Source organism: Schistocerca cancellata, chromosome 4 (genome assembly GCF_023864275.1).
Source record: "Schistocerca cancellata isolate TAMUIC-IGC-003103 chromosome 4, iqSchCanc2.1, whole genome shotgun sequence".
Classification (NCBI taxonomy): Eukaryota; Metazoa; Arthropoda; class Insecta; order Orthoptera; family Acrididae; genus Schistocerca; species Schistocerca cancellata.
The window spans coordinates 568,825,645-569,046,337 of NC_064629.1; the positions used below are offsets into that span (position 1 = coordinate 568,825,645).

At 42.3% G+C, this 220,693-nt stretch overlaps 1 protein-coding gene across 2 annotated transcripts; it reads right to left on the reverse strand.

The window, feature by feature from the left end:
- Positions 1 to 10,960: 10,960 nt before the first annotated feature.
- On the reverse strand, positions 10,961 to 197,969 carry LOC126184716 (set1/Ash2 histone methyltransferase complex subunit ASH2). 2 transcript variants are annotated; one of them, XM_049927238.1, is made up of 11 exons: positions 197,828 to 197,969; positions 155,936 to 156,100; positions 142,352 to 142,530; positions 139,968 to 140,140; positions 106,454 to 106,631; positions 92,156 to 92,352; positions 91,559 to 91,736; positions 64,862 to 65,006; positions 30,413 to 30,548; positions 14,170 to 14,421; positions 10,961 to 11,205 (listed from the first exon to the last, which is right to left on the reverse strand). In XM_049927238.1, exons 1-11 carry the CDS (start codon positions 197,845 to 197,847, stop codon positions 11,098 to 11,100), a joined length of 1,731 nt encoding a protein of 576 aa, XP_049783195.1. In that variant the 5' UTR covers positions 197,848 to 197,969; the 3' UTR covers positions 10,961 to 11,097. The 2 variants fall into 2 exon arrangements, with proteins under 2 accessions (XP_049783195.1, XP_049783196.1); XM_049927239.1 differs by lacking the exon at positions 92,156 to 92,352 and adding an exon at positions 95,314 to 95,429.
- Between the last annotated feature and the right edge of the window lie 22,724 nt (positions 197,970 to 220,693).

The following is a 220,693-nucleotide window of genomic DNA, read 5'->3' on the forward strand; positions in this document are numbered from 1 at the left end:
GTCTTCTCGCTGGAGTAAGAATTCATCCATCATATGGCTATGGCCTATGCGAGGCAGAGTAAGAAAGACCTCATCCTGCCAATGTGGCTGGAAGGAAGTACTCCACAGCCGAGTTGTTTGCTTGATGACATTGAGCTTGTTACTAGTCACTGCCAGCCGCTTGTCTTCCCATCGACACACCTCAACAGCGAAGTGATAGCATGCAGGGGGCAAGCACACTGAAATAATGGAGGATCACGACACGCCTCCTTGGCTGCACAATCTGCCCTTCCATTCCCCACAATTCCAATGTGCCCAAGTACCCAGCAAAAAGACACCTCCTTCCCTAGTAGTCGTAGTTGTAGGAGGGCATTCTGGATATCATGGGTTACTGTATCTGCTGGCTGAAAAACACTGGAGAGAGTAAAGGGCGCTCAGAGAATCTGAGCAGATGAGAAACTTAACATCAGGAGAACGTCTCATCTGTTCCAGTGCTTGCAAGATCATGTATAATTCTGTGCTGAAGACAGTAAATTCTGGAGACAGTCTGACCTTCAGGACACGATCCGGGGAAACGATAGAGCAACCAACAGAGTCCCCCTGCTTAGACCCAGCCGTAAAAATAGCTACATGGTCATGGTACTCAGATAAAATATCAGAGAATATCACATTGAAAACGGAAGCAAAAGTGCTATCTCTAATGCACCACACCAAATCTAAAATCACAATGGGTGTCTCCAGTAACCAAGGTGGTAGACAGTTAAAAACCTGGATTTGGGTCGTACTGGCTCCACACCGAATGACTCCAGCACATGCTGCACGCAGATCCCAGATCGCATTGTGGCTTGTGGATAGTTGGGAAAAAGGCATACCAGAGGTGGACGAGTAACAGTATGGTGTGCGGGTGAAGTTTGAGCTGCAAGGAACTTGCACACCTGATGCACCATGAGGAGCTGGCACCAGATGGTAAGTGGCAGTTCCCCCACCTCAGCAAAGACGCTAGGTATGGGACTGGTCTGATAAGCACCCGTGGCAAGCCAAATCCCCTCATGATGGACAGCGTCAATGATCCACAAGTAAGATAGCCTCACTGACCTATACACTGTGCAACCACAGTCCAGCCACGAACACACAAAAGCCCGATAAAACTGGAGGAGACGTGCCCTGTCCACTCTCAAAGACCTGTGGCTAATGCATTTTATGGTGTTCGCTGCCGTCAGGGCTCTGGCTTTCAGGTCTCACAAGTGTGGTAACCACAACAATTGGGAGTCAAACATGAGGCCCAGAAACTGCACTGTGTCTCTAAAATGTAGGATGGTGTCCCCCATATTCAAGGCTGGCAAATTAAAAAGATGACAAGAACGATGCGCGTGCGCCCACACACACACACACACACACACACACACACACACACACACACACACACACACACACCCAACCTCTCTGCAGAAAACTGGAAACCCGTCTTTGCAGCCCACTCCTCTAACCTGCTTAGTGTAAGTCGCAACTGACAGCTCACTGTTACAACACTGGCTGAGGAACAGAAAACAGCAAAATTGTCTACAAATAAGGAGCACTGTACAGGACTCTGTTAATGGATACGGCAAAGAGGGCGACACTTGAAACACTGCCTGAGGAACACCATTCTCCTGCTCAAAACGATCAGACAGCGTGTCACCAACACAGGTCTTAAAAAACCACTGAGCCAGGAAAGACTATATGAAGATGGGGAGGTGTCCACGAAAGCCTTATCGATGCAGTTGTGCAAGAATACAATGTCTCCAAGTAGTATCGTATGAATTACTTATATCGAAGAATATGGCAATACAGTGATGCTTACGGAGGAAAGCTTGCTGAATATCCACCTCTAGGACGGTCAGATTGTCGACAACAGACAGAAATCCTTGGAATCCACAATGAGAGCGGCTAAGGAGTTGCCTGATCTCTAACAACCAGAAGAGATGATGGGTAACCACATGCTCCAGGGCCTTTCCTACACAGCTCATTTAAAGCGATACTCCAATGACTACTGGGACATGAGCAGTCCTTTCCTGCTTTGGGGAAAGGGATCAGAATTGCCTCCCTCCACGAGCTGGGGAAGTTGCTTTTCTGAAATATTAGATTAAAACATTCAAGGAGGATTTCCTTCGATGCTGCTGGCAAATGTCGAAGCATGCAGTACCGGATTGGGTCATGACTGGGTGCAGTGTCACGAATCTCAGTCAGTGCCGATTCGAGCTCCCACATGGAGAAAGGGGTGTTGTAGGCTTCAGAACTGTTGGACCTGAAGTCCAACTTTTCCCTCTCTACAGTCACACAGTAGTAATGAAACACCTGCATTGGCAATAGTTTGTGCAAAATGCTCGGCCAGCGTCTGAGTAATATCTCTGGGTGTTGTTTGGAGGCACCCTTGTTTCAGCACTGCTGCTATCGGTAAACGGCTGCATTTACCAAAAATCCTCTGGATGGTTTCCCGTACTTTTATAGAAGAAGTGGAATGACTGATGTAGTCCAGGAACGATTGTTATGACCTTTCCTTACTTTCCTTAATGACGCATCGAGCCTTGACCCTCGTGAGTCGAAAGGCCCTAATGTTGTCTGCTGTCAGTCGGCATTTAAATATTGAAAAGCCACACGCCTTTCCCAGATCACAAAATGGCCTCATCTGTCCACCATGGTACTGCTCAACTCCTAAGATGGCCTGAAGACTGTGAGACAGAGGGGTCAGAGGCACGGTGGATCACTTTTGTAATGTGGTCCACCCAGCCCTGGACGCTGTTGCAGTGTTCGAGCACAGCCAGCTGGCTGAAAAGTGTCCAGTTAGGCCTGCTGACCATTCATTTTAGGGGCTTAACTTCAGGTGGTGAGCCATTTAGTAGGTGAAAGCAGATTGGGAAGTGGTCACTGGAATGAAGGTCGTCACTGACATCCCACGTAACAGTCAGCGAGGGCGGGAGAACAGAAAGAGAGGTTGATGGCTGAGAATGACACAGCAGCAGTAGAGAAATGTGTGTGAGTACCTGTGTTGAGGATGCTCAGCTTGTGAGACTTCATGATGTCCTCCAAAGGGCAAGTATTTGTTGAGCCCCACAGGACATAATGGGCCTTGAAGTCTCCTAGGAGGAGAAATGGTTGCGGGAGTTGTGCGATAACATCTGTGGGAGCCTCAGAATCTAGTGCATGTTGCAGAGGTAAACACAGTGAGCAAACATTGATCCTACAATACACATGAGTTTGAACTGCAACTGCTTGTAGGTCTGTAGCCAAGGGGAGAGCAGAAGGGTGGTGCACATTAGTGACAAACACTGTGACACCTCCCTTGCCCCTTTCCCCTCAACAGGTCATCCTTGAGGTATAGCATATATCCCTGTAGCACAGGGACATCTGTATCTTTAAAATGTGTTTCTTGTAAACAGCAGCACAAGGGACGTGCCTGTGCTATGAGTTTCAGTTCCTCCACACGAGTCCTGAACCCATTCATTTTCCACTGTAGTATGGCAGCTATGTCATTGATGTGGTTTTAATTTACCCCTATCTTTGCACCGGGGGAGGTTAAGCACTTGAAGAGTGAGGGGGAGTGGATGGGCTGCTTGGATCTGAGGCATCCACTCCATGGTGTCCTCCTCATCAGTCAGATGGGAAAGAACGATGTCTGACAGCACTCGAGACAGCTTTTGACCCGAGCGTCATGAACCTTTCCCTCCACCCTGTCCCTTCGGGGATGAGGGTCATTGAGAGGCACTCTACTTTTCTGGTACCTTTCGTATGTTTGCAGCGGAACTGTTGTTGGTCTTTCCTGGTGCAGTTGCATGGATTGCTTTGTCCTTACTCTTTCTCCCTTGACACGTACACATGCAAGTCCATGTGCTTGTGGTGGATACAGGCACACAAGACATCGTCTGTTGAAGTGTATGCCTTGGGACTAGGTTTCTGCACCATGGAAGAATACGAGGTGGCAAATACAGGGGTTTTGACGCCTTATATTCTTTTTTGGCTTCGGCATACGGGATCTGCTTGTTCACTTTTATCTCCTGTATTTTGTGTTCTACAGCAAAAACAGGGCAGTCTCGACACGAGACTAGGTGGTTCCCAGAGCAGTTGAAGCAGATCGCCAGAGACAGACAGACAGACAGTCGTAGTGTCATGAGCGGCTTTTCCACAGTTCCCGCAGATCGCTTCACCTCCACAACTCATGGTTGTATGGCACCGCATAAAGCTTGGAATGTAAGGCTGAACATTAAGTTGAAGGAACCCCACCATAAGACGTTCAGGAAGTGTCGGAGAATTCCCATGTCCATGATATCTAGGCACATGACAACGCCCTTACTGAAGTTGAGAGAGAGGTGTGCATCCCAACAATGATGTCGTAGTTGCCCAGTTTCTGCAATTTCTTAAGAAGGTCTACCTGCTTTGAATTGTTAGTTTTGACCAATAATGAGCCATTACACAATCGTTTAACAGATTTTAAAGTTCCAGATAGGCCTTCCTAACTCTTACGGATTTAAAAGGGGGGGGGGGGGGGCACTTTTTCAAATGCCCCTCCTTCCTCTTTATCACCAGAAACACATTGTTATTCATGACTACATGAGCCCTGTTAATGCAGTCCAAAGTATTCTTATCATCAGGGGGACTAGCCTCTCATTCTTTTGGATGAATGGGTGTGAATACCTCATTTACTCGAATCTAAGCCGCACTTTTTTTCTGGTTTTTGTAATCCAAAAAACCGCCAGCGGCTTAGAATCGAGTGCAAAGTAAGCGGAAGGTGCCGCCACAACTAACTTCTGCCGTAGAAAATATGTAGCGCTACACAGGCTTGCTTTGCAGGCACAAAGATGAATACTGGCGCCAAAACCTCTGTGTCAGTAAAAAAAAGGTGGAAGACGAGCTTTTTTTCTCCGCCCCGAGTTTCGACCACTGCATTTTCATACATTATCCAACGAAACAACGAAGTAAATACAAATTCCGTATTGTTCATCTTCGAATGTAGCAGCATTTCAATGTAATACGAAAATCCGACTGGCAAGACTGTTCGGGGTTTTTGTCAATATGGCTAAGTCTATGTTCTGCTTTTTTTTTTTTTCTACCTGTGAGAAGAGATGGTTGCTAATAGGAACTTTTATGAATTGTGAATCACATGCAGTATTCTCTTCGCCATAAGAATAATACGAATATAAACATTTTGCGATGTATTCTTTCGTGTTTGCTGCTATCTCATTTAAATCCTATCTGCCTAATAAACTACGAAACTAGAGTGAGACAACAGCAAACGCGGAAGAATATACATATCATGTTTTGTTTATATTCATATTATTCTTATGGCTAATAGTGATACATTCAGAAATGAAGCACTGCAATTGACTAGATTTTTAAATCTAAGATGACTAATTTCTGTGCAGAATGTAATGTAATGTACTAAAGCGGCGTCTGCAAATATTTTCAAACAGGGAAACATTTTCGCTAAACTCTCGTTCAGAACATCTTCTATCATACGCAATCTATTATTTGGTTCTTGTTGATCATTATCAAAGAAAGCAGCAGTGTAAGTAACAATAAATAGCAGTCTCTTGCCATTGTTTCGCTAATGAGACAATTCCTCTCTCTCTTTTAAGCCGCGGTAGTGCGCAGAAAAGCAAGCCATGCCGCGAGCGGCGACAGGCCGTGAATACGCACTATCAGAATGCGACAAACAATGCATGACACAGTACAGTAATGCATTTTCAGCTTAGAGTGACGTTAACACCTATAACAAAGAAAATGGCACTTATCAGATCAAAGAAAAATAAGCAATCAATTCAAACCAGACGAAGCACGTGAAAAAGGAAGGGTACCCGTATCAATACGGATGGAGCGCCTACCGCATAGCAATGGCTACCTTGTAAAGCTTAACTGCTAAGCTTACGACTCGAACCAAACTACTGTAGTTGTATCGTCATTCATTCGACCTAAATTGTGTCTCATATTAAAATGGACCAACTTTGTTTCGATTTGGAGGTGCGGCCTAAAACTTTTCTCTCCTCTTGAATTTCGAGTCTCAAATTTCAGGTGCGGCTTAGATTCAGGAAATTTTTTTTTCCTTGATTTCGAGTCTCATTTCTCAGGTGTGGCTTAGATTCGAGTAAATACGGTACTCCCAAGCAGTACACCCTTCCGGCTGGGAAAAGACGATGATGATTTCAAAGATTCCATCTTGGTCCCATGAGCAGCTAGGGAAATAAGGGTACACTCAGGCAGAGCACCATCTGCCTGAGTAAGCCTTTTACAACTGAAGTGCGGCAGGTTCCCCAGAGGTTGCCCGCTAATGACTGTTCCACCCTAACAGCCATGCATCCCATCAGCGTGCAGCACACCTTGTTATTGAGGTTTTTTGTGTGTATACAGGTTTCTTTGTCATCACAATGCAGGCGGTCAAACCAAGATCCCTGTTCCCTGAGACACACAAAGTTCCACTACTGCGCCATGCGGTGGTCGCTGAAGCATGCCCAGAGCTTACGGCAGGGAACAGACGGCACTTACCAGTCCCCAGCTCAGGAACCCTGGGGCCGCCAAGCCCATACCCAGCAAATGAATACTGAGCCCCTAAGGGCTCATTTCTCCACTAAAATACAGGGGTGAATCAAACTGAGACCATAAATATCTAAAAAGAGAAACTGGCATCACCAGCCTCCCATTTTGTAAGTATTGTGGAGATATATGAACAGTAGCCCAGGAACTGTGAACATCTTGCATCAGGAAGGGGGGGGGGGGGGGGGGGGACACAGCATTGTTATTTGGCTATAGTGTGAAAGGTTTGCAAACAAATTCGTTCCAAAGTAATTGTCTAATATGGTGGTTTATGTTTTCCACAGTACTTCTGAATTGGTGATGAAAATGACTTGTCGCACACACAAAAAATGATGTCTGCCTGGCAAGAATCAGCACAAGGAACAAAACCTAGATCCCCTGTCACCAATCAGAAATGAAGAGTGAGAAAAATAGAAAAAAATACTGTCCATGCTAACCTCATCTTCGGATGAACAAAAGTGTTATCTTTGAGCACTATCATACTCAAATTTACATATCATCATCATCATCATCATCATCATCATCCAATCAAGCTGAAATGATATAGATTATTTTCCCCAGGTGTTCTGTTGCAACATGACAATGCATGACCCCTTACAACACTTGTAGCAAAAACAGACTCAAAAGGCTGAAAGTTTTCTGCATCCACACCTTTCTCTGGGTAATTTCAATGTGTGTGTAAAATATTTAGTGGGAAGAACTTTCACGTTGTGGTTGCAAAGATATAAAAAAAATGACAGTTTTTCTTTCGTGCCTAAAATTAACACAGCTATCTTGCACTTTTGCACAATAAATAGTATCTAATTTTTACTTGAATCATTCTTAACAATAATTGGAAAATATCTTGAAAACTTTAGATACACTTTATTCCACAAAAATTAATATAGCTTTGTGACATAACTTTGGAATTAGCTTCCAAGACTAAACTGCAACCTATTGGCGGAGTCAGTATGAATAGAAGTTGATCAAAGGCAAAAATTTTTGGCAAATGTCCCCAATACCATACTTGGCAACTTTTCTTTTATCCTCCAGGAAATGTAAAAAGATTTTGTTTTCTATCATAGTATGAGCCAGGGCGAGGAGGGGATTACAAAACCAACAGCACAGTTCATGGATTCAATACTAGGAATAATAATAATCTTCGCAATGATTTAGTCACTTCGGCCCAAAAAGATGTCCATTATTCAGATACATACATTTTCAATAACTTGCCAGCAATTTAACTACCAGCAAAATTCAGTTTAAGAGGAGCTTGAAGGATTTATTGGTGGCCAACTCCTTCTACATAATATGAATATTAGTACAATCTGACTTCTGTACAAATGCAGTGCAGTAATGCAATTACTGTAAATGAGTGTTGTAAAATGATTCTTCTATTCAGAATTTATTAAATCATAAATAAAAATTTGTTAAAAAAATTTTTTTTACTCAACTTTCTCAGGTTACTTCCCACAATGAGTGGGAGACAATCCACATAGGCATCTCAAATTTTGTGAATGGATTTGCGAAAATGAATAGTTGACTGATGTCATTGTTTGGTCTGATGGGGCTACGTTTAAGTAGAATCAAACCATTAATTGCCATAACTGTGTACACTGGGCAAGAGATGCTCCCTATGTTACAGGACAATGAGCTGTCAATCTTCCTGGGTTGCAGGAATGACTTGTACAAAGATGAAGACACACCCCCCCCCCCCCCCCCCCGACAAGACAGTGCACCAACACATTACCATCATGATGTGTGGCAATTCCTGGATGAAATATTTGTTGGGAGGTAGATAGGCCGATGAGGAAATGTTGAGTTTCGACCCAGATCTCCCAATCTAATGTTGTCAGACATTTTTCTGTGGGGAACCGTAAAGGACACTGTCCATGCCACAAAGCCATGTATGCTGGATGACATAAAAAAGGCAACTGTGACTCTGTGTCGATCTGTACCACACCATTGCAGAACATTCTGAACATCTCCAGACATCATCAGTAATTTCATAATATCTATGTGACATAAAAATTCATAGTTTTTGCTAATCTTGTGAGAGTTGTTTAAGTTCAAACAGTCAGGAGGAGGCGATGGACATTTAGTATGTTCCTCAGTTAACAAACAGAACATGAATAAAATGCTTAAAGTTGTTTTATGTTTGGCTTAACTGTGACCACAAATGAGAAAATATAAAAAATACCTCAATGAAAACCATAGTGAGTATATAAACAAATGGCTGAATAATTACAGCACAGAGAAGTTTTTGCATCCAGTGAGGAATTACAAAGCATGTTCTACAGTTGTGATATAATGTCTGGAGAGATAAAGGTTCAATTAATTTTCTTATGTACACACGTAAGCATTCAGTAACTCCTCATCCAAAATCTTCAACAAATCCTAATTTGGTACTCCATTCCTAAGTCTCACTCTAACTGCATAGAAAACTTTACCCACCAGGAAATAAACTGGGATGATCGTCAGTTAATATTCAGCCATGTAATATCTCAGTTGGCTTTGATAATATGCCAATGTTGCTCCCATTTTGTTGTTATAAGTTAGCATTTTAACTACAATTTCATTGGCTGATATAATGGCGTAAGAAGAGAATTTAGCAGTTGTCACATGTGCAGCATTCATTTTACTGCAACAAGCTGATCATTATGAAAAGAGGAAGAAATGATGCTGGTGACACCTTCTCTCTTTTTAAAAACAAGTAGGGAGCAGTGTGGTGAAACAAAATTCATGCCTAGTCTTAAAGCCGACTTCAAGTATGGGCTATATAATGATTTTTTTTCCGAATGAAATCTACAGATTTCGAATTGTTATTGAATTGTGTAGACTCTAAATTTCTGAAGATGACGCTGTATCTGCAGCTGAAAAATTAACAGTCACTCCCAATTTTGTTTATTTCTCTTTGACGTCACGGCAAAAAGATGTCAAAGTTCCATTTTCTTTCGCTCATCATGCATATTACTTTCCAATAGCTCACTTATTTCCCCTCCAAGAATCTAATCTTTTCAATTTGTCTTGATAATCACAGTTTGCAGGGTCCCATAAATATTCCCATTCACAATAAAACTCATCAGCTTCAATGCTGTCTTCGTACTCCACCTCATACTTCAGTAATTTTAAACACAGTGTCCATTCAACAGACAATGCAAACTGCCACTGAACCAATGAACATTCAACTCTCCACACTAGGAGAGGAGGTGCAAGGCCAACCAAGGCCAACTGTTTTGGTGGGTCTGACTTGCCACTGGTACACACTAAGCAAATCTCTGATAACAAGGTTGTCACTCATTGATCTAGGGTGTGTGCACCTTTACAAGTATGTGTAACAAGTCTGGAATTGTTCGCCCTTGTCTATGCCATATTTAGCCTGTCATTGTCACTGCAGAAATATATACATCCATTAAAGGAGAGGTATGTGAAAGAAATTACCTGTCATATTAATAGAAACATTAAAATTGCAAACCACTCTCATTTACATTAAGCGTGTTTATATAGAAGAGCAAAAGCAAATAGTTACGAGGCATGTCAGACGAAGGATTAATTATAGACATGACCTCTTATCCAGACGCTTCACAGTGTGTTAGCAACACTTTTGTTATACTTCGATGAAGTCTATACTAATGTCAGGACAAAAGTCAGATAAAAGTTAGTTGTTAGTTAAAAATTTACACTTTAAAACATAGTTCCTCCCATCAGAGCAGTCAGCACCACACAGAAACTGACTGGCACTGTCAATGTATTTGCAAAAGAGCATCAGTTTACTTGTGGTATGGTGTACACATGCAATTTATTATTGGGTACTGCCTGGCGACCTATTTAACAATTGAAGCCAACTGTAAAATGCATAATCATGTTCTGTCCATTGGAGTCCACTTCCTGTTGTCCGAGATTTCACTGATGCACAGCTGGCAGCTGATGTGACTGTAACACCAGGTAACAAATGTTAAATAACAAGAGCTTTCAACCAGAGTGTAGCGCAAGATGGGTTGGTTGGTTTTGGGGAAGGAGACCAGACAGCGTGGTCATCGGTCTCATCGGATTAGGGAAGGATGGGGAAGGAAGTCGGCCGTGCCCTTTCAGAGGAACCATCCCGGCATTTGCCTGGAGTGATTTAGGGAAATCACGGAAAACCTAAATCAGGATGGCCGGACGCGGGATTGAACCGTCGTCCTTCCGAATGCGAGTCCAGTGTCTAACCACTGCGCCACCTCGCTCGGTGCGCAAGATGGGAAGCTGTAACAGTAGATGTAAGTAAGAGTGACATACTTTTGTAGTTTAGAAGAGTGAGGAGGATATGTGGACAATGAAATGTAGTAAAAGTCACAAAAGGAGTGATTCACCTGTTGCCATTTGAAGCAATATTATATAATAGAGAAGAAAGAGGGAAGTCTCCATGTACCTTCTAATGCTCCAAACTTCCTCAATACAATGATTTTTATCTTCATTTATTTTATTGTTTGAATTATATCCAAGATTTTTCAGTAGCGTATTATCTGAAGTTCCACAAATATAAAACAGTTTTCAAAATATTAATGGTAATTTTTAAAGAAAAGAAAAAAAATGCTTTCACAGTGTTGAATATACATCTAAGCGCAGTCGTCCTTCATTTTCTGTCAGGTACATCAAATCTGCTATTGTTTGTTCGGCCAAAGCTTCCTTTGCTTTCTCTGACATCTGGAACAAATATAATTTAAGTTATCCTTAGCAATCAAAGAAAATGCAACAACAGCCACTAGTTATTTTATAGATTCCAAAGAGACCAACAAACCCAGGATAAATTAACAGCCACAACATAGCAAACCAGGGACATAGCATGGCTCATACTAACATACAGCAATAACAGTATCCATAGGGTGGGAAACATGCAGAAGAATTAAGTAGTGCAAAAATCAAACCGCGTAAACAACACGGTACAAAAAAATCTCAACACCAACACCACCTCCACAAATAAACTTAACCAAGCTGGAATCTTTCAGTTAACTTCTTTTTCATTCCAATCTGTCTGCATTTGCAAGGTATGTAGGAATTTTAAAATTAGGTATGAGCTCCTCAAAGCTGTAAAAAGTAACAGTACACACTACTTTGGAAGACTGCCTGGAGGAAAACAACCACTCAAATGTTAGTGTATCTATTACCTGGCTCGTGTAGTAGCATCATTGTTTATGCCCAATAAGTAGGGAGGGGAAGTAGTAATTGCACACAGTCGAGCAGTCTTACAAGCAGATCACTGTCACATGCTACATGCCTGAATATGACACTGAATAAAGTGGTCATTTACAACAAAACCAGAAACAGGCTGTACAGTATACCTCACCCTGGCTGCTCATGATGATTCACTGGTAGTATTTGTAAAACTACCTTCCCCAATGATGATGATATTTTACACAGCTGTGTGTATTCATTCACTGTTTCCTGTTTCAGTCACAGATGATAATCCCAATTCGACCAATTGGTCTAGTGGTTAGCATTTTATGGCTAGTAATGCTAAGGTCCCAGGTTTGATTCTTAGTGGTGATCTCAGAGTTTTCTGTGGTGAAAGGTCTGAAATTGGGTTACCTCATCTTGTGAAAAGCTGCTTGAAAATGGAACCAGGAAAATTTAAGTGCAAGTGCCGAAGTAACATAATGTCACAAGGCTTGTACCATGACTAGACACTTATTTATTAGCAGCAAAATAATCAGCCATTATTTGTTTCAGAATAGAGTGAGAGTCTTGACATATTAACCATAGAAACCACCATGGACAGGCAAAAATTGTCTGCTCATTTTTCCTTTATTAAAAAATCTGAACAAATATCCTTCCACGTTCGTGGGACATTTCCTATTTGCTTTTCACCTTATGAAGTACTATACACCTATACTGCACATTTAACTGGTTAAAATGTTAAAAATTGGAAATAAAAAATACAACTTTTATGCTCACAACGTATTTTGCCCAGGGTTGGTACAATCTCTGACCATAATTCTAATTGTGTCTAAATTTCATTTGGCAACCTCAAATGTTAGTTTTACAGTGCACTGTGAAGTATAATTGTTTAGTTTCATTTTCATTGTTGATTTATAGATTAACCATTATTACTAGCAGTTTGGCACAGTAGAGTAAACGTGAGTCTTGTAAGGAAGGTTCGAACCGGGCAGAAATTCTTGCTGAATGTTTAGGAAACAAAGAATTATCAGAGCTCAGTTAGTTTGAGTGAGAGCGAACGGAAGTTTTAAAGAGGATTCAGTGCAGAAAGAAACAATGCACTTAATGCCCCAACAAATATGTTAAAGTTCTGGTACAGTGTATTATGCAGAAGCTCCAAGACAATGTAAAAGAGATTTTACCAACATAGTCCATGGACCTCACGTAATACCTACTGCAGGGAGAGTAATCAATATATGTGAATCATTAAAGAAATTTTTTCACTCCTGAAATTGTTAAGAAAATTCTTGATCTTACAAATGAAGAAGCCACAGGAGACTTAATATTTTTTAAATGCACATATCATTGCCACAGGTTAAAGAAGCTATTAAAAAACCTCTATCCAACCAAAGATTGAACCCCACAACTTTGGATTTGTAGTCTGATACCTACTGAGCCAGAAAGCCATATTATTAACCACAAATCCCTAGTAGGAGAAAAGGGCATTGACTCAGTGTTGGAGTTCCAAAATACATTAACAAAGAAGTATAAGAATTGACACTGCAAGAATGTTTTGATAACCTGTCTCTGGACTAAGAGTATTATTTTTGAGTGCCCAGAATTGCTCCAAAATATGACACCATGCGAAATACACAGAAAATAGCCAAATTTTCTGTTTTTGTGTCAGTGTAGACTGTTCTTATAGCGAAGATAGCAGTGCTCAGTTTCTCCACAACACTTTTAATTTCACCTATCCACAGTTAAAAGAGTCTGATATCTTGGCTGTAAAATAACTTTTAATATGTACAAGCCACTTCATGAATATTAGAGAGACAAAAAGACTACCATATCTGAGTAGCAAACAGTACCACCTAATTCATAGATACTGCAATGTATATTGAGCTAAACTCCATTTGCTACTCTACGTAAGAACTTTTTGTTCCAATTTGTAAGTTCACACACTATACAATCTACTCTGTGTTCATTATTGATGCACATAACCTTATGGCAGCAAATCATAAATGCTAGAAGAAACACTGTTTTTGATTAAACCTCAAGTGACAGAGAACAATGCAAGACAATACAATAGTTATTTCTGGACGTCATATGTGATGAACACTTCTCTTAAATCATCAAAGTGTATAAATAGTGACTTCATCAATGCATTTCTACCTCTACTGCTATAAAAGTGGAACTTTTCACTCTGTTCTAAGTTCATTTGTAGTTCCCAATAGTCCAACATCTGTTCCTAATCTCCACACATGAAAGTCCTTATTGGGTAGCTATTTATATCCATTAGGCTGATCTTAAAATAGTGAGCAATTTTTATTCACTTCAAGTACTAAACAATACACGCTTGAAGTCAAAGACGTTAACTGTTTTTCAATGAAGTCATTAGGTAAATAGTACAGTTCCAGGTATCAGAACTGTTCTCTGCCTGTTATACTTAAAATGACTAAAAAATGAAATGGCAACAGTACAAACAGATGATGTAAAATGAGCAAATATACTTACTGGTCTATACATATAATCTTTTGGAGGATACTTAAAATTTGGTCCAAAGTTGAATGATACTGTTGCATTTTTATGTAAGGATACTGATGGATAATAAGCTCCTCCATAAATGTCTATGAATGCTGGACCTTGGTTAACTCCATTTTTAAAGAAAACTATCTTGCTTCCTTTTACAGGCTTCAAACTCTTCAGGCATTCGGTGACCCTGTCCTTGTCCTCATAATAAAGGTGGTTTTTGAATTTCACCAGAGGCTGAAATGGAAATAGGCACAGCAAAGGTCACCACCAGTTCATGAAATGTGCATGCAAAAACAGACTATAACTGACAAATTCCTTGTTTCTATTTCCCTGTACATCTTTCATATATGCAGACTTATGAAGTATTTGTGATAATATTATGCGATATAAATTCAACTGTCACACTCTGCAATGTCCTTTGAATTATCATACAGACAGACATAATGTATCATTTCAAAGAGCTCTCATTTGTTCCAAGTTCTGTATTAAGTAACAGCCAGTATGACAGATTATTTACAAATAAAAAATACTAATTATTTTAGCTATTGTCTCCATCACAACTAAAATCTACACAAAAAAGTGTGTGTGTGTCTCATTTGTCTCTCGTACTTCGTTTAAATTTGTTCTTAAGCACACAGCAGCCATCTTGGAAGTAAAAATTGCTTACCTAGAAGCCGTGCCTGTTGGTTTCATGGCAGGATATTGGTTGGTAATGTGTAGACATTTGATTAGTACTGTTTAAAAACACAAGGGTCATGATGAAAAACTCTATGCCTGGCAGTGAAGGACTGTTATTAGATCAACACATTTCCTCCAATATTTTCTCAATGGAATTCTACTCCTGAAAGAGCTGCAAAATAGCAATCCACAGCTGATGTAACTCTTGAGATACAACATTAGCTGGGTGTCAGGCTATGTCAAATACCAGTAATAGGCTGTATGTTCCAACACACTGTACATAACATCTTGTTTTCCATTAGTCAAAAGGCCTGTATGGACAGTTACACTGTCCTGTTGAAAGATGATATTTTTAATCATTTTCAAATCTAGACTTCATTTCCACCTATTTGGCTCATAAGACTTCTGTTATATTTCCCAGTTACTGTTATTACCCTTTTTGCAACATGGTGAATTACAATAATGTTTAGCATACTAGAGAACACTGACTGTAGCCTTTCTGGCAGTTAAAAACAGACTTCGCCTTTTGATGTAGAGATAATTAGGTCCACTCATTTCTTTAACAGTTGTTTTTAAGTTTGTACTTAAAAACAATAGTAATAATCTTGAGATTTTTAAATGGAACAATATACTTTTTCCCTGTGGCACTGGAAAGAGCCTTTAAGATTGCTCCAACGACATAACTTATGTGGAACTCAATCAGAAAGTAATGAGGTAACAGCGTAGCAAACTGCTGTCTCATTTTCAGAAGAAGAGATCTCACAAACATCTGCCCTACTATTACTTAACATAAGGAAACACAAAATTTAGGTACTGCACGAGTTTACCATTATGTACATCATATCGAGTACTCAACATGTGGACCTCAAGCATCAATACACACTATAAAGGGATTCCGAACAGACAATACTGTGTGCTGAATTTCATCTGGATTTATTGCAGTATGTATTCCATGTCACATGGCATTTAGTGTATTCTGGACTTGTCGCTATTTCCCTTTAGACCTCCCGTTTTACTTTTCCCCGCACAGATAACTTTCCACTGAGTGTTTCACCACCGACTCATCCAACAATCTCCAAATGTTATTTTATGATGAATTGTAATTATCTGTGTGGAATGGATTGGGCACCCGTTGTGTTAGTACCATACCAATGGCCTTACATCTAGTTAATGTCTTCCAGTAACTGTGACAACATGTGTTAGGAACTGTTGATACTAGTGTCTATTTAGAGTCCTGTCAATAAAAGAGGGCCCAACAAAGCAATTCTTGAAAAGCCAACATTACACATCAATAAATCGAGGTCCCTATTTACCGACATTTCTTAGCCAGTGTGGATTTTCAAATGACCAGTACCACATATTTTCACAGTTTTCATAGAGACCATTCAGGGAACTGTAACAAATTTTGAAATTTATTGCCATGAAGGTGTTCGTGGTGTGAAATATGAAAAATATGAAATGCATTGGAATGTAGTATTTGCAGAATATTCTTTTGGCTGACCACACTTACACATTCAAGCTGCCTTGCGGTAATGTGGATTGTGTGTTACTGTTGTTAAATTTTAGTTTATTAGTTGAAGTTAGATACATTAAGACATTTGGAAATTCTAATCAGAAAAATATTCAAAATACATGACATTCCACATACAAAAAGAATAAAATTAAATATTCAGATTATGTGGTTAGTAGATTATGCAAACAGGATGAACCAGGCACTCTGTTACAAATTAAAATCCCCTACCTAATATTTTAGGGAGGAATCCTGGGAATCCACAAAATTTTCAAATGCGCACTAAACTCTTACTGCCATTACCTAAAACCGAGGATAGATTGTTACTCACTGTAAAGATGGCCCATTGGGTTGCAGACAAGCACAATGAAAAGACTGTTACATATTACATCTTTCAACCGAAGCCTCATTCAGCAAAGGAAGAACAAACACGTTCGCACAAGTAAGCACACCTCAATTGCACACGACCGCTACCACCGGCAGCTTGGGCCAGAATGCACATACGAAACGGATAAATACATTTATGAGAGAGACCATTTTAGTGAGTGTCCAAGATAAATACATTTCTGAGAGAGACCATTTTAGTGAGTGTCCAAGTAGTATCACATAATTTGTCTAGGTAATATAGGTTACTTGCCCTCCACCTGCCAGTAGCGGGAACAATGGAGTAGTCTGTAGTATTATTAATTACACGTACCTCTCAAAATACTCTGTGGATGGTGCCTTACTGTACTATTCTTGCCTTTCACCATGTGGCATCCCATATTTTATGGACTGTAAGACGCACTTTTTTTCTTCAAAAAATTACCTCCAAAAATTCAGGTGTGTTTTATACTCAAAATTAACATAAAAATGTCCAGTGTTTGAGTTAAAATTCCCGCCAGTCTTAAAAACCACCATATATTCGGTATCGTGGGAAATCTCTATCAGGCAATGTTGGATTCAATTGGCAAAAGCAGCAGCAACAGCAGCAGCAGTTGCTTACCGATGGGACAAACATGAGTTGTGGGGATGCACAAGGTTGCTAACACTGTCTCCCTCCCACCCCACCATCATAAACCCAGAACACTGTCCAGCCTATGATGCGTCACTGCAGTCTACAATGCTAGTGAACTTGAATTTAAAGTGATGTGTGTTCAAGGTAACATTACAATATTTTAGTTCGTAGCTAGTTTTGTAATGGAAAAGATAAATGGTATTAACAGGATGCAGGCTATAAATTAAAAGTAATAGCATATGCAGAAGAACATGGAAACAGAGCAGCTGAGCGGAATTTCGAGAAAACCATTCGAGATTGGTGGGCTAGTAAAAAACAACTTTTAAAAAGAATGAGAAAGACTAAATGTGCAAACAGAGGACTGAATGCAAAATGGCCAAAACTAGAAGATGACGTATTGAAATGGATTCAAGGACATCATCAAAATGGCATCTGAATACACAAATGACTGATGTACAAGCTCATAATCTAGCGCTAATCTTTCCATCATTTCTTCATTCAACATCGACAGAAAACCGGTGTGGAACTATGCCAAATAGCCAAATAGTGAATACGGATGAAATTGCTCTGGCATTTGATGTGTCAAGTAATGGAACTGTTGCCATGAAAGGAGCTAAAACTGTAACTATAAAAACAAGTAGACATGACAAAATGCACTAAACTGTTGTCCTTTCATGCTGTGCTGACACCACTAAACTTAATCCAATGATCATTTTCAGACACAAAACAATGCCAAAACCTTCTGAAATACCACCAGATGATGTTGTTCACATACATGACAAGGGTGGTATGGACGAAGCTGGTATGAAATTATGGATTAACAGAGTGTGGGAGAAAAGGAAAGGCGCTTTATTGAAGAAGAGTTCTGTTCTTGTGCTAGATCAGTTTAGCGATCATTTGAAAAGTTCTGTGAAAGAGAAATTGAGACAGGGAAATACAAAGCTTGCTGTTATTCCAGGAAAATTTACTTCATAATTGCAATCTCTTGACGTCTTGATAAATAAACCATTTGAAGTGGAGGAATGGAATAAATGAACGATACCCAACATGAATTCACACCGAAGGGAGCTTTAAAAAAATCTACAATAAAACAAATGTGTCAGGATAAAACAGTCGTGGTCTAGAGTGAGAGAAGGCATTATTGTTAAATCTTTCAGGGGTGGCACAAGTAACATTCTTCATGGCTGTGAAGACCACCTTCTGTATGAAGAGGACAATGATGATGATGATGATGATGATGATGATGATGAGGAAGAAGAAGAAGAAGAAGAAGAAGAAGAAAGTTCAAATGACGATTTTCTGAGATTTTAAAGGTCAGTTCAATTTTATAAACTAAGAATTTTTTGTCGAGCTTTGCACTCTAATAATAAAAATGGTAAAAATGGTATTTAAAAAAAAAAGGTTTAAAATTATGGTGTGTTTTATAGTCCACAGTATCTTCTAATCCGTAAGGTACAGTATGTTTCATAGTCTCGTAACCAGTTGATGTTCTCAAATCAACCGCATGAATGATTTTGGTTGACAATTGAGTAGGCTACTGGTAAGGAATGTATAAAATTTTGTGTACACTACACTTATAGTCTATATCATGTCCTGTGCTGATGGCAGTTAAATATCAATTTTAAGTCATAAAATACTAGAATCATCATCATTACACCACTAAAATAATGTAAAAGAGTTTTGCACATGTACAAACTTGTACACACGATAAACTGAACCATCGAAAGTTGAATATTTCAGTGACCATGCATTCGACTCAGAAACCCCGATGAACTGACTCTTACAATCAGTGCTGTTACAACTTTGAAGTGTCCTCTGTACGTCTTCATATACTTGAATCACTGACTGGGTTACAACGGAATCCCCACTTACTACTGGTAAGTTATTTATACACTGCATTTCTATAGCAATGTGATGTCCTTTCTATTAATGCCGAGACTTTCCTTGTGTCGTCTATTAACTTTGAACTACTTTTAATATAATTATATTCAATGGTTTGGAGGTGTGACAATTAGTGCCATTATGACCAGTATGTGCTCCTGTCAATGTACTTTTAGAAGATGGCAACCTGTCATTACAGAAGTCGTGTTTTCAGCCTAGTAAGATACTGACATCGGCAGCTCATCCAATATATGGCTTTTAAATGACTCACTCAGTAGTTGTGAAGGTAACTGGTCCCAATGCAAAAGCCTTTAATAAAAACGATCGAATAGGAAAATGTTCTGACAAGCGTCAGATTTGGGCGATTATTTTTGTAACGTAACATCTAAAGTAAGTCAAGGCCCACATTTGGACACTAACCAAAATCCATGGAGAACTGACGACTGAACGTTTGAGTCCACTAACACAGTTTTTCCTTGTGGCAGTTAGAAGCTGTCTTTTTAGTAGCAAAGAACATGGTTACTGGCCCTGATGGAGTTCATTATGAGATGCATTGTGAATGAGTGATACAAAGGAATCATTCTTGAGGTTTTTAGTAAGATCTGATTACAAGTCAGTATCTCAGCTCTTGGAGGGAAATTATTCTGGTCCCTTTTGGAACCAAGCAAAGATAGCTTCTCTTTAAATAGTTAGGACTTTGCTGCAAATCTCTCAGCCACCAATATATGTGCAGGACAAAAACGAAAGAAATTCCAGAACGTTACATAGCAAGAAAATCTCGGAAAAAATGAAAGTACTAATATTAAGTGACAGTCATGGAAGAGACTATGCTCAAATACTGCAAGACAAACTAGGGCCCTCATACCAGGTAAAAAGCATAGTAAATCCTGGCGCCCCACTAAAAGAAGTGATAAAAAATGCAGAATATTTTACAAAAAGCTTCGGTACACGTGATACTTTGATTGTAATAGGGGGTTCTAATGACATAGACAAACCTCTCGATCTAATGTTGAAGCATGTGGTAGAACCATTGGAACCAATACTCGCTCTAAGTCACAAAATGAATATCATTATCCATCCTATACCCAGGAGATATGATGTTCAAAATATAAATAGTAAAATTAATACTGCAAACCTCCACCTGATACAGGCTCTGAATTTAGCTCAACACGCGTACAAAAAAAAAGAATTGCTGTGAACTTTGAAATAGAGAGACTAGCCAGAAACCACTTCACAACACATGGCTTACACCTAAACAAATGTGGCAAGGAGATTATCTGCAATAGACTGGCCTTCCTGACAACTATGGGTGACAATAAGAAACCAAAAGTCAGAAAGCATAAACAGACGCTAATAAGCAATTGGATAAAGACAAACAAGATGGGAAATAAAAAGTGTAATAGTGGCCATACTGTGCAAACTACACTAGACAAATGGGTCACGAAGTCACAGAGACTAAACACAAACCCCCTGACCCCTCAAAAAGGTCAGGAACCTGAAAGGATCAATAATGCGATGGTGAACATTATCGAGACATCCTCCAAAACGTCAATGTGATGCATCAACAGTGTGAAGTGCATGTGGATACTTTTCAGGCCCACCTGGAAGATGAGATGGCTGCCAAGGACGACCAACAGAACCAGCACAGCTGCTCAGAAGTCCACATACCTGGAATACAGCACAATTTAAACTAAAGGTCAGTGACACAGTAAATATGACTTCGAGCCCCCTGAGTAAACCCCACTCAGACCTGAAAATCTATTATCACAATGTCCAATCCTTGAGCAACAAAACTGATGACTTAAGCATTTTGCTGACCAGTTAACTCAGTGATATCTCAGTAGTATGCCTAGCAGAGCACTGGCTCTGCACTGATGTGGTTAAGCTAATCTCACTACACAACTTCAAATTGTGTGAACACTACTCCAGATCAAATGATGGACATGGTGGGGTTGCCATCTTCATCAAACAACACATTGAATATGGCCCACTTCCTACCCTAAAGGAAATAGGAACAGAAAAGATCTTTGAATGTGTAGCCATAAAGCTTACAGATCTAAATCTAATTGTAGCTACAATTTACCATCCCCCCTCAAGTAGTATTAATGATTTTCTGTTACAAATGGACTTGTTTCTATCCAAAATAAGTCAGTGGAAACAGGAGGTGATTATATGTGGTGACTTTAATATAGACTTTCTCACCCACAACAGAAACAAGGAAACATTGATTAACATTGCAAAAACTTATAATCTACATGGCCTTGTAAACAAGCCCACTAGAATAACACCCACATCCAAAACAGCTCTAGATAAATTTTTTGCAAATAGAAATAAACTTAACCCAACTCTAGAAGTATACAATGCAGGATTCAGTGACCACCAAGCTGTCATTCTAAAGGTCGATGTTAGCAAAGACACCTCAAACCCAGTCCCACCTGAAACTTTACGAAGGTTTTTCACCCAAGAGAACTTGAACAAGCTAAATGCCCTCCTTAGTAAAGAAAAGTGGACAGAGATATACGCTGCCAATGATGTTAACATGAAACTCAACATATTTCTTGACAAAATGATCCACCACTTTGAAGAGGCCTTTCCGCAAAAACCAGTAAGAATAAATAATAATAGAAACAAGAGTTGGTTTACACCAGCTATAAAAATCTCTTGCAAACATAAAAGAATACTCCACATGTTATGTAAACAAAGTAGTGACTCCCCCCAACTAACAGAATACTATAAAAACTACACATGTATCCTAAGAAGAGTGATAAGACAAGCAAAAAGGATGCAGAATGATGAGTACATTGACAAATCCAGCAATAAAGTAAAAGCAATGTGGAATATCATAAAAAGGGAAAGAGGGGAAATGAAAGCTTCACATACGAACATAGAAATCAAACTCCACAATGAATCTATATCTAATCCCGAAGTTGTGGTGAACTCATTCAACAATTTCTTTACAAGCATAGCTGAAAAACTGGTCCAAAATAATCCTAACACAAATTACCACCCAGCAAACCAAAAATATCACACATGTGCAGAGTCAATTTTCATTACCAAAGTCACTGAAAATGATGTTGCAAAAGCCCTCAGAGAGTTAAAAAATTCATATTCAGCTGGAATTGTGGTATCCCAGCAGCTGTAATCTAAAATTGTGTACACACAATTGCTGAACCATTAACTCACCTCTGTGACTGTTCTTTCGCGGCAGGTATCTTCCCTGAAGCTCTGAAACTTTCTAAAGTAATTCCTGTCTTCAAAAAAGGTGATAATAAAGATATGAATAACTACAGGCCTATCTCAATCTCATCCTGCTTTTCTAAAGTTTTTGAAAAAATAATATCCAAAAAAATGGACTTCATTGAAAAAAAAAAAAAAAAAAGATTTACAAAGTTTAGCTCAACATGGGTTCAGAAGCAACAAATCTACTGAAACTGCAGTATATGATTACATAAATACACTTTTAGAACTGTTAGATAGAAAACAACCCATAACAGGCATATTTATGGATCTGTCAAAGGCTTTTGACACTGTTGACCACAAAATATTACTGGAAAAATTAGAACACTACGGTATCAGAGGAATTACAAACAACTGGATTGCTACATTCCTAACCAATCGGATGCAGAGAGTCAGCATGAAATATACTAATAGACAAAGCAACTCAATAACCAAAATACTATCAAGTAATAAAACTGTAAAGCAAGGTGTTCCACAGGGCTCAGTATTGGGACCCCTACTTTTCCTCCTGTATATTAATGACTTGAGCCTGAATGTTGATACACACAAAACAATAATATTTGCTGATGACACAACTGTACTCCTCAAAGGGGAGAATACAGAGGCTGTGCAAAAAGCCGTGAACTTGGCTACTGACCAACTCAGCAGCTGGGCAAAAATCAACAGATTAACTATCAACACCAAAAAGCTTCCATGAACTTCCACACAACACAAAATGCAAATTCCTCTCAGCCATCTGTCACTATAAATAACCAGTCAATAGATACCGACACTGTTTTCAAATTCCTAGGTCTGTGGGTTCAAGATAACCTGAAATGGAATACACATACAGGAAAGGTAAATGCCAGGATTTGTATTGGCTGTTATGCAATCAGTGTACTGAAAACATGTGCTAGCCTGAAAACATTAACAAGTGCATACTACGCTTATATACAAGCTCACCTAAAATATGGTGTAATATTCTGGGGTAATGCTCCAACTGCTCTGAGCACATTCAGAATCCAGAAGAGAGCAATGAGGATTATTACTGGGAGCAAACCCAGAGACTCCTGCAAACCCATCTTCAGAAAGTTGGAAATCCTTACACTGCCTTGCCTCTACATTCTTGAGACTCTAAAATTCTTCAGAAAACACACAGTGCCAACTGACCCCAGAGTAGTAAAATATACTGAAATACATGAACACAACACCAGGAAAATCGAAAACCTGCATGTTATACGTACAAACACTCAACTGTGTAAAAAGGGAGTTTTCCACATGGGCCTCCAACTGTTCAACAATCTTCCCACTAGTATTACGTCCATCGAAGACAACATAAAATTTAGCAAAGCCGTGAAGTCATATTTGTTGTGTCACTGTTTTTACTCTGTAAATGAATACTTAGAACAGTAATCTTGCTGTTTGTGTTAAATTGAAAACATTGAGCAATATAATACATTAGGATACTATAGGCTTACATTAATACATGTTAACAATGTTAAATGATATTTTCCGACATCTGCAACACACTGTGTACCATCAGATCACATGGAATAAATAAATAAATAAAACCAGCAGTATAGCAAAGGCTCTTTAATCTGTCTTGTGTGAATGTTGGAGAAGACAGAAACTTCTGACATTGTTTGAAATGCAGGTTCAGAAGCTATCTTTTTTACTTTGTAAAAACTTGCCTTACTGGAAATGGTAATAAAAGAATCTGCTCTGTATGAGACAACACACATGTGGCAATTTTTTAAAAGTGAGTTTCCTGCACGCATATGCCTAGTGACCTTTTAACCTTTCCTGTGCTAGGAATTTTGATTCCTCTACATGATTTCTGATGCTTCCCATGTTTCACTATAGAATGAGACAGCCATTCAGTGATAAAAATTTTCTGTCCCGCCTTCCCTTTGCCTTTGATTAGTTCAGCTGACATTACGGGTTGTGGTAAGGGGCAAAGAGTTCAATTCAGTCAGATCACTTTAAGCCAACTTTCTTTGTTTTTCCTATGCTATTTCTTGTGGGTTTCTATCTATGTATCTGCACAGATGAGGACGATAGTACTGTCTGTTACAATGATACTACTGAAAAATTTACTTCACAGCCTCGTCATGAATACTGTCAGTTTGTGGATGTGTGGGTAATATAACATTTATTAGCATGCAGGTACAGTTATATGTGTGCATATTATTGGTCTCTGTCTCTCTAGATGCATTGTTTTTGGCATTAGTTTCTTCTCCATATGGTATTTTCCTGGTAACTTTTGGCTCCAGAATTTTCCACTCCTCTAAGTATACCTTGCATTTTCCTTCTCGGATTGGATGATCACACAGGCTATTAACATACTTCAGCAGTGATTTGCATGGGGATTCTGTTTCATGAGATTCTGGTGCACATCTACTGCAACATTTTCTCTGGTATGCATTTTATTGATCAAAAGATTACCATTATGCAGCCTTTTCAGGTTTTTCAGTACTACTTACTAGATTTTTATTAATGTAAAAATAGGATTTTTTTCAAAATCACCTTGAAGGAAGGAGGAAAAATTATAATTTTTGTTCAGTTGATAACATCGTCATTAGAGACAGCACAAGCACAGATTGAGAAAGATCAGAGAAGGAAACTGGCTGTGCCCTTTCAAAGGAACCAAGGCAACATTCACATTAAATGATTTAGGGAAATTACTAAAAACCTAAACCTGAGTTGTTGGACAGGGATTTGAAGCCCCTTCCCCTTAAATATGAGTCCCTTGTGTTACTACTGTACCACCACACTTAGTTAAAAGTATGTGCTTCTCACTTAATGACAAAATTAATTATCATGTGGCTGTGTCTTATTACTAATCATAGTTTTTATCTTGTTTGTGGGCTAATGAGGACTTCTCTCTCAACTCTCTTGGTTGGTTGTGTGTCAATATTCCCCAGTGGTCCATCCAAATCTGCTGGGTGTGTTAAAAGAGTTGGTCATTGGGTTCCACAGAATTCCCACGAGTAGCTACAGGCATACATGGCAGACAGGGAGAGCTCGCTCTAACTGAGCAAACCTAATGCAACTACGGTGTGGCAGCTTCTGCAAATATTGTGCAGTATCAACTGTTTTGTTGCTACAGCCATTAACCCGTCTGGCATGCAGTACACCTTACGGTTGAAGGATTATTTTTTTATGACATCCTCATGTTCTGGGCAGTTAAAACTTCCCAGATCACGAAACATTCCACTACCACTCCACACAGTGGTCACTATAGTTGACACAAAGCTAAAATCACAGAGAACTGGTAGCAATCATCAGTCACCTGCTTAGAACCTCTGGCTACAGCAATCGTGAAACCAGCTGACACACGATGAGTTCCCTGAGCTGCTCACCATTTGGCATGACCCAGGCCGCATGTCTGGCTTATCAAATGCAAAGTATGCAGGAAGCATTACCCCATCTTTTTTCATCTATTCATCCACAGCTGCAGTTTTGGAGATATACTTCACATGGGTTATATGCAAAATAAGTAGAAACACATCTGAATTCAGCCAGTCACTTTTCGGCAGTGGAGGCTGAAGGCCCTTCCATCGTAATTTCCCTTTACCGTATGCACTGCCTGACAAAAAACATCCAGAAGACATGGTTGGATGTCAATGTAACTTCATACATGTACACACTATCAGTGGGTATGAAAATGATTGGAGTTGCAATTCTCTGTGACAGGTAGAATGGCCACCGGAGTGCATTAGTGTTGTTCATGTATAGTGTTTAGGATACTTGAGGGGCGTGAATAGCATCAGATGTTGAGGTTATCATTGTGAAGGACATTGGAGATGCCACATAGTCTTGTGAGATAGTGTTATCAGCATCTGACAGTTTGTAAGGGGCCTCACTGTGGGTCTCACTTTCACCAGCTAGTCAAATTGAGCAATGTCCAGATTTGTGGAGCATTCATACATGATAGTGGCCCAGTGTTTGATGGCATGGGAACACGAGGGCGGGTGTACTCTTTCAAGGTTCTGGTCAACCACGCCAGGAAGGATCACCATACTGTGCACCAAGCACTTAGCAAACCCTTCACTTCTGCACCTGCCATACAAAAGCTCCTTGCAACATTTTGTGTCATCCCTCACCTTTGCTCAGACACTAGCAGCAGCTGTACTAGGGAATTACCATCCCATGCATATACTGGCATTAACATCACAACACCGACAGCTGTGTTTGGACTGATGCCATGACTGCTGATGAATGGCGATTCTGCACTACCACCCTCCCACCCCACCCCTCCCAATGACATTGTAACCAAGTATGGTGGCGACCTAGTTAAAAGCCCATTCTCCCAACGTTTTGGAAATCCACAGTGGCATTACTCTGGTGTGATAGAATGAGTAGTCACGAGACATGACTTCCAATCATAACTGGTAAGTGTTTGAGAGAACTAATGGTGCAATGGTACAACAAGGACTCGTGTATTCCGATGCCTTTTCTTTCATGCAACGATTAATTGTGGCATTTTTCAACATGGCAATGCTTGTCCACATATGGACTACATGTCTATGAACTGTCTGCCTGATGTTGAGGTACTCCCATGACCAGCAAGATCCCAGATGTGTGCCCAGATTTGATGTCAACTCTGTCCCTCAGCCATTATCCACGATATCAAGGATCAGTTGCAACAGTTGTGGAACAGTTTGTCTCAGAAAAGAATACCACTGCATATGTCACCCTTCCCAAATGCATTAGTGCAGGCATCCGAAGCCAGAGAGGGTGCGACATCGTATTGATAGGTGGGCTCAGATTGTTCTTTCTGAATTTGACCGAGTTTTGTAATCACTGAAATATCACATATCCTCTCAGTTGGTAAAGTGTCATTTCGTTTCCTCTTACTCTTCCAGGTGCTTCACCTTCACCTTTTTATGTCAGACAGTTTATTTTACTTGTTTTACATCTTAGGATAATCAGAATTCATTAATGAACATAGTTCTGCTGTCTTAATGTGACTAATCATGCGCAAGTTCAGTACTTCCAAGAACACTGGGTTAGCTGTGTTACAAGTAAGTTTACTATGTTTCACACTGGGCTACTGATCAATCTCTACATAGGCATATTGTTATGTGGTATGTTCTGTTCTGTAACAACATGTCTGCATTCTGTTTAGCAGATGATGGTGGTCTTGTTCTGCAACTATTTCTACTAACAAGGAAACATCAAATCAACCTCATATTTTAACCCTTTATTTGGCAGTGTTGCTCTCAAGCAACATCAAATTTACATTGGCCTTATGGGACAACAAACACTTCCCAGTGCCTTTTACTGGCATTGTTGCCTCCAGGCAACGTTCCTTTACACACTGCGAATGCCAGTTGTAATAGCTCAAGGTTTTCCCCACACGAGATGGCAATTTGTGCAGCGATGTTACACAGATCTCCTCGTGTGAGGAACATGGGTGTCTTATTTTGTTTCTGAAAGAATGGATTTCAATAAGTTGGCAGTAATCTTAGCAGATTTTCTTCAAAAAATACCCAGAAGTGAGTTTACGGCAGAAATATTTCAATCTAATATTGTTTTGAATTACGTAAATAGTATAAAACTTTTATGTTGCCTGTGAGCAACATTGCCCATAGTTGGGACATGTGTCATTGGTATATTACATATGCTTATGGCAGATATTCAAAACAATAAAATCTGACACTTGCAAGCTCATTTTGTGGTGTCCAACCACTCTCAACAGTAAAATGATGGGATAGCAATGAAAAAAGAAGAATTGATGAGCCCTGTCCCAATATTGTACGTCAGTACAACAAACATACGGGAAGAGTTGATCTTGCTGGTATGCTGATAGAGCTCTACGGAGTACCAATGAAAACTAGGTGTTGGTACATGTGATTGTTTGGATTTATGCTAGATCTGAGTGTTGTAAATGCCTGGCTGGTATTTCGAAAAGAATCTCTGGACAAGAAGACCTCACTGTAGTCATTCAGGCCAGATATTGCCAATGGTTTTATGTTTTCAGGGAAAAGGAAAGTATGAAGCCCCTCAATAGACATAACACCACCACAAAAGAAGAGGAGGAAGCCAACAGCTCCGACTGTTACACGAGATGTCCGATATGATATGGAGCATTAGCCTGTATATAGTCCCAAAGGTCGTTGTTCTTATTGTCCATCTGGATTTTCTACAGTCATGTGTTCAAAATGCAATCTAGTGTTGTGCTTCGTTCCAAAGAAGAACTGTTTCCAAAAATTCCATTGCAAGAAGAACTAGAAGAGAAAATGAAACAGTTCTATTACCCAGCAGGAATGGATAAATGTGTTTATAAATTAAATTATTCACGTACAGGAAACCTTTTGCTTGAGGTTATTGGCAAACACTTTTTTTCTGTAATATGTATAAATGTCGTCTACTGCTGGCAATGTTGCTTGTAAGCAACATTTCATAATGTTCATAATTTTTGTCAAAAATTTGTAAAACTGACTGAATTGTATTTCTTTAAGCATAATATACAAATATAAGCACTGAAATTTTTTTTGTTTTTTGTTTTTATTTTCAACATTTGCCAAATAAAGGGTTAAGGAGAAAAAAGCACATCTGCAAGTTAGCAGCCCAGGCAATCAACCCCACATAAAAATTTGGGACATAATTCCTATAGTACTCAGTTATGATCTTCTGGAAGTATAGCTGTAAAATTTCTGTGCGCTCAGTCCTACTGCAACCACACAATGCTCAAGTGTGAAATACTGCTTCGATATTGGTAGAATGGTTTGTTCTCGAGTCAAAGTCCATGTATCTAACCTGTAATTGGTACCAGAGATCTCTTTACTTTGAACACTGTTATCTTGCAATTCACAAATGCAGTGCAAATTAATTAAATGAATTAGTGTGTCATTAATGAAGTAGCAGAGCACTATTTAATTATCATCATCATCACTGTTGTGGGTTATTTTTGTTGGATTTTACAGATGGCATTGTTAAAGTTCAGTACATTTGCAGGAGGTGTGCTATTCTTCAATGTGATTGGTATGATTAAATTTTAAATCAAAACTCATTAACTTCATTTCATAATTATTCTTTAGTTACACAGGATTATTAATTCTGCTTTTGTATCTATAGCTGCAGAATATTAATATGAGAACAATGTTAAATAACATTGAATGTGTATTGCATGTGGTTGACATTATTATTTACTATTTTTCACGTAGAACAACATGCTTGTTCTCTAACAAGATTTCAAAACACATTGAGCAGAAGTGTTCACCTCTCCCCTCCTCTTCCCTTGTGTTCAACATGCCCAAATAGGAGGACTCCAGGACTCTGGTTATCACGTCATTGTACAGTACTTCACACTCTGGCATTAGGTGTCTGCTTAGGGCACAGCAAATGACAAACAAGTGGTGCATGTGAAAGTTTAAGAGCTGTATTATCAGAAGACCATAAGTAAGTACTACGAGAATTATGTCCCAAATTTCCTCAGAAGATTGATTGCTGGGACTGATATATTACAAGTGTTCCCCCTCCCCCTCCTTCCTTAAAATATGAAGTTGACTTGGTGATGTTTCCTTGTAATAAAAGTTTTATCATTCTATGTTCCATGTACTACACCTCACGTTAGGTATTTCTGATCTTGTCAGGGATGAAGAAATGTTTTATGGTCATTATCTTAGGAAATGGGCTGTGATTACTTATGGAGGTCCCTTGATATGGAACTGTGCTTATTGCTCCAACCATAGTTATTATTTCTACATCCTGGTACAGTAATATATCAGAAATAATTTCCTGTTTGTAAGCATGCATAGATATTTTTTGACATTTATGTTCATTCTTTAATACCTACAGCTTATTTGTTTTCGTCAGGACATATTACCTTCTCCTTTTAACTGTATGCTGGAAACATTAACAGTATCACTGAAATCATAATCTGATAGTTAACCATTACAGTTTATCTACTAGAAATTGTTAATTTAGTTTCTTACCTTATCTTTGTAAGTAGGAGGAATGTAATTGCCCACTTCTGACTCTGGCAATATAATTAAAAATCCAAGTACATCTCCTTCTTCATATGCAAGGCTGTAATGCTTTCCACGAGAATCATGAAAGCGTGTCCCTTTCCTGCAAGCAAATGATAATTTATTTTTGTAAAATTAATTTTTAGCATATTTCATCTTGCAAGTCCTCTGGCATGAAGTAGTACACACATTAGTAGACACCATCTGATAAAATGCATGTGGACACTTATTAGTGGACATTAATAAGGAGAGATGTGTCCATTCTTTGCCTTTCTGACAGCTTGAAATCTGCTGGGGACACTTTCAGTAAAGTATCTGAATGACTGTATAGGAATGGCAGTCCAGTCTTCCTCAACATCCAAAACTAAAGAAGGTGGTGATGCAGGGCGCCGGGGGAGGGGCGGGGGGCAGGTGTCTGGTGTGAAGTTGACATTCCAACTTGAACCTAATGGAACTCCTTGAGGCGAAGTCCGAACTCTAGACAGGCCAGTACATTTCAGGAATGTTACTGCCAAAAATCCATTGCCTCAAAGATGCTCTTTATGACAGGGTGCATTGTCATGCTGATACAATCAATCATCATCTCTTAACTGTTCCTTTATTGGGCACAGTACACAATGCTGTGAAACATGTTCATATCTTTCAGCATTTAGTGTTTTCTTAAGCACAATAACACCACCACACCCTAACCATGAAAAACATCCCCATAACACAACATAACCTCCTCCACACTTCACTGTTGGCACCACACGATGGCAGGTAATGTTCTCCAGGGATTCTCCAAACCCAAACCATTCTACTTAATTGCCACAGGGTGTAATGCAATTTGTAACCCCAAATCACTCATTTCCAGTGATACACAGTCCCCGCATATCGCTCTCTACATCACCTCAAGCGTAGCTTAGCACTGACTACTGAAATTCTTGGCTTATGAGGAGCTACTTAACCACTGTAAGCCATTCGTTTTAACTCCCTACACACAGTCACTGTGCTAGCTGGACTGCTGGCAGATCTTGGGAATTCACGAGTGATTCTTTCCACTGACTTCATGCTTTCTTTTTACAAACATCCTCTGCAATCTCAATGGTCCCTGTTACCTAGTACATTACATCTGCTTTCTCATTTCCACTTCACTGTCACATCATCAGAAGTCAACTTGTGCAACTTTAGAGGGGTTGAAATGTCCCTGATGGATCTGTTACTGAGGTGACATCCAATGAGTAGTTCACGTTCAAAGTCTGTGAGTTCTCCCAGTCAACCCATTTTGCTGTTACCGCTTTTCTATTGGCAATACAATACTCCCCGCCACTCTTTTTAGACTGGCAATCCTTCCCATGCCCAGTTGATTCTGCAGTACATAGTTGTGTCTGTACAGTAGATAGTGTAATTTACTTTACGTATGGCATGGAAGTGAATGAATGAAATGTTGAATTTAGAATGCAGGAATATCAGTAAATTTAAACAATCCATATTAACAGTGAGAATGTCAATTTGAAAAAAAAAGAAAAAGCACTACGGCATAGGCTCCATCTGAATACAGGTCTTTACAAATTTGAGAACTAAGTCAAAAACCCATTATTGTTTAATTAGATGACTGGTAATCAGTTACTGCTAAGAGTTACAGTCTTCAAGTCATCGAGGAGTATGTATCCAGAGTGACAAATGGAACAATCACACTCAGATTCTATGGAAGAATCCTAATGAAATTTAATTCATCCAAGCAAGAGAGAATTAACAAAACCTTCATTTAACCAAGTTTTGAGTACTGTGAAGAGAAACAGGACATCGAAAGAATAGAAGCACATTTCATCACAGGTTGATTTAGTAAGCATAAGAGCCTCACCTGAATCATGTGGCATATCTCACAAGGGAATGGTTATACGTCAGAAAGAAGTTTACTGTTAAAATTCAAAAAGCATATGCCAGTAAATATCACTACATGGGATAGTTGTTACATGGAATCACCATACATGCTGAATCTGCGTACATTATATGTATAAGATGTGGGGTTACATTATCATTTACTCACATATTAAGTTTAAAGTAGTAGAGTTTCTTAGTATTTTTATCAAAAATGACCATTATCTTCCTGTAATTCTTTTTAATGCAAAATTAATACACTTAAAAACTTAACACCGAAACACACAACAATACACTAAAAACATTTTCATTAAGTCCACCTACAATCTCAATAGCCTCCAGATCACCTGCTTAACAAGAATCTGATGGTGCTATATTTTATTTTTATTTTACACATCTACTTCCGTAGGACCAAACTGAGGGCAAATCTCCAATGTCATGGAATGTGTCAGTACATGAAACTACAACATAAAAGTAATAACAGATAAAATAAAATTTAAGACAAACCATAAGTTTACATAAATGCAATCAACAATATAACACAGGAATGAGCTTAATTTTCCAAGGAACTCCTCAACAGAATAGGAGTCACCCACAAGAAAACTCTTCAGTTTCAATTTGAAAGCACTTGGATTACTGCTAAGATTTTTGATCTCTTGTGGTAGCTTATTGAAAATGGATGCAGCAGTATACTGCACGCCTTTCTGCACAAGAGTCTCCCTAGTATTAACTGAGTGACAACTGCTAATTCTTGGGGATAAGCTGATATTGTTAACAAGGAAAGACAGTAAGGAATATATACAGGGTAGTCCATTGATCATGACCAGGCCAAATATCTCACGAAATAAGTGTCAAACGAAAAAAACTACAAAGAACGAAACTTGTCTAGCTTGAAGGGAAAAACCAGATAGCGCTATGGTTGGCCTGGTAGATGGCGCTGCCATAGATCAAACGGATATCAACTGTGTTTTTTTAAAATTAGATCCCACATTTTTTATTACATATTCGAGTAGTTCATAAAGAAATATGAATGTTTTAGTTGGACCACTTTTTTCGCTTTGCAATAGATGCACTGTAATAGTCACAAACATCTGGCTCACAATTTTAGACGAACAGTTAGTAGCAGGTAGATTTTTTAAATTAAAATACAGAACATAGGTATGTTTGAACATTTTATTTCGGTTGTTCTAATGTGATACATCTACCTTTGTGAACTTATCATTTCTGAGAACGCATGCTGTTACAGCACGATTACCTGTAAATACTGCATTAATGCAATAAATGTTCAAAATGATGTCCATCAACCTCAATGCATTTGGCAATACGTGTAACGACATTCCTCTCAACAGCGAGTAGTTCGCCTTCCGTAATGTTCGCACATGCATTAACAATGCACTGACGCATGTTGTCAGGCGTTGTCGGTGAATCACAATAGCAAATATTCTTAAACTTTCCCCAGAAAGAATCCGGAGACGTCAGATTCGGCGAACATGCGGGCCATGGTATGATGCTTCGACGACCAATCCACCTGTCATGAAATATGCTATTCAATATCACTTCAACCACATGCAAGCTATGAGCCGGACATCCATAATGTTGGAAGTACATCACCATTCTGTCATGCAGTGAAACATCTTATAGTAACATCGGTAGAACATTATGTAGGAAATCAGCATACATTGCACCTTTTAGATTGCCATCAATAAAATGGGGGCCAATTATCCTTCCTCCCATAACGCTGCACCATATATTAACCCGCCAAGGTTGCTGATGTTCCACTTGTAGCAGCCATTGTGGATTTTCGGTTGGCAAATAGTGCATATTATGCTGATTTATGTTACCCCTGTTGTGAATGACGCTTCGTCGCTAAATAGAATGCATGCAAAAAATCTGTCATCGTCCCGTAATTTCTCTTGTGCCCAGTGGCAGACCTGTACACGACGTTCAAAGTCATCGCCATGCAATCCCTGGGGCATAGAAATATGGTACGGGTGCAACCAATGTTGATGTAGCATTCTCAACACCGACGTTTTTGAGATTCCTGATTCTCGTGCAATTTGTCTGCTACTGATGTGCGGATTACCTGCAACAGCAGCTAAAACACCTACTTGGGCATCATCATTTGTTGCAGGTCATGATTGGTGTTTCACATGTGGCTGAACACTTCCTGTTTCCTTAAATAACGTAACTATCCGGTGTCTGGTCCGGACACTTGGATGATGATGTCCAGGATACCGAGCAGCACACATAGCACACGCCCGTTGGGCATTTTGATCACAATAGTCATACATCAACACGACGTCAACCTTTTCTGCTGTTGGTAGATGGTCCATTTTAACACGGGTAATGTATCACAAAGCAAATACTGTCCGCATTGGCGGAATGTTACGTGATATCACGTATTTATATGTTTGTGGCTATTACAGCACCATCGATCACAAAGTGAAAAAAGTGGTCCAACTAAAACATTCATATTTCTTTACGTACTACACGAATATGTAATAAAAAATGGGGATTCCTATTTTAAAAAAGACGCAGTTGATATCCATTTGACCTATGGTAGCGCCATCTAGCAGGCCAACCATAGCGCCATCTGGTTTCCCCCTTCAAGCTAGAAGAGTTTCGTTCTTCGTAGTTTTTTTGTTTGATACTTATTTCGTGAGATATTTGGCCTGGTCACTATCAATGGAGCACCCTGTATATATTGAGAGCCTAATGTCAGAATATCCAGACTAATGAACAGGAGTTGACAAGAGGTTCACAACCTTACAAAACTCGTACGAACCGCCCGTTTCCGAGCCAAAAATATCCTTTGGGAGTGGGAAGAGTTACCCCAAAATGTAATACCATATGTCACAAGCGAATGAAAATAAGCAAAGTAGACTACTTTTCATGTAGAACTATCACTTACTTCAGATACCATTCAAATAGTAAAAATGACAGTATTAAGTCTTTGAATAAGATCCTGCATGTGGGCTTTCCACGAATTGTGTGTTAGAAACTATAAAAACTAAGTCTTACTGTGATTTAGCCTTAGTTTATTTTCTACAAACCATGAACCTACATATTGCAGTGCACTGTTTGAAACAGTGCCAACGTTGCACACAATATCCTTACTACCAAGCTAGTGTCATCAAAAAAACAGAAATACTTTTACAGTCACCTGTAATTCTATATAAGCAAGGAACAGGAGTGGCCCCAGCACTGATTCCTGGAACACACTCATTTAACTGTGCCCCACTCAGACCCCACATCATAGCCATTCTCAACACTGTGGATTACATCCTTTTGCTGTCTGTTATTAACCCTAGAATGGTCGGGCTGTGTCTGTGAGACCAACCAGAATCAAAACAAAAAAGTTTTCAGTGGAAGCATTCAGGGTCACCACCACCAAAAAAAAGTCTATCCACATGAGTGCAGGAAAGGTTATGCTGACGTTCTTCTTTGACCAAGATGGCCCCCTCCCGATTCACTTCCTGCAGCACGGCTAACAGTGAATGCCCAGCATTACTTAAAACCTTGACCACCCTTTGCCAAACGATCACGACCAGGCAACCTTATCCATGGGGTCATTCTGCTCCAAGACAATGCAAAGCCTCATACAGCCAACACAGTCGTGCCACTCATGCAGAAATTCAAATGGGAAGTTATCGGCCACCCTCCATACAGTCTGGACCTCTAATCCTTGTGGTTACGACAGGGCCCCTTAAAAAGGCTCTAAGGGGCAAACGATTCACCTCGGACGACAACATCCAGCTGTACATTGTGAGGTAACTGGTGAGTTGAAGCGCCCTGGAAATATTCTGAGTTGGCGGCCACCGCTCGGGCCGCGCGGCAGGGCCGAGCTCGTTAGCATCCACGTGGTGCCTCACAACGGCAAGAGCACATGGTCCATTGAGCATGTGGCTGGGAATTCCTTGGTGAAGCTGTGTGCCGCGAGGGCCACAGATGGCGGACTTTGTGAAACCTTAATGGCAGACATTTCACAGTTCGTATGGAAATTAATAGTAGCCAAATGAATCATGATACCTCAAAAAGAAACATGTACATTACTATTATTTGCATGACGATTCTGATGGTGTAACCAGATTTTCAATATCTTTATTAGTTTAAAAGTTTAGTATCTGATGGTAAATTATACAAGTAACACTCAGCAACGAATTTCCAAAATTTAAGTGCTTCATCCGATTTCTCTGATCGACATGTCTTTGGAAAGCTACTAGTGTAAAACTAAATTGGTATAAATTACAGGCATATAACTTGAATAGTATATGAGTTATAGGCAGTCAAAGCGGCCAGTTACTATCGATCGAGTCATGCCATAAGTACTCCACAGTTACACGAAAAACAAGTAGCAGCATGCTTGTAAAAATACTTACTCATCTGTGTCTTTGTTTATATCTGATATATACTATTCATGAAAAAATTTGTTAAATATTTACTGCATTTTAGAAAGCACAGAGACATTAGGTTACTGGCCTACCTTTTTTCTATTCCCTTGATATATGTTTGTTTATGTATCTAATAATGTGTGTTAGAGCATGTTCATGGTCCAGCCGTAGGAATATTTATTTAATTTCAAGTTATTTAAATGTAAATCCAGTATTCCATGTGTGTTTCAATAATGTGTGGGTGCATTAGCTTGAAGACATGGCATGAGCACTCTAGCCAATCACAGCACTCGTGAATGGGGAGACTGGTTGGAAGCGGGAGAAGAGCTCGTTTCAAGAGAAGACAGGGAGTTCGGGAGAGTGCGGCACTGGACAGTACGGCACAGGATATGGAGAGGATGGACGTGAAGGCGCGACGTACAGTGGCGGGAAAGACTTGGAGTGGAGCAGTTTGCGCGTGATCGGAAGAGATAGAAATACTATGGAGTGCCGACTTGTGTACTTGTGAGATTTCCATCGCTTCTGCAGTGAAGACATAGTACGTGTCTGGAAGTAAATATCTCGTGAGCTATGTTGTCGTTCATAACTAATTACGCGCAGAAGGAGTCTATTGTTTCCTTGTAATTCAACTCATACTTTATTTAATTGCTGGACCATCAACACTAATAAGAGTTTTGCAGAAATATACCACATTCTCAAACGTACTTCAACTATCGTACTCACCATTTAAAGTCATTACGATAGTACCTGCAGGTTTTATTTAATTGCAATCATTCATTTATAAATTTATGTTTCTTTCATAATTCACAATTGCCGAGTGATAGAAACCTTTGACCATTCAATTCATGTGTGTATTCTTATCGTGTAAAGTAGACACTGCAGCATTTGGCCTGTAATGCAGCAACTACGTATCCCAGCCCCTACACAATGAAACCAGCCAAAACTCTTAATATTGCAACATTGAGTCGGAGGGTGCACAGTTAATTTAAAGCCCACAATGTGCGGAACACACATTAGCATCACAGCCCTGGGAATTTTATAAGACAGCCATACACCACCTTGTGTCACAGTGGGACAAATGTCTCAACAGTCAGGCTCAGTACTTCTAACATACAGGTACTGGTTTCTGTAATTATGCCTCTGGCTCGTTTCTTTTTGAACACCCCTTATACAATCACTGTTAGAATCAAGGCAGTTAATTTTTAGCAATCCACTGATTTAGTGCTTGAATCAGTCAATACCTATATTGATTCAGTTCGAAACAAATATACAAGTGGCCCAAATATGGCTAGGCCTACAAGTTTTGATGAAGGCATATTTTGGCCTACTTTATTTAGCTGGAGCATTGCATGGCGGTAAAATGAATATCGAAGACTTTTTGAATACAGAGGGGACTGAAATAGAAATATTTTGAGCAAGTGTGTCATTGGAAAGGTTCAGATTTTTGACTCATTTTATCAGGTTTGACAACATACATACAAGGGAAGAAAGAAAAGCACAAGATAATCTTGCTGCCATAAGATCCATTCTCGATACGTTTGTCTACAACTGCAATGCATATTCTACTCCGTTGTTACTTTGGACAAAATGCTTGTTTCATACAGAGGCAAATGGAAGTTCAGGATGTATATCCCAAATAAACCTGCTCAGTATGGGATCAAGGATTTCATCCTGCCATGTTCTAAAATGTACTATCTAAAATATTTGGAAATCTATGCAGATGCACAACCACAAGGGCCGTACAAAGTCTGTAATAAGGCAGAAGACATTGTTCTGTAGACCCAGTGACAGGGTGTGGAAGAAATCAGACGATAGGCAGTTTGTTTATTTCTTACCCAACCATCAAAAAAGTACTACAAGATCAGAATATTACTGTTATTGGTAAGTTAAGAAAACATAAGCCTAAAATTCCTTTTGAGTTTTTACCCAAAAAATCTAAACAAGCGTACTCAAGTAAGTTTGGATTTCAGGAAGACGTTATATTACTCTCACATGTAACAAAATGAAACAAATCAGCAGTGCTTATTTTGTCAATGCATGATGATTATGAAATTGAGAGTGACAGCGACAAAACAAAAAAATGTACTACAAGAAAAGAAAGGGTGGAGTAGATGTCGTTGATGCTATGTGTATGATGTGACTGTTGCCAGAGGGACAAGACGGTGGCCTTTCTGTCTCTTTATCTCAGTTGTTGAACATTGTAGCTCTCAATAGGCCTATCTACATTGTATTCAAAGCAAACAAACACATTTCAGGTAGAAGAGAATACCTCAGAACTCCACGGAAGTCTCTCAGAACACCATATTTGACAAGGTGTGCAGCCCAACCAAACCTGCTGTGCGAAATTCGCAGACTTGGCTCCAACCTCTACAGCACTAAGCAACAACGAATAGTTGAAGATTCGCAACCAGGAAAATGTGGAAGATGCTACAAATGCAAGGACAGCAAAACTAAATACTTTTGCAAAGTCTGCAAGGTGTGGTTATGCATGTCACATGCTGAAATAGTTTGCGGCGACTGTTTTGAAAAATGATGATTTTAGAGGACGATATCTCACAAATTATTCATTATTTTCACAATTTCCATTTATATGCTAAAAATTCATCGTTTTTGCTTCTTAGTTCTACACCTTATTTTCATTTATAGTCATATTTCAATCAAATTTACTTGTATTTCTGGTTTACTTACATTTAGTACTGCAGACTATGTTTTTCAGTTTTTTTTACAATTATTGTATAATTCAAAATATTAAAATAATGTCAATATAGCATTTTGTAATACCTGAACAAATTAAAAGTTCATCATTAGATGTAAATGTACTGTTTTTCACTTGTTGTAAGTGTTTTATTTATTAGATCCCACAGACCCAGCCCGACCGTTCTTGAAACTATTTTTCACCCGACTGTTCTACGGATACAGTAAGAGGTTAACCAGCGGTGAGTTACTCCCCGTATTCCATAATGGTCAAACTTGGGGAGCAAAATTTTGTGATAAACACAATCAAACGCCTTAGTTAAATTAGAAAAGTTGCCTAGCATTTGAAACCTTTTGTTTAATCCATCCAGTACCTCACAGACAAGAGAGAACATAGCATTTTCAGTTATTAAACCACTTCTAAAACCAAACATTATGTTTGATAACAAATTATGTAGAATAAAATGATCAATTATCCTTACATACACAGCCTTTTCAATAACTTTAGCAAACACTGATGGCATAGAAATAGGTCTAAGATTGTCTGCATTATCCCTTTCTCCCTTTTTATATAGCGGATTTACTACTGAGTACTTTATTTGTTCTGGAAACTGAACATTCTTATAGGAAAAATTATAAATATGACTAAGTGCAGGGCTAACATGTGCAGCACAGTAGTTTAACATTCTGCTATGCATTCCATCATATCCATAAGAGTCCCTAGTCTTCAGTGATTTAATTACTGACTCAATCCTCCCCTTGTCAGTATAACAGAGGAGTATTTTAGACATCAGTCTTGGAAAGGCATTTTCCAGCCCTGTAGAAACTACACTTTTATTTAATTTACCTGCAATGCTCAGAGAGTGATTGTTAAATACTGTAGATATATCTGACTTATTAGGAACAGAAATATTTTTACTATGAACTGATTTTATATTGTTGACCTTGTGCTGCTGGCCAGACACTTCCTTCATGACTGACCATACGGTTTTAATTTTATCCTGTGCATTAGCTATTCTATTTGCATACCACATACTCTGCCTTCCTAATTAACATTTTAAGCACCTTACAGTACTGTTTGAAATGGGCTACTGTAGCTTGATCGTGACTGCTTCTTACATTTTGATACAATTCTCGCTTTGTGCAACAGGATATCCTTATCCCACTAGTGAGCCACCCGGGCTGCCTATTACTGCTAGTACCCCATTTAGAACATTCTAATGGAAAGCAAGAATCCAAGTGCATGAGAAATGTGTTAAGGAAACCATTATATTTGTCATCTATGTTATCGGCACTATAAACATCCTGCCACTCTTATTCCTTGACAAGGTTTAAAAAACTCTATTGGTGTCGGATTAAGTTTTCTACATAGTTTGTAATTATATACAACATTTGTTTGAGTACAAAAGCCTTTTAGTGTTAAAATCTGTGCATCATGGTCTGAAAGGCCATTCACTCTTTTACTAACAGAATGCCGGTTCTAGTAATGACGAATGAATAAAAATATTGTCTATGGCTGCGCCACTGTTTCCCTGCATCCTAGTTGGAAAAAACACAGTCTACATCAGATCATATGAGTTTAGGAGATCTACCAACATCCTTTTACTTGCACCATCATATACAAAATTTATATTGAAGTCACCACATATAATTAATTTCTGGTACTTCCTACAAAGTGAATCAAGAACCCTCTCTAGCTTGAGCAGAAATACTCTAAAGTCAGAGTTAGGGGACCTATAAACAACAACAATTAGATGTTTAGTTTCACTAAATTCAACTGCCGCTGCACAACATTCAAATATCCATTCAGTGCAGTGCCGTGATACGTCTATGAACTCAAATGGAATACTGTTTTTATGTACACAGCCACTCCCCCACCCTGCAAGGAACTCCTCGAAAAAACAGCCAGCTAATCTGTATCCTGTTAAAGGAAGCATGTGAATTGTCAAATTATTTAAGTGGTGCTCTGCCATACCAATAATTTCAGGGTCAACATCTATAAACAGTTCACTAACTTTATCTCTAATACCTCTTATATTTTGATGAAATATACTGATTCCTTCACTACCTGGATACCTGACCACCTTTAAAGGTGATTCCTTTGTTAGAGGGAATTCCTTTAAGCAGGGATACCCATTAGTTGACTTCAATCTAAAAAAGGTGCAGCTCTAACACCAACTGCTACAGGAATCTTCCCACGAGTGGTCCCACCACCACCCACTACACTATCACCTATAAGCTTTGCCAGCTTCCCCTTCTCATTGGTATTGAGGTGCAGACCATCCCTAGTGAAACCCGACCTGCCTAACAGCAGCATTAAAATTAGGCCCATCGTGACGCTGAAACAGTTGCACGAAGTGCAAATTAGTGCCACCTATATGAGTAGCTATTTTTACCAGGTCCGTTCAGTTTCCATAATGAATTTCCTTACTTGCAAATCTTCGTTGCTAAGATTCTCTGAATGAACATTTTAGAGGTCAGACATTTTTCTTCATTGCCATCACTGAATCCAATCTGCTGTACCATGTAAGCAATTTTTCTTGTTGCAATGGTGACATCTCTTCATCTTCTAGCATTGACACTGTATTGAGCCACAGTTTCCTCCATACACTATTCACACATTTTGCAATATCAGTCCACGTGCCTCTAACAACATTAGTTTCTATCTTCATATTAAACTGTGGCCAGAAAATCTTGAGGGCATATTCGTCTTTCAAAACACATTCTTTAACAAGACCGCAGGAAGTTTTATGCAGATAGTGTGGCTTGAATGTACAGATAATTCCCTTGCCCATGAGTCGCAGGGCAGATTTAGTGTTCAGTGGCAAAAACTGGACCTCAATGTTTTTATTTTAATCATTAATGGATTGCAGGTGGCTGAGATCATCGAGGAGGAGAAGAATTCTGAAAGGGTTCTTTTCTTTCTCACACAACAGGCTTTCAATTGTCTATTTAGTTCATAAACAAAACAGTCACTGAAAATAGCAGAAGTCATCCAGCCTTTTTTATTCCATCTCCAATACCTCTCAGCCTGCTCGTCACAACCATTAGTGCCCTATGATTTTGAAAGTGGCAGACCATATTGGGTTTTAATTAACGACTCTCTGCAGAAGTTACTCTGAAAAGAAAAGTGCACTGGTCCGTGGTAGCTTCAGATCACGGTGGTTAAAGCCTGCTTTGCAGTATGGCCTTTATCTCCCATAATTTATTTAACCTCTTTATAAAATCATCGGCTCTAACTTCATCTGTCTCTCCTGTCATTTTAATTTTGTGAGAGCCAAAACGAAGTGTATATGCCCTGGGACAACTGAGATCTGATAAAAACCCTGGAATTTTTTGTCGGGAAAAACCCGGGAATTTTTAGAATTCCGGAAATTTTACATTGTTTTAGTTATTAGATAATCTTTTGTAATTTTGACTGATACGCTAACAAAGACTTTTAGCCCGCCAGTGCAGAAAAATACTGCAGCAATAAAACAAACGGAGGGGATAACAATAAAATAAAAATTTGATTGCCAAGAAAACACAGTGCACACACTAACGTTTACCGACAGCAAAATGTGTCAAAGGCTTTAAGACAAAGACTCCCAATATTTCGTCACTACTAACTACTTTTAATGAGCTACACATCACAACTGTTTACATTGGCTTCGTTTGTGAAGTTGCCGGTGGGCTCACACGCATGCGCAGAGCCAACGTTACGTATGAGCGGCGCCTTCTTCGGCTTCTGGTCACTTGTGGCGTGGCTGTTTAGCTATGTAAGAAGTAGCAGCAAGCAGCCACATGCTACCCGAAAAAATTTTTCCGTCGCGCCCAAGCTGCCGGATTCGCACATGCGCAGAGCAGTCTTAGTTGTTGTAGCGTGGGGGACAGTCTCCACATGACCTGTGTTTACGTTTCGTGATTTTGTGCTGTTTTCTCCTAGTTTACGGCTGTCACGGCAAATGCAAACAAAACGGATTTCTGCGTGTGTGCTGTCAAGTGAATTAAAGTACATTCACATAATTACAGAAACTAAAATATGTTGTTAGTTTCAGTTTTCTGATTGTATTTCCACGTTACTGGCAATCAAGCATTAATCGTCTTCAGAACAAAGACGTCATTTTCGTCGGTTCGCTAAAGGAATTTGGCTTTTATTGATATTTCCCGTAGAGACTCAGTTTATTTGAAACTAAGTGTTTCATCCTACAGTATTGGCTAGGTTCAACTGTTTGCTGAATTTCATGTGCGCGTTTTCATTTTCTGGAACGTATGGCATTACGCCATAATAATGAACCAAATATGAGATAATACAGCATTGGCACTCCACGAAAACTGGCGTCCCGCAAACAACATTGAAAGGCTTAATACCTAGTAGGAACCTGTTTCGGTGTCAATCTGGACAGACGAACGTGCGCTTTACGCAGAATGGGGCATTCAGTATGGTTTAAGAAATTCCGATGTCCTGTTTGTTGCATGTCATAATGTGAGATCGACGAACTATGTAAATGTCCACTTTAAGATGACTACGCAGGTACATTTCGTCAGCAATACTGATTAAAATGTTTTGTTTTGAATATATTGACAGCTTTACCAGAATTTTAAAAATCTGCCTTCTGTGAAATACAATGTTTCTCGATCACAACACGTTTCAACGCTTGTCTTGTACCTCCTCTAGGCTTTACGTTATTTCTTAATTTCTGTTGTTTACACCTTAAATTCACAGAAGGCCTTTCTTCGGTAAAGTATAGACTGGTAGCAAGCTGTGTTTTGTCATTGTAACTCCCCACAAGGGTTTATATTTACTCCTCAGGTAGAATAAAAACTGCCACTCATACTGTTTCTTGGCTTCACAGTTAACCTTGTTAGTTTTTTATACAGCTTGAAAAAGTAATCAAAAACCTATTGTCCTTAGTTCTGGTGTATACAAAAAAATTTATTTCTGCACAAAATCTGTATTCCTTCTTACTTGTTTTTGCAGTGCTGTGTCGATATAAATGTGATTAGAAATGTCACGTAACAGTATTGCAGAGTACGAATTAAAAAAAAAATCTATGTTCAAGTCACCACATAAAATATTAGGGTACTCTGAGTTGTAGGGTCTACTTTTGAAGTGAACGTTATTCGAAGGACTGCTTTCTTATTTTCATTCTCTCTCTGGATATGACATGGTAAAACAATTGCCTTGAGTACAGTAACTCCGTATGTCCACTCCGAACATGCCACAGTGCTGCACATGGTCACTTGATGCACCAGCACACACGGAATTCCAAACAGAAATGCGACGAAAGGCGTTGAGCAGAGCTCGTCATCGTAGTTGCGCAAACGCAATAATGCGAGTCCTGGCAACTCCTCAAACGAACCTATTCACAGCGGCACCGACAACGGTCGTCAGACTCCGTCACCAGAGGCCGCCCGGTAACGCCGGCCGACAGCGTGGGCACGGTGCGATCTCCTCCGTCAGTTTGTGGCAGGGGTCAAGAAGATTAGGTTAGAATCTATTCTATGTATGAAGTACTTTAGATTTTAACCTCCATGGGTGGGGTGGATACCACGATACCTCTGTGCTTTTAGACGAGTGCTGCAGTGCAGCGTTTGCTATTAAGAAGACGCCGAATCCAAGTAAGTAAGCTGTATCAGTCTCGAAAAGAACGTGACGATTGCTGTACACACAGTCATCAGTTATTGGAATTACCAGACAAGTTTTACGAACACATGAGATGAACGGAAAAACGATCAGTGTCAGGAGCCATTACCTTAGTATTTAGCATGCCATCTTTGTTCTTCGCATTTCTATCGTGTATATTATGAAAATATATAGTTTCAATTATATGCCTCTTTAAGGATCTCTCCCAAATACGTTGTTCCTAGTACGGTTTATTACGCTAGAGTGGTAGGATGTGAACTTCAGTGCTTTGCCAATGACGTTATGAGCCCATAATGAATGGTTAACGGATAACACTTATCAGCAACTATTATTTAATTAAGGAACGACAGATAATCAGAATCTAGCAGGTTCTTTTTGGAGCACTTGCACAAAGCATAGCTTCAAAATCAGCAAAAGAATAAATTCAACATTTCGAAGTATTTGTGGTGCAAGAGTGAAGGTATCAGCTTTTTAGTTAGCCTTCAGGACACCATATATAGCATCCAACATATCACACAAAAACTTTGAAATTGTACTTTTGAGAAGTCATATAGCAGGGTAAAGGCCTGAATACTGGAAAGATTTAATGGTCACATGTCAAATACTGACGTGACACGCCTGGGTTACCTTGAGTCAGAATTGCCTCTTTAATGTGAATATCGGATTTTTTAACGGGGCTCAAATCACATATCTATAACTACTCGAAATCAGCTTTCGTTATCCGAAAGTGTTTCACATATGAGTCTTCGGCTTTATATATGCAAGATATTTAGTGGAGATCCTGAAAAGCAAGAATGGAAACGCTGTTTTGTTAGATTTATTTGAAATTGTGCAAACATATGTTAATTAACCTTCAATGACTGTCATTTAGTATAAGCGTGAAAATAAAGTTTAGAATACGATACTCTGAACACGCAAAGTACTGAAAAGTGGACGCACACATCACATTTGCAGATCACTTCACATAACAGAATCACTACCCTATTGGCATAAAAACGCCTGTAAGCACTGATGACAATTTGTGGGCACTTATTGTCCACCTACAACAACTCAAAAAGACTCACTACAGTAACTTGAAGCATAAGGGACTTCATTTTTCCTACTCTAACGAATTAATTTATTGAGGTTATAATTTACACCTAAAAGATCCGATAAGGATTTTGCCTACTTGCTTCCAACAAACATACGATTTCAGTCCACAGATTCCGAACTATAGTCCCCGATTAACATATTTTTATACTCAGGACGCCACAAACTCACTCTTTCTTGGATTAAGCTTATCAGCTTCTCACAACCAATATGTGAGAATGTCGGTCGATTTGACCGAAGAAAACAAACTGATTTGAATTTCACAGACTGACGTTCGAAGTATACAAGTTCGGGTGATGAGATCGTCTACAGTGTGACCGTGTTCATAGTGGCGGACTAATTGGAAAAGATCAGTCGTCTTCGGCCAATGTCGATCGTCGGCGGAATCCGCCAATATCGGTGCCATTGTAACTGCAGCATAACAGGTTGCGGAAAAATATTGCAAATGTTGGTTCGAGAAGCATTACTTTCTGAAGTATATTTCCTTTTAAGCAACATGAATTATATTGAGTGTGAGAATGTGCGATGAATTCTCAAATTACAGAGCATTTGACTCTCATTTAAACCTTAGCTCGTCTTCCTCTTTCATTAAACCTGCATACAAGCTCTTGACTTTAGGCTTAATAGCAGCTCCAGAGAGAGGCATGTGCTTTTGGTTGCAATGTTCAGTCCAACAGCTTAGCACTTTTTCCCCGTCTATCACCTCCAAGTGAGATGTGGTCACTCTACACACACTGAAGACAATTGCATGTTGAGCAGCTTTTCAAACTGATTCCACATGTCACAAATAGTTCTCATACTAGATGCCAAAGTCCCAAGGGAGCTGAATGGAAAATATGCTCCCCTTTCTCATGGTGATCTAAAACTTTTAACTTCGTTCCTAATGAGTAAGTACTTTGTACACACTTCTTTCCATCAACAAGCATGTTGTTTTTTCCCCTTTTACCCAACATCTGAAGTACAGACCCTGTCAATCCACTGTTCTACTAATCTGAACTTTGACTTCTCAACAAACACAACAGACAATGTGCTAACACGTATCTGCAAGCAAAATTGCTTATATGCAAAAACAGACATAACCAATCCATGTCTAATGGTTGGTTCATTTGGGGAGAATAGGTGCAAACTAGTGTGTAAAGGGATCCAACTGTATTCGGAGGAGGATCAAGCGACATAATACTTCTGCCCACCTTATCTTACAAAATGAGCGAACAGGAAAAATCAGAGATATAAAAGTCCATACAGAGGCTTACACACTGAGGTGTCAAGTCATTGTATAGTGATATATACATATACAGATGGCAGTAGTATCACATACACAAGTTATAAAAGGGGAGTGCATTAGCAGAGCTGTCATCTGTACTCAGGTGATTTACGTGAAATGGTTTCAGATGTGATTATGGCTGCACGATGGGAATTAATACACTTTGAATGTGAAACGGTAGTTGGAGTTAGGCGGATGGTGCACTCCACTTCAGAAATCATTAGAGAATTCAATATTCCAAGATTCACAGTGTCAAGAGTACCGAGAATACCAATTTTCAGACATTATCTCTCACTATGGCCAACAAGAGTAGTGGTGTTTGTGTAGAGTTGTCAGTGCTATCAGACAAACAACTCTGTGAAGTATGGGGCCTACAATGAATGTATCCGTTAGGACAGTGTGGCAGAATCTTGCGTCAATGGGCAGTAGCAGCAGGAATTCAATGTGAGTACCTTTGTTAACGGCAGGAAATTCCTTGCAGCGCCTCTTCTGGGCTTGTAACAATATCAGTTTGACCCTAGACAACTGAGACCCGATTTCAGTTGGTAAGAGCTGACGGTATGGTTCGAGAGTGGTGCAGACCTCATGAAGCCACGGACCCAAGTTGTTGACAAGACACTGTACAAGCTGGTGGTGGCGCCATTATGGTGTGGGCTCTGTTTACACGGGATGGATTGGGTCCTCTGGACCAACTGAACAAATCATTGACTGAAAAGGATTATATTCAGCTACTCTGAGACCTTTGCAGTCATTCATGTACTTCATGTTCCCAAACGATGCAATTTTTGTGGATGACAATGTGCCATGTCATTAAGCCTTAATAGTTCCCAATTAGTTTGAAGAACATTCTGGACAATGTGAGCGAATGGTTCGGTCACCCAGATCACCGGACATTAATCCCGTTGAACATTTATGGGACATTGTCTAGAGGTCAGTTCACGCACAAAATCTTGCACCGGCAACACTTTCACAATTATGTACGACTATAGAGGCGGCATGGCTCAATATTTCTGCAGTGGACTTCCAACAACTTGAGTCCATGCTATGTTGAGCTGCTGCACTACACTGGGCATAAACATGTCCAACACGATAGTACGAGGTATTCCATGACTTTTCACCTCATTGTAAACAGTCACTCTTGTGCATTATTTACTAATGAAACACGAATGAGGGTGAATGATAGTGGTACCCAGAACACTCTTCCTCCACACACAGTAAGGTGGCTTGCAGAGTGCAAATGTAGTGTACGTGCTACCAACAGCCCAGACTCAGTTTTCTAGTAGACCTATTGTAAACACTGTGTCACATATCCCACTGTTGCTCTGGCAACTTTTAGCACCCATTATAACGCCACCTTCGTGCCGTTACGTGGATCTCATTGATTCTTTAACTTACGGACATGAGTATACTACACATGCATATTTTAGCAATTTTAGTTCTCACTTCAATTCCCTCTACAATAAAAATTAAACAGCAGTAAGTTGTTCCCACACATCCTCTTGGACTGTTAGTCTTAGTGTCGAAATTACACAAAAATCAAATACAATAGCTAACTTAATTCCCACTGACTTGTAAGGCTTTTTAGATTAAATATGTTTTGCATAGATCATGTCCTAACGCTTATGAAAAATGAATTGTATTCACTGATGTGACTTAGAGTTGTAATGTCATATACATACTACACACTATGATGCTAAATTTTAAATATTGATTCTATGTAGAATACCTCTGTAGCATTAAATATTGGTGTACTTTTGATCTGGCACAGTAAATGTAAATTTCTCAGTCAGCTGATGATTGAGTTGGGTGCTTTTTTTCCTTTCTTTTAAGACTGATTATCTGGACCTTGTAAATATTCATGTTGCAGGATTTAGTTGTTAGCTACAAATGGCTAGGAGCAATTAACAATGCTGCAATTAACAATACTTCCACTAATGTGCATTAAATTCAAACTTAGAGTGATCAGATTGTCAGAATAATCACGCAGGAAATTTTGAAACAAGCCATCTACTGCATGAATGGCATGCTTACAAATAATACAGGGAGTCCCAGGAGTAATGGTCAATATTTCGGGACACGACAGGAATGATAATTTGAAGCCAAAATATTTAGTAAACATGGGCTCTAAAATGCAAAATTTCATAGTAGCGAAGATGAACAGGTGCTCTTAACTCTTAAGGTATGCACTTTGGAACCGATGTTTACTGTACATTTTTTCTTCGTTTTGGTCCATACTACTACCTCTCAAAATATGGAAATAACAGAGTTTGCAGTAGAAGAGGCTTATTTCACAGTATCTAAGATGATGAATTTGTCAGAGCGCTTAAGATAAGCATTTTACCGCCCATGATTACTAGACCCTTTTGTTGTAAATGATCTTCAGGGTGTATACGTGGACAAGGGGGGAAAAATCCTGAAATTTTTTCTTCCCGGTTAAAAATACACTTTCTCCCGGGTGAAAACACACTTTTTCCGTGTTAAGTGACAGTATATTTTCTTTGCAAAACTTATCGATCCTTTGAATGGTTATGGGTTAATACACGGGCGTTGAATTTCCCGGCCGGAAAATATCTTTGATGTGCAGCAACATGTGCGCTGCGTATTTTCGTATTAGGAAAGTATACATTGAAATTCCACCAGACATATGTTACTTTCTGAATCACTGAAATCGATATTGCGATGTGCTTTTGTAAGCCAGTTATTGCTCATGTCACGTGATCTCGCCAGCCGATGACAATGGATATTCAGAGCATAGGACACGTGATGTAGCCAGCCAACAGCGACGTCACTTAAGTAGCACGAACACACAAACAGGGAAAGTTAATAGTTTAAATTAATATACATAGTGCTGCTACAAGAAAAGCAAAGCGTTCACATATAATATTGGTCTCTGAGGTTAATAGGCTACAACAGAAGCTAAGCATTAACATATAATGTTGATCTGTTTTGCGCGTTATACTGTAAGATAAATCACACGAATGTGCCAGTAAAATTTTTAATGATGACATAAATGTCTTATCTTCAGGGTTCGAAATTCTTCTAAATGGCTAGTCATCAAGAGTTGATTTTTAAATGAGTCAAACGCTCTGTGATTTAATAAATTCATGGTACATTCTCGCACATAGTTCAACTTACGTAAAAGGATATTTACTTTGAAAGTAACGCTTTTCAAACCACTATTTGCAATATTTTCCCACGACCTGTTAGAAATTGGTTCGTTTCAGCAGTTGCCAGAGAGCGCAGATAACAGGAGACCGCGCTTACGCAGTTACCATGGCATAGGAAGTCCGTATGTACGTACGTGTAAAACACTGAAAGACCATACATCATGTCATAAAAGAAACAAGACATCAGAGGATACTCCAAGAGCATCACAATTTCGTGAACCATACTAAAGTGTGCACATTTAAAATGCATACGTGAAACGTATATCCAGATTCCCAGTGAAGTAGACCTCGACCTTGCATTAAGCTTTTCAGTGTGATTTTCGGGATGTAAATTTTCTTGGAGCACCAGTACTGTATTACATAGTGTTTGGTTCTTTATTATGGCATAATGCCATATGTGCTAGAAGATGAAAATGTGCACTTGAAAAACTGCGAACAGTTGAAACTATCCAGTACTGTGGAATTAAACATTTCGTTTCATATACATTGACTGCCTCTGCCGAAAAGGTTAATAAAAGTCAAATTTCTTTAGCAAACCGACAAAAATAACTTCATTGTTCTGCAAGGCGATTAATGCTTGACTGTCAGAAAGGTGGAAATAAAATTTGAAACTAATAACATTTTAGCCTTCCGTAATTAGTGAATGTGTGTTAATTGATTTAATAGCGCCTGGCCACAGATATCCGTTTTGTTTTCATTTGACGTGAGAGTAAACGAAGGAGAAACAGCAAAATCACTAAATGTGAATGTGGTGTCACCGCCAGACACCACACTTGCTAGGTGGTAGCTTAAATCGGCCGCGGTCCATTAGTACATGTCGGACCCGCGTGTCGCCGCCATCAGTACTTGCAGACCTAGCGCCACCACATGGCAGGTCTAGAAAGACGGACTAGCACTCGCCCCAGTTGTACGGACGACATTGCTAGCGACTAGACGTACGCAGCCTTCCTCTCATTTGCCGAGAGACAGTTAGAATAGCCTTCAGCTAAGTTAATGGCTACGACTTAGCAAGGCGCCATTTGTAACATTGCATGTATCTTAATGAGTCTCACTTGTATCATGAAGATTGCTGTATTCATCAGAGAATTAAAGTTAAGTATATATTATAAGCTACGTACTTTTCTTGCTACCATTCAATAGTTATCCTGTTCCAGAATTCACGCCCGTCTGCATTACATCGCGTGCCTTTCGGCTACCTCCGAGTGGCGTGGCTCTTGCTACGCCACAACAGTGAACATGGGTCACATGGAGACTACCCACTAAACTCAGACTGCCCTGCGCATCGTCACCCGGATCTAAGATAATTGCTAACCGGGTCAATACTAATAAAAAAATCGAATTTTCAAAATTATGTTCATCTTGTAGCGCACATCTTCCTGAAAAGTCTGAAACATAAAACGTGTGTTCGAGGAAATGTAAGACACGTTGTTTGGTCTTAAATGTGCCAAAGTACAGTGCCACGCCTCTTTAGACAGCATTATTCTATCGCACGTCACTGTATTTCGTCCGTGGAATTTAAACGTGTATATTTAGTAATGAATGCCATCAAACTATATTCAGGACAGTGGGACTTTAAATGTCCTGTCGTGCCTCTCCTGCATTCGGCCGGTTTGACAGCCTGGCCCTCTTTTTTTTTTTTTTTTTTTTTTTTTTTAAAAAAGAAGCAGCAGCTCGCGATTAATAGCGGATGGGATTACTTGTAGTCGGGAGAACAAGAACTCTTCAGAAAATATGCACTATTTATTGCCTATTAGCTAATAGCTGTTTTGTGTGACATAAAATTAAATATAAGTTACCTAAAACCAATAAAGACAAGAGACAAGCAAGAAAGTACAAATTACTTCAATCCTTAGCTCCTAGCCTTTTTTTTTCTCTAATCTTGCTACAGCTTTACATGGCATGGTTTCCTTTAAGTGAAAGAATCTATTACCTCATCAAAGTTCGTCAAACTATTTTTGCTACATGAAAAATCGAAATGTCGTTATCTAATACTGAAAAAGCTGTTAACACAAATATGCCCCAAGACTGGTGTGGTTTCTGGATCTGATTATGTCTATTTTGTCACTGTCTGGCTAGATAAAACAAAATAGGCCTTTCTAATATTGCAGCAATTTTGTAACACACACTAAATAAACGAGACTTTTTTGGCACAAATGGCCATTTTTATAACAAGACAGAATAAAATTCACGAATTATTATCAATATCAAATGCCTATTAGGCCTACTACAAGCAAAAAGCGTAATGTTAGGAAATAGTTTCACATTTCATTCACACGCACCAGTTTCTCAAGAATGAGATCAAAAAGTAGTATTGTGAAATTGTTATATAAATTTGGAATTGTCTTATTCTTCATAATTTCTATAATGTTCCAATTTATTCTCCTTCCCCATTCTAAAAAACAATCTTGTCATCACAAATTGTGTAGCTATTCCTGTCATGGTCAAAATTTGTTCGCCGATTAACTTCACTAAGCCTGCTAGAATCACAGGTTTAGTTATCCCGCAACTATTCACTGGTTAGGCGTTGTTATGTATTCGTACAACACGTTTTCCACGTTACTTCCAGAATAGAACTTGCGTGGCTGCTAGCCGGGGACTGTACAACTGGTCCTTACTAGTGTAGCGATCTGCCAAAAATTTTGTCAAAATTTCATTTTCTTGGATACACCGAGAAGACAATATGTAATCTTTCTTACCTGTTATTCCTATTAGTCGTTTATTTCCATTCTGGTAGTCTGAATATAAGGATTTCGCTAGTAATTATAACAACGCTGATCATTTGCAAACCCAATCAACCACATGATCAGACGGCAATTGGCATTCATCCGTTTGGCTTTACTCCGCTCAGCTCATATAGCCCCGTCCCCTTTTGTCTGGGGAAAGTTTTTTTCTAGATGCGATGAGGATGTGTTCAAAAACAAACAGGGATGCATTTTAGAATCATATGAATAATCGATAGACCAACATGCGCTGGATACTAAGCACTTTGTGAAACAAGCTTTTTTCCCCCTCAAGAATATGAATTTGGTGCCCCCTTTTTCCGGTAGCATCTAGCTGCTTGCTGCGACTGCTTGCACAGTCAACAACCACATTCCTGTAGCCAGAAGCGGGACGATCTACTGCTGAAACGCGGCTGTGAGTCTGCTCGCAACTGCTAAAACGAATCTCATGTAAACAGTTGTGATTCCACGCTCATCGGAGGCAACTTGTTGTTATGAAGCATTGCATAGTCTTCCTAAAGCCTTTGACACATTTTGCTGTTGGCACACGCTTACATGAGCACTGTGTGGTGGTGGTGGTGGTGGTGGTGGTGGTGTTTAAGGCACATTTCCTTTGCAATTTAAGTTATTTTCATTTTTTCTCTTGTTTATGTCTTATTGTTGAAGAGTTATTCTGCAGTAGTGGAATGCAGTAATATCCTTTGTCGGAGTACTGGTTCTTACCTGTGAATGTTACAAAAATTTAACTGAAAACTAAAGAAAGGAAAAATTCCCGGAATTCTAAAAAAATCCTGGGTTTTTCCTGGTTTTCTCCTGGATGAAAAAATTCCCGGATCTCCTGGCTGTCCCGGGTCGTATACACCCTGATCTTTCCTGTCGTATCCCTGAATATTGACCATTCCTCCTGGAGACACCCTACATGGTGAGTACAGGGTTATTACAAATGATTGAAGCGATTTCACAGCTCTACAATAACTTTATTATTTGAGATATTTTCAAAATGCTTTGCACACACATACAAAAACTCAAAAAGTTTTCTAGGCATTCTCAAATGTTCGATATGTGCCCCTTTAGTGATTCGGCAGACATCAAGCCGATAATCAAGTTCCTCCCACACTCGGCGCAGCATGTCCCCATCAATGAGTTCGAAAGCATCGTTGATGCGAGCTCGCAGTTCTGGCACGTTTCCTGGTAGAGGAGGTTTAAACACTGAATCTTTCACATAACCCCACAGAAAGAAATCGCATGGGGTTAAGTCGGGGGAGCGTGGAGGCCATGACATAAATTGCTGATCATGATCTCCACCACGACCGATCCATCTGTTTTCCAATCTCCTGTTTAAGAAATGCCGAACATCATGATGGAAGTGTAGTGGAGCACCATCCTGTTGAAAGATGAAGTCGGCGCTGTCGGTCTCCAGTTGTGGCATGAGCCAATTTTCCGCGGGCTACGCGTGAAACTTGCCCTCACGCGTTCAACCGTTTCTTCGCTCACTGCAGGCCGACCCGTTGATTTCCCCTTACAGAGGCATCCAGAAGCTTTAAACTGCGCATACCGTCGCCGAATGGAGTTAGCAGTTGGTGGATCTTTGTTGAACTTCGTCCTGAAGTGTCGTTGCACTGTTATGACTGACTGATGTGAGTGCATTTCAAGCACGACATACGCTTTCTCGGCTCCTGTCGCCATTTTGTCTCACTGTGCTCTCGAGCGCTCTAACGGCAGAAACCTGAAGTGCGGCTTCAGCCGAACAAAACTTTGAGTTTTTCTACGTATCTGTAGTGTGTCGAGACCATATGTCAATGAATGGAGCTACAGTGAATTTATGAAATCGCTTCAATCATTTGTAATAGCCCTGTACATATTTAGGAATAAAGGTGGCAACTCCTCCTGGCCTCTACCTGTGCTAACCCACTGTAACCACATCATCTACCTAACAGTTTCTCCTTCCTTTGTTCTGTCACCCTGTCCCAATCCACCCCTCTGTCATCTTCATTGTGCACCACACTTCACTGGTTCCTATACCCATATGTAGCCCCACCAACCCTCCCTCCCTCCCACATTCCTATCTTGCACACCTGCTGCCTCTCCGAGCCACTAGCTACTTGTCCCCAATCCCTACTACTCCTCCTCCCTCCATGTATACCACTAACACAACCCCCACTGCCAGTCCACTGACCACACTGCAACCCCATCAGTGTGTGTCCTACTGGCACAATATAGATGCAGAGGGGTCCATACAATATGTTGCACACTAATGATGCATGTTTGAGGACTACAGACAGAGGTTTATGTGGATTAAAAAAATGCTATCTGATCTCCATTAAAGTTCTGTATATCATCTTAACCTGCCAATGCTCAGACAAAACAGCTTGCACCTACCTTGAATTTTCATCTGCCGAAGTTCACATTCAGCTTCGATGCTAATTAAGGCTGGATATATTTCAATGACAGTCATATCACATTTCAGATTTTTTTCCAATATACAAGTTGCATAAAGTATATTTGTTCCTTATTTATGTAGAAAGCCATTTGATGAGAAATGTCCATGTTACACATTACTATTCTCATTGTAACGAGCACTGCATCACTGACTTTTAAATATACTTAACATAAAAGTTCATAGATTCAACAATTTTATACCCAACATTATTTATGGCATATGTAAGTAACAAATGGGAGTAAGATTACAAAATGAAAATTCCGAAGACCACCTTTTCCTCAAAGAGCCCATTTACATTGTGGTTGCATTTCAAAATTGTGTGATAGAACTGTGTTACTGCAAAAGAAACAGGAATTCCTCAAATGTATTAAGGCAGCCGCTTATAGGATGGAAACAGAATGCAAATATAAAAGTGTGGAAAATCAGGAAGAATAACATGTAGCCCTCCTTAACCCTTGCAGATGTTAAAAACGCATATATTCTTCCCCAGAACACCGTGCAGTCAAACCTATACCGTGCTATTTGTTCAGTGTGTGTGATAGTAACTTTGCTTACAGCCATAATCATAGTTATTATTAAGATGATGTTACTGTGGCAACTTACAGCATTTGGCTTATTAAATTATGCAAACTGTTATACACTCTAGGACAAGCTGTTCCCACAATTCCCCATGGAACAGGCGTGCTCACTGTAGCAGTTCTGAGCCTATGTGGTGGAGGGGGGTTATGAGTATGAAATTGGCAATCGTGTAAGACGCAGCTGATGTATCGCAAGCCTCCACTGTGCTGGCCCCTTTGATTGGTTGACTGGTTTGTGTGGGTTGAAGGGACCAGACTACAAAGGCCATCGGTCCCTTTTTCCATGACCATGAAAACCCACAAGGAATAAAAACAAGCAACGGAGGTAACAAGGGATGACACAGAACAAGAAAGACACAGAAAAAGACCAGAAAAAAGGGAATGAAAAACACACAGAGTTGTACAGTGGTTGGCCGACCATGGAAACAAAAGGAAAAGCCAACCACCAAGAGAGACACTAGAAACCCCAATCTAAAACTGTAGACCAAAGGCTAGACTCAACACAAAAAAGACACAAACCCTCAGATCAAGCGATAAAAGCCCCCCTGCGTGAAGAAAACTCAAAACTAAGCCTGCCATGGCAGCGTCATCCTTTAAAAGTGCAGGAAGCATATCAGGCAGCGTGAACATCTGCCTGAGTGCAGTTAAAAGCAGACAGTCCAACAAAATTTGGACCACTGTCAATGCTGAACCACAGCGACACAGAGGTGGGTCCTCGTGGCGCAATAAATAACCGTGCGTCAGCCAGGTGTAGCTAATGCGTAGACGGCAGAGTACAACTGAGTCCTTGAGAGGGGCCTGCAAGGAGGAGCACCACACACCGGTAGTCTCCTTGACGACCTGCAGTTTGTTGGGTGAAGGCAGGGTGCGCCATTCAGCACCCCAGGTACCAAGGATATTCTGCCACAAAACTGACTGGAGATCACTATCCGAAAGGCCTATCTCCAGGGCCGGTGCACAGACAGCCTGTTTGGCCAGTCTGTCAACCTGTTCATTACCCGGGATGCCGACATGACCAGGGGTCCACACAAAAACCACGGAGTGGCCGCAACGGGCAAGAGTATGGAGGGACTCCTGGATAGTCATCACCAGACAAGAGTGAGAAAAACACTGGTTGACACACTTAAACTGCTCAGGTAGTCACTACAGATGATGGATTCAGCTGGGCAGGAGCGGACATCCACAGAGTGTCGTTCAGGGCAATCCCCAAGAGTAAAAGCATAACCAACTCTATCAGCAACCATCAAACCGTCAGTATAGACTACAGCAGAGCTGGCAAACGTGGCAAGGATGGAAAAAAGCGGCAGCGGGAGGCCTCAGGAGAGACTGAGTCTCTCAAACTTTGCGACAAATCCAGCTGAAAGCATGGACGGGGCACACACCATGCGGGTATACGGACATGGGTCCAGAAAGGAGGTGCGAGAGGGAAAAACTTAACCCCTGAGAGTAGAGACTGGACGCCAATCGCAATCTGACACCCTGACCGGGGCTGCCATTCCGGACGATGGATGACTGAGTTGGGGAACAGGAGACGGTAATTGGGATGTCTGGGCAAGCTACAAACATGCGCAGAATAAGCGGCCAGCAGTCGTTGGCACCGGATCCACAAGAAGACTGGTGACAGGGCTCTCGCAGAAAGCTCCAGTGGCGAGTCGGATCCCGCACTGAAGGATGGGGTCAAACAACCACAATGCCGAAGGCGATGCCGAACCATAAGCCAAGCTCCAATAATCGAAATGGGACTGAATCAACTTGTGCTGCTGTCAGAAAGGGGTAGACTGATCGGCACCCCAGCTGGTGTGACTCAAGCAACATAGTGTTAAGATGGTGCCAGCAAGTTTAAGCTGCTGAATATCAGGGAGTCAAGTCAACCAGGTATCAAAAAGCAAGCCCAAAAACCGATGTGTCTCCATCACGGCAAGAGGTTGGCCATCAAGATAGTCATGGATCAGGGTGAACAGTGTGATACCAGCAGAAATGTGTGACGCAAGTCTTGGGGGCCAAGAACTGGAAGCCGTGCATGACTGACTGCCCAAGACTGTGCCCTGCAGATAGCGCTCTATAGTTGCCGTTCAGCAACCGCAATGCCATTGGAGCTGTAGTACAGACAAAAGTCATCAGCATACAAAAAGCAGATACGGACGTTCCCGCAGCTGCAGCTAGCCCATTGATAGCAACTAAAAAGATACAGACATTCAAGACCTTGTGGGACCCCATTCTCCTGGACTCAGGAGGAACCACGTGAGAGACCAACTTGCACGCAGAAGGAATGAAGCGAAAGAAAATTTTGAATAAAAATCAGGAGCGGGCCCCTAAGACCCCACTCATGATGCGTGATGAGGATGTGATGTCGCCATATTGTATCGTATGCCATCCGCATGTCAAAAAAGAAAGCAACCAGATGCCGACAGCCGTCAAATGCTGTACAGATAGAAGACTCCAGGCAGACCAGATTATTGGTGGCAGAGTGGCCCTTACGGAACCCACCCCGAGACAGAAGGCCCCGAGACAGAAGGCCCCGAGACAGAAGGCCCCGAGACAGAAGGCCCCGAGACAGAAGGCCCCGAGACAGAAGGCCCCGAGACAGAAGGCCCCGAGACAGAAGGCCCCGAGACAGAAGGCCCCGAGACAGAAGGCCCCGAGACAGAAGGCCCCGAGACAGAAGGCCCCGAGACAGAAGGCCCCGAGACAGAAGGCCCCGAGACAGAAGGCCCCGAGACAGAAGGCCCCGAGACAGAAGGCCCCGAGACAGAAGGCCCCGAGACAGAAGGCCCCGAGACAGAAGGCCCCGAGACAGAAGGCCCCGAGACAGAAGGCCCCGAGACAGAAGGCCCCGAGACAGAAGGCCCCGAGACAGAAGGCCCCGAGACAGAAGGCCCCGAGACAGAAGGCCCCGAGACAGAAGGCCCCGAGACAGAAGGCCCCGAGACAGAAGGCCCCGAGACAGAAGGCCCCGAGACAGAAGGCCCCGAGACAGAAGGCCCCGAGACAGAAGGCCCCGAGACAGAAGGCCCCGAGACAGAAGGCCCCGAGACAGAAGGCCCCGAGACAGAAGGCCCCGAGACAGAAGGCCCCGAGACAGAAGGCCCCGAGACAGAAGGCCCCGAGACAGAAGGCCCCGAGACAGAAGGCCCCGAGACAGAAGGCCCCGAGACAGAAGGCCCCGAGACAGAAGGCCCCGAGACAGAAGGCCCCGAGACAGAAGGCCCCGAGACAGAAGGCCCCGAGACAGAAGGCCCCGAGACAGAAGGCCCCGAGACAGAAGGCCCCGAGACAGAAGGCCCCGAGACAGAAGGCCCCGAGACTTAAGTAGCCAACTCCAACACCGGCACACCATGCATTTGTGCAACTTGCACAGAATGTTGGTGAGGCTAATGGGGCGGTAGCTGTCCACCTCCAGTGGGTTCTTGCCAGGCTTCAGTACTGGTATGATAATGCTTTCCCACCACTGAGACGGGAAACAGAGAGGTGTTTGAGCATCTGATAGTGGATGCATTCTGGCCCAGGAGCCGTATCAGGGCAAGCGGCTAGGGCACTTTGGAATTCCCGCACAATGAAGGGAACATTGTACAATTTGGGGTGGTGCATATGGAATGAAAGGCTCCAACGTTCCAACCGCTCTATCAGGGAGCAGAAGGCCAGCGGGTAATTCATAGAAGTGGAACTCAGAGCGTAAGCTCTGCTAAGAATTCTGCAATCATGTCTAATTCAGTATAGACGGCTCCATTCAGGGAAAGCCCAGGTACACTGGCAGGGGTCTGATATCCATAGGGTCACCTAATCTTGGTCCAAACCTGTGATGGAGAGGTACGAATGCCAATGGTGGAGACATACCTTTCCCAGCACTCCTGTTTCCGTTGGCGAATAAGGCGACAGGCTTGGGCACAGAGCCACTTAAAGGGAATATGACATTGGAGGGCCTGCCTGCTATCTCGAATCACCTCAGCAATCTCCGGTGACCACCAAGGCACAGTCCTCCACTGAGGAAACCCGGAAGAGCAGGGGACTGCAGATTCTGCCGCAGAGACGATGCTGGTGGTTATCGTGTGAACCACAACATCATGGTGTCATGAGAAAGAGGTGCAATAGTGGCAATAGAGGCAAACGAGTCCCAGTCAGCCTTATTCAAAGCCCACCTTGGGAGGCACACAGGAGGGTGCTGCTGCGGCAGTGACAGAAACAACAGAAAGTGGCCACTACCGCACAAGTCGTCGTGCACACTCCAATGGACGGATGGTAGAAGGCCAGGGCTGCAGATTGAAAGGTTGATGGCTGAGTACGTGCCATGTGCCACAATGAAATGTGGCGGCACCATCATTTAAGAGAGGAAGGTTGAACTGCACTAACACTTGCTCAACGACAGTGCCTCGGCCCATTGCCACCAATCCACTTCACAAGTGGTTATGGACATTAAATTCGCCCAGTAACAGAAAAGGTGGTGGCAGTTGTGCCACCAGCGCAGCCAATACATGCTGCAGGATATCACCATCTGGTGGAAGATAAACGCTGCAGAAAGTAACAGCCTGCGGTGTCCACACCCTAACAGCAACAGTCTCTAAAGTTGTTTGAAGAGGGACACGCTCATTGTAAAGAGAGTGAAGAACGTAAATGCAGACTCCACCAGATACCCTCTCATTAGCTACCAGATTCTTATAATAACCCTGATAGCCATGGAGGGCGGGGGTTTGCAATGCTGGAAACCAAGTTTCCTGGAGAGTAATACAGAAGAAAGGGTGGAGGCTGAGAAGTTGTCAGAGCTCAGCAAGGTGGTGGAAAAAACCACAGCAATTCCACAGGAGGATGACACTGTCCACGGCCGAAAAAGGTGTGAAGGGACCGAGGAGGCAGATTAAGCCGCTAGGTCATCAACCGCCACCCAAGGAGAGGCTGAATTGAGAATTAGTGCATCTGAGGTAGGGGCGAGACTGGGGTCATCGGGGGACGCCAAAATCTGCAAATCGTCCTCAGACTCAGAGCTGGTAGGAACAGCGGGCACAGAGGCAACCTAAACCTCGCCAGTCTTACCCAGCCTATTCTTCTTCACCTCCTCCCTCGGCTCCTTAGGAGCAACCTGGGAGGGAGACTCAGAAGGAGTGTCAGGGACAGACTAAGAGTGGGAAGCTCTTCGATCCACTGCTTGTGGCTCCTTGAACCACTGACTGATGTCAGCTGTTGCACTGGAGGAAGCCTTAGAAGGCAGACTTCCAAGGGACCCTTTCCACGCGAGAGAAGCCGGAATGCCGCGGGCCAATTCTAACCCCCGAACCAGGGGGGGGGTCCTTTGATTGTTCACAGTAAGCGACGATGCTCCAAAATACACCTGTACATGTGGGCATCGAGGGGGAGAAACAATGATCGAGAGATGAAACAGCCTCAGAATAATATTACTGACATGCATGTTAAAAGTTAAGGTAGGTACTTAGATCATCATCATTTAGTTTGACAATATTCCGGAAGTCTGGTTTTGAAGTTAAATTTTCTTATTGAGGAAAGTAAAGATACTAAAAATATCTTGTGGGGGTCTTTCGTATAAAAATTCATAGATTTTGGATTAAATATGTCCTTTTTCCATTTAATTCTGATTCAAACACTGAAAAATATTGAAATGATTCTTACAATTTTAAGAAAGATAGTGAAATAAGAGAAGCTATAGAGGTACCTGTTTAGACTGAAAGATTACTATATAGAAAGATATAATCTGGAGTGCTGGAAATGCAGTGTATAAAACATGCCAGTTTGGAAAGCTGTGAATACGTACTCTCTTGTCCACACCACCAGGCTATCAGCTCGCTGCTTTCCACAAACTGGAGTTGTTATTGATATATTTCAAAATGTCATATGTGGCAACAATGATTTTTCTTGTGGATTCATCTTTCAAAGAATCTCCAAATTTGTTCAAAAATCAATTAGGTTTCTATTTCTTTTCAGGAGCCTGAGATGTGATACAAATTGTAGAAACTTTCTTGCAACCTAATTCCTAGTTTCCTTTTATAACTTCATCTTGCTTGGCACTGCCAAGAATTTTTAAGCTAAATGTGGTGAGTTAATGCATTGTTGTTACTTCCCATTTATTGATTAAAAGTGGTTTTGTTCTCTTAGAAATGACATTTTACCTTTTCTTTCTAGAAAAGAGCAGTTCCAGCTTTCACAATACATAGAGATATACAGTGTTGGTGTTTTGGAGGCTTAAAGATCACGGAAAGCAGTTTTAAATGGTGTCAGAAAGTTTAATACATCTTCCAATATTTTTTGTCAACAGAGTTAAGTAAACTTTTTTTTGGGAAAAATTATTAGAACTTCGAACCACTGAGTTAATTGACTCAAATATGTCTAGTTTGCTGCTCCATAATGTGTGTCCACATCTCCTTTCAATGACTTCTGCAGTAGGGCCTGAAGGCCAAGATCTTTTAAAAACGTTGACACCTTGACAATAATTTATTAATTGCTGTACATCTCACTGATCACTGGTATATTCTCTAGTTGTGTGCTCCAGCACGGTATTGACAATAGGCACTTAGCATGACACACACTTATATTAACGAAGTGCGACTACAATGTTTGGACCTCTGTTCCTGATGCACAGTGTTGAATAAATCTGACCAGCATAATATAATTATCAGTTCATGTTTAATACTTTTCCCAGTCTTTTTCAATATCACTCTCAAAATCTCTTGTGCACAGTACTCGATCCTCAAGTTTTCCTTTTTCATTGTTAATGTGAAGTACAGTCACTACAATTATTTTACAATATGAATTACTCCCTAAATCAACTGTTAGTGCCTCTCCTACATCTCCAAAAACATTCCTCCTCTCTAGAAACAGCTCAACACAGACAGTTGGCAGTTTCCTTTAAATTTCTCCCAGGTGGTGGTTGGATGAGGTAGCAATTCTTTAGCACTCACTGCACTGTATTTGGTTCCCTTGTCAATGAGTAACTCTTTTTTGACGTCACAAGAAAACAAGTTTCACATCCAACTTCGAAAGGTAAAATGTCTTTGCTTGCAAGTTTCAAGAGGTGTCATGTCTTCCATCCTTACATATTATAAATTATCATTTTGCATACCGAACACACACACACACACACACACACACACACACACACACACACAGCCTAAAAATATATAACCAGGCATCTCAATATATAGGACTTTTCATGATAAATTAAAATGCTATTGCCCCCTTGGATTAATTTACGCAGCAGGACGGACTGGTAATTTGAGCTGGATAACTTTTTTTACACACCCCAATAAGAATATATATCGCTTCATAGAAATATCATTTTAGTATTATCTCATTATTTATTTGTGTAAAAATTATTTTAAGTCTCCCTTAAATTTTTGAAATTTCTCCAATATGCAAACCAAATGGATTGCAATGTAGATCACGAGATGAATAAGTCACAATTCAGCTTTCTCTGCAGTGAGATAAAAGATGTTTGAAAACAAAGTTGGTAAGGACAGGAAAGCATAGCATCATTCAATTCTGCACAAAGATCTTGTATGAGTGACTATTACTTGAACCTTAGTTAACACTGAGATCTGGCTGTTATCACACTAAAGTGCTACTCTCTTATCAGAATATAAAACGCTATCAACTGTAATACGGGGAATTGAAAGTGCCCGCCACTGAGTGCCCAAAGTTCTTCAAAATGTTTAGCACACTCTGCAGTGAAGTGTATGCTGATATGAAACTTCCTGGCAGATTAAAACTGTGTGGCGGACAGACACTCTAATTCAGGACCTTTTCCTTTGGCAGGTATGTGCTCTACCGGAACGTACGAGACGAGGTACTGGTGGAAAGGTCGCAAGTTCAAGTTTCTGTCTGGCACACAGTTTTTATCTGACAGGAAGTTTCACTTTTACAGTTCTTTAACATACCTTAGGCAAGGTAATCAGTAAAGTTTCTTGGCAAACAAGATAGGCAGGAATCCTACTGGTACTTTGAAAAAGAAAACATTGTTCCCCAGCCGCAAAAACATTAAGTAAAAAAGGCACGCATGATTTTTATACACACATTTCTCAGACAAGATCTTTCATTTCTCCCCAGCCAGCTCCAAATCATTCGAAGTTGATGAGCTGTAGTTGAGAGGCTGGAGCTAAAAAGAAAAAAATGTAAAAATTGTCAAGAAACCAGCAATTCCTTACCACAGACACTATTGCAAAAAGTGTGGCACTTGAACTTGCCTCAGAGACTCCAGTCTCTCACAAGAAGTTATGTGGAACATTGCTGGAGAACAGTATTCAACCAGAATACATTATTGTTAATTAAATAAAATCAAAATAAGATAATGATGACTTGTGTAGTTGTGCATTTTGAGAATTTTGGATGTTCAGACAGTATAATTTGTCGTAAATTCAAATTTATTTTGACCTAATGGTCAAGGTACATGAGTTGTGGCAACAATCTTTGAATATATCAGCAACCAAAATACACACACACACACACACACACACACACACACACACACACACACACACACACACACACACACTTTTATGGTGACAAGTTATTTGACAAACAGATTGCAATGATACAACTTTTTAGATACCCCAATAAGTATATATAGCTGTTCATAGAAATATCATACCTAGATCTCCATGAATACCCAAATTTATCATATCCCAGGGGTGCCTGCAGATTTGCATAATTTTGGCCCCATCCAATCCTTGTTGCTGAGCCTTCTGGCATATCCTCTATAGTAGCTTCGTAATACCAGATACCCGCAGTAACAGCTGTAACAGAACAAACATGTCCTCCAGACCCACACACACATGAACAGAACTACATATTTTACTTATTCTTTTGAGTGGCGAATATGCTCCACACTTTAAGAGCTTTCTTCATATACACTTGAGCAAATAGAGAGACTGCAAATGAGAGTATGAGCTGGATTAAGCTCACTAAACTGACAACTCAATGCTTCTATTACTCAGTGAATTGTCACCATTACTTGTAAGTCATTTACAATCCACCAGAATTTTTCCATTACCATATTTAAATGCTTTATTTAAAATTAGTCAGGTGAATGCCCAAAAGCAGGGTAACAATGCCAACATCTTTGCTGAGGGAATTTCTCTTTCCAAATTAGCAAAAGAATTTGTAAAGCGAAATTTTTATTTTCAATTTTTTCTGCAACTTAAAAGTAACTAAAATGGTACATGCTACTACTAATTCTAAAAGGGCCACAAATTTCATAAGTTGATCCCTTTCTCAGGACAAAAGAGTGCAAAGCTATGTCCCCTCCAATATGGGCAAGGCCAATAAAACATGGAGACCAAATGGACTACACTCAGTAAAGCACTGTAGTATTCAAACCACATCTGACAGCAAAATACTCTCATTCAAAGGATATCAAGAATACATTTGCTGATAATTGCATTTTTTTATCCAAGCAAAGATACTTGTATGCTGAAGCACCCAAGTAAGCTACAGCTGCAGTTTTTGTTTATACACAGGTTTTGTCTTTGGTCTCACAAGCTTTGTGGAATGAATATTATCTGTGTATTTAACTGTGTTGACTAGTGTCAAGTAACTACTTCTAAGCATTTGCATATTTTCCGAGCATTTGTGTTGTATGAGCTTACTTTATAGTTTATTGATAACCACAAGCAGTATAGTGGCAGTATTAGATAGAATCTAGCAACTGGTTGGGTTAGTGTGGTACAGACAGACATAAATTAAAGGTGAATAGGGACTGCACCTGTTGTGTACAGATGCAATAGGAATTGGCCATTGTCCGGAAACAACTGTAAGCTGTGTTCACCAAGGCCAACAGGTTGCTACCTTGGGCAGCCGTGATAGTGGGACACCAGCGATAAATTGTCTGGGATCTCTGAAGCCACAGCGCCTTCAGATTTGCTTGTTCTTACCAGTTGACACACACCTGTTCAAGGACACACAGCGGCAGGGTTGTGAACCTCTGGGCAGAAGGTGAAAGAGGATACTGGTCACGCAGCTATCCCGTTGCACCTTAAAAACTGATCCAACATACTGCCCACTGATGAAAGTTTATCTGAGCCAGAACAGGATGCTTTGTGTGTTGGAACTGGGAGCAATCTTCCTGAAATGTCCTAATAAGTGAACAACATTAAGAAAGTGTCGAATCCCTTTACAGAATTAGGAGATAGGTTGGAAAGGACGATCAGTGCCCATTCTTCTTGCTGGGAGGTCACACCGAAGATGTGAAGGAGGCTTTGCTGGTAGTCTGAGCACAACAGATGCACCAAGCCGCAAATCAAGGCTTACGTTGGCAGCAATGATGCCTGCCACCTCCTTTCAGAGCCTATTTTTGATTCCTACAAGATGCTGGCCATTTGGTGAAGACAACTACCCTCACATACAGGGTGAAAGCAGAGCTAGCATTTTGCAACATCATTCCCAGAACAGACCATCACTCTGGTTTGGAGTCAAGTGGGAGGCTCAACCCAGAGACTCGTATGATTCTGTTATGATCATGCATACAGATTTCTTAGACTCTGCAATCAACTGTGTAGTTAAAGGATCTCCTTCATAGGACAGGAGAGAAATGCTTCTAGAGGCCTGATTCAGATATGTTCTGGTTGCAAACAAGAAAGAATACCAGCCTCATTAATTAACCCTTTCACTGCTACAGATGTGCTAGCCACAGGCTTTCTGAGTGTGATGTCACTGTGGCATAAGCTGACTACCTGCAACAGGACCTTTCCACCTGTGACCGGTTTCTGCCTGCTGTATTACCTGTACCGGTCTCTTTGCATCGCGCTGAATATTTTGGTTGTAGCTTGTGAATCCAGTTAGTCTGTGCTCTTGGTGCATGCTAGCACAATAATTCATTCACAAATAAACTGCTTGTTGGAACATACTTCTGTTGCATCTGAATATATTTCAAATACATAAAATTAATTGTTCTCTGGCAAAGCTCAGGAACAGAAATTAACGTTTCCGAATGCAAAATCTTTCCTTTACATTGCAATAATTTGATCACATCATAACGAGATGAACCTGTAAAATTTTTTTATTAACTGACACTATGAATGCTGTCTCTTTACTTCGTGAATGGAATAATGCTGCTGCATGTGAAGAATCAGGTCTAGCACACTATTTCATCTGGAGACACACTTCAAACTCTGAACCTTTAAGGTTCTGAATTCTTTTTACAACACGCAGAACATATTTTCAACCCTTTTATATGTCCCTAAACAACTTCTACAGACAAAAATCACAACATCCAAATATAATTCAAGTCCGCTCTAAGCAGATGAAAATGTACAAATTTTGTGCCACTGGTGCAATGTGCACTATGTAATTACAATATGTACAAAATAGATACAGCATTTGAAACAGCAAGTCTGTTTCTTGCCAGAATACTTCTTCACTTGGAGAGACACTCCAAAGTGACGAAACAATTTTTCTGAATCCTTTCTACAATGATCAGTAGGTATTTTCAATCCTTCCTTACAGCCTTAGGCAGGTTTCACAGCCAATAAATCAGAATAACCAAATATAATTGTTTCCATCATGTTGGAATAACTTCACCACATCACAAAATGATGAATAAGTGTAGTTTCTATTTAACTGGGAATGAGTCCTGTGTATTTGGTGTTTATTGATTTTTTTTTTCCCCAACGGTCTTCTTGGTTTCAATTATTTGTGTTGTTGCATGTGGTCCACATTCATATTTCTCCCATCACACCACCTGATAGCAATCATTTTTAAATTGAAACTCAACTGATCTTCATTTCAGTTACCTCTGCAGTTTTATCATGTTGTTCCTGTTATGAACAGTGGCACATGTGGTTGTTCTGTGGTTGTGAAGCTACAGGAATAGGCCTGGGCTGGAAAGCCATTGCCAACATAGTTTGTCTCTAATTCGTATATGATCTTGTAACTCTTGCCACTATGTTGCCAGTTTTCTCCAAATTGTGGGACCAAATTTCCGTTGTAGCAACAATATATGCAGTGAATTCCAAAATGTACTCTGTCTGACAGTCACACACAACAAATGTCTAGTCCGTATCTACTTTGACTGGATAGAATAAATTGTTTAAAAGATAATCAGCCTTTTATCAATGAAAAGCTTCTGATGTGGATAAATTGCATCAATAAAATTCCAAATTTTGAATGAACTGTGACCTCCAGTATCTGCAAAGTTGTCACTGAAGTGTAGCACTTTCAAAAGTAAAATAAAATGGTCTTGGGACAGTGTTTTGCTGACTGGAAATCCCTTATTTTCAACTTTTGAACTTGAGCCATTAGAAAACAAATAGCAACAAAACAATAAAGTTCCCAAATCCAGTATCATTCCACCCTGACAGTCAAGAACACACAAATTCACAAGTATTTGCCTTGCTGTGTATATAAAACCAATTTGTTTCGTCTGCTATGAAATGAAACAGGTATTCCGATGGGAATATTGTAAAAAATTATAGAAAGCACGAGTCATTAACTGGTTGACATTTGTGCCCTGAAGCTGACTCTTAAAACACAGGCTTTGATGACTGGAAATCTGTTTCAAATCAAAAATTTCACTGAAGTATGCTCTTTTCGGAAGTATTTTGCAAGCGCTGTCCGATTTTTCAGATTCTCAATATCTGCCAACTGCACCACTTGTAGAAACATCAAACTAGTTTGCTGTAACAGCCAATGTACAAGACAGGACTATTACTTGAGATTCGATTGAAGATTCATCAGTGCTACTGACATCAGACAGAAATCACGCTCATTGACACTCCTGGAGAGTGACTATGGAACTGACTTGCTTCTTCAGTTTCTTATTGAAAATTTTGTCAATGTTGAAATCAAGTTCATTATTTAGGGCTACAGTTTTTATTTTATTGAGTTCCTGGTCATAGTCGTCTTGGGACATGGGGATAGGAAAAAGACGGTGGATCATGTGGAATGATTGGTTGGTTGGATTGGAGAAGGGATCAAATTACACCGTCATCAATCCCTCAGACCTTCGAATAACTAAAACTGATAAAACCTCACACTATAAGAGGGAACTACAATGGCCATAAAATTACAAACTATTGACAGAGAAGGGTGGAAAAAGAGAGGAGGGAAAGAAAGTGACTAATGACAGGGGCATGAAGGACAAAGCACAGGTAGACAAGATAGACACTCAAGATAAAACTGAACCCATAAAGAAAGGAGGGGGAAGGCAGAGGGCAGGGGTAAACAAACAAGCCAGGTCAAAGCCAGTCCAATCGGGGCGAAGAAGGGAGCAAGACAGCCTGTCATCCCCTCCACCCGCCGATAAGGTTGAAGGTCCCGCCCTTAAATAAATAAAAACTCCAATCACGAAGAAATCATAAAACTAGATCAGCCACTGAGGCACTGTCAGCTAACGCCAGGGGTAGCAAGTCAGGAAAGCTGAAAGTCTGTCACAGGGTGGCAAAGTCAGGACAGTCCAGTAAGAGGTGAACCACAGTCAACATTGATACACAACGACAGAGGGGGCGGGGGGGTCCTCACGACGGAGGAGATAACCGGGAGTCAGCCAAGTATGGCCCATGCGGAGCTGGTAAAGGAGGGCAGAGGCTTTAAGAGAGGCCCATAAGGAGCACCACCACATAGTTTTAGAATCCTTTATCGCCCTGAGCTTGTGTGGCAAAGAAAGTGTGCCATTCTGCATCCCAAAGTACCAAAATGTGACAACGTAATCCCAAGCAAAGGTCTATTTCCAGAATGCCGATAGCAAGAGATGGCCTGTTAGTAGCCAATTTAGTCAGTCGATCGGCAAGTTCATTGCCAGGGATCCCAACATGGCCTGGGGTCCAAACGAAAACAACGGAGCATCCACGTTGATCAAGGAGAGAAAGGGAGTCCTGGATAGCTATGACCAATGGGTGGCGAGGGAAGCACTGGCAGACAGCTTGGAAACTGCTCAAGTAGTCACTACAGATAGTGAAGGACAGTCCTGAGCAGAAGCTGCCATGGTCCAGTACGTGCAAGATGGCTACCAATTCTGCAGTAAAAACACTACAGCCATCTGGCAAGGAACAAGGTTCAGTGTGTCTCACATGTGTGTTTGGCAAAGTAGAATTTGTGGCGAATGGCTTCCGGAGGGACAGAGTCCTTTGAATTGATAGAGAGATCAAGACATAGCTGTGGCCGAGAGGTGCACCATGGAGGAGTATGTGCGTGAGCGGAGAAAAGAGGCAGTAAAGGGAAGTGCTGGAGCTCAGAAAAAAGTGCCTGAATGCGGGCAGCCATGGTAAGCCCACATTATGGCTGCCTTAGAGGGAAGTTGATCTCCATGTCTGGATAAAGGAGACCATAATTAGGGTGCTTGGGGGTGCAGCAAATGCAGAGCGCGTAAGATATCAGCTGTTGTTGGCTCAAAACTCGCAGCGGTGGAATCCCCGCCTCTGCGAGAATGTAAATCATGGGGATAGTCTGGAAGGCACCAGTCGCAAGTCGTACCCCACGATGGTGTATGGGGTCTAGTATCTGCAATGTCGAAGGTGACGCAGAACAATAGACAGGACACCTGTAGTCTGAAGGAGACTGGACCAGCGCTTTGTGCAATCTCGGGAGAATAGTGGTCTTCACCCTAGCTGATATTGCACAGACATCTAAGAACATTGAGATGTGATAAGCACGTCCTCTTCAGCTGGTGAAGATGAGGGAGCTATGTAAACCGAGCATTGAAGACCAGACCCAAGAAGCGATGGGTGTCCACCATCTTGAGGGATTGACCATTGAGGAACTGGTCCAGATGGGGATGGACTGTACAGCCACAGCAGAAATTCATGACATGACTTGGCAACGGAAAACTGAAAGCCATTGGAGAGAGCCCAAGATTGCGTCCAGTAGAGTGCCTCCCCTGTAGACGGCATTCTGCAGTGCCCATGACGGAGGAAGGGATGTAGATACAAAAATCATCATCAGTCAAAGAGGGGGACACTGTCGGCCCAGCAGCCACCAACAGTCCATTAATGGCGATTAGAAAGAGAGGGACCAACTTGGACCCGGAAAGAGCGACAAGAAAGTAAGTTACAGATAAAAACTGGCAGAGCGCCACAAAGGCTTCACTTGTGAAGAGTGGTGAGGATGTGGTGGCGCCAAGTGGTGTCGTAGGTTTTATGCAGGTCAAAGAAGACTGCAATGAGGTACTGCTGATGGACAAAATCCAAGCGGATAGCAGACTCCAGGTGGACCAAGTTATCCACCGTAGAGCGGCCACAGTGAAAACCACCTTGTTTTGATGACAAAAGGTAGTGGGATTCAAGGATCCAAAACAGCTGCCGACTCCCTTGGTAAGGGGGTGGCTTCCCAAGCTTCAACACTGGAATAACAATGCTTTCCTGCCACTGGGTAGGAAATACCCCCTCACTCCAGACAGTTGAAAAGGGTCAGTATACAACAGTGGCCAGCCACCATAAGTGTTGGAGCATTTGGTTATGTATCCGATCTGGTCCAGGAGCCGTGTCGGGACAAAGGGCGAGGGCACTGGTGGATTCCCACTCACTAAATGGGGCATCGTAAGGCTCCAAGCAACGAAAGACAAAGGCAGTTGTTCAGAGTCCTCCTTCAGGAGGAGGAACGTGAGCGTATACTGAGTTGATGCAGAGACTTGGGCAAAGTGTTGAGCAAAATACTGTGTGACATTTCTGGACGGGCAAAGACAACACCACGCACAGAAATTCCTACAACACTGGTGGAAGGACGAGGGCCAAAAATTCGCCTGAGTTCCACCCAGACTTGGGAAGACAGGGTGTGCAGTCTTATGGCAGCCATATATTGTTCCCAGCAAATCCGTTTCTGAAATTTGATTAGGTAACGGGCCCAGGTGCGGAATCGTTTAAAGACTATAAGAAGGGCAGTAGAAGGGTGCCACTTGAAGTGTTGAAGAGCACAGCGGCAGTCTTATGGCCACAGCAATTTCTGGAGCCCACCTAGGGACCATTTTCCGATGGGGTGAACCCGAGGTAGAACGGATGGCTGAAACAACTGTGGAAAGATCAGCGGAGTCAAAATGTGTGTAGACTCATCAATACTACCGTGTGGTGGTACAGGGGGATGGTAGCAGAGAAGGCCCACCTGGGAGGGTGATGGAGCGAGCAGGTCAAAACAATCGAGTAATGATCGCTGTCCCGTAAGTAACTGTGGACACCCCACTGAATGGAGGGAAGAAGGCTGGGGCTGCAGATGGAGAGGTCAATGGCAGAGAAAGTACCGTGTGCCACACTGAAGTGTGTGGGAGCGCCGGTGTAGGAGACAGCCCTGCCAGAACAGCTTCAACAGTCCTGCCCTGGGCAGTAGTCGTGTGACTACCCCAAAGAGGGTTGTGGGCATTAAAGTCCCCTACAAGCAAAGGGAGAACGGAGTTGAAGAAGGGTGGTTAGGGCAAGGGATGTGGGCAGCCTGTCAGGCAGGAGGTAGAGATTACAGATTGTGATTGGAGTGGCCAGATGGATCCTGACAGCAATTGCTTCCAGAGTGGTATGGAGGGGAACCCATTTACTAACAATGTCCTTGCGGACCAAGGTGCAAACACCACCAGAAGCCAGCAAGGGGCCAATTCGGTTTCAACAGAAAGCATGGAACCCACAAAGGGGAAAAGGGGGGGGGGGGGAGGTGGAGAGGAGCCTGAACCATGGAAACTAGGTTGGGAGTTCATCCCGAAATGGCTCACACTGAATGGAAAATGTTGGAAATGGAGGTCGAACCCCAAGGGGACCAAAAATGCCGAAAAAGGGATGGAAACAACAAACTAAACAATAGCACATACCAAAACAAAGCCGGGAGGATAGCCAGGTCGATATAAAGAAGTGCACCACGAGGGAAAGGAGGGGGCAGGGAGAAAAGAGCAAGGACAGGGAGGCAGAGGAACAGGAGCGGTAACGCAGTATGGAAAAAGAAAGGAGACTGCAATAGCTCGGGGCCCTGTGCGTGCCACACACAAACCCACAAAAGGAACTGTGGGCCCCATGGGGGGGGGGGGGGGGGGGGGGGGGGGGGAATAATGTAGAATGCTGCATTTTTGTAGGCTGTAGGATGTTAAAGAGGAAGCTGGATAGAGTGTCTCCCCTTGCTTACAGAAATGTTCATGGACAAGTGGGAGACTGACTTTTGTACATGTGAACCATAAGCAAAACATGTTGTGTATAGGTGCAGTTATGTCGATGATATTGTCTGTATGCCAAAAGGTTCCACCAGACAATTCCAGAACTTCATGAAAAATATAAATCAATGGCATACTAGCATAAAGGTCAGTAAGGAGTTGGTGGTTTCCATAAATAACTTCCTAGATATGCAGCAATGCACAACATGATCCGCCATCTCCATCCTATTCCTATGTGCCAGTTAAGAATAGGACCTGAGCCTCGATAAAATAAAAACAATCAGCACAAATAATGAATTTGATTCCAATCAATTTCAATTCTTTATTGCACAAGAACCAAACATTGTAGAGATATCATATATGTCATTTTGAAGAGAAACCCTGAAAGTTTTTCTTCTTCACGTATACCGCCACAGTGTAGTTTGGTAATTTGCCAATAGTCAGCACTAGTCGCAAACATGGCGAGTTCAGGTGCGAGTGCACTTTGCCGAGAGCACTTCTTGGACATGTTGCAGCAATGGCTGATGCCTCAAATGCAAACACTCTCCGTTCATCTTTCAGCAGGATGGGGCTCCACCTCATTTTCAACATGAAGTTCGTGGGTACCTTAACACGGAGCTGCTGCATCGATGGATTGGCCGATCTACAGAAGGGGACAGCTGTTTCATGAAATGGCCTCTCCGATCACCAGATGTCAGTCCGTGTGACTTTTTTCTGTGGGTACATATTAAAGATATGGGGTATGTACCGCCTCTACCACATGATGTAGCAGAGCTCTGGGAGAGAATACGGGAAGCGACCGCCAGTTGGCAATGCCAAGCAGGGACGGGTATGTCAAGAATTCGATTACTTTATTGATGTCTGCCGGGTCACTCGTGGTTCGCATATCAAATGTTTGTAAAAAGACTTTAAGAGTTTCTCTTCAAAATGCAATATGTATTACATCTGTACAATGTTTAGTTCTTGTGCAATAAATAACTGAAAGTGTTCTCGGACTTTATGTACACCCTGTATTACTGACAAAATCCTCAATTAAAAGCTGAAGAAGCAAGTTAGATTCTTAATGTACCCAGTGAACAATGCAGACAGTCCGAAAAGGAAATGGTGCAGTTTACCTTTTAAAGGTCGAACTTCAAACAGTATACGGGCAAAAGGTTTCTCTGTGCTTTTCTATGTCCAACAGACAGAAGTAGATGTCTCCTCAATTCAAAATACAAACAACCAGCTATCATGAAAAGTGGGGTTCATAAAATTACCTGCTGAGAGTGTCAGTCTTGCTATATTGGACAGACTGGCAAGTCAGTCTACACTAGTCTCAGACAACACAGAAGCTGGAGATGTGTGCTGGAGCAATGGGAATGCCAGCCACGGAAAAGGCATCCCAATCCGCATTAGTAAAGGCTCACCTGGAGAGGAGACCAGGCGAGTGACGCTGAAGAAAAGATAAGAGAATCGGTAAATGATCACTGTCATATGGAGGGGTGGAACTGAAGGCTACGGATGGAAAGATCAGCAGCCAAGAAAGTGACGTGTAGCATCCAAAGGGTGTAGGGACTTCAGTGTCGAGAAGGCAGAGATCAAGCTATCAGCAGGTCTTCAACAATCGTGCATCATTCAATGGTCACAGTACCTCCCCACAGAGGGTTATGGGTGTTGAAATTCCCTAGAAGGGATGGAGGAGGGAGCTGTTCAAGGAAGGTTAGAAGAGCAGGAAGCGTAAGAGGCTGGTCTGGGGGAAGACAAATATTTAATAATTGCATATTGTTACCACAGTGTCTTAATGGTTCTGAACAGCCACTGCTTACAGTGTGGTTTGAAGAGGAATCCAAGAACTAACATTGTAAGTCTGCACAGACAGACACACTACTGGAGCCTCACAAAGGGCCAACCCAGTTCCAGCCTTAGGCTTGGAAACCACATAGTGTCATCAAACAAGTATCCACAAAATGAGATTTCTGCAAAACATAACGTACCGAGTAGAGAGAAAGAAGAGAGTGTAATTCTGGAAGATGATGATACTAATCATTATACAGTTAACCCCGCTTTTCCACGTTTCAAGTGACTTCAAAAACATGGTGTGAAATGCGGGAAAATGTAAAATGTTGCAAATAACGTTTTCAGCTGTAAAGGTTACATATAGGGTACCCCCTTGAATTGTTGCATTTTATGTATGATAGGAGGGACTTGTTTATTACCTAAGACAAGTTTATTATATAATAAAAATCACTGATGCAATTGAAACTGATAACTGTCTGGGAAGTAGAAGTACGACTCAATTTCATGTCATAATCGATGTTTTTGGAAAGCATGCGACTATCATTCTTTATTTAAACAATGAAACATTGCACCAATTACATATTTTATTCCATGCTTAGCATGACGCATTTCAAGAATTTTTTCTCGATATCAAATGCTAATATTTACAAAATTAATTTATGTAGTGTTTGCGTATGTATTGTTCTGCATCTCTTGCACTGTAGTCGTTTTTTTCAGGTTATCAGGTACCGTTCCTCCTAATTTATATAGAAAACCAACACTTGCACCATTTGTTTGCGTAACATGACAAATATCTATGTAAATACTGCACTTGACAACGAGAATAAATTCTTGAAACACATTTTGCTCAGCATGAAAAAAATACGTAAATGGCACTGTTGAAACCAAAACTATGTGAGCAATGCAAAGTGATTGAAAAGGTCAACCAGCACAACAAGTGGCGAAACAACGAAACACGCAAAATATGGCTCAACAAAGGTGTCATGATTACAACAATGACGAAACTGCGCATGTGCAGTAGAGGTAGCTTGGAAATGGTTGCGATTGGCCACGATATCTTTATTCGAATGAACATATTTACTCCCATTACGCACCACGCCGAGTAGAGCTTGGCAGCGGCAGGAGATGGGGCAGGAATTGTTCCAACGTTTACACATTTACCAGTTCAAATCCACTGAGTAGAGCACCCTGATGTCAAGAAACTTAACCACGTAACGTTTGTAAACACTACTTGATGGCCACCATCATGCCAGCGTCATTTTATGTTGGTTTTGCCTCTGTGAACATTTTTTTTTTATCAAGCATAAGTCGTGGGAGAGTTAAGTATGTTGACACAAAATCAGGCGTGAATGAACATTGTGGGCCTAGGAAATTTGACAGGAGCAATAAAAATGTCATAAATGGTGGGAAAAACGTTAATTCTGGGAACTTAAAAGTGGGGTTACATTGTAATTCCATTTGAGAAGACTAGTTCAAGAGTCCAGGGTCTGAAAGAGACCAAGCGGCCTTGAGGCGCACACACAGCATGCATTGTGTGTCTCACTCAATGTTACAGACTTCTTGTTCTGGTTCTCCAGGCAGAAGGGCTCCAAAAGGTGCCAGGGAAGAGGGTTTTTTTTTTCTCCAGCCAAGGAGGAGGAGTGGTTCCAGGAGAGGAGGGAATGGAATGGGGGGGAGGAGGAGGAGGAGGAGGAGGAGGAGGAGGAGGAGGAGGAAAGGACACAACAGAAACAAAGGCAGATGTTTGACAGCAGGTGAATTTCTGTCAGGCCTAAGAGTTGGAAAGGTGGCCATGAGTTTTGAATTCATGAAGCTTCCTTTCCTCTTTACAAATTTGGCAATCTGGCGAGCGAGGAGAATGTGGCTGGAACAATTCATGCACTTGGGTGGTGGGATGCGTGGACTCCTCACATGGATAGGGCAGCCTTAGTCGCCACGAACAGATGTGCAGAACTATAGACCTATATCTCTAACATCGATCAGTTGTAGAATTTTGGAACACTTATTATGTTCGAGTATAATGACTTTTCTGGAGACTAGAAATCTACTCTGTAGGAATCAGCATGGGTTTCGAAAAAGACGGTCGTGTGAAACCCAGCTCGCGCTATTCGTCCACGAGACTCAGAGGGCCATAGACACGGGTTCACAGGTAGATGCCGTGTTTCTTGACTTCCGCAAGGCGTTCGATACAGTTCCCCACAGTCGTTTAATGAACAAAGTAAGAGCATATGGACTATCAGACCAATTGTGTGATTGGATTGAGGAGTTCCTAGATAACAGGATGCAGCATGTTATTCTCAATGGAGAGAAGTCTTCCGAAGTAAGAGCGATTTCCGGTGTGCCGCAGGGGAGTGTCATAGGACTGTTGATATTCACAATATACGTAAATGACCTGGTGGATGACATCCGAAGTTCACTGAGGCTTTTTGCAGATGATGCTGTGGTGTATCGAGAGGTTGTAACAATGGAAAATTGTACTGAAATGCAGGAGGATCTGCAGCGAATTGACGCATGGTGCAGGGAATGGCAATTGAATCTCAATGTAGACAAGTGTAATGTGCTGCGAATACACAGAAAGATAGATCCTTTATCATTTAGCTACAAAATAGCAGGTCAGCAACTGGAAGCAGTTAATACCATAAATTATCTGGGAGTACGCATTAGGAGTGATTTAAAATGGAATGATCATATAATGTTGATCGTCGGTAAAGCAGATGCCAGACTGAGATTCATTGGAAGACTAAGGAAATGCAATCCGAAAACAAAGGAAGTAGGGTACAGTACGCTTGTTCGCCCACTGCTTGAATACTGCTCAGCAGTGTAGGATCTGTACCAGATAGGGTTGATACAAGATAGAGAGAAGATCCAACGAAGAGCAGCGCGCTTCATTACAGGATCATTTAGTAATCGCGAAAGCGTTACGGAGATGATAGATAAACTCCAGTGGAAGACTCTGCAGGAGAGACGCTCAGTAGCTCGGTACGGGCTTTTGTCAAAGTTTCGAGAACATACCTTCACCGAAGAGTCAAGCAGTATATTGCTCCCTCCTACGTATATCTCGCGAAGAGACCATGAGGATAAAATCAGGGAGATTAGAGCCCGCACAGAGGCATACCGACAATCCTTCTTTCCACGAACAATACGAGACTGGAATAGAAGGGAGGACCGATAGAAGTACTCAAGGTACCCTCCGCCACACACCGTCAGGTGGCTTGCGGAGTATGGATGTAGATGTAGATGAAATAGGAGTTGCCTCACATCACCTAGGCATGTGACAAAAACAGACATATCACAATAATGAACCATAACACTGACTTTTTTGAGAAAGGTATCGCCCTCAAAAGCTAAGGTGAAAGTGCCAGTATGAACATGATTGTCCTTAGGACCTCTTTGGACTCGCCAGATGAAACAAATGCTGCTTTGGACTCGCCAGATGAAACAAATGCTGCTTTGGACTCGCCAGATGAAACAAATGCTGCTTTGGACTCGCCAGATGAAACAAATGCTGCTTTGGACTCGCCAGATGAAACAAATGCTGCTTTGGACTCGCCAGATGAAACAAATGCTGCTTTGGACTCGCCAGATGAAACAAATGCTGCTTTGGACTCGCCAGATGAAACAAATGTCGCACTGTGCCACATTGGTCTCAAATTCATCAGACTGAAGGAGGAGGTCAATGTGGAAAATAATGCCCTGGATCATATTTAAGGATTGGTGGGGAGTAATGCTCACCAGGATGTCTCTTAAGTGCTCATGAGAAGGGATTAAACTTTAACAAACCTATCTTCAATGTCTTCTACAGAAAGGAGTGGTTTGGTAATGGCAGAATTAGTTATGTGGGCCAGGCAAATGCCCAGTGGACAGAACATTTAAAAATTGCCCTTTGCCCAAAGCTGTTTTGAATGCCCAAAATCTGGGCATTTATATAAAAAAATTACTTTCTAAAGTTTTTATTGTTAGAATGTATAATATACCAATTAAAATAAGGAATGGGACAATAACTCCCGACATTAAAAGATAGTAAATGTTTACACTTAAAACGTACGTTAGTAAGAACAAACTAAGAAAGAAGAGAGAAGCATTGGTGTTTTTTCCCCTAGCGTTCCAACTTGCTGTACCAAGGAAGCATGCATGTTACTGACAGCTGCTTATCATTTATAATGTTACCAGTCCCCCCCCCCCCCCCCCCACACACACACACACACACCTCTCATTGAACAGCTATACAGTGACACGCCAGTAAAAAATTGTCCTTACGTCATTGATTGTGTTAAACTGTTTTCAGTGGGAATAAAACTGCTTTATTATCAGATGTAGTGACATTTGAGACAGACTATAGTTTTACATTCTGTCTTTTCTTTATCTTCTTTCGTATGACCGCACTGCTGCGAAGATAAAATAAGAACATTACCATAAAAAGTATTTAATAATGAAGAATCAATGCCCACCTTGCAGCTAATCATGTTGATGCAGCAGTACTAAGTAGTAACCAGAAGCCTGTTAAGGCGCTTGGTGCAATAAGCTTTGATTGTGGCACTGCAAAGAACACTGCACTAAATGTTAATCAGGCTAGAGAGAATTTGGTTGATTATAGGGACAAACTAAGAATTAAGTCCTGACAATTTTTGTTGGAAGGAGTGAGTCCTCACCCCCAGGAAGATAAAAATCGTCATGTAAATCCTTTATTTTGGTGTAGACGTTTAAGAGGAACTTGCGAAGTGGCAGAAGTTGCCACAAAAATTCTAGGCACACCAGTTACATCTGCTGCTACAGGGCATTCCTTTAGCACTCTTGGATTGATCCACAGTAAAAAAAGAGACTCGCATCAGAGAGAGCAGCAAAACTAACCCACCTCTCATATAATTGGAAGTTTATGAATGGAGCAGGAACACAACACGAGCCTATTGATCCCAAGGAAAAACCCATACTGAATAGTCCAAGCAAAGATAAAATGGAAGGGAACTCAATAGTCTGCGAGCAACCAGATTCAGAAGAATCTGAGGCAGAGTCGGAACTTCATGATTCTTCTTAAACTTCAAGAAACTGAATGAGAACTTTTTTTTTTCATTTTTATGTGGTACTATTGTATAAGTAAAAATACTAACTAAAAGTTAGCTACTTAATATAAATTATACTTACCTTAAAAATTACTATTAAACTTCAGTATTATTTTCTTTTCTATCATGCACTACCCCAAGAATTGAACTCATTAATGATGTAAAAAGTTATGGTTACAGTCCAATTTAGTTCCTCTAATAATTTTCCCGTAACTATTGAACAGCTTTTTCAACTTTGTTACCCAAACACTAAAGAAGCAGCATTGCAAAACATCTTTGCCAATACAAAATATTAAATTAAAATTTTTGTAAGATGCATAAATGTCCAGGCATTTATGAATTTTGGGCATTTGCTCCAACTTATAAATGTCCAAGCATTTTACACCACTCGGCGGAAGTCTCCCCCTACGTCCTGGAACAAACCAAGTTACAGGGAAGCATGCATGTTACTGACAGCTGCTTATCATTTATAATGTTACCAGTTCTCCTCCCCCCACCCCCCCCCCCCCACACACACACACACACCTCATTGAACAGTCGCGAGCGACGTACCTGATCTTCCTCCCAGTCAGTGACCAGGAAGGGGAAGGCTGATAAAGCAATAGTAGAAACAGAGAGAGAACCATCCCCATATGAAGAGATTGCAACAGAAGAGCAGACAGACGTGCAGAGCATTCGCCCTGATACCACCTACCACCCATTCGCAGCAAGGGCCACCTGGCACAGTGGTTGTTGCTGGGAGTTCCAATGCCTGAGAATGATGAGTAACCACTCCTAGGCATACAGGAAGCAGTGACAGCTCAGGTAACAGAAAAGTGTGATCCTTGTGCTGTCAGGGGGCTCAGCCAGATGGGTACACACACGGACTGGCTACTGTGCTGGTGACCTGGTGAGGTTTGGGGGCGGAGGGGGGCGGGGGCTATCTATGGCCAAGAAGAAAAGTGGTGGGGGCAGAGGAACCCATGCCAGAGACTCTAGGGAGGGAGTTCTTCCCCAAATGGCTGATACTGTATAAATAGAATTTAGAAAGGGAGGTCAAACCCCAAGGAGTGTACAGTGTCAACACAAGACAAGTCCATAAAGGAATAGTAGAACTGAGGAACAGCTGTGTCGTCATAAAAGGAAACATCAAGGGAGAAAGGGGAAGGAGGAGGAGGGGGGAGTAGGAGGGGGAGGGGGGACCTTGGATGGGGAGGAACAGATATGGAGAAGGGAATGCAGCCTGGGAGAGAAGAGTGGCTGCAACAGTTCGAGGCCCCACATACACCACACACGTACGCACAGAAGAGCTGTGGGCCCCCTGAGGGGAAATATTCAAGATGGATCAAACATGGTAATGTTATGCTTTTATATCCCCCTGCATCCAGTGCAGTAGGGGCAAAATATCTGGAAGAAAACTTGGATGGAAGGAACAGTACAGTTTAATATTCCATCAACATTGAGGTCAGGACAGATCATACGTTCTGAACATTTCACAGATGGGGAAGGAAATCAGCCATGCCCTCTCAAAGGGACCATCTCGGCATTTACCTGGAGCGATTTAGGAAAACTGCAGAAAACCTAAATCTGGATGGCTGGATGCAAATCTGACCAGTGGTTCTTCTGGATCAGATTCAAGTGTGCTAACCATTGCACAATGTTGCCCAGTTGGAAAACTAAGTAAATTTCATAGTCATGTTACAGTATCAGGAGGCGTTTTCAACTTCCCAGCTGTAATAGAAAGGAAACTACTTGTGATAACTTCTTACTTCTCCTGGTAAACAAAGGCCCCAAACTTTTCACCTCACTTAATACAGAACAGGCAATCAGTGCGCATATGGCCACAATAATATCACTGAATACAGCTGTAAATTCTGCTTAAATGTGATAAAAAACAAATTTCAGCTTAACTGAATTTTACCATGTAGGCTGCAGATTCCTTGACTTGCACCAAAGGATGGTTGGGCTTCGGGTTCTGCTGAATATATCAGGTGTCCACTATATGCAGGGGGTGGCTACATGGGTAGCAGGGGCTGTGTGGCATGGACTGGGTGGATTTTTAGGTTAGAGGGTCTCGGGAGAACACAAGGACTTCAGCCACAAATGGTGCAGGCCGAACACAGGAAGAACATAGATACAGGAACCATCGGTATAACAGTTGTAAACTGTCGTAGCTGTGATGGGAAAGTACCAGAGCTCCAAGCGCTAATGGAAAGCACTGATGCTCAAATCGTTATAAGCACTGAAAGCTGGTTAAAGCTGGAGATAAGATCAGCTGAAATTTGTGCAAAGAACTAACGGTGTTCCGAAACAATAGGCTCAACATGGTTGGCGGTGGCATGTTTGTTGCTGTTAGATGTAGTCTATCTTGTCGCAAAATTGACAGTGAGTTAGTATTGGCAGAGGTCATTGTTGGCAACCAGAATAAAATAATAATTGGATCCTTTCACTGACCTACCAATTCAGATGAAACAGTGCTGAAAGGTTCAAAGAAAACTCGAGTTTGATTTCAAATATGTACCCGACTAATATGATGATAATTGGTGGTGACTTTAATTTACCCTCAATATATTGGCGAAAATACATGTTCAGTTCCAGAGGTACGCATAAAATATCATCCGAAATTGTGCTAAATGCATTCTCTGAAAATTATTTCGAGCAGTTATTAAATGAGCCCACGCAAATAGTAAATGGTTGTGAAAATGCACTTGACCTCTTAGCAACAAATAACCCTGAGTTAATAATGAGCATCAAAAACTGATTTAGGATTAGTGAACACAGGGTTGTCATAGCGAGATTGAATATTGTAATCCCCAAATCCTTGAAAAATAAGTGAAAAATATACCTATAGAAAAAAGCTGATAAAAATTCACTTGATGCCTTCCTGAGAGACAATCTCCACTCCTTCCAAATGAATGATATTAGTGCACACCAGATGCAGCTTGAATTTAGAGAAAAAGTGTTGGCAGCATGTGAGAGATTTATACCAAATAAATTAACAAATGATGGAGCTGATCCTCCTTGGTACACAAAACGGGTCAGAACACTGTTGCAGAAACAACGAAACGAACATGCCATATTTAAACAGACTCAAAATCCCCAAGATTGGCGATCTTTTGCAGAAGCTCAAAATTTAGCGCGGACTTCAATATGAGATGCCTTTAACAGTTTCCACAACGAAACTTTGTTTTGAAACCTGGCAGAAAATCCAAAGAGATTCTGGTTGTATGTGAAGTATGTCAGCGGCAAGAAATAATCAATGCCTTCTCTGTGTGACAGCAATGGAGATACTATCAAAGACAGTGCTGCCAAAGCAGAGTTACTAAATGAAGTAAATATTCCAGAATTCAAATCGAGAACAGCAGCCAACAGGAGTAACATAGAAGTAAATTTCCTCGGAGTAGTGAAGCAAGTTAAATCACTTCATAAAAGCAAGTCTTCTAGGGCAGACTGTATACCAATTAGGTTACTTTGAGTATGCTGATGCAATACCTCCATACTTGAGAATCATATACAACTGTTCGCTTGATGAAAGATCCATACCCAAAAACTGGAAAGTTGCACAGGTCACACCACTATTCAAGAAGGGTTGTAAGACCCGTATCATTAACGTCAATATGCAGCAGGATTCTGGAGCATATATTGTGTTTGAATGTTATGAAATACCTTGAAGAAAACGGTCTACTGACACACAACATGGGTTTAGGAAACATTGTTCTTGTGAAAAAACTGGCTCTTCATTCGTATGAAGTGTTGAGAGCTACTGATGAGGGATTTCAGATCAGTTCCATATTTCTGGATTTCCCGAAGGCTTTTGACACTGTACACGGCTTATAGTGAAATTGCATGCGTATGGAATATTGTCTGTTATGTCACTGGATTTGTGACTTCCTGTCAGAGAGGTCACAGTACGTAGTAACTGACAGATAGTCATCGAGTAAAACAGAAGTGATTTCTGGTGTTCCCAAAGGTAGTGTTATAGGCCCTTTTCTGTTCCTTATCTATATAAACAATTTAGGAGACAATCCAACAGTCGTCTTAGGTTGTTTGCAGATGCGCTGTCATTTATGGACTAATAGTCATCAGAAGATCAAAACAAATTGCAAAATGATTTAGAAGAGATATCAGAATGGTGCGATAGTTGGAAATTGACCCTAAATAATCAAAAGGGTGAGGTCATCCACATGAGTGCTAAAAGAAATCTGTTAAACTTCGGTTACACAATATATCAGTCAAATCTAAAGGCCGTAAACTAAATACCTTGGAATTACAATTATGAACAACTTAAATTGGAAGGAACACATAGAAAATGTTGTAGGGAAGGCTAACCAAAGACTGCATTTTATTGGCAGGACACTTAGAAAATGTAACAGATCTACTAAGTAGACTGCCTACACTACACTTGTCTGTCCTCTTTTAGAATACTGCAGTGCAGTGTGGGATCCTTACCAGATAGGGTTCACAGTGTACATCGAAATAGTTCAAAGAAGGGCAGCATGTTTTGTATTATTGTGAAATAGGGAAGAGAGTGTCACTGAAGTGATATAGGATTTCAGATGGACATCATTAAAACAAAGACTATTTTTGTTGCTGAGGAATCTTCTGATGAAATTAGTCACCAACTTTCTCTTCCAAATGCGAAAATATTTTGCTGACGCCAACCTACATAGGGAGAAACGATCACCATGATAAAATAAGGGAAATCAGAGATCATCTGGAAAGATAGAGATGTTTGTTCTTTCCACATGCTATACGAGATTGGAATAATAGAGAATTGTGAAGGTGGTTCGATGAACCCTCTGCCAGGCACTTAAATGTGATTTGCAGAGAATCCATGTAGATGAAGATGAATGGCCAAGATGAAACAATCTCCATGACTGACAATGTTGAGCATAACTGGACAAAATTCAGGAGTATTGTGCAATATGCCTTAAGACAGGTACGGGCCGAACAAAGTTCTGAGGGATAGGAAAGACTCACTGCGGTTTGATAGCTGTGTTAGAATGCTGCTCAAAAAGCAGAGTGAGCTTCACTGCAAATTAAAACATATCCAAAGCCTCACATACAAAAACTGAATGAAGCCAAAATTAGTATAGGGAGAAACGCATGAATCTTATCACTGAATTCGAATGTAAAATTCTAGCTACTGATCTGACACAAAATGCTAAGAAGTTTTGGTCCAACGTTAAATCAGTAAATGTATCACTGCCATCTGTCCAGACAGGTCATAATGGCACTTTGAAACAGAGGATGACAAAGTCAAAATGCTAAACTCCTGTTTCTGAAACAGTTTCACTGAGAATGATCCTACTGTGAATTCTCTTCTAAATCTTCACACAAATGTCAAAACAACAGATATAGAAATAAGTAACTATGGAAAAGAAAATCAACTGAAATGTTTCCTCAGAGGGAAGTCCACTTCACCAACACTATTCTATATATAGTACACAAAAGAACATACTTCTGTTCTAGCAGCAATGTAACATAAGACACTGAAGGAGAAAGCAATCCTATATTTGGTACAAGCACCAGCCATACTGTTTCCAAGGATCAGTTTTAGTTACTGTAATCGTAAATTCAGGCAGATTGTAGCGCAGTCGTTAGGCATTTGTACAGGTTAGTTCATACATTCTTTGCGTGTTTCCCTTGCATTATCTAGGCACAGACTCGTGTTTCAGTAAGTGTTGTTCAACATCGATTAGAATGGACAGGGACTGTGATTACTGTGTTTGGATGAGGGCTGAGTTGGCACCCCCTACCCTCACAGCTGCAGGCGGCACTGACTTCGGTCACGCAGCTTGAGGCTGTTGGGAGCCGGACTTGGGTATCACGGGGATGTCAACCTTGTCCCGTCTGTCCCCAGATCAGTCTGCTGCTGTGGTTGCCCCAGTTGCTGCCTGCATTGGGGCTGAGCCCTCGCCTGTGGTTGATTGAGAGGTCATTCCAAGGCGTGGCAGGCAGCGAAAGACGTCCCCGGAGGCTGATCAGAAAGCCTCCCTGGTGTGTGTGACAAAGGTTTCAGGTACTGTCTCTGGCTGAGGCAGATGCAGCTGCTGCCCTGTTTCAGAGGATGATTCTCAGCCTTCAAGGTCCGGGCAATCACAGAGGGTGGGCTTATTGGAAGTTGGAAGCTCCAATGTTAGGTGCGTGATGGGGCCCCTTAGGGATATGGTGGCTAAGGTGGGGAAGAAATCCAGTGTGCACTCAGTGTGCATTCCAGGTGGAGTCATTCCTGATGTGGAAAGGGTCCTTCCAGATGCCATGAAGAGCACAGGGTGCAGCTAGCTGCAGGTGGTGGCACATGTCAGCACTATTGACGTGTGTCACTTTGGATCTGAGGAAATTCTCTCTGGATTCCAGCGGCTATCTGATTTGGTGAAGGCTGCCGGTCTTGCTTACAAGATGAAGGCAGAGCTCATCATCTGCAGCATCGTCGACAGAATCAACTGCGGACCTTCGGTGCAGAGTTGGGTAGAGGGTCTGAATCAGAGGCTCAGACGGTTTTGCGACCATATTGGCTGCAGATTCCTTGACTTGCGCCATAGGGTGGTGGGGTTTCGGGTTCCACAGAATAGGTCAGGAGTTCACTACACTCAGCGGGTGGCTACATGGGTAGCGGAGGCTGTGTGGGCGTTTTTTTTAGGTTAGAAGGCCTCGGGAATGTACGGGGTGGGCTGCAATCTCAAAGGGTGCATGGCAAATACAGGACGTGCTTGGATCAAGGAACAGTTGGAATTGTAGTTGTAAATTGTTGTAGTTGTGCTGGGAAAGTCCCTGAGCTTCAAGCGCTAATAGAAAGCACAGAAGCTGAAATCGTTACAGGTACAGAAAGCTGGCTAAAGCCTTAAATAAGTTCTGCAGAAATTTTTACGAAGTCTCAGACGGTGTTCAGGAAAGATATATTAGGCAGAATTGTTGGAGTGTTTGTGTCTGTCGGTAGTGGTTTATCTTGTAGTGAAGTCGAAGTAGATACTCCATGCGAATTGGTATGGGTGGAGGTTATACTTAACACCCGAACTAAGTTAATAATTGGCTCCTTCTACCGACCCCCAGACTCTGATATAGTTGCTGAACAGTTCAGAGAAAATTTGAGTCTCTTAACAAATAAATACCCCACTCATACGGTTATAGTTGGTGGGGACTTCAACCTTCCCTCGACATGTTGGCAAAAATACTCATTCAAAACCGGTGGTAGGCAGAAAACATCTTCAGAGATTGTCCTAAATGCTTTCTCCGAAAATTATTTCCAGCAGTTAGTCCACGAACGCACGCGAATTGTAAATGGTTGCAAAAACACACTTGACCTCTTAGCCACAAACAGTCCAGAGCTAATAGAGAGCATCATGATTGATACAGGGATTAGTGATCACAAGGTCGTTGTAGCTAGGCTCAATAGCGTTTCTTCCAAATCCACCGGAAACAAATGCAAAACAATTTTATTTAAAAAAGCGGATAAAGTGTCACTAGAAGCCTTCCTAGGAGACAATTTCCATTCCTTCCGAACTGACTATGCAAATGTAGACGAGATGTGGCTCAAATTCAAAGATATACTAGCAACAGCAATTGAGAGATTCATAACTCATAAATTGGTAAGAGATGGAACTGATCCCCCATGGTACACAAAACAGGTCCGAACGCTGTTGCAGAAGCAACGGAAAAAGCATGCGAAGTTCAGAAGAACGCGAAATCCCAAAGATCGGCTAAAATTTACAGACGCGCGAAATTTGGCATGGACTTCAATGCGAGATGCCTTTAATAGGTTCCACAACAAAACATTGTCTCGAAATTTGGTAGAAAATCCAAAGAAATTCTGGTCGTATGTAAAGTACACAAGCGGCAAGACGCAGTCAATACCTTTGCTGCGCAGTGCCGATGGTACTGTTACCGACGATTGTGCCGCTAAAGCGGAGTTATTGAACGCAGTTTTCCGAAATTCCTTCACAAGGGAAGACGAATGGAATATTCCAGAATTTGAAACACAAACAGCTAGCTGCTAGCATGAGTTTCTTAGAAGTAGATACCTTAGGGGTTGCGAAGCAACTCAAATCGATGGATACGGGCAAGTCTTCAGGTCCAGATTGTATACCGATTAGGTTCCTTTCAAATTACACTGATACAATAGCTCCCTACTTAGCAATCATATACAACTGCTCGCTCACCGATAGATCTGTACCTACAGATTGGAAAATTGCGCAGGTCGCACCAGTGCTTAAGAAGGGTAGTAGGAGTAATCCATCGAACTACAGACCTATATCATTGACATCGGTTTGCAGTAGGGTTTTGGAGCATATACTGTATTCAAACATTATGAATCACCTCGAAGGGAATGACCTATTGATACGTAATCAGCATGGTTTCAGAAAACATTGTTCTTGTGCAACACAGCTAGCTCTTTATTCACATGAAGTAATGGCCGCTATCGACAGGGGATCTCAAGTTGATTCCGTATTTCTAGATTTCCGAAAAAGCTTTTGACACCGTTCCTCACAAGCGACTTCTAATCAAGCTACGAGTGTATGGGGTATAGTCTCAGTTGTGCGACTGGATTCGTGATTTCCTGTCAGGAAGGTTGCAGTTAGTAGTAATAGATGGCAAATCATAGAGTAAAACTGAAGTGATACCAGGGGTTCCCCAGGGAAGTGTCCTGGGACCTCTGCTGTTCCTGATCTATATAAATGACCTGGGTGACAATCTGAGCAGTTCTCTTAGGTTGTTCACAGATGATGCTGTAATTTACCATCTAGTAAGGTCATCCAAAGACCAGTATCAGTTGCAAAGCGATTTAGAAAAGATTGCTGTATGGTGTGGCAGGTGGCAGTTGATGCTAAATAACGAAAAGTGTGAGGTGAGCCACATGAGTTCAAAAGAAATCCGTTGGAATTTGATTACTCGATAAATAGTACAATTCTCGAGGCTGTCAATTCAACAAAGTACCTGGGTGTTAAAATTACGAACAACTTCAGTTGGAAAGACCACATAGATAATATTGTGGGGAAGGCGAGCCAAAGGTTGAGTTTCATTGGCAGGACACTTAGAAGATGCAACAAGTTCACTGAAGAGACAGCTTACACTACACTCGTTCGTCCTCTGTTAGAATATTGCTGCGCGGTGTGGGATTGACGGAGGACATCGAGAGAGTGCAAAAAAGGGCAGCTCGTTTTGTATTATCACGTAATAGGGGAGAGAGTGTGGCAGATATGATACGCGAATTGGGATGGAAGTCATTAAAGCAAAGACTTTTTCGTTGCGGCGAGATCTATTTACGAAATTTCAGTCACCAACTTTCTCTTCCGAATGCGAAAACATTTTGTTGAGCCCAACCTACATAGGTAGGAATGATCATCAAAATAAAATAAGATAAATCAGAGCTCGAACAGAAAGGTTTAGGTGTTTGTTTTTCCCGCGTGCTGTTCGGGAGTGGAATGGTAGAGAGATAGTATGATTGTGGTTCGATGAACCCTCTGTCAAGCACTTAAATGTGAATTGCAGAGTAATCATGTAGATGTAGAAGGTCATCAAACAGATGCATACAATTATAGACCTATACTGCTGATGTTTTATGGTTGCACACTATGACTTTTCTTGAGACCCAAAAATCTCCACTGTAGGAGCAACATGGATTCCAAAAACAATGATAATGTAAATCCCAGCTCACTTGTTCATCCACGAGACCTAGAAAGCAGTAGATACTGGCACCTAAGTTGATCCAGATCTGCACTGCTGTAATTAATAAAACATAAGGGTACAAAACATCAGACCAGCTGTGTGAGTAGACTGAAGAGTTCTCAATAACAGAACACAGTACCCCAGTCTTAATGGCGAGAAATTTCCAGAAGTAAAAGTAATTTGAGGCACATTCCAAGGGAGTGTTATCGGACCATTACTTCTCACAATATACAAGGGGCGTTCAATAACTAAAGAAACAATTTTTTTTTTTTTTCTAAAAGTAAGTTGGTTTCATTCAGGATTCCTATACACCATATTATTCCCACTCTTTTGGCTACACAATCGTAGTTTTTTTCACTTCAAGGTGACAGCCTTACACCACCTTACTGGGTAGGCATGTATGCCCACATCGTACCACACTACTGGTTGACATTGGAGCCAACACCTTGCTGCATTTATAACCTACCCATAATTCATAATACTCTTTCCCGCACAGTGCATCCTTCAATGGGCCAAACAGATGGAAGTCTTCTATTGGGCAGTGAGGAACCCAGCGGGCATACACCTTTGAGTGCCCTAACTGGTGGACAAGTGTGAGCACTACTAACAAAGGTGTCCAGTTGAGGAAGTAAGATTCGGACTGTGAGCCATCAACCACTCTGAATGAGGGTGTCTGCACGTTCCAACACTGTAGAAGTCACAGCTGTGTGCGGGCGGATAGTACAAGGGACATCGGACAGGTTTGCACGACCTTGTTGCAAGGATGACTGATGCCTTGCCCAAAGAGTCTCCATAGACATTCTGCAACTACCTTTGAATATCTGCAATCCTCTGGTTTACTGCCAAAAGAAACTCAATTATAGTTCTCTGCTTGGAGTACACTTAAATTACAGACACTATTTTAAAAGCCACGTGTAGCGCTGCCACTTATCGGAACTTCTTTAAACTATAGGGGCTGAAGCAAAAATATTCCACAACAAATTCCAGATTTTTTTCAACCAAAATTGACCAAGAAAAAAATTGTTGCTTTACTTACTGAATGCCACTCATATATAAATGATCTAGTGGATAACACCACAAGTTTCTGATGCTTTTTGCAAATGATGCTGTTGTATAGAGAGAAGTCTTCAACGCTAGAAAATTTTAACAATATGCACGAAGACCTGCAGACGATAAACACTTACTGCAAGGATTGGAAGTTGACCCTCAATGTAAACAAATCTAACAGATTGTGTATAAATAGGAAGCCACTCATTACTGTGTGATTGCTCAATTGCAGAAGAATCAATGGAAGCATCACATCCATAAAATATCTAAGAGCAAACATGTGGAGTAATTTGAAGTGGAGAGATCACATTAAACTAATTACTGATAAGGAAGATGTCAGAAAGAAAGGTGTGGTCAACGCATGAAGGATGTAGCTTACAGTACTTTTGTCTGGTCAAAACTTTAATATCGCTTGTCAGTCTGGGACTCATACCAGATAGGATTGATAGAGAAAATAGGTACAGAAAACTCCAAGAAGAGCAAAGCATTTCATTACAGGTTCACATAGTAAGAGCAGACACATCATAGAAATGCTAAGCCATCTCTAGTACTAGGGGTGTTCCAGTAACGTGTGCAGATTGTAACTGTCAATTGTCAAAATATTTTGGGTGCAAAAAGTGATTTTATTACATTTTTTCCTCATTCTACATTTTCTGTTCAGAGTCATGCTTGCATAGTTGCACAGGCATATTGCTTGCTGATTAATACTTACAGTGTGTTGCTCTAACCATACAGTAGCCTTTCTCTCCAGTGACAGCCAAGCGATCCTCTGAAATGTGGAGCTGTGGTGCCCGATCATGCAATGCTAACAACACTGTACTGGGGCTGACCACACGATATAGCCATCCAGGTATTGGTTTACCAGCCCAGTCGCTACTCTCATCAAATTCCTAAAACAAGATGCAACTATTGAGACAAGCATTTGGCAACTCTTGACATTTATCTCATGAAGACTTTAATTTTAGAATATTGTGCATTCTTCCTCCCATCCACAGCAAACCACCAGATCTTGATACTGGAGTTTATATTACTAGAAATTTAAGAATACATAACTGATCATCATTTTACACAGTCTTGTGAGTTACAAAAACTCTTGCACTTTACATATACAAAACTTTGTAACCCTCTGTTACTACAGCAATAGATTCTGAATTGATGTGTTTTAACTGCAACTAAAACGGGATGTCTCAGTTCTTATGTACATTTATTTAGAAAAAAAAATTCCATCCCTTCAAGCATGTATTTTGGAGAGCAAGAAGTAATTTTCTGATAATTTCAGTATGAACGAATAGCCACTTCATCCATTTACCTGCCGAAATGGAGCATGTGGGTCAGGTTCAGCTAAAATATAACGGTAACCATCTTTGTTATATGGGTGTTCCAGAGGATAGCCATGTGCCGGAAGCTTTGGCGCTGCTGAATCACCACCACTTCTCCCTCGCTTAGAAGACTGGTCAGAAACTTTTCTTTTTGAGCTCCGACCTTTCACTCCAGTACCTGCTTGAACTACACAAATGCACAATTCAATAAACCTTAATATTTTAGCTAATATAAAAGTCATTCAGAAAATCATTTATTTTCATGGATTGACCTTTTTCCACCAAGATATTTGTGAGATTCAAATGGATCATTATTCTCACAATCAAAAATCCTATAGTGAGTCAACTGGCTCACTGATTAAAACTACAAACATAAAAGACCGAATTCACACGTAAGTGGTGCAGTGCAGACATATGGTGCAGTCATGGTACTGTTTCATGCCATCTCTACGCTAACAAATGAAGCAATCCACACAGAGGTGGCATGACTGAGTCTCATTGCTTTGTGGTCTATGCCACGTCCATTTGCAGCCGAGAGTGGCAAACTGAAGCGCCATGTAGCAGAGGCATACGAGTTGTGTCCTGTTGTTTTAATTAATCTGATGTGTCAAAATGATTTAGAGTCTAACAAACTTTTGCTAAACAATAGAAAAGTATCTTCAATTATATGATCATAATCATCTAGGCTATTGCAATTGCAGTGTGCAAGATAAAGCAGGCACATCATCACTGGAGAACTAAACACAACAATTAGCCAATAAATCTCATTATTAATAATATTGTACATGATGCATAATTGAATCAATCACTGAATACTGTTGTAATTAACAAACAGTAAATTTTACAGGAGAACAGAAAAACTGTTTTCCGCTTACTTATTTGGGCTTTCTTCATGCAACCAGAGTATCTATGGTAAAACATCGTCCAGTAACATTTTTGGAACAGCTATTACATAATTGCTTAAGTTATCTTTGAAGGAAAAAAGCACCTTTTTTTATGTTACTGGATGAACAACATTGTATCTGTGCAGTTACGATGGTGTGCTGCTGAAACACACACTTTTCTGTAATACTTATTGCAGAAACTGAAACCTTATTTTGAGAAAGTGCAATGACTCTGCCAAAACACAATGTTTATTGCGTACAAATTTGCAAAAGTAGCAGCAACAGCAAAACATACAGAAATATTTAATACTATTCCTGCTGCAATTACATTAAACATGGACAGTCAGCATTACATTTTCTATTCTCAATCAACAGATCTTGCCAGTCAGTCATGTAAATCCACTATTCATTTGGTAGTTGCTCACAGAAATTCCATTTTTCAGCTGAGATATATTGGCATATGTCAAGTAAGACTTACGTAAGACTTTCTTCTTGGCACTTTTTATTGGCAGAACTTTATGATACAAGACAGGGAAAACTGAAATGTTATCTAGCAGCAGATTTCTTTTCCCACATTTTGGCTTCTTTGCAATGGTTTGAGAAACCCAAGGTTGTAGGATGCTATCACTTTCTTCCCTGCTGTGTAGTAGTGTCATCAACTGAAATTTTAACCAAACACTCAGTTACTTTAAATGAGCTTCTATACAACACCCTTGGTCCTGTGCGCTAATATCCCTAAAGTTCTTTGATTCCATCTTGGAGACAAGGAAACCATTGTCTTTGGCATTAGCAATGAAGGGAATCCAATTGTCTGAATAATATACATGAAAGGATCCTTTGTTCCTCTCTATAAGGGAAAAATCTCTATTGCATGGTACAGAACTGTGCCCTGTAACAAGGAATTTCTGGTCTATAGCAGTGAAATATTTACAGATGATCAAATTTTCGAAAATTGTCCTAATATTTTGAACATAACTCTCTAATACCCCTCTATATCTGAAATATTTAGGCTTATGTTCAAGTGAAAATAATTCAAAAAAATGCGTTACAATCAAAACATTCCAGTTTTGATGAGATGTTTGAATACTACATTAGAATTCTCAAATATTTAATATACAACTACAACTTTTTGGCTACTTGAATCATGAGAAACATTTTTTCATGAGTTGGAATTACAACTTTGTTCCACTGAAACTATCATGGGACAATTCACTTCTTTGTGAATTGGGTCTCCGTGAGCTTGGTACACTAGTATTCTAGAGTAATACAGACTTGAATTTCAATCCATCAACAGTAACAAGATACATCTTTAGCAAAATGAATTAATTATAACGGAAGGATAGATAGGGCATTCAACAAAGTGCCATCTTCCAACATTCAAAGGGCTCACTATAAACTTAAAATCCTTAAATCAACCTTGAAGTTGATTGGTGCTTTCTCTGATAAGACAGCCCAGCAGAAAACATTCTGAAATAAAAAAAAAGTGGGGAATACCCAGTTGTTGTTGAAGAAACATAATTCCTTCATCTCCAGCAAAGACATTGTCTCACGCCAAAATAGCATGGCTATTAACACAAGAGGAATGGTCTCATGAAGGGGTATCTGATTTATGAAGTGTCAATGATAAAATAAATACATAAACAAATAAAAATAAAATACTACCACCTTTACTTTAACTTTAGACTCGTCAACCATCACTTAAGTGTCTTCATATGTACCAACCCCTTTGCATTGTTTGAATGCCAGTAGTAATGGCTACACACTGTTTACACGTAATGCACGGACAACAAGTGAAAGGTGCGCCAAGACAGCTGACGATGCAGGACAATGTGCTCATTTCAGGGACTTGTTATAATTGCTCCAGTGTTTATGTAACAACACGCTAAACCTGCAGAGTTGTTCAGGAGGTAAAGAAGATTACTAGTATGTTTCTTACAATGAGGTACAAATTGAAGCACCTGGCCACATTCACTGCACCCTTCACCTCAGCTACTAAAAGACCTATCATCAAAATTGACATGCCTACTCAAACACAAATCAACACCATAATCACAAATACATGCTTCCCCAAGTGCAGTTGTAAGGCAACCACAACTTCCTTTTCATTAGCAAGAAGAAAAATTGGACCAAACATTAATGCTATCAACAAACCCCAAGCTACATCATGCTATTTAACAAGAAAAACCCTGTAATGTCTGAAAATTAATAAATTAGCTCTAAACAATGTTCAGCATAGACAAGTGAATCCTGAGCAGCCAACTCACTGTTTGAACTCCGTAACTGTGTCCAGGTGTGGGGGAGGAGCAGCATATTATGAAAGTGATCCACTTTACTGCTGATATATCCATTCCATAGTCCTCAGACCATCCATAAAGTAGGCCTGGATGCATATACAAACAAGTTTTACTGTTTAGCATTGAACATACATCTTAACAGATTTTACTAGTTGTACACAAAGCTACTTAGATCTGAAAATGGATCTGTTTGGTCAAACATAGGAATCACCATAAAAATTTTGCAAATTTGATGGTGGAACATAAAGTCTAATGAAAACAATACTGTGTTCTAAAAGTACTGAACACACCTCCTTACAGAAACTTTTCTGTATATTATTCTTGGCACTTAATTTTACCTTGACAGTTGGAAGAAAGCTCAAACAAGTCCTGAGGAACAGTCCATCAAGGATTGATAGATCATTATCACGGAATGTTAGTACACCCTGAAGAGCACCAGACATGTTTGTTATTGGCTGCCTGGAGTCGGCCCAAGCCTGACACTTCATGGCTGGCTCTCCACTAGGGTCACGTCCCCAAAGGTAGCACTGCTCAGCAATTCCAGGGGAAGTAGTAGTTCAGTAGTCTGGAGAAACAAATCTTCCATGCTTTACAGTAGGCTGCATCTTAATGACTGCCAGGAACATTTAAACCCCTCTCTGTAGATTTCATAAAAGACAAAAAGGCCATTATGAAATTAATGGTCAAGTTGTATTGTACTATCACCATAAGCTGATGCAATGTGATTTTCCATAATAATGCATAGTCCCTGTGTCACCCATTGACTGAGGTGAATAACTGGTACTCAGCTGGATTCTCAAATGAGGAAAAAAAGGGGTGGGGTAGCTGTATCAACAAGTGTAAATTAATTTGCTAGTGCTAAGAAGTTGAAAAACTGCAAAGAACTATTCAGTACCTAGTTTGCTTCAATACCCTAAAATCATTTGTTGTATTTTGTTTAACAACAAAAGCTTACACTATTTTTGCAATGTACTCTGCTTGGCAAAAAAGTGAAGCACAAGGAGGGGGAGGGAGAAATACAATGTAACTTGATGGGTTTAGAGGCTATGTGACACTTCAGTGATTACAAAACAGAGTAAAATCACTACCAGCTGTGACCTGAAGTCATACCCATTTAGCCCCTCCCCCACATCATGATTCAAGGTGTTCCACTGTCATGCCTCTTCAAGACACTGGAAGAATGGGACCTCTCTCCAGGTCACCGCCATACTCACTGACAATGATAATCTGGGGCAATACAGAATTACAATTCATTGCTGAACATAATGAGACACCAGCCATCAACAGTTCATGCTTGCCAGTCACAGTACCACTTCAAAACACAGCCATATGTGAATTGTTAATGGCAGCCTATGCATGGGATAGTAATTCCACAGTCTAGTTGCTGTTAGTCTCCAAAAAATGGTGTGGGATGACATACAATGTTCCAGGTCGTCTATTAATTGTTCACTGATGGCAGCCACAGAGGGAAAGGGTTAGGATGTAGTTGGTGCATAATAAGGCGATCATCCCTTGTGGACACTCCCATACCGACAACATAAGCATCCCTGGCTAGAGCAACAGCTGAAAGATTTGAAAGCAAATAAATCCCAAGGTCCGGATGGAATCCCAATTCGGCTTTACAGAGAGTATGCTATGGCGCGGCCTCTTACCTAGCTTGCATTTATCTTAAATCTCACACCCAGCACAAAGTTCCAAGCGACTGGAAAAAAGTGCAGGTGACTCATGTATATAAGAAGGGTAAAAGAACAGACCCAAAAAATTACAGACTAAAATCCCTAACTTCAGTTTTCTGCAGAATGTTTCGAACATATTCTCAGTTTGAATATAATGAAATTTCTTGAGACTGAGAAGCTTTTGTCTGTGAATCAGTATGGTTTTAGAAAGCGTCAACTCTTGCGAAACTCAGGTTGCCCTTTTCTCACGTGATATACTGTGTCATATATTGACAACATAAGGACTTGTACGTTGTTACGCTGAAGGCTATTTGGAGCCATTAAGGGCACTCCAAGGTAGAAATTCAGAGAGACAATGCGGAGATGAATATAAACACCAGAGCCTACAAATTGCAGACACTCTGGGCAGCTGTCCCATGGGAGAAGTTTCACTACAGAGAATTAACTGGTAACTCCATCCACCACCTAGACACTGCGTAAGGTGTCACTGCGTAAGGTGTCACTGCGTAAGGTGTCACTGCGTAAGGTGTCACTGCGTAAGGTGTCACTGCGTAAGGTGTCACTGCGTAAGGTGTCACTGCGTAAGGTGTCACTGCGTAAGGTGTCACTGCGTAAGGTGTCACTGCGTAAGGTGTCACTGCGTAAGGTGTCACTGCGTAAGGTGTCACTGCGTAAGGTGGCCACGAAAAGGCATGTCTCAGCAGAGGCAGCTAGCTTAATACTTCCTCCTGAGAACTGCAACGTCTGGGTTCACACAGGTTACAGGGCTACTACAGCAGTCTCCACCCACTAAAGGATGGAGGGTGGGAACCAGTGCTGTGAAACACTGTTGTTGCTGGACATAATAGGAGTCACAGTGACATTTAGCTTCCACGTTAATGTTGTTGACACCAAACTTGGAGTTTGTTAATGTAAAACCCAGAAGCATCCTTACCTACTCAGTAGGAGTAGGGAAAGAATCTAAATGTGGTTGGCCAGAGGCACCCTGGAGGTGCAGAATGACTCACCAGGTTGGCCAAAACTTGAAGTTCCAGTGGATTGGTGGGTCGACTACAGGAAGCGAGAAATGGTGCCCTGCCACAATTCTTTAAAATCGAATGTTTCTGCAATCTGAGGAAGTTCTCAGTGAGATCACTGGGACACCGACTCCACTTTGCTCGTGGCCAGCCTTGGTAAGCTCTGACATGTCTGTTTTCTCACTTGGAGTGCTGCTCTCAAGTTTTTACTTAACATGCTGTGAGTGTTCACCAATTCTGTTAGCACCTGCCCCTGTGGCTTCAGATGCTGACTTCTGTTGTGCAATCAACTGCCCCCTTTGCTTTTCTTAATGTTTAGAATTAGCCTTCAGTACAGTAGTTAGTCTGATCGCCAATAAATAGTGTCAATCAGATCCTGAATTCCATGAGTCTTCTGCTGCAAGCATCCCAAGCATCCTGTCGAGTCCCAGAATCTGTATCTCCCGTAGATGACCTGTTACAGTGTTTGGTGCTGATCCAAATCATCATCCTGCCTTCACTGGGAATTTGTCTTCCTGCATTTGTTCCTCACTGCTTGGAAATTGGAGAATGACCACAAGCCCCCTAACTTCCCCCTGTCTTGTGTCGGGACATGACAACTGTGAACTATGGATGAAGGGCAACTGGCAGATTCCATATTTCTAGATTTCCAGAAAGCATTTGACATGGTGCCCCCATTGCAGGCTGTTAACGAAGGTCGTGCATAGGGAGTATGTTCACAGATGTAAGAGTGGCTCTAAGACTTCTTAAGTAATAGACCCCAGTCCATTGTCCTCAGCAATGGTTGTTTATCAGAGACAAGGGTACCCCAGGGAAGTGTGATAGGACCGATGTTGATTTCTGTATATATAAATTATTTGGTGGGCAGCAATCAGTGATTGATTGCTGCTGATGCTGTTATGTACGGTTCTGTGTCGAAGTTGAATGATTGTAGGAAGACACAAGGTAACTTGGACAAACCTTCTAGTTGGTGTGATGAATGGCAGCCACCTCTAAATGTGGAAAAATGTAAGTTATTGCGGATGGCTATGAAGAACAAACCTGTAATTTTCAGATACTGTATTAGTAGTGTCCTGCTTGATACAGTCAAGTCATTTAAATATCTGGGCGTATGTTGCAGAGCAATAGGAAATGGAATGAATATGTGAGAACTGTGATAGAGAAGGCAAACGGTCAACTTCCTTTCACTGGGAGGATTTTAGGAAAGTGTGGTTCAAATGTAAAGGAGACCGCATATAGGACACTGTTACAACCTATTGTTGAGTACTACTAGTGTTTGGGATCCGTACCAGGTCAGATTGAAAAAAAGACATTGAAGCAATTCAGAGGCAGGCTGCTAGATTTCAAACCGGTAGGTTTGAACAACATGTTACGGAGGAGCTTCGGTAACTCAAATGGGAGTCCCTGGAGAGGTGGTGATGTTCTTTTTCAAGGATTACTATTGATAAAATTTAGACAACCTGCATTTGAAGCTGACTGTTGAACAATTTGCTGCCAACATACACTGCACGTAAGGACCACGAAGATAAGATATGATAAATTAGGGCCCATATAGAGGCCTATAAGTAGTAGTTTTTCCCCCTCTTTATTTGCGAGTGCCCCAGGGGAGAAATAACTATTAGTGATACATGGTACCCTCCGCCAGACACCGTACGGTGGCTTGCGGAGTAGCTAGGTAAATGTAGATATAGATGGTGGTAAGACATGGTCCACCAGAACCTTGACAATGCATATGCCTGTCTTCACATTCCCATGCAGTCCAGCATCGTGTCACTGTCACATTCGAATGCCCCCAAAAAATCCAGATATTACCCAATTCAACCAACCAGCCAAATGGAGGCCAACTGTCAGGTGCTGATAAGGCTGTCCCACATGGGTATGCAGCATCTGTGTGTCCTTCAGTGATCATTCAACGTATGGCACTGTTCATGACCCTTATATACTGTACAAGGGCTGCTAATATCACTAAACATGAATCACATCAAACGCTCTGGTGGCAGTTCTACCCATCAGAGAAAACTGCAACTCTAATCATTTAATCCTTTCATTACAGCAGTCTCTCTGCTGCAGTGGCACCACTGACCACTGCACTGATGCCACTGATCAGTGCAGTGTGCCGCAAACTGTGCACATTGCACATCTGTAAGCTGTTGCGCAGGTTACCTTATTTAAGTGTTACATAACAATATATTTGGAAATTTTAAAAGTATTACAAATAAAAATGCAATTTAGGATCATTTAAAAGATTCTTAATAATGTAATTCAATATGATAAATTTGGAAACAAGGGTCAACACACAAGCCCACATTAGTTTTTACTCTCGTACTTGTCTTCTGTCATTTGCACTGCAAACAACATACCTTCTATTTCGGTTTCTTCCTACAGATTTGTAAAGTGAAGGAAAATGTCTTTCTGTTAACCTCAGTGGATGATCATTGCCTGTTGGATGTTGATGTTTTATACTTCGATGATACTATTCCAGTACTTCCCTGATTAACTGCAATTGAAATTTTGCTGTGGATACCGGTTCTCTCCTCTTCTGTTTTTATAAAGGCAATAGGCATTCCACACACAAATTTCCAGCAAGTGAAAGAAATATCTGTGATACCATTTCAGAGATTTGCGTGTTGATTCCACAGTGCATATAACCAGGTCAGCTTTATCAAATGCACCCACTGAATTATTATAATCCAAAATGCATACATGTTTTTGGATAACTTTTTCCCACCATGCTTGACAACTGTCTCAAATTCATCTGAGTGCATGGCAGAGAGCATACAGACTTCTTTTTTATCAATCCTCTTTGAGTATTAAATTTTTGCATTATCAAGACTTGCCTGTCCTTCCTCTTTTTTAATCGTTCATCAATTTTAGGCATTTCTTTCCTTCTCTTTCTTATGGTCCTGCACACATCTGTGCAGTCATTGTGTAGCATCCTAAATAATTCTGGACTGGAATACCAATATCTACGTAAACGGTATGGCCCTTTCCTAAATAGGGCTTCATAAGTGCTTCAATTATTGCTCCTGACTTTCCAAAATCCTTATTTTTGGTATCCACCAGGGTAGATGATCCAGCACAAATCCTGTCTCCAGTCAGAGAGAACAAAATATTTTATTCAAAATCTGTTTCTTTTTGACGGGATGTATTGTTTGAAAGACAGCCGCCCTTTATATAACAGTAAACTTTCATCTATGCACAGCTTTTGGAATGGTTGAAATGACTGATTTATTGGGAAAAAAAAAAAAAAAAAATTAATGACGTTCCGTATTTTGTACAATCAATCACTGGTAGAACAGACATCATGGTTCCAATGCAGCAACCGTAATAATTTGAAATAGCAGTCTCTAGCCATCACTTCTCTGAAAAATATTGCAATGCAGAAGTTTGTCTTTACTTCAGTACTTTACTCAAGATAATTTCTTGCTGCACATAATTAAAAATGATATGGCAAAAAAGTGTAGTTCAGCTACTCCAGTCCCTTCTGAATTTTTTATGTTACTATTACCCTTCCAAGAACAATACTGATTTGTTTCATTTGCAATTAACTCTACAACATCTTCAGCGACAAAAAGCTGAAAGTAACCTAAAATTTTCATTGATCTAGTTATGTTTACTTTAGTCCCTGAACTTTCTGATGCAATTACAGGCACGAATATTTTTTACATCAATATTTCACAGTCACTATTAATAGGTTCAATATTCTCCGCTTCTGATTCTGAAGTACTACATGCAGCTCTTCTTTTCTTAGTTTTTGTAGGTGATAAAGAAAATGTTGATTTTCATTATCTGAATCAGTCAATCCGTTAGCGAACAGAATTCTTTTTGAACTCCTCTGTAGCATTCTGAAAGGGAGGTAAAATATTTTATAAAACAAACTTAACGTAGCTACAAATACAATTTTCAAATGAATGTTACGAACCTTGAAAAAATTAATAACTGTTTTCCAGTCTCCTGTAATGCCTGAAGAAAGATTTATGCTGACACTGTGTATATACATTGCTCTTACACACACATTAGCACGTGGATGCCGGGAAACTGAGGCACTCGTAAACACAGGTCAGCGTGTGGATGTTGGCTAAATATGGCACTCGTACATACAGAGCATGGCGTGGACACCAGCAAACTACAGCACTCCTACACACAGAGCCATGTATGGGTGCCAGCTAAATACGGCCCTCGTAATGAAAGGTTAAGTACCCAATGATGGTGTATGTGCATGAAGTTACATCGACATCCAACTATGTCCTCTGGGTGCTTCACTTTTTTTTGCCAGGCAATGTATAAGAACAACTGTTTTCGTTGTTAAGTATGAAATTGTTCTACCAAAGTGCAAAGGGAAACAACATTACGTGACAGAAGTATTCAATTTCCTCTTCTGGTGATGGCACCCTCTACTATAAATTAATAGGTTACGTTTAAACATAAAAACTTTGTTAGTCATCCAAAGCTGCCACTTAATTCTTCAACTGCCATTTATTTTCTTGAACCTGCAGCTCTGTTCCAGTCTCATCAAAATCTACTCCAAATTTTTATTTCTCCATTACTACCACATTATTTTTCTTCTCCATCTCTCTCAACAGTTGAAGTTATTTCTGCAGCTAAAGAAACAAGAACTAAGGGTCACCAGTCTCATCTTTTTCGACTTCACTCCTGTGCATCACATCTGCCAGCAAGGCAGCAAGTAAGCATTATTTCATATTTGCAGAAAAATTAAGTTCAATTCCTGTACTTTCTGATTTTTTAAAGGATGTCTCAAGAGCAGAATTTGAAATACCAACTATTTTAACGATACGCCACGACTTTAAATTTCATTTGTCCTTCATTCTTGTGGTGTAGAAGCTGTTATTTTTGTATTGGTGCAATGGTCAACATAGTGCAAAACTCTAACCAATGTCCTGGGCCTAATGCTTCTTGCAAAGAGCTTACGCCTTCAGACTTTTTTTGTATCACTTTCAGTGAGTACTGTATCATCACTCTTTTCCTTAGTAGTAGACCAAATTCACTAAAACAATAAGCTGCGCCTGCCCATTCAAAGTTATGATACTAAACCTTTACTGGTTCAAATGGCTCTGAGCACTATGGGACTTAACTTCTAACTACTTAAACCTAACTAACCTAAGGACATCACATCCATGCCCGAGGCAGGATTCGAACCTGCGACCGTAGCGGTCGCATGGTTCCGGACTGTAGCGCCTAGAACCGCTCGGCCACCCCGGCCAGCTAAACCTTTACTGTAAGACCTTTAAGGTAATATCCTTGCTGAAACAGACTTAACTACACTAACAATCACTAAATTTAACTCCAGTATTCGCAACAGCAGAAATTTACAATCTTTTCATAGATCAACATTGTCATGTATAGAAGCTAGAGCCACAACAAGAATTTATGTTCAAATAATGAAGGACAGGTGCTCCTTAAGAACAGTTTTTCAATGTATAACAACAGCACCACACTACTGAGATGATTTCTGTATTATTGATTTTTCTCTTTTTCTATTACTTTTGGATCATACAATAATGAGAACTGAGAGCAAAGGACACTATTACAATGGGTGTATGTACTCTGGTAATCATATCCACATAGCTGGATGCTGCACTGATGAATTGAAACACTGACCACTGCTCACCAAGCGATTGAATGCCAACAGGTTCCATTGTGCACACTTAATGCAGTAAGAAACGTATACAGAATGTTAAAAAAGGTACGGTCCAACTTTCAGGAAACATTCCTCACACACAAGTAAAGAAAAGATGTTATGTGGACATATGCCCGGAAACGCTTAATTTCCATGTTAGAGCTCATTTTAGTTTCGTCACCTAAGCTTCCACCTATGCTCAATGGAGCACGTTATCATGATTTCATACGGGATACTCTACCTGTGCTGCTAGAACATGTGCCTTTACAAGTACGACACAACATGTGGTTCATGCACGATGGAGCTCCTGCACATTTCAGTCTAAGTGTTCGTACACTTCTCAACAACAGTTTCGGTGACCGATGGATTAGTATAGGCAGACCAATTCCACGGCCTCCACGCTCTCCTGACCTCAACCCTCTGGACTTTCATTTATGGGGGCATTTGAAAGCTCTTGTCTACGCAACCCCGGTACCAAATGTAGAGACTCTTCGTGCTCGTATTGTGGACGGCTGTGATACAATACGCCATTCTCCAGGGCTGCATCAGCGCATCAGGGATTCCATGCGACGGAGGCTGGATGCATGTATCCTCACTAACGGAGGACATTTTGAACATTTCCTGTAACAAAGTGTTTGAAGTCACGCTGGTACGTTCTGTTGCTGTGTGTTTCCATTCCATGATTAATGTGATTTGAAGAGAAGTAATAAAATGAGCTCTAACATGGAAAGTAAGCGTTTCCGGACACATGTCCACATAACATATTTTCTTTCTTTGTGTGTGAGGAATGTTTCCTGAAAGTTTGGCCGTACCTTTTTGTAACACCCTGTATAGAGGGGGGGGGGGGGGGGGGGGAGAGGGAGGGAGGGAGAGGGAGAGAGAGGGAGGGAGGGAGGGAGAGAGAGAGAGAGAGAGAGAGAGAGACACGTGGAATCATTCGAGCAATGTTTCCACAGCAGATGCCCCATATGTATTACCATGTTGACCCTACGACACCACCACTTAAAACTACACTGGGCATGGAAACAAAGACTGGATTATGGATCAAATGAAATGTGTTGTCTGATCAGATTAACAATGTTTCTTGTTGCATTGCAATCGTCAATATCTAGATAAATTTGATATCCTCCCCTAAAGATGATTCTTCCACCAGGATAACTGTCAATGTCACAAGGCCAGAAAAATCCTATAGTGGTTTAAGGAGACGACAGTCAACTATGATGTCTTTGTCACCAAATCTGTCTGCTCTGAACCCAATGGAACCCATCTAGGACACTATTGAGCATCAGTTCTGCATCCAAAAACCACTGGCCCATAATTTACAGGAAATGCGCATACCCCTGAAAACTACCACGGTCTTATCGAATACATAGCATGCACAATCACTGCATGTTCCAAAGGTAGTCATTGTTTTGGCTCATAACTGTATTTTATTGTACCAAGAATGAACATGATACACTATGTGATCAAAAGTATCCGGACACCTGGCTGAAAAGACTTACAAGTATGTGGCGCCCTCCATCGGAAATGCTGGAATTCAATAGTGTGTTCGCCCACCCTTAGCCTCAATGACTGCTTCCACTCTAGGCATATGTTCAATCAGGTGCTTGAAGTTTTCTTGGGGAATGGCAGCCCATTCTTCAGAGTGCTGCACTGAGGAGAGGTATTGATGTCGACCGGTAAGGCCTGGCATGAAGTCGGCATTCCAAAACATCCCGAAGGTGTTCTATAGGACTTAGGTCACAACTTTGTGCAGGCCAGTCCATTACAGGGATGTTATTGTGTAACCACTCCGCCACAGGCCATGCATTATGAACAGGTGCTTGGTCTTGTTGAAAGATGCCACTGCCATCCTCACATTGCTCTTCAACAGTGGGAAGCAAGAAGGTGCTTAAAACTTCAGTGTAGGCCCGTGCTGTGATAGTGCCACACAAAATAACAAGGGGTGCAAGCCCCCTCCATGAAAAACACCACAACACCGTAATACCACCGCCTCCGAATTTTACTGTTGGCACTACACACGTTGGCAGATGACGTTCACTGGGCATTCGCCATACCTACACCCTGCCATCCGATCGCCACATTGTGTACCATGATTCATCTCTCCACACAATGTTTTCGCACTGTTCAATCGTTGAATGTTTACACTCCTTACACCAAGTGAGGCATCATTTGGCATATATCGGCGTGATGTGTGGCTTATGAGCAGCCGCTCAACCATGAAATCCAAGTTTTCTCACCTCCCGCCTAGTTGTCAAAGTACTTGCAGTGGATCCTGATGCTGTTTGGAATTCCTGTATGATGGTCTGGATAGATGTCTATTACACATTAAGACCCTCTTCAACTGTTGGCGGTCTGTGTCAGTCAACAGACGAGGTCAGCTTGTACGATTTTGTGCTGTACGTGTCCCTTCACGTTTCCACTGCATTATCACATTGGAAACAGTGGACCTAGGGATGATCAGGAGGGTGGAAATCTCATGTAAAGACGTATGACGCAGGTGGCACACAAGCACCTGACCAAGTTTGAAGTCCGTGAGTTCCATGGAGCACCACATTCTGCTCTCACGATGTCTAATGACTACTGAGGTCGCTGATATGGAGTACCTGGCAGTAAGTGGCAGCAAAATGCACCTAATATGAGGAATGTATGTTTTTGGGGGTATACAGATACTTCTGATCACACAGTGTATAACATCTGTAACATAGCTCCGAATGATTCTTCAATATGAGTAGTAGAGATATTTTTTCAATCATTTTTAACAGTAATACTATGAATACCTGGCTGAATTCCAGAATCTGTGATCTTCAAGTGACCACCACGAATCATTGCCTCATAGTTTGGCTTTATATTTGTCAGCTCCAAACCCAATAGGCCATATAATAAGTCATTTCCATCATCAGAAGATTCTTCACATGTGAAAAGTGAGCCTACATCTTTGGTCAATGCTCGTTGTATCTGAAAATCATCACAGGAAACAATATTTTAAAAACTATCCAGTAATTTTGATTCAGGACAATTTCTTCAAAATGGCACAGCCTGCCACCTGTCGACTTCTCATCCAACGCATTAAGCTGACATACAGCATAGCACTGTAAAAGGATCCTTGAGCAAATAAATAACTAACATTAAGTATTTTGTGACAACAGAAATATACCATAAATATCTTAGTTTCAAAAAGGTACAAACTGCAAAATAAGTGGTGCGTAACAATGAAAAAGTAATGAACACACCGTAGTTTTTGATTAGTGGTGATAGTGGTATCAACACTAAAGATGGTACAGTAGGCTGAAATGCTGAATCTAATAGAGCAAAATTGTTACACTGTGGAGAACACATTACTGTTCCTTCTTTTAATCATTGCACCAACAGCGAAATGTCAGATATTGAGGTAGGTAATCACAGAACAGAACTCCACCGTGAAAAAGCATCTATGAGCGTTGTTTTGTAAGTCTGGTAAAAAATCAAGAAAAAATGTTTGTTTCATAAACAACTCACCTTACTTCTCAACACACATTCCTTTGAGGTACATACACTTGGTCCAACAATCCTGCAGCTTTTTCATCCCATCGAAAAAATAGGTTCTGAAAAATACTTGTTGACTGCAACTATCACTTCCTCGTTTGATGAAACTTCTTTCCAGCAAGCCAAAGTTCCAAGATAGAGAACAGGAGCAAGTCCCTTGAAGCTAAGTCTGGTGAATAGCATGGATGAGGAACAAATTCAAAGCCCAGTTCATGCAGTTTCATCATTTTTATCACTGACGTGTGGGATGGTATGTTATCCTTGTCAAGGAACACCTTTTTGTGTGTCAACCTTGGTCTTTTCTGAGCCAATGCAAGTTTCAAATGATCCAACAATGAAGCACAATAGGGTCCAGTTATGGGTATTCCTTTTCCAAATAATCTGGGTATTTTTCCTTGGGGGAGGGGTGGGGGGGTGGGGGAGATGGGGGGGGGGGGGGGGGAGGGAGTGGCCATCAGCTTACTAGCTAACAAAATGGTCTTTGCCTTCAATGGTGTACTTCCATCAGACTTTGTCAATTGTTTTAACTGACATTTTGACTATCGTGTGGAATGATGGATCCAGGTTTCATCAACAGTCACAAATCAGCACAAAAAGTCTTGTGGATTGTGATTAAGAATTACCAGACATTGTGTTGAAATGTTGTGCCAAGTGCACTCCTGGTTGACTGTGAGCAATCACAGCATCCACCTCACACACAGCTTCCTGTTAGTCAATTCTCCATGCAGGATACTATGCACTCACCAAGTTGAGATGCCTAGTTTTAGCAATCTCAGGTATTTTTATTCGATGGTTTCGCAGTACCACAGCATGGATTTTGTCAATAGTTTCCTTTGTGGTGACTCAATTGGACGGCTGGAGAGTGCTTCATTTTCAGTGCTTATCCTACCACATTTAAATTCATTAACACAAAAGTAAATGGTCTTCAATGATGAAGGGTCCCTGTGAACTTCATACAAATGTTTTGATTTGTGCAGCAGTAAAACATTTCAAAAGAAAATGTTTACTAACAGCATGAAACTGAATTTCTCCATTTTCAACTGCAGTCAACACACTGACCAATTCAGACGGCTCCATACCAGTAAAGGAAACAAAAGAAAAATTTGGAGTAGGAATTAAAATCCATGGAGAAAAAATAAAAACTGAGGTTCGCCAATGACACTGTAAATCTGTCCGACAGCAAAGGACCTGGAAGAGTAGTTGAACGGAATCGACAGTGTCTTGAAAGGAGCATATAAGATGAACATCAACAAAATCAAAACGAGGATAATGGAATGTAGTCTAATTAAGTCAGGTGATGCTGAGGGAATTAGATTAGGAAATGAGGCACTTAAAGTAGTAGATGAGTTTTGCTATTTGGGGAGCAAACTAACTAATGATGGTCGAAGTAGAGAGGATATAAAATGTGGACTGGCAATGGCAAGGAAAGCATTTCTGAAGAAGATTGACTATAGATTTAAGTGTCAGGAAGTCGTTTCTGAAAGTATTTGTATGGAGTGTAGCCATGTATGGAAGTGAAACATGGATGATAAATAGTTTGGACAAGAACAAAATAGAAGCTTTCGAAATGTGGTGCTACGAAGAAGGCTGAAGATTAGATGGGGAGATCATGTAACTAATGAGGTGGTACTAAATAGAATTGGGGAGAAGAGGAGTTTGTGGCACAGCTTGACTAGAAGAAGGGATCAGTTGGTAGGACATGTTCTGAGGCACCAAGGATCACCAATTTAGTATTGGAGGGCAGTGTGGAGGGTAAAAATCGTAGAGGGAGACCAAGAGATGAATATACTAAGCAGATTCAGAAGGATGTAGGTTGCAGTAGGTACTGGGAGATGATGAAGCTTGCACAGTATAGAGTAGCATGGAGGGCTGCATAAAACCAGTCTCTGGACTGAAGACGACCACCACCACCACCACCACCACCACCACCACCACCACCACCACAACAACAACAACAACTATAACATATTCATATTCACTGCTAACCCTTCACTATTACTACACCATTAGCGATGACCCACCCTGGATTCACACAGATAACAGTAAGTTTCTACAGCCAGATGAGTTGTCTGGCTTAAGATTAGAGGTAATAAATTCAATACGCAGACCTTCCTCATGTATCAGTTTATCTATTAGTGAAACGGTATCAAAATTCCCAGAATAGTTTCTGAGATCATCCCTCACATACAGGCAGAAAAATGCAGTGGGGACTTTAATTTATGAGGATGCGTAGATGATCGCCATGCCCAACCGTTGTGTGTGTAGTGGTGGCAATGGCACGAGTCTTTAGTTATACTAGTGTACTCGTGTACACCCTCTCTCCTTTCTATGCCGGTAGAGTCCACTTGTACCTGAAAAGATTCAAGCGGCATGTTTACACACTTCTAAACGGGCAGCGGGAAGACTCGCAAGCCGAGGCTCCAAGCATATGGAGATGGTGAATTCAGAGATGACATTACAGGACCCATTGGCAAATTTATAAAGCTCATTTCTGATCTCTAATGCAGACAGCCACTATTTGGGTGTTGTAGGTCACTTTTGCTACCACGGGCTCTCCTTGGCCCTTTGTCTTTGATAATGGTCAGCAGTTTGTCTTGTGGAAGTTAGCAGATTTCTGCATATGCAATGAATGGTATTCAGCATCTCACTACTGCCCCATTTCACCCAGCTTCCAATCTGAAGGTGGAGCGATTCATGCAGGCATTTGAAACTCCAATGAAAAAGTTCATATCTGACTCATTCCGCGACTACTCACTGTCTAGTTTGCTTGCCACGTACCAGGTGATGCCAGTTAACAGGCGCAGATCAGTGTAGCATTCGCATGGGCACCAGCTGCAAGTACTTCTGGATTTGTTGCACCCAAAATCACGGAGGCTGGATGCATGTATCCTCACTAACGGAGGAAATTTTGAACATTTCCTGTAACAAAGTGTTTGAAGTCACGCTGGTACGTTCTGTTGCTGTGTGTTTCCATTCCATGATTAATGTGATTTGAAGAGAAGTAATAAAATGAGCTCTAACATGGAAAGTAAGCGTTTCTGGACACATGTCCACATAACATATTTTCTTTCTTTGAGTGCGAGCAATGTTCCTGAAAGTTTGACCGTACCTTTTTGTAACAACCTGTATAGTAGAATTATTTTGTTCAGTGAATGAGTATTTATTTGCAGTTGTGTGAGCTTTAATGTAAAATATGTTCCCATAATCAATGGCTGAGAAGTGTTTAATATGTAACTGTGAGGTTGACAGTGACCTGTGCAGTGTTGGTGGGGAAGGGATTGGATTGATAAATGTGGCACCTTACTGATGTCTCTCATTGACAGCATATTGAAAGCCACGTCATTGTGTTAAAGTCAATTGGTGGTGTGTCAATGAATGATTAGAAAGTTACTACACTTCTGTGTTATTGGTAGACTGTATAAAAATGTTTCCATTAAGGAATTACTGGCACTTAGAGAGTGGACTACAATGAGTGGAGCCACTTACCACACATCCACAGTGAATATAGCTGATGCAACGGAGCTGATCATGTTTAAGTTTAGAACAGTAATGTGCTGTAATCCCTTGCTTGACTTTATGTTGAAATACCTTCAATTTCAGAACACCAATGTGACCTACTTCTATTGCAAAGGGAGACAATTTAAGCCTTTGTGCCTCTTCAGGTGTTGGGAGAGCATAGTCTGGGGTGATTCATGTGATACCCCTCCCTCATCCTGTGATAGTGGAGACAATGAAATTGTCAAATACAAGTTGACAGTGTGTTACACTTGGGAGACAAGCTCTGAAGTGTGATAGACAGCTCCAGCTCTTGAGCGGTTTTTTTTACATAGCATCTCACTTAACACCTGCAAATAAATAATCACTCAATAAACTAAAAATAACTCCACTACATAAATATGAGCTCAGTGAAGCAATTTTCTCCCCTCATGTAAGATAATTTCTCCTCTGGCAATGTCTAACAGTGTGCAGATATTTACGTAACTTCTGTTCATGTGTGTCTTGTGTTAGTGTCACTAGTAACTCATATCAACGATCCCTGTACTATTAATGCACATTGTGAAAATTAAACATCCCCGGGCATGTCTGCATCCCCAGTGATTCATAAGGCACACAGTGGATGGTCAGTATAACTTTGTAAAACACACTGTAGTTGCTTCTTGTGATGTAGTGGGACAGGTAGAGGGGGAATCACCTGACTTATCTTCAGTTTGCAGACCTATGAAGGAATTAAGTGCATATGGTTTGAGCAGCAAAAATCGAATAATGTGCCAATCAATGGACCTCCTCTTCATGCAAAATCTAATGAATTTGCTTGTCTGTTGGGAAATCCAAACTTCAATTGTTCTACACATTGGGTACAATGTCTCTCAGCTCACCACGATATTATCGCTGGGAAAATTTGTGGCAAAGCTGTCGCTATCTCTGATGGTCTAACAAATGAGTTGCTATCAAATAAGTGGCCTGTTTGGTGTGATGGTTACAAGAGAGATGATATATGCCATGCAGATGAAACTGACTTGTTTTACAACATGACACCAGTTAAGACACTGAAATTTAAAAGTGAACAGCGTTTGATTGGGAAAATGTCTAAGACAAGAATAACAGCTACGGCTGCTGCAAATATGACAGGATCAAGTACAGAAAAGTTTTTGGTGTTTAGAAAATCGAGAAAGTCTGTTTTAAAAACATTCACTCCTTAAATGTAGTTTGACGTATGACTTTTTTCAAAAGTGGTTGCGTAACTGGGACCCTCAGCTGATATCAAAAGAAATGGACAATTATTCTCCTCATCAATAACTGCCCTGTTCATCCAGCAATAGACAATCTGCAGTGCATAAAGCTTATGTTTTTACCGTCAAACGTCACTTAAGTTCTACAACCAATGGACCAAGGAGTTATAAAATCTCTGAAAATGCAATACAGAAAACTTCACGTGATGAACATGTTAACAAAACATAGAATAAGGTGAGGGAAAAGTATTCAATGTTCCTTACACAATTTTAATTATGTCGGAAACGTGGGAAAATGTCACTCAAAAGACAACTGCCAATTTCTTAAACATGCTGGATTCACAGATCTTTTTCACAATCACAAGGTGAGGGATGACGAGGATGACATTCCTCTGGTAGAATTAGTGCAAGAACTACTTCCATATTTGTCAACTTGTGAAATAAAGGACTTCGCCCAGGTTGACACCAATCTTGCTGTATACGCCTCGGCAACTGAAGAACGAATTTTAACTAACCTCCAAAGCCAACACATGGTTGACTGACATGAAAATGAACAAGAGCAGTTTGTTGTGCCATCACTTAACAAAGTTCTCAGCTCAGTGAAGGTTTACAAAAATTTCTGATTTTCAAAGAAGAGTTTAATACAAATGACAATAATAAGGCTTTAAAATGAATGCACTATCAAATCCAAAATACATACGCATATATTAAATGCAAAAACTGAACAAAGATTACTGATTATCTTACATATGGCAGTATACTGTGGTATTCGTTACTGTAATGCATTTTGAAGTTAAAGTAAATGGTTAAAAAACTAAATAGTTTCTGCTGTGACTTTAAAAAGTTGAAAATTGAATTTCAATATGCGTTATTTTTTCAAAGTAGAGAAATGGAGTAATTATTGATGTTTTGTGGTTGTGTATTTTGGATCTTTTCAATGTCTTAGGTATAGCACATCGCATTTCACAACATTTTAAAGAGAAACATGGAGAAAGTTTAGGCCTCCGTGTAATACTGTTTTATTTATTTTTTATTTTTGCTATCTTTTCTTAATTTTTGTAGTACAGAAACTGGAAGTTGTCGCCATGACTATTGATGATGTCAATAATGGTATTAATTTAGGCATAAGAGCTGACTGTTACAAATCATCATCATCATCATCATCATCATCATCTTGGTACCTTTAACTTGCTTGGTTGACTGTTTATAGGCCATTGTTCTAATAACCTGGTGTTCCTTTACGCCGGTTGCGCCCCCCCCCCCCCCCCCCACTCATTTTGCTCTTGTACAGTATCATATTATTTTAAAGGTTCAAATAACTAACAAGACTGTTCTTTTTAGGTGCTGGTAACATCTCATGTGTTAAAACAATGAGAGACTACTGTGCCTTCAATACAACAGCAAAGGAAAACTGAGGTAATGGAACAATTAGCAAGGATAGATGTTATAGTAGCAGATGAGACCACTGACAGAAGAGGCCGTTGTGTTTTTGCTGTTTTGTTGAGAACTACTGAAGCTTGGAATGAGCAGAAACTTTTTGTGGCAAGTGCGAAAGTTCTCGATGCAGCGAACTTGACACAATGTGCTTGTGCTATTTTGAGGGCTCTTCAGACATATAATATACAGTATGATAATGTTAAGGCAGTAGCGAGTGACAGTGCTAGGTATATGAACAATAATAGGTGATAATTTAATCCATGTTCAAATGCTGGGCACATAAAATTAATCTAATTGCTAACATTTATTCCAAGGAACTTAGTAAGTTAAATACTACAATCAGTTATTTAAAGAGTGCTGTTTTAAACACCAGAAAGAGGAAACATTTATATTTGCAGTTTCTTAAAGAAAAAAATAGAAATCCAAAGGTTTTTCCTCCACAGCCATCTACGTAGCAGAATATTTTGAGGTAATGATTGAATTCTTCCGCAGTGATGATATGCGAGAGCTGTCGAATGTAGGCATTGAGTATATTATTTATTTCACTGTCAGATAATGACGTAACTAGGATTCTTTCAGAGGCCATGTTTGTTAAAGGACATGCCGGAGACTACATGGGCATGGCTGTCTTCTTAGAGACTTCAAAGCATCCAATTTCACATGAACTTTATTCAAAGTTGAAGCATCTTGAAGTAAGCTTCAGTATTGTGGCAAAAGGAATATTTGGCAATGAAACCAGTGAGATTTTAAAAACGATAAAGAGAGAAGTTTATCTGGCAGAAATTAAGGAGGGATTGAAGCAAACTGGACTGCACCTCCAGTTTTTAAAGCCTTGGATTCTTGTTTTGATCCAAGGGCAATAATTCTCAATCCTATGAATTCCAAAATGGCCAGGATCTTGCAATCTGTAGCTGGGATGACTGTTCTTAGTACTGCTGGTATTCTGAAGGGGTATCAATCTCTCCAGAATTTTGTTCAAAACCAAATGTCAATTCAGTCGGGACATGTTGACATAGTGAAATGTCTGCAGGCAACTGCAGTCGACAATCAGCAATTTGCAGCTGCAGCATTGAAAGTTGTTTGGTTCCCTCTGTGTTCCAATGTTGACAGCGAGAGGCTGTTTTCAAACTACAACGAAGTACTGACAGATAGGTGGCACAATGCTGTCATTTGGAAAAAAAAGTCTACAGAGTGATGACTTAGTGCTACTGTAGACTTATCTTTCTTAGCTTGTTTCCTTATTCTTCTTAAAAAAAAAAAAAAAAAAAAAAACCCTCACTTTTTCAAATGTTTAATACTTTTAATTCTCTAGTGTAAGGATGAACTATGCTGCTTTTGTTTGAGGATGGATTTCTGTTTTATCTGTTTTTGCCCCATTTGTCCAGTTCTTGGTAAAACCAGCTGAAAATGCAGTACATAAATGAGCCTTACTACCAGTTGTATACATTTGTAAAAGAAAAAAAAAACTATGTTAAAGGAAGTATTTTGTATTAAAAGACTGTGTTACTGATAGGAAATAGAATTTAAAACTCAAAACTTGTACTGAAACATATTATAAACTTTGTTTCCAAGCAACATGTGAGTGAACATTAAGAAAATTGAATTTTGTCTTATTTTTAACCCAAGTGAAATACCTTTCATAAATGTTTATAAATATTTTGACGATATTCATACAGGAAAAATCTCTTGGGGATGTAGTCAAGACATTTTATTTATTAATGATAACACTGCAGAGGCAAAGATTTTTCTTTATATTAAGATATTTTCTTCGAAGTTTCATTTTTACCTTTGGTATTTGTTTTTAAATAATTGTTTCAAAATTCTTTTGCTAAAATAATTTTTCTCTACACTTGTCTCATGTCTGGCCCACCCTATCTTAGGAATAGTTCCATTTTCAACATAGCATTGAAAAATTGTTAAATATGACAAAAATAGATAAAGCTTGCCAGAAAATAACACCGATTTTTTTCTTGTCCCTAACTATTGTACAATACAGCACTGAAATTTTCTCAGGCTAGTGAAAATCAGTCATGGTCCAATTTTCAACATCTTGCAAGACTTTTTGAACATGAAAAAGGCTGCCATTTGCTGGTTTTGCTCCACAACAATGCCCCAGTTCATTCAGCACAAGAAACAGTCACATGCACTGCTTCATTGAATTATCAAATTTTCCATCTGAGGGTCTTTGTAAACAGTTTACTGAAAGTGATTGTCGTGCCTACCCTTAACACACATACATTACACTGTTGCAATGCTGACTTACCTTTTTTTAGGGCACAAAATGGCTGAGGTCATACATGCCTAAATCATAACTTAAGAGGGGGCCTGTGTCTGAGAAATGCAATACATGCTTCTTCAATTTACCCAACACATACAAGCCTAAATCGCACTAGCAGGTGAATAAGGACTAATGATTGTGGACCTGGAAATCAAAAACAACACACTTACTGGTTATGAGATGAACTGTTAGAGCGACTCACCCTTTTAAGAGGCTGGGCGGGGAAAGTTTCTAAGGCAACTGGCATCAAAGTTCAAAAATTAAATCTACTTCGGCATGTTATTACAGTGAGTATATAGTAAGACAGTCTTTGCTGTATCTGCTATAACCTCAGATAGTTTACATAGCTTGCTCGCTTGCACCCTCTCTAAGTGTAAGGGGGTTGAAAAACTGACACTAGATTGGAAAGTCGAGTACCATCAGTGGTTCATTACAGTAAGCAAAAACTGGTACGTGGACACTGTTTCACAGGTGATCATAGCTGGAAAGACAGTGCCCCTTACAAAGTCTAGTTAAAATTATTTCCTCATGGGCAGTATTCATGCCAGAGTAATTGGGTGTTCCTATGTATCACAATGTTAAGATCATCCGGGGGGGTCAGAATAGATATTATATCTTAGCAGCAGCACATTGGTGCCAGTATGAACAAGCAAGTGAGTGGAGACAATCCTGGATCTGCTTTACTAAATGATGGCACATGTACATGTAATATTAACTGTAAGGCTCTTAGAATCCCTGAAATTTGTGTAGAGTTTGCACGAAAGTAGTGAATACATCAGTGAATACATCTTAGAATGAAACGAGGGTAGCTTACACGATAATTTACATGCCGTCACTAACAGAAGTCTAAGTATTAAGCTGGGATTTTACAGTGTCCATGGAATGTATCCTGGAGAGCTGTCCATGGCTTTCAAAATTCTCTCTCATATGTACTCATACACAACTAGGCACCACCAAACGGCTGAACAACATACTTCAAGTGTAATGGCTGTACTTTTCACATGAGTCAACACATCACATTGTTCTGGCTACCCTTAATGAAGTTTAACACCAATATTTGAGTATGTGTAAGATCATTAACTTTATTAGGGAAATAGCTAGCCCTTTGCAAATGAAACATCAAACTTCAGAAATATATTTCTGGATTATTTCAGTAAACTGGAAGTTGACATGTATTCCCGGGCATGGGGCAAGTGTTTGCAATCACATGGATATATTTTTACAATTTCGTATCCAACAACACAGCAGAAGCATGGAAAACATACAGACAGCATATTCAACCCACACAAAGTAAAGGGACATACCAGATATAAATAGAGTGGCAATTTTTTGGTAGGTCAATGAGATATCTGAAAGGGAACTGCATCAACATGTATCGGCAGCCACTGACAATCACAAAATGACTTCCAATCCCTGTCAAACTGAAAGGGACATACCTGTGACTGTGGTGGCACATCATTCCAGGTTTTTGCAGCACCTGCTAGAAACTGGAAAAGTCAAGAAGTTGACTAGATGGTTTCCTCCGTGAATTCACTGCAAAACACATCGCCAAGTAGTTTGACTTTCACTGTTCTCTTACAAGACAAGCATTCTGTTTGCAAAACACTGACAATTATTGTTGCCCCCAGAATATTGGCTAACTCGTGACAAGGTTTCAAAACAAATGTGAAAGCAGATTCTTCACGTGAATGAAGTAATGACGACTTGTGGTACACAGCTACATTCACAACTTGATGAAGTGAACTGAGCAACAATGTTTCACACCGCTGTATCTCATTAGGATGTAAGGGTGATGACTGACATTCAATAAGCTTTCAGCAACTTGTAGCAACAATTTATTACTGCAAATTCTAAGAACCATGTAATACACTGAAATACTCACACAACAGTAATCTAAAAATTCACTGTACGTTAACACCCACTGCTCAGCTGTCAATATACAAAGTTGGTTGCCAAACTAAGATACGAATAAGGAATCACATGGACAGCAGCTGTCAGCAACTAACTGCTCACTTGGGTTTTCCATGCCCTTATGCAGGAGGCATTGTCCAGTAAAGCCTTAATGGCAGACTTCGCACTATACATAAAAAATGGAACAATGCTAGTAATGCAAAAATTCATTTCCACAGACTACGACACACACATGAGCATGATCATGACAATGAAAGAAATTCCATGCTGCTTAGCTGATACTCTTACAATCAATATTACAAAAGTTATGAATTCATATGTAAGTTAATATAAACAGTCCATTTAAACTTAACAGGTGAAAAACAGTATACATTTTTGTGAAATATGATGCAACCAAATGTAGAACATATGTACCTGTCATAACAGTCTGTCTTAACATACTCCATCTGAACGACTTGCCTTGGCATAGCGCATTTGTATGGACTCTTAAGACAGACTATTATGACAGTTACGTATGTTCTACATTTGGCTGACTCATATTTGATAAAAATGTATTTTTGATCCAATAATGCACACTGTTTTTCCTCCTGTGATGATTGTAATAATCAAAACCAGTACAGAATAAATACACAATTGTACAGCTGATGGCACAAAGAGGCTTTTTCCGAAATGTCTAACAGCTGTAGACAGTCACTAATGAAAAGTTCTATACAATCCTTATGAACATTAATAACATGCAAATGCATCAAACTATATGGCCAAATGAGGTATTAAAAGATAGCTGAAGAGATCAACTATTGCCATAGATGGTTGTAATTCATACACTCATTTGTAATCTAAATTATAATCTGTTTAATTAATCATAAATATGCAAACATGAAAAGGTAGAGGTCACTACACAGGTACAAGAGTTATTCTCTATGTAATTAACTGAGTTCATTTGGCCATAAATAATATCTCTTATTATTCAAATGTGCAAAGTATGTATATCATATGAGCACCGACAGAGTGCATAAATAGTGCTACCAGGTTTTATTTTTTACCCACCTTTCTTTTAATTAAATATTTACTGGAATTTGAATGCAACTGTCTGCACCTATGCAATCGTTATTGCACTGCTAATTTTTTTATTTATTTATATAACACTTCTTTGATTTCCAAATACTATATTGTAAGCCTACACTCATAAATGTTGAGTGCTAATAAGAAACAATAAATCATTAATTCCTTTAAGCACATTAGACAAAATGTTAGTACCCCCCCATGTGACATCATCCTAATATGCTGTAAAACCACCTCTAGCCTTAATAATGGCCTCAATTTAGAGAGAAAGAGAGTTGACAAAGTTCTTAGGGTATGCCATTTCCAGCTAAGCAATTCACTAATGATTAGAGCCCACAGAGCTACCAAGTTACAGCAATGTTGATTGCCAAGTTTCACCCACTGTTTCCAGACATTTTCAATACACATTTAACAACTTGCAGTCACCAATCTGTACAAGCTGAAGATCCACAATAGACTTATTACTGTAAACTATATAATACACTGGATTACTCAGGCAACAGTAATCTAAAAAAATAAAAATCATAAGAGTACACCCACTGCTCAGCTATTGATGGCCAAGGCTGCAAACAGAGTGATCTAGTGGGCCAGCTGAGGTGTTGTAGGATGTCAGTGTGTTCGTTAAACATGAACGTATATGTATCAGCCCGCAAACACAGCTGTTTTCGCCTTAGAAGATGCGAGTATTCACAGCATACTGATCATGAAAGTGTACAAGAAAGAACATCTTGTCACTGAGAATGTTGAAATTAACACCGCGACTTGTGTTCATGGTATATTGAATTAGTGGGCCCAAATCATGGGAGAAAACTCATTCACCACACACTGCAGGTTAAATGCCTGTTAGGCTGGAATGCACTAAATGCCTTGCATGAAAAATTGCCACTCGTCAGACCGACCTACATGCAAACAACCAGCTACTATGCAATTTCTGTCTTATTTGGCAAATTCAAGACACAGTTTCATGTGTCTTGTAAGAATTGGTTTTTCGCAAGGTTCCATCTCCATATGTCCATTATGTGCAGTTGTATTGACTATGCTCTCAGAAACTGGGGAAATTGACCTTCATTCACTGACAGAATCTATTCTTATCGAGTTTGAAACTCGTTTTAACACTCATTGTTCTCACTATAAGAATACAAGAGATACACCATTCTTTTTTGAGACACAAGACAAGGCATCTTCATACACCAACAAGTCGGGGAACTTCATTAACGGTATGGTCTGGGCACAGCCAAACATGAAAGGTCATTACTGCCTTTCAGTCACTTCTGCAGACCAATCCACCTTACTCTGTTACTTCCATAATACCTATTGACATGTACACACAACTTTGCTGCCATGACTTATGTTGGAAGTGGAGGATCCCACAGCTGCCTGGTACCTGATCAATATTGTCTACAACAATCCAAAATGACCTGTGTGCTCTTTTAACAGGGTAACTACGATTTTGTGTGATGAGCTTACAATATAGTCCTGCTGTTGACCACCACTAATAAGCCTTTGGGAATGAATTTCTGTTTTATTTACAATTTGAAAACCTGCCTGACAGAACTGTTTGAATGTAGAATCCTTCGTAAAACCTTCATTTCTGCAAATAAAATTAGACGACATATATTCAATTCTGTCCGACTAACATTTGGCACTGTCATACATTAGCTGACCAGTATACGAGGTGCATTCAAGTTCTAAGGCCTCCGATTTTTTTTCTCCGGACTGGAAAGAGATAGAAACATGCACATTGTTTTAAAATGAGGCCGCGTTCGTTGTCAATACGTCCCAGAGACGGCAGCACCGTACAGCAGATGGAATTTTACCGCCAGCGGCGAAAGTGAGAACTGTTTTAAATACTTAAAATGGCAACGTTTTCCTTACTTGAACAGCGTGCAATCATTCGTTTTCTGAATTTGCGTGGTGTGAAACCAATTGAAATTCATCGACAGTTGAAGGCGTTATGGATGTGTCGAAAGTGCGTTCGTGGGTGCGACAGTTTAATGAAGGCAGAACATCGTGTGACAACAAACCGAAACAACCTCGGGCTCGCACAAGCCGGTCTGACGACATGATCGAGAAAGTGGAGAGAATTGTTTTGGGGGATCGCCGAATGACTGTTGAACAGATCGCCTCCAGAGTTGGCATTTCTGTGGGTTCTGTGCACACAATCCTGCATGACGACCTGAAAATGCAAAAAGTGTCATCCAGGTGGGTGCCACGAATGCTGACGTGCAATGACAGCATGAATGGGACTTTCTTTTCATCGGTTGTGACAATGGATGAGACGTGGATGCCATTTTTCAATCCAGAAACAAAGTGCCAGTCAGCTCAATGGAAGCACACAGATTCATCGCCACCAAAAAAAATTCGGGTAACCGCCAGTGCTGAAAAAATGGTGTCCATGTTCTGGGACAGCGAGGGCGTAATGCTTACCCATTGCATTCCGAAGGGCACTACGGTAACAGGTGCATCCTACGAAAATGTTTTGAAGAACAAATTCCTTCCTGCACTGCAACAAAAACGTCCGGGAAGGGCAGCGCGTGTGCTGTTTCACCAAGACAACGCACCCGCACATCGAGCTAACGTTACGCAACAGTTTCTTCGTGATAACAACTTTGAAGTGATTCCTCATGCTCCCTACTCACCTGACCTGGCTCCTAGTGACTTTTGGCTTTTTCCAATAATGAAAGACACTCTCCATGGCTGCACATTCACCAGCCATGCTGCTATTGCCTCAGCGATTTTCCAGTGGTAAAAACAGACTCCTAAAGAATCCTTCGCCGCTGCCATGGAATCATGGCGTCAGCGTTGTGAAAAATGTGTACGTCTGCAGGGCGATTACGTCGAGAAGTAACGCCAGTTTCATCGATTTCGGGTGAGTAGTTAATTAGAAAAAAAATCGGGGGCCTTAGAACTTGAATGCACCCCATACAAAGGAAACTGGTTCCACCTGTTTGTCAGATAAGACCTGATAGAGATCCATTCTCACTCCTCTTTCCCATAGTATGGATGAAAGTTTACAACTTCGTAGTACATATTCCCCCGGGAAAACATCTGGAACACAACATTTCAGGACTTTGTTGCAAAACCCACATGTAAGATCTTGAAAGACAGTCCAGATGTATGTGGCGTGGTGTCACGGTACTTTACAGTCTTTGGACAACCGAAACATGCAGTACAGGCAAGTGGCTTTAACATTCTATGAAACTACGAGGGTGATTTGAAAAGTTCTCTGAGTGGAATAGAAAAAAAGTACTTACATCACTAAAACTTTTTTTATTTTTCAGTGTAGTCTCCTTGTAGATTAATGCACTTGGTCCAACAATGTTCCAGTGCCTTGATCCCATCTTGAAAACAAGTTTCCTCCAGGCTTGAAAAATAGTTGTCAACTCCGGCTATCAATTCTTCATTTGAAGTGAATCTTTGTCCACCAAGAAAAATTTTCAGTTTTGGGAGGAGATGGAAGTCTATCAGAGCCACATCAGGTGAATGAAGCAGGTGTGGCAACAATTCATACCTTAGTTTGTGTAATATTGCCATGGTGATGACACGTGTGTGCGGGCGTGCGTCAAGGCACCCATCTTGCAGACAATTTTTTCATTTCTCATTCTTCAGTTAAGATGTGATATAACCTTTCGGACGGCATCTGGCATGCGTGAGCAACTTCACACACTTTCAATTGGCAATCCTCTGTGATCATTTGGTGCACTTTTGCAATGATTTCTTGAGTAGTGACATCTTGGCCGACCACTGCACGCCTAAGCTCTCCCAACCAAATTTAAATTCATTTGTCCACTTGGCAACAGTTGAATATGAAGAAGCAGAGTCCTCCAGTATATTCTGGAAATCAGCATGAACATCCTTCACTTTCATACCTTTCTTTACAAAGTACTTAATCTCTATTTTTTTCCATCTTTGCAAATTACTACGCAGGAACAACAGAGCCACATCACCACCACAGTTATATTCCAAGAGCACTGACACAACACGTATTTACTGGCAACAGTCCAATGAATATCACGTGAACAACTCGTTGAACTAGTGCTGACCTCTTGCGGTGATTCCAAGAACTTTTCAAACTACCCTCATATATCTTGTTACGTTATGCGATACCAGCACGGCACATTTGAAATGGATTATGTTGGAAAAGGGTATTTTATAGTGTGTTGCAGTGTTATTTGTCAGTGGTTGGAGATTAGTTGGTGCAATTTGCAATGATCAGTTAGTAGGGTTGCAAGTTATTGGAGTATGAGTAGTAATTGGTTACAGATTTGTTTTCTGTTTTGTAATTGTTAGTTCAGCATATTGTCAATAGTTAGAAAATTAAATTTTGCTTTGAATTAACTAGCAGGTCCTTGTGTGCCCCAATGGGGGATGATATCACCACAACTATGAAGTTCCTCCAATTGTACAGCTTGTTGGCCGAGTTTGGTAGGTACCATGTTTGCGAGCAATATACAAAGCTGACCATAGTAGCTGCATTTCAGACCAGGGATAAATATATGTGGCATTGTTCACATGTTGTTTGCAAACATGGCACCTGCTAAACTCAGCCAGCAAGCTGTACAATTGGAGGAACTTCATAGTTGTGGCAACGTCGTCCCCCATTAGGGCATGCTAGGACCTGTTAGTGAATTTCCTTATTATATCCATAACTAACAACAAATTCAAAGCAAAATTTAATTCCCTAAGCATTAAAAATATGCATCAACATGCATTATCCTTGCTATCATTTGGTTGATTGATTGATTGATTTAATTACTAAAGGGACCAAGCTATAGGGTCATCAATCCCTCCAACATGGATCAGGCAAGTCAACAAAACTACACACCAAAGATGGGCTTAGTGTGCAAAACCCAAGGAAATGAAACTCCACAGTCTACTGAAGGTCAACAAAGCCTAGGGAGAGAAACAAGGAAGAAGAAGAAAACAAGGAAAGGAAGAAAGGCAGGCAAGGTGCTCCATCCAGGGAGCAGCCGGAGGCTCTCAAAGGCAGAAACTGCAATGGGGGGACATATCCCACACTACTTACTAGATGAACCCCACCCAACAATACACAGAAAAGACTAAGTCACATGGACCAGGACAGAGAAGCACAAGAAAACAGAGAAAGCATACCAAGTCAAACAAAACACACGAGAAGGGTGAAGAAGAGCAAAAAAATGGTAGGATGGGCAGACAGCCAAGCCTGGACAGCTATTGCCCGGTCAGGCCAACCCCTCAATGGGCCAACAAGGGTGAGGCATCCTCCCTTAGAGGAGTGATAAAAACCCCCTCCGTAAAACCAGGTCAGCTGCTGAGGCATCATCCGCTAACACCAGGGGTAGTGAGTCAGGAGGATTAAGAGTCTGCTGTAGCATAGCTTGGTAAGGACAGTCGAGGAAAATGTAAACCATAATGATGGTGGGGCGGATCCTCATGACGGAGGAGATGACCGTGAGTAACTAGCGTTTTTTAAAGGAAGGTATGTTCCACGACTTCATTGTGTATAGGGGACAGACGGAGAGGCTAAACTGAAGAGAGATCTGCAGGGTGATTTTTTTTCAATCATGTACAAACTGTAGGAATTGAGCAATGAAAAGATGGGACAGGTAAGGTCTAATGAACTTATGTCTGGAAATGCATGGTTTCCATGCTAGAGACCATTTATTCAATCATACATTGTTAGAGACTTTGGTCTAATATGTGTTGTACCACACAGCCACAGTTCAGAGTGTGTTGAAAATGGTTCCCATGTGCCTCAACACATAAGTGTACATGCCATAGCATGTTCTGTCTCACGTGTTGAAACTGGCCAGGCTGCAACCAAACAGTGTCAAAGGCAGCATGAATACGCTGCTCCAGTGCCTTCATATCTGGAATGGGCTCCGCATACACGATACATTTGAGATGACCACATAACCAGAAATTACACGGGTTGAGAACTGGTGAATGAGCAGGCCATGCAACTGGACCCCCTCGTCCGATCCACCAATCAGGAAAGACATGACTGAAATGCATCTGGACATTAACAGTGAAGTGGGCTGGAGCACCATCATGTAAGCAGCCACATGAACCTTCAAATCGTCAATGGCACTTCTTCCACCAGAGGAGGTAAAGTCACCCCCAAAAAACACTAATAGTTCCGGCCTGTTAGGTAATGTGGAAGGAAGACTGGTCCCAAAATGGGACCACCACTTATCCCAGCCCACATACTCCACGTGCACCAAGCTGATGATTTGCTGTCACCATACCATGGGGGTTCTGCATACCATCCCTGCTTCCTGAAACGACCCTGTCTCAGACAAAAGGCAAAACACTATTGCAAACATTGAATGCTGTCATGGGGTAGGTCTCCGGATACAAGCTTGCTGCCTGCCAACTGTTGCCATTTGCCTTCCATAAGTAAACACCATGTTGGCAAGCTCTCAATTTGAATGCGGAACCATTGTGTGCGACACTGTATCATATCCACTACAAGGTTAGTCAGCAAGAGAAGTGAATCGGACACAACATTACCAATTATAATGGCAGGAGAGGGCGCTAGGGCATGACGTATGAGGAACAATACCATACTCTAGCAGAAAACCATGCATATTGTAACTGCAGTTGCATGGTACAGCACATATTCGACTGCAGTCTCTGTAACGAAGTATGACTGAAGAAATGGTCTCTAGCACGGAAACCACGCATTTCTGGACATAAGTTCATTAGACCTTTTTCGTTCCATATCCTGTCATTAATCAATCCCTGGAGTTTTACATGTGGAAGGAATCACACTGTATACTGGACAGTCGAATGAGAAGAGACTGATGAAAAAGTAAGTAAATTGCTCATTATTTCAAAAGTAATTGCCATAACTGTTAATACAGTTATCCCACTGTGAGACAACACAGTTCATGACTTCATGGAAAAACTGCCTACACATTGCCAAGGTTGTTTCAACTACACTGCAGAAGTTTCACTGGAAATCCCTAGCACATCCTCCAAACAGCCCAGAATTTCCCCCATACATTTCCCATATTTTTTGAGCCCCTGAAGAAAGACATTTGTGGTCACTGATTTGCTTCGGGCAAAGAGGCGCATGCCTGAGTACAATACAATAAGGCAACCACAAATATTTTTCCACAAAGGCACTGACTGTCCCACCTCCCAGTCGGATAAACATATTAACAAGTATGGCAATTACTTTTGAAATAATAAACAACTCACTTACTTTTTTCTGTCTCGTTTTCATTTGACTACCGTGTATAAAATAGTATCAGATTTGGTTTCTTCTTATAGGGATTTAGTGGCTAGGGTGTTTCAACATTTAGCAGTTAATCACAGTTTGGAATTTAAAAATTATGAAACGGAAGCCCGTACAAATATGATAGATTAATACTGGGGGGAGGGGGGGTACATTTAAATCTGTGGCATGGGGGAATAAGAAGCACTCTTCGACCTTGCAGTCGTATCTAAATAGGTACGCCTTGAGGAAGAGTTTTGCCAGTATTTTTTGCCCATTTTGAAGTTTATCAAAGATTATCAGTAAGACATTGAGGCCAAAATTGTTTGTTCAGTTTTTGGATGGAGGGCGGGGGCGGGAGATTGGAAACGGGTGTGCAAAGGGTGAAAATCGGTTTTTGTTTATTTTGTTTATGTTACTTTAAAATTTAGGTGTTGGGAATGCTACATAGGCTTGCTTTCTGTGGGGAGACGTAAAGGTTTGAGGCAGGGAGAGGGCAATATGTTTCTATTAATTTTTTGTTGTTGCTTATTTTGAAGAATTGCATGTGAAATGTATTCATCCACGCCACCAATCCAAAATAGCTGACAGAGAAAAACCCCTGTCCACACTGCACCTTTCGGGGGCTGTACCCTGTGGAAGCATGCGCCAGGTGCCGAGAGACACCCCAGAAGGTTTCAACCAGCTGCTATTGTACATCACAAGACAGAACATTCTTGGTGCCCTGTGGGTTGACCTCCTGCTGTGGGGAGTGCAGTAGGGATTCCTTATGTGAACACTGTGTCAAATTGAAAATAGGAAGATAGTTCCAGATGGAGCGGTGGACGTCACAAAAGGACGGGTCTGCAAGACGCAGTGTACCAATGTTAAATGGATGACATGCAGTGCACCAGGTGAAGGGATGCTTCCTATAAAAGCCTTTTGTAGCAGCTGTGTGGGACCAATTGCTGACCCAAAGACACACTGTCAAAACAGAGTGAAGTAAGACATTAGCAGGTGCAGAGGCAGATGTGACAAATCAACAGGATGCAGGACATCCATTCTGAATTGGTAACATGAAGTTTGCCCAGCCTGAACATCACCCAGTAAAATGCACGTACAACTCTCTCGTCCAAGTTCAAATGGCTCTAAGCACTATGGGACTTAACATCTGAGGTCATCAGCCCCTAGACTTAGAACTACTAAAACCTTACTAACCTAAGGACAGCACACACATCCATGTCCGAGGCAGGATTCGAACCTGCAACCGTAGCAGCAGCGCGGTTCCAGACAAGTGCCTAGAACCGCTCGGCCACAGCCGGCTCATTCGAGTTCACCTGCCACTTCTGCATCTGCAATTCACACTCAAGTGTCTTGCGAAGAGTTCGTCAAACCACCTTCAGGCTATTTTCTCTGCCATTTCTCTCTTAGCAACCACAATTGATTGGTTGGTTGGTTGGTTTGGGGGGGATTAAAGGGACCAGACTGCGACGGTCATCGGTCCCTTTTTCCAAAAAAAAGTAAAACCACCCAAAGAGAATAAAAAACGAACAACAGGAAAGACGTCAGACGACACAGGACAAGAAATACTCCTACAGAGATCAGACGAAACAAATTAAAATCACACAGAGTGTGACAGTGGTTGGCCGACCATAGAGATAAAAAGGAAAAGCCAACCACCGAGAACATATTAAAAACTCAGCGTAAAATTGTAGGCCAATGGCCAGGATCAACACAAAAGAACAGAACAAACACTCAGAGTAAATAATAAAAACCCCCTGCCCGAATAAAACGGAAAACTAAGTCAGCCATACCAGGGTCATCACATAAGAGGGCAGGGAGCGTATCAGGCAGCGCAAATGTCTGCCTGACCACAGCTAAAAGGGGGCAGGCCAACAAAATGTGGGCCACTATCAAAGCCGCCCCGCAGCGACATACAGGAGGGTCCTCCCGGCGCATTAAATAACTGTGTGTCAGGTGGGAGTGGCCAATGCGGAGCCGACAAAGGACGACAGAGTCCCTGTGGTTGGCTCGCAGGGATGACCGCCACACAGTCGTCGTCTCCTTGATGGCACGGAGTTTATTGGGCATGATCCGATTGCGCCATTCAGCGTCCCAAAGCGCAAAAACTTTTCGGCGGAGGACTGCCCGCAAATCAGTCTCTGGGAGGCCAACGTCCAGAGACCGTTTACTCGTGGCCTCTTTCGCCAGGCGGTCAACATGTTCATTGCCCGGGATACCGACACGACCGGGGGTCCACACAAAGACCACAGAGCGGCCGCAACGCGCAAGAGTATGCAGGGACTCATGGATAGCCATCACCAGACGAGAACGAGGAAAACACTGGTCGAGAGCTCATAAACCGCTCAGGGAATCGCTACAGATAACGAAGGACTCACCTGAGCAGGAGCGGATATACTCTAGGGCACGAAAGATGGCAACTAGCTCAGCAGTGTAAACGCTGCAGCCAGCCGCCAAGGACCGTTGTTCGGAATGGTCCCCTAGAGTTAGAGCATACCCGACACGACCAGCAACCATCGAACCGTCGGTGTAAACAATTCCAGAGCCCTGATACGTGGCCCGGATGGAATAAAAGCAGCGGCGGAAGGCCTCTGGAGGGACCGAGTCCTTCGAGCCCTGTGCCAAGTCGAGCCGAAGGCAAGGGCGAGGAACACACCACGGGGGTGTACGCAGAGGCGCCCGGAAAGGAGGTGGAACTGGGAAAAACCCAAGCCCGCAGAGAAGCTCCTTGATGCGTACGGCGATCGGACAACCCGACCGGGGCCGACGGTCTGGCAGATGGACGACTGACTGCGGGAACAGGACACGATAATTTGGATGCCCGGGCAAGCTAAAAACATGGGCAGCATAAGCGGCCAGCAAACGTTGGCGTCGGAACTGCAGTGGAGGTACACCTGCCTCCACTAGGACGCTGTCCACAGGGCTGGTGCGGAAAGCACCAGTGGCAAGGCGTATCCCGCTGTGGAGAATTGGGTCCAGCACCCGCAACGCAGATGGGGATGCTGAGCCATAAGCTAGGCACCCATAATCCAGGCGAGACTGGATTAACGCCTGGTAGAGCCGCAACAGGGTAGAGCGGTCGGCGCCCCAGCGGGTGTGGCTCAAACAACGCAGGGCGTTGAGATGCCGCCAACACGCTTGTTTAAGCTGCCAGATATGAGGCAGCCAAGTCAACCGGGCATCAAAAAGGACACCCAAAAACCTGTGGGTCTCCACCACAGCAAGAAGTTCGTCGGCAAGATAAAGCCGCGGCTCAGGATGGACCGTTCGGCGCCGGCAGAAATGCATAACGCGGGTCTTGGCAGCCGAAAACTGAAAACCACGCGCTACAGCCCAAGACTGCGCCTTGCAGATTGCGCCCTGTAGCTGACGTTCAGCTGCTGCAATGCTAATAGAACTATAGTAAAGACAGAAGTCGTCAGCATACAGGGAAGTGGAGACAGAATTTCCTACTGCCGCAGCGAGACCGTTTATTGCAATTAAAAACAGGCAGACACTGAGGACAGAGCCCTGGGGTACCCCGTTCTCCTGGACGAGGGAGGAACTATACGAGGCCGCGACTTGCACGCGGAAGGTACGATACGACAGAAAATTTCTGATAAAGATCGGCAGAGGGCCCCGAAGACCCCATCCATGAAGCGTAGAAAGGATGTGATGACGCCATGTCGTATCGTACGCCTTCCGCATGTCGAAAAAGACAGCGACCAGGTGCTGACGGCAGGCAAAGGCTGTACGGATGGCCGACTCAAGGCTCACCAGATTGTCGGTGGCGGAGCGGCCTTTAGGGAACCCACCCTGAGACGGAGCCAGAAAGCCCCGAGACTCCAGCACCCAATTTAAGCGCCGGCTCACCATCCGTTCAAGCAACTTGCAAAGAACGTTGGTGAGACTAATGGGACGGTAGCTGTCCACCTCCAGAGGGTTCTTTCCAGGTTTCAAAATGGGGATGACAATACTTTCCCGCCATTGCGACGGAAACTCACCCTCGACCCAGAGACGGTTGTAAAGGTCGAGGAGGCGTCGCTTGCAGTCCACTGAAAGGTGTTTCAGCATCTGACAGTGGATGCGATCTGGCTCGGGAGCGGTATCAGGGCAAGCGGCAAGGGCACTCTGAAATACCCACTCACTGAATGGAGCGTTGTAGGGTTCAGAAGCGTTGGTGCGAAAAGAAAGGCTCCGACGTTCCATCCGCTCTTTAATGGAGCGGAAGGCCTGGGGGTAATTCGCAGAAGCGGAACTCATAGCAAAATGCTCTGCTAAGCGGTTTGCAATGACCTCGGAGTCAGTACAAACTGCTCCATTCAGTGAGAGCGCAGGGACGCTGGCAGGGGTCCGATAGCCGAAGACCCGTCGAATCTTGGCCCAGACCTGCGATGGAGTGACATGGAGTCCAATGGTGGACACATACCACTCCCAGCACTCCTCCTTGCCTTGGCGGATAAGGAGGCGGGCCCGCGCACGCAGCCGTTTGAAGGCGATAAGGTGGTCCATGGAGGGATGTCGCTTGTGACGCTGGAGCGCCCGCCGGCGATCTTTAATCGCTTCAGCGATCTCAGGCGACCACCAAGGCACAGCCCTCCGCCGAGGGGACCCAGAAGAACGGGGAATGGCAGACTCGGCGGCAGTGATGATGCCGGCGGTGACCGATGTAACCACCGCAACCACAATTGAAAACCCTGGTAATGACCCTGAGAATCTTCTTACTGACAACGAGCAACTTGTTATTTTATCATACTAATAATAATAATAATAATTTGTAAAAAGTACTTTTGTTTCTAAAAATATATATTTGTGACTAATCTTACAGTTCTGCAGCTGCTGCCACCAATCCTTTTATTTAATACACAAATGCCACATTCAAGATACTGCAATTGTCAAAGTCTAACAATTTGACCACTACAAAAGGTTTGATTTTTTGAGAGATATATATATTTTTTTTTTTTGTTCTTTATCTGCTCCAGTCTAGATTAATGTGATGGTTGGCTTTCATTCTTAAGTATGCTTTTACATTTCTTTTTGTTTATTGTAAGACTTATGGTATATATGTTTATGTGCCTGATTTTGTGTCAGTTGTGAACTAAAACTGATGCTAATAGAATTTTTATTAACGTGTAGATTTTGTTGTTAGTTGTAATGAATAATTATTAATTATGGTTGATGGGTATTGTGAAGTTCCGAACAGCAGTTTTTGAAGCAAGTTGTGGTTTCTTGGTATCAATAGTTTGTTCTAGCTACATGGTTTACACAAAGTTTTCGATACCAGTTTTTTTTTTGCAGGTTTATTTGTCTGTCGATAGGGTGTTCCAGGAGCAATATTCAATATTCAGGGAGATTACAGGAACACCTTTGGAGCATAGAAGTCTAGTAAACATGAGCTCTAAAACACGTACCTTAAGAGCTATGAGTACTACTACATCTATGCTTCTGTGGAATACATCTCTTCTACTGCAAGCTCTTTGCTTTCCATATTTTGGGAGGAGGTAATATGGACTAAAACAAGAAATAATTATCTATTAAAAATGGTGTGAGCACTTGTTCCATAGAAGAGGTGTTCAACAGCAGCAAATATGAACAAGTGCTCGTAGCTCTTAAGGTATCCATTTTAGAGCCCATGTTTGCTAGACACTTTTGCTTCAAATGAACCTTCCTGTCATATTCCTGAATACTGGCCACTCCTCCTGGGACACCCTGTATAGGTTAATTGATGTAGGTGATACCAGTTCTGTGGGCTTCATGTAATGTTGGCTTAACGTATTTTTGTGAAAGTTTTTGTTTTGGTATGTTATTTTACTTTATCTCCTTACCCAAAACTCCCTATTTTCCATAATTGCCCCATTCATTTCAAGTTGTTCTTCAGGTTATTTTCATTGCGTTTCACATAATGGGACTGTTTTCATCTGTTTGCACCTCTAATTTGCAATGCATGTTTGCCACATTGCAGAAGGTCAAAATGGCAGTGTGTGATATCTTGATGATGCCACAAATTGTAGCTCCTCCCAGTACCACGTTTTGGTATTTTCACACTATTCATGTATGAGGATAATACTTTGGGTGAAATTATCATTTCTCCCTTTCTCATTCCACTCACAAATCGTGCCCACAAAGAATGGCTGTTAGTATGCCTCCAGATGAGGTCTAATTTTTATGTCTTCCCTGTCACTTTAATTTTGAGAGGTTCATGAGAGAGAAAGTAATATGTTGCCTCCTCCTTGTAAAATAAGTTCTCAGAATTTTAACTTTATTTCTCCCAGACGTACAACCTTTATCTTGCAATAGAGTTGGGTTACCACCTCACTTCCATAGCTAAAAACTGAATCCACGATTAACCATTTCACTTCACTTAGAGATTTTACCATATATTTCATTAAACTGAACCTGTAAGGTGACCAGATTGACAAGCAATGCTCAAGAAATCAGTGAAACAAGGGTTTCTGAAGTTACCTCTTTTACTGACGATTTACATTTCCTATGGATGATTCCAATCTCAGTGTGGCATCTGCTTGTCCTGCAACCACTTATGTAGCTGATCTACTTTTAAGTTTCTCAGGTTGCATACTTGTAGTGATATATGAGCCTTACTTTTTCCAGCATTGATAGTCAATCATGAAATTAACAATAATGGGCCTTTTCATCTACTTATACGTAACACATTAAATTTGTTCATTTTAAGTGTCAACTGCACCTCTGCACCAAGTATCAATCCTCTTGTTACATGGGGCCCTGTGGATCTAGTGGACAAACAAAAGACCAAGTTTCACAAGATCCATGTTTGGGGAAACCAGGCAGATTCCAATATAGGTGCTTTTTATTCCCCAAAGAGGTCACCAACCCTGGTAAGTTAGTTACATGTTCCACAGATCATTTTACTGACTTTTTTTAAAAAATGACATGGAACAAGTCAGTTTACTGGATATATATATACACAATTAGGTTTAACATTAATGGACATGTTTTTCAGTCCTATTCACACCACTACACTTAAGAACTAGGCTTTTCCCAGACTACCAGTTTTTAATTACGAATTCATTCCTGCGATAGGAGAAGTTGTCCAGAAGAAACAAATTTAGGTTTGATTTAAGACTTCCTGTGCTACCTGTCACACACAAGATCTAAAATTTTTGTTCATGCATATTAAATTCCTTTTAGATCCACTGACAGCTTTAATAACGGGCAATATATGCCTTTCACAGTTCCTGAGTCTAGATACCACAACGACAACAACAATAGAATAAACAGAACTAGGCTAACATAAAAATAATTTTGTATTTGCCATTTTGATAACAGTGCAGGTAACTGCACTGAGATAGGATATAAACAATAACACACCCATCAAAATAATTAGGTGATCAGATGAGATGTTAAATAAGACATAACTCGCTCCAATATAATATATGGAGTACCTTCATAGAAAACACCTTTCCCCAGCATTCATGATGTCACTATTCATACAGTTTATTTTACTAAGTAATACTTCATATCCATGGACATGACACACCTACACTCAAAACAAAGAAAGCAATTGCCATGAAAGAGCAAGACTGGAGGGAATGTGAAGTGGGCAGGGTGCACATTGTCTGACCTAGGTAAATGTGAAAGTGAAGCACTAAGCATTAAGCAAAACAATAAGTTTATACTCCAGAATGAAATTTTCACTCTGCAGCAGAGCTCACACTGATATGACACTTCCTAGCAGATTAAAAATGTGTGCTGGACTGAGACTCGAACTTGGGACCTTTGCCTTTCGCAGGCAAGTGCTCCACCAACTGAGCTACACAAGCACGACTCATGACCTGTCCTCAGAGCCTCACTTCCACCAGTACCTCGACTCCTACCTTGCAAACTTCACAGAAGTTCTTCTGCAAAACTCCATTCTTCCAGGAGAAGGAAAGATTTGTAGAAGAGAGCTTCTGTGACATTTGGAAGGTGGGAGAAGAGGTATGGGTGGAAGTAAGGCTGTAAGGACGGGTCGTGAGTCGTACTTGGGTAGCTCAGTTGGTAGAGCACTTGCCCACGAAAGACAAAGGTCTCGAGATAGAGTCTCAGTTTGGCACACAGTTTTAATCTGTTAGAAGGTACATATCAATGCTCACTCCACTGCAGAGTGAAAATTTCATTCTGGAAACATCCCCCAGGCTGTGGCAAAGCCATGTATCCATAATATCCTTTCTTCCATGAGTGTTAGTTCTGTAAGTTTCGCAGAAGAGCTTCTTTGAAGTTTGGAAGGTAGGAGTCAAGGTACTGGGGAAGTAAGGCTGCGAGGACAGGTTGTGAGTTGTGCTTGGGCGGCTCAGTTGGTAGAGCACTTTCCCACAAAAAGCGTAGGTCCCAAGTTTGAGTCTCAGTCTGGCACACAGTTTTAATCTGCTGGGAAGTTTCATGAGAATATATTGTTTTACAATGCACAGGCCACAGGCTCGCTTCATTCATGCAAATTAAGGCACTTCGCTGGTTACAAAGCTCTGTTATTTCTTAACACTGTTCAACTGGCTGCCTAACACGGTTTAAATTTTTACTTACAAAGTTAGATCCACCTTGAAATAAGCCAAATATATGTGTACTGTCTGTTGGTCCCACAGTCAGCCTTACTGAATCCTCTGTAACAAGTAAAATTCAGACTGTTGTGAAAACTCTAAACAGTTCACATGATGCTGTCAATGGAAAGCTAGGGAAAAAAACCTTGTGGGATGGATAGAAGATACTAATTAAGAAAAATTCAGACAGATGTTGTAACCATCTAAACAAACCTTTGGTATGGTGAACTGAGGGAGGATGATGAACCTTCTGCTACTAAAGACAATTATAACAAGTAAGGCAGAGCGTAATAGGTGTCATCAAAGGTTTAAATGACACAATGTACAGTTCAAAGGAGACACAGCAACAGGTAATGAATCTGGAGCCAGGTTATTAGTTGATACATTCAAAGAAACTGCAGACACTCTAAGCTATACTTCAGATCAAATATTTAATGCTGATGAGCCATGTGTGTATTGAAAATGTATGTGAGCCATGTGTCTACTGAAAAATGTATGCCTTCTTAAACATCCATTCAAGGGTCATTCCCACATAAAAGCCATAACTCATTGCAGCAGAGTTTGTATATGAGATTTTACTTTCACAGTCAATCCTGCCACTGATGAGATAGAATGGACTGGGTGGATGCATGTGACAGCTCTTGTGCCACAGCCTTTCACACAGTTAACCCATTAGAGAACAATCTGGAATCAGAAATGGCACAAACAAGGATATTATGTAGGTTGGATAGGTACCTGAATGTCACTTTGGGGGCATGGGAGGAATTTTGGTGAGAATAATCCTCATTTCAGAACATGATAAAAGATAACTAAATCTGGGACACAGGACCTTGTACAGCTGTTCTGGGTAACGAGTGTCTTTCTTTGAGTTATTCAGAGTAATATGGGATGATATGGTGTTTGAGATCTGTTTGTGAGCTAGGTTTGTCTGTTAAGTTTTCATGAATTGCCATTCAATATGGTGGCGGGCCTCACACTGTTATTAAAAAGAAACTCAACTCATAAACACTTCTGAATAGAAGCTCCCACAAACCGTTAACTAGTTAGTTTCATGCTCTATGGATCATTTGCATAAATCATAATAATGTGGAATGAGTAACAATTGTGAAAACGAAATAAATTGCCTCAGTCAATTAGACAGCCAGCTGTCCATGCTTTCAAAGATTCTTTCATCATATAATCTGAGGAAGCACGAAGTTGTAGGATTAGAACCAGAATTATGCCATCACCCATTATACATGGAGTTTCTAAGTCTTTGCATCAAATGTCTAGGGGTGATCAACAACTCTTGTAAGAGAGAAAAATGTTTGCTAATGCTTCCCAGCAACGCGAATCATCTTTTTATTATTAGTTATGCCTCTGAGAGGTAGCAGGCAGAGGAACTCTGTTGCGTGTGTATTAAATGTGCATTGCCTATAATACCAGTCATCTGTTGCATGCAAAATGGGGTAGGCTGAGCAATATTAAATTTCAATGAAATTCTTCTAGATATATGACCGCATTGTCAATAGGTAAAATTTTCCAATGTCTCGGCCACTATTGCAAATGGCCTTTCTAAGGGTGTTTTTGATAACTTGCTAGTTGGCTTTGAGAAACTCTTGTGGAAAAATCATTCTGTCAACTTAATGGTGTTGGTAGTATTCAGATGCAGCACACTTGATTAGCGGACCCTTCTAGTTCAGTCAGATCTTGTCATCCCAGGGCCAGCAAATTCAATTATTCTTATCAGTTATAGGACTTTTCCTTTCCTCCTCCACACCTGTTGAAGCTAACTTATTCCCTGCTTCTTTGTGGCAGAACATTTAAAGAAATAAACATATAAGAAACTGAACACAACGAAGAGGAAGGCAGTGTCTTGTTTACAACATGATCATTCCAGGTTTATACTATAAATGTAGTCAACCTGCCTCTTGTTGCATTAAAAACTCCACACATGAACCTAAAGCATGAGTTCAAAGTGGCAACTTCCCACCTGACTACAGGCATTGCAGCATTGATGTATTGCCCAGCAGACGCTCTCAAGGATGCCAGAAGCAGTTTGAATACCTTAGATGTGACCTGACATGAAGAAATCGACTGGTGTGATTTCAGGTGACCATGATGGCCATAGCACAGGACCACCTCTCCCATTCCAATTCACACCAAACATGTCAGTGAGATGCTGACACACATGACAATTAAAATGTGCTGGTTTGCAATCATGTTAAAACCATACTTTCATTCACACATTCAGCAGGACAACATCTAGCAGCTTGGGTATGTTACTTACCAGAAGGTTATGATATATCTGGCTATCTAGACAAGCTGGAAGAGTAATGGGTGCAATAATACATTTGTCAACGAAGTCATCCTGCAGAGTTGGTGAAAACTTTGTTTGGTGACGTATGGCCACAACTGCAAGGGTGTTTTCTTCTGCCCAAATGTGACTGTTGTGAGTATTTACATACATGTCTCACAAAACAGGCTATGTCAGTAAACAACACATATTATGCAAATTCTTATTCAGCAATGCATTGTTAAATAAATCACTGAAAACCACACACACAACTCAAAATCATTTGGTCAGAGAGCCTATACCTATCGCAAATGGAGTGAATGTAACCGGTGCTGATGGTAAACTCTCCACCCGCCGGTGCAAGTGATGCCCACATCTCTTGTGATTGTTCATACGCTTATACAAGGGTTGGAACGTAAATAGTGGCAACTATTTATTCCCTTATCATTTAGCTACAATATAGCAGGTCACCAACTGGAAGCAGTTAATGCCATAAATTATCTGGGAGTACGCATTAGGAGTGATTTAAAATGGAACGATCATATAAAGTTGATCGTCGGTAAAGCAGATGCCAGACTGAGATTCATTGGAAGAATCCTAAGGAAATGCAATCCGAAAACAAAGGAAGTAGGTTACAGTACGCTTGTTCGCCCACTGCTTGAATACTGCTCAGCAGTGTGGGATCTGTACCAGATAGGGCTGATAGAAGAGATAGAGAATATCCAACGGAGAGCAGTGCGCTTCGTTACAGGATCATTTAGTAATCGCGAAAGTGTTATGGAGATGATAGATAAACTCCAGTGGAAGACTCTGCAGGAGAGACGCTCAGTAGCTCGATACGGGCTTTTGTTGAAGTTTCGAGAACATACCTTCACCGAAGAGTCAAGCAGTATATTGCTCCCTCCTACGTATATCTCGCGAAGAGACCATGAGGATAAAATTAGAGAGATTAGAGCCCACACAGAGGCATATCGACAATCCTCCTTTCCACGAACAATACGAGACTGGAATAGAAGGGAGAACCGATAGAGGTACTCAAGGAACCCTCCGCCACAGAGCGTCAGGTGGATTGCGGAGTATGGATGTAGATGTAGATGTAGATGTAGAACCGATACAAAAGAGTTACGTGTATGCACCTATAACTGTCCTTCAAAGTAGTCACCAGTGTTGGGTAGAAACCGTTGCCAGGGATGTGGAATGCATAGTATACTGTTAGCAGAGCCTGTTCTGTTGATGGTGCAAATGGAGCAGTCTACTGCCTGCCGAATCTCTGGAACAGTTCTGAAGCGAATGCCACAAAGTGGATTCTTCCTCTTCGGAATCAAATCAAAGTCACAAGAACTTAAGTCGTATTACTGTTCGTTTTTGGAGTATCACCTGTGACCAGCTTTGCGAAAGAATCGGCGACACTTTTTGTGCAACCCACCCATCATTTTGCACGACAATGCGCGGGCGCATATAGCACAAGCTGTGGCTGCTCTGTTCGATTGATAGAACTGGGAAGTATTGTAACCATCCACCATACTCGCCAAACTTAAGTCCTTGTGACTTTTATTTGATTCTGAAGATGATGGTACCACTTCGTGGAATTCGCTTCAAAACTGTTCCAGAGATTCAACTGACAGTAGACCGCTCCATTAACACCATCAGCAGAACAGGCTCTGCTAACAGTATACTACGCCTTCCACATTGTTAGCACTGGGTTCTACACAATGCTGGTGACTACTTTGAAGGACAGTAACAGGTGCAAACATGTAACTTTATCGGTTGTGAATAAATAGTTGGCACTATTTAAGTTCCAACCCTCATAGATGGATTCACCACAACTGTGTCCAGGACTTCCCCTTCAAATTGCAGAGTACTACCATCCTGTGCTCATGCTCCCACACAATGGATGTAGCCTCTGGAACAATGTCTGATATGACTGTTGTCTGTTGGGAAAGGATCCCTGAGACTGTGCTGCTAAGCACCTACAGCTTCTAGCTCCATCAAACAGCAAATGCATATCTGCCTGTTCTACCAAAGAATAAGTGACTGTTCTTGTGTGTGATGAGCAGTGACTACCACCACACAACTGTTTCCACATAGGCACTGACAATGATGTAGCTGTGTGGTAGGATAGCAAGTAAGGAACTGAACACAACAAACTGTCAAATGCACAATCTGTTCTGGAGATACTGCCACTCAGAGCCGGCGCAGGGCTCTGTCACAGGCTGTCAAATGAAGTGGATGAGTTGATTACATGCAATATGCATTGCATATGCACACCGCAAGGTGCCATCTCTTAGGGGCATAACCAATTATAAAAAGGCACCCTGCATCACTGAGGAATGTCAGCAAACATTTTTTATTTTATAAATGTTGTTCCCTATCCCATGACCTATCACCCCCTGATGTTTGATGCAAAGACTTTGAAACACATTATATGATGGGTGGAAAAGCAATGTTCACACTCCAAATTCTTGCTTAGATGGGGAAAAAAAGCAAGTGGTTCGTCCTATATGTAGAGTCTACAGCACTGGCATTATTTAAATTCCCACATTGCATATTAGTGTATTTTTTTTCATGACCTCTGAGGAGGTGAATGATGAGCCAATTGATTTCCTGTCTCGTATCAATTCAAAATTGCCATCTAAGTAATGGCAGATGGCCTTCTCCCAATTTTTATGGGGTCACACATTTACTAAAGAGGCACTATTCCTCATGCAGAAAGTTGACTTTACTTCCATTTTGATCAACAATACGTAGTCTTCATGAAACAAATTGATCTGAGTCTTTGACAGACCCTGAAAATGGCAAAACACTGAAAATATTTTTTCATGAATTAAGAAATAGCCAACAGCAGTCCAATGCCCAATGTGGCTTGCTTAATGAAAACAATATTCCACACAGTTATTCAAAAGACAGTTTCATTTACCACCATAATTAGATTTCAAACTAATTATAACAGAGTTAAAATGGAAATTACTATCATACTTAGCTCCTAAGAGAAACAAGTTGTTTCGTCAGTGATGATTTCTAAGGAAACTACTACTGAGGGCAATATGAAACGCATTTTACAACAGGGCTGAAAAGGCAAACACAAATTTACAAATATTGCATTTGCATTTTATATTGAAATAAAAAATTCATGACCACAACAAATCTGAAATTGAAAAAACAGACACTCTTAAATTAACATCATGTAAACTTGGGCAATTTGTATTTATTACAAGAAGTAGAAGAAAAATTAATACCCTACCCCAAAGAAGTAACACACACAAAAAAGACAGGACTCTATGGAAATAAATGACAAAGAATTGTTTTAACGCAGTAATCATGAGGAAATAACACAAAAAACTCACAGTTGTGTGCCATGACTGAGTAACTCGCCGGGGCATAGTAGTCATGCCCTCCCAATGAGCTTCAATGAATGGTATAATGTCTTTGTCTTTGGAGAACGTAGTGCGACAAGTGCCATCTTTCACACTGGCTTGTTGTAGATTTCCTATTGCTGTTATACACATCTGTGGAAAAGCTGCAACACAAAATTATAGAAAAACTTGAAACAAATTTATGTTCCTCATGATCATTGTATTTCTATACAACCCACTTTTTTGTTACGTTTAATTCATACCACAGTATTAAAATCTGACAAAAACATGGGACACATCAACAACAGCCACTCTCCAGGATGATTTACTAAAACCTACAGATTATCTGAATAAGGCTAGTAATAAGAGGATCCAATCAGTGATTCCCTGATTGCAAGTCTTTTGACTCCTCTATGCAACACACTACTTGGCAGTATTATAAAAGGGCATTAGATGTCCTGGAATATTTTATAATTTCATGATTATACAAATATTTAGTCTCACAGAAGGGAAGAACCAGTGAGCAACTGACTTGGCCAAGTCTTTTTCTGGCAGCATGCAAAGAGTTTGAGAAAGAACTCACACTTATGAAATGAAATAAAACAATGAACAGAAAGCTGGAAAGGGTGGTCTCTTTATTAGAAGTACCACAAAACACTGAGAGAAAAATTTTAAATGTGACAGCAGTTCTATGGTTACCATACTATGTCAGGAAAAGAGGTTACAACACAATGCTATAGCACATACATAAAGAATAATTCAAAATGTTTATCATCTATGGTGCCAAGATGACAATAAAGAAAGTAAAGCTCTTCACAACCCGGAGCTGGGTTTAGCCACTACAAAGCTTTACTATACATATCACCTATTGGAAATTGTATGCCCTGTCTTCTTCCATCACACGAGCCAATGCATTATTGCCAGAAGGGAAATAAGCAACTATGTGATGAAAAAAGATCCAGGATTAACTGGGGTCTTTCGATTTGTTGCCTGATACAGACACCATGAAACATATATAAATAATAAAATTGGATCTCACCATTGGAGTAAGTCAAGAGAACAGATGCACACTCATGGCTGATCAACACTTGAATGTCAGCAAGTTAAAGCAGAAATGCCTTGTTTTACAAATGTTGTTTTGGGTGTGTTTAGGTATTGGTCTTGAATTGTCAAGTTATAGTAATGACAACAACAATGACAATGATCTAATGCCTCTTCAATTGGAAACACGATGTGGAGGTCTTATTGAAACACATGTCACCACAAAAAATTATCTTTTATCAATAATTTGATTGGCTTACTGAGACCTTGCCTCAAACTCATCTGTGAGATTTAGTAATTTTAAGACAAAACCTCTACAATAAAGATAATCAAATACCGGGTGATCAAAAATCAGTATAAATTTGAAAACTGAATAAATCACAGAATAATGTAGATAGAGACGTACAATTTGACACACATGCTTGGAATGACATGGAGTTTTATTAGAACAAAAAAAAAAAAAAAAAAAAAAAAAAAAAAAATACAGAAGTTCAAAAATGTCCGACAGATGGCACTTCATCTGATCAGAATAGCAATAATTAGCATAACAATGTAAGACAAAGCAAAGATGATGTTCTTTACAGGAAATGCTCAGTATGTCCACCATCATTCCTCAACAATAGCTGTAGTCGAGGAATAATGTTGTGAACAGCACTGTAAAGCATGTCTGGAGTTACGGTGAGGCATTGGCGTCGGACGTTGTCTTTCAGCATCCCTAGAGATATCGGTCGATCACGATACACTTGCGACTTCAGGTAACCACAAAGCCAATAATCACACGGACTGAGGTCTGGGGACCTGGGAGGCCAAGCATGACGAAAGTGGCGGCTGAGCATACGATCATCACCAAATGATGTGCACACGAGATCTTTCACGCGTCTAGCAATATGGGTTGGAGTGCCATCCTGCATAAACATCATACGTTTCAGCAGGTGTTTATCGGCCAGGCTGGGGATGATGTGATACTGTAACATATTGGCGTACCTCTCACCCGTCACGATAGCAGTTACTGACGTTTTGCTGTCCAGCGCCATCTGTCGGACATTTTGTGAACTTTGTTTTTTTTTTGTTCTAATAAAACACGATGTCATTCCAAGCATGTGTGTCAATTTTTACCTCTCTATCTACATTATTCCGTGGTTTATTAAGTTTTCAAATTTATACTGGCTTTTTGATCACCCGGTACAATGACACAACAGTCAAATACAATGACACAACAGTCACTCTCCAAACTGGAATGGCCATGATTTCCACAGAAATAAAAACACATCACTGACCTGCCTGCATACTTGTAATAAACAATACACTGATTTAGTTTAGAACTTACAACTTACCTGCTTGGTTCTTCTTAAAACTTTCCAGGCCTGTAGGTGAGCAATTCTTGCATACAAAGTAGTAATTGACCATGAATGGCACAAGTTTACCAAGTTGATAACCGATGCACGATTCATGAAACCATCTCATGCAGCTTGCGCACAGAAGTTCGACAATATTCAAATTACGATCCTTGCCACTGCAAATAATTTTTAATAATTAATTGTTATAATAATATATGCATGTCAATGATTTTAAAAATTATAAAACACTTTGCAGTAAAAGTTTTGAAACTTCAGTTTGCCAGTACTATTGTGTCATCATGCTTCTAGTCAAGTGTGAAAAAAGTGACACAAACACCAAACATTCTATGTAAAGGAAGTAGCAACATTTTGCCTCTATCAAAAACATTAGCTTATATATAGATTGGCTCCATATACAACTACCATATGGCTCTATCACATGCTCCGTGAAATACAAATGCAGTCATCAAAAGTGCACTCCACACATGGTTTACAGAAAATTTTCCCACTGTAAATCTTGGGATATTACACTGTTTAACTTGGGTAACTTCGTCCAGCCAGCTGTTGTGGTTTCCACACACAAATTGGTTCGATCCAACTCTATCCTGTGCAAGTCTCTTCATCTCCACATTACTACAGCTACCTCACCCATTTGAACTTGCTTTCTGTAGACAAACCTCGGTCTTCCTGTAGCTGCTCCTTTAACCCCTACCCCCCAAACAAATTGACTATTACTTGAAGTCTCAGAATGTGTTGTATCAAGCAACACCTCCTTTTGGTCTAGTTGTGCCATACATTTCTTTTTTCTCCAATTTCATTCAGTATCTCCTCATTAACTACTTGATCTATTCATGTAATTTTAAGCATTCTCCTGCAGCACCAAATTTCGAAAGTTTCTATTCTCTCCTTGTCTGAACTATTCACTGTCAGAGTTCACTTCTGAACAAGGCTACAATACAACTACCTTAACCCATTTCTGCCTAGCGTAACACATATGTCACGGAACAGCCTGTCATTGTTTTCTCTCGTTGGCAACAATGCCTTTGTTTGGAGTGTTGTATGGCTTTCAGATAAGGAGGCTTTGTTGTTCGTGTTTAGGTAGGTTTCAATCAGTTGCAAACATTGTCAGTGACTGGTGCTTTTGTGAGTGAGATTATGTCTTGGAATAAGAGGTAAGTATGATTTTTATTTACTGCAAATTATAATACAATTTGTTTAAATTATGGTTGATTATAATGTTAAAGTACTGATATTTATGTTAATGGTTATCTACAAAATGCAATTCTTATTTTTGTGGCTCCAAATACAGTTTTAATTTTGTGTTGCATATATGTCATGCTAGGCAAAACAGTGAAAATAACGATTCTTTCTCTTTAGAGGTCCATCTCTCCATGAGATCCTGGCTATTTTGAAGGGGAGGAAGAAGATGCAACAGATATATTTATTGAACCTCCTGAAGCTAAAGTGGATTCGGATGAAGATTTTGGGGGAAGAAATGTCGATAATCTTGGACCAAGGCAACTCCAGGCTGGTGCAGAAGTGGTTTTAGCAAGTAAAAACATGTTAGGTAGTGAACCTGAGATTAATTTCTGTCCTAATGATAAACTAGATGAACAGGAAAAGTCACAGATCTTAAAAACTGTAATCAGAGATTGGAAAAAAGACGATCTGCGTAGTGTTAGTTCTGTATTTCCTGAGAGTGATTACAGTTAATACAGAAACTTGTCTCCAGTTCAGCGCTTCGAATTATTTTGGAACGACGAAGTAATTGAATTTCTTTTCACTGAATCGACGAAGTACGCTTTGTTCAAGAACTGCTCAGATCCAAAAATAACATATGAAGAGATAAAGGTTTTCTAGGAATTCTAATTCTTTCTGGCTAAAGTCCTTTACCTACCAGAAGAAATTACTGGGATTCTGGATTGGACATGAGAAATGAAATAGTCCACAGCACGATGAGAAGAGACAGGTTTGAAACAATTATGCGATTCATTCAATTGTGTGACAACGCAAAAATAGATACTAATGACAGAATGTGGAAACTTCATCCAATAATAGTGCAATAGTTGCGCACTGGTTAGCTGTAATTCAAATTGTGAATATATTTCTGAATGAATGTTTGTTATTTATTTTTCCGTCACCCTGTTCACTGTTATAAGTTATGTTCTACAAGGAACGCACGCGATTGGAAGCGGCAATCTGTAATTTATTTTACCTTAATTACTACTTCAATTTTGTTTCACAATTTAAAGGTATATATGGGTGCAAACACGGAATACATGGGAATAATGCAGCTGCTCAGAGACAGGTATGGGGGAGGCATTGAGGCCAGGCCTCGGCTCTTCGACCCTTGCCCTCATTGCCTCCGCCTACCTGGTGCTGAAAAAAATAATAGTGTAGTCTGTCTAGTAAGCAGGAGGTCCAGGTTCGAAGCCCAGTCGGTCACAAATTTTCATCTGCCGTCGTTTCTGTATTTCAACGCGCTGTGACAGTGTGGAAGTCGGTCCTTCGATATTTAAGATGCAATTGTTTTTTGAGGCAATAGAGATGATTTGCGAACGTTTTTCTTGACACCAATGTAACGGGACTTCAATGGCATCCAACCCTTAGTCATTGCTTTGTGCCGGCACTAACCCATGTCATATACAGGGTGTTACAAAAAGGTAGGGCCAAACTTTCAGGAAACATTCCTCACACATAAATGAAGAAAAGATGTTACGTGGACATGTGTCCGGAAATACTTAATTTCCATGTTAGAGCTCATTTTAGTTTCCTCCTCCTACGCTCAATGGAGCACGTTATCATGATTTCATACAGGATACTCTACCTGTGCTGCTAGAACATGTGCCTTTACAAGTACGACACAACATGTGGTTCATGCGCGATGGAGCTCTTACACATTTCAGTCGAAGTGTTCATACGCTTCCCAACAACAGATTCGGTGACCGATGGATTGGTAGAGGTGGACTAATACCATGGCCTCCACGCTCTCCTGACCTCAACCCTCTTGACTTTCACTTATGGGGGCATTTGAACCCCGCAACCCCGGTACCAAATGTAGAGAATCTTCGTGCTCGTATTGTGGACGGCTGTGATACAATACGCCATTCTCCAGGGCTGCATCAGCACATCAGGGATTCCATGCGACGGAGGGTGGATGCGTGTATCCTCGCTAACGGAGGACATTTTGAACATTTCCTGTAACAAAGTGTTTGAAGTCACGCTGCTACGTTCTGTTGCTGTGTGTTTCCATTCCATTGTTAATGTGATTTGAAGAGAAGTAATAAAATGAGCTCTAACATGGAAAGTAAGCGTTTCCGGACATGTCCACATAACATATTTTCTTTCTTTGTGTGTGAGGAATGTTTCCTGAAAGTTTGGCCGTACCTTTTTGTAACACCCTGTATATGCGAATCAGATTGTAGTTCATATTTAGTCAAATAACGAATGGTCAGTATACAAGTATGCTGGCCGGGGTGGGTGACCGAGCGGTTCTAGGCGCTACCGTCTGGAACCGCGCGACCACTACAGTCACAGGTTCGAATCCTGTCTCGGGCATGGATGTGTCTGATGTCATTGGGTTTTTTTTTCTTTTTTTTTTTTTTTTTTTTTGTTTGTGGTTTGTGGTTTTAGGGCGCAAAACTTCTATGGTCATTAGCGCCCAGCCCGCGACTTAAGACAGTAAAAAACCGAAATTGAAAACCAGCAGCAATGGGAACAAAGTCAGAAAATTGGAGAAACTAAAAATAGAAGAACGCTTAAAAATCTGCTACAGAAAGGGGGTGGTTGTCCCCAAAAAAAGCTTCAAATGACTGACGTCATTGCACTGTCACTAATAAACTGGAGAACGCGGTCGGCTGAGCGCGTGTCATCTGCTAAAATCGACGATAAATCAGGCGATAGCTGTAGACGGGAGCGTAACGGATTAAAATAGGGGCATTCAATTAAAAGGTGTCTTACCGTCCACAGCTGAGAGCAGTGGGGACAGAGTGGGGGAGGATCGCCGCTTAAAAGATGTCGATGGCTAAAACGACAGTGCCGTATCCGGAGTCTAGCTAAAATTACCTCCTCCCGACGACGCGTTCGGGAAGAAGAGGTCCAAGCGCAAGGAAGGGCTTTCACTTCCCGCAATTTATTACGGGGAAGTGCCGACCAATGCGCCTGCCATAAATGAGCAACTTGGCGACATAAACCGCTCCGTATATCGGTGAAGGGAAGCGACTGAATAGCTGGCCGAGGAAGAGAGACTGCAGCCTTGGCCGCTATATCGGCCGCCTCATTCCCACAGATACCAGCGTGTCCCGGGAGCCAGAGGAACGCCACCGAGACGCCCCCCAGGTGGAGCAAGCGCAGACAGTCCTGAATCCGGTGGACCAGAGGGTGCACAGGGTAAAGAGCTTGGAGACTGAGGAGAGAGCTGAGAGAATCTGAGCAGATAACGTACTGTATCCGCTGATGGCGGCGGATGTAGTGGACAGCCTGGAGAACAGCGTAAAGCTCCGCAGTATAAACCGAACATTGGTCGGGAAGCCGAAAGCGATTTGGGGTGTCGCCAACAATATAGGCACTCCCTACACCTAACGATGTTTTCGAGCCGTCGGTGTAAATAAATGTGGCGTCCGTCATTTGTGCACATAGAGCAGCAAATGCCCGACGATAAATAAGTGTAGGGGTACCATCCTTGGGAAATTGACAAAGGTCACGGAGCAGGCAGATCCGGGGACGGAGCCAAGGCGGTGCTGTACCCCAAGTTGTCAAGAAGGTTTTAGGAAAGCGGAAGGAAAGAGAATGGAGCAGTTGACGGAAGCGGACTCCCGGGGGTAGTAGGGAGGAGGAGCGGCCTGCATACCCTACATCAAAGGAGGCGTCGAAAAAAAGGTCGTGGGCTGGATTAGCAGGCATGGAAGACAGATGGCTAGCATAACGACTCAGGAGGACTGCTCGCCGATTGGACAGCGGAGGTTCAGCAGTCTCAGCATAAAGGCTTTCCACAGGGCTAGTGTAAAAAGCTCCAGACACTAAACGTAATCCACGGTGGTGGATAGAATCTAGACGCCGAAGAATAGACGGCCGAGCAGAGGAGTAGACTATGCTTCCATAATCCAATTTCGAGCGCACTAAGGCGCGATAGAGGCGGAGAAGGACCACTCTGTCCGCTCCCCAGGAGGTACCATTCAGGACACGGAGGGTGTTAAGCGATCGCAGACAGCGAGCCGAAAGATAGGAAACGTGGGAGAACCAGCATAGTTTTCTGTCAAACATAAGACCCAAGAATTTAGCGACGTCTGAAAACGGAAGGTTGACAGGACCTAGATGTAAGGAGGGCGGAAGAAACTCCTTACGTCGCCAAAAATTGACACAAACGGTCTTACTGGGTGAGAAACGGAAGCCAGTTTCGATGCTCCACGAGTGGAGGCGATCGAGACATCCTTGAAGACGTCGTTCAAGAAGGCTGGTCCGTTGAGCGCTGTAGTAGATCGCAAAATCGTCCACAAAGAGGGAGCCCGAGACATCATGAGGGAGACAATCCATAATTGGATTTATGGCGATGGCAAACAGTACAACACTCAGCACGGAACCCTGGGGTACCCCGTTTTCTTGGGAGAAAGTACGGGAGAGAGTAGTGTTCACCCGCACCCTAAATGTGCGCTCTGCCATAAATTCGCGAAGAAAAAGGGGCAGCCGGCCTCGAAAGCCCCAAGAGAACAGTGTGCGGAGGATGCCTGTCCTCCAACAGGTATCGTATGCTCTCTCCAGATCAAAAAATATTGCTACCGTTTGGCGTTTCCGGAGAAAATTGTTCATGATGTAAGTGGAGAGAGCAACAAGATGGTCAACTGCAGAATGATGCTTTCGGAATCCGCATTGGGCAGGTGTTAAAAGACTGCGGGATTCCAGCCACCAAGCTAAACGGTAATTCACCATACGCTCCAAAACCTTACAGACACTACTCATGAGAGAAATGGGACGATAGCTAGAGGGGAGATGTTTGTCCTTTCCAGGTTTCGGAACGGGAACGACAATAGCTTCCCGCCACCGTCTGGGAAAGGTACTGTCGGTCCAAATTCGATTATAAAGGCGAAGGAGGTAACGCAGACTATGGGTTGATAAATGCAGCAACATCTGGACATGGATTCCATCCGGTCCTGGGGCGGAGGAGCGAGAAGAAGAGAGGGCATGTTGGAGTTCCCGCATGGAGAAAACAGTATTGTAGCTTTCGTGATTTGGAGAGGAGAAAGCAAGATGTCGCACTTCTGCTGCACGTTTCTTCGGGAGAAACGCTGGCGGGTAATTTGAAGAGCTCGAAATCTCAGCAAAGTGCTGACCCAATGAGTTACAAATTGCGACGGGGTCCACTAAGGTATCATGCGCGACAGTGAGCCCAGAGACCGGGGAGAAACTAGGCGCGCCTGAGAACCGTCGAAGCCGACTCCAAACTTCCGAGGAGGGAGTGAAGGTGTTAAATGAGCTAATAAAGAATTTCCAGCTTGCCTTCTTGCTATCGCGGATGACGCGACGGCATCGCGCACGGAGCTGCTTATAGCGGATACAGTTGGCCAAAGTAGGATGGTGACGGAAATTGCGTAGAGCACGTCGCCGCTCACGTAGTGCGTCACGGCATGCCTCGTTCCACCAAGGAACTGGGGGGCGCCGGGGCAATTCGGAGGTGCGTGGTATTGAACGTTCCGCAGCTGTAAGAATAACGTCGGTAATATGTGTGACCTCATCGTCGACGCTGGGAAAGCGACGGTCATCGAATGTCGCGAGAGACGAAAAAAGTGTCCAATCGGCTTGGGCAAATTTCCAGCGTCGCGAGCGCATATATGGCAGTGGAGACTGCAGTCTAAGGACACATGGAAAGTGGTCACTCGAGTGTGTATCATCAAGGGCGAACCATTCGAAGCGCCGAGCTAGGGGAACAGTACTGACCGCAAGGTCCAAATGAGATAAATTTGTCGTGGAGGCAGACAAAAATGTGGGGACCCCAGTGTTGAGGCAAACTAGATCCGCTTGGTGGAAGACGTCTAGCAATAGAGAGCCACGTGGACAAGGATGAGGAGATCCCCAAAGCGGGTGGTGGGCATTGAGAGGAGGAGGAGGAGATTAGTGTTTAACGTCCCGTCGACAACGAGGTCATTAGAGACGGAGCGCAAGCTCGGGGGAGGGAAGGATCGGGAAGGAAATCGGCCGTGCCCTTTCAAAGGAACCATCCCGGCATTTGCCTGAACCGATTTAGGGAAATCACGGAAAACCTAAATCAGGATGGCCGGAGACGGGATTGAACGGTGGGCATTGAAGTCCCCAACCAGCAAATAGGGGGGTGGAAGCTGACCAAGAAGATGAAGGAGATCAGCTCGTGCCATTGGTGTGGATGATGGAATGTATACAGTACAAAGAGAGAACGTGTATCCAGAAAGGGAAAGACGGACAGCGACAGCTTGGAAGGAAGTGTTTAAGTGGATTGGGTGATAATGGAGAGTATCATGGAGAAGAATCATGAGTCCTCCATGGGCTGGAGTGCCTTCAACAGAGGGGAGGTCATATCGGACGGACTGAAAGTGAGGGAGAACAAAGCGGTCATGGGGACGCAGCTTTGTTTCCTGAAGACAGAAGATGACCGGCGAGTAGGAGCGTAAGAGGACCGACAATTCATCCCGATTGGCTCGAATGCCGCGGATATTCCAGTGGATAATGGACATGGGGTGAAAAGAAAATGGAGGAATGTGACCAAAGTTGCTGTCAACTCAAAGACTGCTCGGAGCTAGCAACCGACAGCATGGAATGGCATTCAGCCGAAGGCAGAAGATCCTGATCCATAGGTTGGTCAGGAGCAGTCCCTGCCACCAGCGATCGGCCGGTTGACCGGCCACCAGCAGTGCGCCTCGGCGACACAGAAGATGGCCGAGGGCGATTTCCGCCAGGTGGTGCTGTAGAGGGGGCACGCCTTGGCGGAGAAGGAGAGGAACTGGGTTTCTTTGTAGCCTTCTTGGAAGAATGTGGTTTACATGAAGAAGGAACCGATGGTTGTGAAGTTGCGGTACGTAAAAACTCTTCACGAGTATGCTCTTTTTTCGAAGACTTGGCGTCCGACTTTTGGGCTCGAGATGTAGCAGAACCCGACGAAGGGTGAGCCATAGAGTGGGCAGGCGAAAGTGGTGAGGTTGAACGAGCGATCTTTGCGCTGGCCAATCTGACGACCGTGGTACTAAAGGTGAGGTCGCAAGTCTGCGTGGCCGCCTCCTTTGTTGGCCGAGGAGAAGCAAGGACAGTGCTGTATTTTCCTGTCTGAGGCACGGTGGGCTTGCGACTGGCGAATAATTTTCGAGCAGCAAAGGTCGACACCTCTTCCTTCACTCTTATTTCCTGGATGAGCTTCTCGTCCTTAAAAACGGGGCAATCTCGAGAGGAAGCAGCGTGGTCACCCATACAGTTGATGCAGCGAGGGGATGGAGGTGGACAAGCACCCTCATGGGCATCCTTGCCACACGTAACACATTTGGCTGGATTGGAACAGGACTGGCTGGTGTGATTGAACCGCTGACATCGATAGCAACGCATAGGGTTTGGGACGTAAGGGCGAACGGAAATTATCTCATAGCCTGCTTTGATTTTCGATGGGAGTTGAACTGTGTCAAATGTCAAGAAGACAGTGCGGGTTGGAATGATGTTGGTGTCAACCCGTTTCATTACTCTATGAACTGCCGTTACGCCCTGGTCAGACAGATAGTGCTGAATTTCTTCGTCAGACAATCCATCGAGGGAGCGTGTATAAACGACTCCACGCGAGGAATTTAAGGTACGGTGCTGTTCCACCCGGACAGGGAAGGTGTGGAGCAGAGAAGTACGCAGCAATTTTTGTGCCTGGAGGGCACTGTGTGTTTCTAATAACAGGGTGCCATTCCGTAATCTGGAACAAGACTTTACAGGACCTGCTATTGCGTCGACACCTTTCTGAATAATGAAAGGGTTGACCGTGGAGAAGTTGTGACCTTCATCAGACCGAGAAACAACAAGGAACTGTGGCAACAATGGAAGAATCGTCTGTGGCTGAGACTCAGTATACTTACGTTTGTGAGCAGACTTAGTGGAACGTGAGGAAACCATTGCGGAAGAATCCCCCATGATTACCGGCGTCTCCGATGGCGCGCTCCTCCCTTGTGGGGGCCCTCTCTGAGGGCACTCCCGCCTTAGGTGATTGTTCACACCTCAGGTCACACCTCCCGACAAACGGGCGGAGGGACCAATCGGCATTTTCGGAAGGTATCAGCTCGGGTAATCACCCCTCCCTGGGCCTGGCCGTTACCAGGGGGTACGTACGTGTCCTACCTGTCTACCCGGGGCGGGGAATTACGCGTTACCCCGTCACCGGCTACGCACAAAGGGCGTGGGTCGGCCTTCAGACACGCTCAGGGAGGAAGAAAGAGAAAGGGAAAGGAAGGAAGAGAGGTCTCAAACGCCGCAGCGGAGAAAAGGGAAAGCGAAGAGGTAAGGAAAAGAGAAGGACAAAGGAAGGAAGAAGACAGAGAAGGACAAAGGAAGGAAGAAGACATAAAAGCAAGGAAGGCAAAGAATGCAGTACATTTACGAGCGTCCGTCTCCGGACGTAGGCACAAACCATACTCCCAGATGGGGAGAAAGGGAAGGAAAGAGCCAGAGGTGAGGGGAGGAGGGGCGAAGATAGGGATGGGGAAGGATGCGGAATGGGAAGGTATGCAGCCCGGAAAGGAAGGAAGGCCACATTAGCTCGGGGTCCCGTGCTCGCTACGCACGTATCCACAAAAGAGTTGTGGACCCCCTGGGGGGTGATGTCATTGGGTTAGCTAGGTTTAAGTAGTTCTAAGTTATTGACTGGCTGCATCCGATTAGAACGATCTGGTTTCGAAATGAAATTACAGAAATCGGATAATTTGAACGTCTGTATTGCAACAATGCTGCGCACATAAAGCACCATATCGGATTTGCTGATGACATAATGACAATAATAATAATAGTAAAAATCCCGTGGGGCCGATAGGGGAAACCCTCCCCCATATGAGTGGTACTGAGGAAATCAAATACTTGGGGTGAACCAAATACTAACACAGTCCTGAACGGCTACTCAATCCATTGAACTCAAAATCCAGACACGTCTGAGTGAAAACCACCGCTACTCTGGTCACCGTCTGTTAGCTCAAGGAGCTCGGCTGAAAATATTTGCTTCCAAAGGCTTCAACACCCTCTGGTTCTGTCTACCTGCCTTCTTTGGAAGAAGAATATTACACTATTCTCGATGCCTGAGGATATTTCGTGCATCTCATATCTTGCACCATGCTCAAATCATTTTTGTTTTTCTGATAAAATTATCATCCTTATTAGTCTTGTCCAGAGATATAAATGAGAGACTATTTTACATCTGAACAGAGAGCACACCACCGACGCAGGTATGCAGTCAGCTGATGTGAAGCCCATTTTTGACGTTGCTGACAACATGGAGGGTGCCTCCAGCTTGGCTTCAGTCTCCACACTATCGGGGCATAGCCAAGAAATTGCTGCCAATCTTCATGTGATCTACAAGCCACACTGGTGGTACCACATGATGTGCTGGGGCTGCATATAAGGCCAGCGTAAGTCAGCTAATGACACTTAGTCTTCTATTCTCACCGTGCTCCATCTGCCTGAAGTTCTGAACACCATTACTGACATCACTGTGACCTGAACACTGCTTATCAATTACTCTTTGCACTAATAGGAGATTGCTGTGAATCTGACTCTGCCCAGATTGTCTTACAGACAACCCGCCAAAATTACAAGTGAGTAATACGCCTAAACTCTTCTTAGGATTTCTGACAGACTGTGCATACAATTTTGCTGTGTACTGTAGTAAGCAAATAATAAATGCTTCTTTACATAAAACACACAGGAGAGCTGCAGATTCTTCCAGCTATCAGCTGGTTGCAGTACCAAAATAGTAATGCCATGTTGGCTAATGTTACAAGGCCAAATCAGTAAATTAGTCAACTGTTGCCACTGAAAATGCTGCCCCCTGTCTTCAGGAACCAAAAATTAGGATCAGATGCCCCTCTTGCACCTCTGGTATTGCCATCTATATCAAGGCACGAAAGACATCCTATTCCTAGCAAAGTCCGTGATTCATGAGTATAGTCCATTACAATGAGATTACAGGATGAGGTCCTTTATGTAGTCACTGCATTTAATTAGTAATGCACTTCTTTCTAATTCTTATCAAGTATTGGAGTTTCTATTTGCAGTTATTCTATTTCATCTTTAAGACACATGATCAATTTCTGCGAATAATTTTGTACTTTGTCAATGAAAATCAGTATATACAGAACAACAGAGTAATAATTCTGTAACAGTCAAATATTTTGGACAATGTACTCTGGACTACCAATGTTCCTTTCAAAAACCAATCTTTAACCAATACAAGATTTTTTTTCTTTTTATTTATTCTTGGTGACCAGTCTACAGCAACCCACCTTCAGACCAAAATGTCTTAAGGTTGTATAACTGAAACAAGTTACAAATAATATATAAAAAAGTGACTTAGGGTGTTCCAAGTTTATTTTTGATAATCAGTTGCTGTAGTTCAGCACAAACTACACCTAAAATTCTAGTGTTACTTGTTTTGTATCTGTGATTGAAATTGAAAACATGGACCAATTCGATTCTGGTGATAAAGAATGTGTGGGATTACGGATGGGAATCCTCCACATCACTCACTACATACAATTCTGTAACTTTAACACACACACACACACACACACACACACACACACACACACACACACACACGTCCCTCACAACAATGACATAGGACCTTTCACTCTTTCTGATGATGGGATTCTATATCAGAATCCAAACAGGTGCTGAGAATTAATGGGACACAAAGTAGTATTTATTGTCTTACTTCTGCTAATGAAACAACCTTAATAATTACACCACAGGTATTTATCTTACAGCCTTTCACAAGAACACGGCAAGTGCCCTCACCCAATTTCTCAGGAACTATGCCCAGTGAAAGAGGAGTCAGGACAAGTGAACATATCTCAGGTTATCCATAGACACACTACCATCTCCGAAAAAAATGATTGTCAAAGTTTTAAAGGTATTTTGAAGTACTTTATATGCTTCTAACTGCATGATATCCTCAGACGAAATAGTGGCTCAATGGCTAGTGTCATAGTTTCTTAATTTTGCGCCTTTTGTTCGGAACCCGATTATTGTTTTTATTTAGTTTATTTTTATTGTTTTCATGTATCTACCCATATCTATTGAAGGTTACTACACAAATATTTCTCGTCAGATTAGGGGATACAAGTAAGTTATATATTAATTTTAAACCTATAACTAGATTTCACAAAAAGTGTCACACATTTATTACATATTATTTGTGTGTAAGGGGTTACACTATTTTTAAATTCATATTCCGATATTTCATTTTCATATCAATTCTTATGTCTCAATCATATGTTTATTCTTCAGGAAGATTTGGTGCATTCCCTTGGATGATACCAATTGTAGGAACATACGAAACACAGATATTCCAAACACCACAAGCATCACACGAAGACCGGTTTGCCATATTGACATTTCTTCATGTGAATCTCACTTGGGAAAGAAACATCGTTAACACTAGTGAAGATCTTGCATTATGGCAATAATTTCGCAGCAAATCACACATACCGTGTCACTTTTCCGGAAACTGGTGTTTGTAATTGATTATGAATCAAGATACACTACAGGAATTTCACCGAAAACCACTTTAAATACTTTTCTCTTTTTTGTTGAAATTCATTTGTCTGACTTAAAAATTAGTAGACGAATAAGGACTATGTTATATAAATACACACTGAAAAACGTTAGTGTAGTAATCTTGCTTCAGACATGGGTATACAAATGAAAACAAAAATAAAACTAATAATTGGGTATTGAACACAGGGCGCAAAATTAAAGAGCCACGACACTAATCACTGAGCCACCATTTTGTCTGCAGATATCCCAAAGTAAACAGCATTTAAAGTATGTGGAAAACACTCCAAAAACTTTGGCCATCATTTTTTCAGAAACGATTGAGTATTTATGGTAAGTCTACATACATGTTCGCTTATTTTGACCCCTCTTCCACAGAGCGAAGTTGCTGGGAAATCGTGTTATGGTTGTGTTCTCGTTGTCAGTAATGGAAGTAATTAGGCATAAACCAGATCAAACAATGTAGTGTGTAACTAAACCACTAATTGTACATTAATATAAAACTAACAAAATACATAATGGTACAATAGGTGTCCTCACCAAACAAAATGAGATGTTACAGCTGGCAGAAAACTTTAACAACATCTTTAGCAGTCTTCCCCCCATACAAGCAGAGCAGAGAAAGAGAAAGGATAACTAATACGCTTCTTGAGCAGACTGTTCATCCCCTTCCTACCCTCGCCATTTCTCTTCTCCCCGCCTGTTCCCGCTCACCTTCCCAATAGATTAATAGTTGTTAATTAAATCTGCCAACATTTCATGGTATTTGATGAATACACCCATTCCATGAGAATTTACTCATTTCTCAAAAAATTTAATATTTTGATATACCAGTAGCAGTGTCCCTCTCTTTCAACAGCTTTTGTAGGATCGGTAGCTCCTGGCTTCTTATCATCATCTTTTGAAACAACCGCCACAGCTGTCTCCGTTCCTGAATCACTAACTTTGCACCTTTTCTCTTCAGTGGCCAGGTTTTTGAAACTGTCCTCACTGTCACTGTTTAAAAACAAAACAAAGTAATGTTATGTATCTTAACGCCTAAAATGTAATACACAAGCTCGAGATGTAAACAACAAAATACATACAATAATATTTCATAAATCAACAATCAACAAGATTGTGCACTGTGAAGGAAAAGGAGGGAGGGGAGAGGGAGAAGGCTGTAATTATGTGTTCAGTTTCCAAACCAATCTTCTGTCCTAATATAAATACCAAATACCTGGAATGTCATTAGAGAATAAGGGGCACAGCTGTTTTCCAAGATATTTCAACAACAAAATAACCCAGTCTCAATATTCATCCAAAAATACCTAAATTTTATAATTATAATCCACCATCAACTAGTTCTCTGTGATGTAACCACTTCAATGTTTTTGATACACTAACATTTTAATTCTTGTATACTGTTACAGCCATTTTTATTTTTTATTGCATACAGGCCCAAACTTCTAGCACTATACTGTGCAGTTTCTTGCATTCCATTCACCGTCACCACCATTATTTCCAATGAAAAAGAACAGTGGTGGCAACTTGACAATTTTGAGATAAGAACAACCAACAACCTTTTTTTTCCCTGTCACAATCTGAAACCTATAAAATTGTAACATCGTAGCTGGGCAACTGTATGCTGTCACAGCTGTTGTCATGAACGTGTAGTACAAAGCCATTAATCAACAAATGATATGACGTAGTGAGTACACAGATAAAAACTGGTTCTCCCAGGACCATTGTTGGCAGTGAATGTGATAAGTGCAAGATTTTTGATGATAACTAATGAAAAGCTTGATATTCTAATCCAACTTTTTTGGCTGCACATTCTTTAAGGGCAGCCCAATTTCAGAAAATAACTAAACAATTGTGTGAAAAATGTGACTAACAATTTTTTGGCTGCCCTCTCTAACAGCATTAATTATAAGGATTATTGTCCACAAAAAGTACTAATTTTGCACAACTACGTTTACTTGCAACAATCTGAATCCTTCAGTATGTAGCAATTTTGAACTACTTCAAGGAGATTAAAACTGTGTGTCAGAGCAAGACTCAAGCTCAGGACCTTTGCCTTTCACAGGCAAATGCTCTGCAAGTGCACTCCACTGCAGAGTGGAAACTTCATTTGGGATACTTCCACAAGGTCTACAATCAGCGTGAGTGCCAGGCCACCCCCTCCCCCCAAACACACTCACAGAACTGTAATTTGATAAGACTTGTAATCTACTGAAAGTCGCAACTGTAAAACAATAATCAAATAAAGACATGAATTGCCAGAGAGCTCCAAGGTCAAGACAGAAATTAGTCATGAGAATAGCTTACTGCATATTCTCTTCAACTGTCTGCTGGGCAGGTTTATTTGGAAATGGATGGGAACACACACTGACAACAATGAACACACCAATACTCACTATATTGGTATTTCCTGTTTGTGTCTCATTCTTAGTAGTGGATATGGAAAAAGCAACACTTCAACCATCCCCTCTCAACAATGCAGTTATTACAATTAGTTTCATAAAAATTACACGAACCAAGTTCCTAACCAACATCAAAAAAAATTGCTGCCTTGTCTCCCTAGAGGACATGTACAAAAGGCCACTTCATAAAATATCTTGGAGAATGGCTTAGTTGATCAACAGCAAGGACTTTGCAAACAGCAGTAGAGGGAACAAAACTGGAAATGATCATTTCGATAGCTGAAAGAACTTATACAAATCTATGTCAAATTTCAAGTTTTTACACTATTGAGTACTGTGGCAAGAACATTTACACTGAATGCCTCAGAGAATGGCCAAACATATCCCAAAAACAGTTAACTAAAAAACTACCTGAAAGATAATGAAAAAATTATGAGTACTATTCCAAGCACAAGGAATTTTATTTTGAAATCTTGCTGTATTGTGTATTCAAATCGCTGTTTCACTTTTCTAAGATGACTTAAAGAATTTTATTAAAAGGTCTTAACCAATGCAAAAGTATTTACAACTTTTCTGTTCCAATAAGAATACTTTATCATTATATTATTTGTTTGTTACCATTTATGGAAAATTTCACAGTGATTGCACAAGTCACTAACATGAAGTACATATAATACATTGCTGGCCACTAAAATTGCCATACCACGAAGATGGCATGTAGCAAACATAAGACTGTCTCACTTGGATACGCAAGCAATTAATATTTCAGTGCAACTGCACAAAGTGGGTACAAGCGGTGTCATCTACATTCTGTATATGAGATATTTCAGTCTTTGCATCAAACGTCTACGGGTGATAGATCACGTAATGGTGAATGTTTTTTGTTAAATACACAATGTTTGCTGATGCTTGCTGGAGAAGCTACGCTTTAGTAGCTGATGGTCCTGGGGTGATAAGATTCCACTAAGCTAGCAGTGTCTGCTAACTAGGTGTGCTGTATACCACCTACCTCAGGAAAAATGGTGATTTTCAACACCACCACCTTAAGAAAGAGTGTTTCAAAGAAAGAAAAAAAAAATTTGAGAAGTTAATTAGGAAGTTCAGTTTTGGTCATTCTATCACCTTTCACATGGAGCAGATGGCTGGATTATGTGTAACACACATTGCATACACATGCCACAAAGGGCCTACACGCCCTGTGCCTCTAGTGGCATAACCCACAATAAAAGAAACCTAGTTTCAACAGGCAGTGTCAGCAAACATTTTGTCTGTAATGTAAGCCATTCCCAATTACATGATCTATCACCTCTTAGAAGTTTCATGCAAAGACTTTGAAACACACTGAATAAGGAAAGATTACACAACAGGTTTCTCATTCAGAAGTTTAAGTCAAATATGTTAGTGCAAAGATCATGTAAGAAGGAGAAACATTTGCCTGTGCATGTCTGAATTTGGCAGCGGCAGGATTGCGGCCTATCAAAACAGTCATTTATAATTCCATAATGCTGTTGCTCACTTAGGTCAGGACCCTGTAACTGTCGTGAAAATATGTTATCATCAGCCACTATGACTGATGAACTTTGGCATGAAGTTAAAGCAGCATAGAATAATGTATTGCATCTGTCGCCCAAGCCCAGTTCAACTCAATTTCCAGCCGGTTTAGAGCCACTGTTGCTGCCTGAAATGGCAACTATGTGTACAAAATTTCACACACTGCATACTTCCAAACCACATGTTTTCTTCCTTCTATACTGCACCTGCACAACGAGTAAAGTTTCACTATCATTCCTGGTGTTGAAATTTTAATGGCCAACAGAGTATTAAAAGGTATGGGCTTAATGAGGTATTCAATAACATAATGCAGTAATTCACACAAACATGTTTTACCATTATTTCATTCAACTTGGGTGCTTTATTTACTTAAATACATAACCCTCAGCACACAATGAAATGGTACTTCGCATACTGCAGTGCAGTTTTTCACTTGTCGAAAAACAAATTTTGAAGAATGATATTTTGAAAGCACCAAAGTGGCTGCTAGTGATATTTTACTTTGGTATAAGCTTTGGTCTAGAAAACGTGGCACACACACTTTTTCCCCCTCACTGTCCCCTTTTAAGGCAGTGTTTGAAAGATTACCATCATGACACACTAAGCTCTTACAAATTCACCTACTGTGTTTTAATGTTGTGTTTTTCTCATATTTCAACTGTCATATCATGTTCTATTTAGTCTCCACCATCAACAGTAATGTACCCTGTTGACATTTATGTTTGTATATTATCGAGATTCATGTTTTCAACATTGTTGCACAGTGCATTAGCAAGAGGAATCTCGAGAAAAGTTCGATAAACCAAGTTCTCTTCAAGAAATCTGTGAAGATGAACCCACGTTTTCTCTTGTTATTCACAGAAACCACTTTCTTGGGTGTTGTAGGTTCACATCTTCAAGTGAACTTGCAATCCTTAGAAATCCTGAAATTAAAACAATATCAGCGAGGATAACTCAAGTTCGGGTGTTTAGTGTGCAGACAAACACTGCAACAGTCAAAATGCTGCCCCACTGTGAATAGTGTTCCTGGATACAGGACTGCTGTTCACAAACAGCTTGAAGCCGTTCTCACTGTTGTCAAGCTGTAGGAAGCTGTTTTGAATGGGTGTGTTGGCTGAAATGCAATGAGTTATGTAGCACAGAACCAAAGGTATCCAAGGTACTGTACTCTCCAATGGGTACTGCCTTCTATGCAGCAAGCACAGCATGTATCACCACTCTTCCACTTGACTGTTAGTTGTGTGTCGATGGTACATCTCAAGATGTCCTGTACAAGAGAAGCAGACGCCAAAGAGAACATCCCTCACCCCAACGAACAAGTCTCAGGTGTTGTCTTCCATTTAAAATGAGCCAGTGAGACTCACTTCACCTGCTGGGAAGCCTGGTGCTATCCTTGTCACAGTAAACTGAACACAGAATGGTAGGGGTTGTTAAACAGAGGATTTTCAATTATATAGCAAATAACAGTAACTCTTAGGGTACGTGCAGCAAGGGACAGGACCCAAAAGGCACCTGCCGCAAGTCGGAAGCCAAAAAATGATGTATGAGATCCAACATCTGATATGCTGAAAGCAATGCCGAGTCATATGCCACACTCTCATAATCAGTACGGGACAGTGTAGGAGCTCTGTAAAGCCGCAATTGTGTAATGTGGTCTGCACCTCAGCTGGTGTTAGTTTGTTGGTTGGTTGGTTGATTGGGGTTGAAGGGACCAAACATCAAGGTCATCAGTCCCTTGTTTCAAAGGTGGTCCATTTGGACAGATTTACACCTCAGAAGAGTCACAATGATAAAAGGTAAAAGGCTAAAAAAAACGTAAAAGTGCAGTCGCGTTGCCAATGGTGAAAACAAAAGGAGGGAAGTCAGCAAGTTGGCAACCCCAAGACTATGCTAGATGCAGGAAATATCCCATCTCTGATGCAGTACAGGCAAGACCAGCTGCTATTCAAAAGCATTCAACGCCTAGAATGTAAAAGTGCATAATGTAAAAGGAGACTAACCAAATGTAAAAAGCGATAAATGTAAAAGGGAGAGAAAAGAGGATCTTGGACAGGGACGGGAGTTAGGAATCTCCAAACACACCTTACAGTGGGAGACACCCCAACTCTCACCGCCCTGTCCCTACTTCAGAGGGAGATTAAAAACCTTAGAACTGAAAATAAAAACCACTTTGACGGAGGAAACTGAGAACCAGTTCAACCATCCGGGAATCGTCTGCCAATATCAAAGATAGAGTGTGGGGAAGTCCGTACTTAGTACGCAGAGTCAAAAGAAGGGGGCATTCCACCAAAATGTGGGCTACTGACTGGAGGCTTCACAACCACAAAGTGGGGGTGGCTCATTACACAAAAGAAAACCATGGGTCAGCCTGGTATGGCCAATGCAGAGACGACACAGGGTGGTCGAGTCTTTTTGAGAGAGGCGGGAGGAAGAACACCACGGGACAGGTGTCACCTTAAGCGCACGAAGTTTATTAAACAGGGAGGTAGCCTCCCAAGAGTTGGCCCATGATTGTGCGAAGTGGGATTTGATATGAAGCCGTAAATCTGCCGCAGGAGGGGGTTACAGAGAAGGGGGAGGTAAGTGACTGCACCCCCAGCCAAACGATCAGCAAGCTCATTACCTGGGATACCCACATGGCCAGGGACCCAAAGGAAGTCAACGGAACAAGCGGCACGGTGAAGATCAGCGAGATGGTCATGGATGGCCGAAATCAAGGGATGGCGGGAAGAACACCAATCAACAGCCTGAAGGCCACTCATTGAGTCCGTACATAACAAAACACGGTTGAGTTGAGACTGGTTAATAAAGATAAGGGCCTGGGAAATTGCCATCAATTCCACAGTAAACACCCCATATGCAGTTGGCAGGAGATGATTTTCCATGCCAGCAGAGGACGTGAAGGCATATCCCATATGATCAGCAGATTTATAGCTATCAGTGTAAAAAACAACAGCATCCCAAAAACTCCTATAAAAGTTGGCAGAAAAGACAACGAAACAATATTGGGGGAATGAAATCTTTCGGACCTCGGCAGAGAGTCATCTGAATCCGGGGCTGAGGAACTAACCAAGGGGGGTGTTGGGTAGGGAACATGGGAGACAGGGCAAAGAAAGAAGCCGAAAATCATGGTGAAAAGACTCAAGGTGGAGCCCAACCAGTAAACCCGCCCAAGGGCGGGAATCAGGTGGGCGACGTCCTTGGTCTGGGAACAGAATAGAATAGGAAGGATGAGTGGGAGAGGAACAAACAGTGATTGCATAAGAAACCAGAAGCGGGAACCGCCGAACAGAAAGGGGGGGGGGGAGGGGGGGAGGTCCCAGCTTCAACCAGGAGACTATCAACAGGGCTAGTAGGGAAGTCACCAGTGGCCAAACGGATACCACAACAGTGGACTGGATCCAGCAGGCGCAGTGTGGAAGGAGCAGCCGAACAATAAACTTGACAACCATAGTCCAAGCGAGACAGCACTAAAGCCCGATAAAGGCGGAGAAGAGTGGAACGATCTGCATCCCAAGAGGTGTGGGCAAGGAAGCGAAGGACACAAACTTCCCGACAGATTAAAACTGTGTGCCGGACCGAGACTCGAACTCGGGACCTTTGCCTTTCACGGGAAAGTGCTTCTTTCAGGAGTACTAGTTCTGCAGGGATCGCAGGAGAGCTTCTGTAAAGTTTGGAAGGTAGGAGACGAGATACTGGAAGAAGTAAAGCTGTGAGGACGGGGTGAGAGTCGTGCTTGGGTAGCTCAGTTGGTAGAGCACATGCCCACGAAAGGCAAAGGTCCCGAGTTCGAGTCTCTGTCAGGCACACAGTTTTAAGCTGCCAGGAAGTTTCATATCAGCGCACACTCCACTGCCAAGTGAAAATCTCATTCTGGAAGGACACTGAGTTTACAGAAACATCCTATCTTCAGAAATCTGATATGAGGCAGCCAAGTGAGCTGGTTGTCGAAAAGAAGACACAGGAAATGAAATTGTGGGAACACAGGTAAACGTTGTGCATCGAGGTAGAGCTCCAGATTGGTGAGGAACGTAGTATGGTGACAGAAGTGGACCACCCGCGATTTTAAAGGAGAGAACAAACCCGTGTGGGAAGGTCCCATGCAGAGGCACACCATATAGCACCCTGAATTGCCGCTCTGCAGAGGCCATCGAAGAGGAACTAACCCAAATGCAAAAATCATCCACATACAGAGCAGGGGTGACCAAAGGACTGACGGAGGCCACGAGTCCACCTATAGCAATGCGGGAAAGAAGTACACTTAATACAGAATCCTATGGGATGCCATTCTCCTGGGTCCGTGGAGAACTAAAGACAGTACCAATCGAACAGTAACTGGTGGATAAATATCAGGAGGGGGCCCTGAAGACCCCACTCATGAAGTGTAATTAAGATATGATGGCACCAAGCCATGTCATAGGCCTTGCAAGGGTCGAAAAATACTGCAATATGGCAGCGCTGGGAAAAAGCCTGCTGAAGTGCAAATTCCAAGCAAAGTAAATGATCGAAACTTCCTGGCAGATTAAAACTGTGTGCTGGACCGACACTCAAACTCAGGACCTTTGCCTTTCGCGGGCAAGTGCTCTATCATCTGAGCTACCCAAGCACGACGAGTTTGAATCTCGGTCCGGCACACAGTTTTAATTTGCCAGCAAGTTTCATATCAGCACACACTCCACTGCAGAGTGAAAATCTCATTCTGGAAACATCCCCCAGGCTGTGGCAATATTCTTTCTTGCAGGAGTGCTAGTTCTGCATGGTTCGCAGGAGAGCTTCTGTAAAGTTTGGAAGGTAGGAGACGAGATACTGGCAGAAGTAAAGCTGTGAGGACGGGGCGCGAGTTGTGCTTGGGTAGCTCAGATGGTAGAGCACTTGCTTGCGAAAGGCAAAGGTCCCAAGTTTGAATCTCGGTTCAGCACACAGTTTTAATCTGCCAGGAAGTTTCATATCAGCGCACACTCCGCTGCAGAGTGAAAATCTCATTCTGAAAGTAAATGATCGATCGGAGACAATCCCTCTCGGAAGCCACACTGGTAAGGGGATAATAGTTCCCGAGATTTGAGGACCCAATTGAGCCATTCAAGTAACTTGCAAACAACGTTTGTCAGACTAAGTGGCCGATAGCTTTTGACAAACGGGGTTCTTACCAGTCTTCATGAGAGGAACCACGATGCTATCTCTCCATTGAGAGGGGAAGTCACCCTGGAGCCAAATACGGTTAATCACCCACAGAAGATGTTGTTGTTGTTGTTGTTGTTGTTGTTGTTGTTGTTGTGGAGCACTGAAATATTGAAGCAATTGGTTATGAATCGAGTCTGGGCCAGAGGCCGTATCGTGAGAAGAAGAAAGTGCAAAGTAAAACGAAATAAGGGATTTCAACTCCAGAAGGTGATGGTAATATCCATTACAATTCCATTGAATAACCACAGAAGGAGTCAAATGGGGGGTGAACAGACTAAAGCCAGTCATGCCACCTGGTCACTATCCGTCACCGACAAGGAGGGGCGACATCCATGAACAGCAGGTCAGACGCAGGTTGTGAAGGTGGGGACGGGACCTCTGGCGACACCAGAGGCTCCTTGGCCCGGGACTTATGTTTCTTCTTCTTTTCTATTTGAGACAGAGGAGGTCTGTGCTGCAAAAGATAGCCAGCTGCAGCAAGATCTGGAACAGAAAGAGAGCTGGCGACCTTGGGGCCCACAAACCATGGTTCTCGTGGTCGTTTTGTGGCAGCAGACCTTTGGCCTGGAAGGTGCCGGGTAGATGGGGCCCCAGGAAAGGCGCCCTTGACCAGCAGATGCCGAAGAAATGGGACACTTCTCCGGCTGGGGAGGGGTAGCCGCCCCCAAAGGGGAGGGTGCGGGGACCGCAGGGAGGACAGGGGTTCGGGACTGGGGTAAGGAAGGGGGAGGAAAGGGTTAAGATGTAACTAAAGCATAGCTAGACATTACTGACACAAGACGAGCCTCAGTTAGGTTAGACGATCAAGGGACTTACACTCCTGTATTTTCTTTTCCTGCTTATAAGCCGGGTAATCCTGTGAATGTGGAGAATGATTGCCATGACAATTAACACACAGAGAAGGGGGAACACAGGAACTCCCCTCATGGAGTGGACGTCCGCAATCACCACAGAGAGGGGTCTGCGAACAGTGGGAAGATGTGTCCAAAATGCAAACACTTAAAACATCTCATAGGTGGTGGGATGTACGGCTTCACAACATATCGATACACCATAATCTTGACCTCAGGGAGGGTACCCCTACGAAGGCCAGGATAAAGGCACCAGAATGAATGTGATTGTCCTTCGGGCCCTTCTGAACATGCCGAACAATGTGCACACCCTGCCTTCCTAGATTGTCAATAAGATCCTCATCAGTTTGAAGGATGACGTCCCTGTGAAAAATTACACCTTGAACCATATTCAAAGACTGTTGCAGGGGGGGGGGGGGGGGGCAATGGACACAGGAATTGTGCCAAGATGGTCACAGGCACGAAGGGATGCAAACTCGGCAGCTAGAGCAGTTTTGATCAACAACGAACCCAACCGCATCTTGCTCAGATAGTCCACTTTGCCAAACTTGTCTTCAATGTGTTCTACAAAAAAATAAAGGTTTGGTATTGGTGAAAGTATCCCCATCAATCCTGGTGCAAACCAGATAGCAGGGAAAAGGTTTCCCCCTGGCTGATGAGCCCGACACTCCTCCTAGGGGGGTAGTCATGGAAGGGAAAGCCGAAGGGGCAGAAGAAACAACCCTAAAAGAATAAGTTCCATTCAAAGAGACAGCCATAGAAGAACGGCCAGAGTTCTGGAGTCGTATGCGTTTCATTTGCATAGCGCCCGCCCTTATACCACCCACTGCGATCAGGGGCTCTCCCCACAGGCGCCATCCAGTCACATCAAGGGCCATCTGGCACAGCGGCCATTGTCGGGAGTTCCAATGCTCCAGGATGACATGCAACCACTCCTAGGCTTACATGAGGTGGTCACAGCTCAGGTATCAGAAGTGTGATCCCTGTGTTTTCACAGGGGCTCAACCAAAAGGGTACATAGCCACCCCACCACACGGGCTGCCCACCGTGCTGGCTACGTACCCTAGCATCAGACAACAATGTGAAGGAAAAGATGGAAGGAACTAGGAGGGTACACACAGGAGACACTAGGTAATGTGCTCTTCCCCAAATGGCTCACACTATGGAATAGAAATTTAGTAATGGAGATCAAACTCCAGAAGAGGACCAGAGGATGCCAAAAGGATGAGGTAATTACTCAACAAAACCAAATCACAAAGCCAACATAACCAGGAGGATAGCGGGGCCAACATAAACAAGGACACCAAGAGGGAGAGAGGAGAGGGCGGAGGGGAAGGAGCAAGAACAAGAATGGAGGGGAAGGGAAAGGAAATGCAGCCCGGAAAAGAAGGAAGGCTGCAATAGCTCAGGGCCCCGTGCTCGCCACGCATGTACTCACAAAAGGACCGTGAACCCCCTGGGGGGAGATGGTGTTAGTGAGGCAGCAGAGAGTAGTAATGTGTCGTCAGCATGTTCACTTACATTGGCAAAGATGGGGAAGCCACGTCAACCAAGCATGGAAGACCAGTGCCAAAAGCAGTAAGACTCCTCAAGATTGAGCAGCTGGTTGTCGTGGTAGAGTTCTGGGTGTGGATGGAGAACATGATGGCAACAGAAGTGCATGACACAGCTTAGTGGCTGAAATCTGGAAGCCATGGGTGAGAGCCAAGGACTGCACCTTTCATATGACACCCTGGAGTCAGCATTCAGCAACACACACAGTAAATGCAAAAATCATCAGCATACAGGAAGGGTAATGAGCCATTCTCTTGAATATGTGGGGTGCTGCGGGAAGCATCAAGCATCAAGCCCAGAATGTAGGGTGTGACAAGAGGTTACGGACAAAAATCTGGAGCAGGCCACAGAGACCCCACTCATGTGGGGTGAGGAGGATGTGAAGGCACCATGTGATGTCATAAGCCTTTTGCAAGTCGATGAAGACAGTAATAACGTGTTGACACCGGGCAAAAGCTGACATGAGAGCACACTCCAGGCAGACCAAATCGTCAAGCAGTAGAATGGCCTTAATGACAAAAGCCTTGAGATGGAGTCAAAGGACTTTGAGACTCAAGGTACCAACACACTCATTGGCTCACCATATGTTCAAGCAACTTGCACGGAACACTGGTGAGACTAAATGAGGGATATCTGTACATCTCAAGGGGGTGTTTATCCAGTTTCAGCACAGGGGTGATCACACATACTCACCAATGAGATGGGAATTTATCTTCACTCCAAATACGGTTGAAAATGGAAAAGATGTGACGCTGGCAGTCCACTGATAAGTGTTTGAGCATTTGGCTGTGGATGTGGTCTGGCCCTGGAGCTATGTCAGGGCAAACTGCTAGGGCACTGAGGATTCCCACTCACTGAATGGAGCATTATATGCCTCCAGGTGACATGTGATGGAAGGTAAGTGAACTGCTCCACCTGCTGTTTGAGGGCATGAAATGCAGGCTAATGATTCTCAGACACAGAGGTTCAAGCATAATGCAGATCAAAACGTTCGGCAGCAATATCCACATCAGTGGCGACAACACCATTTAGGGAGACACTTGTGGAGGATTGATGTCCATACAGGTTTCATATCTTTGCCCAAATCTACAAAGGAGTAGTACGTGGTCCAATGGTAGTAACCTACCATTCCCAGCATTCTCGTTTCTATCATTTTAGTAGATGGTGGACCCAGACAGGGAGCCATTTAAAGGCAATCAGTGCTCCATCAATAGATGTTGCTTACGGCATTGGAGAGCCCATCTGCAATCTCTAATGGCCACAGCTATTTCTTAAATCCATCAAGGTACCCAGTAAGTGTTGTTGAGTGGCCGTCTGGTTGAATGTCCAGGGAAGTGATGCAGAGAGAGAGAGAGAGAGAGAGAGAGAGAGAGAGAGAGAGAGAGAGAGAGAGAGGACGATCAGAAAATGATCGGTCACACAGGTCATCATGGTCTCTCCAATGCATGGAGGGAAGACCAGAGCTGTAAACGGAAAGATCAATCATCTACATCGATACTCTGCAAATCACATTTAAGTGCCTGGCAGAGGAATCATCGAACCAACTTCACAAAGAAAAGAACAAACATCTGTATCTTTCCACACAAACTCTGATCTTATTTTATCATGGTAATCATTTCTTCCTATGTAGGTCGGTGTCAATAAAATATTTTCACATTTGGAGGAGAAAGTTGGTGACTCGAATTTTGTCAGAAGATTCCTCTGCAACAAAAATCGTCTTTGTTTTAATGACGTCCATCCGAAATCCTGTATCATTTCAGTGACACTCTCTCCCCTATTTCACAATAATACAAAACATGCTGCCCTTCTTTAAACTATTTCGATGTACACTGTCAACCCTATCAGATGAGGATCCCACACCGCACAGCAGTATTCTAAAAGAGGACAAACAAGCATAGTGTAGGCAGTCTTCTTAGTAGATCTGTTACATTTTCTACATGTCCTACCATTAAAACGCAGTCTCTGGTTGCCTTCCCCACAACATTTCCCGTGTGTTCCTTCCAATTTAAGTTGATCATAATTGTAATTCCAAGGTATTTATTGGAATTTACGGCCTTTAGATGTGACTGAGGTTCAGCAGATCCCTTTTAGCACTCTTGTTGATGACCTCACACTTTTCGTTATTTTGGGTCAATTGCCAATTTTTGCACCATTTAGATATCTTTTCTAAATTGTTTTGCAATTTGTTTTGATTTTCTGAAGAGTTTGCTAGACAATAAACAACAGCATCATCAGCAAACCACCTAAGATGGCTTCACAGATTGTCTCCTAAATCATTTATATAGATAAGGAACAGCAAAGGGCCTATAACACTACCATGGGGAAGGCCAGAAATCACTTCAGTTTTACTCGATGACTTTCCGTCAATTACTACAAACTGTGACCCCTCTGACAGGAAATCACAAATCCGGTCACATAACTGAGATGTATTCCACAAGCACACAATTTCACTACAAGCTGCTTGTGTGGTACAGTGTCAAAAGCCTTCCGGTAATCCAAGAATACAGAATCAATTTGAAATCCCATGTCAATAGCACTGAACACTTCATGCAAGTAAAGAGCCAGTTTCGTTTTGCAAGAACGATGTTGACTGTGTATGAATAGACCATTTTCTTCAAGGCAATTCATAATGTTCAAACACAATATATTATCCAAAATTCAGTGCATATCAACATTTATGTTATGGGTCTGTAATTTAGTGGATTACTCCTACTACCTTTCCTGAATATTGATATGACCTCTGCAACTTTCCAGTCTTTGGGTACGGATCTTTCGTCGAACAAACAGTTGTGCATGATTGTTAAGTACGGAACTAATGCATCAGTGTACTCTGAAAGGAATCTAATAGGTATACAGTCTGGACCAGAAGACTTGCTTTTATTTTATTAAGTGATTTAAGTTCCTTCACTACTCTGAGGATATCTACTTCTACGTTACTCATGTTGGCAGCTGTTCTTGATTCAAATTCTGGAATATTTACTTCTTCTTCTTTTGTGAAGGCATTTCGGAAGGCTGTGTTTAGTAACTCTGCTTTGGCTGAAGCCATACTGAAGTGTAGACTTTCTTTGAATAACCCTAAAACTGCCATAGCGGGACAGGATGGCCTGTAAAAACATCCAACAATTAACTTGATTTCACCTAGACACGCATCCAGACAACTTCATTGTCACACTCAACTTTGACCCCAACAGAGAAAATACTGTGACAGGAAAAAAAAAAAATCTCACAAAAATAATTAGTGTAGAGTAATGAAATTTCAAGAATACATTCATCTAGGTAACATATTTAAGTGATTAACACTGCAAGATCACAGGTTATGTAAGTGCAAGATAAGCTAATACAAATGTGAAATGCCAGTACATTGACAACCAGTGTAACTGACAGAATGCTGAATGCAAGCATACAACCGTGCATGTATTGTGCTGTACAGGTGCAAGATGTCAGTTTGTGGGATGGAGCTCCCTGCCTGTTGCACTTGATCAGTCACTATATGGATGGTTAATTCTGTTTGTGGATGACACTGAAGTTGTTGTCCGATGATGTCCCAAATGGGCTCAAATGGGGACAGATCTAGTAATCGACCAGGCCAGGGTAACATGTCGACACCATGTAGAGCATGTTGGGTTACAATAGCAGTATGTCAGTGGGTGTTATATCCTGCTGGAAAACACCCCCTGCAATGCTGTTGGTTGGTTGGTTGGTTTGGGGGATGAAAGGGACCAGACTGCTACGGTCATCGGTCCCTTTTTCCAAATACAAAGAACACCCACAGAGAATAAAAACGAGGAACAGAATAAATCACAGACGGTACAGAACAAGAGAAACTGAGACAAAGACAAGACAAAACGAACTAAAACCACACAGAGTGTGACAGTGGTTGGCCGACCATAGAAATAAAAAAGGAAAAGCCAACCACTTAGAAACACATTAAAAGATCAGTTTAAAATCATAGGCCAGAATCAACACAAAACAATAAAATAAAACAAACACTCAGATTAAAGAATAAAAACTCCCTGCCCTAATAAAACGTGAAACTAAGGCAGCCATAACAGGGTCATCAGATAAAACGGCAGGGAGCGTATCAGGCAGCACAAATGTCTGCCAGACCACAGCTAAAAGGGGGCAGGCCACCAGAATGTGGGCCACCGTCAAAGCCGCCCCGCAGCGACATACAGGAGGGTCCTCCCGGCGCAGTAAATAACTGTGTGTTAGCAGGGAGTGGCCAATGCGGAGCCGACAAAGGACGACTGAGTCCCTGCGATTGGCTCGCACGGAGGACCGCCACACAGTCGTCGTCTCCTTAATGGCACGAAGTTTATTGGGTGTAATCCGATCGCGCCATTCAGCGTCCCAAAGCGCAAAAACTTTTCGGCGGAGGACTGCCCGCAAATCAGCCTCTGGGAGGCCAACATCCAGAGACGGTTTACTCGTGGCCTCTTTCGCCAGGCGGTCAACATGTTCATTGCCCGGGATACCGACATGACCGGGGGTCCACACGAAGACCACAGAGCGGCCGCAACGCGCAAGAGTATGCAGGGACTCATGGATAGCCATCACCAGACGAGAACGAGGAAAACACTGGTCGAGAGCTCGTAAACCGCTTAAGGAATCGCTACAGATAACGAAGGACTCACCTGAGCAGGAGCGGATATACTCTAGGGCTCGAAAGATGGCGACTAGCTCAGCAGTGTAAACGCTGCAGCCAGCCGCCAAGGACCGGTGTTCGGAATGGTCCCCTAGAGTTAGCGCATACCCGACACGACCAGCAACTATCGAACCGTCGGTGTAAACAATTCCAGAGCCCTGATACGTGGCCAGGATGGAATAAAAGCGGCGGCAGAAGGCCTCTGGAGGGACCGAGTCCTTCGAGCCCTGTGCCAAGTCGAGCCGAAGGCAAGGGCGAGGAACACACCACGGGGGTGTACGCAGAGGCGCCCGGAAAGAAGGTGGAACAGGGAAAAACCCAAGCCCGCAGAGAAGCTCCTTGACGCGTACGGCGATCGGACAACCCGACCGGGGCCGACGGTCTGGCAGATGGACGACTGACTGCGGGAACAGGACACGATAATTTGGATGCCCGGGCAAGCTTAGAACATGGGCAGCATAAGCGGCCAGCAAACGTTGGCGCCGGAACCGCAGTGGAGGTACACCTGCCTCCACTAGTACGCTGTCCACAGGGCTGGTGCGGAAAGCACCAGTGGCAAGGCGTATCCCGCTGTGGAGAATTGGGTCCAGCACCCGTAACGCAGATGGAGATGCTGAGCCATAAGCCACGCTCCCATAATCCAGACGGGACTGGATTAACGCCTGGTAGAGCCGCAACAGGGTAGAGCGGTCGGCGCCCCAGCGGGTGTGGCTCAAACATCTCAGAGCGTTGAGATGCCGCCAACACGCCTGTTTAAGCTGCCGGATATGAGGCAGCCAAGTCAACCGGGCATCGAAAACCACCCCCAAAAACCTGTGGGTCTCCACCACAACAAGGAGTTTGTCGGCAAGATAAAGCCGCGGCTCAGAATGGACTGTTCGGCACCGGCAGAAATGCATAACGCGGGTCTTGGCTGCCGAAAACTGAAACCCATGCGCTACAGCCCAAGACTGCGCCTTACGGATAGTGCCCTGTAGCTGACGTTCAACAGCTGCAACGCCAGTAGAGCTGTAATAAAGGCAGAAGTCGTCAGCATACAGGGAAGCAGAGACAGAATTTCCCACGGCCGCAGCTAGCCCGTTAATGGCTATTAAAAACAGGCAGACACTTAAAACAGAACCCTGTGGCACACCGTTCTCCTGGACGTGGGTGGAACTACAGGAGGCTGCGACTTGCACGCGGAAGGTACGATACAACAGGAAATTGCGGATAAAGATCGGCAGAGGGCCCCGAAGACCCCATCCATGAAGCGTAGAAAGGATGTGATGACGCCTTGTCGTATCGTACGCCTTCCGCATGTCGAAAAAGACAGCGACCAGGTGCTGACGGCGGGCAAAGGCAGTACGGATGGCCGACTCCAGGCTCACCAGATTGTCGGCGGCGAAGCGGCCTTTCCGGAACCCACCCTGAGACGGAGCCAGAAGGCCCCGAGACTCCAGTACCCAATTCAAGTGCCGGCTCACCATCCGTTTGAGAAGCTTACAAAGAACGTTGGTGAGGCTAATGGGGTGGTAGCTGTCCACCTCCAGAGAGGTCTTTCCAGGTTTCAAAACGGGGATGACAACGCCTTCCCGCCATTGCGACGGAAACACCCCCTCGACCCAAAGACGGTTGTAAAGATCGAGAAGGCGCCACTGGCAGTCCACTGAAAGGTGTTTCAGCATCTGACAGTGGATGCCATCTGGCAAAGGAGCGGTATCAGGGCAAGCAGCTAGGGCACTGCGAAATTCCCACTCACTGAATGGAGCATTGTAAGATTCTGGGTGGTTGGTGCGAAACGAAAGGCTCCGACGTTCCATCCGCTCTTTAATGGAGCGGAAGGCCTGGGGGTAATTCGCAGAAGCGGAACTCATAGCAAAATGCTCTGCTAAGCGATTGGCAATGACGTCGGAGTCAGTACAAACTGCTCCATTCAGTGAGAGCGCAGGGACGCTGGCAGGGGTCCGATAGCCGTAGACGCGTCGAATCTTGGCCCAGACCTGCGAAGGAGTGACATGGAGGCCAATGGTGGACACATACCGCTCCCAGCACTCCTTCTTGCCTTGGCGGATAAGGAGGCGGGCCCGCGCACGCAGCCGTTTGAAGGCGATAAGGTGGTCTAAGGAGGGATGTCGCTTGTGACGCTGGAGCGCCCGCCGGCGATCTTTAATCGCTTCAGCAATCTCAGGCGACCACCAAGGCACAGCCTTCCGCCGAGGGGACCCAGAAGATCGGGGAATGGCAGATTCGGCGGCAGTAACGATGCCGGTGGTGACTGATTCAACCACCGCATCAATGTCGTCATTAGAGAGAGACTCAAGAGCGGCAGTGGAGGAGAACAAGTCCCAGTCAGCCTTATTCATAGCCCATCTGCTAGGGCGCCCAGAAGAGTGACGCTGTGGTAGTGACAGAAAGATCGGAAAGTGGTCACTACCACACAGGTCGTCATGCACACTCCATTGGACAGACGGTAAGAGGCTAGGGCTACAGATTGAAAGGTCAATGGCGGAGTATGTGCCATGCGCCACACTGAAGTGTGTGAAGGCACCATCATTTAAAATCGAGAGATCGAGCTGCGACAATAAATGCTCAACGATGGCGCCTCGACCTGTTGCCACTGACCCACCCCACAGAGGGTTATGGGCGTTGAAGTCGCCCAATAGCAAGAATAGCAAGAAAGATGGCGGCAATTGGGCTATCAGCGCAGCCAGGACATGCTGCGAGACATCACCATCCGGTGGAAGGTAAAGACTGCAGACGGTAACAGCCTGTGGCGCCCACACCCGAACAGCGACAGCCTCTAAAGGTGTTTGGAGAGGGACAGACTCGCTGTGCAGAGTGTGAAGGACATAGAGGCAGACGCCACCCGACACCCTTTTATATGCTGCCCGGTTCTTATAATAACCCCGATAGCCACGGAGGGCGGGGGTTCGTATTGCTGGAAACCAAGTTTCCTGAAGAGCAATGCAGAAGAAAGGGTGAAGGCTGATAAATTGTTGGAGCTCAGCCAGATGGTGGAAAAAACCGCCGCAGTTCCACTGGAGGATGATATTGTTCATGGCTGAGAAAGGCGTGAAATGACTGGGAAGGCAATTTACGCCGTTTGTTCACTCACTGCCACTGATTCAGTATCCGTACGAGAGGCATCCATGGCGTCTGAGGGACCAGCGAGATCAAGGTCCTCAGCGGACGCTAGAATCTCGACTTCAGCCTCAGACGCAGAGCGCGAAAGTGCGGTGGGGTTGGTGCCACCGCAAGTTCTTTGGCCTTAGAGGTCTTTCTCTTGGACTTCTCTCGCTGAACCTTGGGTTGCACCGGCTGGGAAGGCTTCACCAATTCAGTCTCCGGGACGGAGGAGGATCGTGAAGCCCTACGCCCGGCCGCTGGTGAGGACTTATGCCACTGGCGGCCGTCATCCTTCCCGCTGGTGGAACCCTGGGAAGGGAGGGTAACAAGGGAACTCTTACGGGCGAGAAGAGCCGAAGAAGTTAGACGCTTCTCCGGCTGAGAAGCGGGGACGGACGTCCCCAACGGGTGGGAGGAGGTTGCTCCTGAGGTAGGTGGTGCAGGAGCAACCGGGTGGGTAGAGCCCCCCACGGGCAAGGGGGCAGGAGGAGTCTTACTGCTTATCGAGCTGGCTGGAAGTCTCGAAACTGATGGGGCTAGCACAGTTGTCGTAGCAGCTGCATAAGAAGATGTCATTCTCACAGGATGGAGTCTGTCATATTTCCTTTTGGCCTCAGGATAGGTCAGCCGGTCCAGGGTCTTATATTCCATGATTCTGCGCTCTTTCTGAAAGACTTTGCAGTCAGGCGAGCAAGGTGAATGGTGCTCCCCGCAGTTGACACAGATGGGAGGCGGGGCACATGGAGTATCGGGATGAGACGGGCGTCCGCAATCTCGACATGTGAGGCTGGAAGTGCAGCGGGAAGACATATGGCCGAACTTCCAGCACTTGAAGCACCGCATCGGGGGAGGAATATAGGGCCTGACGTCACATCGGTAGACCATCACCTTGACCTTTTCCGGTAACTTATCACCCTCTAAGGCCAAGATGAAGGCACCGGTAGCTATCTGATGTTCCTTCGGACCCCGATGAACGCGCCGGACGAAATGTACACCCCTGCGCTCTAAGTTGGCGCGCAGCTCGTCATCAGACTGCAAAAGAAGGTCCTTATGGTAAATAACTCCCTGAACCATATTTAAACTCTTATGCGGCGTGATCGTAACAGCAACATCCCCCAACTTGTCACAAGCAAGCAACCGTCGTGACTGGGCAGAGGATGCCATTTGGATCAGGACCGATCCAGAGCGCATTTTTGACAAGCCCTCCACCTCCCCAAACTTGTCCTCTAAATGCTCGACGAAGAACTGAGGCTTTGTGGAGAGAAAAGACTCCCCATCAGCTCTCGTACAAACTAAGAATCGGGGCGAATAACTATTACCTCCATCCTGAGACTTACGCTCCTCCCACGGCATGGCCAGAGAGGGGAACATTTTCGGATTGTACTTTTCAGCATTAAATTGAGCCCGAGAACGCTTAGAGACTGCTGGCGGCTGGCCGCCAGCGAGAGATGATGTACCACGCTTCATTGCGGGTCATCCGCCCTGATGCCACCTACTCCGACCAAGGGCCCTCCCCACGGGCGCCACCCAGCCGCAGCAATAGCCACCTGGCAGGATGTCCATTGCCGGGAGTCCTGATGCCCCAGGGAAATGGGCATCTAATCCTTGGCATACATGGGGAGTTAACGGCGCAGGCATCAGTAGAGCGATCCCTGTGTTCTCAGGGGGCTACAACCAAAAGGGTACATGGCGGCCCCACCACAACGGACTGGCTACCGTGCTGGATCTTAGGTGCAAAACTGTCCAAGGTCGTCGTCGCAGTTAAAAGAAACACTGCAGAGTGCAGTGTGGGAATCGCACCCAGGGACGTATCCTCGTCCAAGAGATGGAAAACGAGCGGGACACCATTGCAACGACGAAAAAGCCGGCTAAAGGTCTCAATGCACGACGGATACAGTGCACCACGTAAGGCGCCCTTCCCCAATTGGCTCGCTCTTCGGAATAATTTAGAAAGATGGAGGTCAAACCCGAGAGGGGACCATCACATAAGGCCGAAACATTTGAGACTCCTTTTGGTCGCCTCTTACAACAGGCAGGAATACCGCGGGCCTATTCTAACCCCCGAACCCGCAGGGGGGTGCAATGCTGTTCATGAATGGCAGCACAACAGGCCGAATCACCAGACTGACATACAAATTTGCACTTAAGTAGCTTGGGATACCGCAAGAGTGCTCCTGCTGTCATATGAAATTGCACTCAAGACTATATAACTTCAGGTGTCTAGCACACATACGAGTTAACTGCCAGCACTCAACTGGCCACCTCATAACCAATACATGCCCTCATTGGCACTGAGGCAGAACCAGCTTTCATCAGAAAAAACAACAGACCTCCACACTTCTCTCCAATGAACTCTCACTTGACACCACTGAATCAAACACAGTGAGGTGTTGATAATGGCATCTTTGTCACCTTAAACATGTCCAGTCTCAAAAGATAACTAACACTCACAACCATTTCAGTGTGTATGTAAAGTAAACCTGATTTGCTTCCTCATATTGACGGCACTAGTGCCACTCTTATGCAGGTGGTGAGAGATTCTAATAGACATTTTTCAAATGTAGAAACACCCCTGGCAACTACCATTTATGTCGCGCAACTCTTTCCTGGTGCTGCGATTTTTTTCCATCAGTGTATTTTCGTCTAGTGCAATGAACATGATCCCCTCCTATGATGTCTAATCTGTTTTTCCAATATTTATTCCATAACCCACTAAATATTTCACAACTTTCTACTTCAGGTTTCAACCAGCTCTCAGTTTCAAGAATAATTTGTATGTGACAAAATTCCTGGGGAGGAGTAAATTCGGAAATTTGTTATTAATACTTCGACAATTTACTGATACAATTTTAACAGCCGATGCATCTACTCTGAATGTGGACTGATTTCGTTTGTGTGTGTGTGTGTGTGTGTGTGTGTGTGTGTGTGTGTGTCAACTGGCATATGTTCCTATGCATATGCAAAACTACCATCTAGCCTAGAAAACCACCATGTGCCCTCTGCAAGTACTCTGATACCCAATCTGCTGCGTCCTTTGTATGGAGCGTCCCTGACCTATGAAGATAAGACCTTCAATTTTCCACCTGATAACGTAGGTCAAGAAATCTGCAGCCAAGACTGTTACAGACAACATGGTCTTTTTTTGTATGACCTTCCTTTTGACTGGCGGTTTCGGGGACCACGGCCATTCACTATTGTAAGAAAATGAAACGCCTACAGCTGTCCTTACGGTTGGTTGGTTGGTTGGTTGGATTGTAGAAGGGACCAAACTATGCGGCCATCAGCCCTCCGACTTTGGAATAGCTAAAACCGATAAAACCTCACACTATAAGAGCGATCTACAATGGCCATAAAATTACAAATTATTGACAGAGAAGGGTGGAAGGAGAGAGGAGGGAAAGAAAGTGACTAATGACAGAGGTATGAAGGACAAAGCACAGGTAGACAAGATAGACACTCAAGATAAAACTGACCCCATAAAGAAAGGAGTGGGAAGGCAGAAGTGAGGGTGAACCAACAAGCCCAGTCAAAGCCAGTCCAATTAGGGCAAAGGGAGGAGCAAGACAGCCTGCCATCCCCTTCACCCACCGATAAGGTTGAAGGTCCCACCCTTAAATGAAGTGATAAAAACCACCATCATGAAGAAATCCTAGAACTAGATCAGCTGCTGAGGCACTGTCAGCTAACGCCAGGATTAGCAAGTCAGGAAAGCTGAAAGTCCGTCGCAGGGCGGCAAAGTCGGGACAGTCCGGTAAGAGGTGAACCACAGTCAACATTGATCCACAACGATAGAGAGGGGTCCTCACAATGGAGGAGATAACCATTAGTCAGCCAACTATGGCCCACGCAGAGCCGGTAAAGGATGACAGAGGCTTTACAAGAGGCCCATAAGGAGCACTGCCACATAGTTGTACAATCCTTTATTGCCCTGAGCTTGTATGGCGAAGAAAGAGTGTGTCATTCTGGATTCCAAAGTACCAAAATGTGACAACGTAATGCCAAGCAAAGGTCTATTTCCGGAATGCCAATAGCAAGAGATGGCCCGTTAGTAGCCAATTTAGCCAGTCGATCAGCAAGCTCATTGCCGAGGATCCCAACATGGCCTGGGATCCAAATGAAAACAACAGAGCATCCACGTTGATCAAGGAGAGAAAGGGAGTCCTGGATAGCTATGACCAATGGGTGGCAAGAGAAGCACTGGCCGATAGCTTGCAAACTGCTCAAGGAGTCACTACAGATAGTGAAGGGATAGTCTGGAAGGCACCAGTCGCAAGTCGTACCCCACGATGGTGGATGGGGTCTAGTATTTGCAATGTCGAAGGTGACACAGAACCATAGACAGGACACCTGTAGTCTAAATGACACTGGGCCAGCGCTTTGTGCAATCGCAGGATAATAGAACGGTCTGCACCACAGGTGGTATTGCACAGACATCTAAGAACATTGATATGTGACCAGCACGTCCTCTTCAGCTGGCGAAGATGTGGGAGCCATGTCAACCGGGCATTGAAGACCAGACCCAAGAAGCGATGGATGTCCACCATCTTGAGGGATTGACCATTGAGGAACTGGTCCAGATGGGAATGGACTGTACAGCTATGGCAGAAATGCATGAGACACAACTTGGCCACCAAAAACTGAAAGCCATGGGAGAGAGTCCAACATTGTGCCAGGTAGATTGCCCCCTATAGATAGCATTCTGCAGCACCCATGATGGAGGAAGCAATGTAGATACAAAAATCATCAGCAATCAAAGAGGGGAACACTGTCGGAGCAGCATCCGCCACCAGTCCATTAATGGCGACGAGAAAGAGAGGAATGCCCAGCACAGAACCCTGTGGAACCCCATTTTCTTGCCAAGTGGAAGTGCTGTAGGAGGAACCAACTTGGACCTTGAGTCGATGACAAAAGGTCGCCAGATTCAAGGATCCGAAACAGCCGCCGACTCTCAAGGAGCTTGCAGAGGGTGCTGGTAAGGCTGATTGGATGGTAGCTAGCCAACTGAAAGATGTGGCTTCCCAAGCTTCAACACTGGAGTAACAATGCTTTCCTGCCCTGGGTAGGAAACACCCCCTCACTCCACAGACAGTTGAAAAGGGTCAGTATACGACATTGGCCAGACACCGATAAGTGTGGGAGCATTTGGTTATGTATCCGATCTGGTCCAGGAGCCGTGTCGCGACAAAGGGCGAGGGCACTGGCAAATTCCCATTTGCTAAATGGGGCATTATAAGGCTCCAAGCAGCAAGAAATGAAAGACAAAGGCAGTCACTCTGAGCGCCGAATGTGGGCGGATACTGAGTCAATGCAGAAGCTTGGGCAAAGTGTTGAGCAAAATGCTCTGCGACAAAGTCCGGATGGGTAAGGGCAACACCATGCACAGAAATTTGCCTGAGATCCGCCCAGACTTGGGAAGACGGGGTGTGCAGTCCTATGGCAGCCACATATCATTCCCAGCAAATCAGTTTCTGAAATTTGATTAGGTAATGGGACCGGGAGGCTGGGGCTGCAGATGGAGAGGTCAATGGCGGAGAAAGTGCCGTTTGTCACACTGAAGTGTGTGGGAGCGCCGGTGTAGGAGACAGCCCTGCCAGAACAGCTTCAACAGTCCTGCCCTGGGCAGTAGTCGTGTGACTACCCCAAAGAGGGTTGTGGGCATTAAAGTCCCCTACAAGCAAAGGGAGAACGGAGTTGAAGAAGGGTGGTTAGGGCAAGGGATGTGGGCAGCCTGTCAGGCAGGAGGTAGAGATTACAGATTGTGATTGGAGTGGCCAGATGGATCCTGACAGCAATTGCTTCCAGAGTGGTATGGAGGGGAACCCATTTACTAACAATGTCCTTGCGGACTAAGGTGCAAACACCACCAGAAGCCAGCAAGGGGCCAATTCGGTTGGTTGGTTGGTTTGGGGGATGAAAGGGACCAGACTGCTACGGTCATCGGTCCCTTTTTCCAAAGACAAAGAGCACACACAGAGAATAAAAAAGGAACAGAATAGATCACAGACGATACAGAACAGAAGAAACGGAGCCAGGGACAAGACAAAACGAACTAAAACCACACAGTGTGTGACAGTGGTTGGCCGACCATACAAATAAAAAAGGAAAAGCCAACCACTTAGAAACACCTTAAAAGATCAGTTTAAAATCATAGGCCAAAGGCCAGAATCAGCACAAAAAATAAAATAAAACAAACACTCAGATGAAAGAATAAAAACTCCCTGCCCTAATAAAACGTAAAACTAAGGCAGCCATAACAGGGTCATCAGATAAAACGGCAGGGAGCGTATCAGGCAGCGCAAATGTCTGCCTGACCACAGCTAAAAGGGGGCAGGCCAACAGAATGTGGGCCACTGTCAAAGCCGCCCCGCAGCGACATACAGGAGGGTCCTCCCGGCGCAGTAAATAACTGTGTGTTAGCCGGGAGTGGCCAATGCGGAGCCGACAAAGGACGACTGAGTCCCTGCGGTTGGCTCGCATGGAGGACCGCCACACAGTCGTCGTCTCCTTAATGGCACGGAGTTTATTGGGTGTAATCCGATCGCGCCATTCAGCGTCCCAAAACGCAAAAACTTTTCGGCAGAGGACTGCCCGCAAATCAGCCTCTGGGAGGCCAACATCCATAGATAGTTTACTCGTGGCCTCTTTCGCCAGGCGGTCAACATGTTCATTGCCCGGGATACCGACATGACCGGGGGTCCACACGAAGACCACAGAGCGGCCGCAACGCGCCAGAGTATGCAGGGACTCATGGATAGCCATCACCAGACGAGAACGAGGAAAACACTGGTCGAGAGCTCGTAAACCGCTCAGGGAATCGCTACAGATAACGAAGGACTCACCTGAGCAGGAGCGGATATACTCTAGGGCTCGAAAGATGGCGACGAGCTCAGCAGTGTAAACGCTGCAGCCAGCCGCCAAGGACCGTTGTTCGGAATGGTCCCCTAGAGTTAGCGCATACCCGACACGACCAGCAACCATCGAACCGTCGGTGTAAACAATTCCAGAGCCCTGATACGTGGCCAGGATGGAATAAAAGCGGCGGTGGAAGGCCTCTGGAGGGACCGAGTCCTTCGAGCCCTGTGCCAAGTCGAGCCGAAGGCAAGGGCGAGGAACACACCACGGGGGTGTACGCAGAGGCGCCCAGAAAGGAGGTGGAACAGGGAAAAACCCAAGCCCGCAGAGAAGCTCCTTGACGCGTACGGCGATCGGACAACCCGACCGGGGCCGACGGTCTGGCAGATGGACGACTGACTGCGGGAACAGGACACGATAATTTGGATGCCCGGGCAGACTTAGAACATGGGCAGCATAAGCGGCCAGCAAACATTGGCGCCGGAACCGCAGTGGAGGTACACCTGCCTCCACTAGTACGCTGTCCACAGGGCTGGTGCGGAAAGCACCAGTGGCAAGGCGTATCCCGCTGTGGAGAATTGGGTCCAGCACCCGTAACGCAGATGGGGATGCTGAGCCATAAGCCAGGCTCCCATAATCCAGACGGGACTGGATTAACGCCCGGTAGAGCCGCAACAGGGTAGAGCGGTCGGCGCCCCAGCGGGTGTGGCTCAAGCATCTCAGAGCGTTTAGATGCCGCCAACATGTCTGTTTAAGCTGCCGGATATGAGGCAGCCAAGTCAACCGGGCATCGAAAACCACCCCCAAAAACCTGTGGGTCTCCACCACAGCAAGGAGTTCGTCGCCAAGATAAAGCCGCGGCTCAGGATGGACTGTTCGGCGCCGGCAGAAATGCATAACGCGGGTCTTGGCTGCCGAAAACTGAAACCCATGCGCTACAGCCCAAGACTGCGCCTTATGGATAGCTCCCTGTAGCTGACGTTCAACAGCTGCAATGCCAGAAGTCGTCAGCATACAGGGAAGCGGAGACAGAAGTTCCCACGGCCGCAGCGAGCCCGTTAATGGCTATTAAAAACAGGCAGACACTTAAAACAGAACCCTGTGGCACACCGTTCTCCTGGACGTGGGTGGAACTATAGGAGGCTGCGACTTGCACGCGGAAGGTACGATACGACAGGAAATTGCGGATAAAGATCGGCAGAGGGCCCCGAAGACCCCATCCATGAAGCGTAGAAAGGATGTGATGACGCCATGTCGTATCGTACGCCTTCCGCATGTCGAAAAAGACAGCGACCAGGTGCTGACGGCGGGCAAAGGCAGTACGGATGGCCGACTCCAGGCTCACCAGATTGTCGGCGGCGGAGCGGCCTTTCCGGAACCCACCCTGAGACGGAGCCAGAAGGCCCCGAGACTCCAGTACCCAATTTAAGCGCCGGCTCACCATCCGTTCGAGAAGCTTACAAAGAACGTTGGTGAGGCTAATGGGGCGGTAGCTGTCCACCTCCAAAGGGGTCTTTCCAGGTTTCAAAACGGGGATGACAACGCCTTCCCGCCATTGCGACGGAAACTCCCCCTCGACCCAAAGACGGTTGTAAAGATCGAGAAGGCGCCGCTGGCAGTCCACTGAAAGGTGTTTCAGCATCTGACAGTGGATGCCATCTGGCCCAGGAGCGGTATCAGGGCAAGCAGCTAGGGCACTGCGAAATTCCCACTCACTGAATGGAGCATTGTAAGATTCTGGGTGGTTGGTGCGAAACGAAAGGCTCCGACGTTCCATCCGCTCTTTAACGGAGCGGAAGGCCTGGGGGTAATTCGCAGAAGCGGAACTCATAGCAAAATGCTCTGCTAAGCGATTGGCAATGACGTCGGAGTCAGTACAAATTGCTCCATTCAGTGAGAGCGCAGGGACGCTGGCAGGGGTCCGATAGCCGTAGACGCGTCGAATCTTGGCCCAGACCTGCGAAGGAGTGACATGGAGGCCAATGGTGGACACATACCGCTCCCAGCACTCCTTCTTACCTTGGCGGATAAGGAGGCGGGCCCGCGCACGCAGCCGTTTGAAGGCGATAAGGTGGTCTAAGGAGGGATGTCGCTTGTGACGCTGGAGCGCCCGCCGGCGATCTTTAATCGCTTCAGCGATCTCAGGCGACCACCAAGGGACAGCCTTCCGCCGAGGGGACCCAGAAGAACGGGGAATGGCAGATTCGGCGGCAGTAACGATGCCGGTGGTGACCGATTGAACCACCGCATCAATGTCGGCATTAGAGAGAGACTCAAGAGCGGCAGTGGAGGAGAACAAGTCCCAGTCAGCCTTATTCATAGCCCATCTGCTAGGGCGCCCAGAAGAGTGACGCTGTGGTAGTGACAGAAAGATCGGAAAGTGGTCACTACCACACAGGTCGTCATGCACACTCCATTGGACAGACGGTAAGAGGCTAGGGCTACATATTGAAAGGTCAATGGCGGAGTATGTGCCATGCGCCACACTGAAGTGTGTGAAGGCACCATCATTTAAAATCGAGAGATCGAGCTGCGACAATAAATGCTCAACGATGGCGCCTCGACCTGTTGCCACTGACCCACCCCACAGAGGGTTATGGGCGTTGAAGTCGCCCAATAGCAAGAAAGGTGGCGGCAATTGGGCTATCAGCACAGCCAGGACATGCTGCGAGACATCACCATCCGGTGGAAGGTAAAGACTGCAGACGGTAACAGCCTGTGGCGTCCACACCCGAACAGCGACAGCCTCTAAAGGTGTGTGGAGAGGGACAGACTCGCTGTGCAGAGTGTGAAGGACATAGAGGCAGACGCCACCCGACACCCTTTCATATGCAGCCCGGTTCTTATAATAACCCCGATAGCCACGGAGGGCGGGGGTACGCATTGCTGGAAACCAAGTTTCCTGAAGAGCAATGCAGAAGAAAGGGTGAAGGCTGATAAGTTGTTGGAGCTCAGCTAGATGGTGGAAAAAACCGCCGCAGTTCCACTGGAGGATGATATTGTCCATGGCTGAGAAAGGCGTGAAAGGACTGGGAAGGCAATTTACGCCGCTCGTTCACTCACTGCCACCGATTCAGTACCCGTACGAGAGGCATCCATGGCGTCTGAGGGACCAGCGAGATCAAGGTCCTCAGCGGACGCTCGAATCTCGACTGCATCCTCAGACGCAGAGCGCGAAAGGTGCGGTGGGGTTGGCGCCACCGCAAGTTCTTTGGCCTTAGAGGTCTTTCTCTTGGACTTCTCTCGCTGAACCTTGGGTTGCACTGGCTGGGAAGGCTTCACCGATTCAGTCTCTGGGACAGAGGAGGATCGCGAAGCCCTACGCCCGGCCGCTGGTGAGGACTTATGCCACTGGCGGCCGTCATCCTTCCCGCTGGTGGAACCCTGGGAAGGGAGGGTCCCAAGGGAACACTTACGGGCGAGAGTAGCCGAAGAAGTTAGACGCTTCTCCGGCTGAGAAGCGGGGACGGACGTCCCCAACGGGTGGGAGGAGGTTGCTCCTGAGGTAGGTGGTGCAGGAGCAACCGGTTGGGTAGAGCCCCCCACAGGCAAGGGGGCAGGAGGAGTCTTACTGCTTATCGGGCTGGCTGGAAGTCTCTGAACTAATGGAGGGAGCACAGTTGTCGTAGCAGCTGCATAAGAATATGTCATTCTCACAGGATGGAGTCTGTCATATTTCCTTTTGGCCTCAGTATAGGTCAGCCGGTCCAGGGTCTTATATTCCATAATTTTGCGCTCTTTCTGAAAGACTTGGCAGTCAGGCGAGCAAGGTGAATGGTGCTCCCCGCAGTTGACACAGATGGGAGGCGGGGCACATGGAGTATCGGGATGAGACGGGCGTCCGCAATCTCGACATGTGAGGCTGGAAGTGCAGCGGGAAGACATATGGCCGAACTTCCAGCACTTGAAGCACCGCATCGGGGGAGGAATATAGGGCCTGACGTCACATCGGTAGACCATCACCTTGACCTTTTCCGGTAACGTATCACCCTCGAAGGCCAAGATGAAGGCACCGGTAGCTATCTGATTTTCCTTCGGACCCCGATGAACGCGCCGGACGAAATGTACACCCCTGCGCTCTAAGTTGGCGCGCAGCTCGTCATCAGACTGCAAAAGGAGGTCCTTATGGTAAATAACTCCCTGAACCATATTTAAACTCTTATGCGGCGTGATCGTAACAGCAACATCCCCCAGCTTGTCACAAGCAAGCAACCGTCGTGACTGGGCAGAGGATGCCGTTTGGATCAGGACCGATCCAGAGCGCATTTTTGACAAGCCCTCCACCTCCCCAAACTTGTCCTCTAAATGCTCGACGAAGAACTGAGGCTTTGTGGAAAGGAAAGACTCCCCATCGGCTCTCGTACAAACTAAAAATCGGGGCGAATAACTATTACCTCCATCCTGAGATTTACGCTCCTCCCACGGCGTGGCCAGAGAGGGGAACGTTTTCGGATTGTACTTTTCAGCATTAAAGTGAGCCCGAGAACGCTTAGAGACTGCTGGCGGCTGGCCGCCAGCGAGAGATGATGTACCACGCTTCATTGCGGGTCATCCGCCCTGATGCCACCTACTCCGACCAAGGGCCCTCCCCACGGGCGCCACCCAGCCGCAGCAATAGCCACCTGGCAGGATGGCCATTGCCGGGAGTCCTGATGCCCCAGGGAGACGGGCATCTACTCCTTGGCATACGTGGGGAGTTAACGGCGCAGGCATCAGTAGAGCGATCCCTGTGTTGTCAGGGGGCTACAACCAAGAGGGTACATGGCGGCCCCACCACAACGGACTGGCTACCGTGCTGGATCTTAGGTGCAAAACTGTTCAAGGTCGTCGTCGCAGTTAAAAGAAACACTGCAGAGTGCAGCGTGGGAATCGCACACAGGGACGTATCCTCGCCCAAGAGATGGAAAACGAGCGGGACACCTTTGCAACGACGAAAAAGCCGGCTAAAGGTCTCAATGCACGACGGATACAGTGCACCACGTAAGGCGCCCTTCCCCAATTGGCTCGCTCTTCGGAATAATTTAGAAAGATGGAGGTCAAACCCGAAAGGGGACCATCACATAAGGCCGAAACATGTGAGACTCCTTTTAGTCGCCTCTTACGACAGGCAGGAATACCGCGGGCCTATTCTAACCCCCGAACCCGCAGGGGGGGGGGCCAATTCGGTTTCAACAGAAAGCATGGAACCCACAAAGGGTGGGCGAGTAAGAATTAACAAAATGGGTCTCCTGGAGAGCACTGCAAGCAGCAGAGTAGGAGGAAAGAAGGGGTTGCAACTCCTGGAGGTGACACAAATAGCCATTACGTTTCCACTAGAAGATTCTCAAGCTGGAGCCCAAATGGGAAGCGAACGGACTGGAGCCGGTCATGCCGCCAAGTCACCATCTGTCACCGATAAGGATGGGGTAATGTCCAAATAGGTGGGGTCAGACTCGGTTGGTTCTTTGGCTAGAGGAGGAGAAGGCGGCACCTCAGGGATACCACGTGTTTCTGCTTCTTCTCTTGTCAAGAAAGAGAAGGGCAGACTGCAGCAAGGTCGGGCAATGAATTACACCTGGCAATCTTGGTGCCCACCGGCCGCGGATCGCGCAGCCGATGTGGAGCTGCATATCACCTTTCAGGGGGGGTGCCAGGAACAGGAGTCCCGGGAGGGAGCTCCAGTTCCGGCGGCTGCCGAAGAAGGGGAGCGCTTCGCCAGTGGGGGAGGGGAGCAGGACCCAAAGGGGTGGGTATGGGGACTGATGTGGAGGGGGAAAGGGGGACTGAGGGTTAGGCGGAAGGTGTGGGGCGGGGCTGGGAAGAGGAGCGGGTAGGAGGGGGAATGGATGTAACTGAAGCAAAAGTAGAAGTTACAGGCACGGGATGGGGCCAGTCATACTTTTGACAAGCCTCAGTGTAGGTAAGTCAATCTAAGGTCTTGTACTCTTGACTCCATCGTTCTTTCACGTACACCAGGCATGCTGGTGAGTGTGGAGAATGTTGCGCATTACAATTTACGCACACTGGCGGGGGAGCACAGGCACTCCCCTCGTGGAGGGGGCACCCACAGTCACTGCAGAGGGGATCATTGGTGCAGCGGGAAGGCATGTGTCCAAACCATAAGCAAATTAAACAACAGCACATACCAATACAAAGCCAGGAGGATAGCCAGGTTGATTTAAGATGTCCACCAAGAGGGAAAGGAGGGGGCAGGGAGAAAGGAGCAAGGACAGGGAGGGAGAAGAACAGGGATAGTAATGCAGTCTGGAAAAAGGAAGGAGACTGCAATAGCTTGGGGCCACATGCGCGCCACACATGTACCCACAAAAGGGACTGTGGGGCCCTGGGAGGGGGGGGGGGGCATCCATATGACCTTATTTACTGTGTAGCTACCAGTTTTGGCACTTCAATGTGCCATCTTCAGGACTTAGTTGATGAATGTGTTGTCACGATCCATATATACGCTGCATCAGTGGCCAACTTAACTAGTTTACACACACTATCCGTAACTGACGTCAGCACTCCAACCATCAACTGCCAACTCGTCAACTAAGGCCTAACAACTGCACAATTTAACACCGAAACTGGTAGCTACACAGTAAATAAGATCATAAGGATGGCTGTAAGCTTTTTATTTTCTTACACAGTCTTTGACTGAGACCCTCCACTTGGCACCAAACCAAAGGATGCTCGTGTACTCCAGTGTTGTGAATTATGAGCTCTGCTTTCACTGACTCCCCCCCTCCTCGCAATATGAACTCAGTATGGCCTCAGAAATCAAGTGATAAGCATCACTGGTGCCAATGTGAGCCACACAACTTGCAAATGACTGCACCCAGCACACTTCATAGCCGCATGCATGACCTGCTCCACATCTCAGTTATGGTCCTCCTCACAGAAATATTGAGTGTACATTGGTTTTATTTCCGGTCCTGAACACTATTTCCTTAAGAGGCTCCATAATGCGCCTAACAATGGAGCTCACAATAACTAGAAAATCCCTCAACCCCATGTGCCCGCTCAGGCCCTGCTGAAGGAGTGGCCACCCATCCACTCACAGGGTTAATGGGCAAGGCTTAATGGCCAGCCTGCACATTGACTGTCCGCCTCATGCGATGCCAATGCATCAGCACCTGTCACTCACCCATCAATGAGGGCAGATCCATTGCTTCGGGTACACTGTAAGGTGCCTCATCAGCAGAGCCTTTGGGCAAAATAAGTGACAACTGAGGTATCTAACGTAGCTCACCAGATTCTCTGCCACCATTACAAACCGAGGCAGCAGCCTGAAAATGGCTGACTGCAGCCAGAAGTGCCTCCAGCTGTTCACGAACTGCAACCAGCTCCTCCTGTGTCCGTTTATAGTATGCACGTATCTTTTCCATCTCAGCACAACTAACTTAAGAAGTAAACCACAAAACCACACAGAGAAAAGTAAATATGCAAACCGCTACCCTTTGGAAGTGTAACCAATGCAAACTGGTACCTTACTGAGCTGTACAGCTGGCCGTTCAAAAGAAATGATGACTGTGCTACAGACTGCCTGAATCTACACTTCGCAGTAACCTCACATAAGAAACACACATGGAATTTAGGAATTAAACTATGAACAAAAGGATACAAAAGGATCAATAAATAACTTGCTGCTCCCTTGGATTATAAAAGGTGACAGCTGTAATCTGAATAGGGCTAATGCGAGAGTTCGTCTAACAATAAGTAAATAAATACGAATGCAGGTGCTACCACAAACAGCATAGCAAATGGATTACTGCAGCCAAGATAGACACGATGCCAACACCCACCACAGTAGTACAAGTTTATATGACAACTAGCTGCGCACATGATTATGAGATTGAAACAATGTACGATGACATAAAAGAAATTGTTGTATTAGTTATGGGAGAAGAAAATTTAATTGTGTTAGGGAACTGGAATTCGATAGAAGGAAGACAAAGAAAAGAAAAATAGTAGGTGGATATGTACAGGGGGAAAGGAACGAAAGATGAAACTCCCTGGTAGAGTTCTGCACAGTGGATAATTGGTAACACTTAAAGAATCATGAAAAAAGGTTTTATATGTGGAACAGACCTGGAAACACACGAAGGTTCCAGACTGAATAAATAATGGTAAGACATTTCAACATGAGATTTTAAACTGTAAGACATGTCCACGGGCACATATGGTCTCTGACCACAATTTATTGGTTATGAATTGTGCATTAAAACCGAATAAACTGCAAAAAAGGTAGGAAATTAAAGAGCTGGGTCCTGGATAAATTGAAGGAACAAGAGGTTGTTCAGAGTTTCAGAGGGAGCCTTAGGTAACAACTGACAAACACAGGAAAGGAATAAGTACAAGACAAATGGGTTCCTTTGAGAGATGAAGTAATTTAGGCAACGGAGGATCAAATAGGTAAAAAGACAAGGCCTAAGAGATACTGAATTTCGTTGATGGAAGGAGAAAATACAAAAATGTGGCAACTGAAGCAGGCAAAAAAGAATACAAATGTCTACAAAATGAGCAACTGAAAGGATATAGAAACATATGTAACTATTGGAATGACATATTACCTATAATAAAATTAAAGGGTCCATTAGAGGAAAGAGATGCAGCTCTACATCTCTATAGCTCAGACAGAAAACCAGTACTAAGCAAGGAATAGAAAGCTGAAACGTCAAAAGGGTATACAGGGAGTCTATACAGGAGAGACGAACTTGTAGGCAATATTATAGAAAGGGAAGACAATTTAGATGAACATGAGATAGGAGAAATGACACTGCAAGAAAAATTTGACAGAGCACGGAAAAATCGAAGTCAAAAGAAAGCCCCTGCAGTAGACAACATTCAGTCAGAATTACTGGTATCCTTGGGTGAGCTAGCACTGACAACACTATTGCACCTGCTGTGCAAGATATATGAGACAGGTGAAATACCATCAGACTGCAAGAAGAATGTAATAATTCCAATTCCAATGAAGCACATGCTGACAGCTGTGACTATTACCCAACTATCAGTTTAATAAGCCATTGTTGCACAACGCTAACAAACATTATTTAAAGATGAATGTAGAAACTGGTAGAAGCAGATCTTGGGGGACATCGATTTGGATTCCAAAGAAATGCAGGAACATACAAGGCAATATTGCCCCATTACTTATAGAAGATAGCTTTTGACAATGTCAATAGGAATATACTCTAAATTATGAAGGTCATAGCAGTAGAATTAAGGGAGCAGAAGGTTATATGCAGCTTGGACAGAAACCAGACGGCAATTATAAGAGTCAAGGGGCACTAAAGGTAAGCAGTGGTTGAGAAGGGAGTGAGACAGGGTTGCAGTGTATCCCCAGTATTATTTAGTCTGTTCATTGAGCAGGCAGTCATGGAAACCAAAGACAAATTAGAAGAAAGGAATTAAAGTTTAGGGAGAAGAAATAAAGACTTTGAGGCTTGTCAATAAAATTTTAAAACTCTCAGGAGACAGCAGCAATGGGCTTGAAAGAGCAACTGAATGGAATGTGTCTTGAAATGAGAATATATGATGAACGTCAACAGAAGCAAATCAAAAGTAGGTCTATGGAATGTAGTTGAATAAATTCAGGTGATGATGAGGAAATTAAATTAGGAAAATAAAAGTAGATGATTTTTGCTAATTTGGCACTCCTGAAAGAAAGGATACTGCGGAGACATGGCTTAGCCACAGCCTGGAGGATGTTTCCAGAATGAGATTTTCACTCTGCAGCGGAGTGTGCGCTGATATGAAGGAGTGCTAGTTCTGCAAGGTTCGCAGGAGAGCTTCTGTAAAGTTTGGAAGGTAGGAGGCGAGGTACTGGCAGATGTAAAGCTGTGAGGACGGGGCGTGACTCGTGCTTGGGTAGCTCAGTTGGTAGAGCACTTGCCCACGAAAGGCAAGGTCCCAAGTTCGAGTCTCGGCCTGGCACACAGTTTTAACCTGCCAGGAAGTTTCAAAATGCATTTAGTTCAACACACTCTGAGCTACAAATTAACATCATTATCACTTAGCTGAATTTATTGTTTAATATATTTTTAATAGTTCAAAGTTATCAGCCACAAATAAAAAAAACACAAGTTTTGAACAGTAGTTTACCAGAGAAAGATTAATTTCTCAGCTTTAATAATTTTTCTCCTATTACACTGTATAGTATAGTTACTTTTTATAGAGTATCAATGGTGAGCAGCTTACACTTAAGCAATACTCTATTTTAAAAAATGGATTTTTTTAAATTTTTCCATTTTGTTCTTCTTTATGAAAGGAGATGTTAATAAAATTTTTGTTGTTGTTATATTGACTTGCTGTCCCGTCCGAAAAGTAAATCAGTTTTTTTTTTTTTTTTTTTTTTTTTTTTTTTTATATGGAAGGGTGCTGCTGTTTAATGTAGTTTGTCAATTTTAACTGAAAAATGTGCACTGCTGCAGTGTTGTGTTCAAGGTAGTCACTTATGAAACAAAAGCTGTGGCTCACTAGTTTATCTTCATCTTTATTATAGAATACAAATGGGTGAACTGTGGCCTGTTTGTTTAGCCAGTGGTGCCCTTGTACTTCATCTTGAACAACAAAGGAATAATTTTCCAAAAAGTCAGAAAGAACTAAGCATTCATCAGCTGCCAAGGTTTGCTTTTTGTCTTTCAAAAACTTACTTTGAGCTTTTGCAATAAAATTATGCATTTTCAGTTTTTCAAGGTTAGCCACCAACACTTCAAAAAACTCTTCTCATGACTTTATGACCATCTCCATTTCAGTTCTGTCTTGTGTCACCTACTGTTTATATTTTATATTGTCAGGCATCAAATCGTCTTCTTCAGATTCTTCAAACATGTCAAGTAAGGCTTGTTTTTCCTGGACAATCTTCACATCTTCCCTTGATCATACAATTTTAACTGTCAATATTGCATACCATAATGTAAAAAAAGTCTTTATAGTTAACTCCAAGATTGGCCCCCTCTATCATCAACTTTATGTTCTGATGATACAAACAAACATACATTATGGGTGTCAGATGCCCCTGCAACAATACACCATCTTCGTCTCAACTGGCAAAACTTTGACCTTCCAATTTTAAAGTCAGGATTTTCTTTTTTTAAGTTCAGTGAAGAGTTCATTTAAATTATACAATACTAACATTTTTCATCTTTGAATCTTAGAACCATTTTCTCCCACAGAAACACAGTCTTTTTTGCCAGACATCGAACGACTGTTATCGTCATCATCATAATACTTAATAACTTTATTAATTGTGTTTTCATCTACCAAATTAGATGGACTTTTCTTTTGTAATGCTGGTAAAATTCCCTGTTCTTTTACTACGCCTAATTGCCTTAACATAACAAGACGTTCTGACTCATTAAATTCATCACTAACTTTTGCTCGACTCCAAGAATTCGGCAGTAAGCTGATAATCTTAATTTTATCCTCTTTGTTTGAAGTACTGCACTTAGTTTTTACACTCCTGGAAATGGAAAAAAGAACACATTGACACCGGTGTGTCAGACCCACCATACTTGCTCCGGACACTGCGAGAGGGCTGTACAAGCAATGATCACACGCACGGCACAGCGGACACACCAGGAACCGCGGTGTTGGCCGTCGAATGGCGCTAGCTGCGCAGCATTTGTGCACCGCCGCCGTCAGTGTCAGCCAGTTTGCCGTGGCATACGGAGCTCCATTGCAGTCTTTAACACTGGTAGCATGCCGCGACAGCGTGGACGTGAACCGTATGTGCAGTTGACGGACTTTGAGCGAGGGCGTATAGTGGGCATGCGGGAGGCCAGGTGGATGTACCGCCGAATTGCTCAACATGTGGGGCGTGAGGTCTCCACAGTACATCGATGTTGTCGCCAGTGGTCGGCGGAAGGTGCACGTGCCCGTCGACCTGGGACCGGACTGCAGCAACGCACGGATGCACGCCAAGACCGTAGGATCCTACGCAGTGCCGTAGGGGACCGCACCGCCACTTCCCAGCAAATTAGGGACACTGTTGCTCCTGGGGTATCGGCGAGGACCATTCGCAACCGTCTCCATGAAGCTGGGCTACGGTCCCGCACACCGTTAGGCCGTCTTCCGCTCACGCCCCAACATCGTGCAGCCCGCCTCCAGTGGTGTCGCGACAGGCGTGAATGGAGGGACGAATGGAGACGTGTCGTCTTCAGCGATGAGAGTCGCTTCTGCCTTGGTGCCAATGATGGTCGTATGCGTGTTTGGCGCCGTGCAGGTGAGCGCCACAATCAGGACTGCATACGACCGAGGCACACAGGGCCAACACCCGGCATCATGGTGTGGGGAGCGATCTCCTACACTGGCCGTACACCACTGGTGATCGTCGAGGGGACACTGAATAGTGCACGGTACATCCAAACCGTCATCGAACTCATCGTTCTACCATTCCTAGACCGGCAAGGGAACTTGCTGTTCCAACAGGACAATGCACGTCCGCATGTATCCCGTGCCACCCAACGTGCTCTAGAAGGTGTAAGTCAACTACCCTGGCCAGCAAGATCTCCGGATCTGTCCCCCATTGAGCATGTTTGGGACTGGATGAAGCGTCGTCTCACGCGGTCTGCACGTCCAGCACGAACGCTGGTCCAACTGAGGCGTCAGGTGGAAATGGCATGGCAAGCCGTTCCACAGGACTACATCCAGCATCTCTACGATCGTCTCCATGGGAGAATAGCAGCCTGCATTGCTGCGAAAGGTGGATATACACTGTACTAGTGCCGACATTGTGCATGCTCTGTTGCCTGTGTCTATGTGCCTGTGGTTCTGTCAGTGTGATCATGTGATGTATCTGACCCCAGGAATGTGTCAATAAAGTTTCCCCTTCCTGGGACAATGAATTCACGGTGTTCTTATTTCAATTTCCAGGAGTGTAGTTTTTCTATCAAATCATCATATTCGGTTGGTGAAGTTTTAGAACTTCCATCTGTTTTAGCACAAATTGTATTTTGAAATGAAACTTCCAAATCTTTTTGACTGTAGCTGCCACCTCAAATTTTGTATTCAAGGCACCTGATCTTTTCTCTAGATTTAGTTTTATAATTTTACTAGCAGGCAATATACCCAGGATTTCACAAGCTATATCTACTTTTTTAATGGTTGCTGATAAGTCACAAAATTCTGTATCTGAGGTTTCAGTATCCTTTCTCTTGTTAATTACAAATATCTTAGTATGACATGGTGGACACACTGGTTTTCCTGGTATGCGATTGACAAGAGGGCTTTTATTTTTAGAATAATGATCAAATGTTATTTCTCGCTGACCTTTTTTTGTAGGTTTCTTATGTTTCTCAAAAGGGACCATGCAAGACTGACCAAAAATGTGATTATTTTTTTTAAAAGTATTTCATGGTACTTTAATGTTGATTTGACCTCTGGGCCGACTCTTAAGTAAAACAACACTTTCTTCTTCACTGTAATCTTCGATTAAAGTAATGTCTTTAGGATACACTCCAGACACACTTATGAAATGCTTCATTAATAATAACACCAACAAAACACTGAGACACCATTTTTCAACTGCACACTTCAAGAACTTCTAGCAAAGTAAGTGTGAGTAGACAACTGTTGGTGTATGGGGGAAGACGACAATCAGACTTGTATAGGCTTGCAGAAGCAATTGTTAGACTGCTGAAAAAATTACCACAGCACTGTTTTGACAAATAATCATTAGCTAGTGTAATGTGGTGTGTTACATTATGCAATTGGTATACTTTATTTGATTAGCCTACCAGATGTCGCAGATGTTAAAAAATGTATTTTTGACTCGTGTTTGTAATCGTTTTTTCATAACTTCCAATTGAATTTCAAAGTTGAAATTTATACCAAAATTTGATATCATAAATGTCTATTAACAGCGAAATTTTCAGATTTTTGTCTGGTCCTCCACCAAAGATATTGCAGGACACAAAATGGAAAAATTAAAAAATCCATTTTTAAAATAGCGTATTTTTTTTAAGTGTCAGCTGCTCACCATTGATACTCGACAAAAAGTAACTATACTATACAGTGTAATAGCAGAAAAAATATTAAAGTTGAGACATTAATCTTTCTTTGGAAAACTACTGTTCAAAAATTGTGTTTTTTTTTATTTGTGGTTGATAGCTTTGAACTATTAAAAATACATTCAGCTAAGTGATAATGATGTTAATTTGTAGCCCAGAGTGTGTTGAACTAAATGCATTTTATCTGAAAGGCTTAGGGCAATCCACTACTGAATAACTATAAAAAAATGTAGATGCTTGCAAATACGAAAAAAATGCATGCGGCCTGGAACAAATATGGCCACCATTTCAAAATAATAAACAATAAATTTTTTTAAAAAATATTTTTGTGACTACTAAACATTGGGGAATTTAGCCAGCAAACAAAATTTTTTTCTGAGATGGTCAAGCAACCAGTGCTGGACCACTTGGTACGGATTGAACCTCCCTTGTTGTTCTTAATGACTTGAGTCATGAATTGAGTTGGAAGAAACACACTGATGATTTGCTGAAACATCTGGTTCCAGCTACTTATACTATTAGGTTTATTGCAAATTTTGGTGATAAGAAGATGCAAAGCTACTTCTTTTTGCTGATGATCCAAGTACAGTAATCACACAATAAACAAGAATTAGCTGACAAACTGTAAATGTGTTCCAGAAAATTATTGAGTGGTCCTCTGCAAATGAAATCTTGCACTAAGTTTTGAAAAAACACAAGATCTACAGTTCGGTACACTAAATGGCATAACAACTCATATAGACTTTGAACAGAAATCTGTTGCTAAGGTAAAGTATTCAGAATTTATAGATGTGTGCATTGATGAGAAACTGAGTTGGAAGAAACACACTGATGATTTGCTGAAACGTCTGGTTCCAGCTACTTATGCTATTAGGTTTATTGCAAATTTTGGTGATAAACTTATCAGTAAATTATCCTATTATATTTTCATTCTGTGCATTCATATGGTATCATATTTTATGGTAATCCATAATTAAGTGAAAGTATTCATTGTACAAAAAGCATGTAACCATAACAACACCTTGAGCCTACCGAAGTAGACATTCATTTAAGGAACTAGGGATATTCACAGTACCTCCAGAATATATATATTCACTTATGAAATTTGTTATTAATAACCCACCCCAAGCCAAAAATAAGAATAGATTAGTTTTTCGTTCCATAGATCCGTGTTGAGGAGATCCTCGTTGATGTGGAACATGTCAATTTCTCTCTCTCTCTTTTTTTTTTTTTTAAGCTGAAATAGCAATACTAATAGTATGAATATATACAATACATCATTTGTTTCTATTAAAAAAATCGTCAATGGAGTAGAAGGAGTTGGCCACTAGTAAGTCTTTCAGGCTCCTTTTAAACTGATCTTTATTTGTAACTAAATTTTTTATGTTTGCCGGTCCTGAGTAGTTGACCCCTTTTTGAACTAAAGTAAGTGTTTTTAAGTCCTTGTGCAGATCATTTTTGTTCCTGGTATTGTGTGTATGAACTGAGCTGTCTGTCGGAAAAAGAGATATATTATTTAGGTGAAATTTCATTAAGAAGTAAATATACTGAGAGGCAGTAGTTAGTATACCCAGTTCTTTGAAGAGGTTTATACAGGACTTCCGTGAATTTACTCCACAAATAATACGTATTACACGCTTTTGGACTCTGAAAACTTTTGTTTGACTTGAAGAGTTACCCCAAAATATTATACCATATGACATTATGGAATGAAAGTAGGAAAAGTATGCAAGCTTCTTCATTTTTAACACACACACACACACACACACACACACACACACACACACACACACACGGGAGGCCTCGAACCTCACCAATTTTCATCTTCTTCTTGATAACCTATGTCTTGGCCTCACTGAATAGGACTTCAGCTTGTTGAACAGCCTGAACTACATTCTCCACTTTTGACAAAGTTGTATCATCTGTAAACTTCAAGGTAAGACCAATGGAGCCTGTGTCATTTACGAAAATTAAGAACAGCACAGGCCCGATCACGGGATGAATAAAGAATGTGATGGAGAAGCTGGGCTGTCATGGGCCTGATATCAGCCGAAAGAGCGCTTCTCTAGTAGCAGGACTGCCAGACATAGGTCTATCAGTCCCCGCAGATCTGAATTCCTACGGGTTTATTCTGTATGAACAATTAAAATAGACCATACAAAACAGAAAAACTTGACACCGTCAGCTAGGTGCGACTAACATGCAGTCAGGCTACAATCTTAACATCCTTTACGGAAGTATATATCAACACGTGGTTTGTGATTAACTCAAATGTTAAAATAAAATAAAAATTCTCTCATGGTTCAAACCACACATTTCAGCTCCAATGAAATCACTTATGACATCAAACACAATCAATATAAATTAAGGGATGGCTAACAAAACAGCGAAAACACTTTAATAGCTACCATGTATACCCTACGTAATGAATTCTATGCTTTACACATGTCCATACAAATAATACTAATCTCTGTTTTACAACCATAAAGCTTTCTGCTTCTGATTTGGAACAGCCATAAATGTGCCGCTGTTAACAGCATCAAAATAGTTTAATGAAGTCAAACTATTAGAACTTTTTTTATGCTTACTTTGTTCCGCTTTCTCCCATTACGTAGACACCTCTGGGATTTCCGTGATGACAAATTCACTATTCCATGTATTCAAATTCAGAAGTAAACAACTAATCCACTCCCGCTAAAAATGTACTTCTCAAAGATGTTACTGTACTAGTCAAAGTATCACCACAATATACCACACAGACGCGACACTTGGCCTCGATTTTGTTACCTACTGCGCCAGCGGCGCGCCAAGCGGCCAGTAAGTTAAACTGTTGAGATCGACGCAATCGTGAAAGCAAAAGCGAATAGTAGTTGTTTATTTTGGTTTGTACAATGGCTTTTACAAATGGACACAGCTTACACTACACTCGTTCGTCCTCTGTTAGAATATTGCTGCGCGGTGTGGGATTGACGGAGGACATCGAAAGAGTGCAAAAAAGGGCAGCTCGTTTTGTATTATCACGTAATAGGGGAGAGAGTCTGGCAGATATGATACGCGAATTGGGATGGAAGTCATTAAAGCAAAGACGTTTTTCGTCGCGGCGAGATCTATTTACGAAATTTCAGTCACCAACTTTCTCTTCCGAATGCGAAAACATTTTGTTGAGCCCAACCTACATAGGTAGGAATGATCATCAAAATAAAATAAGATAAATCAGAGCTCGAACAGAAAGGTTTAGGTGTTTGTTTTTCCCGCGAGCTGTTCGGGTGTGGAATGGTAGAGAGATAGTATGATTGTGGTTCAACGAACCCTCTGCCAAGCACTTAAATGTGAGTTGCAGAGTAGTGATGTAGATGTAGATGTATGTGTTTACGTTTAGTTGATATCAATGTGGTAAGCTGTAGTTCTATCCAAAGTCAAAGTGTTTCTTCACTAATGATTTCTAACTTACCACTGGATTCATGATTTTTATCTCTATTTGGGCGTATTTTAGAATCATTTTTAGAAACGTCTATGTCTTCTGATATCACACAAACTCATGTAGGGAAGAAATAAGTTAAATATTTCTAAATCACGTAGGAAAGATGCAAAACAAACATTATGCTTACGACACATCTGAAGTTCTCCCTTCTCGCCGCTTTGAGCTCTAGTGTCGCTCCAGCTGTCAAACGGTAACAGCTTTTACAGCAGTGAGTGTCGTGACTGTCTTGTTAGACCGTGGTATCACGGAACGTAGAGGCCTGTCGAGATGTAACGATCTGTCTGCGCAAAAATCTACGCACATCACCTTTGTGCAGTATAGCATTGCGTGAGAAAGGGGTTTTGCGCACATATCAGATGTGCGCAAAACTGTAAGTTGCAGTTGGAGGTCTGAAAGTAATTCCTCGAATTTGTGGGTTCAAATAACAACTGTGTACACAAACTGAAGCGTACAGACAAGAGGTCGTCCCAAATTTGGCGCTAAAACGTGTTTGAGGTGGCTGTTTGTTCACTAACATGTTTCACGTCTGTTTTTGCAAAATAACTTTAAAAATGACAGATACACGTCAGTGTTCTAGATAGTTCTTTGCCGAATTTATCGAAATGTATTGTGAATTGTGTTTCATGTATCTCACGATGTACAGTAGCTATCCATTTGGTTTGCATACAGGAGACATGTCAAAAGTTTATAAAACAGTTACAATGATTTTTACATTAATAAATAATAGCACCATAATAAATAACAATACTATAAGGATGTTTCTTGGAACGTGTAACACATTGTATCCAGCTCAAATATCCAGTTTGTCCCGCACGAATTCATCCACTGAGTAATAACACTTCAGTGTCAGTACCTCATATAGCTTTCTTTTAAGTATAAGGATGGCAGAGTTAACACTTTAAGTTTTCTAAATAATGGTCGACATGGTTCTTTGTGATTTGCACTGCACATCTTTCATATAATTTTTTTCTGTATTTTCAGTATCTGCACTATGTTTGTCGATTTACCCCAAAAAACAATACCATACCTAATGATGGATTCGAAGTAGCTTGTATATGCTACTTTTCGTGTGTCCATGTCAGTTGCATGTGATAATATTTGCATTGCAAATGCAAAGCTGCTGAGGTTGTTTGCCATATATTCAATGTATGCCTGCCAGCCCAAACTCTTATCTACATTTCAACCGAAGAATTTGACTGAGTCAGCTTCTTTCATACCTTGGTTGTTGTGTACAATCTTAATCTGCTCTCATTTTGACTGTTTGATTTTGAACTGCACCACGTGTGTCTTAGATATGTTTAGATTCAACCCATTTAGCTGAAACCAAGTTTCTAAGGAACTAAGGATCACAGATTTGGTATTTTTTCCGAATCCTGATCTTCAACTAAGACAGAAGTATCATCTGCGAAGCTGATGGGGAGCTCATATTTAATGGTAACACATTAACATAAAAGAGAAATAGGACTGGGCCTAATATAGAGCCTTGTGAAACACCCTGAGATATATATTTTCTTTTCCTGTCAGAAAAATAATATGCGCCATTTGAAGAAATGATAAAGCTTTGCTTTTTGTTGGATAAGTAGGATTTAAGCTATTGTAGGGCACTCCCGCTAATGCCATACTTTTCAAGTTTGTAAACAAGCAATGCATGGTTAACAGAATCAAACACTTTTGTGAGGTCACAGAAAATTCCTGCCCCCTTATTTCTCTTGTCTAACGTCTCATTGAGACTGTTTACTGCATCTATGGTGTTTTTCCCTTGCTGAAAACCAAATTGATTGTTTAGAGTAACAGAATATTTGCAGTGAAGTTTTGGATTTGTGCAACAGAAAGTTATTCATATATTTTAGATAGGACTGGGAGAATCGAGTTAGGATGACAATTTCCCATGATCTCTTTTGATCCCTTCTTGAAGGGTGGTTTGACTTCAGTACATTTCAGTACCTCTGGGAAACAGCCCTCTTAAAAAAATTGATTTAGTTAGTGGGTTTGCAATTCCATTGTGTACCACTTTAATAAAATTGGTGGGTATTCCATCCCAACCTGCAGATTTTTTGTTTCTTAATGTTAGAATTGCATTTTCTACATCCTCCACAGACACTTTTAAGAATTTTGTAAGGTTTTCAGAGTTTTCACCTAGGCCAAAGGGATTTACTTTGTTGTGATAAGTTGTTAATCTACATCAGACTTTTCTGTATTTATAAATAAATCATTAAAGTACTCTGGTATTTGAGTTGTATTCACAATAGTATTTCCTTCAATGTCAGTTTTTGAAATTTCTTGGTTAAAGTCTCTAACACCTAACTCAGATTTAATGACTGACCACACACCATTTGTCTTACTTTTATGATTTAAAATTAGCCTGTACATGAGTCATACATGTTTGTGACAAATTAAAAGCAGGGAATTATGGCGATAGGGATAAGAATGCAGTTGCTTGCAATTCTATAACAGAAAAGGAGGAGGAAATTACTGTTTAACATCGACGACGAGGTCATTACAGAAAGTGCACAACCTCGGATTAGGGATGGATGTGGAAGGAAATCGGCCATGCCCATTCAAGGGATCCATCCTGAAATTTGCCTGAAGCATATAACAGAGAAAGTACTAGCAGTTAACGCTACAGCAAACAGGGGAACAGTACACAATAACAAAAAAATGGTCTGCTGGCCGCAAAAAGCTAAGCAAAGTAACGAAATCTATCCGATGTGATGCCGAGTGATTGCTACCAAACTTTCACTTGATACTGTCCTTTGCCACTATCTTTTGTGTGTTTGTGACAGGGTACCAACAAAAACTAGACTTTATTTCTTTTAAAGAAGCTAATAATGGAAGATCTTAGAACAATGCCTTCAAGGACATAGTTATTATTACATTTCGTTTACTTCTTAATATAATATGTGGTTCATAACAAGAGTGATTTAGAGGGGAACTGTAGTATTTGCTACCACAATACTGCAAGTAAAACTTTCCAGGTGTACTATGAATCCCTGTCTACAGTCCCGAAGGGAATTATGTATTTTAATGTAAAAGTTCCTCGTAGACTTCATACATACATACATAAATTAATACTTGTTCCATAAATCATGAATAAGACAGTTCATAATGATGTGGAACATGTAACTTTAACATAAATATTCTTTACACAAAATAATTAATTTTTTTACCGTTACTATTTCATATCTAAAAATGTATTCATTGATTGGGAGTTGCCATTCAGAAAATCTTTTAATTTATTTTTAAATATATGTCAGACTTTTAATGCTGTTTGGCAAAGAACCAAAGATTTTTGTGGTAGCATAATTCAACGCCTTCTGTGCCAAAGTCAGATTTAACCCAGAATAGTGAAGATCATCTGTTCTTCTAGTGTTGTAGCTTTGCACTTCGCTCTCATTTTTGTATTTGGATGGGTTTTAATAACAAATTTCATAAGTGAATATATGTATTCGAAAGGTAATGTGAATATCCTGAGTTCCTTAAATAAATGTCTGCAAGGTGATTTTGGGTGGGCTCCAGCTATTATTCTGACTACAAGATATTGTGCAATGAATACTTTTTCCCTTAGTGATGAATTACCCGAAAATATGATGACATATGAAAGTAGTGAATGAAAACAGGCATATTAGGCTAATTTACTTATGTGTTTATCACCAAAATTTGCAGTAACCCTAATAGCATAAGTAGCTGAACCTAACCAATTCACCAGGCAAGGAAATGAAAATCTCAGCTTAGAAACAAACCGAACTATATTTCATTGGCCACATATATAACTTCTAAGAAAATGCTTTGTCTGAGACACGTCCAAAATTGTGAAAAACATGATCTGTAACTTCCAAAACTGAGACACAGTACTTTACTTGCCTTCATGAAATCATCGTTTAGGACAGCACTAATAGGTTGTGTGAGTTGGATATGATATCAGTCAATGCTTGTTTCGACCTGTAGTAGCAAGTTCCAGATCCTTGATACTCCTATTGCCAGGAATCTTAATGTCATCTCAGCCACTCACATTGAGAAATTGCTCTATTCATATAAGTTTTTTCTGTGTCATACTAGGATTTTTGTCATCAGTCAAATATCGTTTGTTTGGTGAAAAGTAAAAACCAATGTTACAGCATGTGCTATAAAATATAAGCAGTATCTTTCAAGTTGTTCTACGAAAGTAAATTCCAATAAAGTATTATCGTGTGAGCCAACAGACATGCGCAGTGGTAACAACAGTTCCTGTCGAATCACCAAAGTTAAGTGGTGTCGGGCTGGGCTAGAATTTGGATGAGTGACAATCCAGTTTGCCGAGTGCTGTTGGCAAGCGGGGTGCACTCTGTCCTCTTGAGGCAAACCGAGGAGCTATTTGATTGTGAAGTAGCAGCTCCGGTCTTGTAAACAGCTGGGAGAGCGGTATGCTGACCACATGCCCCTCCATATCCGCATCCAGTAACGCCTGTGGGCTGAGGATGATATGACGGCTGGTTCGATATCATTGGGCTTTCCAAAGCCTGGTCGGACGCAGTTTAGATTAGTTTAGAATTATCGTGTGACTGTAATCGCCCATGTAACGCTCGAGAAGCCGCCATAGAGACGTGTAATGCTGAACTCGAACTAAATGTGAAAAATGAAGTACGTAAGGACTTAAAGCAGCTAAAAAGTACATAAAAATGTTAGAGAACATGACTCAGAACACCTGAAATTCCGCAAGTGCTCAACAAGAAAGTGAACATCATTTTCTCTCAAATTACGGAAGAGGATGGATATGTGTCATGGCAGTTCGTACTTCAAGTTGCTTGCATTGTGAGCTGTACCGTGAACTTCCGCATGTGATTACAGTGGTCTCTACTTGGAGTTTCCACTTTTCCATTCAAAGGCAGGTCATTTAAGTGCTTGCTTGTATAAGACATCATTCTCCTGCGAGCTGGTTATTGGAGTGTTTTTATTATAAAGTCCATCAATATTCCACACAAGTTTTTCCAGTTCAGTATACAACAAAGGGACATTGTTCCTGGCGATGGGCATTATGAAACCCTAAGAAATTTTTATCCTCAGTGGGCATTTCCACACGTACCAGTTCCTGGCTTGAGCAATGAATCAGATATCTTTCTAAGTACTCACACTCTGTCAAAGAGTTGAGACATCTATGGCAAAAATGCCGCGTATGCTCATTTTTACTTTTTTCGACCGAAAGTAGGCAGGACATGTTTTTCATCCAGATGTAGTGATGCTTCTCGCCCTTGGAGAATAGCGATATATCTAAGTGTTTTGGACACTGACCAGCTACACTTCACATCTCCTGGCTTGTTTCTTTTCTCACATACACACAGACCATAATCGTGAAGGAAATAAATGGGGTCCTGATTCCAGAATTTTGGCTGGTCCAGGATAGTGATGGGGAATGAGATGCCTTCAATTTATAATGCTCTCAAACATTAGCGCCTTGTACATATCTGTACAACACATATCTTTGCAGTGATTTCTAATGCAGGCCAGAAGTGATCATGGGAAGCAATATTTATCCTTTTCTTGTAGACTCTGAACATTAATACAGGCCTTTTTAGAGGCAATATCTGGAGGAAGAGAGATGAAACTGGACCTCCCTTTAACTGGATCAAAAATGTGCAAATACACATCAAGGTGGAGTACGCAGCTGATCACCTTACCAGACCCTCTTCCCTTCATATCAGAAAAACGCCTCAATATGACGCTCTGGGTAAAAGTTCCATACCACTCTGCAATCGACGTGTCCTATGATATCACGCCATCCTTCCCTCAAAGCTTGACAATGTTTTCTTCTGCAGCATTATTACTGTCATATCAAGGGGGTGCGACAGCTCGCAGTAGAGAACTGCTTTGCACTTGATGGTGGGAAACTGCTGGGTGTTGATAATTTCAGCGAGCTCCCTTTCCAGCACTGCTTGGCATGCATGAAGAAAGGTAGCTGGATCTCGAAATCCAGCACTGACATAATCAATGTAGGAGTACAGGATTCTATTGCAGAAACTACCAGCAACCGTAGAGTAGTCTAATATGGCTGCATGATTTACTCGGTGTTGTGAACAAGACAGGCAGTAGGGCTGCTACTGCTAGACTGGGGACAGGATTATACAAACGTTGACAGTACTGCCCTACTTCTGCGAGACTGGGGGCAGTAGCCAGACAGCCAATGACGAGCTGACACAGAGATTAACGGTACCGCTGCGCTATGACTAGGCTGAAGCCAGTAGCCCAACAGACCAGGATGGTACCACACTGTTATCACTAGGCTGGGAATGGTAGCCTGACAGGCCTGGAGAACGTTAGCACAAGTCGATGGTTGTGGTATCGTAAACCCAACTCCAGACACATTTTGCAAGGGACGCAATACTAACTAGGTCACTGAGTAATTCTGAAACATGTGCATCACAGTGTCTTAAAGTACCATGTCATCTCTCTCTCTCTCTCTCACACACACACACACACACACACACACACACACACACACACACACACCAGATTGTTATAATTAAACTTTCCCTATTTAATAAGTTATAACACGGAAACTAATTACCGAACGAGTACCAGACTTGTTAGCATTAACGTCAAGGACATGGGGAAGAGAAATAATGCAAAATTAATTCAGCTGAAACACTTTTAATGTGCTGCTACGATACATCACATCATCACATAGCGGTGCTGTTACTGCTACAAAAGGAGCTCAATATGGCTTCCACCAGTGTCCAGAAGAGTGTGTAAGCACAGGATTGCATTCTGCTCTGCAGAACAAAGCATGTCCGTAGGTATGCTGGCTATCTCTCTTGATATACTGCTCTTTAGATCAGCACATGTGTGAATTTTCCCTGGTAAATCCAGTCCTTGATGTAGCCCCACAACCAGAAATCGTAGGCAGTGAAATCAATTGATCGTGCCAGCCAAGCAGAAACTACCAGCAACCGTAGAGTAGTCTAATATGGCTGCATGATTTACTCGGTGTTGTGAACAAGACAGGCAGTAGGGCTGCTACTGCTAGACTGGGGAAAGGATTATACAAACGTTGACAGTACTGCCCTGCTTCTGCGAGACTGGGGGCAGTAGCCAGACAGCCAATGACGAGCTGACACAGAGATTAACGGTACCGCTGCGCTATGACTAGGCTGAAGCCAGTAGCCCAACAGACCAGGATGGTACCACACTGTTATCACTAGGCTGGGAATGGTAGCCTGACAGGCCTGGAGAACGTTAGCACAAGTCGATGGTTGTGGTATCGTAAACCCAACTCCAGACACATTTTGCAAGGGACGCAATACTAACTAGGTCACTGAGTAATTCTGAAACATGTGCATCACAGTGTCTTAAAGTACCATGTCATCTCTCTCTCTCTCTCTCTCTCTCTCTCTCTCTCTCTCTCTCACACACACACACACACACACACACACACACACACACACACACACACACACCAGATGGTTATAATTAAACTTTCCCTATTTAATAAGTTATAACACGGAAACTAATTACCGAACGAGTACCAGACTTGTTAGCATTAACGTCAAGGACATGGGGAAGAGAAATAATGCAAAATTAATTCAGCTGAAACACTTTTAATGTGCTGCTACGATACATCACATCATCACATAGCGGTGCTGTTACTGCTACAAAAGGAGCTCAATATGGCTTCCACCAGTGTCCAGAAGAGTGTGTAAGCACAGGATTGCATTCTGCTCTGCAGAACAAAGCATGTCCGTAGGTATGCTGGCTATCTCTCTTGATATACTGCTCTTTAGATCAGCACATGTGTGAATTTTCCCTGGTAAATCCAGTCCTTGATGTAGCCCCACAACCAGAAATCGTAGGCAGTGAAATCAATTGATCGTGCCAGCCAAGCATTTGGAAACTATCGGCTGATAATTCGGTCTTTACTTAATGTGTTTCAGAGAAGTATGCGAACTTCACAAGCAATGTGCGGTTGGGCAGCTTCTTGCATAAAATTTTTTGAGTTCAATGCGTCTCTCTCCTGTATGACGGGGGTGACATGCTGGCGAAGCGTATCGCAGTAACGCTGGATATTCACACTGCACATCTTTGGTTCTTGAGCGCCAACCTGTTCAAAAAAGAATGGCCCAGTAATAAACGTATCCATGAAGCCACACCATACGGTGACATTTTCTCGATACAGAGGAACATCATGCACACTCACTGGAGGTGAATATCCCCTTACTCGGCCATTCTGTGTCTTCTCCTCACCCATCACAGAAAAACAGGCTTAGCCTGTCCATAGTATGGTCCAGGGCGAGCTGTTGTCAATTTCAATCCTTGTGAGAAAGTCTAGAGCGAAGTCAACACGTTATTGTGCATTCTGTGGTGCAAGCTGCTGTACGATATGGGTCTTGTACGGATACGATTTGAGAATGGTTCGAAGCACCTTCCATACAGTGGACCTTGGGATGTTCAACTGTTGTGACACAGCACGCGCACTGCCTGACGATCGGAAATTGTGCGCAGCATTGTATGCCATAGCAACAGCGATTTCATCAACCACCTGTGGTGCACCCAGTCGTTGGCCTCTTCCCAGAGCGATTCTCAGCTCTCCACTTCATTCGAACTTCTTCATCATGCTTCATACAGCAGGTCTAGAAAGACTGATCAGACAGAAATGAGAAGGTATCGTTCAGCCCAGAATATTTATATAGGAGGCACGCACATTTGGGTGCAGGATCATGTGTACCGACACGTAAGGAGACGGTGGGACGTTATCAGCAGTGTAACGCGAGAGACAAATTGTTTCAGCAAACCTCTTCTAGGTACCAACCATTCTTGAGAACTGTGTGGCTCGGCACATTGCCTGTCGGATCCTGCTGGTGGCTGTCAGTGCCTGCTGGTGTAAGTTCTTCTGGTTTTCAGGCTCAGCTGCATCACATCTGCCACTGACTTCACTTCTTCAAGAGGAGCGCAGACAGCATACATTAAATACTTACCTGAAGCCTATAGATAGGATGTGGAAAATAGGAAATGGATAAATAAATACAAAGTTTTTTTAAAAAACTTTTTATTTAGTGGTAGGCCTGTTCAATAATAACTGTACATATTCTGAAGAATTCATAAATCCATGCTGTCTGTATCTCTTCTTCAGCTGTATGGGGGCAGGACATTTTTCTATTTCCAGATTCTGTATAGATGCACACTTACAAATTTTTTGAACCCATGACATCTTCTCACGATCTTTGACATAAACTATGTAGTCTCTATGATCATATGTTCGGAACAATTACACTATATTTTCATATGCCATTTATTCATCATCCTAGTGTTTTGCGAGTTAAAATCGTGACAAACTCACCGCCTTTTTTCGAGTTTTAGCGTACTACCCTGAGCTAAACGGTTTGGGTGAAACAATGATTGTGGAATACCTTGTTAGTACTTGTCCTGTCTTCGAGAATGCAATGAATGTAACATCTTCAAACAAAATTTTTAACACCCATTGTAAAACCCTTGTGTGTCTGCTACAGTCTTCACTCTTTGAGGCATCATTGTGTAACGCTCCACATGCTGTGTGATGCCCTTACATTTATACTAATCGTTGTACATTCCCTGTTAGTGGCGAGTAGATCATGAGATAGTCATGTAATACCAACATATATGCTACAGCACCTACAGGCAAGTTTTGGAATGATACAATTTCAGTACGTACGTCTACAGGTCCAGCCTTCACCATCTTGTGTTGCATTGACCAATCTATCACCACTATGGGTGATAACTCCTTAAACTACTGTGGGGTAAGTGTACATCCAGACCACCTCAGTCTTGTAATATGATGTATAGAATCTTATGTACATGTTGTAGAACAGTTCATATGCATTTCTGTTCCAGTCAAACTGTGTGCCGTATGGAAAAAACTGGGAGTTTAGTTAAACTCTAGCAGTGGTTTGTTTACAGTTGTCAAATACACTCGAATCTTTCTGAGATTCCTCTTCCTGTCTGTTTGCAGCGCCAGAAAAATAAAGCGAGGTGTTTCTAACTGAACAGAAGTCTTAATCGTCTATGCTTGGCGAGATGATAGTGGAAGGATTGGATATTCAAACAACTTCCATGGATGGAAATTTAATGGCAGATTTTCTTCGTCTGATAGAGAAAAATGTGGTACTTTCTATGTCAATTTATACAGCACAGTTTTATACTCCTCTTCTTCTTGTCCTGGAAGGTATGAGTTATTATCAGTAGCACCTTGAACTAGAATCAACTCCTACGTAGTGCTCATAATAACATGATTACTACCATCAAAGAAGTTGCAATGTTACTGATGTGGCCAAAGTGATTTTAGGTGCTAATACCTCTTCCAAATACAGGAAGTTCTTGTTTGGAAGTTGCAATTCATCCTGATATTGAATAATAATGCATATCTCTTCATTATTATTAAATGTTCCTGAGGCAAACGGCTTGTGGGAAAAATATTCCTGACCAACGATATGCTCGTCATATTGAACTGGAGTTGTTAAATTGAGTGATGTCATGGTGAGATTTAAATCCTATTGATTTAAGAAACTCATAATCCTTGTGTGGTATCACTTTCTGCTTCCATTGTACAGTGGTCTTCTGTTGGCTGGGTAGTTATACTTAATACCAACAATGCTTCTTCAGATGAAGATGTACTATAATTTCCACATCACAAAAATCGATTAGACTCACACTCTGATTTATGATCTTCAGCTCGAGATGGTCTAATGTTTGAACATACACTGGAAGATACACTCCAGTATTCCAGAACTTTGATCCTGAAGTCATACAGCCTGTCGAAGTGTCTCAAGTCTAGGCCACTATGGCAAAATTCTACACTGTATAAATAATCTGACAGGTCTGAGCTGGATTGTAATGTCATAGAGCCAGGGCCAGTGGCAGCATTCCAAGTCTTGGATTCTCACTGTTACTTGGCCCCTTTTGCTGATCCACCTGTTTAAGTAACAAACGGAGAACAAATATGTGCCTCTGCAAAGTAATTTTAACCATTGTCGTGAACCTGTACGACTTGTACTCTGCTCTATGGATCGCTATGGAGAGATCCAGTCGATAGTGGTCATACTTTAAATGCTCTTCGATTATGTTGTCAAGTACTTGTTGGAACGTCAAATTAGAGTTCTTGACTTCTAGCTGACCTTAAATATATGGTGTGCTGTAGTCTGGCGGTTGGTTTTATTGTTGAAATGCGCTTTAACCTAACACTGGTGACTGTGTTGCGTGTTGAAATATCATGAATAAGAAGGAAACAGAGTATTATTCTCGTAAGGTGTCGTTGTTTCGTCACATACGTTTACCATTTACGACGATCATTTTATTGGGTGTGGTGTGAACATACCACCATTTCCGAACTGTAATTGGATATGAATTTCGTTAACAGTTGCCTTTATACACCATCGAGAACCTATAAATGGGTGGTGTCATACAGACTCCATATTGTATTTGATGTCCAAGGTAGTATTTCACACTTTTAAAGTTTACAACCTTAATGTGTGGAACTTCCTGGCAGATTAAAACTGTGTGCCGGACCGAGACTCGAACTTGGAGCAAGTGCTCTACCAACTGAGCTACCCAAGCACCACTCACGCCCCGTTCTCACAGCTTTACTTCTGCCAGTACCTTGTCTCCTACCTTCCAAACTTTACAGAAGCTCTCCTGCGAACCTTGCAGAACTAGCATTCCTGAAAGAAAGGATATTGCGGATATATGGCTTAGCCACAGCCTGGGGGATGTTTCCAGAATGAGATTTTCACTCTGCAGCGGAGTGTGCGCTGATATGAAACTTCCTGGCAGATTGAAACTGTGTGCCAGACCGATACAATCGCCATTTTGAAATCCTTTGGAGGCAGCAGATGTTAAGTATGCACTGTAGAATTTATATGGCCTGATGGCAAATTCCTCTGACTGTGTCTTCTAGAAGTAAGACACAGGCCACATGTGCTGGCCCATTGGTCGCTTGTCGTTAGTACTACAGTTTACCGTCTGGGTTGTGTGCACACCACAGTGTATGATTCATAATGTATTTATACAGCACAGCTGTTTTCACTGTTGAGAACATTCTCAAGTCATTGTGTTCATATTCCAACATTCAGTTCAAGCTAACAACCTGCACTGTGATACTGGGTGATGCTATAGTCAGTAGGGGGACAAAGACAGCATCAGGACAATTTGTTAGTGTGGGTTGTCTTCATTCAGGCGCAAACCTGTTGTTATTTTTTCATTGACAGGTTCTTAACCTATTGTTCTGCCGAGTGGACTATGATCCCCTGGGGATAATACATCATTTTGATTAACAGGTCCCTAACCTATTCTTCTGCTAAGCGGTTTTCCATGTCACCACCACACCCCTCCTTCTATAAAACCCCCCAACCGTCCCTCTCCCCCACCTGGAAACTGGTGGGAAAAATACTCTGTTGATTGGTTATTTGACAATGAATTGATTGCAGTAAATGGAATATTGTTTAAACAATTTAGACAATGTGTGTAATATCGTTTATTTAAACTATTCATTTGATAGAAGGCTTTGTATGGAATATAGTTTATTTATTTATATATATATATATATATATATATATATATATATATATATATATATATTTATGTATATATATTTATATTTATATATATATTTATTTAAAGAAGTTGGCAAGAGGTTTATTTTAGTGCGCAGAATATTGTTTAATTAAACAATTTATCACATACGAGGTAGAGTGTGGAATATAGTTTATTTATTTATTTAAAGAATGCCACGGCAAACTGGCTGACACTGACGGCGGCGGTGCACAAATGCTGCACAGCTAGCGCCATTCGACGGCCAACACCGCGGTTCCTGGTGTGTCCGCTGTGCCGTGCGTGTGATCATTGCTTGTACAGCCCTCTCGCAGTGTCCGGATCAAGTATGGTGGGTCTGACACACCAGTGTCAATGTGTCCTTTTTTCCATTTCCAGGAGTGTATTTTTAACTTACTGTAACTGTAGTGGGCAAATCAAAATCTATTTTCCTGTTCTTTCTTGTTACAAACTTACCCATAATTAGAAGCTATCATAACAGCACATAGCACAAAAGCAATAAGAGGCAGTGCTTACATTAAATCAAATGAAAGTAATAACTGAACTGATTAACAAAACAACAGCTGAGCTCAAATAAGACCGACAATCTAGCTGGTCCTGGCTGAAGTATGATAGGGCGATAGCCTATGGAGTTATTGATGTGTTGATACCTTATATCTATCGATGATCTTGTTGACTGTCGATAGAGTATATCCGTTTTCCATCATATGTTTGAAAATCAAAACATCTTTCAATTTCACTACATGGCAAATAGGTCATGTGTAATTTCATTTAAATGATTTTTTTTTGGGGGGGGGGGGGGGGTGTCTGCAACCTGAACATCCTTGATTAAAAGTACAAGTGTTTTCATTTTTACAACACAACATGTCTGTCGTGTCCACATACACTGGCCTTTTCCCCATGATTTTGCCCACGTATGTGTGCAACTCATATACTGAACATACCAGCTCCACCCTCTCTCTGTGCCCACCTCTTCCTCCCTCTGTCTGTCCACCTCATCATACGACCTCTACCTGTCTATCTCCTCCTCCCCACTCAACCCTGTCTTTTCATCGTCTCCTCCTCCTCTCATTCTCCTTCCTCCATCCCTTCTCTCTGGCCATATCTTTCTATCTCCACCTACCGCCCTTCCTTTTGCACCTGCCCACTAACTCTCTACACACTTTGCCTGCCTCATGTATCTCCCCGTCCTCCCCTATCTCTGCCCATTTTCTCCTCCCTCTCACACTGTACATCCCCTCCACCATCCATCTGAATCTGTCCCCTCCAATGCTCATCAGCTCATGTAAAGCATGCAATACAGTTCAAGAAAGCAGGCTGGTACTACTCCTACCACATGCCTGTCATTCAGGGCAAGTTACACATCAGGGGTTTGAAAATTATTTATTTGACCCTGTCATACAGGCTGCTGTGCAAAGTAGGTAGATAAAGCAAGCCGATACTACTCCAGCACAACACAGCTATCATTCAGGTCACCCTGCATCTCACGGTCCTGAAGCCATTTCTTGCCCTTCTCATTTAGACTGCCCTGCAAATCAGGTTTATTTGCCAGGCAAATACTGTTCCCACAAAACATGCTTGTACAGGGCAGCCTATATGCCATGGACTGGAGAAAACACTCCCATTGGAGGTAAAACCAGACAAAGCTAAACTTCGCCCAAACAGCCCACGAAGGGCCAATGGTACCTATCGGCCAGCATGTCATCCTCATCCCACAGGCCTCGGTGGATGCGGACACAAAGGGGCAAGTGATCATCACACTGCTGTCCTGGCCATATGTCTGTTTACGAGACCGCCTTTTGAAGTTAGGCCAATATAAAACCTCGTGTGCTGATACCCGTGAGGCCTGCTGTCTCTGTGGTTTACAACTTCTTCAAGTTGCACACGTGCATTTGTGACAAGTCTTCGACACAAATCCTCTGGAATGGTACGGAATAGCTCCACAATGATGACCCTAAGTTGCACTGCATTTTCTGATTTTCTGTGGTACACCGTCTCATTAAGGAACCCCCAAAGGGACAAGCCACATAGGTTAATGTCTGTGCTGTGGGGCGGCCACATTCCTTCTCTTGCATAACATTCTGGAAATCTGTTTGACAATACCATAAGGCCCAGTCTTTTGTGTAGGAAATCAAGCACAACGCTGGCAGTATGGAGGCGTGCTCCCTTCTGCATGAGCCATTGTGTCTGCAATGGAAGACATGAGGCCATGAGTTGAGGAAAGAACTGCATTTGCATCATTTGTAAATAGCATTCACCGGTTACTGTAGCATCGAAGAAGAATGGACCAATGATTCCATGGCTTGACATCGCACCCACATGCACACTTTCTCCTGTACGTGTCTTTCGTGTGGATTATATCGCAGACGTTCACGTGTCAAGAATTGAACATTCTGTTTGTTCACAACATTGTTCATGTATAAATAAGCTTCGTCAGAAAACCATGTGTTGTGTAGGACTACCTCTTGGCCTCGCTAGATTTCCCGCCTTGCAAACTACAGTCTCTGCTCCTCTCGAAGGTCGGATAGAATAGTTCTTTGTACAGATTGGCGTGAAATTCCCAACTAGGTACTGGCTCTTCTTGTTGATTTACTCGGACTACAAGTCAAAGCCACTCGATCTGCTTCAATGTTTTGCTGCGAATGTATGGCATGTCCATGTGGCCGCTGACATTCCAAAACGAAATTTTTTATGTAATTCACGTATTGTCTGTGGGCTGGGAGCCCACCGTGTGGCGAAATAAGCACGAAACCTTCTCTGTGTCAATGTAACGCTGTTCGTCGCCACGAACAGTAACACAAACTTCGTCTTTTGTACGACAGTCAATTGTCCTTTGTCCGCCATCGCGGCAAAGTAAAATGGCGGAGTCACAACGGAAGTGATGAACTCGCAACGACGTCTGACGTAATTTCGATGAACTGCACGAAGTTGAGCGCACAATTTGAAAGTTATTGCCCTGGTAGTATACTTGTAGGACCAAAATTCAATCTCGTTACTTATTGTGCGCCAACCTGTACATACGTCTGTTGCTTTGTACTGGTGATGCTCTCATGATTTTTTTTTTATAAATGAGATGTTGACTTTTGTGATAAAAAACTATACAAGGTGTAACAGAACGATATTTTAAAACTGTGGGAGATTGAAGGCGGTGAAATTTTGAACATTTTGATATGATGGTCCAATAGCAATAAATGTGAAATAAATTTTCCACAGCACTCTGCACTCTCTACATTTCAGCAGGCAGAATAAAACACCAGAATACTGTAGTTTGGAAAAGTTCATTGACAACAGAGTACAATCAAATACTGTAATCAAATCGGTGGCTTCATTACTGTGGGATAAATGTTCAATGTGATGACCATCAACTTCATTAAATAATGTGGAACAATGAACTATGTTTTGTGTGATTCTCTGTTAGATTCTGCACAAACCTCTGACAGTATCAAAGGCTGTAAAGATGGATTCAGTAAGGTCAGGTACTGTTCTTGCTTTTGCTGAACACACAAGGAACTTTACATAACCTCAGAGGAAAATATCTTGAGGGCTGAGGTCTGCAGCGTGCACAGGCAAGGGACTTTGCAGTCTCTTCCAGTTGCTTCTTTGCATGTAGTTGTCTATGAGATATACCATGGCCCAACAATCACAGTGCGCTAAAAAATCATCATTCTGAAACCATGAACTCCAGAAGTTTTGGCAAGGTATTATTGAAAACATTAAATGCTGTCCACCATTCAAATCAGCTGGAAAGACTTGTGGTCCAGTAAGGTGATCTCCAAGAATTCCAGCTCAAATGTTCACTGGGAATCTAGTCTAGTAACTTCTTGTACAGGTAGCGTGTGAATTTTCAACAGTCCCGTGATGGCTGTCGACACTTTATTTCGCATTTCTGGCTGTAAGATCCTTACATCGAAAAGTTCAAAATTACATCCTATACAATCTTTGAAATTTTTGAAATGTCATTCAGTTACACTCAGTATGCTGCCAATTCACAGTTTACTGCAGAATTACATTCTGTTTAAGTTGGTTTCACTCAACAAGTAACAAGTAAAATTGTAACTAGTTGGTTGAATTTGTTGACTTGGGGGAAGGTGTAGGGGAATGAGTGGGTCGGTCCTGTGCCATGTTGAATTCAGCATCTACTTGTAGTAGACTTGTAGCAATATTGCTGCATTTCAATCCTCTGGTCTGTGATACAGGTGCCCATGCTTCACTCCTCTGTGTATCGCTTCCATAGCGAAGTTAAAGAAAAGATTAGACTAACTGCAGGAGACACAAAGTCATTTAAGTAGTAAGTTTTGTTACACTCCATTTGCAGATTGTGACTGTATGTGTAGATGTAGACTTCAGGGTCCCACCAAACAAATGCACATGAAAGTTCAATAATTTTCCATGGTTTTCTTAAATATTTAAAACCTACAAAATAGGTATGAGCACCATGTTAAACCAGAACAGTTGAATGTAGTTCTTGCATTCTAGATAAGAAACTACCAACTTAATACAAATCGTAGAAAAAGACAAAACTCCAAAAATATTACAAAAGTCTGTGTATTTAAGCATATTCCACATCACCTCCTAAACTACTGGACCGATTTCAACTGAACTTGGTACAAATATCATTTACTACATTAGATTAGATTCAGTTTTCGTTCCATAGACCCAAAAATGAGATGATTCTTGTGGGTTTGGAACATGTCAGAAAACATAAAAAACATAAAACATTTGAATATAAATGGTCACTACCCTGATCATCTGTCAGAATTAATATACTGTCAGAATGAAATATAGTTAGGCACTTTTAATAAATTTATCACACACAACATACCTAATCTTGACTGTAGTGACCAAGTGCTGTCAAAACTAAAAGACATTTTTGCTGAAGTTGAACTAACAGTCCCCGTTAAAATATTCATCTAGAGAGTAGAAGGAGTTGCAGATAAAAAAGTCTTTCAAACTCTGTTTAAACTGTACTTTATCTGAAACCAAATTTTCAATGGCTGCTGGCAATTCATTGAAAATTTGTGTTCCTGAATATTGGGTCCCTTTTTGGACCAAAGTAAGTGATTTTAGGTCTTTATGTAGATTGTCCTTGTTCGTATTATTGATACCATGCATTGAGCTATTGGTTGGAAATAGAGAAATATTACTTGCAACGAATTTCGTTAAGGGGGTTAGGGCATCAAATGGGCTGACTTGGAGCAGGAGAGGCATCTCAGGACATTTTAATTTCCAGTGTCTATACTTTTACAAATAAATTCATAAAACTTTGTCAGCATCACCAGGAAGGATTCAGGATTCATACTCATTGCAATGGAAGTTCGAAAACATAACAAAATAATTTTTTTTACGTGCGAAATTTCATCATTTTTTCAGTTACTAATGGCTGCATTTGTTGCCATAGGTGCACTTTTCTTCATAAGTTAGAGAGATTCGTCGATGAATTTTGTACAGCATACATACCATACTCACAGGTGTAAGAAAGTCTAGGATTTATTTAATTTATGAAAATTCGAATGAACTGTTATATTTTAAACTTCATGTTTAGAAAAAACACAAATTTTATAGTTAATTACCTCAATTTTTACCACAGTTTTTAATAGATTTGGAAAATTCTAGAGTTTCATACACCTTTAAGTATGGTTTGTATGCTGTGCAAAATTCATCGAAGAATCTCTCTTACTTATGAAAAAATGTGTACCTATAGCAACAAATGCTGCCATTAGTAAGTGAACAAATGATGAAATTTCACACGTAAAAAAATTACTTCGTTATGTTTTAGAACTTCCACTGCTATGAGTGTAAATTCTGAATCCTTCCTGGTCATGCTGACAAAGTTTTATGAATTTATTTGTAAAAGTATAGACAGTGGAAATTGAAATGTCTTGTGGTGCCTCGACTGCTCCAAGACATCTACATCTACATCTACATTTATACTCCGCAAGCCACCCAACGGTGTGTGGCGGAGGGCACTTTACGTGCCACTGTCATTATCTCCCTTTCCTGTTCCAGTCGCGTATGGTTCGCGGGAAGAACGACTGTCTGAAAGCCTCTGTGCGCGCTCTAATCTCTCTAATTTTACATTCGTGATCTCCTCGGGAGGTATAAGTAGGGGGAAGCAATATATTCGATACCTCATCCAGAAACGCACCCTCTCGAAACCTGGCGAGCAAGCTACACCGCGATGCAGAGCGCCTCTCTTGCAGAGTCTGCCACTTGAGTTTGTTAAACATCTCCGTAACGCTATCACGGTTACCAAATAACCCTGTGACGAAACGCGCCGCTCTTCTTTGAATCTTCTCTATCTCCTCCGTCAACCCGATCTGGTACGGATCCCACACTGATGAGCAATACTCAAGTATAGGTCGAACGAGTGTTTTGTAAGCCACCTCCTTTGTTGATGGACTACATTTTCTAAGGACTCTCCCAATGAATCTCAACCTGGTACCCGCCTTACCAACAATTAATTTTATATGATCATTCCACTTCAAATCGTTCCGCACGCATACTCCCAGATATTTTACAGAAGTAACTGCTACCAGTGTTTGTTCCGCTATCATATAATCATACAATAAAGGATCCTTCTTTCTATGTATTCGCAATACATTACATTTGTCTATGTTAAGGGTCAGTTGCCACTCCCTGCACCAAGTGCCTATCCGCTGCAGATCTTCCTGCATTTCGCTACAATTTTCTAATGCTGCAACTTCTCTGTATACTACAGCATCATCCGCGAAAAGCCGCATGGAACTTCCGACACTATCTACTAGGTCATTTATATATATTGTGAAAAGCAATGGTCCCATAACACTCCCCTGTGGCACGCCAGAGGTTACTATAACGTCTGTAGATGTCTCTCCATTGAGAACAACATGCTGTGTTCTGTTTGCTAAAAACTCTTCAATCCAGCCACACAGCTGGTCTGATATTCCGTAGGCTCTTACTTTGTTTATCAGACGACAGTGCGGAACTGTATCGAACGCCTTCCGGAAGTCAAGGAAAATGGCATCTACCTGGGAGCCTGTATCTAATATTTTCTGGGTTTCATGAACAAATAATGCGAGTTGGGTTTCACACGATCGCTGTTTCCGGAATCCATGTTGATTCCTACATAGTAGATTCTGAGTTTCCAAAAACGACATGATACTCGAGCAAAAGACATGTTCTAAAATTCTACAACAGATCGACGTCAGAGAGATAGGTCTATAGTTTTGCGCATCTGCTCGAGGACCCTTCTTGAAGACTGGGACTACCTGTGCTCTTTTCCAATCATTTGGAACCTTCTGTTCCTCTAGAGACTTGCGGTACACGGCTGTTAGAAGGGGGGCAAGTTCTTTCGCGTACTCTACGGCCCGCTTGACGTCCTACCTCCCTAGAGGAATAAATATACTGAGAAACAGTAGTTAGAATACAAAGTTCCTTGAACAGGTTTCTACATGATGTTCTTGAATTTACATTATAAATGATATCTACTGTCAACCTCTTCGATTTACATGCCCCAATATGTATACACATGCTAGAGTAAAATCTCTTACATGTTCTGAACTGGATATAGCGGGTCTTTCCAAATTTTAATGCTAATGAATTAGCTTTAAAAATACATTTATTAATAAGATTATTAATTATTACATTTATTAATAAGAGTGAACATTTGATTAGCAGCCATTTGTAAATCTGTACTTGATTTGCTACTTACTACAATGTTTGTATCGTCTACAAACAAAACAGACTTAGCATCTGGCAATGTAACGGATGGGAGGTTATTTAATATACACAAGAAAAAGCAACTGACCCGAGCTGGAACCTTGAAGAACATCACATGTAATTAAATGCCAATCAAATGAACACTGATTGCTTATTGCACAGGTACTTTGCAAAGACACCCTTTATTTCCTGTTAGTTAGATAAGATTCAAACCATTTTGCAGCACTGCTAGTGACACCATACTATCGTAATTTACTTAAAAGGACGCTTTCATTCACGCAGTCGAAGGCTTTTGACAGGTCACATAAAATTACAGTAGCGTCTTATTTGTTACTATCTGGAAAGAATCACTGTGGGGGTAAGGACCAGCTTCCTATTGTAGTGATGGGGCTGAGGATGAAAAGGAACTGTAGTCCATGCCATACAAATACCCATACTTCATTCATCCACTGTGTGACAGTGAGAGCAGTTGGTGACTTGCAACAGACTTTATACAATCACACACCTATATGACACTTTTTTCTCGTTGATACCCCCACAAAATGTTGAAAGGAAGAAAGTTTGCCATTTACCACATTTTCGCTGTTCATGCAGTAAAACTGCCACATCAGGCATGACGTTTCAATTCATTATTTGTTCACTATTAACTATGTTCTCTACACATTTTTCAAACAGGATTCACATGTACTACAGGATGTTCATGCAAAATTATAACATTTTACGATACATAGTTCAGGAGATATCCCGTCATAAACACAGAGACGCGCGAAAAACTGTCGCATCATGCAAAACGTTTAGATTTATTACTTCTTTGCTACTAACTCAATCTGCAACACTTTATGCAGACAGTATTCACATATGACACTGAAAGTACCTACAAAATTATACCATTATATAACTCACAGTTCAAGTGATATGACGTCGTAAACATTATGCTGCATGAAAACGAAACTGCAGGGCGAAATTCGCTAGAGATACAGGTACAGTGTGGGGACAAATATGTGTTAGATACGTTCAGTATATATGAAAATATATGTGACGTACGTACACAGGCAAAGCAGAGGTAAAAAGCTCCTTCCAACCCAGTGATTAGATTTCAAGGTCACTACGTACACCCATATCACTTAATATCTGAAAATAAATACTATAGAGGTAAGAACCAGCAGCCATCTATTGGGGTATGGGTGAGAAAATGGAGGACATAGAGATGGACACAGGTAGGGTGGAGAGAAGATTGGCAGAGAGAGGGGAAGGGGGATTGGCTAGAAAGGGAAAAGGAGGATATGGACTGAGTGAGGGGAGAGTAGAAGATGGACAGAAAAAGAGAGGAGGATGAGGTAGAGAGGAGGGGTAGGAGGAAAAAATACACAGAAAAGGGAAGAGGAAGAGATGAGCAGAAAGGGGGAGGAAGTAATGGACAGAGAGACGGGGAGGAATTGATGGGCAGAGAGTGAGGGGGAGGAGATGGGTATAAAGAGGGGGAGTGAGCAGATGGACAGATGTGAAAGGAGCAGATAGACAGAGGGGAAGGAGCAGATATACAGAGAAAGAAAAGAGGAGAAGGAAGAGATGGACGGAGATACGGCAGAGGAAAAGGTGGACAGAGGGAGAGGGAGGAGGAATCGAAGAGGAAAATGGAAAAGATGGACAGAGAGATGGGATAGAAGGAGGTGGACAGAGAAACGAAAGAGGAGGAGATAGAAGAAAGTGGAGAGAGAAGGAGAGGGAC

What these genes read in the sequence shown, in the direction of transcription:
- LOC126184716 (XM_049927238.1), bottom strand. Translation starts at nt 197,847, where the DNA reads ATGGGAGAAAGCGGAACAAA. An exon ending in ATGGGAGAAAGCGGAACAAA is followed by an intron (nt 156,101 to 197,827) that starts GTAAGCATAAAA and finishes GTTTTTAAACAG; the next exon opens with TGACAGTGAGGACAGTTTCA. An exon ending in TATGGTTAGAGCAACACACT is followed by an intron (nt 65,007 to 91,558) that starts GTAAGTATTAAT and finishes GTTCTGTTACAG; the next exon opens with CTGTTACTGCGGGTATCTGG.